At 36.1% G+C, this 288,358-nt stretch overlaps 1 protein-coding gene and 1 pseudogene across 4 annotated transcripts; one reads left to right on the top strand and one right to left on the bottom strand.

The window, feature by feature from the left end:
* Positions 1 to 5,587: 5,587 nt before the first annotated feature.
* Positions 5,588 to 220,985, bottom strand: TMEM135 (transmembrane protein 135; the record flags this gene model as incomplete). Of its 3 annotated transcripts, none has more annotated exons than XM_080714265.1 (15): positions 5,588 to 5,720; positions 8,446 to 8,513; positions 9,253 to 9,351; positions 12,826 to 12,902; positions 13,917 to 13,980; positions 15,795 to 15,962; positions 19,190 to 19,259; positions 22,690 to 22,836; positions 30,732 to 30,773; positions 70,163 to 70,209; positions 136,928 to 136,993; positions 183,731 to 183,764; positions 199,671 to 199,763; positions 202,544 to 202,671; positions 220,845 to 220,985. In XM_080714265.1, the coding sequence occupies 15 exons, from the start codon at positions 220,983 to 220,985 to the stop codon at positions 5,588 to 5,590; spliced, it is 1,377 nt and encodes a 458-aa protein (XP_080570391.1). The 3 variants fall into 3 exon arrangements, with proteins under 3 accessions (XP_080570391.1, XP_080570392.1, XP_080570393.1); XM_080714266.1 differs by having other exon boundaries at positions 199,671 to 199,759; positions 202,540 to 202,671; XM_080714267.1 differs by lacking the exon at positions 136,928 to 136,993.
* On the top strand, positions 143,519 to 144,393 carry LOC308272187 (large ribosomal subunit protein uL23-like; annotated as a pseudogene). The gene is made up of 2 exons: positions 143,519 to 143,528; positions 143,925 to 144,393. The product of its transcript is annotated as a large ribosomal subunit protein uL23-like (transcript).
* Positions 220,986 to 288,358: the final 67,373 nt, after the last annotated feature.

Consider the following 288,358-nt stretch of genomic DNA (forward strand, 5'->3'; position numbering starts at 1 on the left):
TTACAGCAATGCTTGCAGACATGGCCTTCTTTTAATAATTATCAGAAAACTCCCCTTCCTCTCCCATTACTGACTCTGTCCCTTCACTAGTTAAGTGTGTTAGTATATGCCCATGACAGATGCTACTGGGATGTGACTCTGGGCATTTCCAGTCTGTCTGAATCCTGATGAGGGGTGAGGGAAAAATAGCAGGTGCTTCTTTTTCCTTATGAATTCAGCAACACTCTTCCAAGCTTGTATCTACCCAAGAGTGTGATGCTCGTCTCTGCGCTCAACTTCAAATTTCCCTGAAGTAAACAGGAAAGTAAATACCTCTTTTTCCCTCGAGGATGAGTCCTTGCTGGAGGAATAAATAGCAAAGATACAGCAGAAAAGCACAGGGTTGGGGAGATTAAGAAAGCAATAGGAGGAAAGAGGTGAGGCTTGAAGTATGTACTTTCTCTCCCATCATCCCCTTTGGCATTCTCCCATAGTGCGCAAAAGCATTGACACACGTCTGCTTTAAGCCATGTTAGACTCTTGGTACTAAGACCTCTATAGCCCAGGGTCTTCTCGGGTGACCAAAATAATCTCAGAAAAAAATTCACTTGAGTTATTGATTGAAAACTAAGAAAGTTTTAATTAATACTAAGAGAATCAACCTCAGAAATTAACTGGTCTTAGTTACAGAATGAAGAGCTGCTATACTGTAGGGTAACCACAGAAAATATGACCACAATGGCACTTTGTGGAAACCTGTGTATCTCAAGCCACAAAGGGTTGTGGTGTCTGGTGGAGGTATGTAAAGGGAATCCGTATGTCTGTGGCCTCTGTGCCAAGACCAGGGAACAACTGCCCACAGAATGACAAGATGAGAGTGTTAGGCTGTACTGGGAGGGAAGGGTCTGTGGCACAAAACTCAACAAAAACACAACTGCATGGGGCAAGCTACAGTGGTCTGCAGGCTGGAGAAAGAAATGCAAATGGCACTTGGTTCTCATCATCCTGCTGTTGACATGCTTTGTGTGTCTGTGCTTATTACTGGGATTTTTAGGTCTGCAAGGATAAACAATAAAGTCCAACATATTATCTCACTTAAGACAGATTTGGAGGAGGGACAGATGAAAAGGGAAAAAAAATGAAAAAGAAAAAGAAAAACATAAATTAGTTCTTGCCCTAATGTGCAGCTACAGCATATTACAGAGTCAAACAATGTTGTAGGTTTGTTAAGACACTGTTCTGGATTTAGAGGCCTCCTGTACAGAGAAACAACTCTTTCCCCCTTTGTGCAGCTGTCCAAAGAAAGAGAAGCAATCATAATGCATTATGTGACTTGGCTGAGTATAACGTCCTCCCTAATAAATGCAGGACCACATCAAAAATCACTGTGCCCAGAAATGCTCACTCCATCATTATGAGCCTCCTGATCCCCCCACTGGACCCGCTGGCATCAGAGGTTTCACTGGAGCTCTGGAGTCCCAGGAGCAGAAAGTAACTCCAGCAAGAAGGGCAAGGGGCAATGAAAGCTCAGGAATAAAGGCTCCAAGACCTTTAAGGGATGTAGCCAGTGGTAGAGTGCTTGCCTACTATGACCTGGGCCGTGAGAATGAGAGAGAGCTGGATCAGGGAGGAAAAAAAGGAGGGAGAGGAGAAGACTAGATATGAGTTCTTTCCTTTTATTAAAAGTCACTGGCTTTTCTCAGTGTGAAATAGCCCACAGTCTTATTCACCACAGCTGTATGCTGAAGGCTATTCCCTATCCTGCTACAGGCCCAGGACACACACAGCATCCTGGCTGAGCTCCTGTCCCTCCTCTGCTTTCAGAAGCCACATACTAGTGTCAGTGTTGTTCCTTTAAAGTAATCCTTATCATAAGTACAGAGCTGTCACAAAGTCACGCTGAGCCACAACTTGAAATAAATAATATCACACAACCCTCAAATCCCAGTCACTTCAGTTCCTGACCCTCCTGTCCTTGTTAATTTCACAAAATGAAATGACAGAGCGCTGACAGTGGGGAGCTGTCCCCAGCAGGGAACCTGGTGCAGACCTCTGTGAGGATGGCATCCTCTGTCACACAAAGCCAGACCCACCAAAATTGTTCATTTCTTGTTTATCTTACGTTTTTTCCCCTTGGTCACTCATGTTCAGTCACCTAAATTCTCTATGAAGGAAAATGAGTACTGCGAGGTGCTAGAGCAGATAAATTTTATCAGGTACCTCACCAAGGTCACAGTTCAGAAAGGAATATGTTTGCTATTGTGTGGCAAGGAATGATTTCACTGTTATATCAAATTACTTGCTATTTAGACATATAAAAATAAATCAGAGGTGGAATGCAATTAGTCTCTTGGCTCTTGACTTCTTCAGCTTCCAAGCAACAAGAACCGTGGGTCACAGCTCCCAGTAGACCGTTCCCTAGGACCCTACCAAGAGGATACTCAGCCACCAGCCCAGGAGAAACTGTGAGACAGGCAAGTGGACAAAGATCCCTGAGAGTGAGGGCACTGATTTTCACTATCCATGCACTGGCAGAGGATTTAGAAATAAAGATAGGATAAAATACAAGCAGAAACTTTTTCTTAGCATTATCAACTAATCATATGTTAGCCTAGATATTATCTATAAAGAGATATATATTCAAGTGCAACAAGAAAATATTATGTGACAAATACCCAACATGGTTCCATCAAAAATATATGTTCATTGTAGATTAAAATTATAAAATCTGAAAGCAAAAAATAAAATAATAAAGTTATAGATTAAAAAACAACTGACTAAACAACAGCACATGAAGGCAAAAATAATAAGGTATCAAATGAGTGACAACTATGTTTATATATCAAAAAGTTACAGAATCAAAGATAATTTATAAAAAGGGAAAATAGAGCAAATGAAATTATTTCAGAAATAAGTAGTAAAATAAACAATGAAACTGAAAAAGAAGTAAGAATCATGTGAGACAGTTGGTTATCTTGCAACCTCAGTCTTTACTTGGCTAATACTAGACATAAGAGTTTATTAACACAGGTGATAGCAATGAAATGACCATATCATTACTGCTTCAAATGCACTTTTTTTTTCATTCTACATAAAGATGCTAAGCAGACTAAGGGGCCCATAACTGTTTACTACAATTATTTCTGGTAAAACTTACCTTGGACATGATTTCTTCAGAATTTAAATGAACTTAACAGAAAAAAATTTTTTTGAAATGGAGAAATCTGTTACACTTTATTTATCATGCCAAGAAGTTACCCATCAATACCTGATTAGTTAGAGGTAGAAAAATAACTCATTTTGATTGTCTGTAGAAACATGAAGAAACTTCATGTTTGCTCAAATACACTGTGCAGTCTTTCCTAGAAATCAGACTTCTTGATTCCCTACTGTAATTAGTGAACTATTCATTTAAGCTAAACATTCACTACCATATTCTGTTTCATGATAGTTCAGTTAACATTTTATATAAAATAAAAACATGACAATTTGTTTATATATAATATATATGTATCTTATAGAAACTCACCTTTTTGACCAGCAAAACCATTCTAGCAAATTTAAATATAATATGTTTCTCAATGTTATAATATTTGATGTCAATGATAATAATAACAACAACTTGTGAATTAGAATGTATATTACTTGATAGAAAATTACTATAAATTCTGAACAGGGAAAGTTAGGTGCAAGTAGCAGTGCTTTCTCAATGTTTAATACTTCATGTAAATAAGTAAATGTAGTAACAATCATCATTTTGATTCCAGTGAGTAAAAACTTAAAACTACATTTATTAATCAGTTTTGAAATCTGAAACCAAAATGATCCTTTAACAGCATTGCCAAATGGACATGTTTGCTCTAAAAGTTAATCACAATATAAAATTTTGACCAAATTAAAGTGGTTTTCTCTGTCTTTTTGTTGGGTTGCAATTTGTCATAACAACCAAGGATAAGATTACATAGAAACAGACATATACAAGGCTTGATAAAACTGAATATGGGGGATTAAGTATTTGTAACCTCTAAGTTATAATTCCTGTTGCAACATAAATTCTATTATATAATTTACCATGGCCTAAAAACTTTTTAGCAATGAAATTATATTAAAATATCACTCCTACATATTATATTAACTCTAGACATTGCAACCACTTAAGCCTTTTATTAACTTAGAAAAGTATAACTTTTCCCTGAAAAACTAAAGAGTGATCATATTTCAATCAGTGGTACTGAACTACTTTCATTAGCAGCAGTGACTATATTTTATCACTTCTTTACTCCAGAACATAGATTCCCAAACTTACTGGCTTATCACTTTCTTTTCAGAAAAAAAAAAAAAAAAAAAAAAAAACCCAGCATCTCTCTAGGCACTTCTAATGCCCCCTTATTTTTATTCAATGACTCCCCCATTGAACTAGGGGGCTAATATCCCCCTTATCCTTCCAGAATTCCCTATAAGGACAGTATCACTAACTTTGGGAATCTATGTTGCAGAGAAAACAGGATGAAAATGATTTCTGAACAGGAAGCTGGAGAATATAAATCCAATCAGTGATCAAACAGACTTTTCACCAACCACTGGATTTTTATATTGTTTTTAGTTCTAAAACAGCCACAATTTAGGTGACATAGCTGAGAGGGTACAGAATGTCACACTGTCAGAACTTCTTTTGTTCCATAGAATTTTGATCCCTTCTAAAACAACAGTGGTATATAAACTGAGCTGAGAATTCAATCCTTATAAATGAAAACAAACATACCAGCAGAAGATCTAAACAATTTGTTTTTTAAATATTCAAGTGCAATGCTATTATAAAAGATTAACACATATATTTCAATTACGTAGATGTATCCATTTTCACTTGTTTCTAACCTGCCATTACTAGTATGTGGGTTCACTGGGTTCCTCACAGCCCAGTTGTCATGGAGATGTGGTGTTTTGAGCTAACAAAACAAGAATGGACACCGCGACATTCACCTAAATGGTAGGAGACCCATCTTTGCATCCCTGAAGTAAGAATGGCCACTTTCTCCAATGCACTGCTCCATTCTAAAGCAGCAATGTCTGTAGAGAGTTCCTTCAAAATTATAGCCTTCTACTACTACAGATACCAATTCCGAAGTCAAAAGAAAAAAAAAAAAATCCAGACCAAATCCATGTACCCGTGATCCTTTGAAAATACTAAAATGAGAAATAATCTTAGTTTTAACTAAGAATTATATTGGAATGAACTAAAGATATCTTTAAAGTAATTTTAAGTATACTCTTACTTGTTATTACACTTCTACATAGATTATTCAATATTGTTTGTGGACATAATTTAATCAATAATATATCATAAATGTCAACCTCTACAGCAACCCAGAATCAGGTTCTGGCTACAAAGGAAGCTTAATTATTAAGCAACATCTTCCTAAAAAGCTTCTGTATTTCTGATTGGTAAGAAAAACAAAACAAAACAAAACAAAACAAAACAAAACAATAAAAGCATCTCTTATTGAAATAACACTGAAGTTTGAGCTCCGGCCCCCTTCTTTGCGTTCAACATAACTCTTCAAGATATAATGATGAAACATACAGTCACATTAATAAATTACAGTCATCTTCAAGAAAACTCTATGGGCAACTCTGGTGTTACAACTGTATATCTTGGGTCCAATCTGGGGATGAAATCCTGAAAGTGTTTAGATGCACCAGTATCAAAAACATCAAGGGCTTTTCGGTTCATGACAGCAAATCTGTAAAACAGAGGACAATAAAGAAGTATTTCAGAAGGTTATAAGGTAAAATGATTTACTTTGACTTAGTAAAGTCAAATGGAATAGGAACACATGACTAACACAGCAAAAAACCTAAATTCATTGGCAGATTAGAAATCACATAACTAATTTACTAAGATTCACTATCTAACATTTTATTTAAAGAGGTAATCTCCAGGCCTGCAACCATTAATTATAAGCATTATTTAGAGCCCTTCTAAAATTCTTTCCATTAGAATGTGTCAAATAGAAAATTAGGCTAATTATTATTTTCTGGTTAATGAAATCATTGGAAACTAAATTAGAGACGAATGAACTAGCATTTACCAATGAAACAAAGGTATTAAATGTGATTTCTCTCAAAATTGAGATATTAAAACATATCAAAACATATCCAAATATGCACATATTTAATAACTAAAAAGTAAATAGCATACAGGCTCTCAATTTTTTTAATATGCACAACAGGATAAAAATATACCCTCATGTTATCCATCACCTAATCTAAGAGAGAGAAAATTTTAAAGATACATATTAAGGTAGGCACAGTGGCATACACTTGTAATCCCAAGACTTGGGAGGCTGAGAAAGGAAGATCGCAGGTTTGGGGACAGCCTTAGCTACTTAGTGAGTCCCTCTGCAACTTAGTGAGACCCTGTTTCAAAATAAAGAATAAAAAATAGAGCTGGGGGTGTAGCTTATATGTAGACTGCCCCTGAACTTAATCCTCAGTATGGCAAAATAGGAAAGAATTGGATTCAGGTGATGTATAAGATGGACCTTCTGTGTTTCTGTACCTATTCACAAGCATTTCCTTTCGGAAGAAGATGGCAGAATGAGTTAGTTTTGAATCACTGATTCATTAATATTTCAAGAACCAATAAATATCACTTTCAATTCTTTTCCAAAATAAGGTCCCTTCCAAATTAATCAACTGGTAAAACTCATTAACGTGCACAAAACAAAATGACAAAAAAAGAAACAATAATAAGGGTACAGAGTATCATGGCTAAAAGGAAGGATTCTGAAGCCAGACTGCCTGGCTTATATCCCAGCTCTTTCCTTTGCTAGCTGTGAGACTCTGGCACAATTTCTAACTTCTCTGTGATGCTTTTTTTTGGATATAAAACAATGTTGATGATAGTGCCTACCTTATAAAGCTATTTTAAACACTAAGTACATACATATAATATGTGCAAGGTTTTATTATGCTTAAAACCATTGTCTGGGACATGGTAAACATTATGCAAACATTTGTTATTTTATTAATAATGATACTAATATTAATAGCAGTTCTTATTTAATGAGTGCCTACTAAGTGCTAAGCAGTACTAGAAATATCCTAATTTTCCTACAACCATACAACATATGTGCTGTGGTTTGGATGTGGTTTGTCTCCCAAATGTTCATGTACTGGAACCCTAGTTCTAGAGTAACAGTGTTGAGGTCAGTGACAGAACCTTTAAGATGTGGGACTAGTAGAAGATGATTAAGTCATGAGGGCTCCACTTTCATGAATGTCTTACAAAGTAGAGTGGGTCCTGTAGGGGTGGCTTAGTTCCTGCAGAGTAGGCTGGTATGAAGCAAGGCCATATTATGTGACTGTGCTTCTCTCCCATGCTGTGATATGGCCTGAAAGCCCTTACTGGAATGCCAGCACCATACTATAATCACGAACCAAATAAACTTTTCTGTATATATTACCTAGCATCAGGTAATCTGTTATAGCAACACAAAACAGATTAAGACAGTATGTAATACTGTTTCATTACAGAGCGAAAGAAACTTAGGCTCATGAGGGCAAATAAGATTCTCACAGAGAAATCACTGAAAGAATCAAACTTAAATCGATCTTACTTCAAAGCCCATGCTCTTTCCATTATGTCAGGCCGTCTCCCAAAGGAGAAGGAGAAAGAGGAGGAGGAAGAGGAGGAAGAGGAGGAAGGGGAGGAAGAGGAGGGGGAGGAAGAGGAGGGGGAGGAAGAGGAGGAAGAGGAAGAGGAAGAGGAAGAGGAGGAGAAGCAGGAGGAGGAGAAGGAGGAAGAAGAAAAAGAGAGAAAGAAGAGAAGGAGGAAGAGGATGAAAAGATTTTTAATACTAGACAAAGGATGGTTATTTTTCTAAAACTGAAATCAATTAATTATGTAGAAATACACCATTTTAACAAATCTACATAATATTTTCAATCAAAAAGAAGAGAGCAAATATTGAAAAGGGTAGGGTTAAGTATCTTTATGGAGCTATTAATTAATAGTTAGCAAATTAACAAGATTAATCCAGATATTTAAAATATCTAAAACATTATGAGGAAACTGGTAAAAATAATTTTCCTCAGTATTTCTTATTAAGTTGGTTATATTTGATTTACATATAAATGCCTATTTTATCACTGAAAAAATTATTACTTTAAGGTGACAAAAAATTAGAGTATTTTTATGAAATTGCTCTTTTATTTTTCTGTGGTATTGGGGATTAAACCCAGGGGCATTCTATCTCCAAGCTATACCTCCAGCCCTATTTTATTTTTTAATGTGGAAACAAGGTTTTGGTAAGTTGGTGCGAGCCTCACTGAGTTGCTGAGGCTGGCTTTGAACCTGAAATCCTCCTGTCTCAGCTACCCAAGTACTGCATGACAGGCATGAGCCACAAAACCCGGCTAACATTGCTCTTTCTTTATAAGCATGTAGTTATCTTGGTCACTTACCTGCCTTTGGTGAGCCTCAAAAGGAACTTCCAATAAGATGGTCGCAAGTTCTGAACTTCCATGACAGCCTAAAATTATTCAATTTGAGATTTCTTTTAATAAATACACACATTATCTGAAGTTTTAGGAGCAGTTTTTATCTCTCTATTGCTTATTTAATTTTAAAATGATAGTAATGATGATATAATAAAAAGATGTACTTAAGGTTTAAGTCAAGAATCTTTGTAAATGTGCCTTCAAATAAAAGGGTTTTTGAAATAAAAATTGAGTGAATTGAGTACCCCGTAGATTTTAATGCGTTTATCAACCTGGCAGCATTCCTGTGAGAAAGAACAAATAAAAGCTCTCCCAAAAAAACTTTGTAACAGGCCCTAAACCATTAACATCAACAATGATGATTATAGAATTTAAAGAGATTAAGCAATGCTTCTGTTAAACTAGTTCTCCCCTGAGTAATGTCTGGGAAATGCCATCCCTCATATTTATGCCCATGGTATTTTTTCTTGAAGAAAGATAATTAAATTGAGGCATTATATCTGCATGGTCCTGGAGTGAGGATTTATGTATAGATTACACTCTCTTTAAACCTAAAAAGTGGTCTTCTCATAAAACACGGTCTAGTTCATGGAGTTAACATGTTTAATGGTCTGAAACATATATGCTATCTTGCTAAAAATACAAAAAAAGTAAAAAAGTATAAAATGTAACGTTATGTATGCAGGTTTTTACCCCCCTCCCCCCCACACACTGGCTTAATGTAAATTAGAAACAGAAATTTCTATTTCTCATTTTAAAAGTTATACTTACAGCATGGAAACAAATTGCTGTAGAGATGGAATAGATAATAGTATCTGCATGAGGAAAATAGGGAACCTTCCCTGCTTCAATGCCTTTGAAATACATTGTCTGCAAAGCAAGCAAAAGGTAGGAGTTATCAAAACATGAAACAGCATTAACAATATGAAGAGTTCACTCCTAACTTAATACAATGCTCTGCCCTTCTGAGCCCTGACACTCCCTGCAGAGCTCCTACCACACTCATCTTCCATGACAATGGCAAGTGGCAGCCCTTCCCTTTCCTTCACTCCTTCACTCTCAGCCTCAGCTTCAAGCATTAATACTGTTCTGTGAAGTCCAAGCATTTCATTTCTACTGCCTTTATGTAATCTATTCTTTGATACTTTTTTTTTTTAAATGTTCAAGTCCTCCCATCCTTGGTAAACCTGCTCATTCTTTTCCCACTCTATGCCAGGCACAATGTTAGGAGCAAGGACTTTAAAAATTAACAAAACATAAGCATAAAAGATACCACTAATGCACTCAAGTAAGAGTTCTAAGAGAACTAGAATTACATATTTTATATTCTTTGGCTCCTTAAAGGAAGGAGCAGCTACTCATTCTGGGCCAAAAGACCAAGGAGAAATTCAGGAAAAAAAATTTTTTTTGAGTGGTGTTTCTCCAACAATCTACAATGCAGAACCATTTTTCCCCGTTCAACTTAAAATTATCATGGATTAACATACTTATAATACAATGGAATAAAATGATTACTAGAATTATTAGGAAAATAAATTTAAAAATACAGAATTTAATTTAAAAATTTTAAAATACATAATCCTGTATTTTTAATACAGAATTTTCACTATGAGATTCAAAATACAACGTGACTCTGTCAAACTGTTATAAAAGTTCTCTAGTGTTGCCAGGTGTTGTGGCTCATGACTGTAATCTCAGAAACTCAGGAGGCTGAAGCAGGAGGATCACAAGTGTGATGCCAGTCCCAGCAACTCAGCAAGACTCTATTTAAAAAAAAAAAATGGAAAAAGTTGAGGATATAGTTCAGTGTTAAAGCATCCCTGCATTGTATCCTCAGCACAACAAAAGAAAAAAAGAAAAAGTTCTCCAATGCTTACTTGCTTACTCTCAATTACTGTATTGATCTTGCAATGGAATCGTAATAAACAGTTTATAAACCAGCACTAATTTCTGACCACACTTTTGGAGTGCCACCTTATAAAATACAGAGGATCAACAATGATGAAGAAACCAGGGATTAAAAAGCAGGCATGAAAATACAGCTCATCTGTATACAAAGACCCGCCAGAAAATTCATATGGCTAGAACAAGGGAAACTACATGGAAATGGGAAAGCTAATGTAAAACTAGTAATAAAAGTAGAAAGCAGGCCAAGAGAAAGTGGTTTACATAGAATGGAGGAAGGTTCAAGAAGAGTGATCCACAAAATAAAGAACACAAAAAGGATGAGAACTAAAAGTTACCAGTAGGTGCCAAGGACCTCCTCTTTATCTCTGAATAGCCTTCATTTTACCCTATCTGCTAAGTAAAATTTGCCTTTTTCAAGTTACACCCCAAATGCTTTGCCATAAAAACAAAAAGAACAAAAAACCTCCTAGGGTACATAAATACTATCATTATTAAAGACAAAGCAACAATGGAAAGGATGAGGTGAATACATTATGTATGTATACTAAGGAGCAAATACACATAGTGTATATTAGGGATTAGAATATATAGAAACTGTATGATATGCATAAAGTTACAATTGAAGAACCATGACAGTTGTGACTCCATTTTGTTATAAGGCCCCTGGCTACAATAGATAAAATGCTTAAGCTGATGTGGTCATTATGGGCCAATCCCCTTGCATCAAATCACCCTGCTTAAAATCACCCAATCATGTAATTACTAAGTTGGAATTCCCCCACCCCTACCCTAACATAAATAAAAGCTTTGTCTAACTGCTGCTGGGGGCTCTTTGCATAGAGGTCTGAGAGTCTGAGCTTAAGCCGAATAAAGGCTCTTTGCTTTTGCATATAGTGACTGTCTCCCTAGTGGTCTTTGGGGACTTCTTGAACTGGGCGTTATAACAATCTACTTAGAAAGCAAAACAAGATAAACGATCATATACTGGCTTCAGAAAATAATGTAACAAAATATTATAAGATAACAGACATATTGTATTATAATATATTCATGTTGAAGAACATGTAATTCAGAGATGGTAGAAAGTCACCAAAAAATGCTAAGTGGAACAGTTCTAGTATTCAGTGTAATAGTAGAACTGTTACACTGTAGAAAGTTCCATAAAACTAATGCCCTAAACCTTTAACAAATAAATTATAGGGAGTATAAACAAAAAAAAGGAGGAGATAAAAGCAAAAGAAGGACAGAGGATAATTATCATCATAAATTAAAAGATACCTTTTTATCTTGATTCAAATAAAGAGATTGTAGAAAGATATTTATAAAAATCAAGGAAAACGAACTGGTTGTTGTGGTGGTGCATGCCTGTAATCCCAGTACTTGGGAGGCTGAGACAAAAGGGTCACAGGTTTTAGATCAGCCTCAGCAAGTTGGCAAGACCTTGTTCAAAATAAAAAATAAAAAGAGCTGGGGTGTAGCTTGGAGGTAGAATGACTCTTGTCCAATCCCCAGTATCCCCCCAAAAAAAGTCAATGAAGATTAAAAATTCTAATTGGATATGTGATTATATTAAGGACTACTCAGTTATGGAGTTATTTATTTATTTATTTTTGTGGTACTGGGGATTGAACCCAGGGGCATTCTACCTCTGAGGTCCACCTCCAAGATTAATTTTTTATTCTTCATTTTGCAAAAGATCTCACTAAGTTGCAGAGGGCCTCACAAATTGCTGAGGTTGGCCGAAAACTCAAGATCCAATCCTCCTGTCTCAGCCGCCCAAATACTGGGATTACGACCATGAGTCACCATATCCGGCTGTTACTGAGTATTTTTCTCTCTTTTTTTTTGGGGGGGGGGGGTGGTGCTGGGGTTTCTGGAAACCCTTCTACCTCCGGGCTACACTCCCAGACCTACTTTTATGTTTTTATTTGGAAACAGGGTCTCTTAAACCAGCAAGGCTGGCTTCGAACCTGCGTGATCCTCCTGTCTCCATCTCCCAAGCGCAGGGATTACAAGCATGTGCCACCACGCCCGGCTGTTACTGAGTATTTTAAAAATGTACAATTGTGGTATTTTGATTATACTTTGGCGGTAGTGTTTATTTATTTTTTAAGAATCTTTTTTCTTGAATTATTTGTAGATGAAATAATATAATGTTTTGGATTTAAAATAATTCAGATAAAAGAATATTAGCCAAATGCTAATAATTATTACATGATGGATACAGGAGGGTTAATTATGTTATGCTTTCCACATTTGCATATACTTGAAAATAACACACATGTAAAAATATTTTTAAAACCCAGAAATTTTTTTTTGTAAATACTTTTATAAAACTAGAATTTGTTTTTGTAGTGGGGATAAACATTTTCTGCTAAACCGTTAGGCGCTAAAAAAAAGTTTGGGAAATATTTATGCATAAAATATTTTGCTTACCTCTACCAACTTGGAAGCTAAGTACATGGAAATTGTTGTGCTTTTATAAAACATCATTGATATACCTGCCAAAAATCCTAAAACAAAAAAAAAAGAACTGATGAGATTACAAAGTATTTGTTATTAAGTCATCAGAAATACCACTTTACTTGTACAGTGAGGAATCTCCTTACAGCACTGCTTCTTCTTACAACACAATCAAGAACAGTAACACACCTAATGGCATTAAAAGGGAGTGAGTTCTAAATATCACATATTTTTACATTAAAAATTTCTGATTTTAGGTGGGAATATTTATTTATCTACTCTTTCAACAGCTCAAATTATTTTTAGTGCCATGGTCACACTTCTCTATATAGCACTGACTTCAGTCTATAAATAGAAAACTGGGGCAGGGTATGTGTGTGAAATACCAATAGGACTAACTATTACTTATAAATATCTGATAATTAACTTGCTTAACTTAAGATATATATGTATATATACATACACAACTTTAGAAAACAATCTTTAGTTTTTGTTTTTATTAAATGATAAAAGTTATTTTTAAAAGGGCACCAAACACTGTCTGAATGTATGCCATTTTCAATATGACCCACATAAAACTTTTTAAAAATTAAAAAATAAATGTGGGAAAAATTATTAAAATATGTCATTTCCCAATAGTAAAAACAGAACTTTTAAAGAACTCTACCTGAACTTCCATTAGTGATATAAAATATTTTAAATATTTATGTTCTTTTCTGACACATTCTCTAAGATTTCTGGCCTTTAGCAGGGCAAATATCCAAGTCACTACACTGCCAACTCAAAATACCAAATGGTAGCTGGGTGTGGTGGGCACGGTTGTAATCCCCACGCTTGGGAGGTGGAGACAGGAGGATCGCACAGGTTTGAAGCCAGCCTTGCTGGCTTAAGAGACCCTGTTTCTACATAAAAAAGTATAAAATAGGTCTGGGAGTGTAGCCCATGGGAGTGTGGCTGAAGGTAGAAGGGCTTCCAAGAACCCCAGTACCACTAAAAAAACAAACAAACAAAAAAAAAAACAAATGGTAAGATGTTTTTATATATTTTTTTAATTAATGCTTTACCAGCTATAATAGCATGTAGTTCATCATCCAGGTTTCTAATCCAGCGCAAGAAGCAACTAGTACCCTGTATTAGGGAAAAAATATGATTTTAATTATTTTATTTCCATAACAAAATGCATGAAATAACAAAAATACTTGTCAATAAGTGATTCACTAGAGGACCCTAAAGACAAATTGGTGAACTTATATAAGTCAGACTGAATACATGTTTGGGAATATTATGATTAAGAATCTGCTATATAAAGTGATTGCTCTGAATAATCTCTATTAAGAAATTATATTTCAGTTTTTTATTGGACTGGCTTTCCAAAATCTATAAATTTGTCATTTGCTTAAATGTACTATGCTGGGGAAAATGTCATATCTGATCTCATAAGGAAAAAAAATAACTAGATAAGCTAAAAATACGTCAGGTCAGAATTTAGTAATTTTTAATAGAGAAAGTGAAACAGAGACCTTTTCCAAACAGAAAAAAAGCTGAGAAAATTTATCACCAGCAAACCTGAGCTACCAGAAGCAGTAGTTTTTCAGGCAGAAGGACTCATTACTGGATAAAAAATTAGATCCATAAAAATAAGTGAAGAGCTATGAAAATAGGAAAATAAAAATAAACATATATAATAGCCAGGTGTGGTGGCCTACGCTTGTAATCCCAGCATTTTGGGGAGGCTGAGACAGGAGCATCTGGGTTTGCAAACAGCCTCAGCTACTACTTAGTGAGGCCCTTTGCAACTCAGTGAGACCATATTTCAAAATAAAGAATAAAAATAAGGCTGGTGATGTAGCTTGGAGGCAGAATGTCCCTGGGTTCCATCCCCAGTAGCGAAAAAGAAAAAAAAAAAAAAACCTTAAAAGACATGTTTTTCTTAATTGCTCTAAAATTGAATTGTCTAAAAAAAGTTCAGCCAATTATGGCCCACTCGCCAAATCTGGCCTGTAAGATGGGTACGTATGGTTCAGGAGTTAAAGTTCTTTTGTTTGTTTTGGTGTGGTGTAGTATAATTATATACTGCAGTGAGATTCAAAGTGTGATACTCATATATGCACGCGTCACTTGGTTTGCTTCCCTTTTGACCTTGTCCTGTTCCTCTCTCCCTTCTCATGCATGCTAATGAAATCAAGTGATACACTTATATTCAAACTCAATAGTATTTAAACTGTTTCCATCCCCAGCTTCCTTTTTCTCCTCCTATCTTCCCTCACCAATCCTCTTCCCCTCTTCTGATGACCTCTCGCCTCATTTTCCTGGGGTCCCTTTTCTTCCCTATTTCCTCTCTAGCTTTCACATCTAAGTGGACAGACACATCTGACTTTTGACTTTCTGACTGGCTCATCTCAGCATGATATTCTCTAGTCTGTTCATTTTTCCTGCAAACGACATACTTTTGCTCATCTATATGACTGAGCAAAACTCCAAGGTGGATATGTACCATATTTTCTTTATCCATTCATCTGATAACAGACACCTAGGTTGGTTCCATACCTTGCTAATGTGAATAGTGCTACTTGCTATGTTATCCATGCTAGCCTCCAACTCCTGGGTTCAAACAATTCTCCTGCCTCAGCAGAAAAAACAGAGACCAGCCATATTATCATTCTGACACTAGAAATGCCAGAAAATTCATATTTTCTCAGAGTTCTGTATTTTGAAAAAAGATTCTTTAAGAATCTTAACATGTCTACATATATAAGCATATTAAGTAACATTTTAAGAGAAAAATTTCTCCAACCTGAATTCTCAATATATATGTGGTATCAAGATATTTATGAATATGCCAAGGAAGCATTGAATAAAATGATAGTTGAATTAGGCCATATTTCAATGAAACAATGGCCAAGTTATCTCTCATTTTTTATTTCCTCTTCTGAAAACCTTACCTTGTATATACTGACAAAAGAGCCAAGAAACGCCCCAAGCTGAAAGTTTTCTTTATTGTAGAACAGAGAGAGCAGCCGGGATGGTTGTGTAAACAGATGCCTAAATGCAGAGGGAATTCGAAGACAGCACTGGATCAAGTATCCCACACTAAACATTCTGATGAAACCCTAGAAAAATTGGAAGGAAATTCTAATTTATAGCCAATTAAGTTTGATAGAATGTAAATTTCAACCTCTCAGAAGCAAAGCTCCAAAATATTTAATACAAGGTTATATCAAAGCCAAATTAAAATATCTTTCAACTTAAACCCTCAATAATTTTTTAAACATTTACCCTAAAAATAGAAAACACTGGAGTGAATATACTTTAATTTTTAAAGACTAAAAGTCTCATAAGCACTCGCCAAGCTTGCCTACATACCAAAATTCCATTTCCTGACATTTTGTTGATAATAATCAAGATTTTTAGTCTCTAAGATACAAATGAGTTTTTTAAACAAAAGCACTAAAACTCCCAGAAATAGTGAGACTCTCATCAACCCAGTGAGAGCCTATTTCAAAATAAAAAACATAAAATAGGACTGGGTGCATAGCTCAGAGGTTGAATGGTCCCAGGTAAAATCCCCAGTAACTTACACAAACACACACACACACACACACACACAAAGTGAGTTGAGGAGAATGTAATGTATATGAATATTTCCTCAAAGATATGATTTAACAGGTGGTGTAACTACTTCCATAGAGTAATATGATGTACTGCCAAAAATATTTACTAAATTTGTGGCATAAATTCCTCACTCATAAGTCTTCAAATAGTTTTACATTCATGGATATAATATTGTAATTTATATATAAATTACTAAGCTTATAATACGAGACCATATTTAAAAGAACCACTAAGATGGGCATGGTGGTGCATGCTTGTAATCCCCGTGCTTGGGAGGCTGAGACAAGAGGACTGCACAGGTTCGAAGCCAGCGTCAGCTACTTAGTGAGGCTCTCAGTGACTTAGTGAGACCCTGTTTCCAAAAAAAGTATAAAAAATAGGTCTGGGGGTATATCCCGGAAGTAAAAACGCCCCTGGATTCCATCCCCAGTACCGCAAAAAAAAAAAAAAAAAAAAAAGAACTACTAGATTTTTTTTTCATAGCCTGATAATTCTCACTTATTTTCTCAAAAAAGTTTAATATCTTAATATCACTTTTCTCCTGTCCTAAATTTCTCAAATACCTCTGATTTAATCAGGATACTTCTCTTGGTTCTCCTCTTGAATTCTCCCTTTGAACTATGATCATAGTTCATAGTTGGAAGGTATATGCCTTTAGGAGCTAGCAGATTCTGAGATTAATAATAACTCATTCTTCTTCTTCTTCTTCTTCTTCTTCTTCTTCTTCTTCTTCTTCTTCTTCTTCTTCTTCTTCTTCTTCTTCTTCTTTCTCTCTCTCTCTCTCTCTCTCTCTCTCTCTCTCTCTCTCTCTCTCTCTTCTCTCTCTCTCTCTGTCTCTCTCCCTTTTCCTCCCATCCTCTCTTTTTTTATTGCCACTTATAAAGTAAAGCAGGGAATCAAATTTGGAAAGATACAAGAAACCCCAGCAAAACTGAAAATACACTCTCTTGCTTTTATATACATGGTGATGCCTGGGGATTATGAAGGCAAGTATGGGCTGAGCCAACGTCACTGGCAGGACTGGGCAGGCGTTTAAAGTTCATTAGCACTGACACTGGGCAGACAATTCCTCCTTTCTAAAGGGATTGTTTTGGAGGATGTTGTATAACTCAGCTTTTCTCAATCAGCAAATGTGTAGAAATTAGAGTTGGTAAGAAAGAACATTAACTTCTAGAAGCATCAGAGCTATTACAGCACCATTCAGAACTAAGAAACTTGTAGCAGATGGTACCACCTGTGCCAGACTAACTACAGGGAAATTAACTTCCCAGACTTGGAGGTGGCTGGAGAGGGGATAGGGGGAGGGCAGGCTGGGGCAGAGATTCATATCCCACCATTACACAAGCATCTTAGGAACATGAAATTTATGCCAGTGGACACAGCAGCAACCATAGACATGTTCCAGCTAGCTCAATGCCTTAGAAAAAATTTAATAGAGTTTAAGTCCAAAACCAAATACCACCATGCCGGCTAATACTCAGTTTATACACCGTGTCTCATGTATATGCACTGACCTAGCCAGCACATCCTATCCTATTCTAAGATGCACTTAATTTTATTTTTATTATTTTAGGTATTGAGGATGAAACACAGGGGCATTCTACCTCCAAGCTACACCCCCAGTCCTATTTTTTATTTTTTTATTTTTGAAACAAGGTCTCACTGAGTTGCAAAGGGCCTAAGTAGTAACTGAGGCTGCCCAGGAACTGTGATCCTCCTGTCTCAGCCTCCCAATGCTGGGATGAAAAGCCTGCACCACCATGCCCAGCTAGGATGCACTTCTAATGAGGATACATTACAAATTTTAATGACTTTTCCTCTTTTGTTACCTCATTATCTCTTTTACTTAATAGGTTTAAGTTTTATTATATTGTTTAGTGGGAGTACTAGAAATTGAATCCAGGGATATTTTGCCTCTGAGCTATAATTAGAGCTTTTTAAATTAATTTTTATCTATTTAATTATTTATTTATTTTATTTTAAGACAAGGTCTTGCTAAGTTGCTGAGGCTGGTGGCAAACTTGTGATCCTCCTGTCTCAGCCTCTCAAGTACTATGATTAAAGTAGTATTATCACCACACCTAGCTAAAATAATTTAAAATTTTTTTGAATAGAGGTAGTGAATATTAAAAACTAAATTATTATCTATTCTCAGATATTTTGGGGGGATACTGGAGTTGGAACCCAGGGGCACCCAGCCCCATCTTGTTTGTGTGTGTGTGTGTGTGTGTGTGTGTGTGTGTGTGTGTGGTACTGGGGGTGGAACTCTGAGACTTTCTACCTCCAGGCTATACTTCCAGACCTATTTTATATTTTAATTGGAAACAGAGTCTCATTTAGTTGCTTAGAGAGCTTCACTAAGTAGCTGAGGCTGGCTTTGAACCTGTGCGATCCTCCTGTCTCAGCCTTCCAAGTGCTGGGATTACAAGGGTGTGCCACCATGCCTGGCCCAGCCCTATCTTTTATTTTTTATTTTGAAATAGGGTCTCACTAATACCTGAGGCTAGCCATGAATTTACAATCTTCCTGTCTCAGCCTCCCAAGTCCTGAGATTACAAGTATGCAACACCAAACCCAGCTAGTTTCTCAGAGGCTTCTTACTTGTCAATATAAAAAATGATGGCAATTATTGTCAACTTTTCCATTATTTTGAAACGATTTAATAAATGAATTATTTCTACATATATCCCTATTTTTTAAAAAGTAGATACATTCATATACTTACTTTAATGCAATATGAAATGCAATTATCCTCATAGTGTTTACAACATCTATGCCTTGGTCCATGCTTGCATCTGAAATTAGACAACAACAAAACCCACTAATTATAATTAAAATATGTGTATGTGTATGCCTACTTGAAGAAGTATGTGTGTGTGTTTGTGTAGATTTGTTTAATTTTCTAACTGAAAAAGGAGAAAACATTATCATTTAGCCTAAATGTGTGCAATTTTGATTTTTAGTGTATATAGAAGCAAGAATATAAATTTTTGTTTTTCTGTTGTTGCTGCTTACCATTTGACACATTGTATAAAATATGTGACTGTAGTCAAAATTCTTGAATGTGGAACAGAAAAACCACATTTTAAGTATTTCTGACTTAAATATGATAAACATGTATATATTATCTATGTACACTGCCAAATTTTTAAATCACTTATTGCAGAGTATAGCAGTAATAAATCAGCCGTGAAGCCAGCACTTGGGCAAGTCATAATGAGAATGTGCTCAGGTTACAGGAGTTTATACTTAATTATATTTGAGAGAAAACATCTGGAAAAGAAACATGATACAGTAACAGAATTCAAAATTCAGTTTTAAAAAATAAAGAAATAGAAATCATGTGATTATTCAAAAGGAGGTTATCTGATTTAATTGTAAGTCACTAAACCCTCTAGTGTTAAATATTAACATTTCTGTTAAGAGAACTACTGTTCAAGACACACTCATTTTAGTCATTCAGTGTGCTAACTCCAGGGCTGCTTATTTGCTCTTGGCATTAAAAAAAAAAAAAAAAAAAAAGTAGACTATCTAGCATGTGTCTATCTTTCTCCCTTTGTCTCTGAAGGGTTCATGTTCCCAAATAAGCAGTCCATATAATTTCTTTCCTTCCTTCCTTCCTTTCCTTCCTTCCTTCTTTCTTTTTTTCTTTCTTTTTTTTTTTTTTTTGCAGTACCAGGGATTAAACCCAGGGGTATTCTACCTCTATCTACACCCAAGCCCTATTTTTTATTCTTTATTTTGAAACAGGGCTTCACTAGTTGCAGAGGGTCTCACTGGATTGCTGAGACTGACTGCAAAACGATGATCCTCCGTTCCCAGTGTCCCAAATACTAGGATTACAAGCATGCGCCACCACACCTGGCTAGTCCTTAAAATTTCTCTCAGACTGATTATTTTCATGGTTGGAACACATAAACAATTTCCCGTTTATAACAAAAATGTGTAAGCCGGGTGTGGTGGCACACACTTGTAATCCCAACATTCGGGAGGCTGAGACTAGAGGACCACGGTTCGTGGACAGCCTAAGCTACTTAGTGAGGCCCTCTGTAACTCAGTGAGACCCAGTTTCAAAATAAAGAATAAAAAATAGGGCAGGAGGTGTAGCTTGGAGGTCAAATGCCCCTGGGTTCCACCCCCCGACCTTAAAAAAAAAAAAATGTGTAGAGCAAAGTTCTACCCCTGCATTTTTCTAATCTTATTTGTAAACTGATTAGCAAGACCTTTTTAGAAATCCAATCTGCACTGTAGCTGGACTATATGGGAAGCCTTTCCCAGACAAGGCAAATGCAACATATATCATGCAGACTTAAGCCCTTATGTCATTAGAGTGATATGATCTATATGGACATGTGAAACTGTCCAGTGATTAAAGGTAAAGGTGTGAAAAGAGATGAATTGGAGGATTGCCTCATGCAAATCATCACTCATCATAATTTCTAAGTGTCCTCTTAAAAGACATTTCAGTTTTTGCTATCAGAACTATGCAGAAATTGTTAAACTCTCTTTGCTGGTGAAGTTAAATCCCGTTATCAACTGCACTGTCATTTGATCTTACCCTAGCCGCTTATTATTAATAATTAGATATACAATGTCCTCTGCAGAGTTCATATATTAATGTTCATGGCTGACAAAGTTATGAGGTTATAATCTCATCAATGGATAAATGCAATCTGATGGATTTTCTGGGCAGTAACGCAGGCAGGTGGGGTGTGACTAGGAAGGTGGGTCACTGGGGGCATGGCCTGAAGGACTGTGCTTTTGTGTCTGAGTCCTCTTGCCTGCTTGCTCACTCTGGTTTCCAGCCTCCATGATATGAGAACAGAGCCCTTTCTCTCTCCCTCTTGCTGCTTCCTGCTGACACGCCCTCAGGTTCACATGGACTGAAACTCTGAGACCTCAAAAAAATTGTGAGCAAATAAAATTTTCCTTCCTCTAAGTTGTGTGGTCAGTTATCCAGAATCAATGAGAATGTTGACACTTATAAAATGCCTTCCCAAGTCCTGGGCTGTTTATCTCACATATTATTCACATTGCTTCTATATTATTCTGTATCTGCTTTCATCCCAGAGAACAACTGAGGATACTCTTAACAAATTCTGCTATAATTCAATCAGTTCTGATACCCATGGCATCATTCACCCAAGTAATTTATTATCTGCATTCTCTTCTGATTTTTGTTAAAATTATTTCCATTAAAGAGGATCCTCTTTGCATGTCTCCATTAAGATAATTCATATCTTTAAGCTTACTTATTAAAAAGTTCACTATAACAATGTCATTTACTCTTATTTCTTTTTCTTTTTCATCTATTTTCTAGGTAGTATGTATGCTAAAATGAAGACAAAAATCTTAAAATTCAGTAAAAACCTAAGTACTCACTCAGGGCTCACACACTCTATTATATGTGTTATTTCACTTATTCTTCATTAACAATTGTTAAGAGAGACTATTAGCCCAGTTAACAGATAAGGACTTTGAGATGCACAGTAGTTAAATCACTTACCCAAAGTTGCAAAGATGACAGAAGCAAAATGAGAGTGAACAATAAGTTTTCTGATTTCTTTAGGGCTTTATATTTCTGTGATGTATCCCTTCACTTTCAATAGTGCCTACTCCCTCTGCCCTCTCTAAAATATCACTACTATGATGACTTTTAATGGCTGATGTTCCAATTTTAAGCCATTATATTTACTTTATTAAGTGTCTACTTTGGAAATACAAATAATGTATGAAATATAAAGATTTTTTTCTTTGTATAATAACCAAGAAATGATTTCTTATTTCAGTCTAAAAGCCCTGAGAATGCTCACTCTTACAAAATATCCATTACTTAATGGCTGCTTATTATTCCTGTATTTTCTTGAACCACTCTCAGGAACTTGTCTTTCTCTTTTCATAGTTGGCACATTCAATTAGTGCATATTAATCTGTTTCCTGAAGTTCCCCATTATAAACATCTATAACTCTCCCCAGTTAAAGAAAAAAGTATTCCAATTTTGTGCAGATCTATTTTAAAGGCATATTACTGTTCTATGAGAAAAAAATAACTTCACTTGTTATAATGTACCTTTTATAAAACTCTTATGTACAGTTTCTGGTGTGGGTGGGGTGGAGTGGAAGTAACACTGCTATCTGAATAGAAAGCAAAACTACATTGGCATGGTTTAATATCATATAAAACAGTGATAAAGTGTGCCAACAGATCAAGATTAAAGAACTCACATCAAGTCCACAAGTTTTCTAACTAGAGCAATCACGTTCATTCTTCTGGGTTTCCCCTCCTGTTTCTCTTTCTTTTGTTCCACTTTTGCATATGCTGCCTCTGGTGAATAAGAATGTGTGGGGATTTCTTCCTTCCCTACAATGAACCTAAGGGGGAAAAAACCACAGTGTAAGGCAGTTTTCACTATTATAAAAATCTACAAACACATTTTAAAGAGTATCTTATTTTAAATAGTATTTTCATAATTTATATCACAATTTATATAAAATCAAGTTATCCTTTGAAGAAAAAAAGACTTCAAATCTGAATACTCCGAAAATTTTAATAGTCACTTGTTTGAAATGCAGGTATTTTTTTCATTAAATTAAAGTAAAATACAGCACAGCACTTCTATTAAGTAATCTTTAGTCTGGGCTGCCTTTGTGTGTGTGTGTGGTACTGGGGATGAAACTCAGGGGCTTTCTACCTCTGGGCTACACTCCCAAACCAATTTTTAAAATATTTTGTTTAGAAATAGGATTCACTAAGTTGCTGAGAGCCTCATTCAGTAACTGAGGTTGGCTTCGAACCTGTGTGATCCTCCTGCTTCAATCTCCCAAGTACTGGAATTACAAGCATGTGCCACCATGTTCAGCTTCTTTAAAAAAAAAAAAAAGTATTACATGCCCTAAAGATTTTCAAAAGAAGAAGGTAGCCGGGCATGGTGGCACATGCTTGTAATCCCCACGCTTGGGAGGCGGAGACAGGAGGATCATGCAGGTTTGAAGCCTTGCTGGCTTAAGAGACCCTGTTTCCAAATAAAAAAAAAAAAAGAAAAAGAAATAAATATATATATATATATGTCTGGGAGTGTAGCCCAGAGGTAGAAGGGTTTCCAGGAACCCCAGTACCACACACACACACACACACACACACACACACACACACACACACACACGGTAAATTTGGGTCTACTAATCAATCACAAAATTATATTTTTTTTCTAAATTCTGCCAATAGTTACAATTGTAGTGTCTCTTTTACAGTAAAATCAAATTTATAACTAATACCACTTTGAATTTGAGTTATACATAACTACAATGCAAGAGAAAGTCATTTGTATAAAGACACTCAGGAAAAGTAGATGAAACTAAAGAATGAGATTAAGAAACAAAACAAGATTCCATATATTCTCATATTATTCCAATCTACTTATTGTTCTTCAGAAAAAAATCAAATATCTAGTGATTAAAATCATTCCTATTTTATTGACATTGGATAATAGTTTCCTCAAGACAATATAAAAAAATGTTACTACAATTAGATATAATTCAAGAAGCATCCTGGGTCTTCATTACCACTGTTCCTACTTATATTTTAAGTGTCACTGCTCTTATAAAGAACAACTAAGCTTTCCTAAGAAAACTCTACCTTCTGAATTTTCAGAAAAAAATAACAAAAACAATAAAACAGAGAATCAATAATACTATGCTAAAATTCTGGAACTTTGGGCCCATGGCAAACAAGATGTGAAAATTCAAGCATTCAAGGAAGAAGGAGGAGGAGGAGAGTAAGGGAGGGAGGGAGGGAGAGAGGATGGATGGATGGATGGATGGATGCGGGCTATTCCCATTAACAAGTGCAACCCATTCTGTCTGGGCATATCTGGTAAAATGTGTAGCTTAACAAATCATACTCGGTGTATAAAAGTTTTGTATCAGCTCTCAACTGTGAAAACTTGTTTCTTACTGTGGTGGTACTGGGGCATTTAGGATGTATACTACTGTTCTTTGTAAGTAACTGGGATAAAACAATGCAAAACAGGTGCAAGAGTACCTCTCACACTTTTCTTTTGTCCACACTAACTACTTGGATTAAAGGTCTCCTTAGAGAGACTAGACTGTCCTGCTTCAAGGCAGGGTGCACAATGATCCTCTATTCTCTCACAGCACAATGAACCTCCAAGGACTATACACACCATTTTAGAACTTTGTTCTCCCCAACAAACTATGGCAACTGTAAGACTATGTGCATTTACTTTGCTATTATACCACAATGCTTAAAAGAGTACATAGCCTATTGTAAATATTCAATTAATACATTTTCAATGAATTAATATAGAATAGCTAGCATTTTATAAGTGTTTAATACATGACAGGCACAGTTCCAACAGAGCCTTTCACAAATACTGGTTGGTTTTTTTTTGTTTTTTTTTTGTTGTTGTTGTTGTTTACGGTACTGAGGATAGAACCCAGGAGCATTCTACCTCCAAGTGACACTCCCATCCCTATTTTTTATTCTTTATTTTGAAACAGGGTCTCTCTGAGTTGCAAGGGCCTCACTAAGTAGCTGAGGCTGGCCGCGAACCGTGATCCTCCTGTCTCAGTCTCCCAAATGCTGGGATTATAAGCATGCACCGCCATGCCCGGCATACAAATACTAAGTCATTTTAACCCAGGACTACATTAAGTATTATAATTCCCACAAGAATTGGCATGAAACGCGTCTCATCCATTGGTAATAAATTGTCAGTAATTATTTGAACACAGAATTGTCTGATTTAAAGTCATGATCTCTTAATTACTGAGCTATATACACTTCTAATTATGGTTTTGGTTTTTGAGGTTTTTTGTTTGTTGTTGTTAGCTTGTTTGTTTTGCTTTTTGGTGGTGGTACTGAGGATTGAATCCAAGGGCATTCTACACTGAGATACACCCTCAGTCTTGTTTTATTATTTTATTTTGAAACAGGGTCTCATTAAGTTGCCAAGTGCCTAGCTAGATTGTTGAGGTTGGCTGTGAACCTGCGATCTTCCTGTCTCTGCCTCCCACATACTGGAATTACAGGCAGGGACCACCATGCCTCCCTGCACTAGCTCTTCCATGGTTCCACCTTAAACTCTATCTACTATATACCATGACTTCTTATATTATGTCTATACACATAACTTCCAAATCATTCTACACACAATTGTGCAAGAAAATTTCTTAACATTCAGTTCCATACTTGCTATATTCAGCCTCAAAGAACTTCACTGGCTCATGGCCCACTGAAATACCTAGGACAAAATGAGCACTCAGTATATGAAATGTTATTATACACTGTAACTAACTGAACCATTGGCCATTCTCCAGATAAACAAATGCCTTGGTGCCAGTCTTCTTATCCTGATCATTTTTCCTTACATCTTGTTGAAGTGTTATGTGCCTTTTAAAATTCACCTTGAATACTCCTTCCTTCCAACTTCTTCCTATCTTCTCTTAAAGGAAAAATATAATCTGTTTTCTCATTCCATTTGGGCTTTTCTGTTCTATAAGTAATTCTGTGCAATCTTCCTGTTTCCTTCTCTGCCTTTACTCCTTTCCGCAGTGTGGGGACCTAACACTAAGTCAGGTCCAGCTAAAATAAATTTCCTAGAAATCTACACTTCTCTTTTGTAAGTTTTAGAGGTCATTTCCTTGGAGAAATATAAGACTGCAGAATCATAAGCTCTGAGAACAGAGGCTCCATCTGGCTCATTCACCAATGTATTCTCAATGTTTAGTTCAAGACCTGGGACAAAGTAAAAGTAAACTGGACAATCACTGAATGAATGCTATTTATGATTGTGCATATTCAGTCCTTTAAAAAATGAATGCTGAACTGAAGTAAAGTTTAATATTCTCAAGCTTTTCACCCTATGTCTAATTGGTAAACCCTGACCAAGGGTACTTTGTAAATACTTGTACTTTATGCATAAAGGATACTTTTCCTTAACTGAAACAATCAATATTTTCATGATAAAGTGATAATGATCCTTCAAGCCTGATTGTAACTGCATTCATTTGAGAATATTCATTTGAGAAGCCCCAGTATTCTCAAATAAATCAAGCCATGTATCGCTTTTCCTTATCCATGTGTAAGATTGCGAAGAAGGCATAAAAATTTGGCCACAACAAGCATCTTTCTTAAACCCTCTCATTTGTAATTAATATTAAATGTTGTGTTTTTAACATGCTAAAAAATTATAGCATATGTCTGAATAAAAATCAGGACAGCCAAGAGGGCAAGATAAAGTCAAGTCAGATGATACTTTTTGGAAGCCTATGAGAACCACATACGTTGACCAAGTATATGAGATGGGTTATTAGTTTCTAAAATAAAATTTGACAATAGAAACAATATTTGGTTTTTTATATTATTCATCTGAGTATTAACTTTATACCTCTGAGAAAAACCAATTTGTGATGTGGGGAATCAGAATATGTTTAGTGAAAAGAAATACACAATATAAACAATAACCACAATACTTAACAATTTTCTTTAACAAGAGGACTAGCAAAAATAAACATTTTTTCAAAGTAATTTTTATAATACAGAAAAAATTTTAAGTGAAAATGATCCAAGCTACCCTCTTTTTACAAATGGATTTGAATGAAAAAAATATATAAAAATATTTGACCTATTGGAGTTTTTGCAGATTTCAGTAGTTTTAGGAAAACAAGTCAAGGTTCTCTCTTTAGGAAAATCAACTTTTCCTTCTGCCATCAGCTTTTAATATAAGAAAAACACCAGAAGTTATTTTCTAATAAAATTCATATTTAAATAAAAATGTAAGGCAAAGAAGTTACTGTGATATATTCGGAAGCTTTTTGTTACCATACAGTTTCTACAATGAGAAATATCTGTGTGTGTGTGTGTGTGTGTGTGTGTGTGTGTGTGTGTGTGTGTGTAAGCAGGTGTTAAATCCAGGGATTCATGTATGCTAGGCAAGAACCAAATATCCTTAATCATATAGAGGATTCAGTGTTTTCCCCTCAAGACAGTTTCCTTGCATGTAGTCTGATTTTCTGTTAATAGTGCCTTCTTTCAAGAAGTTGAATTTTCAATATTTGGCTGGGTGGAGGAGAAGAGAAACAAAGAAAATAACAGTCCCTAGGTCTTTATTTTCTCTCATTGACTTTGTCTCTTATTATCTAATCTACCCACTATCACCCAAATCCCAGTCCTTATTATTTTGTCTTGCCACCTTCTGGTTCTCTCTTATTCATTGTCCCAACTACTGTGGTTGCGACTAATCTTTCTAAAACACTGCTAACTACCCCACTCAAAACCTCTAGTGGCTGCATACTGCTCATCTTATCCAATCCACGTTTGTTTGCATGTCATCCCCCCAAGTCTTCTGTAATCTGGTCTTACTTTACCACAAAATCTCCTTATATTCCCTAGTATAGACTTTTATTACCAATTTAGCTGATTTTCCCACTCTTGCCTCACATTTCCTGTTTACAATTTTCATCTTGTTGCAAATATTATTCTCTTCCACTCAGATGCTCTTCCTTTTCACTTGTAGTGATCTACCCTTCAAGACAAGTTGAAGGCATACTACAAGATCAAAAGGAACAATGATAGCTGACATTTTTGAGAACTTACTATCTGCCAGGCACTGTTCTAAACACTTTTCTTTTGTGTACTAATTTATTTAATTCTCTATGACACAATCACATAAAAACTTCTAGTACTGCACCTGATCCCAATTTTTGCCTCCATACTTATAGTAAAATACAATATACTAATTTTCACTAAGCATCTAATACATGTACTTTGAAGAATAAAAGAGGAAACATTTATGACATGGGAAGAACACTACACGTGTGTGTATATATATATACATACATACATATGTATATATGGTCTTACTTTACCACAAAATCTCCTTATATTCCCTAGTGTGTGTATCTAAGTGTATATATATATATATATATATACTCACACACGTGTGTATCTAAGTGATATATATATATATATATATATATATATATATAAATTTGTAAGCCGGGCGTGGTGGCGCACGCTTGTAATCCCCGTGCTTGGGAGGCGGAGACATGAGGATCGCGCAGGTTCGAAGCCAGCCGCGCTGGCGTAAGAGACCCTGTTTCAAAAATATAAAATAGGTCTGGGAGTGTAGCCCGGAGGTAGAAGGGCTTCCAGGAACCCCAGTACCACCAAAAAAAATAAATAAATAAATAAAAATAAATTAGTAAAACATCTAAGTCTTGGTTTCTTTATCATATTACATGGGCATAAACCCTTCACAAAATAGCTGCAAATTTTAATTTTATTATCCATATTATGTTCTGATGAACCAAAAAAATGCTAGTGTTAACTGACATTTAACTACTATATATGTGCCAATGATTGTGCTTAGAGATGAATCATGAGGTTAAAAGAAAACAACTCTAGCAATACTTAAGGTCTAATATGTGTTTGAGATTTTTTCCATAATCTGGTAACCATAAAAGTAAGTACTTAATTCCACAGTAATTGTTCATGTATAGGTTTGTTTTTCCAAGCTTCTTGAAGAGAGTTTTTGTTTCTCTTTTTAAATACCCTCCAGTAGGTTAAAAAAAAAAAAAAAAGTAGCAGGTAATATTGACTGAATTTGTTTTAGGGGAAAAAAATCTAAATTACTCTTTCTGTGAATTACCCACAGGGGCATGAAAATATAGTTGTGACTTCTAAGATTGCCACTGGCTTAAAACTTGAGTCAATATTTGATGAATCTAGAATAATTCTTACTGATTTACCTCAGAATATGACTTGGCCGTTTTCTCTTGAGGACTTTAAGATTTTATTCTTGAACTTTATGTTAGTATTTTGATTGTGATGTGGTATAAAGAGGTCCTTTTCTGATCTTGTCTATTTGGGGTTTTGAATGTCTCCTATATGTGAAAGTCTGTCTCTTTTTCCATGTTCGGTCAATTCTCTGACACTATTTCTCTGAAGAAGTTATTTATGCCATTGGTTTGTACCTTCAACCCTGGGTTTGGTCTCTGGATGTTTTCGCAGATTTCATGAATATTCTGAGCATGATCTTTTATTGTCTTTTCTTTACTACTGACTGAGTATTCAATTACATATACTCAGTCTTCTATGCCTGATACTCTGTTTTGCATGCAGTCAAATATCTTGGTAATACTTTCTGTTGAATTTTTAAATTTTCTTTATTGTATCTTTCATTTCATTCAGGATTTTTGGTTCAATTCAAAAGTTTCTTTTTCTTTATTCACACTTTGTATACTCTGACTTCATTCTTTAAATTTTCTTTTAGAATAGAGACTATTCAAAAGAAAAATACAAATGGCCAACAATTATATAAAAATTCAACATCATCAGCGATCAAAGAAATGCAAATCAAAACTCAGATTTCATCCAATTCCAGTCAGAATGGCAGACATCAAGAATACAAGCAATAATAGATGTTGGCAATGATGTAGGAGAATAGGAACTCTTATCCACTGTTAGTGAGACTATAAATTAGTACAACTACCAAGAAAATCAGTACAGAGGTTCTGTAAAAGACAAGGAATGGAACTACTATATGACTCAGCTATACCACTCTTCATTAATTTTCCAAAATAAGTAAAGTTAGAATTCTATAGTGCTATAGTGATACGAGCATAACCATGTTTATAGCAGCACAATTCACAATAGACAAATTATGAAACCAACCTAAGTGCCTGCCAACAAATGAGTCAATAAAGAAAATGGTATATACACACAACCGAATTTTACTTAGCCATAAAGAATAATAAAATTATGTCATTTGCAGGAAAATGGATTGAACTATATAACATAATACTAAGATCAAAGTCCCAATATCTTTCATATGTGAATGTCAGAGAGAAACTAGGAAACGAGACTTCATATAAATGAGGAGACCAGTAAAATATGAAAGAAGACTGGAGGAAGAGAGTGGGTAGAGGAAAATGAGGCCAGAGTAAGGAAAGAGTTCAAATAATGTTATGTCCACATATGAAGGTATCATTACCAATCTCACTAAAATGGGTGGAGAGGAATAAGGAACAAAAATAGTAGGATGAAGAGGGAGATACACCAAGTGATGTAGGTATGTATGACTGTATCACACTGAATTTTACTATAATATATAACTGCAAAAAATGTGCCAATAAAGGTATAAAAATTAAAATTAAAACATTGAGCCAATAAATAATTGTAATTACATTATTTTTAAAAAGTTAACTTGTAAATTATCTCAATAAAAAGAGAAAATGTTACTTACCTAAGGGCAGAAAATGTAAATCCTTTCAAGCCATCTTTGCACCTAAAATAAAATTTATAATCATAAAATAACATGAGATATAAAGTAACATATTAAATAGCTACCAAATTTTTTCTGAAAAATGATGTTTTTAGGGTAATGATTTCAGCATTACCACATGCAGCGAAGCAATTCACCTTCCGCAAAAAGTTAAACATGATTATACTTTCCAATTTCTTATTAATATAATATGGGCTCAATCCTCAGATCTTCTGGTTGAGGAAAGAAAAGTTATTCTCCTGATGGCCTCATATGGACTTAAAACGAGGGTGTGGAGTAGAGCTTTCTTCATTTTACTAAACCCTTGATTGGGCTAACTTGCTGTGAAGAAAAAGTCCACATACACCTGCAGGTTGTTGCATGTAGGTTAATTCAAAGTCCCAATTTCTCTGGTTTTATCAATTCAGTAATCAATTCAGGGCAATATAGAGTTTTTAAGATCAGTTCAATAGTTTTACTTCTTGATTAAGCCCTATCTGAACAGATAAGACCATGGGGAGCAGGGCTGGGTTGCAGAAGGCAGAAAGAAAGAAATTTAAATATTATTGTTGAGTGTTTGCTACTGCTGAGCATTTAACTATATCACAACATAATCAAAGGTTTTGGGGGCACAAAAAATGCAGTAACTTCCCAGAGGTCTCAACATTAATAGAGGTCAAAACTCAAGGTAGAAGAAAAAGTTGGTTTGACTTTCCTAAAATTATTTTATTTTTTAATTTATTATTATTATTATTATTATTATTATTATTATTATTATTTTAGTGATACTGGGGGTGGAATCCAGAGGCTTTCTATCTCTGGGCTATACTCCCAGACCCATTTTATATTTTATTTGGAAACAGGGTCTCACTAGGTTGCTGAGAGCCTCACTAAGTAGCTGAGGCTGGCTTCAAACCTGCGCGATCCTCCAGTCTCAGCCTCCCAAGTGCGGGGATTACAAGCGTGCGCCACCACACCCAGCCTAAAATTATTTTAATTAGGGAAGATGTAAACTACATGGTAACTCAAAAAAGAAGATCCTCTGATTTACAAATATATATATATATATATATATATATATATATGCGCAAAGTCTTAAAATAAAGGCATTACTGAGTACCCAAAGGCCCTTTATCTAAGGTGGTTATACCTGTAAATAGCCCTTAATAGAAACACCTTACACTTACGGGCCTTCGGACATTTATTATTAAAATTCCTTGAAGAAATATATAAATACTGATGAAAAAATAATACTCTAATACAGACTTTAGACAGCCTCCGATAAAACATATAGCCTCTAATACAATTGAGCCATTCACTCTGTATGTCTTTTGAATAAAAATACCAAAGGAAATATACAAAACAGACCAAATCCACAATAATTTAAAATATATATTCATATTGGAGGTGATATAGGAAGAATCTCAAAAAAATTTAATCCATGTGCACAGAAAACACTTAAGGACTCATTTCAATTAATGACATGAGTTATTTTGTGGTCATGTCAACAGTGAGAAATGTAACCACAGAAGTTAGAGAACATGTTACATAATTATCCATTCAACATTGCACTGGAGTAAAGGCAAAAGAATTCATATTGTAAGTAAAATGGGAATGGGGAAATTATAGCATTAAAATTCTTAAACTTATCTTTTTCTATCTTAAGAAAGTGTTTCACAGTAATTTAAAACCCATAATCTAGCTAGGTGGAGTGGTGAGGAAATAGGCTAGGGGCCTATTGAGTAGGGGGGAAAAAAAGAAAGCAGTAGATTGATTAAAAGATTATGTACATCTGGGAACAAATTTTGGCTTTGGTATGTTATTGTTGAAAGATATCCATTTATCTTAGTGCAATGCTGAATAGACAAAAGAGTCTAACAACTTGTTCTAGTCAGCATTGCATATTTGTGACCCTAAACAATAAATTTAATTGCAGACCAAAACATCAAAAAGTAGCTTTCAAGTATAAAAGAAACATATACAAATGAATTTGCAATTTCATTATGATGGAAGCTTAGTTCTTTCAATAGAACCCTGTGGGAAGCACTTCATATTGATAGTCTTTACAAGGACTCAAAAGGGGCTATTCGTCTTTCTATTCATGTGTATAAGGTTTGTTAATGTAATTGAGGGTCAGAAGTCTATGTCAAAAGAATAAGAAAGTAATTACTCTTATAAAAAGAATATTTAAATATGGCCCTACATTTTGACCTGAAGAGTATTGTTTGAGCATTAACTTAAGTATGAAACACCATTTAATCTGTGTTAATATAGAAAGTATGACATAAATATAAAGAGTTAAACAAAGCAGACTCTGTTAAAAGGCTTCTCCCTCTTTTATGAATTTGGTTATTATAATGTAATCAAACCACATTCTTCATTTAAATATTAATCTTCACCCCCTTATTCAACAAATATTAACTAAGTGCCTACTACGCATAAATCCATAAGTACTGGTTCAGGTTTTAAGAATACAACAGTGGACAAGCATCCTGCTTTCAAACAGCTAACATTCTAGTTGAGAGAGACATACAATTAAAAAGTAAGTCATATCATAATAATTGCTATGGAAAAATCCATTACAAGCCGGGCGTGGTGGCGCAGGCTTGTAATCCCCGCACTTGGGAGGCAGAGACAGGAGGATTGCTCTGGTTCAAAGCCAGCCTTGCTGGCTTAAGAGACCCTGTTTCCAAATATATATGTCTGGAAGTGTAACCCGGACGTAGAAGGATTTCCAGGAACCCCAGTACCACCAAAAACAAAAAATAAAAAATAAATCCATTGCAAGATAAAGAGGAAAACAGTGACAGAGTCAGTTCCTATTTTACATAGCATGGTCAAGAAAAGTCTAAGAAGGTAAAATCTGGTAATCTGATCAGAAACTTAAATGGATCAAAAAAAAAAAGCATTTTTGTTTGGAGCAACAGCAAGTACAAAAGCATATAGTGAGATTTTGCTGGCACATAAGGAGGTGGGCAAGGAGACTGCTTAGCTGGAGCAGGGAAGAAGTGAGGTCACAGTAATAGGTGTGGAAGGAGCCTATGATCTATAACACAGAGGCCCCTTTAGGCATGGAAAGCACTTTGGAAGGTTCTCAGCTGAGGAGTGACAAGATCAGTCTTAAATTTTAGGAGAATCATTTTGGTCGCTGGATGGAAAATAGACTATAGGCAGCAAGGTTAGAAGCAGGAATGTTAGTTAGAATAGGAAAGACAACTGTGACTGGAGGTGGAGAGAGAAGTGGCAAGAATCGAAGTGTATCTGAAGAGGAAGAATTTATAAATTATTGGAATTTATTTGGTTTGAACAAATGGGCAGATGAAATGACCACTGACTGGATGAAGTGAGAAATACTAATGGAAGAAGAGATTCAAGGAGAAAATCAAAAGTTAATAATTTGAGATGTGTTAGCTAACTGAATAGAAATGGGAAGGAAGCAAACAGTTAACTGTAAAGGTTGGGGATTGAGGAGGAGGTGTGACTCATTATACGTATTCTTAAATTCAGGAGACTAAATGCAGCCATGTAGAAAATAAATTAGAAATACCTGCTGACTCAAGCTGGGGCCCGGGTCGCGGGACTCTGGGCCCCTGGCCGAACTGCGCTAGCACGCCAGACGCCTGGAGAAACCGGGTCCAGTACCCTGGGTCCCGGGCGGGGGTTGCGCAGGGCACGCCAACCTGGGCCCGGGTCACAGGACTCTGGGCCCTGGGCCAGAATGCACATAGCACCCCAGACCCATGGAGAAGCCGGGCACAGTAAGACTCTGGGGCCCGGGCGGGGGTTGCACGGGGCACGCAAGCCGGGCCGGGTCGCAGGACTCTGGGCCCCGGGCCAGAATGTGCATAGCACCCCAGACCCATGAAGAAGCCGGGCACAGTAAGACGCTGGGGCCCGGGCGGGGGTCACGCGGGGCACGCAAGCCGGGGGCCCGGGTCGCAGGACCCTGGGCCCCAGGCAGAGTGGTGCGGAGCACTCTGGACCCATGGGGAAACCGACCAGGTCACACAGTGCTACTGAGTGCCTGATCCCACTACCTCCTCAAACCACATATACTGTCTTCTCTTATTTAAAAAAAAAAAAAAAAGGAAAAGAAAAAGAAAAAGAAAAAGAAAAATATCGGAGAGGAGTTAAGAAAGCCGTTGCGGATGCCAGGACACTGGAGATGCAGACAAAACTTATCAAAATGCAATGGAACTTATGGAAAAATTCCCCGTGAAGGAACACTGCTGTTTCTCTATATTGTTAAGAATCTTGGACATCACCTGTAAGGAGAGAGTTTAGTGGAAACCAAGGAGAAAGGCGGTGTTGAAAGCGGTCTCCGCGATGGTGGTGGAGACTTGTATTCAGAAGAAGCAGAAACCGGATCCTACCAACCTTACTTTTTTTTTTTTTTTTTGAGAAATTACACCAAATGTCGAATGCTACCGTCACGCATGCTTAGGAACACTGGACAACATTCAGAGTGGAAAAAGAGCCTGGGAAGGATTTGAAATGGTGGAGGCAGTGGTAATGGCAGTGGCCAGTACTCAGGGGAGGCAGAGATCTGATACATTACACCTGGAACCTTTGAAATAATAACCCCAGAGACAGTGATCGGAGCCTGCTGAGGGGTTAGGCTGGTGCTGGGGCCAATGGCCGACATCGGAGCCTGCCTTGAGGCAAGGCCACTACTGAGGCCTCTGAGGCCAGGATTGGAGCCTGCCAAGGGGTTAGGCCGGTGCTGGGGCCAGTAAGGACGGCACCAGAGCCTGCCGTGAGGCAATACTGGTACTGGGACCTCCGAGGCCAGGATAAGAGCCTGCCGAGGGGTTAGGCCGATGCTGGGGCCAACGGCCGGCATCGGAGCCTGACAGGAGGTAAGGCTGCTACTGGGGCCTCCGAGGCTGGGATCGGAGCATGCCGAGGGGTTAGGCCGGTGTTGGGGCCAGAGAGGCCGGGATCGGAGCCTGCCGTGAGGCTAGGCCGGTGCTGGGGCCTCTGAGGCCGGGATCAGATCCTGCCGAGGGATTAGGCCTGTGCCAGGGCCAATGGCTGGCATCGGAGCCTGCTGTGAAGCAAGGCCACTACTGCGGCCTCTGAGACCAGGATCGAAGCCAGCTGAGGGGTTAGGCTGGTGTCAGGGCCAGCGAGACCAGAATTGGGTCCTCCCATGAGGCAATGCTGCTGCTTGAGCCAGAGAGGTCTGGATCAGTCCACCGGGTAGCCAGGCCACTACTGGGGCCGTCAAGAGTGGGATCGGTACTTGCAACGCAGCATGCACAGAGAAATATCGCAGAAAATATAAATCAGATGCTTCCCCTAATCAACAGAAAGAGGTTGAGCTATAGAAAGGGCCCTATAGTGAAGCAACTAATGTGACCAATCAGAGGGTATGGAATAGTGTAGGAAGGAGCCTCTTTAAAACACAGGAGGTATATAAACAAATATATCAAAGTTAATCACCAAACAAGCATGGGATCCAGGGAGGGGGAGGGAATGGGATGGGGGCTGGATGAGGGCTAATTGGATGATGTGTGCTTGTATATCCTCTCAAATCTTGTACTTCAATGTGATTGATATATGACTACATTGCACCAATTAAAAATAATTAAAAAAATAAAAAAATAAAAATAAAAAATAATACCTGCTGAAAATGCACTTCAAGAAATAAAAATAAATAAATAAATTAGATAAATTATGCAAGGACTGGACATATTATATTTCTCCACAATCTATAATGCAGAAAATAAATTCTGCAGGAGAAAAACAAAACATCTATTTCCCTAATAAAATCCTCCCTCACTATAAAGTCTCATTTTAATTTTCAGGCATTCATAAAACTAATGCACTTAGCTCATGTATACAAACTTTCTATGTAGTCTGTACAAATGATATAAATAACTACAATTAAATCCTTACTGAATCTCTCCTTTTGGAAGGTTTTGTGATAAGTTAAAGTATAATATAAAACAGATCCGAGAAGATAAGAAGAAAAAGGAATTTGCACTAATTACTAAAGTTCATGTTGAAATTACCTATTATATATAAGGAAGAATAAAAAAGCTTAATATTATCATTAACAGAATAATACCCTTGGTCAAATGTCAAAATTTTTCATTAAAAGTGTAAATTCTAGTAAAAGAAATAATTCTGCCTGAGATTATTTTTTCCATCTAGGCTTTATATCTATGAAATTTCTTCTATGAGATACTTTTATCTTTATACATTGTTCCAGCAGGTGTCGCTAAGAAACTATTTTTGGAAGAAAGTCAGATATGACGGGTATAGCAAATACTTTTGCAGGTTTTCTGCTAAAAATATATACATCTATATGTACATATATTTGTAAAGATTAAAAAATGTTATTAACATTAATTAAATTAGATTAAGCTTTACCAAGTAAGTATTGTGATATCAGACTTTAATAATGGCTATGTTTCTACTTCCATATCTATTATCCTACATAGTTATCAAATGTGTAAGAATATCCTATTTGGCAGCAACAAAAAAAATGGATGATGCAAATATTCTGCCATATTCTTTATATTTTTTCTAACCATCTCAAAACAATGGGAACAAGCTATTTTGAATCCTATTTTTTGTCTACTCAGTTTTCATTCATTTACAAGATGTAAAAATATACTTTATGAATCGCATTAAAATAATCCTTCAGAAACAATGCATGGCGTAGTGGAGAGAATCCTTTGAGAATCCTCATATTTACAAGGATGCAGACATTAGTCATAATTTCTCTACCATCCTTGGGGAAAAAATCACTTAATATTAGAGCACAACTTCTTTGTCTACAGACTGGAAGTAAATGACCATTGTAATGGACTGATTTAATGACCTTTAGTTCTGAAAATTTATCCTTTTATTTAGTTTTTAAAAATCATAATGAAAAATAGATTTTTTCTAAATCCTTTATGTATAAATTAAAAAAATCTAACACCAAGAATAAAAACAATAAAAATAAACACACAAATAAAACTTTGTTTTGAAATTGCTGGTTGCTACTAATATTGTTACATTTGCCTATCATTTTATAATACTTTGGATGGACCTTGTTCTTGCAAAGGTACAAAGACTGAGATAAATACATTCTATAAAAAGACATGTTAGATTTAAATAGTTGTTCCTACTGATGATTATCAGAATATTCTATTTTATTCTGATTATAACTGTCACCTAAGTCATTCATTATCAAAAAATAAGTAACATTGTTTTATAAACAAAATTATTTAAAGCAAAATGCTCAAAGTTCAAATATTAACGTTTATGCTAGCATTATGAAAAGAATGACATATGAATGGTTGCAGATACTAGGTGGGTCTTTAAAATTTTGATTTACTTAATTACTATATCATTGATACTAAGGACATAAAGATATTTGGACTAAATATAAATAAAAAGTTTAATTTATAAGTAAAAAGGTTGGGAGGCTGATAAAAGAGGATTACGGTTCACAGACAGCCTCAGCTACTTAGTGTAGCCCTTTGCAAATCAGTGAGACCCTTTTTCAAAATGAAGAATAAAAAATAGGACTTGGAGTATAGCTCTGAGGTAGAATGCCCCTGGGTTCCATCTCTAGTTTTGCAAAGAAAAAAAAAGTAAAAACTTAGTGAGACTCTGATTCAAAAATAAAGAAAGGTACGCTGGGCATGGTGGTGCACGCTTCTGATCCGACCATTTGGAAGGCTGAAACTGGAGGATGCCGGTTCTTAGACAGCCTCAGCTACTTACTGAGGCCCTCCACAACTTGGTGAGATCTGTTTCAAAATAAAGGAAAAAAATATAGAACGGGGGTGTAGATCCGAGGTTGAATGCCCCTGGGTTCCATCCTTAGACCCGCAACATAATAATAATAATAATAATAATAATAATAATAATAATAACAACAACAACAACAAATGTTGTAATCATATATGCATAGTCCAATAGGCTAAATCATTTAATTATTACAATTTACTATTTAGAACATTTGATGTGTGATTAAAATACATTACATTACCTATATATACACAACAGGCTTTTTTCTCTTATGTCTACTACTACTTAAATAAAATAGACTGAGAATCCAGTTTCAGTCTGCATATGGCACTTAACATGAGAAAACAGAATAACTAATGTTGTATTCCTGTTTTTACAAAAACTCACAAAAATCTGAACCTTGGAATATCAACAGATTAAATTTGGGTAAGATCCTTTTTTTGCTCTATGAACATTTGTATCTCCAAATATTTCAATAGGACTTCTACAAATACTAAATTTTCCCAATGAATTAAAATGTTACTCTTTGTTTTGATAAATATCTTATAGTATGTTCATTTCATGCAGAATGGAATGCTGGTGACTGGCTTTGTCCTCAAGAGCTGGAAGAAAGTTGCTGAAACGGGCAGCAGTCACAGGTAATCAAGGGTGACTGTAAGTCCCCAGATGATTATTGTGCCCTTTATTTTCTGGTGTGTCCTGAATGTAAATTGGAAACAGTTGGAGTCAAACTTACAGTAACAACTCCAATAGAATCATATTTCTCCTTAAACCTGTAAAAGCTGAACTGTTTTTTCTTTAAAACCCAAACTAGGAAGGTCATGCTCCAAGCTGCCTTCAATTGCTAGGGAACCAAGAATCACCTTCAGACTTTTTCTAAAAGAAATGCTAATTAAGAGGAATTTCCCTCTCAAACTTTAAAACACTTATAAAAGGAGTAGATTGTGGTTTCACTGGACCTAAACTGAAAGGCTCCTCTACAGTTCCCTAGCAAATGGCTTGTGCTCAGATTTGACAAACTACAGGCAACTACCAAGTAAGATCAAAATGATGTTTCATGTAAATCCAAGGAACAACTCAGCGAGTGTTTGAAAATCACTGCATTGCTAGGAATAAAGTCTACTTACATTAAACAAAATTATAGCCATGATACTGAACCAATTTACTTTTTAAAGACCTTAAGGCTGGCAAGTATTTTTCTCCCCTCCATACATAATGGCTGTGAAAAAGATGAAAACAAGTATCTTTAATTAAATGGAATCTTTTTTTCAATGTTAATTTATTTTCAAATGCATACTGGTATCTATGTCATCAAAATAACATGGCAATTTGTTTTCATACTGAACAAAATGAGCAGATATTTGAAACTGTAACATTAGGCTATAATTTTCACAAACTTATGCTTATTTAATACCACAGTTCAAATCTAAAATAAATAATATATGTACTTCTGAGTAAAAACAGTTTGGAAATTTTTGGAAACTACTATTTTCTGATTAACTGAGGACTTATAAAGTATTCTGATCCTAAAAGAAAAGCATTCATTTCAAAATCTGCAGTTTGTATCTTCTCAAGATTATGAGCTTAATTTCTGGTATGTATAATAGAAATTAAGGGAATCATCACATTGGAATTTTGCTGGTCAAGATAATGGTATTAGAAAAATGGAATACTGCCGGGCGTGGTGGTGCATGCTTGTAATCCCCGCGCTTGGGAGGCCGAGACAGGAGGATCGCGCAGGTTCGAAGCCAGCCGCGTGCGTGCTGTCTTAGGAGACCCTGTATCCAAAAAAAAATAAAATAGGTCTGGGAGTGTAGCCTGGAGTTAGAAGGGCTTCCAGGAACCCCAGTACCACCAAAAAAAGAAAGAAAAAGAAAAGTGGAATACTGAAACTATAGTGCCCAGAGAAAATTATATTTTACAGATTAAAAAAAAATCAAGGCCTAGAAAGGTAAGTGATCTGCCCTAAAAGAGCATGATCCCAAAATATCTTCACACATCAGTAAATCCATAGCAATAAGCAATCTGTGCCTGCTCAAGTCTCATCTGAAGAAGGAATACCACAGATAAGTAAAGGGATCTTAGGTTGTATAAAAGAAATCAGAGGTTAAGGGCAGAGAACTATGATCTCTCCAGAGGTATTATGCAGACTTTACAAAGGACTTAAGCATTTTAAAAGAACCAGTGCCAAGTTCCTTACTCTCTTACCTAAACACAATTAGTCTGATAGTGTACTTTGATCAAGACTCCATGCTGTCCTTTTTTTTCACCTCCCCTTCTCAATAGCTACTTTTCATGTCAGAAATACAAACTTGATCAATATCTCAGACCTACTGAATTCAGAAACTCTCAAGAGTGGGGCCCAACAATTTATGCAATCTGTGTTCTAACAAAATCTCCACATTCCATACATGCAAAAGCATGAGATTAGTGGGTTAAGTTGTTTTACAGTAACAAATTCTCAGTGGCTTTTAACAGAAGTTGTTTTATTGCTCATACCAAATGTTAAACAAGGGATGGCTATGACTCAACATGCATGTAATCTTTATTCTTCTATACCTTAGGGCAATGGAGAAATATCTATCTGGAGCAACTGTTAATAGAGCAGAGGGAGAAGGGAGTATAGGAAACTGTGCTCTGACTCAAAGCTTTTGCTCACAAGTATACATATATCATTTCCACTCATATTTTCTTAGCCAAAGCAAGTTCTAACTCCAGGCATGATGTCAAGAAGGATGGAAAGTATAATGCTTCCCCTGGGAGTGGCAGCAAACGCTTTTGAACAATAGCACATAGTCTCCTATATAGGTCAAGCAAATACTTGTTAAAAATCAATTGTATTTGTTTACAATATTTAAGGAAATTCAAAGCCTAACTTTATTTTGCTATCTAAAGTACTATCATTGGTTAGTCTTTTTCACAGTAATTTAATTTCAAGTTTTTAAGTATGATATTAAAGACCTTTCTGGTACTGGCTCCAGGAAAATGGCTTGTCTACAACACATTCATGTTTCTTTCTTTCTTTTTTTTTTTTTTTTTTTTTTTTTTTTTTGGGTGGTACTGGGGTTCCTGGAAGCCCTTCTATCTCCGGGCTACATTCCCAGACCTACTTTTTTTTATAGTTTTTTATTTGGAAACAGGGTGTCTTAAGCCAGTTGAGGCTGGCTCCAAACCAGCACAATCCTCCTGTCTCAGCCTTCCAAGTGCGGGGATTACACGCATGTGCCACCACGCCCGGCATCACATTCATGTTTCATATGCACACACACACACATATTCTGAGCTTAATTCTTTTCTCATTTAGAATTTGTATATTGTTCGATTATATATCTAAAGCATCTAGAACAGTGCATAGCACATAATTCACTCAATAAAATATCTTGCAATTACATGTGTAATTACTATAAAACAAAAGAGAAACATTAGACCCTTGCCAAATTAGAGTAATTATACTTGTAACTGGGTCCTAACTTTCTTGGATCTGTAGATTATAAATGTATATATGTTATGAAACATTATAAAATTCAAAGAGTAAAGAAATTGTTTAAAATTAAAGAATCAAAGACAGTTTTAGAGAAAAGGTAGTATTTGGGTAGACAGCTTTTTGAGTATAAAGAAACAGAAGAACGGTTCTAAAGTTAGTAAAGGCTATTAGGTAAAATTCTGAGCAACAGCATCATGGCTGGGCAGAGACAAACCAAAGTTAAATGACAGAGGGCCCTGGACCAACTTGAGAATTAAGCTGTTCTGAAGACCATGAGAAACTGCAGGTTTCTGATAAGACCACAACCATCCATTCCTAACAGACAGGTGAAATATTTTAAATCTTCTACAGATCTATTACAGAGTGACTAAATCCAGAGTATCATTAAGAAGCAAGCTTAGGTCTCAGTGTAGACAATATGAAGTCTTTCTAATTTATAAACACAAGATTTTATGGTAAGAATTATTGATTTTTGTCCTTAAAAGTACAGCAAAAGTGATCCAACATGGCAGCTTTGCATTTTAAAAAACAACTTCTTTTTACTAAATTTTACTAACATTTCTGGGTGAGAAAGTTTGCTAACAATGTAAATTTAAACTTTAAATATTTGGTTCACACTAAAAATACACAATCTAAATTTTTGCATTATTATTATTATTATTATTATTATTATTAATTATTACTTTGAGGGTCTGGGGATAGAACCCAGGGGCATTTGATCTCTGAGATCACCCCCTGCCCTATTTTTAATTCTTTGTTTTGAAACAGGGTCTCACTAAGTTGCGGAGGACCTCACTATGTAGCTGAGGCTGGCCAAGAACATCAATCCTCCAGTTGCCAAATTCCTGCAACATGCACTTGATTTACCAGCTTCCAAAGGTGAAATATATACATGCACTATTTTCTGGAAAAATATCTTAGACTGTTTAATACATGTGCTACCTAATATTCAATAAAATACCTTAGGACATATAATGAGCCCACATCAAAAAATATTTTGAAACATCTTAAAGCAACTAACAAAGGCTAAGGAGGTAGGTCAGTAGTGCAACACGAGTTTAGCATGGGAAAAGCCCTAGGTTCAATTATTCAATTATCTGCACCAAAAGAAAAAAATAGAAAAAGAAAAACAAATATTTTATATATGTGTGGGTATGTGTATACATATATATGTATGTTTGTATATATATGAACTTATGCACACACCTTTGGAGTTACATATTTTTTAAAGATGGTTAAAGCTGATTCATGAACACATTCTAAGTATTTCTAATTAAAACTTAACTCCCTCCTCAGATACCATCCTCATTAGTGTTCATTTCTTATGATTTTATATTTTCCTTTGCATATGTAAATGTAGAATGCTGGGTCAAAATCAGTACTATTAATTAAAACTACTGAAAACAATTATTTTCAGTGTGACAGATTAGGGATCTCTGAGGTATTTGGCAGTGTGGGAAAGTGGGAGGAAAACTTTAATATCCAGACTTGCTTGGCTGGCTTGTCCTACTCTGAGACTCTTTGTGAAAAATATACATTGTCTTCCAACAAATTTGCATGTATGGGCTATATTTTAGATTTTCAGTATCCTGCCAGACAAAAACCTAATACACAGAGTGATGTTTTTATATTTTTTGGAAACAGTTATCAAAACGCAACATCATTAGTCAAGTGCCCTTGCCTAAAACATATGGCTCACCCAGCAGCCAAGTGATAGGGAGGCTTTGGCCTCAAAAAGCCTATGATGGTTGTTCACCCTTATATATAGGAATCTACTTTTGACTTCACAACAGAACTTGTCCTGCTTCTCAGTTTTGTAGAAAAAAAGGAAGGGATCACAAGCTTCAGAGGCAAGATTCTAAGAGGATAACAAAGGGAATCGAGTGAAAATACAAAAGGCAACCACACAGGGGAAAAAAATGGTTTTTGTATTTAGTTCTTTAAAATAAAAATATTTAAAATAATAGTAACACTTCACTTTTTAATAGAAAAATTGTAGGGGCCTGAACATGGAGACAAGGACTTCTCAAATATTTATTTACTTAAGTAAAACAAAAATAAAGAAGAAAAGCTTAAAGGTTATTTACTCTAGAAATATAACAGATGCCTTGTAGAACTCCTTAGGGAGAAACAAGAGTTCTTCAGAAGCTAGTTCACTCACAAATCATAATGTAAATGTCCTGTCTAGCCATCTGTAATATGAGGACATGGAATTGAAAATATGGTACTTATTTGCCAAGAGTTCATTAACTCCTTATTCTACAATTGAGTCAGCACAGATTTTGCTACAGCTCTTTGAGGCACAAAAAGATAGGCAGTGTGTTTTGGTCTTTCTTAAAAAAAAATAATAATAATGAGAGTGGGGTCCTACAGCAGTGTGAAAAAGAATATCAGATATTGGGAAGGTTTCCATTTTAGTGTTCAGCAGCTTTCAAACCTGAAAGTTCTATTGACATTTCCAGTTTGAAAACTGAAAGCTTCCTAAATTACCCCTAATTCACTTCAAAGTCTGGCCGCCTAAAAACCTACCTTTCAAGATAATTGCAAAATACATTTTATAAGTCTTATATCTGATACTCATGTTTAAAAATGCTTAATTTTCACTAGGCATGGTGGCGCACGGTTGTAATCCCCACACTTGGAAGGCAGAGACAGGAGGATCGGGCAGGTTAAAAGCCAGCCGCGCTGGCTTAAAAGACCCTGTTTCCAAATTAAAAAGTATAAAAATAGGTCTGGGAGTACAGTCCGGAGGCAGAAGGGTCTCCAGGAACCCCAGTACCACCAGAAAAAGTGCTTAATTTTCATTAATTTTACAAAAATGCTTGAGATCAACTCTACCTATATAATTAGCATATGACTCAAATGTCCAGAATGAACAATATTTACCAAATAATGTTGGGAAGGGAGGCAAAAAAGCAATAAGGAAGGACCCAGATAAACTAAGAGCAAATTACTCATATTCTTGTTACTCAATTTCCTTCTCCACAAAATAGAGCGTACGGTCTCCCTTAAAAGATTACAGTGAACATAAACAAGATGAGGTAACATACAAATCATCTATCAAGAGCAAGACATGGAACATGTCAGGTGTCAATATCAGTTAAGTTAATGTGACCACAGCTCTAAAGAGCTGGTTACTGATCAAACTGAACAGATCTAAACCCAATAAGACTACAGATAAGACTACGAAGATGTGTGTGTGTGTGTGTGTGTGTGTGTGTGTGTGTGTATTTTTTTGGTGGTTGTGTATAATTTTTCAATGGGTCTTTTCTTCCAAGGATTATAGTCAAGATGGAAGCAATCACAATGACCTTTCGAAAAGTAAACTGATATGTAACCTGATACAGCAAGTGTCATAAGAAGTATTTTAAAACTAAGAGTTCACATGAGAGAAAAAAAGAAGTGGGATTTTGTAGAGACTTCTTTCAGGTATATATGATTTAAATCTAAAAAACCCTGCAAGTTTCTTTAAAAAAAGAAAAACTTGTAGAGAGTGAATAGAAATCTGTAATCTAAGAATAATGATGTGGACACCTTACTAGAAAAGGTTGTTTAATATTATTTTAAATTAATGCATTATAAAGGTTATAAAATTAATTTTCATAATAAGCAAAAAAGTTTAAGAAGTCATATAAGTCAAAACTATATGTGAAACTGTTTACATCTTGTTAACTGAAATAAAAGTAGTAATTTATGGAAACTAAATGTCGTGATCAATATTCTTGTTTCCTTACAGGACAATGTGCTCTGAAACAAGATAGCTAAGTAAAGACTTACTTTTAGAAGGGAAAGTAAATATGACCAATCATATAGTAGGTATGACTAGGAGTCTGTCTTCATATTAATAATGCCATAATTTCTGAATTAGAAGCACTAGAAGAATATTTTTCCACTAAATATTGTAGAACTTTATTTACAGATAGCTAACTGATTGCTCTCAATTTGACTAACTGAAATTTTAAAAGTACAAGTAAATTTTTTAATACATGCAACACTTCCTTAAAACCAGCCATTTTTAAAAAACAATTTTTGGAACCTATAATCCTACCTGTATAACAAACGTAAGAATCAATTGTGATTTTTAACATTAAAATCTAAATTATTCAAAATTTAGAAAAACAAAGAGCTTAATATGTTTAAGAGAAACTAGGGTGGCATCTTAATCAGAATTGTCTTTTCATTCTAGATGCCATCTGAAATAGACTTCTTAGGGGAAAACTCAAACAGCTGGAATCTGGCTTAAATACACAAAATAAATCACTTCTCACTGAAATCCACTCTCAAAAGCTCTAATCAAGTTTGGACAAGCAACAAAACAAAGAACATTAACACCAGTAAACTAGGCTTACTAAATCTGCAGCAAATGGGAAAAAAAACCCACAATAGTAAGGAGGAGACAGAATAGAATTCTTTGTTAAATCCATGATAAACCATTCAATATCCTTGACCTTTAAGGTCAGAATTCTGAGTTTACTACGCTTTTAAAATAAAGAGTTTTAAAAAGATTTCCTCATTCTGGTTCAAAACCTTAAGTAACTTATTGAAAACTTTAGTCATCTAAATCATGGTACTTTATAGACAAAGCATGTACAGTGAATATGACATAAATATTCATATTTAGAAAAGAGAAGATACTTAATCCCTCAAAGAAACAAGACTTTACTTAGTTATATATTCTGGAACACACATTTTATATGGAAATAAAAATAGTGACCATATTTACCTTTGTGTATTTGTTCCTTTCTCCCCCCCCCACCCCCCAGTACTGGGGGTTGAACCCAGGAGCCTTCTACCTCCGAGTTACACCTACAACCTCATTTTTTTTATTCTTTATTGGGAAACATGATCTCACTAAGTTGTGGAAGGCCTCACTAAGTAGCTGAGGCTAGCTGTGAACCTGTGATCCTCTTGTCTCAGTGTCCCGGGTCCTGTAATTACAAGCCATGTTCTACCACGCTGGCTTTGTGTATTTGTTCCTGAAAGGTATATCATGCATAACATTCCTTACTGAAAAATATTTGTATCTCACCAAAAAATAATCATGAAATTCAGACTACAAATAAAACAATAAATAAGTTAACTTACTGGAAGCTTAATATTACCATGAGAGGACAAAAATACATTTTACTGAACTATTTTTTCTCCAAAAATTTATGTATTTCTTTTTCTATAAAAGAAGACCTCAAAACCACATGAATTCAAACATAGTATGTTTTTCATTCTTTAAAATATGGGCACACTATAATGCTTATCTTCTGTGAGAGAGGAAGAATTACAAAGTAACTCCATCCTTATCATTCACTCAGGAGTTTCCTAATTCAATAATCAATCTTTCTCTATAGATAAAAATTATTTTCCTCTATCCTCTTCATATGCAGTAACTAGAAGTTCAACTAAACAATACTGCTTTTGATTGACATATTAATAATATAACACATTTTGTGTGACTGTATAATTAGACATTACTTTATGGCAGTGTTTTGCTCTAAAACCCTCAAGTAAAGATGGCTATAGCAAATATGGCGTATTCCTTATCTAACTTGGTTTTTGTACTGTCCTTACTAAATGCCATGACTGATAAGAAATACTCTTTACATTTTTCTCAATTCTTGTCTTCACATATTCCAGTTATGTAAATTCTCAGTTCAAAATGGATTGACACCAATCAGTGCTGAAGATCCCTCTGAAAAGATGTACATACCATGGATAATATTTCACAGACAGTTTGATACTTAGACCAATAAACATTCTTCCTTTCTACCTTAGTAAAAGAAACCCAACTTCTGGTTAGACATGCTGTTATCCTGAATAAGAGATACAATTCCCAAATAGTATGCATCTTGTGATATGTATCTAGTATGGCCATGTGACTAAGTTTAAATAATGAGAATTGGGCAGAAGTGTTATATGGGCCTTTGCACAAAGAAAAATTATATAGACAAGAGAAAATACCTTTTCTTTTTTAGCATTCACCTTCATTTTGGCCTATTAGTTATAATGGCTACAGCACAGCTATCTTAGTACATGATGTGACCTTAAGAATGATACCAATTCACAAGAGTGGTAGAGAGTAGGTTAAGACATAATGACTCCGGAGTTACCTGTCCAATACTTTCATCTCTAACCTTTCTCTATATAAGAAATATATATACACATGCATAGCCACTACACTTTATTTTTCTATATTAAGCACTAAACCCAATCCTAAATAAACCATATACAGTGAGAAAACAAAAAATCAAATGAGGAAAATGTTTTGAGGTTTTTGTTTTGTTTTGTTTGTTTTTGATTGTTGGGGCTTTTTTTTTTCTTTTCATTGGTGCATTATAGTCATACTTCTTAATGGAGTACGAATGGTATAGTCATACATATACACATCACTCAATTAGCCTTTACCTAATTCCCACCGCATTCCCTCCCCTTTCCTACTTCTCACGTTTGGCTTAGTGATTGACTTTGATATATTTGTGAATGAACATCATGTACATTAGGGAAGTTCCCTCTTCTCCCTCCTATCCCTCTCAGTTGGATTACCTTATCTGCCATCTATAGTGTCTACTTCTTGCTCTAGAGTTTCTTCTATGATACATTTTCTTCCAGGCTTCCACATATTAGGAAGAGCATCCAATTTCTTACTTTTTGTGACTGACTAATCTCACTTAGCATAATGTTCCCCAGTTCCATCCATTTCCTTGTAAATGATGTCATTTTGTTCTTCTTTATGGCTGAGTAAAATTCCATTGTGTACATATCCCATAGTTTTGTAATCTATTCATCTGTTGATGGACATCCTGGCTGGCTCCATATTTTGGCAATTGTGAATTGTGCTGCTATGAACAGCATTAGTTTGATAGTTTGGTTTACACTCTTTGGGGTAGATACCAAAAAGTAGTATTGCTGAACCATATGGTAGGTTCATTCCCATTCTTCTGAGGATCCTTCATACTGTTTTCCAAAGTGGTTGCACTAAATTGCAATTCCACCAATAATGTATTAATTCCCACTTCTCCACATCCTCACCAGAATTTGTTGTTTGTGTTTTGAATGATTGCCATTCTAGTTAAAATTATGTGAAATCTCAGGATAGTTTTGATTTGCATCTCTCTGATTGCTAATGATGTTGAACATTTTTTCATACAATTATTGGGCATTTGAATTTCTTCTTTTGTGAAGTGATATACAGATTCAATGCAATACCCGTTAAATTATGAAGGTTATTCCTCACAGACATAGAAAAATCAGTCCTTAAGTTCATTTCAAACAACAAAAAAATAGAATAGCGAAAGTAGTTCTCAGCAACAAAAACCATGCAAGAGGAATCACAATATCTGACTTTATACTACAAAGCTATAGTAATAAAAACAGCATGGTACTGACAAAAAAACAGATACACAGACCAATAGAGCAGAATAGACGTTCTCATGAATAAATCCACATACTTACAGACAATTGATATTTTGCAAAGAGGCCAAAAGCATACACTGGAAAGAAGATAGCCTCTTCAACAAATGGTATTGGCAAAACTAGTTAACCATATGGAGAAAAATAGAAATAAAACCCACTTAGACCAGAGGCCTTGAAGCTCCTTGAAGAAGGCATAGGCCCAGCACTGCAACACAATGGCACAGGTAAAAACTTTCTCAACAAGACCCCAAAGGCACAAGAAACTAAAAGGCGTAGGATTTCATTCAACTGAATAGCTTCTATAAAGCAAACTATCAAGAACTTCAACAAAAAGCCAACAGAATGGGAGAGAAATTTTTCCAACTTTTCTTTTGATAGAGGACTAATATCTAGAATATGCAGAAAACTGAAGAAACTCAGCACTAAGAAAACAAGTAACCCAATCAAAAAAATGGGCACATGAACTAAACAGACATTTCAAAAAAGAAGAAATTAAAAACAAAATTGTACTGAGGATTGAACCCACGGCCATTCTACCTCCAAGCTACCCCGAGTACTATTTTATATTTATTTGGAAAAAGGGTCTCACTAGGTTGTTGAAAGTCTCACTACTTGCTGAGGCTGCCCTCAAATTATAATCTTCCTGTCTCAGCCCCAGCCCCTAGCATGGGATTATAAGCACATGTCACCATGCCAAGCATAAAAGTTTTAATTTATTGGTCATATTCTTCTTGGGATCACATGTAGTAGTATAGCATGATGATTAAAACCATGGACTCTGGAGTCACACTGCTAAATCAGGTCCTGGCTCTGCCATTTTCCACCTGTGTGATCTGGACAAGTTTTTAAATCCTAATACCTCAGTTCACCCACCTATAAAAATAGAATGGTGATAGTGGTTCCTACATCACAGGGTTGTTTCAAGGATCAATTAATTCACATAAATATCTCTTTATATTTTTGTGGTATAATAAGTGTAACATGTCCTATCAAGATTACTATTATTATTTTATTATACTATTATAACTTCCAGTAATAACTAATAGCTTTCACTGTATATTTACATTTTAATACTAAATATGTTAAGGAAATTTCTCAAAACAAGGAGAGTCTCTCAAATATATACAAGACCAAACAACAAACTATAATACAGCCAAATACATCTGCTTGGAGTAATTTACTCTACTAGGAGAGTTTAGAAAACATTACCAAGAAATTATCTAATAAAAAATGATGTCTATTTAGTTTTACCACTTAAAGAGAAAGGAATGTTAATATTTTCCTTAATTTAGAAATATAATCATGTGGTCAGTAACTCAAAGAATATAAAAACTTGAAGCAGTTTACGCAGTACCAGCTACTTAGGTAAATTTAATTCGAAGATGTATGTGATCTATCACATTTACAAAGAGAATTATATAGTCCTTGGGTAGCAAATATTTCATTTGAATTTGAAATTTTATACTGATCTCTCTTATAGTTCTGATTGTTTCTTTTATCCACACTAATACTCTTGACCTTGTCCTGTTGATGCTGAGCTTACCCTCTGTAAACACCAAAGCAAAGGAACACCAAAAGGGATTTGGGCACATTATTCTCCTAGTGGAATTTTTCTTATTGCTAAGGAAATAACATTTACTGAGTAGCTATTATCTTTTTTATCTTAATCTATATCCTCACCCACATCTGAGAAAGTTTTCTTTGTCTCTTTACATCCATTTAAAACTTGGTGTTAGTCGGGTGTGGTGGTAGAAGATTGTAATCCCAGCATTTGGGAGGCTGAGACAGGAGGATTGCACTTTGTGGCTACCCTTAGTTATTTGGTGAGGCCCTCTGCAACTCAGGGAGACCCTGTTTCAAAAATAAAGAATAAAAAATAGGGCCTGAAGGTCTAGCTCAGAGGTAGAATGCCCCTGGGTTCCATCCCCCATACTGCAAAAAAAAAAAAGATTCAATAAATAAATAATAAATCTGGCTGTCCTCTAAATCATCTAATATAAAAGCTGTTTATCATATTTTTCTTTGCACCCTAGTTTTAGCATCACAGAGTTATTTCCAATCCTTTTAGTATAGACCCTTTCAGACTCATCCTTTCAGTGATACCACCCTCTGCTTCCTCACTACTGTTGTATCTATTAATCTCTCTCTCATTCCCTCTTAGTCATGAAAGGCTATGGAACTTAACTCAGTCTTTCTCTTAATCCCAAAGACTTCCATTATTCTGACAGCTTCAACATCTACATATGCAGTCCAATCCAGGCAGTCCTCTGGGCTTCTCTTTCCCAGTGGGTGAGTAACCACTTCATTTCAGCCATCTACTTCTATAGTGTCTACAATAACCTTGGCATCTTATTTGCTCTTATTTTTCTTTATTAACCCTGTGGTACAAGGGGTTGAACTCAGGGACACACTACCTATAAGCTATACTGCCAGCCCTTTTTATTTTTGAAACAAAATCTCTATTTTTTTTTCTTTTACCAAAGACCCTGCCTCTTACTTTATTGGGAAGCACAGAAATGAACAGATATGACCTAATGGGAATTTGAGGAGGAGATTCATGTCTATAAGCTTCTACTCTGCACAATTTTCTCTTTCTTCCTTCTTATATATTAGGAAATAAAGCTTTAAACATGAGGTAAATTGTTTGTGATGAGTACATATAGAGAGAATTAGAATTAGAGAGGCTAAAACCAATTCTAAAATTGATATCTAGTAGAGGAGAATGGAGCTTCAGATGAAGCTGTAAGTTTATATTAAAAATAAATCAGATATAGTCTAACATTTATATGTAGGAATATATGTTGGTTTTTAGGAAAAACATAACTGCAGTGTTTTTTAAAATATTAAACATCAGTCTTTTGATAAATGAAATTTTGCAATGTTATTATTACTAAAGTCCAAAGAGAGTCTTTATCCTGTGGAAATAAAATAATCTATTTGACAGACTTATATGGCTAAGGGTGGGGGAAGAAGGGTAAGGAAGGTGAAATTATTACCCTTTGCAGACACAAAACTTTCTAGTTGGAACAATGATAGCTCTGACTCATCAAGAACATATGTAGATTTAAGATCCTTAACTATAAACAGTAGGTTTCAGGCCTGGGTGGTCTGTGTTATGTCCAATAATACATAAATTGGCTTATTCTCAAAATAAATATTTCCTTTTTATTACTCTGAGTCATGAAAAATACTCAATCTCTGTTCAAAAACAGAAAAGTTTTCAATAAAACATTTTAGCTGTAAGTCTCTATTTTCAATAGATAATTCAGGATACTACTACTCATTAAATATATGTAAAGAGTTCTTAAATGACTTTCTCAGTATCTCGAGTAACATTGTGAGTAGACTGGAAAGATGACCAATGAGAAATAAATTTGCATAGGTACATATGATGATTACTAATATTTTCTGAACAGTGTTTAATAATGAGCTATGACTTAAGGGATAAAGTAAAATATAAAATACCCTGAACTCTTTTTTCTCAAACATAATTTGACATCCTTTACAAGCCACCTGAAAACTAGATTTGAGTGTGTCTTTTTAAAATATTTTATCAACGTGGCAGCTTAAAACATGTATATGTTTTAAGAGAATCCTTGAATATTTTATTAAAAAAGCATACCAGTTCTTTTCCAGAAGTCCTCAGATTCTTATTAAAATTTTGGCTAAAGTATTCAAATGAAAAGAAACAGATTTGGGGTGGGGAAGAAAGGAGAAGAAAAGAAGAGAAAACACTAAGGAGTAACACACTCTGCAAAATGGCTCCCTAAAATTCTGCAAGGAATTATTTTCTTTTCCAATGAAACAGTATTCTTTAGGTGATAGGAACTTGGTCTGAACTTAGGATTTCCTTCCATACCTGCTAAATAAGTTAGCCTGAGAATACCATGCTATAACATAGACATATCATCAGAGTTGAAAGATTCCAAACCATCATGACCAGATGTATAGGACTAAAACCTTGGCTTCTGATTAGATTCTCACTATTGGTTTATAAAAATGAGCATTGAATATTATTTGTTCTAGTTCTAAATTTCTTTCTTCCAAAAGAGCTGACCTAAGTGTGAAACACTTTCTCTATGGAAAGTTAGTGGATTATGAGAAAATGTTTTAGCTATACCTGGCTGTTTTCCACATAGCACATATGGACTCACATGCTCACTCATCTCCTACAGTTCTTAGTTGCTGAGGACCAATAATACTTTTTTAATATAAATAACATGATCTATTTATTCTATTATCTAAATAATAAAAAATTTTCAGTTTCTATATTTTTTGTTTTTAGTGTGTGGGGGGGTGTGCTGGGGATTGAACCCAGGAGTACTCTACCACTGAGCTACATACCCAGCCCTATTTTTATTTTTTTATTTTTAAACAGGGTCTCATTAAATTGCTGAGGCTGGCCTTGACTTGCAATCTTCCTATCTCAGCCTCCTAAGTCCTAGGATTATAGGCATTTACCACCATACTGGCTTAACTTAGCAATTATAACAAAGAGTATAGCCACTTTATGATTGTAAAAATTTATATTTTGAATAAAATGTGTGGAGAAAAGCTATTCACTATATTGAGGAAGATAAAATTTAGCTTAAGCTTGAATCTATATATTATGTTGCTATTACTGAACTTTTTAAATTAGTCTAAAAATAAATCTAACATTGAGAGAAAAAAACATTTAAAGAGAAAAGCTACATGAGTTTTTTTAAAAATAAGATAAAAAGAACCTGTGCTATTTTTAAATTATTCTAGATATAGTATAAAATATAGTCTATTTTCTTTTCTTCTCCCACTGAAATTATTTATTACCAGAAGTCAAAAGCAATGCAATACAGGAAACCTTTCATGCACATGTAGCAAACTTTAAAACATTAAAGTTATAATTTAAACAATAGTGATTGCTTTATAAAGCAAATATCTCATCAACCCTTGGATCTGTCCATTTCAAATAAATATTTTTTCTATTATAAATTCTTTAAATATGGCACTTTTGCCAGGCGTGGTGGCGCATGCCTATAATCCCTGCGCTTGGGAGGCAGCAACAGAAGAAACCCTGTTTCCAAATAAATGTATAAAATAGGTCTGGGAGTGTAGCCCGGAAGTAGAAGGGTTTACAGGAACCCCAGTACCACCAAAAAAAAAAATATATATATATATATATAATATATATATAGCACTTTAATACTCATGCCACTTATACTCATCTCTTAATTATAAAAAATCAGGTGTTTAATATGCCATTAAAATAACAGTAATTAGAATTTTATTATAATTTTTCAGGTAAATCAAAATTCTGCTTAGTGTACTATTGTTATATATGCTAATAAAGGGCAGGTTTAATTATTCTAGAGCCCTAAGTTCTGATAAAGACTGTCTTACTTACTGGTAGTATAAAATCCAATTCTCTATGGCCTTAAATTCATGAAAAATATTATAGGGCTATTCCAAAATAAAACAAGATTATTTCTAAAAGTAAAATTCATTTTTAATGTCTTTATATTGACACTTGTCATCACAGAGGTTTCAACTATGTGTTATTGAAACCACAGATCTTCCAGGGCATGGTGGCACATGCTTGTAATCCCAGCCCTTGGGAGGCTGAGACAGGAGGATCGCACAGGTTCCAAGCAAGCCTCAGCTACTTAGTGAGGCTCCCAGCCATTCAGTGAGACCCTGTTTCCAAAAAATTATAAAATAGGCCTGGGAGTATAGCCCGGGGGTAGAAAAACCCCTGGGTTCCACTCCCAGTACCATAAAAAAAAAAAAAGAAACTACAGATCTTGTCATTACTACAGAAAGGAGAACAAATACAAATTCTTTTTACATAGAATTAGTTGCAATTATGGGATTTTTAAGCTCTGCTGAAATTTCTGCTAGATATGAGTTTCTAATCTCTGGTGGCAGCAATATTCAGAGAACCATAAAAAAGGAAGCAAGGCTTTTTTTGTCAAGTATAAGACAGCAGAAAAAAATAGCATTTGATATAAGGAATATGTTTCATCAACTTTGAATTATCGGTTGACCATGAGGTAAAGAGGATGTTAACTAATTGATCAAAGGCTTTCTAACCTAATATACATTTATGTAGCTAAATGAGTACATGTAAAAAATAGTATTTCTATAATATTAAATGTGTAGAGTTGATATGTATAAATATGAACATTATAACTATACTGCTGGCTAAAGAAGAAATTCAATCTAATCTCCTATTTATTGAAAGCCTGTATTATGGAAGTTGTAAATGAAGACCTATTTTGACGATTAGCCTTAGCAGGCCTTTGGAGCCAAAAAAAATTTGTATCCTTCAGTAAACACGTAATCTAGTGAGTTTAATGCAATGTTTAGGGGCAAAATGAAATTTTATAATGAATGTTATTCATTAATAAGGTAACAGTATTATTTAACTCTAAAATCAGGTAGAAAAGGGATGTCTTGAGAATATATTAGCACTTCCTTTTCTCAAAAGATGCTACTAACAAAGGAGACAGGAATGCCTGTACTCTAGCATATTTAATTTGTAGTCACTTAACTAAGCACACAGCATCTACATTATCTCACAGCTTTATTATCAAATACACATTACCATGCCCATTTCATTGTTAAGAAAACAGAACCAAAAGGATTAAAGAATTTGCTCAAGATTAAACAGCTAGCTAGCCAGTGGCACATTTTTCACACTGTATGCAAACTCTCCAATCAACTGAACTGCTTTCTTGCCCAATTTCTAAAACATAAAAAGCAGATTCCCAGAGAGGCAATCATTTTAACAACACAAGTGGCAACAACTAACCACTTAAGAAATGTCATATTATAGAACTACAGTTACTAATTCTCTTTCTCCTTCTCTCAGAACTTGTGGTATGCAGTGGTAATAAAAGCAATTCCTCCTATTATCAGACCCAAATTACCCTATACCACATGAAACTTAAAAGATTTACATCCAAATAATGGTCTTTCTCACCACTGTTAGTCCATTAAGCATAATCATAACGAATTTCAGATTCCCAACATGCCTCTTGACCATCACAGTCTCATAAAATATATTCTGCGTTTTATGGCCAGGATGTTCACTATGAATTTGGAGTATAAAAATGTCATCATCACCGCCGGGCGTGGTGGCACACGCTTGTAATCCCCGCGCTTGGGAGGCGGAGACAGAAGGATCGCGCTGGTTCAGAGCCAGCCGTGCTGGCTTAAGAGACTCAGTTTCCAAAAATAAAAAAGTATAAAATAGGTCTGGGAGTGTAGCCCAGAGGTAGAAGGGCTTCCAGGAACCCCAGTACCACCAAAAAAATAAATAAATAAAAAAAATTTAAAAAAATAAAATCATCGAGAGAAAAAGAGGGAGAAAGGGAGCGAGAGCGAGAGCGAGAGCGAAAGCGGGGGGGGGGGGGGGGGGGGGAGCGCGAGCGCGAGCGAGATTATTTTTCCTTAATCAGCTAAATAATAATGAGAAAGATGTCATTTGAAGCACAAGTTTTTAAAGCTTCTGCCAGGAAGCGACATACATCATATCTACTCAAATTCCTTCTGCCAAAGATAGTCAAAAAGTTATACTTACTTTCAAAGATCAGAAAGTCAAATCAGTCCATGATTGAAATAAAATTTAAACAACTTCCTTAAAATAAGAGGCACAATCATACCACTTACTAAATATTTACTATGCATAAAGCACTTCAAGGGGCCTTACATGAATACTAATCCACAACACAATCAGCAAAAAATAAATTATTAGCATTTTATGAATGAAGACATGAATAAATATTTCAAAGGTATTGAAATATATAAATATTTGTTAAATAATTCAAGGATGCACTAATAAGTGGTGAAAATGAAATATGAATCCAAATTAGTCTGGTTCTAAGCCTGGAGTCACCTCACTATAAAACTGCTGACTATGCTCAATTTGCAGTAAAAAAGGAGTTTATTGTTTCATATGTCCCCAATTCTTTCAAAATAAAATGCCAGGATCCTGATACAGATATAATAGTAAAAAAGAGCTAAGCTATCACTTCCTAACACTTCAATTCAAAGAAGTTATTATTAAAGAGGAGAAACTGGAAGCCACCTGGAATACAAATGAACTAATTAACACAAACTAATATAGCCATAAGAAAAATATCAATGAAAAATCATTTTTATATAGTATTAGTGAGGAGTAAGTCATAATCTTTTTTTTTTTTTTTTTTTTTTTGGTGGTACTGGGGTTCCTGGAAGCCCTTCTACCTCTGACTACACTCCCATGGACTACACTCCCAGACCTATTTTATACTTTTTTATGTGAAAACAGGGTCTCTTAAGCCAGCGCGGCTGGCTTCAAACCTGTGTGATCCTCCTGTCTCCGCCTCCCAAGCGCGGGGATTACAAGTGTGTGCCACCACATTCGGTAAGTCATAATCTTTTTATAGGAGTTCAATTAGCTTGTGAGTTGTGTGGTCTGCTTCATTATTAAGAAATAGTTTATATTCTCCATCAAAGATAAAAAATAAAAGACTACATTCTTCAAGTTGCAAAAGAGTTCATAGCTATGATATAAGCATCAAGATTGCTTTTTTAAAAGAAAGAACAAAATCTGTTCAAAAGGTATGCATGGTGTCAAAGAAAAATTGAAATGACAACTGTTAAACAATCTTTTCCAGTGATGGGAAGAAAAAAGTGGTAATACCCACAGAGATGGTAACAAAAGCCAGTCTATCTTCACAGAACAATCTAGGCTATTTGGTGTTGAAATCTGTGGTACTTAATGCAACACCATTTAAAATTTGTCTCAAGTAAAACAAAAGTCCAATACAAACATACTAAATATATTCAAATAAAAATTCTCTTTCAAATACTCTACTTTCAATGAAATGTATAAAGTATTTGTTCAGATTAAATCAAACTCAAATGGAACTTCTTTTTCTACATTTGTCAAATTATGAAAGGTCACCAGAATCAGAGATAAATTTAATATAAGTTCTTCTAATCATAAGTCTGAATATTTCACTTTAAAAGCGTGAAATAATACAACCCATAAAATATTCACTTTTATCTGCATTTGGCTATCATATATTCTTCCAAGAAATTTCATTTTACAAAACTGCTGTTTGATATTTTTAATTCACTAAGACTAAAAGTTACTTGCAAAATGCACTATATGCATGAAATTTTAGGAAAAAAATACCATATTATGTACTCTTTTAAAATAACTCTTAGCTGGGCGTGGTAGCACATGCTTGTAATCCCAGTATTCAAGAGGCTGAGACAGGAAGATCACGGTTCATGGACAGCCTCAGCTACTTAGTGAGGTCTTCTGCAACTTAGTGAGACCCTATTTCAAATTAAAAAGAATAAATAATAGGGCAGGGGGTGTAGCTTGGAGGTTGAATGCCCCTGAGTTCCATCCCCAGACCCGCGGAAGGAAGGAGGAAGGAAGGAGGAAGGGAGGAAGGAAGGAAAGAAGGAAGGAAACTCAGGCACATGCCTGTAATTCCAGCACTTGGAGGCTGAGATGGGAGAATCACAGGTTTTAGATCAACCTCAGCAACTTAGTGAGATCTTCAACAACTTTGTGAGACCCTCTTTGAAAATTAAAAATATAAATAGAAGCCGGGCGTGGTGGCGCACACTTGTAATCCCCGCGCTTGGGAGGCGGAGACAGGAGGATCCCGCAGGTTCGAAGCCAGCCTCACTGGCTTAGGAGACCCTATTTCCAAAATGAAAATGTAAAAATAGGTCTGGAAGTGTAGCCCAGAGGTAGAAGGGCTTCCAGGAACCCCAGTACCACCAAATATATATATATATAGATATATATATATATATAGATAGATAGATAGATAGATAGATATTATATATACATACATACACATATACATATACATACACACACACACACACACACATATATATATATATATATATATGCACACACACACATATATATATATATGGCTGAGCATGTGGCTCAAAGATAGAATGTCCCTGGGTTCAAACCCCAGGAACAAAAATAAACAAATAAGTAAATAGTAAAAATAAAATGACGGGGGGGATCACAATATCTCAAATGACTTGTGACCTAAAAGAAAAAACATGTAAAGCATAAATTACTACAGGACTTCTTTGTCATCTATTTGACTTGAACTCTAGCTCGTAGTTCACAGAACAGTCTAATCTTTTAAGCCTCGGTTTCCTTATTTGTTAAACAAAGCTACAAATGATATTTCCCAAAGGTCTTTTGAGGACGTAAAGGAAGAAATGCACACAAAGTGTTTTACAGTTGTCTGGCAGACAGTGCTGCCTCAATGAGTATTAATCTGCTGCTATAACTCCCACTGCTTTCCTTTCAAAGGCCACATCAAATCTTCATAGAATACCCTTTTCTTCCTTTGAACTTCCATGGTGTTCCTTTGTCTATTTTCTCATTCAATTCCCAACATACACAGTATTCATATTTTGCTAGTGTGTCTCTCCAAGAACTCTGATTACTACGTGTTGCCATGCGTGTTGAAGTTACAGAAATTCTTATTTTCTTGCCAGCAAATAACCACCTTATATGATATCAAAGATGATATATTTTAAATAATCATTTGGGTATGGCAACAAGCACAATAATAATAAGTAACATTTATTGACTATTGTGTATCAGGCAACGTTCTAACCACTTTATTCAATCCTAGCTAGGATCTAATATTACTCTCCAGAACATGCAGCAAAAATCTGAGGAAAGGGAAGTAGGTAACTTGCCCAAGCTCATACATCTAGTAAATGGTATTCAAATCCAGGCAATAAATTCAAATTCCAGTATAACTCATCCCACAGATGAGACCAGATCTTTATAAAAAGCCTTGTGAACTATCTAAAAAAAATTGAGACTTTACTCTGAGGACAAGAAATCCACAGAATGGTTGTAAACTGAGAGCATAATTGCTTTGGTAATTGTTCCCTCCTTACAGTTGAGAAATAAACTGGATAGGAGAGACAGTAGATGCTTGGAGACTATAGGAAGGCAAGTCTACCCTAGAGATGGGAAGTACTTGATTCTGAAATAGCATACAGGAGGTGGGAGTGGAGTCTTGTGAATTTAAGATATATCAAGGAGCTAAAACAGTTCTTGGTGACTGAATACTAGAGTAATTGAAAAGGAGAAATTTTAGGAATCAGAGTACAGTAGCTTACAAAAAGGTCAGACAGCAAATGTGGACAACTAATTTGAGAAATCTGCCTGTTAAGAGGAAGAAGAGAAAAAAAGAAGGTAGTGACTAAAAGGAATAATTGCATCAGAAAGAGTTCTCCTCTCTCCTTGCCCCCTTTTTCCCTTTTTTAAAATATGTAAATCCCTAAGTCCTTCCTCTGATGCTACTGACTCTTCTGCATTGCCATCTTCATCACCAACCTCCTCACTTCTGTGTTTAAATCTAATTGATCTTTCAGGGTTGGTACATGACATGTGTCCCACTCTCTGGTTAAAACTAATCACAGCATCCTGTTGTACACTGTACTTTGTTCATAGCTTGTTTTATAATATGTCACATCACCTGCCACAAAAAATAACGTAAGTACATAAAAATATTATCTTCTATAGCAGACTATTTATCTGCTTCCAAAACACGTAGCTCAATAAATATTTCCTGAATGAACAAAATTTAACCACCAGTTATGTGTTACTATTATAGAAGAAAGGACAAAGGAAAAAAAAAGACAGCAGAACTGAGAACATATTGTCACCATCCAAACTCCTACTACCTGGTATTGCTACATTGAAAAGGGCATTTATCTCTCACCTGCCCCTTCACAAGGAGATACTGTAGTATTTCCAAAAGGTGTTTATGCTACAGCTTGTTGAGTGCCCACATCTTGAGCTCCTCCTTACTTAACTGATTGGTGGAGGGGAGAAGTTTCTGGTATGCTTGAATTTCCAGAGTGACTGCCTCCAACTCTGAGCTGAATCAGCCATTTCCCCACCATGCTATATGAACACACCAGGTGACATGATAAAGAAAGAGAATGTCAAGTACTGGTTTATCAGGTAGATTGAGTAAAGAGAACCACCTCTGAGGTTAAACAGAGCCAAACTCAAATCCAAGTTCTGTTTCTCTCTAGGTATGTAATCCTCAACAAGTTACTTACAACCTCTTGAAGCCCAGTTTTCTTATCTGTAAAATGGAAAAAATATTCAGTGCCTACCCTTTTCAGGTAGTGGTAAGGATTAACCCAGTATCATATATAAAACACCCAGTACAGAGCCTTGTACACGATATGCGCTCAATGAATACCAGGTGGCTATTTTCTTCACTTGTCATAAAAACCCTACCATTTGAAAAAGGGACTGACCCTGAAGCTCTGGGAGACATGACTAGCACTGTGAAATATTCTTATACATAATGTACTTGCTACTTATATGAAAAGTACCTATTAATACACAATTCCTTCAAAGACAATAAACCTTAGATAAATATCAGAAGTCTGACCTTCTATACTATTTTCTTCAGGAAAGCATTATAAGTGCATAAAGAATATAGACAGGTACTAGTCAAAGTATGTTAGCATTTTTAATTACTATACATTCCAAATAATATTAGGCTGGAAAAGTATACTGTGTCAAAAATGTGGCCTATATAATAATTAGTCCCACCATGTAGATGAAGGGGTATGTCTGACAACTCACAGAGAAGACATAACAAATGAAGAAAAAAGTAAAAAAAAGGGTGCTGAAGAGACATGCTAAATTTAAACAGAATATTCAACAGCCACGATAAGAGAACAGAGTTAGATTTTTAAGATTAGACAAAAGGCAAGAGGTGCAGATCAGAACAGTGTATTTGGATGTTATTTGCTAGAAAACAGTAAACCAGGAAGTTTACAGGGAATCTGGTTTGGAAAAAAATACTTTTAGATGGAATAGAACCTTATATAAGGTATAGGTAATCAGACTAATAATGGTTATTTAATCTATGTTCTGAATAAGAAACTGAAGTGGGATTAAACTGAACAGAAATAGAATTCAAATTTGGCAAAGTAAGAAAAGTGACTCATAGGAAGATAATGTTTAAAGATGATAAATCTGTAGTCAAACTCTTTTGTACCAACAGCTGTTAGTAAACTCCAATTTGTTCTTTATATTAAAAGTTCCTATTTCAGCTGGGCATGGTGGTGCACACTTGTAATCCCATTACTTGAAAGGCTGAGACAGGAAGATTGCAGGTTCGAGACCAGCCTCAGCTACTTAGTGAGGCCCTCTGCAATTTAGTAATACCCTGTTTCAAAGTAAAGGATAAAAAATAGGGCTGGGGGTGCAGCTAGGAGACAGAATGCCCCTGGGTTCCATCCCCAGTACTGCAAAAAAAAAGTTACTCTTCCGGCTGTAGCTTATTATTACTACTACCAATTTCACCTAGACAGTAAGAATGTAATATGTACATTCAGCAATATATTTTTCAACAGAATAAACTTTAATATAGGAACAAGACAAGGAATTCAAAACTATTCAACACAAAAAAGTTTTAAGATATTTCTAGTTTCCCAAATAAAATTAACTTAATGTAAGATTTGGAAGACTGAGTAAAACTAAGACTACACTGTAGAGATTAAACAGCTAAAAACCTGGAAAATTAGAGATGGCTATTCAAATAAATCCTCAATACATATCTGCATGTATTTTATTTTAAATTGGTAATTCATAATAATCAGAAATAACTATAATACATGCTAGTATAAGATAAAACTTTCACTAAGAATGTATTATGAATCATGCATAGAAAAACAGTAACAAATTTAATTCAATTTTAAAATGCTAATCCTAAACATATTTTTCACACAAAAAATGATATAATGGATAGATAGTTAAGTGTTAGGTGCCATAACGAATTACTAGTTTTTTCTTTGAAGCAGAATGACATGACAATGGAGGGAAGAAAGGAAATGTTAAAACACGAAGACAGAAACCATGGCCACAAGGATATATGAATGTGAAAGAAAGTTCATAGCTACATGGTATTTAAAAGTAAAAAACTGAAAGAGAACAAATTTCTCCTGAAAAGGTTTGAAGAAGTAGTTTTAGATTTTTGTTGTTCCCCAAAAAACAATGAGGTACCTCTACATGCATTGCTATATGAAGAGAATATATTATTAAATAAAATTCTACAGAGAAATACGTAATATATGATTCCATTTAAAAACATACAAACATAGGTACTTAAGATACATATACAAAGAATTCTGAAAACACAGATATATACAAACTGTTAAGAGGTTTCAACTGAAAAAAGGTAGAAAAAATAAAGGGTCAAGAACTATTAATTTGTACTTTGCAACTTTTAAATTATGTGATTTTTCAAAAGAGAGCTTAGTAATGTATTATTCACAATTAATTTTCTTAAAAAAGAGAAAGGGAACTTGCTTCTATTATTCTTAGTTTCACAGACTGATTAATGATGTTTTAGATAAGAAAAGTCTGAATTTAATCAGTTCATCTACTAAATAACTCAATTCACAATTTCTTATCCTTCATAAAAATCTCTGGAATATCTTAATGTGACACCCTACAAGGAAGTTCATCTATAATTTATAATGTAAAATTATCCAATTCAAAAACAATTTTTAACATTGAAGGATGAAACAGAAGTTATGAAAGCAATTTTGCTTCCAATATTAGAGTTTGAGTATTTTATGAAAAATGAAAAAGAATCAATTCTGATTAGTTCAATTGTTTCCCATCATTTGGCATTTATATCATTCATGTTCTAACATGCCTAAGGAGCTCAGAACAACGAAGGATATTCCACTTCAGTGACCAAATCACTTCCAAAAACACTGCAGAGCAGCAGAGACTCACAAGGTCCTGTGGCTGCCACAGGATGGGAGAATTTCAAGCTGTATTTATTCTCCTCTTCCTTTCATTTCACATTTTAGAATGACAAGAACATGATAAATACCATAAGATAAGTACTGATATTATCCTTAGTTAAGATGGGAACCATCAGGCACAGGCAGACCAAGTACTTTGCTTAAGTCACGAAACAAGACAGAGTGAGGAGTTGAACCAATAAATCAAACTCAAGTTCATGCTCTTAACCAATTCTGCTAGAGGACAGTGCCCCTTAGTAGCCTCTGAGAAAACTCAAGCAGTAGAAAATGATAGAAATAAAAAAGTTAAGCTTAAAAAAGACTTAGTGGATTAGAGCATTCCTCACTAATGGTAAAGCAAACAGTTTTAACTACTTCAAAATTGATTTTCTGTAGCAGCAAAACCCACTCAAGAACTTCTGGTGACTAGTAGTCCTTTTCCTTAAATAAGATAGAGACATCTTAACATAGAGGAGTCTATGATGCTTGGAGTCATCGGATTCATTGTATTCACATTATCTTATCAATAGTTTCATAGTGAAAATATGAAGATTGTATCAGAATCCACTTTTATATGTTATGTGAAAATACAACAGAATATCACCATATAGTCTACATGATAAAATCTTACCTAAGAAACTGGGGATATAACATACAAATGTTTATGCTAAAGAACAGACAAAAGAAGTGAAAGAAGAAGGAAGAAGCAAGGAAGAGGAAACAAGGCTAAAGGTAGGAGCAGAGAAAGATACAGAGGCCACTTGCCTTCCACAGTGCTTTATAAAACCCTAGTTATCCACTTCTTTAATTCACACTGTATCTGTGAATATGTGTATGTGTGCCTGCTTATCAAGTAAGTTTTGTAATTCTCAATGAATCTTTTTAAATTCATCATAAATACTCATACATTTTCTTTTCTAGTTTATTCCTATTCCAGCACGTTTCCTTTTTTTTTTTTTTTGGCGGGGGGGTGCTGAAGACTGAATCCTGGGGCTTTCTACTTCTGAGCTACAACCCCATCTCTTTTTATATTACAACTGAAACAGGGTTTGACTAGACAGCTCAAAGTCTCACTAAGTTGCTAAGGCTGGTCTTGAACCTACAATTCCCCTATCTCAGTCTCCCAAGATTTTTCCTCTTCTTAATCCATGCACAAAACTTCAAATCTTAGACACATGTCTTACTCACAATATCATCACTGTAACCTTCAGTCTGGCTGCTATAGTTTACATGTGATTTCTCCCTAAGGGTTCAGGTGTTGGAAGTCTGGTCTCCACAGTGGCAATGTGAGAGCGAATGGAACCTTTTAAAAGTGAAGTCTAATGGGAGGTCACTGGAGCACAGTCCTCCAAAGGGATAAAAATAATTCCCATTGGACCTTCATCAATTTTCATGAGACGGTTCTTACAAAATAGCAAGACCAGCCCCTTCCTGCTCTCTGGCTTCCTGTCTCACCATGTGACGTCTCCCTCTTGCTTGTGGCTCTGCCATGACAGCATCTGTCATGTGGTGGTTCAGCCGAAGGGGCCCTCACCAGTCAAACTGTGAGGCTGCCCAAGCATAGACTTTTATCCTGAAAAATTGGGAACTAAATAACCCCCCTTTTTATATACAGTGCTCAGCCTCAGATATGTTGTCATAGCAACTAGAAATTAACAAATACAGAGGACCTCATTATTAGCTATCATAAGCCCCTTTCCAAACCCCTATTTCACAGCAAATAATCTCTTCAAATAAAATCTAATTAGCCGGGCGTGGTGGCGCACACTTGTAATCTCCACCCCTGGGAGGCTGAGACAGGAGGATCATACAGGTTCGAAGCCAGCCTCAGCTACTTAGTGAGGCTCTCAGCAACTTAGTGAGACCCTGTTTCCAAATAAAATATAAAATAGGTCTGGGAGTATAGCCTGGAGGTAGAAAGCCGCTGGGTTCTACCCCTAGTACCACAAAAAAATTAATAATAATTAATTAATTAATTAATTAAAATCTAATTATTTAGAGAAATTCTTCTAGCCCAGAGGTAAAACTTTTCACTTTTAAATGCCATAATTAATTATTTATGCCTTCACAATAAAAACTTTATTATAATTCACTAAATAGCAGAAAAATACTATTTCTAATTCTATTTTATTGTGTTTAAAACACAATAAAACATCACTTGCACTGGTTTTTTACTAAAAATGAAGTGCTTTTCCACAATGACATCATATTATTTAAGAAACATCCATTGTGAATTAATACTATATAGTCTATAGAGTAACAGCTATAAGAAGTCCGGGCCTTTTAATCTACATGTTTAATGTTTAAACACACTATTGGATTTGTCTTTTTTTTTTTTTTTTTTTTTTTTTTTTTGGTGGTACTGGGGTTCCTGAAAGCCCTTCTACCTCCGGGCTACACTCCCAGACCTATTTTTACATTTTTATTTGGAAACAGGGTCTCATAAGCCAGCGCGCACGGCTGGCTTTGAACCTGCGCGATCCTCCTGTCTCTGCCTCCCAAGCGCGGGGATTACAAGCGTGCGCCCCCACGCCCGGCTTGGATTTGTCATTTTTGAAAATTTCTTGCTAGTAGGCACTAGGATAGTATCAAAGTTGCTATTACATGTTCCATGATAGTTTTCATTTAAAATTAATTTAATAAAACTATGGTGAATTATTGTCTTTCTCTTAAAAGTAATATTCTTCACACCTAATGTTAAAACCAAACAAATCATGCCTAAAATTAGCGAATATTTTTCTTTCTCTTTTCCTTCTGTGAGCAGGATTAAGTGCAATATTTTTGTGTTTGTTATTGATTCTTTTCTTTGCTTCTCCATTAAAACCAAAAAAAAAGAAATAGTGGTAAAAAAAAATTCATCTTTCTCTTCACAAGACTGGGTTGAAGAGTCTAATCAAGCCAGAATTAAGACATACGATGAATCCTTTGACCTGAAAAATACTCAAGCTACTTTACCCATAAGTATAGTTTAAAGTAAAGAAATGCTTTAAAAAGTGGTACCTGAGACAAGCTTTTCTACAAAATGCTTGCATTAATAGTGACAGATAATGCCCTGCAGCACAGCCATGAGGAAAGAATGCACACTGATCAAGTGCATGAACAAAGGCAAACCATCAAAATGAATGCACTCTGAGACTGGACAGTAAGCCTTCTTTCAAAAGGTCATCACAATATGTTCCATCCAAGCAGAATTGATAGCAAATACCGGTATCAAAGGATACTTTGATGAATGTGACTGGTAGGTCAGCTAGCTAAAATGCAGAAGAGATCTACTACCCTCTTTCTACATATTACCTTTCCCCAACACTAGCCTAGGAGATGTCCCCAGGATTTCACTGGAACATAAACTTTTGTTCAGGTGTGTGGCTTGAGATAATGTATGTGAAAGAACTATTAAAAAAGAACTAGTAAGCTACTCAAGAGTAAAATGTTTCATCACACAGTTTGTTAATCATACTTTTCAATGTCAAAATTACTGTGTGGCTTTTTAATTAAAATCACACTCTCACCATCACAATCCGTGAGTCCTTTAAAAATACTATCAAACTACTCAATTTCTTTCTTAAACACATACACATATATTTTTCTCTACTGAAAGGGGTCTCAGTTTCCCTTTTTCCCCATTTAAAAGATAAGAATACAAACACAAGTTGACTCATTCAAACAAAAATTTTCCTTTATCCTCTTTTCAAAAAGATGTTTCCATAAAAGGAGTCCTAAGGACAAACATCATTTGATATTTACTCATTTTATGCAATTAGATTTACAATAAATATTAATTGGATGAATGTGCCTGCCCACAAATATCACTTTATTAATAAAATTTAATTTCAAGAATAAATTATTCTAATACGATTGGACTTGCCAAATGTTATGTATGTATTTTTTTCATTCTAAGAACAAGCTACAAGTTCAGAAAATACATATAACATTGTTTTGTTTGGTTGTAATGCTTTATAAATGGTTTTACTTTGCCATTTACCAAACCTCTTTTGTTGAGCTATTCAAACTAACTTCTGTCAACAACACTAAGAATTTGGTGATAAAGCTTCTTCTGGGAGAAAAACAACTCCTTTCCTCAGAAAATCGAAAGTGTTTATCTTGGCACTTAAACCTTGTATTGAGACTTCTGGAAAGTATTTTAAACGGTTGTTTTTAAACCAGACTTTATGACTGAAACAGGAAAAAGTTCCCTAGCTTTGCACCAATACACATATTTATAGGATTGATTTTCTTTCTACACCAAAAATACTAGGTTGATGGCAGCAATTTTCAAACTATAATTTCCAAGAACCATGCTACAAATTGGGCATTTATCAGTATAGTCAACACACAATTTGTTTTTAGACCTCAAAAACTTATGACAAAGAAATGCTAAACATGAAGCACATATGCTCTCTTTAAGTGCCAAATTGGGAAGAATTGTTTCATTCTATTACCTGTATTTTCTAAAAAGAGAATATATTTGATATTTTTCATTCCTCTTCTGCATGTCAACACAGCTTGTTTCTAACTTTGTAACCTTTGGTGAATTTATTTTGGCTGTGAGTATGCTACATCTCTAGACCAGACAGAACAAAAACATAGAAACCAGAGAACTTTTTGCAATATTGTCCTAATAATATTAATACAATTATGAAGTATTTGAAAATTATTTAAAATAAGTCTTTATTCTCAACCCTCCCAACCTACTCCTAAATTATTACAATATAGGAAAGAGATCATAGTCTAGTCTAATGTATAGTGTACTAATCAGTACAATATATACATATATGTACATTTTTTACTTATAAATATAATAGATCAGAAGTTTTCAGGTTAATGGTATGAATCATGGCAAAGCATGTGCCTAGCATCCACAATGTCCTGAATTCTATCCACAGTACCATTAAAAAAAAAAAAAAAGAAAAAAAATGTAGGGAGACCACCAGACAGTTCCAGTAATTTTTCAGTCACTAATGACTAGAAAGTTCTAAGTAGGCCAATACCAATCTTTTGCAGTTCAAATCCACCTTACTTTAAATTTTTATACATTTTTTTTCTATCTAAAACTACCTCATTACTAGAATTAAATACCTTCACTTTGTATTTAAATTTTAAAATGATAATTTAGATTATATCATTGTGCTTTATTGAATATTTATTAGAATGTTCTGGCAAGAAATCAGGGGCTTAAAATAATGAAGTGGTTGAATTATCTTATTCTTTAAAAAAAAGGTTAATATACCTTATTAAAATTCCATAATTTCCCTTGTCAATTAAGAAAAAATTTTAAATTTAAAAGCCTAATCATTCTTGTTGTGATTGAATTCTGCCTGGATCTAGAAAAATCAAGAACTATTTATTTAAATTGGTATAATAGAGGAGTGATATAAATGGAAAGATTATAATGAAGAGAAATTTTTCTAACCAAAAATCATATTACTGTGGTTATATGAAGATGTCAAACATCCTTCTCATTTGCATTCCTATCTTGAGCCACAGTCATTCCTCCACATTCCTCAGAGTTCCACTGTCAATAAAATGTACAACTGTGACATTAAAGGCAAACTTAATATGTACAGAGTATGATTAGTATACTTGGATACCTTCATAGAAGGCTTAAAAAGAACACTATTGTGTCACTTTTTTCTTGTTTAAATAAAAATATTCTATGTTTTATGAGAAAAAATCAGGCCCACAAAACACAAATACTCATTTATCAGAATTTGAGCACTATTGAGATACTCAATGTTCCAAGATTAGCCTATAAAGAGAGTATGAGCAGGGAAGCATATCCTGCTTCCTTCTCTTTACTCATCAAGGAGTAGGTTGTTATCTCCAACCATTACAGGAAAAAAATGCCACTTTGGGGATATAATTATTTGGGAACTAATCATTTAGTTTCATGGTTGAAAAAAGATTACAAAAATCACATTATTTTTGTGTTAAAATAAATAGGTATAATACAACATACCTGAAAAAGAACATGTACATAGCCGCTGTGATGCAGAACAAAAGGACCTATAACAAGGAAAAAAATACATTACTTACTCATTAATAACATCATTATTTGTGTGACTTATAAAACTAAAATATCCATTTAAAATTTTGTGCTTGCTGGGCGTGGTGGAGCACGCTTATAATCCCCACGCTTGGGAGGCAGAGACAGAAGGATCGCGCAGGTTCGAAGTCAGGCTTGCTAGCTTAAGAGACCCTGTTTCCAAATAAAAATATAAAAAATAGGTCTGGGAGTGTAGCCCAGAGGTAGAAGGGCTTCCAGGAACCGCAGTACCACACACACACTAAAATAAAATAAAAATAAAAATAAATAAATAAAAATTTGTGCTTAAAAATAATAAAAATATACATAAAATTGGTCATGCATATTATATTCTCTATCTTTCAAGTAAACTATATTAAGGTAATAATAAACTATAAGTTTGTGTAAATATAGTACATACATATATGCACAATCATCCTTCAATATTCTTGAAATAATGGTTCCAAGAACAACCTGCAAATCCCAGATGCCAAAATCCATGGATGCTCAAATGTTTATATAAAATGGTGTAGTACTGACATATAACTTATATATGGTCTCATGTATATTTTAAATCATCTTTAATTGATACAATATAAATGATATGTAAACAGTTGCTATGCATATTGTTTAAAAAATCTATCACAAGAAAAATCAATACATGTTCAGTACGAATAATATTTTTCTGAATATTTTCAATCAGTGATTAGTAGAATCAATGGATACAGAATCCAATTATATAGAAGGCTAACTATATATGTGTATGTATGATACACAAATATAAAAACACATATACATACACATATGTTATATAGATTAGATAGAAGGGTAACAGGGTTCAAAAAAGAAATGAGCAATTTTTAAACTTCTCTTAGAACATTTGAAAGACCAAGTAACTTGAAAGCTATAATAGTTTTTTATATATTCAAGTCAATGACTAAGCCAAAAGGTCTATTAATTGTTAATAGATAATCAGATTATTTTAAATATAATATAGTATAATTGGCAGCCAATTCTTTAAAGTTCATAAAAATATAATCATTCTTTAATATAGACTAGCTATATAAAAATTCCTCTAAAAGCAGGCATAAGAGCAAAGAGTCAATCTGGATTGAAGAAGATGTCCTCAAAATTATCACACTAAAACATACTGAGATGATATATAGAAGAAATCCAGAACATCAGTCCTTATTAAAGGCTTAGTTGTGCCAACAAAGTGGATTTCTATAAAGTTCTTTTAAATCACAGAAAGAAAAGCTATACAATTAAGTGTAAGGATGGTCGTGCCTTCACATGACAAAAAGAAATAAACAATCTTTCAATTGTAAAGTGATAACCATAAGAACAGCAAGAATGAAAATTATGTAAAACAGTGTTTTGCTATTTTCAGCACTAATAATCTCTATAGACAACTTGAAGAAACTATAATAGTTCAGCTACTACAAATCAAGTGTGATAAGTCTGCCATCTTACCCTAAGATATTCATTATAAATATAGCCTAAATGACTTAGAAATAAGCAAACATACCAACCAAAAGAATACTGATGTCAATTACTACTAAATAAACATATCCATACAAATAAACAAAATACAAAGTTACTAGTTCTAATTTGCAAGCCCAAATCCAGATCATTAAACTCAATTTTATATTTCCTTATCATTCTCTCTCTTTGGGTAAATGTCAGCCATCCCAAGCATTTCATGCTTTCCCTGCATTAGTCAATATCTTCCTAGCAGTGCCCATTCAAAAACCTCTCTAGACATGCCCCGTAAGTTTTCTACACATTCTGCACCTACTCTAAAAAAATATATATTCAAAGGCCAGACGTGGTGGCTCACACCTGTAATCCCCGCGCTTGGGAGGCGGAGACAGGAGGATCGCGCAGGTTTGAAGCCAGCCACGCTGGCTTAAGAGACCCTGTTTCCAAATAAAAATATAAAAATAGGTCTGGGAGTGTAGCCCGGAGGTAGAAGGGCTTCCAGGAACCCCAGTACCACCAAAAAATGTGTGTGTGTGTGTGTGTGTGTGTGTGTGTGTGTATTCAAACTCTTTTCTTCAAATTGTCACTATACTTTATCATACCAAAATAAACACATCTGTGCCTATATTAAGCTAATAATTACTTTTATAAATAATACATCTGAAACTTGGAAAAATACTGTGTACAAACTAAAATTTTGGAGTAAGAGATCTTGGTTTGAATCCGTTTTTTCTGTGTGACTTTGGATACTTTCTATAATTTCACAAATTCTTAGATCCTTTATCTAAAAATGAAAATATCTCACTTTGAATTAATGGAAATAACCAATGAAATGATGCTTATAAAAGTGCTAGGAATTCAGCAAACTGTTTTTTGTTTTGTTACTGAAGTGGTCTAGGTATAAAAACCTAATCCAGAGGCATATGTTTGAAAATAAATTATTATAAAACATGCAGTCCTTTTGAAATCTGTCAAATCTCCAACAGTTGGAACACTCTTTTATATAGAGCAAAAAACCAAGACATAAAAATACGCACAAGCAAGAGAATGAATTTATGGGATATTCAAGTATAATTGATCAATTTGTTCCACAAATATTTACTGAACATCTACTATGTGCCAGGCAATTAACTAAAAGTTATGACAGAGCATAATATGAATGAAGTCCCTGCCCTCATGAAACTTTCCTACTAGTCAGGTAAAATAGGGTACTAAAAAAATACTTCAGCCAGCATTATGAGTTTTAGAGAAGAACAAAGAAATAGAACAAGAAAACAGAAAAGCAGAATATTTAAATATAATTCTGGCCATCAAGAAACTTGCAGGCTACTACTACACCACCTAATGCACTAGCAATGTAACATTTGTGGCTATTAACAGTTTAATAGCCTTACTGAAGCATAACAGCATAAATTGCACATAATTAAAATGTACAGTTTGAAGGTTTTGACATTATATATATATATATATATATATATATATATATATATATATATATATATATCAGCAACATTATCATGGTAAAGATAATTATTATTTTTTCTTTTGGTGGTACTGGGGTTCCTGGCTTCTACCTCCGGGCTATACACCCAGACCTATTTTTACATTTTTATTTGGAAACAGGGTCTCCTAAGCCAGCACGCGCGGCTGGCTTCAAACCTGCGCAATCCTCCTGTCTCTGCCTCCCAAGCGCAGGGATTACAAGCGTGCGTCACCATGCCCGGCAAGATAATTTTTTATCACAGCAAAAGGAAAAAGATGTTCATAACATTTTTCATTATTTGTCTGATAGTATTTTTTTTTTACTTACTGTTTTCTTTTATCTTTAACTGATTTGGGTCGTTATATTTAAAGTTTATTTGGGGAAAAACACACAATATTATGTTTATATATGAAAATCTCACTAGAAAAAAACAGTAGTATGTACAATTATAATGCACCAATAATTTTATTATTTTTTTTGGTGGGTCTGGGGATGGAACTCAAGGGCATTCGGTCTCTGAGCTACAGCCCCTGCCCTATTTTTATTCTTGAAACAGGGCCTCACTAAGTAGATGAGGCTGTCTGCTAACAGCGATCCTGAGGTCTTAGCCTCCCAAATGCTGGGTTACAAGTGTGTGCCACCACGCCCAGCACCAATAAATTTTTTAGAAAGAGGATATCAAATAATTGGGCTAGCTATGTATAAAAAGAAGTTCATTGCTTTTAGGCAGCATATAGTTGTTTCCTTTTTTTTCTTTAATCCTGAAATGTGGTGAGCCGCCATTGAAAGATGGCGCCGGCTTCCTGCCTCTGAGCTTGATTAGGCACATGGCTGTGCAGGAAGCAACTCCATATTTGGAGGCTAGGGTTGCGTAACACATGACGTGGTGGTGACCTGACGAGCGTGAGCCAGTGAGTGAGTGAGATGTGGCAAGAAGTGATTGGGGGAGTTAATGTTTATAATGCCCTGCGCGAGGCAGATCTTCGCCATTCCGCCATTACGAGTATCCTGAATAAACGGCTTGCAAGAAGAGCTTCGTGTCGTGTCTTAATCGCTGGTCGAGGGACGCGACAACTGGTGGCCCGTACGGGGAAAAAATCAGCTCCCGTGCGTGAAGCTCAGAACTTGCTGTCGTCAGGGAAGGTGCACCGGTAAGTCCCCTGGTAAGTAGGGGGGTCCGCGAAAAATGCGGGTAACCGCTCTCACCTGTGGATAAGGGGAGAGCAAATCCAGTAGAGCTGCGATCAAAGCAGACGGGAAAGTGACAGTAGAGCTGCGATCAAAGCAGACGCGGGAAAGTGACAGTAGAGCTGCGATCAAAGCAGACGCGGGAAAGTGGAAGTAGAGCCGCGGTCAAGCAGACGCGGGAAAGTGAAAAGTGGAGTTGCGGTTAAAGCAGACGCGGGAAAGTGAAAGTGGAGTTGCGGTTAAAGCAGACGCGGGAAAGTGAAAAGTGGAGTTGCGGTCAAGCAGACGCGGGAAAGTGTAAAGTAGAGCCGCGGTCAAGCAGACGCGGGAAAGTGAAAAGTGAAATTGCGGTTAAAGCAGACGCGGGAAAGTGAAAGTGGAGTTGCGGTCAAGCAGACGCGAAAAAGTGAAAGTGGAATTGCGGTTAAAGCAGACGCGGGAACGCAAAGGTAAAGCCGCGATTAAGGCGGACCATTTGTTGCGGTCAAGCAGACGCGAAAAAGTGAAAGTGGAATTGCGGTTAAAGCAGACGCGGGAACGCGAAGGTAGAGCCGCGATTAAGGCGGACCATTTTTGAATTTCATTTTGAGCTTAGTTTTGGGATGGGGGCTTCGCAGTCTCATCCAATTTTTTTGGCTCTCCAGGAGCTACTTTATTCTAGAAGTTTAGAATTTAGAGAGTCTACTTTAGAGAAATTTTTAAATGATTGTGACAGAGCTGCTCCATGGTTTGCTGTCTCAGGTAACCTGACAGTTCCTAGTTGGGAAAAGCTTGGTCGAGATCTTGAATATGCCAAGCAACAGGGAAGCCTTAATCCCTGTGTTCTACCTATTTGGAAATTGATCAAAGGTTGTTTAGAAGATCAAAAATATGATGATGCTATTAAGGAAGGGCAAACCGCCCTCGAGTTACTCAAAGAACAGAAATCTGAAAAGCATAAGTCAGAACGGGCAGTTAGTGAAGCAAAGGAACCTGTCTGTTCCTCACTCTATCCGAATTTGTCTGAATTTAAAGGGCCAGACTCCTCTTCTGATTCTTCTGATGAAGAAAAGGGTGTCAATTCATTCAGCCTCGAAAAAATCTCGTTTGCCTAAATTAGATCCGGACTTTCCTATGCCCTCAGGTTTACAAGATCCTCCTCCTGGGCCACCGCCATCCTTACCATCCTCCACTCAGGGATCTCATAATTCCTTTTGCCCTCAAGTTTGGTCACGTGTTAGAACTGAGCTCCCGTTGGCCTTTCCTATTTTTCAAGATACACAGGGTGCTTGTTTTTATGAACCCCTTGATTTTAAGGTCATTAAGGCATTAGCAGAATCAGTTCGCATGTATGGGGTCACAGCTTCCTTTACATTAGCCCAAGTGGAAGCTCTGGCTAGAAACTGCATGACGCCAGGGGACTGGAATGGATTAACACGAGCGTGCCTCACCCCTGGACAATTTTTGGAATGGAAGGCCTTTAACATAGAATATGCCTCTGATCAGGCTGCTGCTAATGCTCTTGCTGGAAATCCTCAATGGGATCGAGATATGATTTTAGGACAAGGGCTACATGCCCAAAACCAAACCCGACTTCCTTTGGAAGTTTATAATCAAATAAATTTTTGTGCTATTAGAGCATGGAAATCCCTTAGGAGCTCAGGGGAATCTGCTGATAATCTAACCAAAATTAAGAACAAGTTGAGGTATTATGGCAGCTTGCACAGCTTGGATGTGAATGGAGATATCCTGGTCTCTGTGTTACCAGCGTTCAATACAAAAACTTTACAAAAGCCGCTAACCTGTCTCGGGAGTTGTCAATTTATCTTTTAGGCAACTGGACGGGAGAATTTGAAACCCAACTAGAGAGATTACGCACTGCCGTGGTCACCGTCAACTCGACTCATGTGGACATCAGTTTGGCTGAAGGACTGTCATCTTGGATAACTCGTGCCATAAATCATCTAAAGGAATGGGCTAAATTGGGGGCCTTGATGGGATTATTGGTTGTGGCTGTGTTGTTTTGTGTCTGGTGCATTGCTCGTCTTCGCCAAAGTTTTAATCATAATACAGCCATGTTTATACAGGCCTGTGTGGCTATCGAGGCAGGACAATCACCCCAAGCCTGGCTCGCGGCAGCTAAGGCATAGTGGCTCAGGTTGCAAGGCAAAGCACTGCAGCTGAGGGCACAAGTTTGGTCCTCAGGAAGAGTACGCTTGACTGCACACGGGTTAGGCACCCAAGTACCCGTCCCTAGAAAAAGGTGCCAGTGATTAATAGGGGTCAAACCTCTGCTCTTACCTGTTGCCTATAAAAACAAAAAGGGGGAATTGTGGTGAGCCGCCATTGAAAGATGGCGCCGGCTTCCTGCCTCTGAGCTTGATTAGGCACATGGCTGTGCAGGAAGCAACTCCATATTTGGAGGCTAGGGTTGCGTAACACATGACGTGGTGGTGACCTGACGAGCGTGAGCCAGTGAGTGAGTGAGATGTGGCAAGAAGTGATTGGGGGAGTTAATGTTTATAATGCCCTGCGCGAGGCAGATCTTCGCCATTCCGCCATTACGAGTATCCTGAATAAACGGCTTGCAAGAAGAGCTTCGTGTCGTGTCTTAATCGCTGGTCGAGGGACGCGACACTGAAAATCTCTGCCTTCTAATGGGAGTATTTAGAATATTTAACTTAATTTTGATTATTGGTGTACTTAGGTTAAATAAGGCTATCATCTATTAATTTTTCTATTTCCTTAATTTTTACCTTTTTCTTGCTTTCTGCTTTTTGGATTAAATAAATATTTTTGTGATTTTATTTCCTTTGCTGGCATATTTTACTATTTGTTTTAGGGTTTATAGTATACATCATTTGTTATAGTCTACACTTACATGATATTATACCACTTAACATATATATAAAAATCTTCTAAGTTTTTTTTTATTGCTCCTTTCTTGATCTTCGTGCTACTATTGCTATCCAATGTGTCTGTGTATGAGAAGGGAAAATTTCAATCCTTTCCATTGAAAACATATGCATAAATTTTTCACTATGTTTTTAAAGATACTTTGACTAGGTATGAACATCAGTCCTCCTGAAATCTCTCAAATTTCCCATAAGTAGTTGCAGAAGAATAAAATTATAACCTTGTCTCATACCATGTATAACAATCACCTCGAAATGGTTTAAAGATTCAAACATAAAATACATAAATGCAAAACAATTAGAACAAATCAGAAGGAAAAGGCTCCTTGAAATTGATCTGGAGCCGGGCGTGGTGGCGCACGCTTGTAATCCCCGCGCTTGGGAGGCAGACAGGAGGATCGCGCAGGTTCGAAGCCAGCCGCGCGCGCTGGCTTATGAGACCCTGTTTCTAAATAAAAATATAAAAATAGGTCTGGGAGTGTAGCCCAGAGGTAGAAGGGCTTCCAGGAACCCCAGTACCACCAAAAAAAAAAAAAAAAAAGAAAAAGAAATTGATCTGGGAAACAATTTTTTTAATCTGACCCCAAAAGTGTGGCAACAAAAGCAAAAATAGACATATGGGACTGTATCAAGATGAAATGCTTCTACACAACAAAGGCACAATGAAAAAATGAAAAGGAAAATAAAGACTCAGGCTTCAAAATCAGAATGGAAGAAAATATTTGCAAACCATACATCTACTAGGAGTTAATACCCAAATATATAAAGAACACAAATAACTAAATAGGAAGAAAATAATCCAACTTAAAAATGGGCCAAAAGATATTCCCTAAAAGAGACATACAAATGTCCAACAGGTATATATAAAAAATGGTCAGTGTTACTATTCATCAGAGAAATGTAAATTCAAACCACGATGAGGCGTGATCACCCCTGTCTATTAGACTGGCTATTCTGCACATCAGAATGGCTATTAAGGTAGCTTAAGTGTTGGAGAAAATACGGAGAAAAGAGAAACCATGTACATGTTGGTGGAAATGTAAATTAGTACAGCCATATCAAAATGGTATAGAGTTTTCTCAAAACACTAAAAATAGAACTACTATATGATACATCAACCCCACTACCAAAGATAAATCCAAAAGATAGGAAAACAGTATCTCAATGAGGTCCCTGCACTCCCATGTTTGTTACATCATTATTCACAGAAGCTAAGCTATGCAATCAACATAAGTGTCTAATCAACAGATGAATGAATAAAGATAATCTGGTACATACACAGTCCAATACTATTTGGTCTTTTTTTAACACTCTATGTCATTTGCAACAATATAGATGAACCTAAAAAATTATGTTAACTGAAATAAGCCAGGCACAGAAGGGCCAATAATACACATGATCTCACTTATATGTAGGCTGAATTCATGGAAGCAGATAGTCACATGGTTTACCAGAGGTTGGGGAGTAGGGATTGGAGGTTTATTAATCAAAGGATACAGAAGTAATTAGATGGAAGAAATAAGTTCAAGAGATTTATTGTCCAATATAGTGATTAAATAGGATGTGTTGTATTCTTGAGAACTACTAAAAGAGAAGATAGAAAATTTCTAAACTATTAGTTCATCATATATTTTTCTTATCTCATATTTCCTTCAGAAACTCCAATTACACAGTAAGCAGTAACCCATCTGAAACCGTTAAACAACTCACAGATAGTACTCTTTTCTTCAACTTCAACTTGTATTGTTTCTGTTATATCTTTGAATTCACTAGCTTTCTACAAGTGTGTATCTGCCATTCAGTAACATTCAGTAAACTTTGCATTTCGTACATTATAATTCTCATCTCCAAAAATCTAGTTTGGGTTTTGGGGGTTTTTTGCTTGTTTGTCTTTGGTGTTTTGAGTGTGTGTGTATGTGTATGTGTGTGTTGAAGTACTGGGGATGGAACCCAGAGGCATTCTATCTCCAAACTACACCCCAGTTTTTTATTTTGAAATAGGGTCTCACTAAGTTCCAGAGGGCCTCACTAAGTTGTCAAGGCTGATCTCGAACCTGAGATCTTCCTGTCTCAGCCTCCCAAGTACTGGGATTACAAACTTGCACCACCACAACTGGCTACTTCAAGTTTTTATCCTATCTTTCATCTATTTTTTGGAAGCTATAGGACTTAGTTATAATATCTCTTTCTAATGTCCTCTCCTACTAATTTTAAAATCTTTGTCAGTTCTAACTTGGTTTTAATTGAATAATTTATCTCCTCATTAATTGTCAAATGTTACTGTTTCTTATTACACAATGGAAATCTTTTTACTTGATGTTAGGTACTCTAAATTTTACCTTGATGAGAATTGAATACTTTTTATATTCCCATAAATCTTCCTAAGCTTTGTTCTGGAACAAATTACTTGGAAAAAGTTTAATTCTATTAAGGATTTGTTTTTAATATATCTTAGGAGGGACTGAAGTAGTGCACATCCCAGGACTAATTATTTCATATTACTGAGATAAAACATTAAATGGACTTTATTCAATGTCATATGAGTCTCTGTGATATTCCAATATGTCTGGCTAGGAGAAACCATCAGTATTCCTATTCCTATTTGAGTGCCAAACAACCCATTAAGGACCTCTAATCTTTTAGGCTGTTCCTTCCTTGGTCTGGGGTAGTTTCCTCCAATATATGCCAAAATCTGTAATGGGCTGAGAACTTTCTCTCTAGTCTTCTATTCTATGATCTCTTTCCAATGTAGTCTGTACACACTTTCAATTTTATTTCCTCAGCTCAGAAGTCCTCTGAGCTTTGTCTGAGTTAACTACTCTTTGACTCATGCCTAGAAATTCTTTCAAGGCAGTGAACTAGGGCTCATTTCATTCTCAAGGCAGTGAAAAGGGCTCATTTCATTTGTTTTTTCTACTCAGGGATCCCTATTCTTCAGTGCCTAATACCCAGACTTTTGATCAATTTTTCCAACTGTTACATTGTTTCAATTGTGAGAATAAATCTAATCAGTTAATACATCTTGGCAAGAGGAAGAATGTGGCTATTAGATTAAATACCATTAAAATTCAGTTCCTTATTTATACTAGCTAGGTATCAAGTAACCAATAACCATATGTAGCAGTGGTTACCATCATGGATAGAACAGGTACAGATTATTCTCATTGCTGAAAAAAGTTCTACTGGACATCTCTGGCTAGTGAATGAGTTTTAGATTGTGTATAGTAGAAATGTTATGGCACTTTACAAATGTTAATTTTGGTTGTAAAATATGTGCCTGTGCACATATATTTTATACTTTATACCATCATATACTTTGCATAAATCAACATCAATTTGATTATGCAAATAAGTAATTTGCATAATCGGCTTAGTCAAAAACTAATGACATAATTTACTTTGTTCATGTGCAAAAAACAATATACTACCTAATACATATCCCATAGGGATTAAATGCTACAATATTACAGAAAACCTAACAGAGTACTACACCACAGATACTCAATGTATCTTTTAACAAGAAATAATTTTTCCGTAGTTACCGGCCATTTCACATCCATAGTGGAATATACTGTAATAGAATAAGTAATTTTGAAATTATTATTTATATTTTGATTTTTTTAATATTTTTAAATTTAAAAATATTTGTCATACTACAAACATGGATGAGCCTCAAAAATATTTTGCTATGTAAAAGAAGCCAGTCCCAAAAGGTATGTTGTATCATATTATTTATATGAAATTCCAAAATAGAGCCAGGAAGGGTGGCAGATGTCTGTAATCCCAGTACTTTGGAGGCTAAAATAATTGAATCACAAGCTCAAGGCTAGCATCAGAAACTGAGACCCTCAGCAACTTAACAAAACCCTATTTCAAAATAAAAAATAAAATGTACTGGGAGTATAGCTCAGAGGTGTCCCTGGGTTCAATCTCCAGTACCAGAAAAGAAAAAAATTTAAAAATAAGCAATTTTATTTACAGAAAAAATATTAATTTTTACAGAAAGTTAAATAGTGGTTACCTGGTACTGGGAAATGACAGGTGATACTTTCTTTTGGGGCCAGTGAAATGTTCTAAAATTAGACTGTAGGGATGGATATATATACACATACCTCTGTAAGTATATGACAAATTCTTGAAAACAAAACTGGTAAATTTTGTAGCAAATAAACTACATCTAAAAAAGCTGTAAAAATATATATAAAAAATAATGCATGCACTTAATGAAAACAAAAATTCAAACAGTATAACAATACAATGAAAAGACAATGTGCTATACACTCATATGGAAATGCTGAAATATTATGTAAAATCTTCTGCGAATAGATATTTGTAATTGATTCAATAAAAATATTTGAATATAAAAATATGCTTTGTGGACCTGGCCCTGGTAATTCCACTATTTGAGAGACTGAGAAATGAAGTTACCAGGTTTCAGGACAGTCTCAGCAACTTAGACCCTATTTCAAAATAAAAAGTGGGGGAGTGGGAGTACAGATTGAAGGTAGAATGCCCCAGAGTTCAATTTCTAGTGTATACATATTTACATATGTACATACATCTTTTTACTATATGTATATATCCTTTTTATTATATGTATGCTTATTACAAAAATATATATTTGTCCTTCATTCAATGTACATTCAATACATTTATATATATATGTGTGTGTGTGTGTGTGTGTGTGTGTGTGTGTGTGTGTATATATTCTTTCTAGATTCCACATATAAGTGAGATTGCACAATCACATAGTACTTGTCTTTCTGTATCTGGCTTATTTCATTTAATCTAATAATCTCCAATTTCTTCAATACTGTCTCAAATAGCAAGATTTCATTCTCATTTATGGTTGAATAGTATTCTACAGTACTCATGTGCCCTAATGCCTAGGTTCTTCCCATTTCTTAGCTATGATGATAGCTCTGCAATGAAGATAAGAATGCAGATGTTTCTTCAAAACACTGATATGATTTCCTTTGAAAGCCTATCCAGTATTCCTAGATGATATGGCAGTTCTATTTTTAATTCTTTTGATAAAATCCATACTTTATTTCATAATGGCTATACTAATTTACATATCCAGAAATAGTATGCAAGGGTTCTTTTTTCCCGACATCCATACCATTCTTGCTGGAGGGAAGTCGAGGGTAGATATATTTTTAAGTTTGAGAAATATTGCCGAAATGCCCCCAAAGAAGACTACATCAATATATATGCTCACAAACATTTTATGAAAGTAGCTATTTCATTACACTAGTTATGTACCATGAAAACAGTGTTTTACAAACCTTTATCAAGATGATAAGTAAAAGAAATCCAATTATATTTTTCAATTATCTAAATACTATGCCTCTCAAGGTAGTAACAAAGAAAAAAATCAAAATACATGAATACTTTTAAATACTTTAAAAGAATATAAGAAATGTAATGGCCTGATAAAATTGTTTAAATCACTGAAGCCTCAAAATGGTAAAAACATATATATTGAAGTCATTTTATTTTACTTATTTATTTATTTATTTTTATTTATTTATTTTTGCAGGTCTGGGGATGGAACCCAGGGTCATTTGACCTCTGAGCTCCAACCCCTGCCCTACTTTTTATTCTTTATTTTGAAACCGGGTCTCACTGAGTTGCAGAGGGCCTCACTAAGTAGCTGAGGCTTTCCGCAAACCACGATCCTCCAGTTCTCAGCCTCCCGAATGCTGGGATTACAAGAGTGCGCCACCACGCCCGGCTTTATTGAAGTCATTTTAAAGTCTACTAGGGATTTGAGCATATGGTCATAACTTCTTCCTACCACAGAGCTCTGCTGCCGCCGCCACTGCTGCTGCTGCTTCTGTTGTTCCTAGTCCTCCTCTTCCTCTTTATTTTTTTCAGGTGTGTACTTGTGTGTGCACACGTGCATGCGTGTGTGCATGCATGTGTTAGTTACAGGGTATAAAACCCAGTGGTGCTCTATTCCTGAGCTATATAACCAGCCACTTTTTCAAGTTACTTTTGCCTTTGAGACAGGGTCTAAGTTGCCCAAGCTAGCCAAGAATTTACAAATTTTCCTGCTTAATCCTCCCAAGTAACTGGTATTACAGGTGTGCATTATGCCCCAGCTCTACTTTTCTTTAATGTACTCAATTAATTGTGTGTATGAACACGCTCACATGTGTGTGTGTTGTGTCCCTAACTCCCAAAACCTTTGATCGCTTCTTTTTGAATGTGTTCAAAGACAATGATGTCCTTAGCTACCTAGCTTTCACTGCTCATCAAACCCATATCACACTCATATTCAATGAGATCTTCTTCCTTCTGTTATTTAAGTAAATAATGAAACTCACCTCTCTTTTATGGAAAAGAAGTAATAAATTTCCTCTTGCCACTTCTATATTACATTTGTATTTTTGTCATACACTCACCCATTTATTCAACAAAGATTGATTTGGTACCACATGTTTCTAATGTTTTACAACTCAACAACTCAAAAGAAGAGAGATTCAGAGATAAACTCCAGACTATCAGAAGCTACCCTGATCTTAAAGAGAATATACAAGGATCCACAACTGTTTGTCTACCTTTACTTATTTATTCAATGCCTGCTATATTCCCACCAAATTCAGGAAAACAAAATTACCTGATATTTGAATCATGTTTCATTAGAAATTCAGTCTAGTAGAAGTACTGGCATATGAACACATCATCCCAAAACAATATTCTAGGACAAAAGAATTTATATTTCATCCAATAAGCAGTATTCATCTGATCATCTGCTTATACAGCAACTGTAAATAATTAATGCATGTAAGCCTTGGTTTTAATATTGCCTGTATACTTTATTTCTCTACCAAAACTTGCTTAGAATACAAAATCCTAGAGAGCAGAATTTTTTAGCTGCATACAGAAATAAATTCTTGATATGTCATATGAAATTTTTGTGGGGGGTTCTAGGGATGGAACCCAGAGGCATTTGACCTCCGAGCTATACCACCTGCCCTATTTTTTATTCTTTATTTTAAAACAGGATCTCACTAATTGTGAAGTGCCTCACTAAGTAGCTGAGGCTGTATGCGAACTGTGATCCTCTGGTCTCACCCTCCCAAATGCTGGAATTACAAGCGTGCGCCACCACGCCCGGCTTAAAGTTTTTGATAATGTTCATTTCTTTCTACAGGAGCCATCTTTCAAAAAACTAAAAAGTACTGTCATTCATATACTATTTTAAAGGGTGAACTTATTTTTACTTTGAAATTTTACTGGTGCATAATTATGCATATTAGTAGAATTTATGTAACCTATTTGTACATGCACATAACCTAATTTAAGCGATTTCATCCCCCACTATCTCCCCTTTTTCTCTCCTCCTTCCTTCCCCGGATCCTTTCCTCTGTTCTTCTGGTTTCCCTTCTATTTTTATGAGATCTCTTTTCTCCTTTTCTCTATAGCACCCACAACAAGGTCTCACAAAGTTGCATAGGGCCTCAATAAGTAGCTGATGCTGGCCAAGAACCTATTATCCTCCTGTCTCAGCCTCTCAAGTACTGGGTTTACAAGCTTGTACCACCATGCTCAGCTGACATTTTATTTTTTAAAGAAAGTCTAAAGGATTGTAGACAAAGATTTACATTTGGAAAAATCCAACCTTTGTTAAAAATTTTAAGAGAAAAATTGAAAAGCAAAAAATCAAGATTAATTTCTTCATTAAAGAAAATATTTGTTCAAATAATACAATATGAAGGCATTACCGCCAATTTCACTAACTTGTGTTGGGAAGGAGGAAGGAGGAGTGATATGTGGGAAGGAAATACACAAAGAGCTTTGTGCTAGTATATTCTTATTATATTGAACCTCACTATGTAGTATAATTTCAGTGCACTAATAGTCTTAAAACTATTCATTCAAACTATACTCTTAGAGCTGAGGCTATAAAAACCAACTATACATTATCATCAAGTACACAGCACATTGTTTGATCACAACTTCATTATGTAGAGGAATTATGGTTTACTGAACATAAAGTTTGGGAAATTACTTATATTTTTAAATTACTAAGATATTCAGCTGCTTCTCTTTATTATCATACTAATTCCTCTATTTTATGTTAAATTAATTTGTCATTATTAACCATTAAAATTTGTCATTATAAACCATTAAATTTGTCATTATAAACCATTAACATGCAATTCCAATCAAACAATAAATGAAGGAAGAGTGAGGAGCCAAAAGGAATCATGGGAGAGTTAAGAAGGATGAAGGTAAATACAAATAAATAAATGGAGGGGAACTAGAGAATTTGGAAGAAAAGAGAGAGGAAGAGAATAATAATGAACTACTATGTATTAACAGTGCGAGGCAATGGATATTGGGGGGGGGGGGGTACTGGGGATGGAACCCAGGGGCCTTATACCTCTGGGCTACACTCTCAGACCGGAAACAGGATCTCACTAAGTAGCTGAGGCTGGCTTCAAAACTGTGTGATCCTGTCTCAGCCTCCCAAGTACTGGGATTAAAAGTGTGCACCACCATACCTGGCTCACTGGATGTTTTTAAAGTATTACCTCTAATCCTCAAAGCAGCTCTTTTAGGCTGGCTTTTATCACTCCATTCTAAAGATGTGGTAATTGGATATAGAAAAGAAATTAACCATCTAAAAATCACAGACTATTTACATGGCTGGACTAAAACCCAAATTTAGGATGACCAGACTTCAAATATGAGGCTTTCAATTATACCACTATGCCTCTAGAAAATATTTACTTAGTAGCTACTGTGATTCCAAAGTAGAAATGATACCTACAATTCTTCTAACATTGGGAGGGGTACTGAGACAAGCTTTTTTTTCCCCAACATTTTTATAAGTAGAGTAATATGAGAGAATCTTTCAGAATTCGATACAATAATTAAAATAATAGTATAACATTAATAATGCCCAATGGTACTAAATGGTCATTATACATCACATATTGTACTAAGTGCTTGACATACACAGATTTATGTAATACTAAAAACAATACTATGCAGGGATTATTACATCTCAAAGATAAGTTTTTGTTGTTGTTATTGTTTGTTTGTTTGGTGGTACTAGGGTTCCTGGAAGCCCTTCTACCTCCGGGCTACACTCCCAGACCTATTTTATACTTTTTTATTTTTGGAAACTGTGTCTCTTAAGCCAGCGTGGCTGGCTTCAAACCTGTGCGATCCTGGATCCTCCTGTCTCCGTCTCCCAAGCACTGGGATTACAAGCGTGCACCACCACACCCGGCTTCAGAGATAAGTTTTAGACAAACATAGACAGCTGAGTGAATGAACCATATTTTGAAAACAGGCAAGATTCTAAGGCTTCTGAGTTGTCATGAATTTCTCTCAAAGATGGTTCAAAATCTCTTTAAAATTTACAATTGTTACAAATTTCATTCAGCTTAATTATAAACACCTACTATTTTCATGACAGCAAATAAAAAAAGTAAGTTAATATACAATCTGCATCAAAAAGCTCTTATTTCCATAATGAATCATATTTAAGAAAAGTGAAAGTGACAAGAAAATCCCACAACCCTCAAAACTTTTATTACATTTTATTCTGTTGAAGAAAAGTAGATCTAAGAAATATACCTTTTAAAATGTCATAATAATTCAAATGTTACAAACATAAGCGAAAAGCATCACTTATATATGGAGTGAGATAAGAGAATAAATTGCATACAACAATTTTCCAATGTGCTAATATATCTACCTTAAGGGACCATTTCTTTTTTTAATTTTTTAGTACTGGAATGGGACACTCACCAGCATTCTACATCCAAGCTACACACCATCACCACCTCTTTTTAAATATGTTACTCTTTGAAACGAGGTTTTATTAGGTGCTACTGCTACCCTTGAACCTACAATTATCTGTCTAGCCTCACAACTGCTAGGATTATAAGTGTGTGCCAATATCCCTTACCATCCTTTGTTCCAATGTTGTCAAACTGGCTACCTTTTCAATTCAGAAAAAGAAAAAAAAACCGTAATATTCAGCATAAGGAAGAGATGAAAAATAAATTGCTATATGAACTCAGGGCAAAGTTACGGCTGAAAAAATATTGTGTTTTCAGCAGGGCAAAGTAGACAGCAAGGGTAAAACAGATAAGTCATTCAAGTGAAGCCTTCTTATAAATAGACAATCTATAGTAATTTCATTATTTTCATCCAAAGGATGGTATTCCCATTAATACTCAAATAAGGTTAAGAAACATGCTTGGGGTGATATATTTTCCTTTCAGAGATATTATAAAACTAAATAAGTAAGAGCACCCAGATTACTTTAAAAAGGTAAGGACAGGGCCATATACAAGTAAAATACCATTATGGCAATTTTGATTTTTACCAGTTAATAATGTAAGAATGATCAGTAAAGATTACTGTTCAACAAGGGAGCCAGTAAGAGAACTTATTTATTATTTGACAAACCATATGTTCTGAGGACAAAAGATCAAAATCTGCCCTAATGGCTTGAATTCCACATTTTCTAGGTATCTGCTGAGGATCAATTCAATCTCAACACACAAGCCAAGAAACATCAACAACTAACAGTAAGTAGAAAGATATATAATTTCTTTAATGTTTTAGGCACAGCATATGAGTATATTACTCATGTATTAGTAAAACAAAATGTCATTTAGTTCTCCCAAATGATGTGTCCTATGCCTACACCCAAACCATCTGCCAGTTCCTTGGGCATATGCTCATTCCAGAATTCTTTTAAGGAAACCCTCAATTGATTAGACATAGCATTTCTCATATCTGGTTTGGTTCTCACCAGTTGCAGACCCAGCTGCAGATTCTTCTCTACATACTCAGTTCCCACTGATTACCATTTCTTCAGGCCTGAAAGGTCATGAACTAATGTTTTTCTTAATGAACATTAAAAGAAATCTTAAAGCACAAATGAGTGCATGTGTTTTAATTCTGAATTAGATGAACCATAAAAGTGCTTCTCAGCTCAATTTACTGAGGAGCCTAAATGTTTCAGTGATTTCCCTCAAAATTAATTTACACACAAAAAATTTTCCTTCAAGTTTTTCATGCTTATCACAGCAAGAAAACAATAGATCAAGGCTCTGAGCTGTGCTGGGTAACCTTGAGAAAATTTTCTTTGCCCCCTTTCTTCCCCTCTCAAATCAGCAAGACAGACACAGCATCTAGTTTATCGATGAAAAACATAATGATATTGAGTAAAGTTATTAAAAATCCTATAAAAGTATATTAACAGTTTATAGATAAAAGAACAATAAACTTTCACTGATACTTTTAAAATTCATAGTCAACTTTGTTTGATTTCTAATGGGTTTAGGGCAATGAGAAGAAACTTACATGCTTACCAAGTCTTGTTTCAACAATAAAAATTAATTAAGAAACAAAGAAATTAAAAATATGTGTGCATATTAAGCAGAGGCATAAAATGATAGTACAACTATGAAATCAATTTTATCTAACAGCAGCTCTTAATTCTGGATTCCAAAATAATTAAAGAAAAGAAAGGTAGGTACAGGCCAGATAGTACATCTATCATAGAAATCTTTCTTTAACTTTATATTCTACATTCATGTAATTAATTTTTTTTTTTTTTTTTTTTTGGTGGTACTGGGGTTCCTGGAAGCCCGTCTATCTCCGGACTATACTCCCAGACCTATTTTATTTTTGGAAACAAGGTCTCCTAAGCCAGCACGGCTGGCTTCGAACCTGCGCGATCCTCCTGTCTCTGCCTCCCAAGCGCGGGGATTACAAGCGTGCGCCACCACGCCCGGCCCTACATTCATGTAATTAAAACTTGCAAAGTTTTGTATACTGCCAGTTTCAAGGACAAATCTGTTCTATATAAATGAAAATTAGTTTTGTTTTTAGGCAATCTGTCTGCCAAAAACCAGAAACATAACTTGAAACACTAATATGAGTAATATCAGGAAATATTTGAACAAACTTATCACCTCTAAATGCACATTAATTTAATAATGTGAATATGAATATTCAATGTGTATATATAAATAAACAAGGATACATTCAAAACTCTATTCTGGAATCCTCTTACTAAAGGTATTCCTTGAACATTCTAAATAAACTCAAAAAATGTACCATCAAATCTGACTATAGGATCTACTTTACTTGTTCTTTTCATAATGCCCACATATAAGAGGACTAGAAAGTTTAAGAATGAAGAATGTGATCCTCATATGGTATTTTAGTCCCTCAATTATGGTCACAGTCCAGAAATCATCAATTACAATAAAAATTATCCTGAAATTAGTTTTGTTTTTCCTTTTAATTGTTTTTTCTCTAGAAGGTATCCTTAAAAGACATGGAAAGAATTGGGCATAGGTTTTCTTAACCTTTCTTTTAAGAGCATTTTTAATTTTTCTATAATCTTTTTGGTAGCAACTGCACAGCTGAAGAGTTTTCATTTACTTCTCCTAAATTCTTATATAAATATATCTGCATTAATTTTAATATTAAAACAACAATAACATAAAAGTATAGCTCCTCTAGGTTAGATATTAAAAGAGTAACTTATGACTGCAAGTTATTGGACACATAGATATGCTGGGCATAAATATGGTTAACATCAAACATACTCATTTTTTTATTCAAATAAACTATAGACTTGGTTATTTCATCTATCTATATATCTATATCTATCTCTATCTATATATATATATATATTTTTTTTTTTTTTTTTTTGGTGGTACTGGGGTTCCTGGAAGCCCTTCTACCTCCGGGCTACACTCCCAGACCTATTTTTACATTTTTATTTGGAAACAGGGTCTCCTAAGCCAGCGCGTGTGGCTGGCTTCGAACTTGCACGATCCTCCTGTCTCTGCCTCCCAAGCGCGGGGATTACAAGCGTGCACCACCACGCCCGGCCTTTCATCTATATTTTTTAAATTTATTTTTAAAGGTATCTTATGGTTTAGTAAACTAATCCCAAAGAATTCTATAAGTCATAGCATATAATTGAATGATCTGTGCATGTATGTCTCCACAAGTAATCTTTTATCCCATTAAGATGTATGACTACAATGCACCAATAAAAAATTTAAAAATAAATAAATAAAGCTTCCATAAAATATGAAAATTTTTCTTAAAAAAGAGAAAATTCTCCGTGGGATATTTCTGAAACACTAAATCTAAATGGCATTGTTCAGTCTCTATACACTGAGAGAATGAGGTAGCTAAGCACTATTCTAGCAGAGCAAAACAACTTTACACCATCATGCTGGAAAGAAGGTTAGATGTGAAAAAGAGTAATATCCTCTGAAATAAATCCTCATAACATCCAAAGCATTTTGATACTGATACAACTTGGCTTCTCAGTCTTCAAAATTTAATGAGTTACAATAAACTGGACTAATTGGGAATGGAAAATGCAAAGGTCTGAAGAACATTTCTAAATGTACTCTTTTTAGTGTATTAAATATAGAGTATGGCAAAAATGAGGTACGGGTATATGTTAGCCAAAACTTTCACATGGAAATTTGTCTTTAACAACATATCGTCTGATTAATATTTTAACAGAAAATGCCCTTAAGGAAAGCAGGTGGTTCCTGGTATACACTGTCTCAGTGTCTGAACTATCCTACATATATTTCCTTCATTATTAATCAAGTTAAAAGGGAAAGTATAAATAGACACTTATGGAAGCATGATTTCATTTTTATAAAAAAGTATAAAATAACTAGATTTTAATGAAAACTAAACATAAAATATTGCTAATTACTCCACATCAAGAATTTCACTAAAACATAGACCTTTATATGCTCTGATATCCAAATGAGCAAAAGTAAATTCTCCAAAAAGATATGCTCAATATTTAATAAAGAACAGCATGAATAACCAAAAGAGATGCTTATTATTATCTGTAACAATAGAGTAACACTGGAGTTTCATTTTGAATTGTTATGCCACTAAAATACAAAGCACAAAATCTGAGCAACTTATTAATGCCAACTAAATTTCAACACAAAACTAGTGCCTGATTATTTAACCTCAGCAGACATATATAAAATTGATGATCAGTTAACTCCTTATTGGACTAATTTTGTCCTCTCTAAAACTTCACTCCTACAAATCAGACCCCTCAATGTGACTATATTTGGAGACAGTGCCATTAGGGAAATTGTCAGGTTAAATGAGGTCTTAAGGGTTGGACCCTAATCCAACAAGATTGATGTCTTCATAAAAGTTAGAGACACCAAAGAACTCTTTCATTCTCTCTGGCTCTCTCTTTACATGCACAGAGGACAAATCAGGTGAGGAAAAAATTAAACTGCTTTTCAAACCATCTAGTTTACAGTATTTTGTTATGGCAGCCCTAGTAAACTAATCCAACCCAAACAGTACATGATCTTTACCCAAGTGATTGCATTAATCACTTCCTAGTATTAATAATTTTTACTATTCAAATTGCTCCTATGAATATTTTAATCTAACTCTATTGTTGCTATCTCTGATTAGCCACATATAAAGGCATGCACATGACTCTAATGCCTTGTCTGAATTTTCATTAAAATAATTTTGAACAAATATTATATAGGAATTATTTTCTTTAATAAAGCATGCATACATATTTTATATGAATGACAACTTGCAATTTTTACAGTATGATTTATAGGCCTCTGAGTAGATAACCAGCAATCTTAGAAGGCAAGATCATAATAAAACACTGGGAGAAAAATTGAGAGACAGACATTATCATTTTAAGAAAAAAGTACTGAAGCAATATTTGTTTGTATGTTCATTTTTCATATTATCTAGGTAACAGAGGGCAGATATTGCAGAAATAGGGCCCAAGGAAGCTAAGCCTGACAAAATAAAAGAGTAACTAAAAACGATAATAACTAATAATCTAATAACTTCAGACCCAAACTAGTTTTTTTAATTGTTTATTAGTGCATTGTAGTCATATACCTTAATGGAGTACAAAATAGTAGAGGCATACATGTAAACTTCACTCAGTTAGCCCTTACCCAATTCTCCCCATTCTATCCCCCTCCCCTCCTTCTCATAATTGACTAAGTGATTGACTTTGATATGTTGTGAATGTACATCATGTACATTAGGGAATTTCCCTCTTCCACCTCCTATCCCCCCTTATTTGCTAATCTATGGTTTCACTTTCTTATTCTAGAGTTCCTCTTATGAACCATCTTCTCCCTAGCTTCTACATATTAGAGAGAGCGTATGATTTCTTACTTTTTGTGACTGACTAATCTCATTTAGCATAATGTTCTCCAGTTCCATCCATTTCTCTGCAAATGACAATTTTGTTTTTCTTGATGGCTAAGTAAAATTCTATTGTGCACATATCTCATAGTTTTGTAATCATTCATCTGTTGACAGACATCTTGGCTGGTTCCATAGTTTGGCAATCGTGAATTGTTCAGCTATGAACATAGATACACATGCATTAGTTTTAAAGTTTGGTTTTAAAGATTAAATGGACCACCATCTAAGTCACTCACTCAGCCAAATCCCTAAAGCAGAGTTTCTCAATATTATCACTAGTGACTTTGGGGGTAAGTAATTTTGTTTCTTGGGAAGGTTGCTGTCCTGTACTATATAAGTTTAGCAATACTCCCAGCCTCTATCTACTACATAGCACCCCCTCATCACCCCTTCTACAATGATGACAACCAGAATGTCTCCAAACATTATCGTATATCACTTGGAATGCGAGCAAAATTTCCCCCAGTTGGCAACGCTGATCTAGAAGAAACCTAGAAACTCACAACATGAATACAATCTTAAGCACTGAAAAGGTCCTGATTAAATGGATCTAATGCTTTCTCTGCTACATAAATCCCTTTTGCAATGACCACAGATAAATCACTATTTAGCTTCTGCTTAAACATCTCCTAGAAAATTCTTGACTTTGTGAAGCAACTGAATCGATTTTTAAAGTTATCGTTGAAATTCATTTTAGGTAGTTTTCATTATTACACTGAAATTTATCATTCTCAAAATTATATTTATAATTCCTAGTTTTATAGAAAACGAATTATTCTTCCATATAAACCCATTTTTCAAATATAATAGCCTCTATCTCTTAATCTTTCATAGGTCAGAAATACGAGAGACAAATAAACAACCTCAAGTAACATCCTATATAACCAAAGTGTCAAGCAGTCACCCAAACCATCCATGGAGATATAAAGAAATTGAACTATCTCCCAGCTCCAGACAATTTCAATCCTGGAATATATATATAATAGTAATACTTAAAACACCTTTTAAATTTTAAACTTTTATAATTCTCAGAAATATTTCTTACAGTTCTTTTTCTTTTCAAATTACTTCCTTTTTATTTAAATAGCCAATTTTGATAAAAATAATTTGCTAATTTTTAAGGATCTACTCACTCATTAGTAAACTATATACCTCACTCAGTATTCTAAAAGCCTTTATATTTCATTTATTACACTAACTGCTTACTTAGATTAAGTAAGCCCTTCATTTTATATAATGTTATTCTTTGCATAATTGACGCTCTAAAACTTGGGAATGTTATTTTCTAGAATGTGTTTTTAAATATCTGATAAAACTGAAGAATTTAAACTTCCCATTTGGAAAATATATTTTAAAATGTCTTAAGGCAACAAATATTTTTATAAAACCATAAATCATTGTGTTTTAACTGTATAATTAACCTTACATATCCAAAACTCAGCTAGCCAATAAATCCAATTACCTAAAATGCTTATTTTAAAGTTTTTCTTTTTGAAGCAAAGAAACTCTTTGTTCAAACAAAATCAGACCTGCAAAACTCTAACACAAATGCAGAAAATGTTCGACCTGAGGTAAGGCATACCATGCTAGTTCCTGGTGAGCTCTGCAAAACTCACAGAACATGCTAAGAATATCTTGAAAAACACTATACTGGCACATAGTGTAAAAAACAACAATAACAAAAACAAGCAGAGTAAACTCTTATGCCCCCATACTCCCTTCTCAAAATAATAATAGTAATTCACAAAGAAGGAAGAAATTCTATGATCACCATGTACTTAATTTGTAATAGAATATCTCAGTTCCCACCATGTACTATAATTTGTAATAGAATATCTCAGTTTCTATCTTAGGGTAAGTCTTTTTAAGGTCACATATCAATTTGGCAATGTGTGTTAAATGGTCTTTAAAAATATAATTGAAAATTCAACATCAAAGGGGAAAATATAGAAATGCTAGAGAGAGGCATAAAATAATGAAGTCATAGTTTAGATTAAAAGGCTAAAATGATAAAATACTTGCAAAATTGGACAGAACAATTTCTCCCATCCCTGTACGCATACTCCATTGGCATTTGGCATTGCTGCTTTGCACAAAGAAATGGAGATGAAGATTAGTTCTTTTCCATTCCTGAGTGAGCCCTAATGATTTCTATGGACCAAGAGAATAGGACAAAAGTGATAAGGTGTATAACTTACAAATCTAGGACTCCTACTTATCTCTTGGAACCTTGAGACTATTATGTCAAGAAATGGAACCCTAACTACTTTAGGATGAGAGGCAACACAAAAACTAACAACCAGTCCCAAGCAAAGTCCGACACTCTTATGGCTATAGCTACGAGTGATTCCAAGAGAATCTAGAAGAAAAATTCAGCTAAGCCCTGCCCAAAAGGCAAATCTATAGAATGTAAGCAAATAAAATTTTTGTTGTTTTAAAGCTACTAAATTTGGTGATGTTTTATTGCACAGCAATAGATAATAATAAGAGGTAACTAAAACTAAAAATAGTCATCTGGAGATCATTTAAAATAGAACAGAGAGTCCTAGCCAGCTTGGTATTTCTTAAGTGTATAAATATTATAAAATACTTCACACTAATCGCTAATACTAAAAAATTCATGCTGTTTAATATGTTCTAAGAATAATGTGATACCTTTTTGAAATAATCTAATACAAAGGGATTGAAAATACTTTAATAAATCCAAAACTTATAGCAAACTTGGACATTTGCATTACTGAAGATTGATGAATTGGTCTTAACTATACAATAGAAATTATAATAACTAATAAAAAATCCCTAGTACCTGTACTTCATTATACATTCCCTCATTGTTCAACAGAAGGTCAACTATGGATATATAAAACACAGGACACAATTTTAATGATCTAATAAAGACATATATTTTAGCTAACATACCTTTACTCTTTAAAATATATATATATTTCTAACTTATATATATGGTAAAAATACCTTATAACTAGTCAGTTGTTATAATAACAGAAACTTGGCATAAATCAACCATAGTCTCAGTCTTCCATTCCTCTAACATTCCACACAGAGAAAAGTTTTAAATATAATTCAATTATGCAAACACTGTAACTACTAGCCTATATATGTGTATATATACATGTATGTATAGCTAGCATTACATATATAGATATATATATATGTGTACACACACACACACACACACACACACACACACACACACACACACACACCTACTTCACCTGATGCTGTAGAAAAAAAAGAAAAGAAATGGTATGACAGAATCTGATCTATATAGATGAGGTATTTTTCTTAAAGAAACCTCATTCACTTCATGTTCTACACAGAATAGCACACAAAGATGTAACTCCAAACCAGATCTCCTATCATAATAATCTAACATGCCTACCAGCAATTTTACCACTCATTTTTCCTATTTTCTAGGAAAACCATACTGCAGTGCTATAATGCTGAAAGACTGAGTACAGGGAGTGTGAGAACGACCGCTTTTTACTGCCAGGTAACTTAGAGAAATCTCCTGGTGGCAACATAGGTCCCTAGTACCACATGACTTGAAGATTTATCACAGTCCAACATAGGGATTTCATTACCTTTGTGTTTTCAGAGCATTCTGGAATTAAGAAATTAAGACTCAAAACAGTATTAGTCAGCTGTTATGGTTTGGATTTTACATTTTCCCAAAATTTAAATTTCCCAAAAGACTACGTGTCGAAGGCTTAGTCTACAGTTTATGGTGCTACTGGGAGGAGGTGGAACTTATAGGAGCCAGAAAATGAATGAAAGAAGGCTAGGTCACTGAGGGAAAGCCCTTGACCTGGATCCTGAGAATCTGGTGTGTGTGTGCGTGTGTGTGTGTCCTTCTCTCTGTGAGCTATAGTACCACATGCTTCCATCATGCTGTACAATCTTGCATATGCCTAAAAGCATGCCAAGCATGGCCAAGTGACCATGGACCTAAGCCTCTGCAACTATAAGCCAAAATAAAATTTTCCTCTTTTTAGGTTGTTTATCTCAGGTATTTTGTCACAGCAAGGGAAAGCTGAATATCGCATCACAATGACCACAACAAGTACTACAATAGAGCAAAGTCCTGCAGTACCCATAAAAGGATTCATTCTTAACCAAATAATTTCATTTAAAATACTTAAAGCTTCCCTTTTTCCCCTATATCACATCATTATAGAATATTAAGGGAAAAAAAGATTGAAGTTCTGGTTTTACTTAAATAGATTTTCTACTAATGAATTGAACAGTTACATGAGCATTTTCAGTCAATGTTTGGTACAGAATAATAGATGTTATCAACCAAACTATGCATCTCTACTAGGTCATTTAAAAGTCTATACTGGGGTTTATATATACACAATTGACCTCCAACTTAACACTAGTTAAATATTCATTCTATTCACTCATTTGTTCTATAAAAATTAACTAAACACCTGTTAGCTGGTGGTGATGCAGTAGAGAACAAACCAAATATAATATCTACTGTTTGGACATTGGAATGCTGCTCTTCTGGAGAAACTCTCTGAGTATAAGTAAATACTGTTCACACTGTATTCCATCATTTACTCCAGAGACAAAGTTCTTAAAATGTACAAAAATCTTTCTTTCATATTATCTTCTCATAACACTCTAGGTACCCCAGGTTATTAACCTTTTCATGACTCATTCAATTTAATGTTCTGCTATATGTTGCCACAGAGAATTATAAAGCTGCAATAATAAAAGTTACATTTACTAAAATTTGATGGCATACTTTATAAAGGACAGTGGTAACAAAGAAAGCACCAGTTTGGCCCATTGCAGGCAGAGATGGCTGATTTCTTAGCATGTAAATAGACCATGTATAAATGCTTACTGACATTAAGCCATTAGAGATAGCTCTAACCAAAATATAGTTTTTAAAGTTAAACTATAAAATTATACTGCCAAAATGGTAATAAATCCTCAAGCTCTTGTCAATAAATATTCCCCATAGAGTGCAAGATCCCTGAGAAGCCAGATTATAATCAGAATTTTTTTATATGAGAAAAGAGGAGGATGAGTTAAAAAATTGAGTATTATAGAGAAGTGACTCATTAGAAAAAGCTACCATTTCTAGTAAAGTGTGTGTGTGTGTGTGTGTGTGTGTGTGTGTGTGTGTGTGTGTGTTGTGTGTGTGTGTGTCTGGAATCAGACCAGGGCTTCATGCATGCTAGGCAAGTGCTTTACAAGTGAGCAACATGCAGAGCCCTCAGACATTTATATTCTTGAATCATGGTTACCTCTGTTCTGCACTGGCACTGCTAACCTTTTGATCTGCAGCTTCTTTTTCTCCCCTTTCTTGAATGACCCAATTGTTTCTGTAACAAACAGAGTTCTCCTTTAGAATTGTTTATATAGTCAACTGTTTTTCAAGCTTTTTTTTCACCTGAGAACAATGCTGATCCTTTAGATTAACTACATATCTCTGCTTTAATTTATTTTGTGACTTTCACTAAGAGTGCATGAAATGTCCAATTATTGCCATATACCTGTGAGAAAAAATGCAGAACAATTATTTAGGTGAAAACTGAAAGAGCAATGCAAATTTTATTTAAAAACCGAAGGCTTTTTGCAAATCAATTGTGTTATCTGGTATTATCTACCAGCCATTGAAAGTTTATATATATCAAGTCTTATCTCTTACAAATGGCTAGATGTATGATACCTTTTTTAAATTACTGTGTGAGTAGTTATTGATATACTTGTTTTACATATAAGAAACATACTCAGAAAATTTAATAAACATGCTCAAGATCTTGTAGATATGAAGTCAATGAGCATTTTCTTAAAAAATGGACTACCCTGCTATACTGTCTCAAGAAAATTTTGATGACATTGTATACCTGGCAATCTTTACAAACAAGGGCTCAATATGAAGAAGCAGTTTAAAAACAGATGGTTAGCTATCCCCTCTCTTTTGGTCTTCCTTCTACCAATCAATTAAATAATCTCTAAAAGAAATAGACACAGAACAATATGCACACCAACTTAAGAGTGAATGAATCACAGTGGCCAAGTTTTACAGTGGCCTTGTGGCCTCCTCACTTCAATAGCACTCTCTTTCCCTTTGAAGAGATTCAGTATACTTTTCACCCTATAGTTCACACTACACCCACAAGATTAGATACCTAGAAACAAAGCCAAGAATATAGCACTTTGCTCTGCTTTTACTATGTTCTGTCAACTAAGAAGGTATGATGGTAATAAAAAAGTATATCTAAATTAAGTAACAAAATCCAACTTCCTTAGAAATTTCATATTATAAGAGGTAGTGTATTATTCAAGTCATTACTGTGTATGGCCCTGAGTAAACTAAACCTCAGTTTTATATTTGCAAAATGGGACTAAAAGTGCATTCTTATAGAACCATTTTGAGGACTTAACAAAGCAGTAAATTTATGTAAAGCATTTAGCACAGTAATTCCCACAATGAGGTTCAATAAATGGTGGTGATTATTACTGTCACTTGGAAAATTTATGCTTTCAATTAAGTAAATAACATTACATGGTGACAAATTATTGAACTGAAAACAGGTATACTTGAATCCCAAAAAGATTCCAAGAAACACCTGGAAAGCCTCCTAAGTCTATTTCAGGCACAGCAAGGATCACAAGTAATAAGAAATAAGAGCTATGAGGTAAGAGCAGAATGTCCAAAGGCAATATAAAAACAAAATATTAATTTTACCAAATCGAGGTAAAACTTTGTAAGTAAGGTTTATCCTTGTGATGCTTTCAGAATCTTCCCCAAGAACCCAAAAATATATAGCAAATAGCCCAATGCTTCAAACTGAAACCTCTCTGAGCTACATGTTCCAAAAATTTTTCTACCTCCCTTCGTTCATCCTTTGTCCCATTCCCCTAGCATGCTGTTCTCTAGCAATAATCAGAGAAAGCCCTATAACTGGTGGCAGCTAGGCACTGCGTTAGTGGCTTAGCTATTGATACTGACTTTTCATTCCTTGAGCAGAAAAAAAATGCATGCCTTTGTCATTTTAGGTATTAGAGAAGTCTGAGAAGAGAGAATTATTAACCTTACTTTTTTTTTTTTGGTGGTAGTGGAGAATGAACTCAGAGGCATTCTACCTTCAAGTTATATCACCAGCCCAATTTTTCTTTCTTATTTGAAAACAGGGTCTCACTAAATTCTTGAAGCTGGCTTTGTTCAAACCTGCGCTCCTCCTGTCTCAGCCTCCCAAGTAATGGGATTACAAGCGTGCACCACCACACCTGGCTATTAATCTTAGCTTTAATGTGGGATATTATGACCAAAACTCATTCTACCATACATATTAAAATAAAAATAAATATTAAAATAAAGAATCCAAACATAATGATAATTTCAAGTTTAAATAACCATTGAATACAATTACCAGTATCTATACAAGCTTGGCAAAATTGAAAATAAAATGCTTACAATAACCACACCTTTTATAAAAGTTTGAAACCTATTAGTATCCTATCAAAATATCTTTAATATTAAACTTACATAGACTTATTTATTTATTTATTTATTTATTTATTTATTTATTTATTGGTGGTACTGGGGTTCCTGGAAGCCCTTCTACCTCCGGGCTACACTCCCAGACCTATTTTATATTTTTTAAACAGGGTCTCTTACGCCAGCGCGGCTGGCTTCAAACCTGCACAATCCTCCTGTCTCCGCCTCCCAAGCGTGGGGATTATAAGCATGCGCCACCACGCCCGGCTAATTTTTTTTATTTTTAACTGCACTATGTGTACGTAATAAATATTCTTAAACTAACATTAAATGCTAATATTCTGAACAGATGTTTTTGATCAGCTTCTTAGCAACACTGTCATAGATTATGAAAATTTTACAGATATTTGTCTTCACTGTGAGAATCATATATAAATGGTTTCGCTAATAAATCTTCATCACTGAACAATTATGAAAGTAATTTGTTCTGTGTGTTAGAAGGAAATGAAACACAACATGTAGACATTTCTAAATGACCTACATTTACCACTGTTTGCCTTTTATACTCCTGGAGTCATTCAAGATTAACATTTTTGTAATACTCAAATTCCATCAACTACATAGGACCTGTTTCACTAGCATTATTAAACAATAAGTAGCATTATTTTACAATTACATATTATGCTTTGATGCAGTTTCTGAAGTCTTGCAAATAATCTGGAACAGAGTACATTCCTTTCAAAGCAGATGCACATCACTTCCTCCCTATACAAAATGTTAATAAAGTTTTATTGCAATAAAAATATTAGAAAACTAGAATAGTAGGTCACAACTACTTATAGAGACCAGATAAACCTAGTAATGTAGAGAAAATAAGGATTTGCCATAAGAAACTGAATCCCCACGTTCACCCTATCTGCTAAAGAGGTGATCTGTGACCATGAAGAGGACTATAAGACACCAATGCCCTTTCTATTACTCCCAATCCCTACCCTTCAACCAGCAGCATATTGAAAACCAGAGAAAAACAAAAGATGTAATATAGACTCATTCTATGAGAGCACATAGGACTACATTCCGCCAATCTTTATTCTCAGTTATAAAAACATTAGGAGATAATGTCATTCACCTGTGTAATTCCAAGACCTACAAAACTAATATCATGCATGTTAGGGAAGAAAAATATTATTTTTAAAAATCTGGCTACAACATAGCTTGCTGTATCAAATTCTCAAAGAATATAAAAGTTTCACATAAAATATGATTGTTTAACTATTCTGTCTACAGAAGTAGCATTGCTTCCAACTCTGTTTTCTGATTCCCTCACATATTAGTTTTGACACTAGAATATCTATATTATCAATCAATATCTAGATTATTATAAGCATTTTATAGCAGAATTCTTAGTTTTCACTCCTTCTAATCCATGATAAATTAATGCTAGACATGTCTAGAATGTACTGTTTTCATCACACCATTCTTACTCAAATATTTACAGTACCTCCTTATGGCCTACTGATAATCTGCAGCTATCACTCCATCAATCTTATACCTATCCACTGTCATCTCAAATTACTTCATAAAACAACCCCATGCTTCCACTATGCTCCTACAGCTTATTTACAACTAGATTTAAACTTCTATTACTTTCTATCTATATAACTTCTACTAAAGTTCAAAGCTACCAATGCTTTCAGCAGCAGACATACAGTAAAAATAGATGACTTATTCTCTTTGGCCAAAGGCAAAAACTAAGCAAAAATGACTTTAAATACATAACAATTCATATTAAACAATAATGCTGCTTTGTATAATTTAGTAAAATTCACAGAATGAATATTCAGAGTTGTCTGTTTCATGGAGAGGTAGAGCAGAATACAGAATTTAAAAAGGTCTACAAAGATAACTTCTGATAGAAGAAACAATAAAGGATAGCCATAACAAGCATTATAGTGTGTAACTGTTTGAATAGGACAAAAGGTAATCTGTAGGAAAGTAGTAAGAAGAAAAGCTAAATAGATGAGAAGGGATAAAAATACAAATGGTCTTAAATACCAAGGAAAAGGGCCTGGAGTTAGTGGATCATTTGTACAAATATTCAATTTTCCCACTCACTGAACAAAGGCTAAACCCATTATAATTTCATAAAGGGCTTTCAGTAAGATGAATTTTAGACCAGAAAAATAAAGAAGGAAAGAAGAAGGAGGTGAATAAATGTAATGCAATAGAATTCATAGTGATCCAAAAGAGGATAAGGGTCCAGAATTGGGTAATGGCAGGGAAGCTGGAAAGAAAAGTACAATTCTAAAAATTATTTTATTTATTTATTTATTTTTATTTATTTGTGTGTGTGTTGTACTGGGGTTCCTGTAAACCCTTCTACCTCTGAGCTACACTCCCAGACCTATTTTATATTTTTATCTCTAAACAGGGTCTCTTAAGCCAGTGAGGCTGGCTTCGAACCAGCACGATCCTCCTGTCTCTGCCTCCCAAGCGCAGGTATTACAAGCATGCACCACCACACCCGGCTAAAAATTATTTTGAATGATTGAAAAGAGTCAAGAAAAGACTAGATAGAGGAGAAAAGGAATAAAAAATGAATAAAAACAAAAATATTTTACTTCGGAAAATGAGACACCACAACACACCTGTGACAAAGACTCAAATTCAGAACCCTGACAACATCAAATGTCAGCAAGAGTGTGGAGAAACAGGAATTCTCACTCCTTACCAGTAGAAATGCAAAATAAGATAGCCACCTTAGAAAAGAGTTTGGTGGTTGCTTACAAAGTTAAGTATACTCTTTCCATATCATCCCAAAATTGTGTTCCTTGGTAATTGACTAAGGGAATCAAAAACTTTTGTATACAGAAAAGCCTATACACAAATATTTATAGCAGCTCTATTCATAAATTCCAGAACTTGGAATCAAGTAAAATCTTCTTAGCAGATGGATGAATAAATATATTCAGACAACAAAATATTATTTGGATCTAATAGGAAATGAGCCATAAAAAGAAAAGAGCTATGAAAAGACAAAGAGAAAATGAAAATACTCATTATTAAGTGACAGGCCAATCTGAAAAGGTTACATACTAAATGAGTCGAACCATATAACATTCTAGAAAAGGTAAAACTCTGGTGAGAGTCAAAAAAGTCAGTGATTATCTGGACATATGGGGAAAAAAAGAGGGATGATAGGCCAGGCGTGGTGGCACACACTTGTAATCCCAGCATTTGAGAGGCTGAGACTGGAGGATCCCGGTTTGCAGACAGTCTCAGGTTCTTAGTGAGGCCCTCAACAACTTAGTGAGACCCTGTTTCAAAATAAAGAATAAGGCAGGGGGTGTAGCTCGCAGGTTGAATGCCCCCAGGGTTCCATCCCCAGACCCACAAAAAACAAACAAAAGGGATAAATAAATGAGCCACATAGGATGTTAAGGGCAGAAAAAATTCTCTGTATGGTACTATAATGATAGATATGGTCTTATGTATTTGTTGGAACCCATTGAATATACAACATAAGAGAGAACCCTAATATAAATTACAGACTTTGATAATAAATGTTAATAAAAGTTCATCAATATTAATAAATATACTACTTTAGATGAAGATATTGATAATTGGAAAGGCTATGCATGTGTGGGCAAAGTGTATATGAGAAATCTTTGTACCTTCTAATCTATTTTGCTACTGACCTAAAACTGCTCAAAATAAATAAATACTTTCAAAAATTTCTATTTTAAATGTTTTTATTGGTGCATTATAGTTTCACATCGACAATGGCATATATACACAGCACCCTGCTCCCCATTTCCCTCCTTCCCAATACAGAATACTAAGATTGATGTTGGTATATTAACATTTATATTCATAGTCAATGGTAGTATTTCTACTAATGTACTTCCATCTTCCTCCTCCCCTTCTCTTAGACCACCTCACTAGCTCCTCCAGTGAGGTTTCTCCATTATCTGGAGTCCCTCTTATGTCCCAATTACTCCCTAGCTTGTGCATATTAGATAAAACATAGCTCTTTTCACTTTCTGTGACTGGCTATTCTGACTTAACATAATGTTCATAATTAACAAATGACATAATTTTGTTGTTCTTTATTGCTGAGTAGGATTCCACTGTGTATAATTCTCATAGTTTTATATTCAAGAATTAATAACTGGGATGGTATTAAACTAAAAAGTTTCTGAATATCAAAGAGAACCAGCAAGAGTCTAAAAAGAAAGCCTAGAGAATGGGAAAAGATCTTTGCCAACGAACCCTCTGAAAGAAGACTAATATCTAGAATATACAAAGAACGTAAAGGATTTTACACTTAAAAAAAAAAAAACACAATCAAGAAATGGGCACGTGAATTGAATAAACACTTCACAAAAAACTTTCATTTGGGATTATAAAGAAGTTGCTCGGAGGACTTCCGGGAAGATGGCGACGGAGCAAAACGGAGCTTACGAGCCCCGCTAACAACCAATCTCTACTACCACGAAATCAACGCCTTTCATAGCCAGAAAACACCATCAGCAGAGAAACAAAAAATGTAATTTTAAGGGACAGAGAAAAAGAGGGCTGGAAAAACGAGACACCAGAAATCAGACCGCAGTGCTGCAGCCGGAGCCACGGCGTGAAGATGCGAGCGCCATTTTGCCTTGCAGCACCAGGCTCCAGAGAGGGAGGGAACTCATAACAGAGCTCAGAAACCAGAGAGGAGATACACCGGCCTCACGCCCAAGAACGCGGCAGCAGTGCCTTACAGCTGGCGGCAGCGGCAGATTCACCGGACGGCACCAGACCAACACACTCAACAGCCTACCAAGCTCCAGAGAGAAGTGGCGGACAGCGAGCCGAGGTGAGCCGCTGCAGAACAGCCGGGCAGGATTCACCAGATTTCTCGACGCAGAGAGCACCTAAAGCTCCCAGGGGCTGGGCTCAGCGCACCCTGCAGGGACCCAGAGTGGAGTTCAAAAACAGAAAAGAAATACGCCAGCCTCACGGCCGAGGGCACAACAGCAGCACCATATTGCTACCGGCGGCAGCAGCAGCGAATTCACCGAGTCCAGTACAGCTACATGTGCGTACTCAAGAACAGTGAGTCAAATTGGGGCCCCTAAAGGAGAAATCCCAGTACTGTACTCCCAGGGACTTGACTCAGTGGGGGAGTGGTGGTGGCAGAGATATTACACCATAGGAGAACGCCCAACCTGGCACCCCCCATAGTCTAAAGCAGCCTCGATTGACTCCCTGGGTCTGAGTCTCTGCGATACAACCCAGTAGAGGAGTAGTGGGAACTGAGATACCATAGTCTCGAGATCCACAGCACCTTAAGTGAAATTGTAGTGACCCAGGGAAGAACCCAGAGAAGGCACAAACTTCCGAAATCATGGGAAAGAGGAATAACAATGGAGCAATGAATGCCCACAACCCCACAACATCAGAACCCGATAAAACAGAAATGCAGAGATTTATAGAAGATCAAATCAGGAAAATAACTGTAGAAATAATAGAGGTGTTTCGAAAAGAATTCAGAGAGAGCCAAAGAGAGATAAAGGATACAATTAATGAAGTAAAGGCCTCAATTCAAAGTACAAACAACCGATTAGACCACATGGAGAATAGAATCTCACTCCTAGAAGATGATTATTCAAAAAATGAATGCATAGTTTCTAATTTAGAAAAAAAAATCTGACAGCAGGAATCTGACATTGAAGAAATATGGGCCTATTTTAAGAGAGCTAACCTAAGAATAATTGGAATAGAGGAGAGAACAGAAGGTGAAACCAAAGGGATCAACAATCTTTTCAAGGAAATAATAGCAGAAAATTTTCCAAACATAGAGCAAGAGGTCGATACACAGGCCCAGGAAACTTATAGAACTCCCGTTAGAGAGGATCAGAGAAGAGGATCCCCACGCCACATAATTGTCAAAATGACCAATGTGGAAGCCAAGCAGAGAATCTTAAAGGCAACAAAAGCAAAGGGCCAAGTGACATTCAGAGGCAAACCAATTAGAATCACTCCAGACTTCCCAAACCAAGTCATGAGAGCCAGAAGGGCTTGGAGTAACATATTCCAAACTCTGAAAGAAAACAACTTCCAGCCAAAAATTTCCTACCCAGCAAAACTATCTATCAAATTAGATGCGGAAATAAGAAGCTTCCACGAAAAACAGAAACTGAAGGAATTTATGTCTTCAAAACCAGCACTAGAGAAAATACTCTAAGAGATTAACTACAAAGAAGAAATAGGTAACACACACCAGAACCAGAGAAACAAAATTTTCCATCCAACAGACAACTAAGATTGGTTATCTGTGGAGATTCATTATTTATGTTAGTCTTTTACCTATCTCTAAATTGTATTGTTTGCTTTTATTGTTGCTAATTTTTAGGATTTCTAGTTGGAATATTAATATACCTTCAGATATAGCATTTGGAAATATTTTATCCCATTCTATCAGTAACTTTTAACTCTGTTTACATTGTCTTTGGATATACAATATGTTTTTTATTTTTTAGGGAGTTTATTTACCCTTTTGTTGCCTGCGCCATTGAAATCATATCCAAGAAATCACTGCCAATTTTAATGTTGTGAGGTTTTATGACCCCGATTTTCTTCTAAAAGTTTATAGTATTAAGATTTATACTTAGGTCTTTTATCTATTTTGAGTTAATATTTGTAAATATGTTAGGTAAGGGTCCAATTTTATTATTTTTCATGTAACTATTATTTTTCAACAATTTTTAGTTAAAAGATTATTATTTCCTCCACCAAATGTTCATGGAAACCTTGACAAAAATAACTTGACAATATATGGAAGAATTTATCTCTAGGCTTTTATTTAACTCCAATGGTTTATATATCTGCCTTTATAACATTACTACACTGTTTCAATTATTGTAGCTTGATATGGTTTGAAATCAGAAAATATACATCTTCTAGCTTTGTTCTTCTTTGAGATTGTTTTGGGTATCTAGAGTCCATATTCCATATCAGGATAGACTTTTTCTGAAAAATAAATAAATAAATGTATGATAGCTTAACCTAAAAAAAAAAAGAACAGAAAAAAAAATATTCTCTGGTAAAAAAGAAAGCAAAAAGAAATATTGAACTGTTATCTTTTAGTCATCAAAAGCTTGGTATCAGACAAATGAAACTGTTTTGTGAGATTATCATCATTAATATTGGATAAACTGCTATAAAACTAGATGTCAACCACTAAGCCAAGCATGGGAAGGAGGGATGGGGAGGGAACGGGGGGCGGGGGGAGGGGAATCGGGTAGGGGCTAACTGGGCAATGTGTGCATGTATGTCTACAAAAGTATTTTCTTTATACCATTATGATGTATGAATACATTGCACCAATTTAAAAAAATTAAAAAATAAAAAATAAAAAATAAAAAAAAGAAGTTGCTCTAGAGTCTTTTGGCAACATATGACTGTGGGCAGAAAACTCTACATAGGTCTTTTATGTTTATGCATATTTTACAAGTAAAGCACTCTCATTTTATTCCACAGTACCTGCCCAAGATGTTTGTGTATAGTGAACACCTCAGATGATAAAAATATTTTAATGCTCTAGGGCCAAAGGGCAGGCATACTTAATGCCCATTATAAAAAGTTTGAGTTCCCCAGCCTCAGAGCTCATCTACTATAATGTAGATCAATATGTTTGCATGTGTCACCTGGCCTTCACTTTGCTTTATGAAACCATAAATAGGGTTCAGGAAACCATCACAATATATTCTGTCCATTAAGTCTTTTGTCTTTGACAAGAAATCTCATGTTTTCTTTCAGGCTCATTTGTTAACCTAGAAATAGGATAAAATCTCATACTTTTTACATTTCTTATCAATAATTTAATTTACCAAGTGTGTGATCATCTGACATTTAACCAGTTTCAAGCCACAGTGTCCTATAAAATAACAAAAGAATTTACTTGATATATATAAGCTAGATGCAGATGTCAATATAATTTAGTAAAATGCTTGAAAACAAATATCAATCATTATTATTTATATGAAACTTTATAGATACATATAATATAAAAGTATATTTTATACACATATACTTTACCACTTATCTCTCAACAATTTTTGAAATTAAAAAATGCAAAATGCTGAAGTTGTAATGATAGAAATATTTGAGGGGGGCAGTACTAGGGATTGAACCCAGGGGCATTTTACCTCCAAGCTATACCCCCAGTTCTATTTTTTTACTCTTTATTTTGAAACAAGGTCTCACTAAGGTACAGAGGGCCACATTAAGTAGCTGAAGCTGGCTCCGAACCTGCAATCCTCTTATTTCAGTTTCCCAATTACTGAGATTACAAGTATGAACCACAAAGCCAGGCTGGATAAAAACACTTTTGAAATTATTTTCTTAAATATAAAACCCTAATATGTGAAAGATAAGGAGAAATGGGTAACAGGAGGAACTCTAGATGAAGGAGATTCTATAGATGAGCAAATAAAGCAACCAAACTGAGGCGAAGGGGGAGGAGAAGAGGGAAATTCTCTAAAGCACATGATGTACATTAACAAACATATCAAAGCCAATTACTAAGCCAAACAGGAGAAGGAGGGAAGGGAAGGCAAGAGGATGGGAGATGGGTAAGGGCTAATTGAGTGATGTATACATGTGTGTCTCCACCATCTTTTCTCCCATTAAGATGAATAACTACAATGCACCAATATAAATAAATAAATAAATAACCCAAAAGTGTGTACACATAGATATATTTATGCATGTGCTTTTAAATCTTCTTCAATGTCTAATGTAACAAAATCATAAAAATTGAATTATACATATGAAATGCTTCCTTAAATTATCATTAATAAATCAAAGTCAGCTGGGCATGGTGGCACATGCTTATAATCCCAGCATTTGAGAGGCTGAGGCAGGAAGATTATGATTTTTGTACAGCCTCAGCTACTTAGAGAAGCCCTTTACAACTCAGTGAGACCCTGTTTCAAAATAAAAAATATAAAAAGAAATCAAAGTCAATCACTAATCCAAACATGAGAAGGAGGGAGGGGGAGAAAATGGGGTGGGAATTAAGTAAAGGCTAAATAAGTGATATGTGCATGTAGGCCTCTACCAGCTTGTATTCCATTAAGATGTATAACTTCAATGAACCAATACAAATTTTTTTAAAAGATAGGGTCTAAGCCGGGCGTGGTGGCACACACTTGTAATCCCCGTGCCTGGGACGTAGAGACAGGAGGATCGCACAGGTTAGAAGCCAGCCGCGCTGGCTTAAGAGACCCTGTTTCCAAATAAAAATATATTTTAAAAAAAGGTGTCTGGGAGTGTAGGCGGAGGTAGAAGGGCTTCCAGGAACCCCAGTACCACCAAAAAAAAAAAAGATAGGGTCTAGCTAAGTCACCCGCCCCACACACCAAAAAAAAAAAAAAAAAAAGAAAAGAAAAGAAAAGAAAAGAAAGTGCCTGGACAGCTTAGTATAGAATCAATATTAATACACTGTAGCAAGCCAAGAGATATTTTTCAACCTACTTATCATACAGGTAAAATTTTTCATATATATGAAACAAATATTTTTAGAAAGAGGAGGTAAAAAAATACACATGAATGAAATTTTCTTCTCACATTTCCAAAGCAGAAGTTTTCAAAATGTACAGCTGACATTAGCTGTCATCATATGATAAGATTAACTCTACCAACTCAAGGGACATCTCTGCAATGCCCTTAACAATTACCATGTTATAATTATTGACTACATCAGGAAAGATACACAATCACAAGATTACAGAAGGATGGAAGTCAAGGATCACTTTTTATTGAATAGAAACTTAAAAGTTGGGTAAACTGAAACTGCATCTACTGGGACTGTAATTTTAAAACCTCAGTAAAATGGCAATATATACTTTATAAATGCTATATTTTCTTTTCCAAAGATAATATATTTATTTTCCATATAAAATTAATGAAACATATAGGATATAAAGTCATTTTAATGGAAATTAAATTTCACTCAATATACAAGATATAAGGTCTTATATATGTCACATATTCCTTCTTTAAGACAGGCTGGTGTACCAGAAACATCACCTTCCAAAATCCAAATCCTGAATTCCTAACTCCTAGTAAGTTATTAAATTTATATAATTTCTCTGTACCAAGGATAGTTCGTGAGCAAACAAGTGTAACTGTATTTGGCTTAGCAGAAAACCTAACTTAAAATATTTTTTAAAAAATAACTGTTCTATAATATAAACTTTCTTCCTTTGTAGAAACTAAAAATATTCAGCACTTAAAAGAAATGAGCTGTCAAGCAAGGAGACAGCATGTAAGAGAGCATATTATAAGTTACAAATGTCATTTAAATATCTTAAATGCATATTACTATGTCAAAGAGCCAATATGAAAAAGATACATGACATGTGACTCTATATTATACTCTAAAAAATGACAAACAAATTATGAACATAGTAAAACAGTCAACAATTTCCCGGGGTTTGAAGTGCAAGGGATGGATAGGTGAAGCCCAGGAGATTTGGGGGACTGTTAAAGCTATTCTGCATGATAGTATAAAGTTGATACATATCCTTATACATTTGTCAAAACCCTTAAAAGACAACAACAAGATTGGACCACAATGTAAACTATGGACTTTATTGCTCCTGATGCGTCAAATGTAGGTCCCTTGATTCTAACATTCTAGTGTGGGATGTTGATCATAGAGGACACTGTGCATCTAAAGGAATACAGTATAATGGGAGCTTTACTTTTCCATTCAATCTTGCTGTGATTATAAAACTGCTCTGAAAATAAGGTATGCTAACTTAAAAAAATATAGGCAGCATAAAATCATCTAAATACTACTCAGAAAATCATTTTACAACTTTGACCACCTTGATTCTAAGATTACCCAAAACTTAATTAACAAGATAATTTAAAAATCCTGTTAGGTACTTGGGCCGGGCATGGTGGCGCACTCTTGTAATCCCTGCGCTTGGGAGGCGGAGACAGGAGGATTGCGCAGGTTCGAAGCCAGCCGCGCTGGCTTAAGAGACTCTGTTTCCAAATAAAAAAGAAGTATAAAATAGGTCTGGGAGTGTAGCCCAGAGGTAGAAGGGCTTCCAAGAACCCTAGTACCACCAAAAAAAAAAAAAAAAAAATCCTGTTAGGTACTTTCCCATGAGATTTGTTAATATATTTAGACAAAGTTTAAGGCATTTTAAATTACATACATGTACGTATGTAATTATATAATTAAGTATTATAATTAGCCCATGTTAACTACAATACTTTGGTGAATAAGCTATTTTCTACTAAAATAAAAATTAAATATTATCCCATAATTTTAAAACATTATTACTTCAAGATAATAACTGAGTCAAAATTATTAATAATTACAAATTTTAATGAGTGCCTTTTAACAATTATTATAGAGACTTAGAGAAGGAAGCAAATTACACTGAGGATTAAAGTAAAATTTCATTATCAGTAAAAGGATCAAATAAGAGATCCAAAGGTTAATAATGGCAAATTTCTCATAGCTTTATAAACCCAGGTTCTTTTATTCTCTCTTCTCGTTTACTCAGACCTAATCAAATTTCCTCAAATGCTTCAACTAGAAATCTCCAAGTATTCACCTCATGCCCTATGAGCTCAGTAATTTTTAAATACTACTACTGTATGCTCAATTGAGTAAATTATTGTTCATTCCAGTTCATAGTCAGTAGTTCCAAAGTGAATGCTTGTACATGAAACAGAGCTCTGAGTAGAGGTCACAGCTTTTTATGTTTATAGCTTCCCCACACAATTAATCTTGCAGCTGCACTTGATTAGTTTTTGACATGAATTCACTGTCTCAAAGAGGTCAATGTAAGGAGGTTTCCATCCTTTTAACACTCCCTCTAACCTACCCCATTCAGAAACATTAAACCACTTGTAATAGCACTGCACAATGACTTCCCAGTGTCTAGACTAAGAAATTTCTGTCTTCATTATTGCATTATTTAGACTGCAAAAGGTAGTCTGAATTTATTTTTATAAGTACCTCTTTGAAAAAATAATTTAAAGTTCATTATCAAGTAATAGCCCAAATATCCAATGATGACATTATGTTATTTTAGAAAAACCAGAGCTAAAAGAATAAGGATAATGACTGCAAATCAAGAATATGAGGTTAAATACTTCTCCCTTAAAATACAAATTAATAATGCCTTCAATAAAGTAGTTGCTATGATAAACAGTCATTTTTACCAATGATTCTATTATACTACCACAACAAATATACTGATAAAAATATGAAAAGTGATATATAAATTTGAACTCATTTAAGCACTGAATTATGAATTAAATTTCCCAAAAGGTTATTCTCATGGTATTTCACAATTTTTCCCAATATAAAAAAAACACTTCAGTCTAACCAAGTATTTTTTTGCACCATGACTTGTGTAAACTGATGTTCTTACCCAAATAATTATTTGATGGTAAGATTTGATGGCTGAGAAAAAATTTGTAGATGTCTTAAATATCTCACGATAAAATCTAGTTGAGTTTTTATTCATAAGGAATGATACTAGTTATTTATCAAACATTAATACATTATAATGAATTGCTCTAGGATATACAAGTTTGAATCTTTACTAATAATTGTGCTGTTGTTTGATGCTTGAGATTGAACCTTGGGCTGTTCTACCTCTGAGCTATATCCCCAGCCCTTTTTTATATTTTAAATATAAAGCATTTAAATATAAAATATTTAAAATATAGAAAAGTATTGCATTAAATAGTAATACCTAAAATGAAAAAGCAAATATATTTACATAAAGGCAACAACAGAGAGAAAACATATAATGTGTAAGCTGTACTCCCCTCTTAAATTAGCCAGGTTGTAAAGTGGCCTAAGAGTACACTGATAGGTAAGACTTGCCTAACTGCAGAGGAAAGCTTGTTTCTATGATTAAAATAATAGCCTCAAGATAACTCTAGAGGTAAAAGTAAACTGTTGATAAAGTAAATAATGACATTTTTATGCCTGAGCCCCACTTTTATTTTCAAATATTGCCTAAATTTGAGTGATCCTAATTAACGGACATTATAGCTGTCAAGTATTCTTAGCTCAGTATCTGTAAAAATTGTCATATATCTTACATGCAATCAGTGTAGACTTTTAGCAGAAACTTAATCTGCTAGGAGAGGCAACACTACGTAGACCTGACAGATTTTAACAATTGTAAACTAACATTCTTAGATTTGATATGATGATGTAGTTATGTGATTTCTAATACTATTATTAACTTTAAAATTTACTGTTGGGACATTAGGTTAGTGTAAAAATGATTTAAAAACAGCCTAGCACTTGTAATCCCCGTGCATGGAAGGAGGAGACAGGAAGATTCTGCAGGTTCGAAGCCAGCCTTGCTGGCTTAAGAGACCTTGTTTCCAAATAAAATATAAAATAGGTCTGGGAGTATAGCCCAGAGGTAGAAGGGTTCTAACCTAAGTACCACCAAAAAAAAAAAAAGATTTACAACCATAAAATATTTTTAGAAAGCATATGTTATCACTATTCAAAGTTTTAATTCACAAGACCATCCTCTGACTTCTTTTTTATACTGAATATTAAGTCACCCATTCTTAATTTATTGCAAAGTAACCAGATTTTGATAAGATTAGCTTATCAAAATCTTTCTCTTAATATATCATTAATGTCATCAATTAAATCTTATATACTTCCTATATTCAAGTATTATGTAAGTTCCACTTATAAAGATAACTGATGATACAAACTTTTAATAGAAAGCAGAATATATAGTAGTCAAATGTTACAGATATATTCACAAACAGAAAGGTGAATTTCTTTTTTAAAAAAAGGAGGAATGTAACTTTATTATCTCTCTGAAGAGGAAGTTAAAGTGTTCATGTGAATTTTCTTTAGTGAATCTTTAATCAAGGAAATAGGACACCAGCTTAAAAAAAAAAGACAAAAGCTAAGGAAGTAAAAAGAACTCAAAGGTGTGCTTTTGTTGTAAAATAATCAGCATCATTTAAAATGAATGCTCAGTGCTTGGCTAGGGCTTACTTCTGCTTCCTTTCCAATTATTTATCTTTAATTAAAGAGCTTTCCTGTTTTCTCAGTGTTTCCCACTCATGTTATGTTTTTAAATACATTGTGACTGATCTTACAGGGAATTATGTTTAGAAATTATTTTATTACCAATGTTAATTTCCTTTATTTTGAACACTTGTATTTACTTGTCCAACATCTTTAGAGTAAAGAAGCTTATGTACTTGCTCTGACATGGAAACAAAAGTAGACTATCCAGAAGTAATTTTATCAATCTATATGAAATTATTAGTAAAAGCCCGGCATGGTGGCACACACCTGTAACCCCAGTTTATGGGAAATTGAGAAAGATCATAGATTTGAGGCCTGCCTCAAACTTAGTGAAATCCTCAGCAACTTAGTGGACCATATTTCAAAATAAAATTTAAAAAAGGACTGAAGTATATAGCTCAGAGGTAGAACAGCCCAAGGCTCAATCGTAAGTATCAAACAACAGCAATAAAATTATTAGTAAAAATTCAAACTTGTATGTCCTAGAGCAATTCAGTATAATGTATGTTTGATAAATGATTAGTATCATTCCTTATGAATGACATCAACTGAATTTTTGTAAGATATTTAAGACATTTAAAAATTTTGATCTCAACCATCAAACCTTAACATCTAATATATCTCTACAAAACTTCTGATGAAACAATTTATTCAAGTTCCCAAACTTCCTTTGTTCCTCTTCTACTTTAACTTCTCTAGAAAACTAGAAAAAGCATGAAATTTGAAATTTTTAAAAGAACTAAATCTATATCACTCTGTCCCCCACAAAAGAAACTAGTCTATTACTAAATGAATTAAGATCTAAATTGTATTAGAATTTCTTAAATACTCTTTGGTCCTTAAACTAGAACTCAGATTCTAATAGAATAGGAATGATGACTTACTTATCTTTGTATGAATTAACTTTTATCTTTATTTTCTGAATTGATCTATAGGAAAGTAATTTAATGTTTTATTTATATAACCACATTACACACTGTTTTTAAAAATAATTTTCCTATTACAGGAACATTTGTAAGAAAATATGTTATATCAACAGTTAAAATTATCTGCCAACTGAAACATGCTATTTGCAAACCCATTATTCATACCCAAAAAAGAGAGAAGGAGGATGGAAAGGAGGAGTGCTTATTTCTGAAACAGAGAAGGCTACACAAAATAGAGTAATGTAAGTTATTTGATAATATCTATACTGATTCTAGACATTCCAGAAGACAATGCAATAATTATATTGAAGGAATAAACTGTATCTTTTAATTTAGTTCTTTACAGAATTTAGTACAAAATAATATATAGTTTTATACACTACCAAAATGAAAGAACTAGAAGGACCAAATAGAAGTTGAAATGCTTTAGCTTCTAAATAGTTAAAAAAAAATTCTACTTCTACCTCCATCCTTGAAACACTGCCTTTGGTTTTGCCTTGACAAATAGTGCAGCTTTAAAGCTGGATGTCCCAAAATAGGGGCTCAGAATTTGTCATTTCTTGTATAAGCCAGATAAATGCTCATGACACAAGAGCTGCCTGCCCTACACTTTGAAATCAGAGCACATAAACATTGTCTCTAAGATGCTCCTTTATCTATATTCCCACTGCATTCTGTACATACTTCATTAAAGCACCAAAAAGATTTAAATTATAAGCGTCTTGAGAACAAAACAATCTAATGCCTAGCAAAATAGAGAAACATCATTCACAAATTAATAAAATTAGGAACTCAGTGAACTATTTCTCATTTCCAAACATATTTTTAAACTGTTGTTTCTATTTAACCTTTTTCCTACCACCTGCATAGTGCCTTCACAGGTGGATGCATAATCACCGTTTGTTATACTGAGAAAAAAGGAAGGAAGGAAGGGAGAGAGGGAGAGAGGGGGGTGGGGAGATGAAGGAAGGGAAGGTACAGGGGACAGTAGAAGAACTGAATGGAGAGAAAGAATGAAAGAAAGGAAACACCAACTAACCAAACAAATATTAAATGCTTTCAGTTCAGAAAGTATCCACATTAGCTTAGTTCTCTGTTGTTATTTTGGTACTGGCTTGTTTTGTTTTTTCCTAGAATATTCTAGTGGTTTTCAAATAATCCAATATTTCTGCTCTAGTGCACCACTTTGCCCCCCAAAATTATATAAAATATATAAAATATAAAAAGTATCCTAATAGAAATTTAAAAATGACTTTAGTTGGAATTAGCTTATGATAAACTGTTTTCCCAATAAACACAATGTATATTTTTTCTCTGATAAATCTTTTTAAATTTTATAACTCATTCATTCTAATTAGCACTGTATTTACAAGAACTGCTGATAAATGGATTTACAAAAAAATCCTTCCAATAATTAAATCAGATCCATACCAATCCTACAGCCCAAATGACACTTTTGTTAAGCCACACATAAAAACACACTAGCCACATATAAACTACAAAAAACCATCAATGTTAACAGAACTGGCAAGTACAATAATAAGGAAATCTGTATCTAATCAATAGTAAAATTGAGCAAATTGTACTGAGTAAATAAGAGAGTCTATGCTATAAAGTCAAATTACAGGTTACCATTTCCTTTCTTGACTTAACACAACAATATTTAGGTATCCTACAGCTTAAGAAAAAAACTGTTTTCAATTTTATGGGATAATACAAAGGATTTACTGTACTGTTCCTGTTATACTACATTAATAAGAGTTTATATAAAAACCTGGTAATGTTTTTCCATTTATGCTAAATTCAAGTTGAATGTATTAAAAAATAGAGACTCGTGAAGCTATTACACATTCTGTTTATATCAAGAAACTTCTATAAACAGTAAAACTTTTGTTTGAAGATAAAAAAATAACCTAAACCTGAACAATACATTACTTCTTTTCTTTTGGTACTACAAAAAAAGTTTTGTTAATTTGTTTTTAAATTTGGAAATTTGTTAAATATGCTTCACCAATATCCCTTTAATGCTTCATTTCTAATGTACTAAAAAAGGAATATTTAAGCTTAGCTAGTATGTATTCTAAAATTTTTATGCATTCATAAAGTGCTTTAAATTCCTTCTTAAATGGGACTTTTAAGAAAAAAATAACATCCTAAAACTCCACTGATATAGATATTATACTATATCACTTGGAGAATTATGCATTCAAGTCTGAAAGTCTAGGTTTCATTGAAAATTTCACTCAATCTGGCTTTGTCTTATCAGAAAGTCAGGAAATACTGAGTAAATGGCTAGCTGTGCACAATTATATTTGTAGTCTACTTCCTAACAATTCTGAAAAGATCTTCCTGTAAAACTAAGCCTCAATTTCAGGTCCCACCCCCATCAAATTCCTTAAAAATAATGGTCCTAATTATACACAAAAGAAAAGAAAAACATACCAGTCAGACATCTAAACCTAATATAGATTACAAAATTTAGGTTAGAGAGACTGGCATATGATAAAACAATCAAACTTATAAAATTTTATACACTCTTTAATGTTATTTCCTCAGATTTTGTGCAAAACTAAGTGAACCTACTTAGTAAAAAAATTGCAAAGTGACAGTTAATAAAATGATTTTTATTTTGCAATTAAAATTACAAATAAATTTTTAAAGTTGATGTGAAACTATAATGTACCAATAAAAGTATTAAAAATAAATATAGCCAGAAAAAAAGAATTTGGTTTACTGTTTCTCTTTCATTATAACCAAAAGAATGTTATCATTCCATATAAGTTAATAACTGCTATAAGCTAGTTTAGCCAATACTTGGAAGGCTGTGACTGGAGGAGTGCTGGTTTGAGGTCAGCCTCAGCAATTTGGTGAGAACCTCAGCAATTGGGCCAGGCCCTGTATCAAAATTAATAATAATAATAATAATAACAACAATAACAATAATAAGCTGGGATACAGCTAAGAGGTAGAATGCCCCTGACTCCAATGCCTAGTACCACAAAAAAGCACTGCCATAACATAGTCTTGCCCATTTACCAAAAAGTTTTAAAAATCACTGCAATAATATAAACCAAATAGTATATTTTAAATGTCTTCAAATTTTACTCATTAACACTAAGAAACACCAACTTTATTTTTATGAATTTATTTATTTTGTGGTACTTGGCATTGAACCCACTGGCGCCCTACCACTGAGCTATCCATACCCTAGTCATTTATTATTTATTTTGAAACAAGGTCTTGCTAAGTTGATGAGGGCCTCACTAAATTGCTGAGGCTGGCTTTGAATTTGTAATCCTTCCAAGTACTGGTATTACAGATGTATTACAGATGTATGCAATCATGCTTGGCTAAAATTCAGATTTTAATAAACTTCTTAAACTTCTTAAAATAACACAATAATATGACAATTTTAATATGTGTCCCTCACTCTCTTACAAAGACATACTTTGTTTTTAAAAACTAAAATGTATAAAATTACACAGGTCTTAACTTTAAAAATAGAATACATCACTCATGTATCAACTTAAGAAGGTATAATTCATCTATTTTACTCAGAAGCTAAACTTAGGATACAGTGTCAGGGAATTAGCAATACACACACACACACACACACACACACACAGACATATATACAGACAGACAGACATATATACAGACAGACAGACAGACATACACATATATATATATAATGACTTTCTTAAAAAACAATGCCACATCACATATGACCTGTCATATATTGTAGATTCTTCAGCGATTGAAAGAGCAACACGTTTATTCACATCTAACTACTTCAAATAGAGCTTAAAGTACAGAGTTCGGTTTTCCCTTCTTTCTTTATTTCCATACCTGTAACAACCACTAGTTTCAAAGAGAATTCTGCAGGGCAAACAGAGAATATGAAGGACAAAAGGAATACTGCCCAATATCAGAGTATAAGAGTCACAAGGTAACCAGTTTAACCAGAGCTTTAAGTGTGCTTTAATTTGTGTATTTTATCCATGTTTATAGCAGCACAATTCATAACAGCCAGATTATGGAACCAACCCAGGTGTCTATCAACAGATGAATTACAAAATTATGCGATATACACACAATGGAATTCTACTCAACAATCAAGAACAAAATTACGCCATTTGCAGGAAAATAGATGGACTGGAGCACATTATATGAAGTGGGATCAGCCAGTCGCATAAAGTGAAGGGTCATATGTTTTCTCTCATATGCAGAAGCTATGGAAGTAATTGGGATATAATTGGAATATAAGTGGGACTTTAGATAATGGAGGAGAAACTACCATGGAGCCAGGGAGGCAGTCTTGGGAAGGATGGGGGGAGGAGAGAGATAATTAATGAAGGGAACACTTCCACTGAGATCATGTGCATATGTGAGAATACCAATGTCAATCTCAACATAATATAAGGGAAGTGGGGATGGGGCAGACCCAGGGGAAGGCCCACCAAGTGCTCTGTGTATGCATGAATGTCACCATTACTGTGAAATGAGTCATGATGTGAGACTATAGTGTACCAGCAAACATACAAAAAAGTTAAAAGAGAAAATAAGAAATTATAATTAAGAATAAAAAATTATTACATGTGTATACATGTATTTATGTATTTTTTTTAAGAAAATAGACTATCAGAAGGCTTAGGCAGGCAGACTGCTCTAGCCAAGGAGTTCAACACCAGCCTGGGCAATATGCCAAGACCCTATCTCAAAAATATCTTTTTTTTTTAAGAGTCCTGGGAATTGAACCCAAAGGCATATCTACCTCTGAGCTACACCCCCAGCCCTTTTGATTTTTTGTTTTTAAACACAATCTTGCTGGTTGCTGAGAGTTTCGCTATGTTGCTGAGACTGGCCTCGAACCTGCCATTCTCATGTCTCAGCCTCCCAAATACTAGGATTATAGGCATGTTCCACCATGCCCAGACCCCAAAAAAAAAAAAAGTTTTCTTAATTAAGAAAGCAGAACTATAAAATATAGAAAAAAAAACTAAGCTATAAAAATGAATAGACCTGACATATTATAATAGGAAAGAATTTCAAAGTCTTTACCTAGTAAACAACTTGAGAGATTAATTTTTTTAATTTACAGAACAGTGCACAGTAAACTAGGCTTAAATTATGCAGGCTTGAGCACCAGAGATGGTACTTCACATGTTCAACCAGAGCTGTCAGCTTTCTTGTGGCAAAACTATATTCATAAGAATGGGTACTAGAAATAACTTTCCCTGCACTTCACTCAACAAAGATCTACATTTACCTTTTGTTTCACTTAAGCACTAAAAATGCTTCCTTTGTGTGAAGCCACACTCTTTTTACATTAAGTAAAATGTAATTAAAACAATTAAAAAACTTAAAATTCTACACCGAAGCAAATTCTTTTAGATGCATTTAGCTGAATCAAAGATTTTATGGGGATTTTAAAGAAAAAGATGAGTATCATATTTATATTATTACATTAATCTTCCCCGCCAGTAAGTGAGAAAAACAAAATAACAAATTATGTCTTCCCATAAAAATGCTTTGTGATGTTTCATAGTATGCTTCAATGCAGACAAATTAAATAGAAATTGACTGGCTATCCACTGGGCCCTGCTATGATCCCTGACATATTAAAAATTCAAAACAAGTAGCATACGCAATGCTTCTTCACACTACTGAGGGCTTAATATTTACATTTGAAGTGACTGAATAAAATTAAAAGAAAACTAATTCAGTTTATAATTCCTTTTCTGATTAAAAAGTGCATACTGATTTGTGTGTATGTGTGTGAGGGGCAGGTCTGGGGATGGAACCCAGAGGCATTTGTTCTCCGGGCCACACCCCCCACCCTATTTTTATTCTTTTTTATTTTGAAACAGGGTGTCACTAAGTTGCAGAGGGCCTAAGTAGCTGAGGCTGGCTGCAAACCGTGATCCTCCACTCTCAGCCTCCCAAATGCTGGGATTACAAACATGCGCCACCACACCCGGCTCTGATTTTCTTAATGACATAACTACAAAACTAATAGTCTAACAATTATTACTTGGGTACTTAGGAGCCATTAATTAATAGTTATTTCTTTCCCAAAAATATTCATTTTTAATTCTTACTACCCAACTAGAATAATTTGATATCAGAAATCTTATTAACATTTAGCTCTATAGAAAAATAAATGGAAAAATAAAACGGAAGGTCCTGAAAATTTTGTATAGATTAAAAAAGATAAAAATAGCAGCTGAACTAAAATTAATTAGGCCACAAAAAAGTAAAATTGCTTTTAAAAAAAAGTGCTGAAAACTGTTGAGTTTTAAGACTTTAATCCAATTGTGTTTGAATAAATAAAGTACCTCAGTTTTTAAATCAAGAAAATATTTAACTAAATACACAACACTGAAGGAATTTCATCACTAACAACATTTAATTTTTCAGATAATAGTATGATAATTGATCTATACACATATTCATTGGACAAACTAGCATTTCTTTAAAAGGCAAAGGTAAGTACAACTTAGAAGTAAGGAAAATATTTAGTGATACAATAGATCCTATTTTGATAGCAAATACACTGCAAACTAAGCAAGAGCCTGATCTCAAATGAAATGATAATAGTATCTATTTATATAAAACCAAATAAAACAAAATTATTGGAGACTAGTAAACTTTTAAAGAACAAAATATCAATTTCATTTTTGCAATACTTATTACTGAAAAAGTTAAAAAGTCTTAATAGATCATGCTGTGATTTTGGTGGGAAATTTTTAATATCTTATAAATCAGTTTAGTATAGATTAATAAAGAATTTAATACTTGCCATTTAATTAAATCAAAAAAGTACTTAGATTGACAGGCAAATATATATAATGAGCAAACTGGTAATATACAAAATAAAAAATTAGCTTATTGCCTGTGAATAGATCTTTCAATTTAAGTATTTATGAATCAGAAAAGAGCAAGAAATGCCTACCACAAAAATAATAAATTATTTGGTTTTGTATCCTAAACTTAGGGGAAATTCTGTCTACTGCTATCTTTCTTTTTCAGATCACTCTGTAATGATTTTCAGTTCCAATTCTGTCCCACTGGTTACCTTCTAGAAGTTCCTAAATATGTTATCCACCTTGCCGGTGGCGCACACTTGTAATCCCTGCACTTGGGAGGCGGAGACAAGAGGATTGTGCAGGTTCAAAGCCAGCTGTGCTGGCTTAAGAGACCCTGTTTCCAAATAAAAATATTTTTTAAAAATAGGTCTGGGAGTATAGCCTGGAGGTAGAAGGGTTTCCAGGAACCCCAGTACCACCAAAATATATATAATGTTATCCACCTTAATTTTAATTCCAAATTGTTTACTTAGCTTTTCAACGTTGATGTTGCTATTGTAGTTTTACAGTAATCTTATCTTATAGCAATTACAACAAAATGCTGACAGCTGCCTTTAAAAAAATAAAAAAGAAAAAAAAAACCTTGGAAATTCCAAAATACTCGAAAATTCCAAATATTTTATAAGCTTCAAATTTTTTAGCTGCTAAAACATTATCAGAAAAGAAAAAGTTTATTTCTTATTAAAAATTGTCTACCCCTATTTCTCTCTCCCATCACCACTAATACTACTACTTCTCTTTTGCCCAAATGGTTTTCTATTTTCCATGTCATTATCTATAATAATCCCCCAGTCAGCAACCAAAGATAAACTGGAATTAGGTAGTGACAATTCTTTATAGAAATGGTGATTATGTTTTCAGGAGAGCAATAAATAGCTCTGAAGTCTGGAGAATATCTATAAATAAGCAAACAAGAACTAAAGAATAAAATAAATTTTGGTCCTATTTGGTATGGTTATAAAATAAAATATGTGATATTTTTGTAAAGCAGTTTTCTTAAAAATCAGCAGATTCGAGTCAGTAGCAGTACTTTGTTCTGCATGATTTAAAAAGAAAATGTTGATTTTATATCTGCTGCTCTATCTTTATAATCTTTCCAAGTGCTTTTTTAAAATCTATTTTATATGTGACCAATGCAGGATATTTAAGTCTGAGACCCAAAATGCTCTCTTCCATCCCACATCTAAACTATTTTACTTTAGTCATTATATTTCATATAAATAACATAACAGGTACTGTAGTTTTGTGTGCCTTGATCTATATATTCGTCATGAAGTTAAGTGAAAGATTAAAAAAAAATGGTGAAACTAGAGATTGAACCCAGGGGCATTCTAACACCAAGAAACACCCCCGGCCTTTTTTCCCCCCCCTCAATTCTGATAATTGAACCCAGGGATATTCTACCTGCAAGCTACACCCTCAGCCCTATTTTACTCTTTATTTTGAAACATGGACTCACTAAGCTGCTTGGGGCCTCACTAAATAGCTGAGGCTGGCTGCTAACCTGTAATCCTTCAGTCTTAGCCTCTCAAAGTACTGGGATTACAAGCATTTACTTTTGTTTTGAAAGAGTCTTGCTAGTTTACTGAGAGTCTTGCTTAGTTGGTGAGTCTGGTCTTGAACCCGTAAACCTCCTGTCTCAGACTCCCAAGTACTGGGATTACAGGCATGTGACATCATACACATTTTTTAAATCTATTTTAATAGCAATTTTAGAATAAGTACTTCTGAGATCTAAAAATATTTTGTCAAATAAATATTACCAGAGGAATGCATCCCATGTCAAGATGCTCTTTCTGCTATCCTCATCCCTAAACAATCCCTTAACATGTTTCTAATGATTACAAAATGTCTTAGACTGTCTGGGGTTCCTATAAGGGAACTGCGAGGAAGGTCAAGAACACAGGCTGGTATGTTAAAGGAAATAGTCAACACATATGATTGACTGGTTATGCCTATAAAAAGTATGATATTAGCCATAATAAGAATTTCATTTTAATTTTTAAAACATTTTTCTACTTATGCAACTATGGAAAGAATATACTGCATTGGAAAATGTGAATTTCTACATAGGTCAAAAGAATGACAAAGTTAGTCCCTCCCCTCTGGGAATTTATGATATAAAGAAAATGAATGTATAGAAAACACAAAACAGTATGAGATAGAATGCTTATAGAGAAATATATATATATGTTAAAATTCTATAACTTAAACTAAAAAGCATATAAAATGAATGTAGATAGGTTTAATTTCATGTGTGAGTAAGTATGTGTATGTATTGTTTTAACTGTTGAGGATTGGACCCAGAACACCTCAAACATGCTAAGCTAGCCCTTCACCACTAAGTTACATCCCCCAACTGAGGGGAATAGTTTGTTCCCAAAAGAACTAATACTTCATAATGAACACATTTTCATTTTTCAGGAAGGGAGGGGGGAGGGAGGAAAAGAGGGAAAAAAGAAAATGATTTTTAGTACTGGGGGTAGAACCCAGGACATAACATATCCTAGGCAAGTGCTCTACCACTAAGAGACTTATTAGCCCTATGGCTTTAAATGTAATATAAAATCTGTATTTAAATTTGTTGTGGTGGTTTCTGTACCTGATTAATATTCTTAATATAATTTATAGGGTCTTCATAAGATGAATTTGAATTCCTTGAGGAATACTACAAGAGGCATCAGGAAATCATATCAGAGACAAATATTTCAGAAATGGAAACAGAAAAGGGCTGTAGCTGACCAAGTCTCAAAGCAACTAAAACAGTATTTCACAAATTAATAATTTATCTTCGCAGAAAGAAAATTGACCATGCTTGGAGAAAAAAATACCATTAGTTAAGATACAATTTCTTTGAATTTGAAATTTCAAAAATATTAAAATATATTCCCTTCAAAAATTTATCAAAAATATATTCAATATCTAATACTTGACAACAAGTCAACTCACACCGAACCTTTATTAGTACCACTTAAGATTCTGTAGAGTCAAAAACAGAAGTATAGGATACAAATTCTACCCTGGAGAGTTATAACAAAGAGCTTAAAACAAATTTAAAAATTCTCAAATAAGACTAGAAATGTTTTTAAAAGAAAGAAAAATTAATTATTTAGGTCTTATCAATTTATGAGTTTTGAAAATATGCTAGATATACTATTTTTCATCATTAAATCATTAATCTTCTAAAAACTAAAACTCAATATAAACTATAAAATCAAAGTATTAGCAAGTGATATATTTTGGGTGCTTAAACCTGAAGTAATAAGCTTAACGAATATTTGAACCAAAAAAGTAAATACTGAAATTACAAAATTTTCTAAAACACCAAAAACTTTACTATTGTTATCTTTTTTCATTTTTTCAGCAGAATCTGTGACTATAACCTATACTGTCTACAAATTGTCAAAGTTACAAATCAGAGGAATCATTCAGGAAATCTAAAAAGCAGCTTGAAATGAAAACAAGAAGAAAATAGTACCACTTTCCAACATATTAAAATACTAAAAGTTAAGAGTATCCATGCTAATAAAGGAATAAGGAAAAGAATATTGTTAATAGGAGATAAATTTCAGTCAACATTCTCGCTGGTATATTATAAATGACTGACCACACAACTTAGAGGAATAAAGACTTATTTGCTCAGTTTTTTTGAAATTCCAGATTTGGTCCATGTGTGGCCAAGATTTTCAAATCTTAAGGCATGGCATCAGGAAACAGAGAAAGGAAAAGAGCAAGACTCTGCTCTCACATCAGGAAGGCTAGAAGCAAGAAAGAGCCAGCAAGCAAGGGGATTCAAAGACACAAGCACAATCCCTAAGGCCACACCCCCAGGAACCCACCTTCTCCATCCATACCCACCAGCCTAGACTACGATTACAATTGATTTATCTACTGATGAGATTAAAACTCTTCAAGATACACTTATATCAGCTCAGAACACCAATTTATGAGCTCTGCAGAGGACATTCTAAATTTAACTAATACAAACTCATTCTTACTCTTAAGAAGGCAATTTGACTATATCAGTTGATTATTTAAGAGTATACACCATTTGATTACCAAGTTCTCTTCCACAAATCTATTCCACTTAAAAAATACATAAAAGTTCCTAAAAGTATATGTTCATGGATGTTCACTTCAACAGTAATAGGAAAATAAAATATTAAAAACAACCCAAATGTTCAACAATAGGCAGATGAGTAAATAAATCACAGTTATCTGTATTACAGAATACAATAGCCGCAAATACAACAATGATAGAGTGAGTTCGACTGGCATATGTACTAATTAGGATGATTCTAATCCATTTTATGTAAAAAAAAAAAGTAAGCCTGCATGATCTAGTTATTATTAAATTAGTGTTATGGTTTGGATCTTGAATGTCCCCCAAAGCTTGTGTGTTGAAAGCATGGTCCTCAAAGCAGCAAGGTTCAGAAATGGGGCTTTTAGTAAAAGATTGTATTATAAAAGCTCTGTCTTCATAATTAATGAATCAATCCATTTGAGGATATTAATTTGAATGGACTACTGAGAAAAACTAGGCAAGTGTGGTGTGGCTAGCGGAAATAAATCACTGGGAAAGTAGACTTTGGAACTACATTAGTTCTTGGTCCTTCCAATATCAGGGTCTGCTTCCTGGCTGCCATCAACTAAGCAGCATTCCTTTGCAACATCCTTCTACAGTGAAGGTTCTGCCTAGGAGCCAGGTGACTACAAACTGAAACCTCTGAAACCATGAGCCAAAATAAGTCTTTCCTCCTCTAAGTTGCTCATGTGTCAAATATTTTGGTCATAACAACAAAAGCTGAAGAGCATATTTAAACATACAATATATGTTGTTTTCTGTGATCATGTAGATGTGTATGTACTTATGAAGATAAATACATTAACAATAAAGGAAAAAATCAAACTTTTAACAATGTTTAATGCAGAAGGTGAGAATGAGAGAAAAAGGGGCTTTTTTTCCCTTATATGTTTCTATATATTTTAAAACTTTGTCAGGTAACATATGTTATTTTATAATTTTAATACCCAATGGAAACATTAAGAGAAAAGAATAAGAAAAGGGTGGTTAAAACACAGAATGCTCAGCTCTATTTTTTTTTCAAGGTTGAATTCAAATCAGCTTATTTCAATTAACATAAAAAACTTCATGACTTAATATTTTTTCATAAAGCCCTCTGTATGAGATTTATAGGGCAGGGTATGAACAAAATGATAACAACTACATTGGTTCCCCTTCTACAATACTTAAAAAAAAAATGCACTGATCCACTGAATTTCACTACCACAAGAAAGAAGAGGGATGTTCTCTCTTATTGTTCAACTCTGAACTTGCAACTGGGAATTCTGAATGAAAAACCTTATTTGGCAAAATATTTTGTGCCATAAACACAAAGTAATCTTTTTTAAACAGAGACAGACAATGACATTAAATGAATTTCAAGGTATATCTAGTCTAAGAAGGTTTAACTTTGAGAGACTGGCAAATAATAAGCCCTTCGCCAGGCATAAGTAATACTTTGTGATAGATAAACAAAAGGTAGATGAATCTGATTTTATTTTACAACAAATAAATTAGTTGAAACAACTAATTTTTTTGTGTGTGGTACTGGAGATGGAACCCAGGGGCATTCTACCTCTGAGCTACACCCCCAGCCCTATTTTTTACTCTTTATTTTTAAATGGAGTCTCACTAAGTTGTAGAGGACCTTACTAAGTAACTGAGGCTGTCCTCGAACCAGGATCCTCCTGTCTCAGCCTCCCAAATGTTGGGATTATACACATGGGCCACCACACCCAGCTCCAAAACACCTAGATTTTTTGATGACCAGAAATTTTATTTACAATTTTAGTTTGGTTGAAAATCTCTTCGGTCTTCAAAATCTGAAGTCATAAGATGTTGAGAATCAAAAGACTACCAAAAGTCTGAATATTTTCAACACAAAGCAAATCAAATATAAGCTACATACACAGATACACACAGATATATATGTAGCATGTTTCAGGTCATCTTATTATAATCATTAAAACAAGCCACATTCCAATAGGGCTGGAGAAAAATATGGTGGTTAAGGTCAAGATCATCTAGATCTCCAAAGCCCAGAAAAGTGTTACACTGAGTTGAAGAGAATCTATTAAAATGGGCAGTTAGTGTTCTAACCCAGTCACAATACTTATGACAGTAATTATTTCTCCATTCCCTATTTTCATCTCATGTGAACACATCAATCAGAATCTGGCCTCATGTATTCCACATACATGTACTTTCAATCCTAACCGCTCTAACCTGTTGCTTTTTACCTCAGTGTCATGTTATGAAGTACTACCACATAACCTCTGGCAGTTCAAGCTTACACTCTGTAGTAAATAAGAACTAATAGTTTAATTAATAAATTCTTAATTGGTTTGATATTGTTTCTTGAATATGAAACATAATCATGGACAGATATTTTTATGCATTTAAAGTCTAAAAGTCTAAAAATGTTTGAGGACCCAATAGGATAAAATATTAACTATTTATATAAGAATATGGTCAAACTATTACTTCAGCTAAGATCTACTTAATTACAAACCAGAAATCAAGAATCCGTAACACTAATAATGTGGTAATAGCTACAATTTCTAATATATCATCCATAAACGTTATTTTTATCCTTAACTGCCCCCGTCTTATTTTATAAAACAATCCTCTGTTCCTACTATACTAATTTTATCAGTGAGTGAGAAATATTGGGCCATAAGTGAAATAACTCAAATTATTATCTTTTACAATGAGCCACAAACAAAACTATAATTTTATAAATGTTTATTTTTCTAGTTATAAAATACAGATAATTTTATAAGTACATATATGTAGCTAATATGAGCTAATAGTCTTTCAAATCTTTCATAAGAAAAAATAATCATCTGTAAAGATAAACATTAAAGAAAAAATTGAAGATAAAAGAGATTCCTGAATAAAAAAAAAAAAACAAATCTCAGACTGCTAATTTCATTAGTAGATAAATCTTTTTTAAAAATCCACTCATTCTAATGCCGGGCGTGTGGCGCACGCTTGTAATCCCTGCACTTGGGAGGCTGAGACAGGAGGATCACACAGGTTCGAAGCTAGCCTCAGCTACTGAGTGAGGCTCTCAGCAACTTAGTTTAGACCCTGTTTCCAAATAAAATATAGAAAAGGTCTGGGAGTATAGCCCAGAGGTAGAAAGCCTCAGGGTTCCACCCCCAGTAACACCAAAAAACAAACAAATGAACAAAAATCCACTCATTCTACACAAAGTTACGTCAAATAAAAATTCTAATGCATGTGGAAGGGACTACTTTTAAAAAATAAAACACTTCATAAGTTAAAAATCCATTTGCAAATTAATCACAGCTTCTTAAAGAAAGAACTGATTCTACCTGAGGCCAGTAAGTATAAAAGATGAAGTTAGAACATCCCATCTTATGGGAACTTTACTAGGTTTATATCAAAAAGAAATCAAAAGTCAACTTATATAAGTGCCTACCAGCTAAAGAAAGGACAATTTGACCAATAAGAAGAATAACAAAACTGAATTAAAATATATATGCATCAATCTATAGCTCTGGTTATAATAATGTTAAAACCTACCAACAACAACTGATATAATTCTTGATGGAAGTGAAGAAAAAGCCCAACAAGAAAGCATTTCTGGGAAGAAAGCAAACCACACCTGAATCTAATCAAACCCCAGGCACTACTATGGATTTGTAGGAAATACAGAGAATAGAGAAGAAAGATCATGAGAATCAGCATATGCTAAACTATGGAAAACCCTGTAGTCCACTTTCTTCAATAAATTAATCTGAAGGACACAAAAGAGAGATGAAGAGAGGGATAATCAACCAACTAAAATAAATTTAGTATGTATTAACAACTGGAATTCATGGACCTTATTTGCATTATGATTTTTAACAAATTATAAAAACAAGAAGAAAGATGACTAAGGAAGTGAAAACACTGATTAAATTATGGTGGTGATATTGAGGAAGAGACCCAACATCACAAAAAACAATAGTTCTATACATAAGAGAGCACTTCAGTTTCTTTTTTCTCATAATTTATATAGTTTTAAAATCATGTAGAAAAATACAATGTACAATGTTTACATCTACCATTATTCAGGAATATATTTAAAATTTCAGTTAAGCATGTAAACTTAAGAGCTTTCATGGAAAAACAATAAACAAAGACTGCATTTTATATAATTCTAAGTATTAATTATATATGAAAAATACTGTTCTGAACTTTTACTTTTGGTAAATGCTTTCCAAGTTCTTTCTTAAAATTTACTAAGAATAATAAGATAATCATCAATAATACAAATAATAATAATAAATCCTGCAAGTATATGGAGAAATAGGAACCCTTATATACTGCTGGTAGGATTGCAAATTACTACAGCCACTATGGAAATCAGTACAAAGGTTCCTCAAAAGACTGGGAATGGAACTACGATATGACCCAGGTATACCAGTCTTAGTGATCTTTCCAAAGGAATTAATATCAGAATATTATAAGGATCCATGTATATCCATGTTTACACCATCATAATTCACAATGGCTAAACTATAGAACCAGCCTAGGTATCTATCAACAGATAAACTGATAATGAAACTATAGTATATACGCACAATAAAATTTTACTCAGCCATCAAGAACAAAATTATGTCATTTGTAGAAAAACAGATGGAACTAGAGAATATTTTGCTAAGTGAAAATACCAGTTCTAGAAAGTGAAAGGCTATATATATATATATATATATATATATATATATATATATTTACCCATATGTGGAAGCTGGAAAGGAACTGGCAAACTAAAAGAACTTCAGATAATAAGGTAGGTACTAAAAAAAATAGTGGAAGGGGATTTACACAAACACAGGGAGATAAAAGAAAATATAATAAAAGAAACAATTCTAATAATCCTGTGTTTATATATGAAGTTATCTGTACTGATAATTTAATTTCACACATAATGTATTATGTTCACATTTATAATTTTATAAAATTAAAAAGCAAAGGGAAGGCAATGACAAAGCAGTTTAGCTTGAATCAATCAGCAGTGAGACAGTGTCCCACAGACCCTGATTAGACCAAAGTAAGGCAGGACAAAATGCTTGGAAACAGAAAAGGTTAAAAAGGGCCATCTGTATCACCTTCTGTAGGCTATATTCTGGGAACAATCTGTGTAAATACGTATAGGTTAGGGGAAAGATGACTGACCAGGGGGCACTAGGGGATTAGAGTCCACAAGCCCACATGATAATAATTCAAGTTAAAAATTAATTTGAATTAATATTGGGAAATTTTAGTATTGGGCAAAACACATTGGTCTCTCAAAACCCAATTCTGACCAATCATAAAAGAGCAGATGAAAAATCTCATTAAGGTTTAAAAACTCATCTCCTAATACTTTGGTGTTTACCCTCAACCCAATTCTGACCAATCATAAAAGAGCAGATGAAAAATCTCAGTAAGGTTTAAAAACTCATCTCCTAATACTTTGGTGTTTACCCTCTTTAAGGGACTCCACCCCATCCTATGTTGGGGGATCTTCCTTCTTTATTTGACTTAAACTTTCGTATTTCTATACCCTTCACTAGTACTTGGAATTCTTTCATTGAAATCTACTGGACAAGATTGTGATTCTTCTTTTAAATGTTCTTCTAATTGATGATCATACAATTTATTATTGTAAATAATACCAAACAGACTGTTATGTGTATTACAATAATGCCAATTTTGTATTCAGTAATGGCTGATGGAACATTTCAGACAATAAGAAAGAAAAGAAAGAGAAGAAGTTATTGTTTGTATAGGGTTCCCCGCCCCAACCTCTTACTTTTCCCTCGTTATTGTCCTTTACATTTCCTCTTGAAGTTATCCCTCTGAAAAAAGAGTGCAATTCATTCGTATGAGCCACTCATTAACTCCCAGCTCCACGATAATCTGACTTCAGTTCCAAATCTGACTTCTCTTCCAATCACTGGGCTAAAACTGTAGCAATAGTTACTAAACTAGGTTGTTTTCAAATTGAAATACTGTTCAAGCTCCCTAAACAATAATTTGCTCAGACTTTAATCCTTTCCAGTTCTAGAGTATGGGTAAACTTTATAAACTATTCTGTTTGAAATTAATGGCATCTTTTTATAATCTTTTCTGATCTACCACATCCTTAGTAAAGCACCTCACACAATACTTGCTACTATACAGCAAACTCAGCTCTTGAACACAGCCAAGAATCAAAAATTTAAAAAAAGACTGAGGTACAAAACATAGTAGGAAAAATATATATATATATACATATATATGTATATAATTTATCAAAAAATTTTTTCAAAAAATTTAAATCACTTGCTGTTGAACTCATCTTAATATTATTGACAAAATTCCTTTATGTTTTGTACAAAGAAACATTTTCTGTATATCTAAAGGCTCAAATTTAAAATACAGCCTGTACTTTCTAATGCATACAGCAAACCACATTTAGCTATATGACAAATGCACTCAAGTTTAAGTTTAGGGGAGGTAGTTGGAACTGGACTTTCCCATGTGGAAATAATTATGTCCCTGGCCTAAAGCTCTTTTTATTAGATCAAAATAAACTGATATTATCTTAAAAAGCCAATTTTTGAAAATTAAAACCTAAGTGTTCCACAGTTGGGAAGATACTGTCCAGATATTGTTTTACTTAAAGAGAGACTTATATGATGCTTATTTGAATTATGGTATGTTTATTTTTATATTTAAATCAAAAGCAGAGTTACTATTATGAAGCACTAAGAGTATTTCAAAGGTAAAGTCCAACATGGTGGCTAGAGCACTTGTACTTCCAACTACTTGGGAGGCTGAGGCAGGAGGACCATTTGAGCCACGGGTACCAATATAGTAAGACCACACCACAAAATCCTCATCTTCATCATCTAAATATAAAAAGCCACATTAAGAGTTGGTACAATCAAGGCCACCAACCTTAAATAAGTGAAAAAATATTCTTTTAAATTTCAGTTTGGCCCTTAGGCTTCTTTGTCTGAACAAAATTTTCAAAATAAACTCTGTTCAATAAAATGTTTCAACACGAATAAAATACAAGTTCTGAAGTTCAACATTTTATAAAGATACTCTGCCATCGACCAAACATAAATAAAATTTTTTTGCATGGGCTATAAAAATTATGAAATTTGTAAGTACCTGCCCAAATATAATGTTGTTTTAATTCATAAAATTGGGGAAATCATAAAAAATATCAACATATTACTTGGACCAGTATCCTGACCCTGGAAGTTTATTGCTAGATAAATCAATCTAGATTGACAGCTAAAGGAATTTTTTTTCTCATGAGCATCATAGCAATTTCACAACCTCCTTTGAAGCCTTTTTTAATGTTTCATCATCCAGAAATGATTACCACCAGCTTCAGTTACCTCAAACACTCTGTTTTATGATCACAACTCATTTTTTCCCTACTACATTATAGAGATAGTTTTTGGACATTTTTACATGTATCTTGCTTTTTTTTTTTTTTTTTTGGTGATGGTACTGGGGTTCCTGGAAACCCTTCTACCTCCAGGCTACACTCAGGCTACACTCTCAGACCTATTTTTATATTTTTATTTGGAAACAGGGTCTCTTAAGCCAGAGAGGCTGGCTTAGAACCTGCGCTATCCTCCTGCCTCTGCCTCCCAAGTGCGGGAATTACAAGTGTGGGCCACCACGCCCGGCCACATGTATCTTGCTTTTTATAAATATACCCTAGGCCTTAAAATTTCTCCTCCATTTTTGTCAAAATTCTTTTTCATATATAGTTTGTTCTTGCCTTCTTTGGATGTTATTCATTTTCTCCATGTTTTGGTTTGAAAGCTTCATTTCAGCCACTGCTTAAGAAAAATATTATATCTTGTATAGTATAAATTCTATAGACAATTATATAGTTTATCAAAAAATACCTAATTGGGGTGGCATCTGAAAGGAAACAAACCAGGGGCTATGTGCATGTATGGTTGCACTCTATACGTTATATATTGGATCAATATAATCAATCAACCTATTAATACAATCTATCACACTAAACCTCAATATGATATATGGTTATATGGCATCAGTAAAAAATGCATATATATGCCAGGCGTGGTGGCGCACACTTGTAATCCCTGCGCTTGGGAAGCAGGGACAGGAGGATCGCGCAGGTTCGAAGTCAGCCTCGCTGGCTTAAGAGACCCTGTTTCCAAACTTTAAAAAAAATATAAAAAATAGGTATGGGAGTGTAGCCCGGAGGTAGAAGGGTTTTCAGGAACCCCAATACCATCAAAAAAATGCATGTGTGTGTACACGCACACACACACACACACATATATATATACATAAATATATAAAGTACCTAATTTCTTATTCTTTATTTTGAAACAGGGTCTCACTAAATTGCAACTGGCCCCACTAAGTAGCTGAGGCTATCTGCAAACTGTTATCATCCTGTTTTAGCCTTGCAAATGCTGAGATTACAAATGTGCACCACCATGCTTGGCTGGTTTTTGTTTTGTTTTGTTTTGTTTGTTTGTTTTGGTGGTACTGGGGTTCCTGGAAGCCCTTCTACCTCCAGGCTACACTCCCAGACTTATTTTATATTTTTTTATTTGGAAACAGGGTCTTTTAAGCCAGTGAGGCTGGCTCTGAACCAGCACGATCCTCCTGTCTCCTCCTCCCAAGCTCGAGGATTACAAGCGTGCACCACCACGCCCGGCCACGGTGTTTTAATTTTTAAATAGGGTCTCACTAAGTTCTTGATGGCCTCACTAAGTTGTTGAGATTGGCATCACACCTGCCATCTTCCTTTCTCAGCCTCCCAAATACTGAGATTACAGGCAATGCACCATTGTGCACAGGCCAATAAAAGTATATTAAAAAGCACCCAATTGAGAAATCACTCCCAGAAGAAAAAATTTTTTTAAAAAAAAGAATGGACTTGAAAAATTTATCAGGAAAAATTTCAAATAATCACAAATTTTTTTTTATCTTTCTTTAAATGATATAGGCATTATCAAGTTACCAGTGTATACTTCCATGACAATGAACACGTGTAAAATATCTTAATATTTTCTTCCTGCTAAAATGTAATAAATAAATCAAAGGTCTTATTAGAGAAGTAATAATCCAACCTTTTGATGGAATCAATTGATAACATATATTTCTGAGAGTTCATTGTCTCACCAATCTCCATGAAAGTTTTGCCCAAGAAAGACCTAAAATTATAATAATTAAGTTTTTGCCATGCAGTAACTTTACCCTGTTTTGCTAATAGAATTCTTATGTTTGTTCGTACATGTCAGTTTTTTCAATTATTGTACTTCTCCTGTGATATTTATTGTACATAGAGAATAAAAAACATGATCAGGAAAATTTGGTTGAGTAGTACACAGCAAGTTTGTAACTACACATATAATCCATGTACTGTATTATTAAAATATTGGCACTATACAGCAGAGTACATCGGTGATACATGCCAATCAAAATATAATGACTCTCAGGGGAAGGAAGAGAACATTAAAAACTACCAAGAATACTATTATTAATATAATCATGAATGAAATTAAAACTATAACTTTTGTTATCAAATTTCAACTTTTATATATATACATATATATATCTCAAATATCAATTTAATCTCAACTTATATATAAACTTATATCAAATCTCAATTTATATCTTTAAAAATAAACACAAGACCTTCATATGCTCACCCAAACACAGAAAATATTCTAACATATTTAATTAAATAGAAAATAATCAAGAATTTAGGACAGGCTAAAATCTCATAGATTTAGCTTATCTCCAACACTGTGCTTGCTTGTCTCATATATTTCTTGTGAATTTTTCATAATGCAATGTGTAAGGTAGATGATTTTTATCTCTACTTAAGAGAAGAAAACACTAAGTAGCAGGGTCCTAAGTGGCAAGGCATGAACTCACTACATAAATTCTCCTGAAAGCAGAAATTACTGTTCCCAAAAACCAGTACATGGTTGCATCTCTAACAGTCAATAATCACTCAGAGGAAATAAAAAAAAGGGAAAGGACACTAGATCTGATTCTTTTAACTACGTACCACACTGGCCTTAAGAAATTCTCTGTAAATATTGGCTTACTTGATTACATATTCAAATCACCAGCTTATTGTTATTCTAGTATGCCACAGGGACTTCACCATTTGAAATAGTAATACTTAACTTATTAAAGACATATTTTTACTGGGGTAAAGTTAGAAAAAAACAATTAAAAGATGCAATCTAAAAACTACAAATATATGAATGTTCACTTCTAAGCTTCCTTAAAAAACTAGCACTCAACAACAAAGAAAATATGCAGTTTAAGTATAATATTAAAATTAAATATAATAACTTTAACATCATTTCAGTAATTCTAAAACTTGTTGAAAATATTTCTTAATTCATGAATTACCAAGTAACATTTTGAATAAAAAAATATCAGACACCTGAAATTTATTTCAAGTGATAAAATGTTTTCTTAAAGAATTGACAGTGGCATTTAGAAAAGTTGAACATTAGACTCTACATCTTAACTGAGCCTTAAGAAGAAGCAGACAAAATTCTCTCTCTCCCTCCTGCCTGTGATATAACACATTTCAAATTATTCTATCCTGAGAAATAAGTATCAGATCTGTATAATATAAAATGGAAAAAATAAAAGGCAGGGGATTCTTTTCATTAAAAATAAATATCGGTAGGAGTTACTAATGTCATTTTAAGTATAAAAACAATTGGTAATCAAAGATTAAAAATTTCAATTCAGAGATTTATGTTCAACCCAAAATCTGGTTCTAATAAATTATTGAACTAATAGATTTGTCCATCAGGTATATTCTGTATTAGCCACATCAAGTATTTCTGTTTGTTACACAAAGCATAATAGAATTCACCACATTTTATATTTTGAATATTGAAACTATAAATTAATAACTAATAATTATATCAAAATTCACATCTTACTTCTCCATTTCTTAATGTTGTGATGGTTCCTCTTGCCACTCCCATTCTAAATAGTGTTTCAGTGGCCTGTGAATATAAAAAAAAAAAGCTAAAGCATATAATCTGTACACACTGTATATCCTATGCCAAAAAAGGGAAAAAATACCAATACATTTATACATCCAATAACTTTTAGAGAAGCATAAATAAAGCAAAATAAGAGCTGGAAGCTTTAAATTATACCCCAGAAATATCATTCTCTTAGTCTTTTAATGTTATCAAGAGCTAGAACTGAACTGATTTAAAAGTTATTTTGATATGCTGGTATTTTTCCAGATCTGTAGTTTCAAATTAGTTCAATTACATAAGATGAACCTTAGTTTGATGAGCAAAACTAAATTAAAATTTAGTAATCTGGATGCAATTAAAAATAATCATTTGTTTTGAATTTTAGTTTCTATTTGACAACAAATCACTTGTCTGCTACTAACATAAAAAGATAAAGTAATATGGTAATGTCATATATTAAATAACATCATCAGTTATTGTCTTCTGTAAACTAACAATGAACAATCAGAAAAAGAAGTTATTTAATTTACAATAGCATCAGAAAGAATTTTTAACACTTGGGTTTAAATTGGAGGCAAAAGCTGAGTATGGTGGTGCACACTTGAAATCCCAGCATTTGGGAGGCTGAGACATACTCCCAAGCAGTTGGGAAGTTGAGACAGGAGGATCTTGGCTCTGGGACAGCCTCAGCTACTCTTAGTGAAGCCATTTGCAACTCAGTGAGACCCTGTTTCACAATAAAGAATAAAACGTAGGGGTGAGGGTGTAGCTCAGAGGTAAATGTCCCTGGGTTCTATTCCCAGTATGGCAAAAAATAAAAAATAAAAATAAAAATAAATTGGAGGGAAAAAAAAAGTTGTCCACTGAGAACAATATAACACTGCTTAGAGAAATTAGTGAAGACACAAAAAAAATAAATAACATTTTTCTGTAAAAAAAAAAAAAAACATTTTGTGCTCTTGGTTTGGAAGACTTATTATTATAATGTCAATACTACCCAAATGATCAAAAGATTCAATGTAATCTCTATGATGTTTTTTTCTTTGCAGAAATAGCAAAGCCTATTTTAAAATTCATATAAAGTCTTAAAACTAATGGGAAAGCATAAAGTATCAAAAAGCTATACAATGCCTCAGCTCTGAACAATGCTCATACAGCCTGAATAAAGTGTAAAGGGCATGGTGGGGTACACCTATAGGAGGCTGAAACAGGAGGATCACACTTCAAGGACAGCCTCAGCAACATAGCTAGACTTTGTTTCAAAACAAGAAATAAAAGAGCTGAGGGTATAGCTCAGAGGTACAATGTCCCCGGGTTCAATCACCAGTAACACATACATATTAGGAGAAAAAAAAAAGTGGTGACCATAATATACTATTTTTACCAAAATTTATATACTACCATATTGTGAATATACAATATGGTAATATAGTATGGTAGTAACATAATATTGTAATACATAAAGTCAAATGTTAAAAGAAAACTCCCTTAAAAGGTTTGACAAAAATAAGATAAGGAATGACACGCAGTTTTAGGTAGAAAGAGAATTAATGTTAAGAGAAAATTGATTACAGAATTTTTCAGAAGCAATTGAAATGAGTTTTGAATGTCCAAGTAGAAGTTAGTGGTCAGTAAGATTGAAAAAGTTATTAGATACATGAAAGAACATGGATACTGAGTGGTAAAGATTCCCACAGACAATAGGCTTAAGAGCATACATAGCAACCTGTAAGTCATGTTAAAACAGACAAAGAGATTGGGCATCGTGGTACATGCCCGTAATCCTAGTAATTGGGACGCTGAGCGAGGATTGTAGGTTCAAAGCCAGCCTCAAATTTAGTAAGGCTCTCAACAAGGTGGTGAGACCCTGTTTCAAAATATAAAATAAAATAGGCTGGGAGGTGTGGCTCAGAGGTAGAATGGCTCTGGGTTCAATCCCCAATACAAAAACAAACAAACAAAAACAGATAAGGTATATAACTAAACTCTCTCCTTCCTCCTTTCCCAGTCCCTCTCCCTCTTTTTATCCTTTCTCCCTTCTTCCTCCCCTTCCTCCTATTTATTCTCCTCTTCCCTTCTTCCTCTCTGAACTAGAGGACAGGAAAATCTTCTAAGAATGACAGAAATACTGACATAAGGACAAATGGAACATGAAACTATCTATCAAGCAATACTTAAAGTCTAATTAAGGTGGAAAAAACATAAATTTTTGTTAGTGCAAATCCATATAGCCATGTCATTAGACAGCAGTAGAGATACCCAATTTCAGAACTGTCTAGGCATAAGCAAAAATGTACTTCTACATAATTCAAAATCCATAGTAAAATACAAGAAGCAGTTTATAAATCAGAGCAAGTATCTTTCTAACATTTTTTTAAATGAGAGATCGCAAACTTTAGAATATTCCTAAACACATAAAGTTGGAAGTGAGAATAGGGAAGTCTAAGTGCTATGTTAGAAAAGCTTGAAAAAGCTTTTAAGACAAACTGCTAAATGTTGTGGCTATCACACAATATGAATACAACTCCGATCCATAACTTACTGAGAAATTCAAAATAGGCCATTAATGGGGAAATACAGGGGTTATTGACATACCAAACAAAAAACAAACATAAATGAATGGATTTACTGTGACAGATTTTTACTAAAGCATGTAAAACTAGATGCTGAAAGAACTATTTATTTCCAGAAAATTTTATTAAGTGGGGAAAAAACCCTCACCAATGATGTACTTCTTAATAATATGTATATTAAATTACATTTACATCTTCCTGTTTCTTTTTAAACCTTACTTAATTTAGTAATGTGATTTTAACAGTACTCTTCTACATCAAGCCAGTTGCTCTGTATACTTGAAGAGGAAAAGGAAAAAGGCAGAGATAGAGAGCACTTTTAAAATATGGAACATTTTCTCAAAACAATATCAAATTACTTTCCTTTTTATGTCTCAAAAACCATGGGCAATTTGCAGATCAAATTCTTTTTCCATACCTCCTCCAACAGAAGCCTACCAAATAAAACCTTTTGTTTCTAACTATATTGACTGACTTCATCTACTCTTCCACCAGTATTTTGAAGGATGTCTCAGTCTAACAGCACTCTGTGAATTCAGCTAAGCTCCCTGTTTCTATAGAGAAGCATTCGTGTGTGCAACTTTGTTTTGATCTCTCTAAAGAGAATGCTTTTAACATCTTTATTCCCAAACAACTACTAACAAGGGTCAAAAACAATGAGATACAGGATTAATTCTCAGCCCTTGTAAATTTATCAACAACAAATTCTTGATTGAAATTTCCCTGTCCTTTAGATTTTATTCCATCTGTGGTGATTAATACTAAAAATATTTACTCAACATTTTCTATATTAGCGGCAAGGGGTCGAGAAGACTGTTCCTAGGTTCTTATTTAAAGAAAGGTTATCAGGTTGGAGTAAAAATCAGTGGTAGAGAACTTGGCCTAGCATGTGCAAAGTTTGGGTTGGAAAAGGGAAAAAAAGTTATCAAGAGCACTTACACTGTTTTTAAGAACAGTGTTAAGCCAGGCGTGGTGGTACATGCTTGTAATCCCAGCATTCGGGAGGGTGAGACCAGAGGATCACGGTTGGTGGCCAGCCTCAGCTACTTAGAGAAGCCCTACGCAACTCAGTGAGACCTGTTTCAAAAACTAAAAGCAAGACTAAAAAATGGGGCTGGGTGTGTAGCTTGGAGGTACAATGCCCCTGGGTTCCATCCTCAGTACAGGGGGAAAAAAATAGATAAAAAAAAGTCTAAGAAGCATAAAACTTATATGAAATAAAGTTCTAAATTGGATCCTTGTATATATGTAAAAATAAGTGATTTAGAAAGACATATAGCAAGGTGGCTACACTAGTGCTCTCTGGATGACTTTTCTTTCTTTTATGTTTTTATAAATTGTTTCACTATGCACATTCAGTAGTCTCCTTTTTTCCAGAGGGATATATTACAAAACCCCCCAGTGGATGCTCAAAACTGTGGACAGTACCAAACTCTATACATACATGTTTTTATCCAATACATCTGTGTTTTATACTTAGATTCAAATTTTTATTCAATATATAAATATGATACATATTTATAAGGTTTAATTTATAAATTAGGCACAGTAAGAGATTAATAATAATAAAATACAATAATTATAACAAAGAACTGCAGAAAACATACTTAAAATTTATGAAATGCTTAATTTTGGAATTTTCCATTTAGTTTTTACTTGCCTTTTACTGTCAGTGTTTCATTTGTGATGAGAAAAGTATTGCCTTTAATCTTCTATTTTGAAATAAGTATTGAAATTCAATCAGTCTAATCATAGGGTTGTACAATATTTAGTGTGCAATATAATTTACTTTTAATATTAATTTAATTATCTGGCTGCTTTCAGATATTTTGTTTTATACTTAGATTCAAATATTTATTATAATAGGCTGGATTTTTTTATTTTTTAGCATATCTAACTTGAGATTCACAAAATGGCTTGAACATGGAAAACGTATTCTTTCACCAAATCTGGAGAGTTTTCAGTTATTATTTCTTCAAATATTTTCTCTATAATAACCTGGTTTTCTTCTAATATTTGTATTGTCTGAGATACAAAAACAGAGGAAAACCAGGTTGTTATAGAGACAATATTTGAAGAAATAATAACTGAAAACTCTCCATCAGATAATACAAATATTAGATATTTTATTATTTTTCCACAAGTCTCTGGACCTTAGCTCATCATTTTTTCAATAAGTTTTTCTCAGCTAGAACAAATAAATTTCTATGTGTTTATCTTAAAGTTCACTGCTTCTTTTTTCTTTCATTTCCATCCTGTATTGAGCCTATCCATTAAAATTTTTAATTTTAGGTATTATAATTTTCAGTTCTAAAGCCTTCATTTTTTAAAAAAAATAGTCTCTACTCTTTCCATGAATGTGTAAATATGCTTATTTAATCTCAAAAGCACAATTATAATAGCTGCTTTTGGCTTTTTCTAACAATCATACATCTCATTGTCTCTCTGGAGAAACAGTTACTTTTTTCTTTTTCTCTTTTTCATTTTGATCTTTGCAGATCAAGCGAGGTTAGAGTAATCCTGGATATTTTGAGTAACATATCATAAAATACTGGTAAAATTCATTACAGAATGTTGACACCTCCTCCCATAGTAAGCAATCACCTGGTCAGGTTCAAACTGCAAGTTCTCTCTACCCTTGGATGAACAGTAGTTCCAAGGGTCAGTTCTGTCAGTTCTGTTTCTTACGCTCTTTTGGTTCTATTTCATGTAATTGTGGCTCATATTCAGAATGACTCGTGGGTCATTTTGGGATGTGTGGGGTGGTTTTAATTGTAGTTTTTCTCTCATTGTTGTTGCCTTGCTGCTTGAACCCTTGCAAGTGTCAATTAGAGGTGAACCCTGTACTTTTACCAATTCAAACACAGATTTAGTGAATTCTCTTTTTCAGCTTCTTCCTTTCTGGGATTATCCCCACATTTTCTAGCTCCTTCATTCTCTTTTTCCTAGTCCTCTGGCCTGAAAGATAGGGCTTCTCTTTGTAGTAAGTGCTTTTGTTTTTCCTATTCGCAGTTCTGAGTAAGGTTCTTTTGGTTTTAATCAATCATTCATTCATTCCATAGTTTTATACTAAAAAAGTCAAAATTAGTACTTTTCAAACATGTATTTATCTCAAGAAGTGCTATCCTAAACTAAACCTTGGTTATAATATTTTATATTCATCTGACTCTTTACAAAGAATTTTTACATATATATGTTAACATCAGCATTCAGGTCAGGATTATTTACTACCTTTACACAAAGTAGGTCAGCACTCAGAGAACTTAAATGGTCTAAGGTTGCTCACACAGTAAATAATGTAAATAAGATCATTCGAATTCTAGTTATTGACAAATAGAAAATAAACATACTAAGTATAACCACTGTGATTTACATTTATAAACTGCATGTTAAATGCAGGGATCTTTCTATAATATGATGCTTAAATGCATAAATATATTGTAAGATGATGCTTTAGAGTTATTATAATGACACTACTTTAAAATTAAGTGAGGCTCTAAGCAACTTAGCAAGACCCTGTTCCCAAATAAAATAGGTCTAGGGGTGTAGCCAAGAGGTAGAAGGCCCATGAGTTCCATCCCCAGTACTACAAAAAAAAAAAAGTAATAGTATAATTAAATATTTCTTCTTGTTAGTTTTACTGAGCATTCTTTAATGGATTAGAAGTATTGACTATAAAAAATTCAAGATATAATGTCCAGTTCCTAACCAAAAATAATTAGACACAAAAAAAAGAAAAGTATGATCCATACATAATTACTTTATTTGTTTGGGTTTCTTTTTGTTTTGTTTTTGTTTTGTTTTGTTTGTCCTGGGGAATGAACCCAGTGGCATTCTACCTCCAAGCTACCCCTAGCCCTTTTGACTTTCATTTTGAAACAGGAGAGTCTCACTAAATTACTGAGGCTAGTTTTAAAACTGCAATCCTGTCTCAGTCTCCCAGATACTAGGATTATAGGCATGTGCTACCATGTCCAACTGTTGGATTTTAACAAATCAACAAAAACTGACTCTAAGTGGAACTAAATTTTGCATGTTACAAAACAAAGGCTTCAAAATAGCTGTTATCCATTATGTTAAGTGAGATTTGGCCAGTCACAGAAAGTGAAGGGTCATGTGTTTTCTATCATATGCAGAAGCTAGGGAGCAACTGGGATATAAGAGAAACTCCAATGGAGTGAGGGAGGCAGATTGAGGGGGATTAATAAAAGAAACACTTCCACTGGCATTACGTACATATGTGAGAATACCAATGCCAATCTCAATGTTTTGCACAGTGAAAGGTGTCGGGGAGAAACTCACCAAGTGCTGTGTGTATGTATGTCACTGTCACTGTGAAGTACTTTATGATGTGAGACTATAATGCAACAATAAAGCACTGAAAACAAAGAAGGAAGCTCCTGCCCTTTCCAAAGACGAAGCCAAGGCAAAGGCTTTGAAGGCTAAGAAGGCAATGTTGAAAGGTGTCCACGGCCACAAAAAGAAGATCCATTTGTCACCAAGCTTCCAGTGGCCTAAGACACTGTGAGTCCAAAAGCAGCCCAAATACCCCAGGAAGAGCACCCCCAGGAGAAACAAGCTTGACCACTATGCCATCATCAAGTTCCCCCTGACCACCGAGTCAGCCATGAAGAAGATAGACATAGACGATAACAACACACTGTGCTTCCTGTGGATGTCAAGGCCAACAAGCACCAGATCAGACAGGCTGTGAAGAAACTCTATGACACTGATGTCACCAAGGTCAATACCCTGATCAGGCATGATGGACAGAAGAAGGCATATGTTCAACTGGCTCCTGATTATGATGCTTTGGATGTTGCCAACAAAATTGGGATCATCTAAACAAAGTCCAGCCAGCTAATTCTAAATACATGTTTTCTTAACTATGTTAAAAAAAAAAAAATCTAAACTGTTTTCTCCTGGAAAAAAAAATAAAATATTTATTTTCCTCTGAAAGAGCTAAAAAGCTGTTATAAATATGTTTAAATAAAGTAAGAAAACATTTTCAAATATTACAAAAATATACTATTTTTGTTTTTGTTTTCTGTTTTGTTTTTTTGTTATTGTTTTGGGGTTTGGGGGTTGTTTTTTTTTTTTTTTTGGTGGTACTGGGGTTCCTGGAAGCCCTTCTACCTGCGGGTTACACTCCCAGACCTACTTTTACTTTTTGGAAACAGGGTCTCCTTAAGCCAGCGCGGCAGCTGGCTTTGAACCTGCACGATTCTCCTGTCTCCACCTCCCAAGCACGGGGATTACAAGCATGTGCCACTACACCTGACCAAAAAATATACTGTTTAATGAATGAATTAACTAGGAATCTTAATAGGAAAAAGAGAGACTATCAAAGACAGCCAAATAGAAATACTTGAGATGAAAAGGAATTACTGAAATAAAACTTAGATGAGTCAATAGAATACTTGAGATAGCAAAACAAAATAATCAGTGAGTTTGAAGATAGATCAATGTTATTTCCCATTTGTATGAAGATAAAAGAAAAAGACTAAATAAAAATGAAAGAAATCTGGCTGAGCATGTTGGCACACGCTTGTAATCCCCGCGCTTGGGAGGCAGAGACAGGAGGATCGCACAGGTTCGAAGCCAGCCGCATGCACTGGCTTAGGAGACCCTTTTTCCAAATAAAAATGTAAAAATAGATCTGGGAGTGTAGCCCGGAGGTAGAAGGGCTTCCAGGAACCCCAGTACCACCAAAAAAAAAAAAAAAAAAAAAAGGAAGAAATCTGTTAAAACTGTAAAAAAAGGAGGACTTCCGGGAAGATGGAGACCGAGAAAAGCGGGTCTTAAGAGCCCCGCTAACAACTAATCTCCATTACCACAAAATCAGCGCCTTTCATAGCCAGAAAACACCATCACCAGAGAAACAAAAAAATCACCAGGCTCCAGAGAGAAAGCGGACTGAGAACAGAGCTCAGAGCCACAGAGGAGATACACCAGCCTCACGCCCGAGGACGCGGCAGCGGTGACTTCACCGGACGGCTACAGCAAGCCGAGGTGAGCCGCTGCGGAATAGCCAGGCGGGATTTCTCGCCGCAGGTAAAATCTAAAGCTCCCAGTGGCTGAGCTCAGCACACGCTGCAGGGATTCAGAGTGGAAATCAAAACCAAGAAGAAATACGCCAGCCTCACGGCCGAGGGCGTAGCAGCGGCGCCATATTGCCACCGGCGGCAGCAGCAGAGAATTCACCGAATCCAGTACAGCTACATCTGCATACTCAAGAACAGTGAGTCAAATTGCGGGCCACAGAGGAGAAATCCCAGTACTGTACTCCCTGGGACTTGACCCAGTGGGGGAGGGGCGGTGGCAGAGATATCACACCATAGGAGAACGTGCAACCTGGCACCCGCCACAGTCTAAAGCAGCCTCTATCGAATCTCTGGGTCAGAGACTCTGTGATACAACCCAGTAAAGGAGTAGTGGCGTCTGAGATACTACAGACTTGAGATCCAGAACACCTTAAGTGAAGTCATAGTGACCCAAGGGAAGAACCCAGAGAAGGCACAAACTTCCTAAATCATGGGAAAGAGGAATAATACTGGAGCAATGAATGCCCACAATCCCACAACATCAGAACCCGATAAAACAGAAAATCAGAGATTTCTAGAAGATCAAATCAGGAAAATAACTGTAGAAATAATAGAGGTGCTTCAAAAAGAACTCAGAGAGAGCCAAAAAGAGATAAAGGATGCAATTAATGAAGTAAAGGCCTCAATTCAAAGCATGAACAACCGATTAGACCACATGGAGAAGAGAATCTCACTCTTAGAAGATGGTAATTCCAAAAATGAATGCATAGTTTCTAATCTAGGAAAAAATATCCGACAGCAGGAATCTGACATTGAAGAAATATGGGCCCATTTTAAGAGAGTTAACCTAAGAATAATTGGAATAGAGGAGGGAAAAGAAAGTGAAACCAAAGGGATCAACAATCTCTTCAAGTAAGTAATAGCAGAAAATTTTCCAAACATAGAGCAAGAGGTTGATACACAGGTCCAGGAAACTTATAGAACTCCCTTTAGACAGGATCGGAGAAGAGGATCCCCACGCCACATAATTGTCAAAATGACCAATGTGGAAGCCAAGCAGAGAATCTTAAAGGCAACAAAAGCAAAGGGCCAAGTGACATTCAGAGGCAAACCAATTAGAATCACTCCAGACTTCCCAAACCAAGTCATGAGAGCCAGAAGGGCTTGGAGTAACATATTCCAAACTCTGAAAGAAAACAACTTCCAGCCAAAAATTTCCTACCCAGCAAAACTTTCTATCAAATTAGATGGAGAAATAAGAAGCTTCCACGAAAAACAGAAACTGAAGGAATTTATGTCTTCAAAACCAGCACTAGAGAAAATACTCAAAGAGATTAACTACAAAGAAGAAATAGGTAACACACACCAGAACCAGAGAAACAAGAGTTTCCATCCAACAGACAACTAAGATTGGTTATCTGTGGAGATTCATTATTTATGTTAGTCTTTTACCTATCTCTAAATGGTATTGTTTGCCTTTATTGTTGTTAATTTTTAGGATTTCTAGTTGGAATATTAATATACCTTCAGATATAGCATTTGGAAATATTTTATCCCATTCTATTAGTAACTTTTAACTCTGTTTACATTGTCTTTGGATATACAAATATTTTTTTTATTTTTTAGGGAGTTTGTATACTCTTCTGTTGCCTGTGCCATTGAAATCATATCCAAGAAATCACTGCCAATTTCAATGTTGTGAGGTTTTATGACCCAGATTTTCTCCTAAAAGTTTATAGTCTTAAGATTTATATTTAGGTCTTTTATCTATTTTGAGTTAATATTTGTATATGGGACTAGGTAAGGGTCCAACTTTATTCTTTTCCATGTAATTATTATGTTTCAACAATATTTAGTTAAAAGATTATTATTTCCACCACCAAATGTTCGTGGAAACCTTGTCAAAAATAACTTGACAATATAGGGAAGAATTTAGCTCTAGGCTTTTATTTAACTCCAATGGTTTATATATCTGCCTTTAGAATAGTACTACACTGTTTCAATTATTGTAGCTTTATATGGTTTGAAATCAGAAAATATATATCTTCTAGCTTTGTTCTTTTTCAAGATCGTTTTGGGTATCTAGAGTCCATTTTCCATATTAGGATAGATTTTTTTCTGAAAAATAAATATATAAATATATTATAGTTTCACCTAAAAAAATAGAAAAAAAATATTCTCTGGTAAGAAAGAAAGTAAAAAGAAATATTGAAATGTTATCTTTGTCATCAAAAGCTTGGTATCAGACAAATGAAACTGTTATGTGAGATTATCATTTTTAATTTTGGATAAATTGCTATAATACTAGATGTCAACCACTAAGCTAAGCATGGGAGGGAGGGATGGGGAGAGAATGGGGTGGGGATCGGGTGGGGGCTGACTGGGCGATGTGTGCATGTATGTCTACAAAAGTTTGTATCCCACTATGATGTATGAATACAGTGCACCAATAAAAAAAGGGCAAAAAATAAATAAATAAAAATTTAAAAATAAATATATAAAAGGCCTTAAAAATAAATAAATAAATAAATAAATAAATAAACCCACCCAAGTGGGGCAAAAAAAAAAAAAACTGTAAAAAAAGGTTCAAAATAGTTCAACAGAATGTAATTGAGACCTCACTAGAAAAGGAGAGATTTTTTTCACTAAATCTGAAGAAATAATGATCAAAAACTTCCCAAATATAAAAAGGTGAAGAGAAATAAAAAAGGAAGAAAGAGCAGAGACAAGCAGAAAACCAAAAAGAAGGAGGAAAAGTATTATAAAGTAGAAGAACAGAAAACCAAAAAGGAGGAAAAGTATTATAAAGTAGAAGAACAGAAGCAAGAAGCTCTAAGAACCTCAAGAGGGAAAAATACAAATAAATTCACACATCAAGTTGAAATTTCTGAAAAATGAAGTTAAGAAAAAAATTCTTTAAAACAGGAAGAGAAAACTAATACATTATACTCAAGAAGGAATATAAGCATGCAATTAATAGCAGACTTCTCAACAAATATAATAGATGTTGCGTTTGTACACCAAGAATTCTGCACCAAGCACGGCTATCTTTCAAAACCAAAAATGAAACTATGATGATTATGCCAAGAAAAATCAAAAGAATCCCTTCAAAGCAGATCACCCTTCCCCAGGAGCTACTTTCCTGTACAACTATATCACATCTATACATGTCTTGAAGCCAGGCTTTCCTAAACTACTAGCTGCTTTTGCTTCTGTGTTTGTGTAGAAGCAGGTACCTTCCACACAAACTCTCTTGCACTCACTATAAAAGGAGAAAAGGGACTTCTTTAAGAAGAGAAAATTTTCTTGTTATTATAGTCACATGCCCCAAATAATCAAACTGTAATCTAGAAATAGGTGATGTTCATTCAATGAAAATAGGGCTATTTTTTAAGAGTTCACAAATATCTCCCCTGCCTCATCCCACCCCAAAGTAAAACTCAACTAATTAACAACTTAAATCCTAGTAAGAATTAGAATAATACTGGGTAGTACTCTACCACTTTTTTTTTTTTTTTTGGCAGTACTGTGAATGGAACCCAGAGGCATTCTACCTCTGGGCTACACCCCCAGCCCTATTTTTTCTAATTTATTTGGAAACAGGGTCTCATTAAGTTGCCGAGAGTCTCATTAAGTAGCTGAGGCTGGCTTCAAACCTGTGCAATCCTCCTGTCTCAGCCTCCCTAGTGCTGGGATTACAAGCGTGTGCCACCACCCCTGGCTCTATCACAATTTTCTAGAAAGAATATTTATAAGCTTTAAAGCTTTAAAGCTTTATATTTATAAGCTTTAAACATAAGTTCATTTAAACTGGGAGCAAATATGGAGGATGACCAAAGCAGCACAAAATTAGCAGAGATGGATAATCCAAGACAGACATGAAAGAGTCTGCATGTCACACTCATAGTGAGACTAGGGACCTAAGAAAAATAAATTACTAAGAAACTGTGGACTCGATGCAAAATTCTATATGTATCACCAATTAAGAACCACCACTCTAGCATATAATTACCTTGATCACTAAGAAAATTAAGTACTACACATAAAAATTGCTACATTGAAAGCACGCAAGACCACTCTTACCTTCACTTGAATATGAATGCTTAGACCCATGTTTCCACCCACCATTTGTTTAATCAGAAACTTAAAAGTCATACCAAAATCCTTTTCCTTCAATAATATATCATATTGTATAGTAATTACTTATTCATTTAAAATTCTCACTATGTTATAGGTCATATTTTATTCATAATTATATCTCTAGTATCTATAGCTGAGAAATAATAAATGTAAATAAATGCAGATATAAGGGCTAATGAATACATAGTTATTTGGACTATGTCAAATAAGTGCTAATATACTGATTGTTTTGGGATATGTGGTTAACCAAAGTGTGAATAAATATGTCCCAATTGTATTATGGCAATTTCAAATACTGAAAGCATAATCCATTAGCCTTTCATGTTAATGAAATCAACATGGTATTTTTAGACATCATAAATGTCATAATCTGTTTTCATTCAGTACATAGGAAATATGCATTACATATGGAGACAGTGGACCTTAACAGTGGTTTAAGGTTATAAAGAATGCTACTTCTGTTTAGAGATGTGGGCTGGTAAGTTATCCAGGAATTTAAATGATAAGCAGATGGTTCATTTTCAAATTGAGAGCAGTCATCTGGTGCTAAAGAAGAATATACTTTTGTAAATATATGTTCTGTCATGTTCTATTCAATGTGACATGATGTAACCATGTACTATGTTGTGTTCTGCTTTTCTTCTTTAAACATAATAAAACTTAACAGCAGCAACAACAAAGCATTTTCCCACAATGCTATCTTCTTACATTTAGAGTTAAAACAAATAAACAAAAGGTACCAACAAACAAGCTCACAAATGCTGAGGTTCAGATTTGCCCTTCAATTCTGTCTCAAAACAAAATAGTTGAATCATTCTCCACCAAAGTGAGTTTTCTTAACTCAAACATTATAATTGAGAGTCTAATTTCCAGTGTGTGTGTGTGTGTGTGTGTGTGTGTGTGTGTGTGTGTGTGTGCGCGCGTGCGCGCGTTACTGAGGATGGAAGCCAGGGGCATTCTATCTCCAAACTATACTCCCACCCCTATTTTTGAAACAAGGTTTCAATAAGTTGCAGAGGACCTCATTAAGTAACAATCCTCCTGTCTCAGCCTCCCAAGTATTAAAAGAGCAGAATAGCCTGTCGTGGTTGCTCATGCTTGTAGTCCCAATACTTCGAAGGCTAAGACGGGATTGAAGGTTTGGGGCCAGCCTCAGCAATTTAGTGAGGCCCTCCACAATGTAGTGAGTCTCTGTTTCAAATTAAGGAATAAAAGAGGGCTGGGGGCTGTAACTCAGAGGTAGAATGCCCTGAGTTCCATCCACAGTACCAAAAAAATTTCTTTATTTAAATTTTATATAAAATATGTTTCAAGTGCTCAGTTTAGCCTCGTGATAAATAATGGTTGGCTAAGAATGCAACTCTCTTCCTCCTCTTCATCTATCAGTCTCTGTCTTTATGTTAACAAAAGGTTGATTTTATTTAAATAATTCACTTTTTTCATAAGGATGATGAAATAGCTAAGTCAGTAATAGTAACTCTATTCCTCTTGCTTGTAATTTTTTAGATATATGCATAGAATAGTGGGAATATAGCTCATTTTATAATAACAAAGGAGTCAAAATATCATGATAAAGATATGATGTTTATACATCTAATAACAGGATTCAAAATAAGTGATTCAAAATTTGATGTAACTGCATAGACAAATATGATAAATCCAAAGCTATAGTCTATATCCTTTTTACAATAATTGATAGATATTATAAAGAGAAAATTGAGGAAAACATTGAATCTGAGCTGATTTTGCATGCTTATGAAGCAAAGGAACATTAAACAAAAGCAGAATAAGTCTTTCTTCAACGTATTTCCTAAAAACATTATAATTTGTGGGTGAAGACAGCACAAATTATCATCATCATAAGTAAGGTGATATCACTTTGAATTCTTAAGAAATTAAAAGGCCGGATGTGGTGGCGCACGCTTGTAATCCCCGCACTTGGGAGGCAGAGACAGGAGGATAGCGCAGGTTCGAAGCCAGCCGCGCTGGCGTAAGAGACCCTGTTTCAAAAATATAAAATAGGTCTGGGAGTGTAGCCCAGAGGTAGAAGGGCTTCCAGGAACCCCAGTACCACCAAAAAGAAGAAAAAAAAAAAGAAAGAAAAGAAAAGAAATTAAAAGGACAACAAAATACTGTGAAAATCTAATGCTAATTATTTTTGACAGCTTAAATGAAATGAACAAGTTGTTAGAAAAAAATCAAACTACCAAAGTTCTCATAAGAAGACATGCATAGCCAAATAGTCCTATGTTTATTATATTTTGGAAGAATAGTTAAACATTATACCACAAAAAAACCTCTTGTCCAAATAGATTCTCTCATAAATTCTACCAAGAATTTAAGAACTAGATAAGTAATTCCAATTCTATAAAAATCTTCTGGAAATTTATAAAGAAAAGAATGCTATTAAATTTATTCTTGGAGGACAATGCTGCTCTGACACAAAACCAGAAATTACAAGAAAACTATAGACCAATATACCCCATAATTTTGTTCTTAACAAAATGTGAGCAGATTAAAAATTGTGGAGTTTATTCTAGAATGTAAGGCCAAACATCAATGTAAAAATTCAAATGGCCAATAAATGTATGAAAAAATGTTCAACATCATTAGCAGAGAGATGCAAATCAAAACTACCCTGAGATTTCACCTAACTACAACTAGAATGTCAATCATTCAAAACACAACAAATGCTCGCAAGGATATGGAAAAGCAGGAACTCTAATACACTGTTGGTTGGATTGCAAATTAGTGCAAATACTTTAAAAACAAGTATGGAGGATCCTCAGAAGAATGGGAACAGACCTACCATATGATCTAGCAATACTACTTCTAGGTATCTACCCAAAAGAATGAAAACCAAATTACCAAACTAATGCATGCATATCTATGTTCTTAGCTGCACAATTCACCATTATCAAATTATGGAACCAGCCAAGATGTCTATCAACAGATGAATGGGTTACAAAACTATGGGATATGTACACAATGGAATTTTACTCAGCCATAAAGAACAAAATTATGTCATTTACAGAAAAATGGATGGAACTGGAGAACATTATGATAAGTGAGATAAGTCAGTCCCAAAATGTAAAAAATTGAATGCTCTTCCTAATAAGTGGAAGCTAAAAAAAAAAAGTCATAGGAAGAACAAGAACTCTAGATGAAAAAGGAGAAAACACAGATGAGCAAATAAGGAAGCCTAATTGAGGGTAATGGACAGGGGAAAGAGGGAAATTCCTTAACATACATGATGTACATTCACAAACATATCAAAGTCAATCATTAAGACAAACATGAGAAGGGAGGGGGAAATGAGGGGAAATTGGAAAAGGGCTAAATAAGTGATGTGTGTATGTATACCTTACCATCTTGTACTGCTACAACTTGTACCAATAAAAAAATAAAAATAAATATATAACTCAATCTGTAAAGGTAAATATATAAAGACAAAAAATAAAAGAAGTTGCAAAGGATTGGAAGTGGGAAGGAACAGGTGAAGCACAGGGAATTTATAAGGCAGTGAAACTATTCTTTATAATACTGTTATGATGAACAGATGACATTATCAACTTGTCAAAACTCATATAACTGCAACAAGAATAATATACCCCAATGTAAGCTATAGTTAATCATGTATCAATATTGGTTCTTCACTTAACTTAGTGTGGTAACAGTTATACTACACTATTGCAAGATACTAATTATAGGGGCAGGGAGTTAATATGAGAACAGTATACTTTCTGCTTAAAGTATCTATAAACTTATACTGCTCTAAAAAATAAAGCATATATATATATATATATATATATATATATATATATATATATATATACAGAAAGAAAGAAAATGCAAGGTCATATAACAAGGCTTTAAAAAGAAAAAACACAAAATGTTAACACATAAAGTATAATTAGCAACTTTTATGTAACCAAATTAATATAATACATAAAGCAAAATTAGTACAATTAGAACACTCCATCAACTTGAATTTAAATCATTTTAGTAACAAGCCAGTCTTGTTGGTATATGCCTATAATCTCATTACTTGGGAGACCAAGATACGATGATCACAGGTCCAAGGCCAGTCTCAGCAACTTACTCTTCCATCTATGTTTTATTGTTGTTTAACAGGAAATTTTTAAAAGTTGGAAATGTTAAAAGAGGCTCAACAACTTAGGAAGACTCTGTTTCAAAATAATTTTTTTTTAAAAAAAGGCTGGGAGTGGAGCTTTGAGGTAGAATGCCCCTGGATTCAATCTCCAGTAACCAACCTCCCCAAATAAAAATAAAACAGCTAACAGCTACTCATTATGTACTATAATATTGATCAATAATAAAGATAATGACACCTAGATACAAGTCCAGATTTTATTAACCATTGACAGAATAATAAAAAAAAAGTGTGGGGGAGAACATTTTCATAATGTCATGATTTCAGTCGTATGACTTCTAAATAGAGTATTACTTTAAAAAAAATAGTTCTATAAAATGTTGCCTAACTCATTTCATCTCCATGTCCTGTTGATTTTAATATTACTCCAGATAACTGGAAGAAAATATAACAGGTAGCCACCATTAAAACCAGCTCAGAAATATATTATTGGTAAAGATTTCTTGCCAGAATGTCTTGGATTGTATTTTTTGTTGAGAGAATATAGTGCAAATAGCAGAAAAATGTTGATAAAAATAAAATATTTGGTGATGGAATTGTGTATGGTATTAGAGGGTTTCTATTTGAAATATATATTAAAAATAATAATAAGCCGGGCGTGGTGGCGCACGCTTGTAATCCCTGCGCTTGGGAGGCAGAGACAGGAGGATCGCGCAGGTTCGAAGCCAGCCGCGCTGGCGTAAGAGACCCTGTTTCAAAAATATAAAATAGGTCTGGGAGTGTAGCCCAGAGGTAGAAGGGCTTCCAGGAACCCCAGTATCATAAATAAACAAATAAATAAATAAATAAACAAATAAATAAATATAATAAAACTTCAGAAACTTAAAGAAAAAAATTAGTTCTAACTTGCAGTCCTTTTCATATAAGTACATCAAGAAAAACAGAAAAAGAAATAGTATACCCAGTCACTACCATTATTATCATTATCATGGAATTTATTGGCAAGTACAAAAATAAAAAGCCAATACACCAAGATTTATTGAAAGAGACAAGAAAGTAGAAAGATGAAAACTGCCTATGTTCCTTGATGGCATCACTGAATGCTGCAACTGTACCTGCAAGATTCCTTCTAAGTTGCTTTTTTTGTATAGAAATGGGACTGGAGATTGAAGCCACAGAGGGTTCTACCTCTGAACTATACCCCCAACCCTTTTTATTAGTTATTTTGAAATAGGGTCTCATTAAGTTACCACATGCTGGTCTTGAATCTGTAATCCTCCTGTCTCAGCCTCCCAAATACTGGGATTACAGACATGTACCACCAGACCCAGCCCTTCTAACTTAGTCTTTAAAAAAAAAAAAAGTATTTAAACTTTAAACCATTTGTCCACTATCATGCTATTTACATCCAAACAAACTGATAAAACAAAATCTTAAGAGTATTGTGACGTAGAACTCTAAATTTAATTATCATTCCTTAAATATTCTGCATTCTAAGTATCTAAAGAATTAGGAAAGTTTTCTTAATATGTTTATTTAAATAATATATGGCTCATTTTTTCCAAGGATAGAATAAACAAAATTTTGCTGTTTCTTCCAACTACCAACCCATACTACTAACAATTGTATTTACAGAACAAGTAGAGGCTTTAAATTTAAAATTCAAAAAGTAAGAAGATGTAAAAACACAGATGTTCAAAGTGAAGCTGGGACTCTAATTAAACTTAAAGTTGCTTCACTTTTGAATAGGTAATCCCACAAGCATTTAAAATAAATCTTTGGAATTTATTAGAGACAACTGAACTATCTATATTAGATAGAGAGCATTCCAAAGAATAGGCATACAATTTACTTATTCATCAAATTCCTGATGTATCCTTGAGTTGAACTTAGTTTTCATCAGCATAAGACCTCTGCTCTGAATGTTCCTTTTGATTTCTCCTGACTTCTATTCCTGGGTAAAAGTGTAGTATATACTTAAGAAAAAGTACTGATGAGTTGCAAGAATGTGTACATATTCAATTTTATTAAAAAGTACTAAAGTGTTTCCCAACATGGTTGTAGCAATAGTATTCCTACTATCAATGATAAAAAAAATTCATTTTCTGGTCATTTTCTTTGGAGATAGGAAAACAAAAGTTCAGCAAGTGTCCTGAAAGTATCTAAAGATACTTTAAAATGCAATTATTAACAGTTCAACAAGTATTTATTGACTACCTAGTTAATGGTACCTCACATGTGGTAGTAACTCAGTAATCAAAAGCATTTCCTTAACCTTCTCTTAGTAGCAAGAAAATCACAGACACTTCCTCTGGTGAAGATTCTCTTATTACAAGCAATGGAAACCTATAAGGAAAAAAGAGCATTCAGAGAGTTGGAACAGCTGGAGCAAAGTTCTATTGTCAGAGAAGTGCAAACCAATAGGAGATTTGAAACAAGTAGGTCCACATGCATATGCACATGCGTGAAAGCATATATAGTAACATACATACACACACAGCACAATTAAGACTAGGAAGAAAGGTGTAATAAGGTATAATCAAAGTATAAAGGGGCTATATTTTTAGGCTCAAATATGAGGGGTTGTTTGTATGTTTGTTTGTTTGTGGGTTTCAGAGTCTGGGTTTTAGTTTTTACCTCCAATATTTTTAACAGGAAATGAAAGTTAGAAATGTGAGAAACTGAGTTTTACTAGCCTATATAACTGTATCTATAGCAATTTCTCTGCTGTTTGTGTAATAAACTGAGAGTAAATGGAACCAAATACAATAATGCCAAAGTGAGATTCTAGACCCAAAATGATCAAACAGACCTCTTATATGCCTGTTTGAATTTAAGAAAAGTTTCAAGTTCGTCCCAACTCCAAAATAGATCTTCATTTCTTCCAATACTGCCTATATTTTCTGTTGAATAGTTGGGATTTTTTTCATTTATTAAGGAATATTTGCATTAAGCTGCAAATATCTGTGAACACTGGAAATTTACAAAAATAATCAAAGAATGGCATAACTAAAAAAAAGAGCTATTAGAAAAGGTGCAAAAATACCAAGCAAAAATTTGCCTATTTTACCATTATACCAACACCTAGCCCTAACACAGGTAAAAAGAAACAAAGCTGCTGGTGTGTTTAGCTGAATTCATGAAAATTTAGTCTGTTCAAGGCCTATTTCCTAAAATGGCATAAAGTTTTGTTTGGAATTATTACTAAATATCTTTCCAGTATATGCTATTAAATTACACTAATTTCTAATTATATTAGGGAATCACACAAGTTCACTCCATATAGAAAAATGGGAGAAAGAACTAAGGCTAAAGACGGAGAAGCTCATGAAAAAGTAAAAGTAAAGTTCCAGGTACTAAAATGCCAATGCCACAAAACCTGGAGGCCATGAATCTTGATTAGTCCACAAAAGGCTGGCTTATGGAGACTGTGTGGCTGGCACCCACAGAGCACGTAACTTGGAATGAATGGAGTCCTTAGTAGTTTGTATTAATTGAAGTACATTTACGAATCTGGCACTCTAACTGGTTATTTCACACTAATTGAACACAATGCTAAATATTATCCTCAGACACCAAACTAAAATGTTTAACAACCTATAAACAGTTACTCAATATTGAATTCTTTGTCTAAGTCAAAAAGAAACACATTACCTTGTTACGGTTTTAACAAAGTAAAAGGAGTTGGAAAATATCCAAAATAGTTCAAGCAATACTGCTTTCTACCAGGCTGGGATTGTTAATAAAGATATCATAAAAGAGCTCAGCCATTTTAATCTACACTTCTACGTGCATTCTTGAAAAGGATATAATAGATTGCAATTCTTATTCATTCCTAATTCTACAATTTCTCAACATTTCCTATACTAGTTTGCCTCTGGATTTAACTTTATTTCCATCATAAATTATTCTAACAAGAATTCAAAACCCAAACGTAAATTTTATAAACACATACAGTACATATGCCTGCTTAGTAATTAAAACCAGCCTTCTTTAAAATGTAATTCTTCCTTCTAGCACTGCTATATATGCACAGCCTATGCTTCATGACGGCTTTATTTCTTTGTAAGTTTTAACACCAAAAATCAAAAATATATTTTTAAAACATTACATTCTAAGAATACAATCAATGAATCCCTTCCTCCTAGAGTTATGTGTATGTGTGTGCATGCACACAAACTACACTATATGACAAAAGCAAAACAAAGTCCTTTTAGCAAAGATTGTATTTTAAGGTGAAATGATGAATAATATTAACAACAAAGATTACAAATCATTTGCAAAGGAAAAAAGCAGAGGCAAATATTTTATTTTATTTTGGCTGAAAATTGAACCTAGGGACATTTTGTTTTATCTCTGAACTACACCACCAGCCCTCTTTTATTTTTTATTTTGAAGTATGGTTTCACTAAGTTGCTAAGGGACTTACTACTTTGCTAAGTTTGGCCCTAAGCTTGTGATCCTCCTGTCTCAGCCTCCCAAATACTGGGATTACAGGCATGAGCGATCACAGCTAAGAGGCAAATATTTTAAATAGTATGTATATAAAAATAGATATATTCATAAGCATAATTCAGACTTCTAAAGAGACAACTATAAAAAATTAAGGCTTAAAAGACTACTGATAAAGATATAAACTATAATTATTTTCAAAATGACAAATAAAGATATGTACTGACCAATAATTGGAAGGCTGAGACAGGAGGATCACAGGTTCACGACCAGGCTCAGCAACATAGCAAGACTTTGAGTAACCTAGAGAGACCAGTTTCAAATAAAAATAAATAATTGCAAGAAAGAAAAAAAAAAAAGGGCAGGGCGTAGGGCTGTAGCTTGGAGGTAGAATGTCCCTGGATTCAATCCCCAGTACCACCCAAAAAAAAAAAAAAAAAAATTGTATTAGTCCTGTGAATTAAAATTTAAAAAAAAAAATTATGTATTTGCACTTTAAAAATAACAAGTCTTGTTAGGCATAGTGGTGCACGTTTGTAATCCCAGCATTTGGGAGGCTGAGACAGGAGGATTGCAGTTCCAGGACAGCCTCAGCTACTACTTAGGCATTTTGCAACTCAGAGACTCTTTCAAAAAATAGGTTTAGGGGTGTAGCTCAGAGGTCGGATGCACCCAGGTTCCATCCCCAGTACTGGGTGGGGGGTGGGGGGGAGAAGCCTTAACAAATGGTGCTGAAAAATCTTGCTGTCCATATGCAAAAAAAAAAAAAAATTTTGAAGTAAATGCCTCCATTTTCGCAACCTGCACAAGAGTCAACTCAGAATGGACTAAAGACCCAGACCCAGAACTTAAACCAGAGCCCTTGCAGTTACTTGAAGAGGGCACAGAACAAACACTCCAATATTTAAGCAAGGGTAAAAAAAATTCCTCAACAAGACCCCAAAGGTACAATAAATTAAAATGCAGATTAACACCTGGGATTGCATTAAACTGAAAAACTCTGTGCAGCAAGGGAAACTACCAAGAACTTCAACAGACTGCCAACAGAATGGGAGAATATTTTGCCAACTACTTCTTTGATAAAGGACTAATATCTAGAATACACAGAGAACTGAAGAAACTCACCACCAAAAAAAAAGAGAAAAAACAAATAACCCAATTAAGAACTGGGTAAGTGAACTAAATAGACACTTCACAAAAAAACAAATAGAAATGGTCAATAAATGTATGAAAAAAATGTTCACCATCATTAGCAATCAGAGAGATACAAATCAAAATTACCCTAAGATTTCACCTAACCCCAGTTAGAATGGCAAACATTAAAAACACAAACAACGACAAATGTTGGTGAGGATGTGGAGAAGCAGGAATTCTAATACATTGTTGGTGGGACTGAGAATTAGTTCAACCACTTTGGAAAACAGTATGGAGGATCCTCAGAAGAATAAGAATGAGCTTACCATATGATCCAGCTATACCACTCCTGGATATCAACTCAGAAGAATAGAAACCAAACTACCAGAGTAATGCAGGCGTATCTATGTTTACAGATGCACAATTTACAATTGCCAAACTATGGAGCCAGCATAGATATCCATCGACAAATGAATAGATTAGAAAACTATGGGGTACATACACAACGCTATTCTACTCAGCCATAAAGAACAGAATTATGTAATTTGCAGGGAAATGGATGGAACTAGAAAACATTATGCTAGGTGAAATTAGTCAGTCAGAAAAAGTGAAAGGTCAGATGTTCTCCCTCATAAGTGGAAGCTAGGGAGAAATAGGGACATAGCAGGGAGTCCAGACAAAGAAGGAGACAACCTTAGTTGAATGAAGCAGATCAATAAGTGAGATGGGAGGGTAAAGAGGGAAACACCTCAATTGTCATGATGTACATATATAAACGTATCAAAACTATCACTGTACTAAGCATGGGAAGAAGGAAGTGAGGGAGGGAACAGGGCAGGAAATGAGGAAGGGCTCCATTAGTACTAGGAGTACCTCTATCACCCTGAACTTCAACAAGATGTATGATTACAATGCACCAATAAAAATGAAAAACCATAATAATAAAAAGTAAAAAGCCATGTTCATATAAATGTTCCAATTTAAAAGATAGTTTCTTACTCTATTAATAGTAAAAAGGGTAGAGAAAACAAAATTGTTACTCTTTGTCTGAAACAAAGGTTGTAAACCTTTTCTACTTCATGACCAATAAGACAACTGACCTAACCTTCCCATGGCTATTCCCAAAATCATGGATATTTGATTTTATGCTTGCTGCAACTCACCCCTTTGTTTCCCAATCAGTAAAGTACATTAGAATGCAATTCAGAATAAATTATATTAGCAAAGGGATAATCCTAATATTTTCAATACAACAAGTATAACATCCTGGAACATGCTATACTGCAGATATCAATATAATACTGTCTCCTGATAACATTGTTGAAAATAACTGGAAAAGGGCAGATAGAAACAGCAGGGAGAAAAAGATATATATTACAAGCACTGATTACAAAATTTGCTTTGTTAAAAAAGCAAAACAAATAAGTATACATATTTAGAGCCAACCAAAATTTATCTTCACTTAAACTATAGAAAAATACATTTTGTAAGGCATTTATTTGTATATAAATCTTCTGGAGCTCTTATAATTTGCTACAATAGCCTGAGAATAGCTAGATAGTGCTCCACCCCACCCCAGCTTTCACACTGCTGCTCATCTTCCTTACAATTACTCCTTCCCGAATTAGCTAGAGTAACTTTTTAAATGTAAATCGTATTGTATCAGCCTGGCATGGTGGGGCACGCTTGTAATCCCTGCACTCAGCAGGCTGAGACAGGAGGACCATACAGGTTCGAAACCAGCTTCAGTTACTTAGTGAGGCTCTCAGCAACTTAGTGAAACCCTGTTTCCAAATAAAATATAAAATAGGTCTGGAAGTATAGCCTGGAGGTAGAAAGCCCCTGGGTCCCACCTTCAGTACCACCAAAAAGAAAAAAGAAATCATATCGCTTTTCTGAAAAAGTTATGGAACCATCATGTAATACATCTATGTCATGGGGATCTTTCCAAAAAATTGAAGTTAGAACACTATAGTAATACATGCATATCCATGTTTATAGCACATAATTCACAATAACCAAATTATGGAGCAAACCCAGCCATCTATTAACAGATGAATGAATAATGAACCTATAGAACATGCACACAATGTGCCGGGCGTCCTGGAACACGCTTGTAATCCCCGCTTGGGAGGCGGAGACAGGAGGATCGCGCAGGTTCAAAGCCAGCCACGCTGGATTAAGAGACCCTGTTTCCAAATAAAAAAGTATAAAAATAGGTCTGGGAGTGTAGCCCAGATGTAGTAGGGTTTCCAGGAACCCCAGTACCACCAAAAAACAAAACAAAAAAAGAACATACACACAATGGAATTTTACTAACCATAAAAAACAAAATTATGCCATTTGCAGGAAAATGGGTAAAAGTAGAGAATACTATGCTAGATCAGCCAGTCTCAGAAACTCAAGGGTCATATGTGTTCTCACATATGTTGAAGCTGGAAAAAAATTGGAAACAAAAGGGACTTCAGGTAAATGAGAAATACTAGTACAATAGTGGAAGGAGTTAGGGGAGGGAGTTACAAAGGGGAAAAAGAAGGCTGGATGAAAAAGCAGTTAGAATAAGCTATGTGCATTTATGACAATCTCAATACCAATCCCAGTAACATGTTCAAGGAAGGGGTTTGTGAGGGAGAAGATAGAAAGGGAAGCACACCAAGTTATCTGTGCATGTATGTTTGTATCACATTGAACTTCACTATGATGTATAATTACAATGCACCAATAAAAGTGTATTTTAGAAACTTAAATGTAGATTGACACACTCCAGTATCTTTCCTGCCTACATGCCAACTCTAAGCAATTAAAACTCTTTGTTGCCTAACCACTATAAAAATCTAATTAACCATGTTATCAACTATCCTTACTATAATCCACCCTTAAGAGTACTTTAAGAATGATTGTCTCAAAGGGTATTGTTGTAATGTGGAACTTCTGTACCTAACTTTTTAACACAGTATTATTTAAATTGCTGTTCTCAGTATACAACGCCTTTCACAAATGGACCAAATCTTTCCCCCTTCAATCTCATATCAAACCAATCTTCAATATTCCTGAAGCTCCTCCTATATTTAACATTGTATTGGGTAGATACCCAGGAGTGATATTGCTGGATCATATGGTAAGTTCGATCCCATTCTTCTGAGGATCCTCCATACTGTTTTCCAAAGTGGTTGAACTAATTTGCAATTCCACCAACAATGTAGAAGAGTTACCACTTCTCCACATCCTCACTTGCATTTATTGTTGTGTTTTGAATGATTGCCATTCTAGTTGGAATTAGGTGGAATCTCAGAGTAGTTTTGATTTGCATCTCTGATTGCCAATTATGTTGAACATTTTTTCATGCATTTATTGGCCATTTGAATTTCTTCCTTCATGAAGTGAAGTGTCTATTTAGTTCACTTGCCCATTTTTGGGTTGGGTTGGGTTTTTTGTTTTGTTTTGGTGGTACTGGGGATGGAACCCAGAGGCTTTCTACCTCCTGTCTCAGCCTCCCAAGCAGGGGGATTACAAGTGTGTGCCACCACGCCCAGCTGTTATTTGTTTTCTTAGTGCTGAGTTTCTTGAGTTCACTTTATGTTCTAGATATTAGTCCTCTATTGGAGGAGTAGTAGGCAAAATCTTATGTTGGTTCTTGGTTGAGGTTCTTGATAGTTTCCTTTACTATACAGAAGCTCTTCAGTTTAATGCAATCCCATGTATTGATTCGCTTTTAGTTTCTTGTGCCTTTGGGGTCTTGTTGAGGAAGTTTTTAACTGTACCTATGTGTTGCAGTGTTCGACCTATGTCCTCTTTAAGGAGCTTCAAGGTCTCTACTCTAATTTTTAAGTCTTTGATCCATCTTGAATTAACATTGTTATATATACCTATAATACCTTAGGGTTCCCCTCTTATAATATCCACTATAATTATAGTTAGTCTTCCGTACTAGAATAAATTTCATGACAACAACAGGTCGGTCAGGTTTGCTATGATATCCACAGCCCCCTGTTGATGGTACACAGGCACAAAATACATGTTAGTTGAAAGAAAATGAATAAGTCATCAAAAAAGGATAAAAGTATTCAAGGCCAACTTAGAACTTCCTTTTGTGCACAAAATCCTTCCTCTGCTGAGAATTACTTCTGCCCTGCTTACCTACCTAGAAAATTCTTACTCATGCTTAAAATGCAACCTTCTTAGAAAACATCTCCCCATATATTTGGTAGTTGTTCTGTCTCTTCTCCACATAGCTAAAATAAAATTTACCTTATTGTGTTGAATGTATGTATTTACTGGTCCTCTACTTCATTAAACTCTGAGTTTCTCATTTTCAGTTGGTTTCTACAACACTTAACATGTAAAGAGTAAAAATTTGTCAAGCAAATGAATTAAGATTGCCTTGGAAATTTAATGCAAGGCAACAAAGTTCTTCATCATAGAACATTATACACCTAAGTATTTTTTCATTCTTGAAAGTAAATTTGCCTTAACAATTTAGATATATTTTAAAATACTGTTAATACCTATCTTAGTTCAAATAAAGTTTGAAAATTAATGAAATTTCATATCATATTACAAATTATTTTATTATACAAAAATTATATCCCCACTCTATAAAAGTATATTTAGACTAAAATATAAAGTTTTTTCCATCATCTTTCCTCATTTCAGAGATATTCACTATACATAATAAGCTACTTAGTGCTTTCAAATGAATCATTTCAATTGATACTATATACATGTATATATATAAGATTACTTTATATACATATATGATTTGTACATAAATGACATAAATTTTAATATTAACCACTAATTTATAACAATCCTAATAAGACTGTTCAACTTAAATGCATCCAAAATAAATCTAGTAATTTAATTGCAATTTTCTAATATCTGGAATCAATTAAGTTCAGGAAAGTTTCAAGAGGGCCACCCAGTAATAAACACAAAATAAATTGTGTCTGCTGTCCTGTTAGTGATAATTTTTTATTGCTACCTCAGGTTCAGATGTCAGAGTAATGACTTCCATATTCTGATTAAAATGGAAATTGAAGCCATATGTTAGAAAAGTACAGGCTTTCAATATCACTGTTTTCTTATTTTCAGCACAATAAAAATGTTTATAAAGGCCAAGAATTATCCAAGTAAATTTGATCAGTTTCAGGTCTAGAAAATGTGGAATTTTACATGTCATACTATGACAATAGATGTACTTATGCCACATCAATAAAGAGCTATTTTTTTATAAATACATTACCATTAGTCAAAGAGGAATAGAAACTATAAAACATTAACAAAATGTATCTTAATTGATTTTCTATAAGAGTAATGACTGAAAACTAACTTTCTAAGTCAATTTGCTAATCCTTTGATTTACTAAAGCAACTAAAATTAACTCTAATCTACATTCTTAAGTAGACTGACATTTTATTTCTTTACTAAAATGTAAATTAACCAAACTCTACATTAAACATTAAATCAGTTTAATGTTTAATAAGTTTCTAAGGCTATGCTATAAATTTGCCTGGGATCTTCTTGGATTGAAATTGAAGAATTATCAGCCCAATAATAAATTTAAATATAACAGGCTCTATTGTTTTTTATTTGTGATAAACTCAAACTGCTATGTGCATAATATTTGTTCTTCATTACAAAAGAAAACTGTAATAAATAGAGTAGTTCTCTCATAAAGATATATTTCAAAAAAGTTAATTCGTTAAGAGTATTTCTAAATTTACTTAAGTAATAACACCATATGCAAAAATTAATAAAAAATCAATGCCAATTAAATCATTACATTGCACAGTTTGTAGACCTCAATGTCAATAAATTCAACATAAATATAGTTTAGTTATAGAAGTATAAAAGTGAAAGTAATGATAAATATATTTACTTAATATATAAGAGACTGTTATAAAGTAGGAAAGAAATAAACTATAGCTCTCAAACCAAATAAAATAATTGTATTTAACTTTTTTTTTTTTTTTTTTACAGTACTGAGGATGGAATCCAGGGGCATTTTACCTCCAAGCTACACCTCCAGTCCTATTTTTTATTTTTTTTATTTTGAAACAGGCTCTCACGGAGTTGCAAAGGGCCTCACTAAGCTGAGGCTATTCTTGAACTGAGATCCTCCTGAATCAACCTCCCAAATGCTGGGATTACAAGTGTGTGCCCAGCTTTGTATTTTAATTTTTTTTAAAGTTCTACTTAAAATATTGAAATAGAGATCTTTAATAAATAAAGCCATTAAATTTATTTCTAGTCTAGAGATAAAACATTTATAAAGTAAAATCATTTAGACATTAGGTTTAAACAATTAAAATGATATTAACAATATTTTATAGGCCTTGAACATCATGACAGTTTTTTTTACAAAATAATGGACAATATAGAGATTTTTTTTATGATCTGCCTATACATAAACATTATTCAATATGTTTTTAGCCTACACTATAAAATTATATCATTGAATGCTTAATCACTCCTAGTCTTAAACTAATTACAAGGTTTCCTCTTTCACAGCTCAACATTCAGCATTTCTTTAAATTCTTCTTTCATTTGGGTTCAGTGACAAATAATGATAACTATGCATGGAAATACTGGAATGTGTTCGACACTCTGTTCTAGACTTCTTTTCCTTTAGCTATGTGTAGTAATAGTTTGTTTGCCAAAGCCTTTCTTTTAAAAGTAGCTTCCTACTACAAGTATTGCATACATGGCTGAATATGTGCAATTATTTCCAAAGCCCCTGTACAGTCATGTCCCTCAGTTCTCATGTCAGTTACAATATTTGTTCTTTTGACCATCTTGTTTACAATGGGTTTATAACACTCACAAAATCACCTTAATGTGATATTGTAGTCCATTTTTCCAATATAAACAAACTCACTGAGTTAAGGACACTCTGAATTATCATAAAAATAGACTTTATTTTATTAAATTAAGTCAACTCAGTATAAAGTATAACTCATTGATACTTGGAAGAAACTACTTAAAAAGCAATCACAGAAGTGTGGACTAAGTCTAATATACTGACTGACAAAATGGTGACTTTTACTTGGTCTCATTAGGCTCCTGAGCCATATTCTAAGTATACTTTTTCTTAACTTAATCAAAACTATAAAACAGAATAAAAGGTTCACATTATCTAAAAATAAGTAAACTGCCGGGTGTGGTGGTACATGCTTGTAATCCCCGCACTTGGGAAGCGGAGACAGGAGGATTGCGCAGGTTCGAAGCCAGCCTCACTGGCTTAAAAGACCCTGTTTCCAAATGAAAAGTATAAAATAGGTGTGGGAGTGTAACCCAGAGGTAGAAAAGTTTCCAGGAACCCCAGAACCACCAAAAATAAAAATAAAAATAAGTAAACTAAACAAAGTCAACAATGTGAATTTCTGTCAACAAGGCCTAACATTTCATAGTAAATGGTGAGTAAAGGGTTTAACTGGTATCTTAACTTGGGGGTGGGGTTTAAATAGTTTATTTAAGCTGTTAACTACCAATTCCACATTTGTTGGTGATTTCATTTAACCATAAATATTAGCTTTTAGGGAATCTGTGAAATGTTACATCTTTTAGAAGATATAACATTACATAGTAATTTACAATGACTATAATGAATCTGCATTGAACTGTCTATAGTCTACAACATGGGCCATCATCTAAAGACAAAAACACTGATATGACAGTATTAAGTTGTGAAAGATGTTTGAGTAAAAATTGGTAAATATTGGGAGCCAGGAGTGGTAGCACATGCTTATAATCCCAGCACTTGGGAGGCAGAGACAGGAGGATCACATAGGTTCAAAGCCAGCTCGGCTACTTAGTGAGGCTCTCCGCAACTTAGTGAGACCCTGTTTTCAAGTAAAGTATAAAATAGGTCTGGACATATAACCCGGAAGTAGAAAAGCCCCTGGGTTTTACCTCTCATATTACAAATAAAAACTGGTGAATACTTGTGGTAGAATAATTTTGCTATCTATACACACACTACAATCTACATGATGAGAACTCCCACACCATAACCACCCTGCTTTAAAAATTATAATATAGGGAAGGATTCAAGATGACTGAAAACAACATGCATTTCTCCGAGAAGCCCTGGACACCAGTTTTTGGTTTAATATCTGCTTGGGACAACTCAGGGAGACATTTCCAGCTGTAACTTCCTATCTAGAAATCAGGAGAGAGAGTGGATAATGGCAGAATTAGAAGCAGGATGAAAAGGAAGAAGGAAGCAGGATGACTTGTACGCCATGCAAGAAAAGTGATTTTTTGGAAGAGCACCCCAGAAGAGTTTAGAGAGAAGACCACTTCGGCCACACATGCTGGGGACTCTTAACAACAGACCTTGTAAGAAAAACGACCCAAGCATGGTGGAGGGAGCTGAATAGCGCCTGGCAGGAAGCCAAGCCGCGTGTACCGGGCAGCTCAGCGCACAGGTCCCCAGCAGCCCAGCACCCAGCGGGAAGCCGAGCCGCACATACCTGGCAGCTCAGCACACGGTGCCCCAGGCAGCCCAGCACCGGTGGGAAGCCGAGCCCAGTGTCCAGAGCAGCCCAGCGCCCAGTGGGAAGCTGAGTCGCTCCTCTTGGGCAGCCCAGTGCCAGACGGGAAGCCAAGCAACCCCCCACCCCGTGTCGTGGGAAGCCCAGCGCCTCTGTGCTGTGCTGGGGCCCTAACATCAGTTCCTGCTCGGCATGGTGAGGCTGTGGGCCTCTGCTCTTGGAAGAGAGATAAAATTCATTGCTACTAAGTGCTTGATCCCACAACGACTTCAAAACACACACATACTGTTTTCTCATATTAAAATATATATATATATATTATATATATATATATATTGGAGAGGAGTCAACATGGCAGGCGGCAGCCAGGATTCAGGAGATGCAGACAAATCCTATCCAATTCACTTGAAACTTTTGGGAAAAAAATCCCAGAGAAGGGAGACCACTCCCTTCTCACATCCTTAAGAATTCTGAACATTATCTGTAAGGAAGGAGTCCAGTGGAGAACTAGGAGGAAGGCGGTGGCAGCAGTGACAGCGGCGGCGGTGGAGGCTAGCATTTGGAGAAGCAGGGATATGATCCAACCCACCCTGATCTTCTGAAAAAATTGCCCCAAAGGTGGAATGCTGCCGCCGTGCATGCTCAAAAATTCTGAACAACATGCAGTGTGGGAAAAGTGTTTGGGAGAGAATTGAGATGGGGGAGGCAGCGGCAATGGCAGCGGCCAGTATCCAGAACAGGCAGAGAGCTGATTCTACCCACCTTGATCTTTTGAAGAAATTGCCCCAGAGGTAGAACCCTACTATTGCGCACACTCGGGAATTTGGGACAACATGCTGAGTGAATAGGGTGCTTGGAGGAGAACCGAGATGGCAGGGGCAGCAGCAGCAGTGGTCAGTATTTGATAGAGGCAGAGATGCAATCAAATCTACCCCATAATTTTAAAGAAATATCCTCAAAGGTATACTGCTACTGGCACACATGCTCAGGAACTATGGAAAACAAATCGTGTGGGAAAGGTGGTCAGGAGAGAACCAAGATGGCAGTGGCAGCAGCAGTGGTGGTGGTAACCAGAGTTTGGAGGGGCAGACAGATCAAGTCCAGTCCACCTTGAACTTTTGAAGAAATCTCTCCAAAAGTAGACTGCTCCTGCCACACATGTTCAGGAATTCTGGCCAACATGCTAAGTGGTAAAAGGATTTGAGGGGTTTCAGAGGGAGCCTAGCATGGCTGGGATGGGCCGCCACGCTGTGTGTTCTGGGTGTCATCAGCCCTCATGGCCACCGCACTCCTCTGCAAAGAGCAGGAGGCCAGGGTGTATGCGGAGCAGCAGAGCCTGCTCTCCGGAGTGAAGCTGTGGACCTCTGCCTTTGAAGGCAGGACAAAATTCATTGCCACTAGGAATTTAGGGTCCCAGCTTTCACAAAACACATGTACTGCTCTCTCATATTAAAAAAAAAAAAAAAATACTGAAGAACGCTGGGCGTAGGAGACATGCTTGTGGTCCCTGTGCTTGGGAGGCGAGGACAGAAGGATTGCACAGGTTCATGGCCAGCCTTGATGGCCTGAGAGACCCTGTTTCAAAATTTTTTTAAAAAAAGTGGGTCCCCAGGGTAGAGCCCAGATGTGGAAGGAAGGGTTTCCAGGAACCCCAGTACCACCAAAAAAAAAAAAAAAAAAGCATAGAGAACATCTGTAGACCACCTGATCATAGTGGCAGAGAACAGAGCCCAATGCACAGCAAGATAACAAGGCCAGTGCCAGGGCTTCTGAGGGCAGGATGGGAGCCTAACCGGGCAGTTAGGCTGGTGCTGGGGCCAGTAAGGCCAGGATCTGAGCCTACTGTGAGGCAAGGCTGGTACATGGGCCTCTGAGGCCGGGGTTGGAGCCTGCAGAGGGGTGAGGCCAGTGCCAGGGCCAGCAAGGCCAGGATCGGACCCTGCCGTGAGGCAAGACTGGTGCTGTTGCCTCCGAGGCCAGGATCGGAGCCTGCCGAGGGCTGAGGCCAGTGCCAGGGCAGCGAGGCTATGATCGGAACCTGCCGTGGGGCAGGACCGGTGCTGGGGCCTCCAAGGCCAGGACTGGAGCCTGCCCAGGAGTGAGGCTGGGGTTGGGGCCAGTGAGGCTGGGATCAGGGCCTGCCATGAGGCAAGGCCGGTGCTGGGGCCTCCGAGGCCAAGATTGGAGACTGCTGAGGGGTGAGGCCGGTGCTGGGGTCAGCAAGGCCAGGATTGGGGCCTGCCATGAAGCAAGGCTGGTGCTGGGGCCTCCGAGGCAGGGATTGGAGCCTGCCAAGGGATGAGGCCGGTGCCGGGGCCAGCAAGGCCATTATCAGGGCCTGCCGTGAGGCATGGCCAGTGCTGAGGCCTCTCAGGCCGGGATCAGAGCCTGCCGTGAGGCAAGGCCAGTGCCGGGGCCAGCGAGGCCAGGATCAGACCCTGCGGTGAGGCAAGGCTGGTGCTGGGGCCTTGGAGGCTGAGTTCAGAGCCTGCTGAGAGGGAAGGCTGGTGCCGGGGCCAAGGAGGCTAGAATCGGAGCCTGTCATGCAGCAAGGTCAGTGCTGGGGTCACCAAGACTGGGATCGGCGCCTGCCATTTGGTGAGGCTATAGATGGAGCCAGCGAGGCCTGGATAGGAACCTACCTAAAGGCAAGGCTGGTGTTCGCAGCTTGCCATGTGGTGCTGGAGCCAGCGAGGCCGTGAACAGAGTCTGCCAGGTGACCAGGCCAGTGCCAGGGCCTTTGTGAGTGGGATCAGAACTTGCAATGTGGCATACACAGAGAAATATCAAAGAAAAATAAAAAATCAGATGCTCTCCCCAATATGCAAAAACTAGGAAGAAATGGGTAATAGTAGGGAATCTAGTGGAAGAAAGGGCCCTATGGAGGAGCAATTAAGGTGACCAATCAAAGGTGATGGGAAGGAGGAAGATGTACATAAACCAATATATCAATGTTTAACACTAAATCAAGCATGGGACTGAGGGAGGGGGAAGGTATGGCATGGAGATTGGATAAAGGCTAATTGGATGATGTGTACTTGGACATCCACACAAGTTTTGTATTCCATTCTGATGTTTGATTACAGTGCACTAATAAAAATTTATTTAAAAACAATTATAGCCGGGCGTGGTGGTGCACGCTTGTAATCCCCGCGCATGGGAGGCAGAGACAGGAGGATCGCGCAGGTTCGAAGCCAGCCGCGCTCTGGCTTAGGAGACCCTGTTTCCAAATAAAAATGTAAAAATAGGTCTGGGAGTGTAGCCCAGAGGTAGAAGGGCTTCCAGGAACCCCAATACCACCAAAAAAAATAAAAAAGAATTATAGCCGGGCGTGGTGGTGCACACTTGTAATCCCTGCGCTTGGGAGGCAGAGACGGAAGGATCGCACAAGTTCGAAGCCAGCTGTACTGGCTTAAGAAACCCTGTTTCCAAATAAAAAGTATAAAAATAGGTCTGGGGGTGTAGCCCGGAGGTAGAAGGGTTTCCAGGCACCCCAGTACCACCACCAAAAAAAAAAAATTATAATATAGGGAAATATATTATGTATAACTCATTGATGAACTAACAGAATATTTTTAGTAGTGATTTTAGTTATTCAGCTGGGGCTATTACCATAAATCAGCTTAAAATGCTTATCCATTTATTTCTTTACTTATCAACTTAAAGGAATTTATTGCCCTCATACTAACTCCAAACTAGCCTGGTCCCCAACCTCTATAATTCTTGTTATTTATATAACTTTTAATTCTTTTTGAGTTATTTTATAACTTTAACATATTTCATTTCCTATTTCTTTATCTATCAACTTTTATGTAAATGAACTGATTATGTCTAAACTTTTGTCTCTCCTTTCTTCTACATCTCAGCTTTTATCAGATACAGTTATTTTTATTGTCATAATTTGTACTAACAGGCTGTTCTCAATTACAATTATCCTAAACTTCATTGATTGATGCAAAAATTAAAACTAACAGATATTTTAAGTACTAAATATATAAAGTTCAAAACCACTAACTGTAACAGAATCCATAACTATACATCAAATATAACAACAGAATCTTAAAATAGTAGTGCTTTAAAGACTACATTCCAAATCAATTTCATCTTTCATCAATTGTTCAAAACCAGGCCACTGGTTCATATTTGGACTATCACTTTCCTGTGTACCTTTTGTTTTTCATGGAGATTCTAATTGCTTTTCTCTTTTCTTATTGTTGAAAAAAACATACTTTTATTGCATCATTGGGTTTTTCCATTTTTTTAATCACATATTTTCAAATAAAATGGGCATTTTTCTTGAAGCCTCTCAATTCCTTTCAAACTTGGACCAACTCCTTTCATGAGTTGCTGAACAGCTGTTATTCTAAAATGTCTTTTCATTGCATTCTTGGGTTAGTTCCACTGTTTCTAAGATCCATTATTTTTCTGTTTCTTTTTTGTTGTTATTGTTCCTTTTCCCTTTACTGGAGTGAATTCTTACACACACACACACACACACACACACACACACACACACATATATTTTTTTTAAATGAGATTAGATGAAGGACAAACTGTGAGTCATCAAATGTCTGAAAATGTCAAGTTCTTTTGTCCTTTTAATTCAGATTCACATTTGGTTGGATAAACAATTCTGGGTTTAAAATCATTTTCCTTCAGAATTGTAGACATTTCACCATAGGATTCTGGATTCCACAAATGCCTTTGCAAATTTGATTGCCTCCATTATGGGTTACTTCAATTTTTCCCCTAGAAGCTTCTAGAAACTTTTCTGTACCCTTGCAGTTCTAAAACTCCACACAGATGGACTTCACCACAGATTAGTCTTTTGTCATTCACCTTGTTTGACACTCAGTGGGTTCTTTCAATATGAAAATTAATGGCTGTCTTCAGCTCATGAAAATTATATCCTATTATCTATTTTAAATTCCCCAACCCTCTTATTTTCACTTTTGAAAATTCCTGTTAGGCACAGTCTACTATATTTGTTAATTTATCTTTCAGTGTTTTGTATGTTTAGCTTTTGTTACACTTTTCTGGGCAATAACATCTACTGCTGTTTTTATAAATTGCTGCTTTTGTTCTTATGGTGTTTTTTAAATAATCATACTTTATTTCTAAGAACACCTTTCATTTCAGTAACTGCTTTTATTTCAAAGCATTGATTCTCATTCTGTAATCTACTCAAATTATCTGAAGACATTGGATTTTAGGTGTGTTCCTATTCCTGAAATACCTGTTTTCTCCAAAGATAAATGTTTATTCATCATGAGCCTTTTACTTTGTGCTATTTATTTTTTCAAATGCTTCACTGTCTATTAATATTTATGAATAAAAACTAGCAATATACACATGCATGGGTGCAAACATGCGAGATTGAAAAGAATGCTGTAGTTGTGGTTTCATTTACTTTCTTTAGGAATAGAGGATAAACTGCGTGCTATAAACATGAACAAGAAATACTAACTGGCAGGCTTCACTTTAATGGAATAAGCAGAAAAAAGATAAGCAAGCCAGAGATGACAAAATGCTTAAAATTCAATACATGTTCGTACTCTGACCACCCAATTCTTCCCTTTCCATTCCTAGGGGGAATGGCTCCACCCTTCCAGCTAAATCCCAATTATTAATGACTCCTGCTGGTTCTTGCTATTTATTGAGTTGCTAGATTTAGGTTTCTCCACAGTTCTAATGAGAATAATGGTTCTAAATTCTCCTGGAGCATTTACTTGGGACTGGAGCATTTACTTGGGACTGCTAAACTGTGCCTTAGATTTATATTCATCAGGATTTTAATTTTTTGTTTTTGTTTTTGTTTTTGGTGGTACTGGGGTTCCTGGAAACCCTCCTACCTCCAGGCTACACTCCCAGACCTATTTTTATATTTTTTTATTTGGAAACAGGGTCTCTTTTTTTTTTTTTTTTTTTCTTTTTTGGTGGTAGTACTGGGGTTCCTGGAAACCCTTCTACTTCCGGGCTACACTCCCAGACCTATTTTTTATACTTTTTTAATTTGGAAACAGGGTCTTACGCCAGCTCGGCTGGAACCTGCGTGAACCTCCTGTCTCCACCTCCCAAGCAGAGGGATTACAAGCCTGCGCCACCACTCCACGCCGAAACAGGGTCTCTTAAACCAGCAAGGCTGGCTCCGAACCAGCGCGATTCTCCTGTCTCTGCCTCCCAAGTGTGGGGATTACAAGCGTGTGCCACCATGCCCGGCTTGTTTTTATTTTAAAAAGGAAAAAATATGTATTGATTTGCTAGCAAACCAGAGAAGCTTGTTATCGTAAAATGCTATATGTTCAAGTGTTTAGTTACATCTACAAATGGTTTGTTTTGTTTTGATATAAAAAAAATTTATTGATTTGCTAGCAAACCTAAGAAGCCAGTGAACTTAAGAGTTCAATATCAAACCCTGGATTCTCCTGAAACAAAGAAATCAAGTCCTTTTTAAGAGTTAGCTCTTGAGGGTCACATGGGCTTGTCTGTGTGTGTGTGTGTGTGTGTGTGTGTGTGTGTGTGTGTGTGTGTGGTACTGGGGTTCCTGGAAGCCCTTCTACCTCCGGGATATACTCACAGACCTATTTTATATTTTTATTTGAAAACAGGGTCTCTTAAGCCAGTGCAGCTGGCTTCGAACCTGCGCGATCCTCCTGTCTCTGCCTCCCAAGCGCTGAGATTACAAGCGTGCGCCACCACACCCAGCAACATAATTCATATTTAATTCATCCTTGAGTTGGTTCTCTCTCAAACTGGGAAAGAAATACTGCTCAGTGGAAAAGTACTTGCCTTGCAAGAATAGTACCATGGGATCAATCCCTAGTTCCAGAAAAAGAAAAAAAACATGTTTTGAACTCCCAAATAATAGGCAAACCAATTAGAATCACCTCTAGACTTCCCAAACCAAGTCAGGAAAACAAGAGGGCCTGGAGCAACATATTCCAAACTCTGAAAGAAAACAATGTGCAGCCAAGAATTTTTTACCCAAAAAACTATCACTCAATTCCACAGGGAAATAATATCTTCCATGACAAATAGAGGCTGAAAAAATTTATGTCTTCCTAACAAGCACTAGAGTGATTAATTACAAAGAAGAATTAGTTCATAAACTCCAGAAACAGAAAAACAGTTATTTCCATAAAACATACAACTAAGCAAAGAAAAATAAATACTTTTTAATGTTAGGCATTAAAAATTATTTTTCAGTAATGATGCTGAATACAAATGGCCTCAACTCCCTAATAAAAAGACATAAGGTAGAAAAGTGAATTAAAAACAAGAATCTATCTATATGCTGCCTATAAGAAACACACCTTACAAGTAAATATAATCACAAAGTAAAGGTGAAGGGCTGGAGCAAGGTTATCCATGTCAAAGGAACTTGAAGACAAGCAAGAGTAGAACCATGATACCAGAAAAATTAAACTTGAAACCCAAGCTAATTAGAAGAGATAAAGCCGGTCATTTTTTACTGGAAAAAGGAACAACACAAGAAGAAGAAATAAAAATAGTCAACATTTATCCACCAAACATAGATCTGCCCACTTTCATAAAACAAAATATTCATGACATTAGGTCACACATCCCAATACAATAGTACTGGAAGATCTCACAATTCCTCACACCACTAGACTGATCTTTTAGACAAAAGGTCAGTAAAAATGCCTCAGACCTAAAGAATACCATAAACCAAATGGATTAGACACATACAAAATATTCTGCCCAACTACAGCAGAGTTCACATTTTTCTCAGCTGCTCACAGGATATTCTCCAAAATAGACCGCATACTGGGCCACAAAGTGAGCACTAGGAAATTAAAAAAAAAAAAAATGTGTCATAATCTCCTGTGTCTTTTCTGACCACAATGGAAAGAAACAAGATATAAACTATAAGAAGATCCAGAATAACCACATAAACACATGGAGACTGAACACCACACTGGTGAATGAGGAATGGGTCACTGAAAAAGTAAGGAGTGAATTTAAGAAATTCCTAAACAAATGAAAATAGAGACATATCAAAACCTCTAGAATATCCTGAAGGCAGTATTAAGAGGAACATTCATAGTACTAGATACCCACATGAGAATGGAAAATCACAAAATAACCTACCAACATACCTGAAAGCCTTGAAAAACAGCAACAGTCTAACCCCAAAGCCCAAAGAAGACAGGAAATTATTAATTTCAGAGCAGAAATTAATAGAGTAGAATATTTTTTAAAATATAGAAAATCAACAAAAGCAAAAGCTGGTTTCTCAAAAAAATAATAAACAAGACAAGTAAACTACTCTAACCAAAAAGAGGAGAATCAATTCAAATTACTAAAATAAAAAATGAAAAAGGAGATATCACCAACAGCATGGAAATCCAAAGAATTATCAAAAACTAATTTGAAAAAAATTATACTCAAAAAAAAAATGGGAAATCTAGGAGAAATTGACAAATTTCTAGACACATACAATATTCCTAAATTAAGTCATGAAGATACAGAAAAGTTAAACCCACTAATAACAAAGAGACTGAAGCATCAATAAAGAGCCTACCACAAAACAAAAGCCCAGGACCATATGGTAACCCAAGTGAATTTTAGAATTAGAAGAGCTAATCCCAATATTTCTCAATCTATCCCATGAAACAGAAAGAAAAGCAACTCTCCCAAATACATTCTATAATCCCAACATCACATTAGTATCAAATTATAAAGACAGCTCAGGAAAAGAAAACCATAGGCCTATATCATTCATGAACTTAGATGACTTTGTGGTCCAGGATCAAAGTTCTCCAATTTATATTTCTAATGATTCTAACTGCTAAGTGGAAGACAGAGTACAGGAAGACTAGAGTGGCAAGTTGTGGAACAGTCAGGCTATTAAGATAGTTTAGGCAAGCCGGGCGTGGTGGCGCACGCTTGTAATCCCCGCGCTTGGGAGGCAGAGACAGGAGGATCGCACAGGTTCGAAGCCAGCCGCGTGCGCTGGTTTAGGAGACCCTGTTTCCAAATATAAAATGTAAAAATAGGTCTGGGCGTGTAGCCCGGAGGTAGAAGGGCTTCCAGGAACCCCAGTACCACCAAAAAAAAAAAAAAAAAAAAAAAGATAGTTTAGGCAAGAGATGTTAAGACTTAAACTATGGTTATGACTATGGAAATAGTAAGAAATTATAAAATCCAAAATATATTTTATAAAATGTCCTGATAAATTTGACTAAGAATACAAAGAGAAGAATGAAAATTCTTAAGTTTGTAGACTAAGCAAGTGGATGAATGATTGCTTCCATTTGCTACATAGGAAAGGCTTAGAGGAGTAATTTGAGATAGTGTTTAAAATTATTTTTGAATTTAATAATCTTATTTTCTTTCTTTTGGGTTCATCTGTCAAATTTTTCCAACTAGTTTACAATCTGTCTTGTATTTATTTTCTATTTGCCCAGCACAGCACTGATATACATAATAAATACCTGTTAAATATAATTAAATTGAAGTGGCCTTACAAGAAAACATATGAATCAACATTTTCAAACCTTGTATGAAAAATTGAATACAGATGTTTTAATCAAAGACATTTTATGTTTAACATTAAAGAATACATGCCATAGAGAAGCCTACTAGATATATGCTTACGATTTTTAAATGCATATGCTCTTAGATATTTGGTCACATTAAATGAAATTATAGAGAGAATTTTCAAAATGACTTATACAGAAAGATTTTTAGATGGCTTAAATTCTTATAATTATACTAAATATAAAAGAATTATATTTGGCATCCTGTTTTAAATAACTGTTAGCAGCATATGATAAATTTTGAAAGACCAGAAACCTTATTCATTGTCACAATCAACATAATGGTACATGAAACCAACAAATCACATACAGGAAAATTTAGCTTCTGTGTTCTCTTTTAAATTATACTGGTGCAAAGTTGAATCCTAGCAACTATTGTACATGTGGGTAATTGGTTTTGGCATATTAGCCTCAGGCAAACTTTTCTATCATTTTATTGCTATTATCTTGGGCAGAAACCAGAAAAAAAATATTTCTTTACTTTATAACATTTATATATACCTTTTTTTCATTTTGACCTTTAACAAATAATTCATTACCAATTTTTAAAATCTAGAAAACTGTGCTACTTTAAAATTTATATACTTTCCCCTTTAAATATTAAATAGCGTAACAAAAAAGCAATATTTTCAGTTAACTATTTTTATAATTTTTATTGTTAAAAATGCTTGTTTATCATTAAAGCAATGTAAACTAATAGTCTGTAACTGTAGCTTTGCTAGGCTTCCTGGCAGATATCATGAGTAATATTAAGTATCTATAAAGGAGCCCATGGAAAGACCTTTCTATAATGAAAGCATTAACAGAGATGCCCCCCTGTTTAGAGTATGCAGTTGTTTAGCTGCTCCCTATAATATCCAACTCAAATATAACTAGCAATTTTTAGATTCACAATTACATAATACAAGCATTTTCACAATGTGCACATGTATCAAAACATAACCTTATCTCATTAGTGTGTATAATTTTTGTTTTTATGTACCAGTTAAAATGCTTTTTTTTTATAAAGGGATAAGCTTTACTTTATCTGGTTTACATATTTTTATCCCCCATAAAGTATGAGGTCCTCAGAAGAAGGAACTACCTTCCATATTTGCGTAATCCTAATTTCACTTACAGTGCTTAGTATAAAATAGATGGCTCAATAAATTCTTATTATCTTCCTCCCACCCCTAAAGCTGGCCTACAACTTAGAAATCTTTAAAAAGGCAAGAATTTTGTTCGGAAGTCATCAATGGTAAATCTCTATGATGCAGAGGCCTCAAAATCCTCATATAACTCCCAATACCTTCCATAATTGGTCCAGCTCAAAGCTGACTCCCTGCCAGGCGTGGTGGTGCATGCTTGTAATCCCAGCATTTGGGAGGCTGAGGCAGGAGGATCACGATTTGCAGATGGCCTCAGCTACTCAGTGAGACTCTTTGCAACTCAGTGAGACCCTGTCTCAAACTAAAGAATAAAAAATAGGCTGGGGGTGTAGCTCGGAGATAGAATGCCCCTGGGTTCCATCCTCAGTACCACACACACACACACACACACACACACACACACACACACACACACACAAAATAAAAATAAAAAATAAAAAATAACTGACTCCCTTTCTTACATGTTCTAATCATAGTAATGTCTGAATACACTATTTTGGACTATGAATTATCTATTCATTTATAATCCAAATCTAGATATATACTGTCCCCTCAACTAAATTAAATACAAATCAGAATACTTGGCTTCTGTTATGTTTTTCATTCAATAAATGTTCACTGATGAAAATAAGAACAAAGATGTTGAAGATAATAGAAATAGAACTAGTTCTATAAGTTTTTCTATTATATACTAATTTAAAGGCATGGCAATGTCTTTAAAACTTTCAATTGAAAATAATGAGGGACTAGGTAAACACCACAGCCAAAACTAACAAAATTACATTATAGTTCACCAAGCAATTATTATTTTATTCTCTCTCAACAACTTGAGTGAAATCATATATTTGTGTCTAGGGATAAAACCAACCCAGTGCTATGAAGATAAAACCAAAATAACTAAAAAATAGGAGTAAATTACCCAAAACAGTGTTTTCTCATTACCTATTACCTATAAAGTCTATATACATATAGTCTTTATACGCATATACATATATATCACTATAACAAAAAAAGTATATCACAAAATGACACATTCCCAACTTTAAAATATATAGACACTAGCCGGGCGTGGTGGCGCACGCTTGTAATCCCCGCGCTTGGGAGGCGGAGACAGGAGGATCGCGCAAGTTCGAAGCCAGCCGTGCTGGCATAAGAGACCCTGTTTCAAAAATATAAAATAGGTCTGGGAGTGTAGCCCGGAGGAAGAAGGGCTTCCAGGAACCCCAGTACCACCAAAAAAAAAAAAAAAAAAAATATATAGACACTAACTTGTACTATATGAGATGCCATCTTTCCTATAAATCCTTTCTTTTAATAAGCACATGCATCTATGATTCATTTAATAAGTTATTACACGCCGGGCGTGGTGACACACGCTTGTAATCCCCGCGCTTGGGAGGTAGAGACAGGAGGATCGCGTAGGTTCAAAGCCAGCTGTGCTGGCTTAAGAGACCCTGTTTCCAAATAAAAGGTATAAATTAGGTCTGGGCTTCCAGGAACCCCAGTACCACCCCAAAAAAAAAAGAAAAGAAGTTATTATGCACAATATATTTCAGACACAGGTACAGGCATGATACTATTATATAATACAAACATGAACCCTATGTAGAGTATAAATTCCAGAGGCCAGACAAGGTGGCACATACCTATAGTCCCAACTATTCAGGAGGCTGAGGCTAGAGAATTTCAAGTTTGAGGTCAGCCTAGGCAACTAAGCAAGACCCTGTCTCAAAATTTTAAAAAACAGAAATGGCTAAGGACATAGCTCAGTGATAGAACACCCTTGGATTCAATCTCTTAAAAAAAAATCCAAGGTGGGAAGTCAGACAGTAAAATAATAAGCAAATCAGATGTTAAATTCCATGGGGAAAAAATACATGGGTTAGAGTATGTAGCATTGTGGGTGACATGGAGGGTGACTGTTCTTTTATGTGGAATAGATAGAGAAGGCCTCAAAACAGTGACATTTCAACAGTATTTTTTAAAAATGAAATATGCAGATATCTGAGGTTAAGAGCTCAAAATATAGAGAATAGCAAACACCAAGTTTCCTAAAGAGGAAGAATGCTTATTGTGCTCAATGAACACCAGAGAAGCAGTAAGGGGTAAAGAAAAGGGAAAGAGAATAGGTAAGAAGGAGACTAGGGAAGCTTCAGGACTGACTCATTTTCACAGGTTCCTTCTAAGTCTTGAAAAGAGTCCTACAAGAATCTGTTCAAATAATCACATTTTGATAAAACTTATAAACTACCATTTTACATTCTGATTTCTCTATCATAGTTCACTTTTCAGTGGATAGCCACAGGCATTTTGGGACACAGCTTACTAGTAGTTGAGGTAGGATACATTTAGTTTCAATTTAGCATTCATTAATTTTCTTTCTTTGTTTCTAGATATAAATCATTGATTATTACTGGCTCATTAAGTTTGGTTTTTAGAAATATTCTATCATTCACTGTACCAAACTAACATAAGGAAATTCTCCAGGCATGCTGAACTCTGAAACGTGCAGGTAATGAAAATGAAATGTGATTTAAATGCTCAGAGCCAGAAGATAAATGGCCAAAAGCTCTTCTAAATCACCAGACATGCAAAGTAGTAAGGAGAGGAATTGATTCTTACCAAGTCTTAGTCAAAAAGGAGTGAGCTATAATTATTATTACTATTATTAATGTACCAAAATTTTCTGGTTTTTTTGTGTGTGGTACTGGGGTTCCTGGAAACCCCTCTACCTCTGGGCTATACTCCCAGACACCTATTTTTCATATTTTTATTTGGAAACAGCATCTCTTAAGCCAGCGCGGCTGGCTTTGAACCTACGTGATCCTCCTGTCTCCACATCCCAAGTGCGGGGATTACAAGTGTGCGCCACCACACCGGGTGTAAGTTTTTTTTTAACTAATGGAAACTGTCTTACACTTTTTTTAGAACTAATATTTAAAGTAAAATTCAAAAGTAAGTAAATCTACATATTAAGTTGTATGGTTTAACTATTTCAAATACCAATAATTTTAAAAATATTTGATCAATAAAGCAAAAGGAAAACTGAATTATCTTTTTATTTTCTCTGTAAAAAATTATATTATAAAACCATCACCTGAAGAAATGAACAGTTTATATTAAATAAATAATGGGAAAGAGTATTAGAGAGGTATTATAAAAACAGTATGCAATTTTCTGGATTTTGTTATGTCTGGTATTTATCACCTTTGTAAAATTAAACACCATACTTCATATTGAATATTTAAGAGATAGATTAGGCAGCATATTAAAAATAGGACTCTAAGTTATATATATATATATATATATATATATATATATATATATATATATATATTGTCAGTTAACTTTAAGACAAAACCTGAAGAAATAACCAGAATTAAGCAAAGACCAAAGGGGGGGGGGGAGAAAACTTGATTGTCTAAAGTAATTAAAGAAAACATGGAAAGGAAAATATGGCATGACATTTTAAAGAAATTCCATAATAATTAAATATAAAGAGCACAAAGAAAGAGGATTCAAAGAGAGAATAGGCAAGAATTTCATTCAAGATCTATTAACCCTCATACTGAAGAAGCAAACTAAGTCCTGATCAAACTACATAAAAGTAAAAATAAGTCTATAGCTTAATGGACCCACCTTGCCAAGATAAATTCTTTGAAAAAAAAATCTTAAAAACAATTGAAGCAAATGAGAGATTACCTACAAAATAAAACCAGACTGATAATGTACTATACATACAATAAAACTAAAGGATGATTATCTTGAGATCACTGTCAACAGAGTTCTATAACCAGTAAGATTATTATGAATTCAACAATATTTATCAAATCTCTCCAACATATTAGACTCTACTTAGGGGCTTATAGTACAGTAGGAGATAAAACAGAAAACATCTCTGACTTCATACAGCTTACATTCTAGGAAGAATTCTTTGAAGAAGAATAAAAGCCAAAAAAAAAATCTTTTAACAAGTTTCTGCTCTCCTGCTGTCCTGAAATTTCCATTTCACATTGCAATTCAAAAGCTTAAAACACTTTTTCAGTACATATTTTAAAATAACTTACCTTATAGTGTATCCTAAGCTTTCTTAATCACTGGTACATAAAAATCTCTAAAAATTTTATGGAAATTGAATTCATCTTTCAGTCCTTTCACTCATCATTTCTACTGTGACTTCTCCACGAAAGAGTAAATTCTACCAATACAAGGGCTATCAAGACTAGCCTCTTAGTTGAATTTTTAATGTTGCCTATCAGTTCTACTAAACCACTTTAAAAGATTTTAATGTAAAGCCAGGCGTGGTGGTGGACGCTTGTAATCCCAGCGCTTGGGAGGCTGAGACAAGAGGATCGCACAGCCTTGGCTGCTTAGTGAGGCTCTCAGCAATTTAGTGAGACTGTTTCCAAATAAAGTATAAAATAGGTCTGAGAGTATGGCCTGGAGGTAGAAAAGCCCCTAGGTTCCACCCCCAGTACCACACACACACACAAAAAAAGATTTTAATATAAGTACATTTTTATAATATGAACTTGGTGATAAAGTTTAGAAAACCTTGATTACATTACTATAAAAATATCAAGCTATATAACATTAACTTCATTTTTGTAAATTCAGAAATTTAGAAACATCGCTAATTATATTATTAAATATATGCAGTCTTTGGAAATAGTACCACTGTCATTTTAATGTTTGAGAAAGTATATCATAAAAACTCAAATCACTTCTCCCATAAGAAATAGCAGTAAAGGCAGAGTATTAAAAGTAATATATAGAGAAAGAGCTTGATATCTATATATAGGCATATAACCTATCAAAGATGAAGATGTAAGCTTAAAGAAATCCATGAAGGACAAGGGAGAGTGAATCACTTTCTTATTAAGTAAAGGTCAGTACTGTATGGCAGAAACAAACCAGATGGTACCAAGATTCTTTTAAAAATTTAAATTTATCCTGCATAAAAGAGAAAGAAACATTCTCAAATTTGAGCAGTTTTTCTTTTTTGTTGTTGTTTGTTTAAAAAATGTAATTTTTTAAAAAGAAAAAAGCATGTGGTAAAATATAAAAGTTAAAAAAAAAGAGCACTACTTACCAAGTTGGCCATATAAATTGTGAGGAGCCCTCTCCTGTAAATTAATTTTAAAAAGAAATAAAGTAAGATTAAGCTTCAATTTTACTTATTATCACTTTGTCATATTTAGAAATAAATAAAAAATATCAGTGGTTGAGAAACATTCTTAGAGAAATGGGTAAAATTTTGCAAAACTAAATTTTTATTTTCTGTTTTGTTTTTTAGATAGGATCTCTTTGTATTACCTAAGCTGATCTCAAATTCCTAGATTCAGCAAGTCGGCTTCCATGTAGCTGGGACTAAAGAGTACATCCAGCTTATGCTAGAGAATTGTAAATGTAGTAATACAGAATCTTATCAGTTTGTCCTTCCAAAAAGTCAAATCCAGAATAATTCCGATTAAATGCAAATTTACACCCCCCAAAATCAATTTTTTTATTTATTTCATATACAATCATCATTTATTTCATTAAATGTCATTACAAATTATACTAAATCATTTTGGGTTTTAATTGCATTGCTAAGAGAAGTAAGGAACTAATAAAACTTTGTAATGACAAAGGACAAATAAAAGTTCTCATAAGCCTCATTTTACAGAAAAATACATATTTATCAAATATATTTAATGAGAATTCAGGTAAAAATGCAAGAACTATTTTCTACTCAATCATATTTAACCTTTTCTACAAATGAGAAATGAATGAAGCACACCCTATTCTCTAAAAGAAAAGTCTTTAATATATTTTAACAGCTTTAAGGTCAGAGTTAAAAAAATAAACTGAAAATTACAAAACCTTATTTGGGTTTAAATGTTGAATACTTTCAGAACTTAAAGTAAAAAATACCTTATACATAAAACAAGTGCCTATATTAAATTACATTCATGTAAATATCATGCAAGGTCTGCATATTGCCAATGAAATCTTCTTGATGTAAGATGCATTTACGGTCTTGATTGTTCATTATTTAAAACAGTTTGCTATCCGCAAAGCCACATGGAGGCAGCGTGAATTAACTGAACAGTGCTGAAGTGAGATTAGGAAATCAGGGTTCTAGTTCATTTTCATTCTCTGATACTCTATCATTTTATAATAAAATGAAAAACAATAAGAAAATAATTTACGCTGGGCGTGGTGGCACATGCTTGTAATCCCCACGCTTGGGAGGTGGAGACAGGAGGATCACGCAGGTTCGAAGCCATAAGAGACCCTGTTTCCAAATAAAAATAAAAATAAAAAATAGGTCTGGGAGTGTAGCCCAGAGGTAGAAGGGCTTCCAGGAACCCCAGTACCACCAAAACAAAAACAAAAACAAAAAAGAAAATAATTTAGATTAATCACCAATATGTAAAATATAATACTGAATCTACTTTCAGTGAAAGGATAAATGGATAAAAGACCCACTATGTCATACTCTACAAGGAGTCTCCCTCCTCAACAGGTCCAGATATACCCCAACAATAACAACAAAACCAGAATTTCACTGCTTCTCCCAAAAAAGAATTTAAAAATCAGTGGTGAGATGATCTGTAAGGTCTCTTTTATGTCTTTTTTTCTATGATTTCTACATATGGATTTAAATTCTTACTAATCCTGACCAATTTTTCCAGTTCCTACCAAATTCTAATTTAAAGATTTCCTATATTATTTACTGCAAATAAATATAAAGAAAAAAATGAAAAAGTTAATATCTAAGAGATACACACATAAAAGTTAAATTCCTCTCAAGTAATATCTATTTTGTAAGAAAAGTGGTTACAAAGCAAGAAAAAATTATATTCTTTAATTATAAACTCCAAAATAAAAGTATTTCTGTACTTTCCATGGTATTGCCTGCTAATACATTTCATTATAAACTAAAATATGATACTATTCATAAAAACGTTTGTTCTACTAACCTTATTCTATAATATTAAGCATAATGTAGCTACAGTTTCATCACTATCTTTCATCTATCTGACAGTAAAATTTTAACTATAAGGCAAAGATTATCTTCTCTTCCTGTATGTTTCCACAAGGCTACAATAGTGCTTGGCATCTAAGAAGCACTAAACGAATGACTATGGAATTACTAAACACATACCCATCAAAGTATTTCTAAGAATCTAGCCTTACAAAAAAAGAGTACAGATATGTATTTTAGACCTATAACCCCAAAAACAGCCACAATAAGGAGGAAGAACCAATTAATGATACTAACTTACTAACATGCAGTGATCAGATTACCTTATACTTGCATGGAAGGTATAAGTATTATGAAATCAGGTTTCATCCTCTTAATAGTTTTATGAAATGTAAAACTATTCTATTGTAGTCTAAGAAGTTACACTATTAAAGAAGTTAAGTGAATTCCTTAAAAATGTAAAAGTAACAAAGACAAAATGGAATCAGTAATCAGTTTTAGAGTCTATGCAAGACCTGTTTCTCTAGCAGAAAATCTTTATACTACCAAGTTACTTTAAAGTCTACAATTCATTGACTTTTGTTTTGCTCTAGATGGATTTTTAATTATTTTTATTTGATGTATCATATTACAGTATAAAATGATAGAAACACACATACACAAAACTCTTGGAACACTTCCCTCCAAATCCTGCACTTCCAAGCTTCCCCCCTTCCCCTGTACATGTCTTTGAGATTGAGAGTGGTAGTTTTGTGTACATAAGTAGCATTATTTCAAATACTATACTCTTAAGACTTCATCCCCCACTTCTTCCCTCAATCACTATGTTGGGTGTGATTCTAACAGGCTTCTGTGCTTTGAGGATGAATAAAGCCTTGTCATATTCTTACCAACTATAAAAAAGCAAACAATGCATTTTCATAACTTATGTCCTATGCTGGTCTCAAATTTCCTTCCTTAAATCACTTCTTTTATCCTTCCTTAAATCACTTCTTTCCCAGCCTTTTCCCACCTAACAGCTAATATCCTCAAGAATTAGGACAATATCTATGAAGAGCAAGATAGGTTGAACTATAGAGCTATACACCTTTTGGTAGGTTTTCCTTGGTGCAGTGTGTTCCTTCCAGTATCAATGTTAACTTTGTAGATGTGTAATACAAGAAGAGGGATTTATTTTTATTATTTCTACAATTATGTAAGAATCACAAGAATCTGAGAACTTAATTAAATGCCACTGTATCATTTAACACTTAACTATATCTGGCCTAAATCTGAAGACAACAGAGATAAAGAGGAACCACTTAGAACAGAGGATATCATAACATGGAAGAAGGGAGGGCTGGAGCCAAGGACAGTAATAGCTTTCAAAACTTCAAGGCTATTCTGATACACATACATTCCCATTCTAGTAAGACTCTCTAGATCAGAGGGTGAGTATAGCTCGACAAATAAACTGCCTCATATTTCTTTAAGTTCATATTTTTTCTCTAACACTCTCTCCCTCCCCCCCACGAATCTCTTAAACTTGCATATAAAAACTGAGTATTCATATCCAGAGGTGTTATCTTAAAAAAGATTAAGAATCATTACTGGAGTCATACATCAGCATTCCTATAGAGAAACATTTAAATAATTAAATTTTGTATAATAGTAGCTTAACATGCCCTATATAATGCTCAAATTCTAAGCATTATTATCTTCTAATATCATTTTCACTTTGAAATCAATAAACATTAATGCTTTTATTGAAACTTTGGTCTTATATATTGTTTAGCTAACCTTCTCAAAGTTTTAATAACACTATATAGTCTATTTCATAACTGAGATCACTGGGAAATATAATAGGAACATGTAACTTATAGATTCTAAATATCTATGTCATATATATATATATATATATATATATATATATATATGAACACAATGTTCTCCAAATTAGGAGAAATTAGAGATAAAACAAAAACAAGGTAAAAGTTCCTAAAAGCTATAATTGTAGTAAGAAATGCATTTTATTCATCTCAGGAAATCATTTAAGATATAACAGATTTTCACCTGTCCGTATGTCTTAGATGAATATAAAATAATTCCTTAAGGTATAGAAATAAACAAGATAAATTTCCATTCAAAAGCAAGAATCTATGATCATATTCTATTACATGTAGTACATAATGCAGTAAACTTTACAAAAGATTACAAATTTTTGCAACTGAAAATTGAAGATGTCAAGGATATATAAACCAAATTCATATATCCTTTTATTCACACATTATATACTTTATTTTGGTCTTATCTACTTAGGCATTTCATACCTACTATAATAAAATTAAATAACTCAACCCACAAGTGTGCTTGAAATAAAAATGCAATTTTTTATATTTTAGTCCATGTTCATGTTTGAGCATACTACAGTTTTTAATTTATTTAAACTAATACTAAATATCAAAGCAAATTCCATAGCAATTCTACAAAACAAAATCCATCAGAACAACTTCTTTCTAAACCAGAAACAAAGCACTTCCCAGAAAAAGAAAAAGAAAACTAGTTCTTAACAGCCCTCCTAGGGATAAACTCCATGTTACCAATGCTTCCTGCTGAGTTACTATGATCACAGTTCTTTGTGGCACAAATTTTTAAAGCAACCCTGGAAACAACTTCAAAGGTTTCTAAGAACCCCACAATGATGCGATTAAGATTTAAGTAAGCCTCCCTCTTACTAGGTATCAGGAACTAGCTAACAAAGCACACTTAACTCAGGAAAACAAGGGAGGGAAGTGGTGTAGAAGGAGGGAGGAACAGATGAGTGAATGCGATGAAGTCATATTTACAAATCAAGACAGATTTACATCAGAGTATCGATATGTAAATCCAAATAGGTAGGTAGGTAGATATCTAGATTTATGCTCTCACCTCATTAAACAGTTCTTGAAAAGTGATTATACAATTGAATATTTGTATATTTGAATAATGTTACTCTAAATATTATCAAGGTAAAATTTTACTAATTAAATAAAGCCTTAAAGGTTTAAAAATAAGGACTACCAATATTTACTATTTTGGGGGAAAATAAACTATTAGTCCTCCACAAGGTTTCTTTCATTCTTTCATTACTGATATTTATAGAAAGAAAAATAACTGTACTGAAAAGAGTTCAGTAAGCGCCTTAAATAACTGTTTTCCATCCACAGGTCTCCTCTTACTCTGGGCTTTCTTAGTCCAGTATCCCATAGCTACAATGCCCATCTTCCAATTTTACTTAATTATATCTTTTCTCTGAATCTACACTCACATTTCCAGCTACATATTGGCTACCTCCACCAGCATATCATTGATTTTTTTCTATGAGTTAAAGGCATAATTATACATTCTTTTTTATAACAAAAACTATAAAACTACTATGCTTCACTTTTGGCACTAGATGTAATAATTTTAAAATATACATGACTTCAACTTTTGTAAAGTACCTAAATTCAATTAGGCAATCTTGACATTTAATAAAATCTTAATATAAATTGTGGTTAGGTAAAGTCTACTTTTTAGAGCAAATTAGCCCATTATATTACTCTTACAAAATTCCAAATAAGCACAAAAAAGATTTGTTTAAAACAAAATAAACTATAAAGCAACTCATAAAGAGATAAAGCAGATTTTTTCACTGTGCTAAAGTTTAACTCCAAAAAATATATAAAACCTTACAAATTTCACTAACATTGAACACTAAAAACTAAAACAGTTTTTTACCAGAACTAAGCAGTTGTAGATGATATACATAGGCATATACAACTCTAAAAAAAAAAGAACTACAGCACTATTTCCAAACATCATTAACTACAGCACCTAACTAGCAACAAAGAATGAAATTATATAATAAGCAAATCAAGGGAAAGATCAACTTTTCTTCAGTAAATATTATAACAGTTATAAAGATAAAATTAGACAATATTTGTTGGGGGGGGTGGTACTGGGGGATCCTGGAAGCCCTTCTACCTCCAGGCTACACTCCCAAACCTATTTTTATATTTCTTTTTAATTTGGAAACAGGGTCTCTTAAGCCATCAAGGCTGGCTTCAAACCTGCACAATCCTCCTGTCTCTGTCTACCAAGCGTGGGGATTACAAGTGTGCACCACCACACGCCTGGCAAAATTAGACAAATTTTTATTGTCTTCAAAACAATAAAAACACTTCAACTTAGCTAACTAAAGCTAATTAATATTCAAATTAGCTCATAATCTATAACACTAGAAATTCTCTGTTAACAACCAGTGTCTAAAAATCAAATACTAATGCAGAAGACCACTAACAGAAAAATAAAATCAGAATACTTTCTAAAAAATCAGTTATCAAAAGTGAATATAAGGCCAGGCTTGTTGGCACAGGTCTATAATCCTAGGACGTGGGAGGCAAAGACATGAAGATTGCAGGTTCAAGGCCAGCCTCAACAACTCAGCAAGGAGCTTAGCAACTTACTGAGACTTTGTTTCAAAAAAATAAAATAGGGCTGGGTGTATAGCTCAGAGATAAAAATGGCCCTGGGTTCAAGCCCTATTACTTTTTGTAATAAAAAAAAAAAAAACAGGAAATAAACTAGCAACCCAAATCCATATTATCATCACCCTTCAAGGAAACCTTTCCTTATACCCTAAGAAGTTACTGCTTTAAATATCAGTTATATACTTTTATCTTGGAGTTACTGTATTTATACTAATAAAATTAATTCAGTGAAAACAGAAAAGCAACATTATTCATTGTATGATGAAAGAAAAAAAGCAACTATTTTTTAAAATTCTGGGGTAAATAGCCTCTAAGATGGACCCAGACATATTTCTACATTTTGTGTTTGATATAATAATAACATTAAGAAGATGCAAAGTTAAAGTTATATGTTGTAATCCATATGGCAAGCAATAAAAAAAGAAAATATAAAGAATATGAAGTAAAATGTTTTTAAAATTTCAAACAGTACAAAGGCAAGAAGGAAAAACAGAAAACAAATAATGCCAGATATAACTTAGTCCTATCAAATATTAATAGACTAAATAATCTAATTAAAAGGCAAAAAGTAGGGATATTCAAAATGGTAACTACAGGACACAGCACATCTCAGTAGCTAAAACGAAGTTCAACTACTGAGAAGGCAGCATCTTGAAAAACAAAATAAATAAAGCTCACAAACCAAAACAGAAACAAGAACCACAGCAAAAGAAATCTAGTACTCTGAACTGTGAGATCCACTGCAAAAAGCCTGAGCGAGTGACTGACTAATGTGGACACTGCCCTGGCTGCCAGAGCTATCACAGGCTGCCATTCCAAACACAAGTCCCGGCTCTGGCTGACACTGGAGTGGCAGCCCCAGGAATCCAGAAAAATAATCCAAGAACTTGAAAGTGGCCACAGAGCTCCAACATTTTAAGCAACTGGCACTATGCTTCAAGGACACAGAAAAAGATCCAAAGCCCATATGCTCACAAGAGGAGGCACCCACAGGGGCACAGCGAGCCTTCCAGAGACCCCACAGCAGGACCATGTAACCACTTGCATTACTTGTTACTCAGTACTTGGCAGAAGACCGCCCAGAGTAGCCACAGGACCTGGTGGGCTAGTCCAGTTAGAACCTCCAGAAACACAGGAAAGATGCTCAAGGTACAGTACCTGCATAAAGTCACAGGGAATTGCTCCAAGACTATACTGGACACCCACTGGACGCCCCGCCCATGTGAGTAGGAAAGCACAGGTGCAGAGCAGAAGGCCTGAGCCTATAGCAAAGAGCACAGAGGCCTGAAGGCACACGGAGCACAGGGTGGAAAAACACAGAACCCAGGACTTACACGGAACTCATTAACAATGACACCCAACACCCCGACACCTAAACACAAAGCTATCAGGCGAGATAGGAGCACAAACACTCAGAGAATGGGTTCAAAAGCTGAGAACAGGTTATGGAGCAAATAAGAGACATTGGAATATACTCCAGAATCTACCACAGTGAACAGACATACAAATATTATACAGGCCCGGCCCTATATACATAAATTAGTAGGGCTCTTGTTGGGTTTTTTTTCCTTTATTTGGTTTTTGTTTGTTTGTTTTGCTTTGTTTTTCTCTCACACTGTCCCTAGCAAAACAAATAACCCAATCAAGAAATGAGCAAATGAACTGAATAGACACTTCACAAAAGAAGAAATACAAATGGCCAATAGATATATGAAAAGATGTTCAACATCATTAGTCATCAGGGAGATGCAAATCAAAGCTACATTGAGATTCCATCTAATCCCAATCAGAGTGTCAAGCATTAAGAAATCAAATAACAACAAATGTTGACAATAATGTTGGGAAAGAGGAACTCTTTTACAGTGTAGGTGGGAGTGCAAACTAGTTCAGCCTCTATGGAAATCAGTGTGGAGATTCCTTAGAAAACTGGGAACGGATCCACCATATGATCTGGCTATACAACTCCTGGATATCTTTCCAAAGGGGATGAAATCAGAGAACTACAGTAACATATGCATACCCATGTTCATAGCCACACAACTCGTAATAGCCAAAATATGGAACCAACCTAGGTCTCCATCAACAGATGAATAGATTGAAAAATTATGGGAAATACACACAATGAAATTCTACTCAGCTATGAAGAAGAACAAAATCACGTCATTCACAAGAAGATGGAAAGACCTGGAGAACATTATGTTAAGTGAGATCAGTAGAGCAAAGAAAGAGAAGGGACATATGTTTTCTCTAATATGCCCAAACTAGGGACTATTAGGAATACCAGATGGACTCCAGGTAATGGAGGGAAAAACTCAGCAAAGCTAGAATGGAACGGTAGGAGAGGAAGAAGGCTGAGGTTGATTAATGGAGGAGCTACATCTGAATATTTGCAAAAGTGTGAATGTAGAATGGTTAACCTAGACACTCATTGTTGGGAGGGGGAAAAGGAGAGAAGGGAGAAGGAAGAGAGTACCAAACACAGTCTAAATATGCCATTTTCAATATGATCCACATAAAAATAAAAATAAAGTAAAAATAAAAGGCAAAAACTAGTAGAATGTAAAAAACAAGACTCAATTATATGCTATTTTCAAAAATAGATACATTAAAGACATATATGCTTGAAATTAATCAGAAATTAAAATATAGATTATAAAAAAGTAAACACAAGAAGGTTGGAGTAGCTATATTAATATCAAAATAAAATTCAAAACAAAGAGTACTAAGTAGAGAGACATTTTCTATTGATAAAAGGTTCAATTCATCATGAAGAAATGACAATCATAAATATGAATTTACAAATAAAAGCATCACAGAAATTTTAAAGAGATGAAAATAATTCCAGAATGATAACTGGAGATCTTATGCAAAACTCTTAGCAAATGAAAAATCTGGATAAAAAACTAGTAAAGTTACATACTAGTAGTTCTCAACAAAAAATGATTTTGTCCCATAGGGCCATTTGGCAATGACTAGAGATATTTTCAGTTGTCTCAACTTGCTGTAACTGTCAGTGGCATACATGATAAATACACAAGATAACCTCCCCAATAAAGAACTATCTGTACTAAAAAGTATCAAGAGTGCAAAGGTTCAGAAACCCAGCTGTTGATAACATTACCAACAAACTTGACCTCACAGATATTACTAAAGTACTACAAAAAAGCAAAAGAAAGAAAATTATAAGACCATATCAATTGATGCAGAAAAGACATTTATCAAAATGATATACCTATTCAAGATAAAGATTCTCAGCAAATTAAGAATAAATACAAGCTGGGCATGGTGGTGCATGCTTGTAATCCCAGCATGTGGCTGAGACAGGAGGATCACGGTTTACATCCAGCCTCAGCTACTTAGTGAGGCCCTTTGCAACTCAGTGAGACCCTGTTTCAAAATAAATAATAAAAAAAAATATGGCTGGAGGTATTCCTTGGAGGTAGAATGCCCCTGGGTTTCATCCCCAACACCAAACAAAAGGAATAAATACAAAATTTCTGAACCTGATGAAGAACACCTATAAAAGCAACCTCAGGCTAACATCATAAATAATGGTGAAAGACCTATCTTCCCCTGAGACCAAGAACAAGGCAAGGATGTACCCACAGCAAGGCAACAAAAAGAAATAAAGGCATACAGACTACAGAAGAAGAAATAATACTTTCCCGTGTATAGTTAGCATAACTGTCTATGTAGGGGATCTCAAGGAATGTACCCAAAACTTCTACTAACAATAAGTGTGTTTAGGGCTTGGGATATAGCCCAGTAGTGAAGAAAATCTAGCCTGTACAAGGCCCTGATGGGCGTGGGGAGAATATATTAAAAAAAAAAAAGAACAATGAATTGTATATTTTTAAAAAGGGTGAATTATGAGCTGAGGTTTTGGTTCAGTAACAGAATGCTTGCTTAGCATGTGTGGGACCCAGCGTTCAATCCCCAGTGCTGCAAAAGAAAAAAAAAACAAAAAAAACAGTGAGTTGCACAAAATATGAATATATGACTCAATGAAGTTATAAAAAATACCATTTGTAAATCTTCCTTCAAAAGAAAAATAAGTATAAATATAACAAAACATAAATAAAATGTATTCTGCAAATTAATTAGAAATTAAAAATTAAAGATTTTAAAAATCTAAAAATTAGAAAACCTAAAAAAATAGACATACAATGTTCATGTATACAATGTAAAAAATGGAATCAAGAAACATTTCCTTAGAAGGGTAACTGTTTAAACAAACATTGGTATATTCATATAATGGAATACTATTCAGCAAAAAAAAAGGCAGCCACTTGGACAGATATCTAAGGCATGATGTTTAGTTTTGTTTTGAGGGCTCTTTTGTTTATTTTGGGGGGGTATGTGTATGGTGCTGAGGATTCAACCCTGGGAAATTCTACCTGAGCTACATCCCAGCCCTATTCCTTTTTTTTTTTTGAAACAGGGTCTCACTAAGTTGCTATGAAGTAGCTGAAGCTGGCTTCAAATCTGGAATTTTCCTGTGTCACCTTCCCAAGTAATAGGATTACAGGCTTGCACCCTTAGGCCTGGCTTTACTTAGTTTTGCTGGGTTTTTTTGTTTGTTTGTTTTTTAAGAGAAAATGAAAATGTGTTTATAAAAGGTTGTACATTCCATGATTCCACTTATATAACTTTCTAAACCACCCCCCTCAATATTACATAAAACAGAAAGAGGAAACCCATTAGCACTGAAAGACCCGAAGGGGTGCAACTATAAAGAAATAGAACAAGGGAGATTCTTTGCTGTGATGAAACAATTTTATATATAAACAGTGGTGGTAGTTCAATCTACATGAGGACAACTGCACAAAACTATATATATATGTAAATTATAAGACTGCATGTAAAAATTTGGGGAAACTTAGTAAAGTCTCTAGGATAGGTGACATTAACATCAACCTCCTTGTTTCATATTATACTACAGTTATGTAAGACATCATCATCAAGAAGAAGCTGAGTAAAGAGTTCAAGTACTATTATATTACTTTTGCAATTTGTGCATTTATAAGTATATAATCATTTCAAGATCAAAAAGAGATCATATAGTGTCACAGTAAAGATGGCATTAGAAATGTAGCAGAACTAAACCAAAACATATTAGTGATATCAGTGAATGATATTAATTGTATCAATAAATGTACAAGGACTTAACTAACACATTTAAATAAAAATTCTTTCAGATTGGTTCCCAAATAAAACATAAGATTATGACATATATAAGAAAGACACATGAAATATATGGTTTCAGAAAGGAAAAAGATATACTAAATAAATGCAAGCAAAAGGAAAGAGTGGTAATCCTTGTATCTAAAAAAATAAGGAAGTTATGCTAAAAGGCATTATGTGAAAAACACTTTTAATGTTAAGATTGTATTTCAAAATCAAGACACAACCCAAAAAACATAATAGCATAGATCTTATGGCTATTAGCCTTTGAACCCCCAAAAAAGAGAATGAACTTTTTTTAAGCAGTCATAAAATTCACAAAAACTGAGCATAAATTAAACTGCAAATAAGTATTATTAAGTTCCATACAGAGAAAATACTACAAACAACATTCTCAGGTAAGTATGCATTAAAATTAAAAATTATATCAGAGATGCCCTTTCATCTTTTACACTTAATACAAAATAATTCTTGTATCAAAACAGAAATACAAAGTAAAACTGCATAATTTTTAGAAAATGATAATGAACATAATACATGTCAGAATCTATGGGATCAATTAAAGCAATTATCAGAAGATAATTAGTAGCTTTAAATATTAATAACAATAGAACCTAAATATAAAGAATTAAATCTCAAACTAAAGTTATAAAAAAGAAAGTAAACCAGCCAAAAGAAAGTAAAAAGAAGAAAAAAAATAATTAAATCAGAATACATATGCATGCGCGCACACACACACACACACACACACACACACACGGTCAGGGACCTAGCTCAGCAGTAGGTATTTGCCTGCATGCAAAAAGACATAGGTGTAATCCCTAGATGGTGGGGTAGGGATTAGAATCAGTGAATATGATAAATAGTTGGAAAATGAATATCAACAAAATTGCTAACTTAATAAAAAAACAGGAAAAGCACACGCAATTATACAAAATGACAAGGTAAGAAATAACCATAGAAAATAGATAATTATATCAAGTCATTTGACTCCCAAGAAAAATATAAAAACCTTTTTTTTTCAGTACTGGGGATTGAACCCAGGGACATTCTACCTCTGAGCTAAAACCTCAGCCCTATTTTCCATTCTTTATTTTGAAACAGGTGTCACTAAGTTGTGAAGAGCCTGAGTAGCTGAGGCTGGCCACCAATCTGTGATCCTCCTGTCTCAGCCTCCAAGGTAGTGGGATTACAAGTGTGTGCCACCACACCCAGCTTAAAAACCTTTTAAACTGGTTAATTTCTGGAAAATGGATACTTTTTAAAAGCTAACTTTCTGGTTTTAAAAAAAAGTTACTAGTGTGTGTGTGTGTGTGTGTGAGAGATTGAAAGCTTAAACAGTACAATTTCCACAGGGGAAACTAACTAAAATTGGCTTTTTCTAAGAACAACCACCCAAAGAAGCATCATGCTAGATTTCACAGATAAAAAAAAAAATTCAAAGGCCAGGAAATTCACTGCTACTTAAACTATTTCACAAGGGAAAAGGAAGAAAAGGACATATTTTTTACATGAAGATGACACTGATAGCCAAACATGATAAATAACACACACACAAAGTAGCTAATATCACAAATATTGATGTTGTAATCAAATGAAGTAGATTCCAGAAAATCCACTAATCTAATTCATACTAAATAATCAATTTATTGGAAAGATCTGATGATCACAACTTTCATCACATATTCAAACTCAGAATCATCAAGGACTGGATCTCTTGATGACCTCAGCATCATCTACAAAGTTTATTCTTACCAAGAATGTTTAGAATCTAACTGAACCTTTAGACCAAGCTTCACATTTATAGAAATAAACTACATAAATTAATTATCATGGTTAGATATAGTGACATGTCATGATTTGTCAACAAGCTCCCAGTTGACATGTAATGATTTATCTGAGTGGTGGCCCAGCTGGGAGGGTGTGGCTGGAGAGGTAGGTTCCAGGGGTGTGGCTCTGGGGATTTTACATGATTCCTCCTCCCTTTGCTGGAGCTGCTCTCTTGCTCTGGCCTCCATGATGAGAGGAACAGAACCCCATGTGCTCTCCCTCTGTCTCCTTCCAGTCGCCATGCCGAAATCCATAGACCCCCAACCTCATATGGACTCAACCCAGAATTTCCAAGGAAACCATGAGCAAATAAATCTTCCTTCCTCTAAACTATGTGGCCAGGTTTGGGATTATAGCAGTGAGAAAGCTAAGACATGAACCAATCAAACATGAGAAAATAATTCAGATGAAACCACAAACATGTTCCATATAAGACAACTGATGTAGTCATTCCACTAAGTCAGTGCTGTGGGGAAAAAGGTAGAGTCTATCCTAAACAGAAAGAAAATAAAAAACATATACATAAACTTTAACTACATTCTGGTTCTGCCAACTTTCTTTTGTATAATAAGTGTTGTAATTACGTAGGAGACTATCCTTACTTTAGAAAGTACATGCCTAAGGATTTAGGAATAAATTGTCATGGTATCTACATGGTTACCCATGGTATACACATTAAACCATACATACATCCCATACTCACACACACATGAATAAAATAAAAATTGCAAAATGTTGACAACTGTTGGTTAGTTAGGTACAAAGTGTTCATTTCAACACTTTCTGGGGAAAGTAAGCATATAACAAAAAAAATTTACTTAAGTGCTTAAAAATATATATACTTGGTTTAAAGAATCTTTGAAGTTCTCTATATAAGTAATGTATACTTTGAACATATATTTTCCAAACCAATATTCACATTTTAAAATTAATCAAAAAGTTACAGTCATCTTTCACTATTTATGAGCAAGAAAAATAGTAATACTCAGCATGCATATAACATGTACCATGTACCAGGCACTGCTCTAAGGATTTTTATATGTATTGACTCAATTATTTGAAAAACCTAACCAATGGATTATCACTGTTTTCATTTTTAATGTAAGGAATAAGCCACAGAGGTGATTCAGTAAGTGACAAAACTAGGCTCCTAAGTCATATAGTGCAGTTCCAGAATCCACACCTTAGCTGCGACACTGGACTATCCTCTCAGGTGCAATAAACTACATTCCTGACATTACTGACTTGATTTTGCAGAGGCTATAACATCTACAAGTTTTGTGAGTTAAGTAATCCTAATAATCCAAATGTGTCATGGAGTCAAACAAAGAACCACAAAAATTTACATAATATTACATTTACAAAATGCATAAAGAATGGCTTCAGAAGCCGAGTGTGGTGGAACACGCTTGTAATCCCAGCATTAGGGGGCGGAGACCTGAGGATCCGGGTTTGCGGACAGCCTCAGCTACTTAGCGAGGCCCTTCGCAACTCAGTGAGATCCTGTTTCAAAAATAAAAAGACTAAAAAAATAAGGCTTGGGGTGTAGTTCAGAGGTACAATTCCCCTATGTTCCATCCCCAATACAGAAAAAAAAAAAAGAATGGCTTAAGGTGGTTTAGGTAAATATTAGTTAACCAAGAAGATCTATTCATACTCTTAAGAGGGAGTCAACAACTACAATAAGCATCCTTATAAACTGTAAAGTTTTAATACATGACCTTGATTTCATTCTCTAAAAAAAAGTGAATACATTTCTCACCAATAGAAATATTCATGGGATGACAAATCTTTTATATAACAGGCTTAGTTTCAATTGCTTGATTTACATAGGTTTGTAGCATTCTGTAGAAGCCATTAATTCACATAAAAATTTCAAATTAGCCAGGCATGGTGGCGCACACTTGTAATCCCCGCGCTTGGGAGATGGAGGCAGGAGGATCACGCAGGTTCGAAGTCAGCCTTGCTGGCTCAAGAGACCCTGTTTCCAAAAACAAAGTATAAAAATAGGTCTGGGAGTGTAGCCCAGAAGTAGAAGGGTTTCCAGGAACCCCAGTATCACCAAAAAAAAAAAAAAAAAAAATTCAAATTGATAACAATCAAAATAAGGACAACATGCCTTAAATAATAATTGATATAACAGGTCATTCAATGAGCCTGAAGCAAAGTATAGATCTAAATGATAATAGATAACTATTATTAATTATCTTAGGTGTGATAGTGGCATTGTGGCTATAGAAAGATCCTCAATTAGAATCTGAATAAGCCATATTTTAGGCCATAATAAAGAACATTCTAACTTTTTAGTAAACAGAAGCTAATAAGTATTATTGCTCTAAAAGTTAATCCTTATATTGTAAAGACTTAATAACTAGAAATTATGCTACTATGTATAAAATTAATTTTATTTAAATATTTGCAGAACTAAAAATATATGTCTAGAAATGTTACTCATCCCTGGATTACAATAACTGAGAAGCAAAAAATAAAAACTCTAATTGGAGTCAGGGACAGGTAATCAGTTACATCAAATATGTAGATATGTAGAAATTTACCTGCTTTTTCTTTCAATTAGAATGGCCACATAAGATGCTGGTAAGGCGGCACCAAAGCCAGGAGACCATGAGTAGAATTTTCCAAGTATCTTCCTGAAATTAAAATTTAGAATTTTTGTATGAAATTCCTACTTGGTCATTTCAATTAGCACAAACAGAAGTTTTCCTTCTATTTCCACCCTCTTTCTAAATGTCCCACAGTCTTCAAATTCAATAGATTCCAAACCAAACTTGTCATTTTCCCCCATCCCCAAAAACTTGTTCTCCCTTCTTTACTTTCCTAATGGCATCAACAACTATCTATGTGCTATGTTTAATACTTAGTCATTCTCAAATTCCTGTTTCTTTCCCCATACATTAAATCATTCCTTTAAGTTATTCCATATAGAACTTATCTTTCAAATTCCTCTCCAACCTATATCCCTGCCTTAAATAAGTCCCTACCCATCTTTCATCAAGGCTGTATCAATAATAAATTAATGGGCTTGCTGGTCTGGTAAGCTAATTTCATCCAATTATTTTGTTGATCATATTCATCCAAGCATTTCCTATATTCAAAATTAATGGCTAGGCAAACCTTCTGGGTTTCCAGTTTCCTTATTTACCATGTAGGGGTAATATTACTACATTTCTCATAAGCTATAATGAGGACTACATGAGATATTTTGCAGCACCATGCAGGGCACATAGAAGGAATTCGTTGTTGTTATCACAATGACAACTTTTATTGTTACTACAAGTTTTAACACATGATAGATATTTAATAAATGCTTTTCCTTTTTTGTTTCTACAATTCTTGGTACTTACTTAAAGCATTTTATATTTTTAGTTTTATGTATATACTATTTTTCATTTACCAAAATGTTACTTGAAAATAAGAATCTGCATAGTACCTCGCATACTACAAATAACCATTACCTGCTTGAATTTTTTTTTTTTTTTTTTTTTTTTTTTTTTGTGTGTGTGTGTGTGGTACTGAGGGTGGAACCCAGGAGCTTTTCTACCTCTGGGCTACACTCCAAGACCTATTTTATACTTTATTTGGAAATAGGGTCTCACTAAGTTGCTGAGAGCCTCATTAAGTAGCTGAGGCTGGCTTCGAACCTGTGCCATCCTCCTGTCTCAGCCTCCCAAGCGCTGGAATTACAAGCATGCGCCACCACGCCCAGCTAGCTGTTTGAATTTTTAAAGTGAAAAATGAAAGAAATTAGAAGATGTTAGAAGGATTTCTTCCTCAAAAGAGAAACAGCATACAAAAATTTTAAACCAGGCATGGTAGCACATGCATGTACTTGGGAGGCTGAGACAGGAGGACCACAGGTTTGTAGCTAGTTTCATAACTTAGCAATGGCCTGCACAAGTTGGTGAGACCTTGTTTCAAAATAAACAACAGAAAAGAGCTGGGAGTGTAGCTCAGAAGTAGAATACCCCTGGGTTCAACCTCCAGTACCACAAAAAAAAATTATCTGAACAAAGTTGATCAACTGCTAAATGATGCATGATAAAAACAAATGAGTGTGTGTGTGTGTGTGTGTGTGTGTGTGCGCGTGTGTGTGCGCGCGCACGTGCGCATGCAAGTGCACACGTGCTTGCACACATTACACAGGCAGGTAAAAATCAAGAATCACAGATGAATGGTCTTTTTAGTTGAAGCTCAGATCTAAAAGGATTAGAAAAACTATTGTGGACACTTCTGCCTGAGAAAATTGACGGTACTTTTCCCTCTAGTATAAAATCCACAAAGAACAAGTTATTGCATGTAAAATCTAAAAGAAATTTAAAATGGACTCACTGAATCAGTTATAGAAAATTATAGTTTAATAAGATAATATGATGTTATATAATTATTTTGCGCTTCCATAACTTAATCAAACAGGTTCATAGAACATAAGGAAATATGCTGCAATAGTAAATTACATTTTTTAAAAATCTTAGTCTTATTTTTAGTTTTAACAAGTCTTTGAAATTTTCCAGATACTTCATATGAAAAAAGTTACTCAGAGATTTTTAAGTCAGTTTAAAGATAAATTTGCTCAACACTATAAAAGATTTACCAGTTATTTTCTATATTATCTACAAGTTTATAAATATTAAGTCTGAAAAAAGATGTCTATAAGAGACATTTGGAAATTAAATATTTAATTACAGTTAAAATGTACCAAATTTAAAATATTAAATTAAACACTTAATTGTAGTAAAATATACACAAACATATTTGTGTTGAGCAACACAAATATGAGAATAATGTGAAGTAAAATAGTTTAACTTGACCAATATTAAAAAAATTAGTTTATTTTCAATAATCAGTGGCAAAAAACCCACAAAAAGTTCCTAGTAAATAGGTTTGTCACAGCACTCAAAAGATTGGATTTTTCTGCATCTATAACATGTAAAGTAAGCAGCACAGGTAATGTTACAAGACTGAATCAGGACCAAATGTTCAAACAGTAGGATATAACAAGAGCTAATTGTTTTATATATAAAATGTACATTTTACATTCCTTTAGAAGTTTGTTCACTGTATACAGCCCTAACCTGTGCCATAGACAGTTACTTTGAATTCCTGATGTATGCAATTGAGACACTAAAAAATCTTGCTCAAAAACTTTGGAACTATCACCAGCCTCAGAAAATGTAAGCTATATGAAAATATTTTGCTATATAATCATACCAATAATTTGACACTTACATAAAATTTTGAGGCCAAAAACCTCACAGGTCCCGGTTTAATAAACTTTGTGATAAATCCCACTTCACAGACTTTAAAAAAAAATAGAAGCAGTGACCTGAACAACAGTCATGTAAACATCTGTTTGTTTCCATTTCAACAAAGAAATTTGCATTAATGTCTATTTGTGATTATGAGTACCAACCTTAAAATGCAAAAGAAAGTAATATACAAGGCCCCGTTAGCAGTCAGAAATGAAGCAGATTGTAGGATCTCAGGGAGGAGTTTGTATAAATAATAATCTAATTTTCGTTTCCGGAGAATTGCTGCAATCTGGAAAGAGAAAGGCTTTCATGTTTAATCCAACCAACTGTTCCCACTTAAAATAGCTCCTATGTGGAAACTACAAATAAAAGTACACATTTAAAAATAAAAATAAAACCATGGCATTTTACCTGCTCCTCTTTAAGTTATAATTTTCAAAAAAAAAGACACTTGAGTTTACTAAGGGTAAAAAAAACAAGAAATTACAATATGAGGCGTATGATGAGTATGTTCTATACACTGATATAAATATTTGAAATCCCTTAAAAACAGTTTTAAACTAAAACATAAAATTGCTTTTAAATGAAAAACTAAATTGTAATTCAAATAAAAGTTGGTTGTTATAACAAACTACGTTACAGATTTTATCAGCCTACCACTAAAATGTCATTCAGTTATCAAATATGACTTCTGTGAGGCAAAAAAAAAAAAAATGCTACAAATACAAAAGGCCACAAAGTTATTTAGATTGGAAGCCTTTTTCAATGAGCTTTGAATTTAAAAGGAAGATTTCTGAATTAAAACCAAAATTTAAAAAGCACTGACATACTTTAGCTAACAATATATAAATCTCAAGACATGATATTAAATTATTGATCCCATTATTAACACTATAGGAAAAGAATATAAAATAAATCATAGCATACTTAAAATATGGATATAAATAACACCCGGGTGTCATGGAAGTTTAGCAAAGTAATTTAATGCAGGGGTAGGCAGAAAGGTTATGGAAAAAGGGACCTGAGCTGGATTTGGAAAACTTGTAGAATCCTCACAGGTCATGGGAAAGAACTTTTCCATCATGATGAAAACAGACTTTCAAAGAAACAATCACAATTAGGGAATGAAGAAGAGGCAGGAAGACTATAAAAGTCTTCATTCCCATTCCCTGTCTTCCCAGAGATAACACTACCCCTAAGGTCAGTGATCAGCAAAACTAATGGCTTCTTTTAAATTCTTACTCCACCCCCTAAATCCCTTGAAACTGTTCATCTCTGATTTCAATCTAACTGCCATACACAGGAAAAACAATAATGAATAAAAACTACCCCTTGGCCAGGCATGGTGTCCCACACCTCTAATCCCAGTATTTGAGAGTCTAATCTGACAGTTTCATATTCAAATAGTTAACAGGGAAAAAAAAATATCTTCCATTCTTATAAAAGAAGAAATGAAAGTATTTCCATTTTCAGATAACCTGATTATCCACATGAAAATATAAAGAAGTTCAGCAAGATCAGGATACGAGATAAAGAGATAACGATCAACTATATTTGTATGTGAGAAAAATGAACACATGGACATAAAAATTACAATGAATACTTGGGAACAAATCTATAACACGTTTACAGGATCTATAAACTGAAAACTACGCAATGCTGATAAAAAGAAACCAAAGATGTGAACAAATGGAGAGCCATATTGTTAGTCAGCTTTTTGTTACTGTGACAAAATACCTGAAATAAACAACATATATGGAAGAAAAGTGTATTTTGGGTCACAGTTTCAGAGGTTTCAGTCCATGGTCAGTTGGCTTTGTTGCATTTGAGCCTGTGACAAGACAGTACATCAGAGTGGGAGCATGTGGCAGATGAAACTGTTCACCTCACAACAGCCATGAACTAAATGGCAGTGATAGGAAGGAGCTAGGGTCCCAATGGTTCCTTTAAAGGAACACCCTCAAAGCCTAACCTCCTTCCACTACGCCCCATCTACTACAGATGCTTCAACTCTCAAAAGTGCCGTGGACTGTGGACCAAGTCTGCAACCACAGGCCTTTAGAGGACATTCAAAATGTTAACAGTAGTACATGCCATGTTCACAGAAGACTCAACATGGTAAAAATGTCAATACTCCCACCCAAAGTGATAAGCAGATCCAACACAATTCCTATCAGCATCCCAGAAACATTTGTATAGATATAGGCAAGAGTATTTTAAAATTTATATAGAAAAGCAAAGGAATTGAAATAGCTTTTAAAAATATTTTTAAAAAGAATACAGCTAAAGGAATCAGCCTATTTGTGTACCAGTATTGGAAAAGGGCTTAAAAATTTATTACTGTACCAGTAATGGAAAAGAGCTTCAAAATGTATTAATGTGCTAGTATTGGAAAAGGGCTTCAAAATGTATTAATGTGCCAGTATTAGAAAGAGGTTTTAAAATGTATTAATGTATACCAGTAAAGGGCTTCAAAATGTATTAATGTGCCAGTATTGAAAAAGGGCTTCAAAATGTATTAATATGCTGGTATTGGGAAAGGGCTGCAGAGTTCTAGGCACCAAGGGTGATTTGCAAGAAAATAAAGGAAGCCCGGGGTCTTTTACATTTCTAAGAGAAGAAAACTTCCCCAAGGATGTGGGGAGTGGGGGTGCCACAAGCCTTCAAAATATCCCAAACATTGATAATCAATTCACACATTTTGTGGTGTAAAAAAAGGCTTGGGGTCTGTGCCAGAGACAGGGCAGGTCTACAGGAAGGAATCCCCACATCAAAAGACCTGCACTGGAGAAAGAGTGGATCTAGTCTGGTCAGAAGACTAGATATAAAGCTATTCTGGGTCCGAAAATCCTCCAGTGACTTCTTTTCAAGTCACCCCGCTATACTACCTCTGGTATAGGGCTTTATTAACTCTATTGTATCTTTCCGTCTTTGTAATAATAAAATCATTTAAGCTTAAGCAAGAGTTTGGGCTCAGAACAAGAATCCATGGCTATATCTCACTGTAAAAGTTTCAGGAGCCCAACAGGGTCCCTGTAACAGTTCTAGCACCATTACAATTTGATTTCATGATATTATTATATAGCTATAGTATCTGACTGTATCATATTTGCAGAGAGACAAACAGATGAATAGAACAGCATAGAGAACCCAATTTATCCAAATATATATAACTCATTTTTTACAAAAGTACAAAGGCAGTTCCAAAGAGGAACATAGCCTTTCAGCATAGTGCTGGCACAAATAGACATCTATTTAAAAAAAAAAAAGAAAAGAAAAGAAAACCAGAACCTAAACCTGAATCTCACACTTTATACAAAAATTAAGTCAAAATGGATCATAGACAAAAGCATGTAAAAGATAAAAACTACAAAACTTAGGAAAAGCAACTGGAGAAAATCTTAGAGCTATAAGGCTAGGCAAAGAGTTTTCAGACTTGATACTAAAAGCACAATTCATAAAAGGAAAACTTAATAAATTGGATTTCACCAAAATTAAAACTTTTTCTTTGTGAAAGATGTTTGAAGGATAAAAAAGACAAATTACAAACAGGAGAAAATACAAATCACATAGCTAATAAAAGACTAGTATCTAATATAAAGAAATCTTAAAACTCAACAATGAAAAACACTATCTAATTAGAAAATAGGAAATAGATAATGAAAAGACATTTTACAGAAGAGGAAATACAGATATCAAATAAGCAATTAGCCTTTAGTGAAATGTCCACTGAACTTATAATGAGATATCACTATAAAACTATCAGAAAATAAATAGTGACAACAACAAATGCTGGCAGAAATTCAAAGAAACTGATCGCTCATTCACTGCTGGTAGAGATGTGAAATAGAAATAATAAAACCACTATGAAAGCAGTTTGGCATTTTCTTGAAAAGCTAAACAAGCAACTACCATATATATAATCAGTAATAGCGGTCCTAAGTATTTATCTCTGAGAAATGAAATTTTCCATCTACAGATAGATGTTTATTGTTATCTTTGTTCCTGATAGTCAAAAACTTAAAATTTCAGCCAGGCGTGGTGGTGCATGCCTGTAATCCCTGCGCTGGGAGGCGAAGACAGGAGGATCACGCAGTTTCGAAGCCAGTCTTGCTGGCTTAAGAGACCCTGTGTCCAAATAAAAGTATAAAAAATAGGTCTGGGAGTATAGCCCGAGGTAGAAGGGTTTCCAGGAACCCCAGTACCACAAAAAAAAAAAAAAAAAAAAAAACCTGTAAAATTTCAAATGTTCTTCAGCAGGTAAAAGTTTAACACAGAGATGTATTCATGCAATGGAATAAATACTACCCATAATAAAAAGGTACAAACTAAGGATCCATTAAACGACCATGATGAATTTCCAGAGAATTATACTGAGTGAAAAGAAGCTAATCACAAAGGACTTCATACTATATGATTCTACTTAGTTTGCTTATTTGGCTAGTTTGGTGGTTTTCTTGTTTTTTTGGCCTCTTTTCTTTCTTTCCTTTTTTCTTTTTGGTATTGGGGATTGAATCCAGAACCTTATGCATGCTTGTTACTGATCTACACCTCCAGCCCTTTATATTATTTCAGATAGGGTCTCACTAAATTGCCCAGGATGGGCTCTAATTTGCCATCTTCTTGCCTCATTCTCACAAGCCTCTGGGATTACAGGCATGCAGCACTGTGCCAGGCTCCACTTCTATAATATTCCTGAAATAACAAAGTTATAGAAATGAAGAACAACTTAGTGGCTACCAGAGATTAAGGGGAGATGAGTAAATAGAAAGAAAATGAGTATGGCTACATAAAAGGGCAAAATTAAGGATTCTTGCAGTGATAGAAATGTTCTTGTGCTTAACTGTATAATAGAAATATTTTTTGCAATATCATACTATCATTTTGCAAGATGATACCACTGGATGAAACTGGGTAAAAGGTACATGGGAGTCTCTATTATTTCTTTTAACTGCATGTGAATCTATAATTATCTCAAAATAAAAAGTTTAATGTTGTTTTAAAATGCAGTTTATTCACAAAGCCAATACATGTATAAAATATCACCATCATTAGTCATCACAGAATTGCATAATGAAATACCACTACACACCACTAAAATGGCTAAAATTAAAAAGAATAATAAACAGTTGGGCTTGGTGGCGTATGCTTATAATCCCCATGCTTGGGAGGCTAAGACAGGAGGATTACAGAGGTTCGAAGCCAGCCTCAGCTGGCTTAAGAGGCCCTGTTTCCAAATAAAATATAAAATAGGTCTGGGAGTATAGCCCGGAAGTAGAAGGCCTCTGGATTCTATCCCCAGTACCATCAAAAAAAAAAAAAAAGAATAACAGTATATAATTTTTTAAATAAATGACACTGAAGAATTACGACATCTATGTCATAAAAAATTAACTCTGTCCCCTACCTCACACTATATACAAAACCTATTCTTAGATGATTCATACACCTAAATTTCAAACATTATAAAACCTCAAAAGTATCTAGAAGAAAACACAAATGTTTTCATCAATGTTCTAAGCATAAGTGGAAACACAGAGGCAGCATTCAGTTCATGGCTGGCAAGTGTGGAGACAAATCTGACTAATACAAAGGATACAGACTGAAAACGACGTCATAAGCACAGACAGACCCCCAGTGTAAAAGTCTCCTCCCCACCATCACCCCCTCTTTTGGGAGGAAGACTGGAGATTGAACCCAGAGGAATTCTGCCTCCCTTTGAGCTGCAGTCCCAGCTTTTTTTATTTTTAATTTTGAGACAGGGTCTCATTAAATTGCTAAAGGACCTCACTAAGTTGCTGAGGCTGGCCTTGAATCTGTGATCCTCCTGCCTCAGCCTACCAGGTACTAGGATTACAGGCATGCACCACCATGCCAGGTATAGGGTCTTTCTATGTTGCCCAGGCTGGCTCTAACTCCTAGCCACAATTGACCCTTCTACCTCTGTCTCTAAAATAGTTGGGACTACAGACATGTGCCACCACACCTGGCTAAATTTCTCTTTTTAAGAAGACCACTATGAGCCAGGCGTGGTGGCCCACACTTATAATCCCAGCATTTGGGAGGCTGAAACAGGAGGATTGTGATTCTCGGACAGCCTCAGCTACTACTGAGCAAGGCCCTTTGCAACTCAGAGAGACCCAGTTACAAAATAAAGAATAAAAAATAGGCCTTGGGGGTATAACTTGGAGGTAGAATGCCCCTGGGTTCCATCCCCAGTACCACAAAAATAAATTAATTGATTAATTAATTAAAATAAAATACCACTATGAAGCTGGGTTTGGTGGCACAGATTTATAATCCCAGTACTTGGGAGGCTGAGACAAGAGAATCACAGGTTTGCAGCCAGCCTCAGCTACTTAGTGAAGCTCTCCGCAATTTAGTGAGACTCTGGTTCAAAACAAAGAACAAAAAGTAGGGCTGGGGGTGTATCTCAGATGTAGAATGTCCCTGGGTTCAATTCCCAATTCCACAAAAAAAAAAAAAAAAAAAAAATAGAATACCACTATGAAACATACATCAAGACCATATGCATTTCATCTTTTTCATTTATACTACCTTGTTATTTGCTTATCTGCTTCCCCATGTGGTTAATGCCACATATTTCCCATAGACATAGTGTTCTACTATCCAAATTATAATCTTTGGCTAGGGGCTAGAACAAAGCTAATAGCCTTATTAGTATCAAACTGTAAATTGAAAGGTTCTAGCTGCTGCCCCGCAGGGGGCGGGGCTGGAAGCTAGGAGGCGGGGCTGGAAGCTAGGAGGCGGAGCCCTGTGATTCCCAGAGGAGACCACGCCTCTCGATCTGAGAGAAGCCCGATAGAGACAGAGAGACGCACTCTCCCCCACTAGACCCCGCGGGCCGTGGGGGCTGGCGGCCGACTCTCCACGAATAAAGGCATGCATATCACCTATAATGGATTTCCGCGGGCGCCAATGGGACCCGCCGCATCTTTAATTATTAATCATAAATGACATGAGACCAAATGTCACAGACCAAGATTTATATATCTTTAATTGTTTTCAAAGCTTTTCCACAGCTCTATTTCATATGATTCCCACAGCAAGCCATGAAATACTTAAGGCACAATTATCACCTATATATAGGAGAAAATCCCACTTCATATCACGGAGCAAATTAAAAACTTAGATCTTGTAACTTATACTCAATGAACAACACCATGAAGCTGCAATAAATACAGGCAACAAGGTTACTTAAGAGAAACCAAAATCAAAACAAAAACCCAGGGCAACTTGTTAATAATATATATGAAAGGATATAAGCTAATCTTCAAACTTTTTTTATTTACTCTAAAGCCTCCCAATAATAAAAATCATACCATCAAGCTTTAATGATGATAATTAGGCCTCACATTCCTACCTATGATAATTCTCCTATAGCTTCAAATTAACATGGAAGTTAAACTTTAAAGATAAACCTGAAAACATTTAAGATATAATATTAAGACAAAGATCAAAAATAAAATTCATATTAAGTACTACACACATTATATTCCAAACTGAATAATATTACTATTCTTGGTCATGTAAAAACAGTCTTGAAACCAGGCATGGTGGCATATGCCTCCTGTTCCAGGGAGGCTGAGACAGGAGGATCACAGGTTGGAGGATAGTCTCAGCAAGTAGTAGCAAACTAGTGAGAAAAAAATAATAAAATAAAAATGAAAAAATAAAATAGGGCTGGGGGCATAGCTCAGAGGTAGAATGCCCTTGGGTTCAATCCCTCATAACACACACACACACACACACACACACACACACACACACACACACACAGAAAATATTGAAAATATATACTTCAACTTTTATTAATGTAATTCACTATACAGCACTACAAATCTAACCAAAACACTCTTTTGTACCCAACAATTTAGTTGGAATTAAAAAAAACCTAAGCCACCTGACAAATGAATAAAGATTTAATGGCAAAAAATTAAAAACACTAAATTTGGCATTCTTATAAAAGGACTATACTCATATCTGATGACACTGGATCTAACACTTTTCTCTAATACTTTTTTCCATTACATATAAATTATTTAAGATCCATTTTTCTGAATTTGCTGAATATTTTTCAGGGGTGCTACAAGTAAAATTATTTAAAATCTGTATTCCTTCAATTCAGTTATTGAGGCAAGTATGGGAAAAGAGAGAGCTCCATATAAAACTAAATTGATTCACTAATTAATAATTAAGAAATATTTATTAACTATATTCTTAATATACCAAGATGAAAGACTCATCTCACATGAAAAAAACCACAAATCTTAATCTCATCACTCTTTTATAGTATATCAATTAATTAAAAGCAAGCTAAGATTGGTGATTGAACAAAAGGCAATTTAAAAGTTTTACCTAGGTTGAACAAGGATTCAAACAAATCTTTAATATAGTATTACATTATGTTAATTGGAAAATAATAAACCTTATACAGAATACCCTTAATCACTGATGCATCAACTACTCTTATGAATTACTTTGTACCCAACATAATCCTGGGATATAAACATATTTTCCATTCACTGCACTATTACAAGTAATATTACAAGTAATGCAGCAATTATAATAAAGAAATTGTACCAACACATTCTTAAACACTTACTTTAAAAAAAAAAAAGTGTGTTTAGTTCTTGGTAAAGCAGTCACTTCAATTACCTCTGCTTCCCTATCTATCACCTAGCTCAGTACCTAGTAACTACTCAATAAATATGTGAAGAATAAATAATCATTCTATCATACAGAAAGATTATAAAATATTAGTTTGTGTTCCTGTCTTAATCAATTAAAGTAACTACATATACATATTTCTTTTGCAAAAACTGAGGCTATCAATTTTTTCTCAAAGTTGTAACTCATAAAAAGGGAAAGTTATATGTATTCCTTAGAAATGCTCATTTTGGCAATCTGCCTATTGTCCGATTTAAAATATTCCCCAGAAATTTGTTAAATTAGAATTACATATTCTTAATATAAATCATGGATTCAAAAATATAAAATAAACTCTGTAATTAAATCTGGATCTAGATGAATAAGCACAGGGGAAAAATGGTATAAAATGCAATCAAATAAGCAACAGTTAAATCACAAAAGGCTCTATAGGCCAAACTTTCACATTTCATTGCAATGAAAAGCTACTAGGTAATTATGAGCAGAGGAATAACAGGAGATGACTTGCATTTTTAAAAATATTAAATAAGTGCTTCACCCCATTTTCTAGATGAGAACACTGAGGTTCATAAAATTTTAAGATTAAGAACCTAAATCAAAATCGCCAAGCTGGCAGGATTGAGATTCATGCCCATGCTCTTCCCATCTCTTAACAATAACTCCCAAAATTTCCCGCTCATGACTTTTCTGCAACACTGTCCCTTCAATCCAATGCTATCATCTCAATTTCTCCACACCTCTTTGTCTGCTGCCTTTTCTTTTCCCCTCTATTCCAAATATAAGCATCCCCAAGTATTCTTCTTTCTAATCTCTCTCCATGCCAACCTAGTCCACTATCATAGATACAATTTTATCCCTAAGGTTATGATACCCAAATCTCACTAGCCCCAGCTTCTCTCTATGCCTTCTGGTCACTTTCTGCTTATACACTGCACTGGTAGACAAAATTCAATGTGCCCAAAAACAATTCAGTATCTGAAAAGATTTTTACCAAGCCAGGCGTGGTGGCACACTTGTAATCCCAGCATTCGGAAAGCTAAAACAGAAGGATCACAGTTCGCAGACAGGCTCAGCTACTTAGTGAGGCCCTTTGCAACTCAGTGAGACCCTGTTTCAAAAGAAAGAATTAAAAAATAGGGCTGGGGGTGCAGCTTGGAGATAGAATGCCCCTGGGTTCCATCCCCAGTACCACAAAAAAAAGAAAGAAAATATTTTTTACCAAAGCACTACCTTCCATATATCCCAATCAACAAGGCTTAATATTTTATCTGATTCTTACTACCACTTTATATTTTAGTCACTAAATCTAGTAGTTGTATATACCACTACCAGATGAAGCTTTACAAAACTACTCTGAGAATATCACTCCCTACTGTCAGCCTCTGCCATAACCTACCAAATAAAGTGCAAGTTCTACCTGCCACTCCACAGGGCATACTGTATCAATCTACCTGAATGTCTCTGTTCACATCATTCCTCTCCCGTATCGAACCACCTATTTCTACTTTTCCAAATTCTACTCTTCCTTCAGAGCAACTAAAATGCCGCTTCTTCCATCCAGTTTCCTTTTACCTCTCAATTAAATATTACTAAATCTAATCATTGAATTTCAGCTTTCCCTCCATTAATTTATATACTTCATCAATACCAGCAAATAATCTGCCAGAAAACATTTCTAAGAGTCAAAGTTCAAGACAAATATAAGTAAATAAAAGGCCTAGTTATTCAAAATAATCTGTATCATAATGAAAACAACTAGAGAGTTGGATATGAAAACAATCTGGTAGAAAAATGTCACCATGAAGATTCTTAACAGTGTGGATTTGGTTTTCATTCTTCCAAGTGGGTCTCTCACTATCAAAATGTACTAATTTTTTTAAAAATATATAGATTTGAAGAAGATAAACTTTGTAGATAGAGGAAAGTTCTTTTCTTAATTAAAGAGAAGTTTCTAGTGACCATACAAAAAGAAATAATGATGGTACTGAAAAATACTACAAATTTGAAGGCCTTTAAAACTTCAATGAGACTCTGTTGGCTCAGAAACATGAAGAGTATTGGTGCATAGTCATTTAGAATGTATGTTCTGATATTTATTAACTTTATTCCAGACTTATGATAATAAAGAGGCAAATAATGGCAAACCAGATTTGGCCAGTTACATTCAGAGATAATACTGCAAAGAGTGACTTAAAAAGTGTTTACTGCAATAGGAAACCCTCAGCTCTCAAACAGAAGTGATGTGCTGGAAGTTGTACTTTGTACTCAACAGAGAACGACCAAAGAATAACAAGAAGTTACACATAAAAACAAGTGCAACACAACCAAAATGGCACATTAATGAATAAAAGCCCATCATTTAATTTCTCATATAAAAGAAAAAGACCAAATGGCTGTCCTATCTACAAAGTAAAAACAAATCATGTAAAAATTTACTTTTTGAATAGAGGAACAGAGGGAGCCTCTCATATGTTGGAAACTAGAGTTCAAGCAAAATCAAAGGGAGTTTAGGCACAAATTTACAATCTCATGATCCTCAAAGATTTGATAATAGACTTGTTTTTAGCAGTTTACATTATCTAATAATTCAGTGTTTCTTGGTTGTTTTTAAAACAAAAAACAAATATTTGCTATCAAAGAATTTAAGGTCTCCTTGTTCACTTTGTGTCACTTTGACAAAATACCTGAAAAACAACTTAGAAGAGGAAAGACTTATTTTGGCCCTCAGTGTCATGATAGCTTTCAGGGCAAGGTCATGCAAGGTCAGCTGCCTCCTTGGCTCTGGGCCTGAGGTGAGGCCCAGCATGGACAGGAAGATGTGGTGGTTCAATGAGGCTCACCTCAGGGCAGCAGCAAAGGAGGGGAGGGGAGGGGACAGAAGAGGGGAGGGGAAGGAAGGGAAGAGGGGAGAGAAAAAGAAAGGGGAGGGGAGGGAAGAAGATGGGGAGAGGAAGAGTGGAGGGAGAGGGTGAGGGGAGGAGAGGAGAGGGGAAAGGGAGAGGGGAGGGGAGAGGAGAGGGGAGGGGAGAAGAAAAAAGGGAAAGGAGGGAGGGGAGAGGAGAGCAGAGGAGAAGAGAGGGGAGGGGAGAAGAAAAAAGGGAAAGGAGGGAGGGGAGAGGAGAGCAGAGGAGAGGAGAGGGGAGGGGAGAAGAAAAAAGGGAAAGGGGGGAGGGGAGGGGAGAGGAGAGAAGAGGAGAGGGGAGGGGAAGAAAGGGGAGGGGAGAGGGGAGGGGAGGGGAGAAAAAAAAGGGAAAAGGGGGGAGGGGAGGGGAGAGGAGAGAAGAGGAGAGGAGAGGGGAAGAAAGGGGAGGGGAGGAGAGAAGGGAAGGGAAGGGAGAGGGGAAGGGAAGGGAGAGGGGAAGGGAGGGGAGGGGAGGGGGAGGGGAGAGGGGAGGTGAAGGAAGGGGAGAGGAGAGGGTAGGGGAGGGGAGGGGAGAGGGGAGGGGAGGTAAAGAAAGGGGAGGAGAGAGGAAAGGAGTCAAGAACAGGATAAGACAGAGTCCCTAAGGGGATACTTCCAAGAACTGACACCCTTCAACTATGTCCTACCTACTATACTTCTACCACTTTCCAAGACTCCACTCAAATTATGAATCCATCAATGAATTAACCCACAGATGAGGTTAAAGTACTCATGATCCAGTCATTTCCTAAAAGCCGCACCTCTGGCCACTAGGTATATGGGGAGCAAGCCTTCAGCACCGAAGACTTTGAGTGACATTCCAGATCCAAACATCCAAACCAATGTCAAGCCAAACCAAAGCAATCCAATCCAAACCAGGGTCATTGCTGGTCTTGTTTATCACTAGAAAACTTGCTAAACTACTGCTTTATAAAACTATCCTAGCTGGCCGTGGTGGCACACGCTTGTAATCCCCACACTTGGAAGGCTGAGACAGGAGGACCGCACAGGTTCGAAGCCAGCCTCAGCTACTGAGTGAGGCTCTCAGCAACTTAGTGAGACCCTGTTTCCAAATAAAATATAAAAATAGGTCTGGGAGTATAGCCCGAGGTAGAAAGCTACCACCCTGGTACCACAAAAAAAAAAAATAAAAATAAAAAATCCATAGCATATGTGATTTCTTCACAATTACTGGTTTTCAAGCCTTTCACAAATAACTAGAGTCTGTCCATAAATTGCTTTTAGTCCTAGGAATTCTGACTCTTGCTTAACTGTATATTCAAAGGCTAGAGGTGACAAACTGATCTTCATAATCTAAGAAGTTTGTTAGATAACAACAGATTTGTTTGGTTCAAAGGGAGTAAATATTGAGTGATTATTTTCATAAGCTAGAGAAAGATTGACACATTCAAAAGTAAATGAAAACACAAATATCTAAATCATCCCTTCCCAAATGTGCAAAAGGTTCTATGTACTTTAGACTTGGCTAGGGTAAAAGTCCTGAAGGAAAGCCACTTAGGAAAAAGAAAATTAAGAAAGGTCCTAAGCAGGCCTGTAGTTCTAGTACTTGAGAGGCTGAGGCAAGAGGACTGCAGGCACTGAGAGGAATACACCAAGTGATGTGTGCATGTATAAACATATCACTTTGAATCTCACTATGATGTATATAATTACAATGCACCAAGAGAAAAATAAAAAGAAAATGAAAAGACTCAGGCATGGTGGCACATGCTTATAATCCCAGTATTTGGGAGGCTGAGACAGGAGAATCAGTTTTGAGGCCAGCCTCAGCAACTTACTGAGACCTTGTTCAAAATAAAAAGGACTAGGTGTGTAGCTCAGTGGCAGAACCACCCCTGGTTCAATCTCTAATACCACACACACAGTAAAAAAAAAAAAAAAAAAAAAAAAAAAAAAAAAAAAAAAAAGTCTTAAACCATTTCAGTTTAAAGAACAAGTTTTCTTTTTTTTTTTTTTTCTATTTTTTCTATTTTTTTTTTTTTTTTTTTTTTTTTTTTTTTTTTTTTTGGTGGTACTGGGGTTCCTGGAAGCCCTTCTACCTCCGGGCTACGCTCCCAGACCTATTTTATATTTTTGAAACAGGGTCTCTTACGCCAGCGCGGCTGGCTTCGAACCTGCGCGATCCTCCTGTCTCCGCCTCCCAAGCGCGGGGATTACAAGCGTGCGCCACCACGCCCGGCAAGAACAAGTTTTCTGAACACACAGAATTTATATCCCCAAACAGACAACTGTGTATACTAAATTTGCCACAAAATCTTCCCTTAATTTAAGTGGTACTGGAGGGTTTAAACATTGTAACAAAGCTTCCCTTAATCTAAGCTTCCCTTAGTTTAAGTGGTAGCACAGGATTTAAACATTGTGAAAATTGTTTCAAGCACATGTGTAGTGAGAGATACCAATTACTTTAAATATGTAGCAATAACTAACATCCAAGAAATAAAATATAACTTCCTAAAATGTTTTTGGCAAAGGCATAAATTGTTAGCATATACTACAAAATACATAGAAATCATTTTTTAAGTCACTATACAAAGCGAATTGATGAGTGGGGATTTTTTTTTTTTTACAAATTGTAGAAATACTAAGAATCACTATTTAAATGAATACCATATCTACATTTTGAAATATTTTAAGCAGAGGGTAAATATTAAGGACAGTTGCAGGTACCAAGATGAAAAGAAGCACAGAAGCAGATGTATACAAGACAAGACAATGTGATAGGAATGAAAAGAATCCATTTAGTACAACACATGACAATATTTCAAATGAAAAGCTGATATGTAAGACCCATCTTATAGGCTCCAGAAAACACTGATTAAGATCTTTCCCAAAACCAACTTCCCTTCAGAATGCCTCCATTTTCATCAATGATAGTTAGATAAATCACACTAAAAATCCAAGAAATTTGAACAAGTCCTCGTGCTGCACCAATAGTCTCAGTCTATAAATCCTGTTCATTCTTTTTGTGGAATGCCTCTAGAACTACCCTTTCATTTTCTCAGGCAGATCTGCCCAAATACCTTCTCATTCCTGCAGTATTTATGAGTTCCTTATCTAGATACTTGTTGGGCAATTACTGAAGTACTTGTGGTGATTCTGAATACCAACTATCAGTTTTAACAGGAGATGAAGACATAGGTCACAACTAACACAACATTTCATTAACAACACCACTTTGTTTGGGTTCTACTGTGTGTCAACTATTCCTGCACACTATTATCCCATTTAAGTACCCTAAATATAATCCCCTATAAATCTAAAAAATCACTTAATTTCTCTCATTTGTTTTCTTACCTATGAAATGGGGAAAATATGATAGAATGATATGAGAATTAAATAAAATATGTAAAGGACAAAAGACATAAATGCCCTATAAGTACAAGATATTATTCATAACTTCTAAATACAAATTTTCTGTTTTAGACAATGCACATATTGCTTACTTTACAGAGAATATATAGATTTCTACCTTGGTTCATACTTAATTCCTCTCCATTAAGAGTAGATGCTCTAAGCTGGGCATGGTGGTACATGCCTGTAATCCTAGTACTTTGGAGGGCCAAAAAGGAGGATTTCTGGTTCAAGGCCTGCCTCAACAATTTAGCAAGACCCTGTTTCAAAATATAAAATAAGAGAGAGAGAGAGAGAGAGAGAGAGAGAGAGAGAGAATTCTACAAATAATGTGACATGAATCAATATCTATTCATTCTTATCTTCAAGGTCCAAGTCAAATTCTACTTACTCCAAGAAGCCAACTCTAGCCACCCCCAATGAACTTCACTACTAAGTGTCACTGAGAAAGTGGGAAGAGGAAATGCATAATTATTCAAGATCTACTATGAACTAGAAACTATACAGTATATCACCAGTGCATTATTTCATTATTAGAGAGAGGATATAACATGTACAAAGACAAACAGCTAGTTAACTGACAAAGCTGAGATTCAAATTCAGATATCCATGGTTCCTTTTAAAATCCCAACTTCTTAAACTACAGCACCTTGCATCTTGGCACATAAGGCCAAACATTTAAACAATTATTTAACACTTACAAAGGATGTCCTGTTGTTACATGGTCTAACAAGTCCTATCCCCTACACATATAAAATTGAAACAAAATTGTCATGAAATGATACATATCCTTAGTACCTGCAATGTGTTCTAAATTTTTCTAACCTTTTCTCTTTCATCTAAAATAAAATAAAGCTGGGCATGGTGGCGCACGCTTGTAATCCCAGCATTTGGGAGGCTAAAACAGGAGGATCACGGTTTGCTGCCAGCTTCAGCCAGCTATTTAGTGAGGCCCTATGCAACTCAGTGAGACCGTGTTTCAAAATAAAGGATAAAAAATAGGGTTGGGGGTATAGCTCGGAGGTAGAATGCCCCTGGGTTCCATCCCTCATACCACAAAAAAATAATAAATTAATTAATTTAATTAAATTAAATTCTAGTAAGTACCCATTAAGTTTATTTCACAACCACTGATCATGTAACAACCCCAACTTTAAAACACACTGAAATAAAGCTGTAAAGGATACAAGGCCACATGACATGAAAAATGTATCCTCAAGAAGTATTTAATCTAGTTGGAGATAATAGTAAAACACACTCTTTTCCCAACCCCCCGCCCACCTGACCTTGCTAGAGCAGGAGACTCTATGTTCCTATTGCTCCACTGAACTTCCCCTATCACAGAATATAATCAATAAATCGTCTAGACTGTAGATACAACAAATATCAGGCAGTCATTGAATGAACAAAACTACTGGATTTTCAGAGGGAGAAATTACATAGCATCAACTGTCTTCCCACCTAGTTCATAAACCTTTGGGGTCAGGAACAATCTTTTCATTTGTGTATGTGGTGCTGGGAATGGCACCCAAGGCCTTGCACACACTAGGCAAGTGCTCTCCCACTGGGCTATATATATACCCAGCCCAAGAACAATCTGTTTGTCTAGTTGAACATATCAAGAGCTCAATGTTTATAGACATTCTATGCTGAGAGCATAGCTCTATAGTAGAGCATGTGTCTATGGTGAGAAAGACTTGAGGTTCAATCCCCAGCACCAAAAAATAAAAATAAAAAATAAATAAATCTGAAACAAACTGTCCACAATTCATGTGAAAAAACACATAGCATGAATCTTTGCCAAAGAAAATCTAGAAAGAAAATTCCAACTCCAGTAGTAAGTTTATGATTGACCTCTATTCTAGATCCTTGTATTCAAACGATAAGCCCCAGTACTAGCATTACCCAGGAGTTTGCTAGAAATACAGATTCTCTAGCCCTACCCAGACCTACTAAATCAGAACCCCATTTTAATATGATCCCTAGAGGATTCCTAACATATATTAAAATTTGAGAAGCATTAAAATATGGTTAATCTATACCATTAAAAAAAAAAATGGTTCCTGGGCCAGGCGTGGTGGTGCAGGCTTGTAATCCCAGCGCTTGGGAGGCTGAGACAGGAGGATCACACAAGTTCAAAGCCAGCCTCAGCTACTTAGTGAGGCTCTCAACAACTTAGTGAGACCCTGTTTCCAAATAAAGTATAAAATAGGTCTGGAGTACAGCCCGGAGGTAGAAAAGCCCTGGGTTCCACCCCCAGTACCACCAAAAAAAAAATCAAAAGATTCCTGCAACCTCAGAGAAAAATCACCATCTTCCCGGAGTCATCTCTGTTATTACAATCAGACCCTTCAAGTAGTACTACAAGTATAGCTATGACACACTTTCAGGCATATTTGGGTATAAGTCTGGATTTTCACTTCTGTGAGAAATAAGAATTGATCGTGTATTAAATAATGAATGAAATTTTTAGGAAACAAAAAATATAATCTGAAGGCTGGGCGTTTTGGTACACACTTGTCAGGAGGACAGTGGTTTGGGGACTGCCTCAACTACTTAGTGAGGCCCTTTGTAACTCGCGAGACCCTGTTTCAAAATAAAGAATAAAATTAGAGCTGGGGGTGTAGCTCGGAGGTAGAATGCCCCTGGGTTCCATTCCCAGTACCGAAAAAAAAAAAAATATATATATATATATATATATATATATATATATATATATATATATATGGACTGTCTTCCTAACACACAGCAAATGAGACAATGAACTTCAGTGGCCACAGTATTTATTAAAGATTTATTCTTTAATATCAAAGATGACGTTATTGAAGATGTTGGTAAGAATATTTAATAACAAACATCTTTTAACAACTCTGTGTTACACGTATTTCCAAATATTCCGTATTAATTGCCCTACATGTAACGCTGTATTTATTTTTAAAAAATGACCCAGGTGACATAAATCGGATTTCCTAAATACCTTCAACGCCTCAAAGACTAGAACTACTCTTAAATCAAGCAAAATCTCAAATCGGGAAGTCTTTTTTTGTGAACTTGCAAAACCACTTTCAAAACCCTCAAAGTCACAATCCTGTCATGTCAAACTGAGACAGGATCTGTGGCCACCAAGACTACGGGTAAAAGAAGCCGTTTTTTCACTTAAAAAGAAAAAGGAAGGGCAAAATAAACGGGACGACTCGATGGGGAAAGCCGGCGGGCACGCTCGCGGCCTCCCTGACCCACCAACACCTCCCCATCACCAGGCAGGAGAGGGAGCCACGCAGGTCCCCGACTTCAGATCGCCCTCAAGTTGGGAGCCCATCCTCTTCCCAGCAACAGGCACCGCGGTGACAGCTGCGCCGCGGGCTCCCTCCCCGCCGCCCGGGCGGAGGGGCCGGGGCGCCGACGACCCTGGCCCGCGCCCCCGAAGGCGAGCCGCCCGGCCGGTCCCGGCCCGCTCGGGGCCCCCGGCCCGGCCCGCGGGAGCTGGCGGGTCTCACCAAGTACAGGGGGGCATAGATCTTCAGGGACTCCTCCAGGGCGCCCCAAGTGATCTGCAGGAAGGAGACCCGGCAGGAAGGGTGCCAAGTGTGGCCGATCTCGTAGCAGTTGTGAGGGATGGACTTGCTGAAGGCCGCCATGACGACGAGCAGCGCCGCGCGCCCGGCAGGGGGACGCAGGCCCGGGACCGGCGCGGCCCCAGACGCCGCCCTCGCGCGGGGCGGGCGGGGCGCCGGGCGCGGGGCGGAGGGGAAAGGTCACCGAGCCGGGTTACTCGGGGCCGAAGTCCTCGGATGTTGAGGCTCGGCGTATCGCAGCTCGAGGGGGCGGGGCGCGCACGGGAGGCGGGGAGAGGCGGGGCGTGCGCGCTCCCTCCGCGGGCCTCCGCCGGGGCGCGCGCTCGCGGCCCGGGAGCGCGCAGCCCGCAGAAGCCTGAGCGCTGAGCTGGGACCTTCGCCCGGATCGCGCGCTTAGGGTGCGGGGAGCCAGGCTCCCAGACGCGCTCCGCGCAAACCCCCAGCGCTGAAGCGCTGGCTCTGACTTGACTCCCTTAAATCCGGCCAAGTAGGGCTGAGGGTAGTGGAACAAAGGGATTAAATGTCTTTGTTAGGAGCTGGGAGAAGAAAGGGTTTTGCCAGAGCAGCGCCTGAGATAAACATCCTCCGCAGAACTGTCAGTTCCCCTCTCCGAGAATGCCAGGTAGTGAACTGCTAAGGCTAAGGCTGCCTCAGGTTCCACCTGAACTGCACCCAGTTCCTAGGCCTTCTCAGCCCCAGATGACTGGGAAGGCTTGAAAAATCTATCATCTATGTTCACACACCTCGCTGGGCCGGGAAAGAACAGCAGCAGGCCAACCTGTCCGAGCCACTGTGCCATCCTATCTACAGCATCTTTGATATATGTAAATAATAGAGGCAGCAATTAGAACTTACCTGGCCAGAAAGCTTGGCTAACAAGTCATTGGCATGACAAGGGTCCTATGGGACTTAAGAGTCAAATAACACCCTAAACGTCAGTTTCTTCCTGCATAATAACCTCCCAGTTCCTTTAGAATTCTAAATTCTACAGTTTCTTAAAGAAGGAAGGAGTTTATTACCTCTAAGAGTCCCTTTTTTTTTTTTTTTTTTTTTTTTGACCTGGGGATTTAACCCAGGAGGATTTTTACCTCCAAGCTACACCCCCAGCCCGACTTTTTATTCTTTATTTTGAAACAGGGTCTGACTAATTGCGATGGGCCTCACTAAGTAGATGAGGCTGGCTGCAATCCCGTATCCTCCTATCTCATCCTCCCAAGGCCTGGGATTACAAGCGTGCCCCGCCATGCCCAACTAAGAGTTCCTCCTAATGTAGGCTTCATTCTTCCTACAAATGTTTCCTAAGCTTACTATTTTCTCAACACTATTCTAAACTCTGGAGAAACAGATATGAACAAGAGGCCTTTCTGTTTACATTGAAACTAGTATGCTAGAGGAAGAAGTCATAAACAAGAAAACTAAAGCATATAAGGCAGATGTAAGTTGTTTAATGGAAATAAAAGGAACACTCAGATGAGGCTCCCCAAATACGTTAAATAATAATAATAATAATAATAATAATAATAATAATAATAATAATAGTGCATCTTTCTCAGGCAAACAAAAGTGGTCCTGGGCTATGCTAGTGGCTCCACAACCATGAAGAGTCCCAGAATCTGTGACAGGTTCCTATGCAAACTGTCACCTGTGATTTCTACCCTGACTTATAAAATGATCACATGACCTAACATGACAGCCACGTGTGAATTAGGAATGCCAGAAAACCAGAAAGAAAAAGACAAACTTTCTATAAGTAAGGAAACTTATCAGAAGGATTCATACAAATTACTTCGCCTTATATCCCTTGGTCAAAGCTTAGTAACATAGACACAGTTGCAGGGAACCTGGGGAATTCAGTTATTTTTTTTTTATTGGTTGGACAAATGCACAACTAACATTTGAAGTACTATTGCTAACAAAAATGGAAAGAACAGATGAAAGCAACTCGCAATGACTGTCTCTGGTACCCACGTACCTGGATGTGGCCTTCTTCTCACACATAAGCATGTGTTCCCTTCTTAAGGCCCCATTCAGTTACCACATCCTGCTCAAAATCCAGGATCTTCTAGGACCAAATGCATCAACGCACCCAATATACAATGATGGAATATCAACCAGATAACCACAATTTATTTTAAAGGTCTCCATTTCAGAAAATAGGAGAATCAGAAAAACAAAGGAATGACAATAAAATTATACTTTACCTACCTTTTATTTTGTGTATGTGTGAGTCTGAGGATGGAACCCAGGGGCTTTTGACCTCTGAGCTACACCCTCTGCTCTATTTTATATTCTTTATTTTGAAACAGGGTCTCACTAAGTTTCAGAGGGTCTCACTAAGTAGCTGAGGCTGTCCATGAACAATAATCCTCCTGTCTCAGCCTCCTGAATGCTGGGATTACAAGGGTGCACCACCACACCCAGCTTTTACCTACCTTTAATAATTCATTCATGAAAAACTTGATGGTCTGCAAGAAAACACTAAATGGAAGCCTACTTTTAAATGGGGGGAAATGAAATACATCACACATTGGCCCCAAAATTCTTAACAGCTATGTAAAATAAAATGTCAAATACATATGTAAAAGACTATCATGTTGAGGCACACACAATGCTTAATTAAGAGCATTGACACCGGGAGTGGTGGCGCATGGTTGTAATCCCCACTGGCTTGGTTCAAAGCCAGCTGTGCTGGCTTAAGAGACCCTGTTTCCAAAAATAAAAAGAAAATAGGTCTGGGAGTGTAGCCCGGAGAAAGGCTTCCAGGAACCCCAGTACCACCAAAAAAAAAAAAAAAAAAAAAGAGCATTGAGAGGTGTTTGCTGGGGCTTGACCCCTGAGGCACTCTACCTCCAGCTCGTTTTATTTTTTATTTGGAAATAGGGTCTAAGTTACTAAAGCTGGCCTCCAACCTACAATCCTCCTTTCTCAGCCTCCCAAATACAGGGATTACAGGTATGAAGAGCATTTTAGGTCTAGGGGTATAGCTCAGTGGTAGACAGCTTGCCTAGCATGCCCAAGGCCCTGGGTTCAATCCCCAGCACCACAAGAAAAGGCATTTTAATTGCCAAACGATATGATCGCTATCAGTTGTTTCTAAATATAACAGCACACGCACTTTGTGTACCTTGTGATAAATAATATTTACCATGTAGTACGGCAAATGCACATCAATAACTGAGATTTTAAAATTACAATTAAAACTAGACAGTTTATTTGAATTAATGGCTAAATAAATACTTGAAATTTAAAGAAATTTGAGGACACAATTATTGTCACTGGAGCACTGGTGACAGTGCTAATAAGTTGAGTATTAAGGGGGCAATTTCAGACAAAATCCTAGAATCGAAAGGAAGGGTACCGTTTTTAGCACTGCTATAGTGACTAATAGGAGGAGGAAAAAAACGTTTTGCAAAATGGAGCGATTTGTAGGAAACTAGTAGTTTGCATGAGTAAATGTAGTCGTATGGTTTATAAGACATATAAATACCAGGCTGTTTTTCAAAAGAAAGACTCCTCATCATGCTACTGTTAAGTTTAAGGGGAATGTCAAACATTGCATCTTTTAAGCTGGCTATGGCATTGGCTTCAGTGGATACCCTTTTGGATCTTCTTTTTTTTTTTTTAACTTAAAGAAATGAAAAGCCTTAGAGTTTATCAACAAGATTAAACAAAGGTTTTCTCCAAAGAACTTGCACAGTGAATAAAAATTAAAAAAAAAAAACCTGATCCGGCAATTTGTGGTGGATTCCAAAGGCTTTGAAGAGATGCCAAGCTGAAAATTGTTGCTCTTACACTATTCTGATTTTGAAGATATAATGAAAAAAGAATGGAAGAGCTCTTATAACCCTAAGCAGAGAATTTAATAACAGTGAAATCGTTCAGATATACTTGCAGCCTAAATGTAGATCGGGCACAAGCCCAATGATAAAAGCACAGTTCACACTAAGTATGACACTGTGGTACCACTTAATTCCAGCAGCATTCAAAACACATATTATATTTGCTGATAATAGGTAAACATTTCAAAATAACATAAGATACATTTTCTTTTTTTTGGTACTAAGGGTGGAACCCAGGGGCTTTTCTACCTCCGAGCTATACTCTCAGACCTATTTTATACTTTATTTGGAAACAGGGTCTCACTAAGTTGCTGAGAGCCTCACTAAGTAGCTGAGGCTGGCTTCGAACCCGTGCAATCCTCCTGTCTCAGCCTTCTGAGCGCTGTGGTTACAAGCGTGCGCCACCACTCTCTTTTTATGATACAATTTTTATTGCAATATAACTTCAGATTTTTTCTCACATCATCATATTTAAGTGGTTATATTCAGTTTTTAAGGTGTAAAATATACATTTTTGTTGCAAAAACATTGAAAACTGGTATATTTTGAGAGACCTATGCGCTTCAGTCCAAGTAAGCAATGCTTCTGCAAATTGAATTCTTTTTAAAATTAGGGGGACTTCTTAGGTAACAGGGGCCTCAGATATTCTAGACTTGCTAATAAAATTATATCTACTATGAAATGGACCCACAGAGTTTCTTGGAAAGATGTCATTAAGTATCAAATTACAACTCATACTATTAGAGGAAAAAAGTCACACCCATAAATCTCTGAAACAAACACTTTCTATCTTGGACTGATAGTCAGAAATCTAATGGAAAATGCCTTTAATATACTTAGAAGCTTTCTTGTGTAGCTGAAAGGAATCTAGGGAGAACAGCTTTAAATTTTTCAAGTCTTTCTTAACAAATAGTCTTATAGCTCCACCCTGGATTTAAAATTTCCCTTAGAGCAATGCCTTGATTTCAGAACCTTTTATCTGCTGGAGAGGCTGGGATAAAAGTCAATTATTTTTTAACCAAAAGGTCCTAGATATTTGATATTTTTTATGTTCTGTTTTTAAGAAAATAATAGTTTCCTTTATATCTCATCTCTCCATACCTAACTGCATATATATATATTTTTTTTTGCAGGTCTGGGGATGGAACCCAGAGACATTTGACCTCTGAGCTACACCCCCTGCCCCTGTTTTTTATTCTTTATTTTGAAACAGGATCTCACTGAGTTGCGGAGGGCCTCACTAAGTAGCTGAGGCTGTCCAAGAACCACAATCCTCAGGTCTCCGCCTCCCAAATGCTGGGATTACAAGCGTGCGCCACCATGCCCAGCTTTGTTTTGTTTTTATTTTGCATGTATGCACAGTGTTATATGTAGTGGAATACGCAAAATTTATTTTTTTCTCACATCATCCTATTTAAATGGGTATATTCAGTTTTTAAGGTGTAAAATATACATTTTGTCACAAAAACATTGCAAACTGGTATATTGAGATGTACAGCTTGATAAATTTTTAAATTTGCCTTGACTCCTGAGACTACTATCCGAATTTAGGAAAAGAGCGTCTCCATCAGCCCAGAAGTTTCTCTTGTGCCTCTTCCCTATTCACAGAGATAACCACTGTTCTGCTTCTTGTACCAGAGCATCATTTTACCTGTTCCTGAAATTTACATTAACAAAAGTAAAAATTAAATATATTTTTGTGTCTGGTTTCCTTCACTCAAAATTTTGTATACATTGTTGTGTGTTGCTATAGCTTATTTGTTTTTATTGTTGTATAAAATTCTATTTTATGAATATGTCACAATTTTTACACCTTAGGACATTTGAGTTGTTGCAGCAATGAAGCTTCTTATACTCCTCTTTTTGTGGGCATATATGCTTTTATGTCCCTTGGATAGATATCTAGGAGTGAACTTAGCAGTTCATGTCACAGCTCTATGTTTAATTTTGATAAAAACTGATAATTGTTTACTTTTAAGGGCCAGGTTTTAAAGTGGCTTTACATTACTTCTGCTTACATGCAATTTCTAGAACCTACTTAACTGTCTCTAACCTAATTTCATAGAAGAAATGGAAATGTAGTATTCCAGTGTGCCCAGGAAAGGAAGATGAAACGAGATGGATTAAGTATTTTAAGCAGTCTCTACCACAAACATCAACCCCCAGAAGCATGCTAGTGTAAAATGACAATATTTTCAGGGAACAAATAACTGCCTGCAGCCAGGCATGATGGTAAATGCCTATAATCCTAGTACTTGGGAGGCTCAGACAGGAGAATCAAAGTTCATCACCAGCCTCAGCAACTTTGTGAGACCCTCCGCAACTTAGTAAGATCCTGTTTCAACATTTAAAAAAATAATAATAAAATAGGGCTGGTGCGTAGCTCAGAGGCAGAAGGTCCCTGGTTCAGTCCCCAGTATTATACACACACACACACACACACACACACACACACACACACACACACACACGATTGCCTCCAGTACAGACCTTCTGATTTTTTTTTTATAAAATCAGACCACATAGTCTGTAGTCTCTAGAAAAGACTGTTCATTTCTTTATTTCATATTATGGCAATATTATTCTGACCTCCAGTTTCTGGTCCCATCAAACTGCCCCTGAGCACAAAATTATCTATAAACTCTAGAATTGCCTAATATCTGCAAGTTATATTTCCAAGGCATGTAACAGATGTGATTTATTTGGGCCTGGACCCTTGGATTCATGGAAAATAGATAAATTCTTATTGTCTTCTCACCCACTTTGGGTTTCAAGACTTCTTTAATTTTGTTATAGCTAATAAATGATATTTTATTTTTTGTAGATAATACAAAAGTAAAAGAGGAATTAAACATCTCGTGTTCTGCCTGCTGCCCATTTAAGCTGCATCATTTGCTCTCAGGCACAAGGCCTGCAATATAGCACAACATAGCTACAATAGGCGATTGTAGCTCTCAAGCAGTTGTATGTTCTGAGATTTAGCTGTATCCTCTAAATGCTTTTTCCCTACTCTTCATGTTCTTTCTTGATGAACTGCCTCTTTTCTAACTTTTCACAATCACTTAATCTACGCATGACAGGTAGTGCTAGCATTTCATTTTCTTTGTGAGGGTTCTACTGCATTTATCAAAATATTTTTCGAAACTAGGTACTTAAAGCAAACTCAGGTGTTTTGAAGATGGAGATCATCTGTTGTATTTCTTTGTATGGCCGATGGTTCTCATAGTAGGTTGTCCATATAACATTTTATTTATGTGTGTGTGTGTGTGTGTGTGTGTGTGTGTATGGTACTGGGGTTCCTGGAAACCCTCTACCTCTGGGTTACACTCCCAGACCTATTTTATATTTTTATTGGGAAACAGGGTCTCTTAAACCAGCATGGCTTGCTTCAAACTTGCGTGATCCTCCTGTCTCCGCCTCCCAAACGTGGGGATTACAACCATGCGCCACCACTCCCGGCTGTCCATATAGCATTTTAGAACAAATGCTATTGTGTGCCTCTCTGCAACTTATATATCTTGCTTACAAAATGGAGATATGTTTTTGCTTAAAGTAACTTAGAGAATTGATGCACAAAAAATTCATTAAGTTCTTCAAAACTATACAGTTTCTTCCAAAATCAATGCACTGTCTTTAAAGCATATCCCGATAGCTACTATATTGTCACTCACACACAAACACGTTGCTGAGTTAGTAAAACATAATTTAAAAATATATTTTTATTAACTTTGTATAGTTAGTACTCATTTTTATTTGGATATTCAAATAATGAGCCATTTATATATTTTTAAACTTTTCAATATCTATTGCCTCCAAATCTTAAGCATATGTCTAAACATGCTCATAAGTCATATTCCTGCATATTGCAAATATTGCAAATTCCAAGATGATTCAGTAGTTTTTTTTATCAAGGATCTTTTCACTTTCATGGCACAAATCAACTTGTAAAAGACAAAATTATATACAAGAATTTGAGTATTGCTTTTAACAAAAATAAGACTTAACTGAATAGTTGAAGTCTTTTATGCCTATTAAATCTCTTTGGATCAATTTGTAATCTCTTTTGGAAAATTATCTTCCTCATGGCTTTGAGAACAAGGCCATCTGTCATATGTACTTGAAATAATGCATATTTTCTGTCTCTTAAAAAAAAAGAGCTCTCAACCAATTTCTGCATGCATCTATTCTCATGTTTGGTGATATTCTCCTTGAAACACTGCATCTCAGCTGGGCATGGTAGCACATGCCTAAAATCCCAGTACTTGGGAGGATTGCAGGTTCAGACCAGCCTCAGCAACTTAGTAAGTCTCTCAGCAACCTAGCCAGACTCTGTTCTAAAACAAAAAATAAAAAGGGCTGGGAGTATATCTTAGAAGTAGAATATCCCTGTTTTCAATCCCCAGTACCAAAAAATAATAAAATAAAATAAAATACTGCATCTCACATATTCTTAGTCTTACTATAAATTAGCAATATTTTTAGAAGTTATATACTATGAATGCCAGGCATGGTGGTGCACACTTGTAATCCTAGCTCTTGGGAAACTGAGACAGGAGGATCAAAGGTTCAAAGCCAACCACAGCCACTTAGTGAGGCTCTCAGGAGTTTGGTGAGACTCTGTTTCCAAATAAAAGATAAAATAGGTCTAGGGGTGTAGCTCAGAGGTAGAAGGCCTCTCATACCTCAAAAAATAAATAAGAAGATATACATTATAATATAAATATAATAGATAATATAAATGTGTAAATATTTAGTAAATAAAGAGTAAATAGGTACTTAGAAGGTATCTATCGACATTTTAATGCACATATCCAGTGACCCAATAATCCTAATTGTAGGTCATTATTCTATAGAAATATTGATAAGAAAATTTCCCAGCCATTCTCTTTATAACAACAAAAATAGTAAAAATCTAAATGTTCATACGAAATGAACATGTAAAAATTATGATTAATCTATATTATAGAATGTAGATAGTAAAAATAATAAGGTAGATCTACATGTGCCAGTGCTAAAGGATACTTATCTTATGATAAAAGAAAAATGTACAAACCATTGTATATAGAGAGAATTCATTGCTTAAAGAATAAAAGGTATTATGTGTGTGCATGTATACATGCTTACATGGTCATTGGAAAAGGTTAGGAGAATATATACTAAAAAGATGAGGCAGAGCTTTCACCCTGCACTTTATATTCTTTAGTATATAAATATACTATATATTATACTAAATATATACTATATTATTTAGTTTCTTCTAACAAGTAGACATTATACTTGCATTCCAATACTTCCTTATATATTAACTTTTCTTTCTAGAATTTCTTAGGTCATAAATGCTAATTTTTTAAATCTTTAAATGTTCAAAATGTCGTCATTTGCCGGGTGTGGTGGCAAACGCTTGTAATCCCAGCATTTGGGAGGCCAAGACAGGAGGAGCGCGGTTCTTGGATAGCTTCAGATACTTACTGAGGCCTTTAGCAACTCAGTGAGACCTTGTTTTAAAATAAAGAATAAAAAATAGGGCTGGGGATGCAACTCAGAGGTAGAATACTCCTGGGTTCCATCACCAGTACCAAAAAAAAGTCATTATTTTACCATCACTCTACTTCAGACTAATATTAATTTATGTATAGAATTATAGATTCAGCCAGGCGTGGTGGAGCACACTTGTAATTCCAGAATTTGGGAGGCTGAGACCAGAGGATCGCGGTTCTCAGAGAGCCTCAGCTACTTAGTGAGGCACTCAGCAACTCAGTGAGACCCTGTTTCAAAATAAAGAATAAAAAATTGGGCAGGGGGTGTACCTCAGAGGCCAAATGCCCCTGGATTCCATTCCCAGACCCGCAAAAAAAAAAAAAAAAAGAATTATAGATTCAAAACAAAATTTTCCTTAGCATTTAAAAAGTATTTATTGATTTCTTGCATAGAATTTTACTAATTAGATATCCCATGTTAATAATTTTTCTTCTTTTGTAGATTATCTGTCTTTCTATTCTGTTGGTTTTTAGGATTTTCTCCTTATCTCTAATGTTCTTATGTATTATTCTATGTTTTCTAGTCATTTTCTTTTCTTTTTTATTATTTTGCTAGTAGTTGGAGCACTCTTTTATCTGAAGTACCATATCTTATTTCAATTTTAAAAAAGCATCACATCCCATATGTCCTTGGAAAATCTCCTGGAAATTCCACTAGACTGTTTTTTTTTTTAACCTATATAGCTAAATTGTAAATAGAATTCAGGGTAGTCTCTACACTTTAGCAATCATAATTTTGTTTTCACTAACATAACTGTTAACATTTTTATTTTCACTAACCCCTAACATATATTTTCTACAATTTGACTATAAGCAACAAGCTACAGTGTATTAGCTGGCTTTGGGAATAGACTGTTGCAGACTTTCTAGGTCCTTGAGTTGTGTCATTAGGTTCTTTACTTGGTGGTTCTCTGTCCTTCTTATGTGGGCACTCAATGCAATAAACTTTCCTCTTAGTACTGCCTTCATAGTGTCCCATAGATTTTGGTAGGTTGTGTCTCTGTTTTCATTTGTTTCCATAAATTTCTTTATTTCTTCCCTAATTCCTGCTCTTACCCATTCATCATTCAATAGTGTATCATTCAATCTCCATGTATTTAAATAATTTCTTTTGAGTTTCCTGTTATTGATTTCTACTTTTATTCCATTATGGTCTGAAAAGATGCAAGGAATTATATTACATCTTTTGAATTTGCTGGCACTTTCTTTGTGTCCCAGGATGTGGTCTATTTTGGAGAAGGTTCCATGAGCTGCTGAGAAGAATGTGTATTCTGTAGTTCCTGGCTGAAATATTCTGTAAATGTCTATTAGGTCCATTTGGTTTATGGTTTTCCTTAGTTCTAAAGAGTCTTTACTCATCTTTTGCCTTGAAGATCAATCCAGTGGTGTGAGAGGCATATTAAAGTCTCACAGAATTATTGTGTTTGGGTCTATTTGGGATCTGATGTCCAGAAGGGTTTGTTTTACAAATGTGGTTGCACCCGCGTTGGGGCATAAATATTTACTATCATTATATCTTCTTGGTGTATTGTTCCTTTTAATAAAAGAAGATGCCCTGACTTGTCTCTTCTGATGTGTTTTAGTTTAAAGTCTGTTTTGTTGGATATCAGGGTTGCTACCCCTGCTTTTTTTTGGTCTCCAATAGCATGGTATATCTTTTTCCATCCTTTCACTCTCAGTCTGTGAATGTCTTTGGCTGTAAGGTGAGTTTCTTGCAGACAGCATATATTTGGATTATGTTTCTTAATCCACATTGCCAATCTATGTCTTTTTATTGGTGAGTTAAGTCCTTTGACATTAAGAGATATTATTGAAATATGATTTTTGTTTTCTGCCTTTTTGTGTTCTGTCTACTATTGGGTGGTTTGGTCTTTCTTCTTTATTTAAATGGCCCACTTATTAACTTCCTCTCTTCTATGGTTCTGAAGTCTGCTTCTTTTTTCTTCTTTATGGTTTATTTCTTTAAGAATTTTCTCTAATGTTGGCTTTGAATTCATGAATTTTTTAAGATTCTGTTTATCCTGAAACACTTTTGTTTCCCCGTTGATTTTGAATAGCAGTTTTGCTGGATAAAATAGTTTGGTTGGAAGTTATTTTCTTCCAGGGTCTGAATCACGTCGTACCAGTCTCTCCTAGCATTCCTGACCTGGGTTGTATAGTCTGGGGTGATTCTTATTGTTTTGCCTCTGTATGTCACCCTTCCTTTTGTTCTCACTGCTTTTAAGATTCCTTCCTTGGCCTCTATGTTGGTCATTTTGGTTATTATGTGGCGTGGGGAGGTCCTTCTTTGGTCCTGTCTCAATGGAGTTCTGTATGCCTCCTGGACAGGAAGATCCAAGTCTCTTTCCATGTTTGGAAAATTCTCTGAGATTATTTCCTTGAAGACATTACAGATGCCCTTGGTCTGTACCTCTATCCCTTCTTCAATGCCTATTATCCATAAGTTAGGACACTTCATATTATTCCATATTTGCTGGATGTTTAGGTTTTGTTGCTGTAAAGATTTCTGTATATCGCTGACCGTGTTTTCAGTTTTGCATGTACTGTCTTCTAACAGTGATATTTTGTTTTCCATTTCATCTAATCTTCCAGAATTTCTTTCTATTGCTGTCTTCATTTCACTTATTGACTCTTTCATTTCATTCCAGACCTCTTTCTGATTCTTTCTTAGTGTTTCTAACTCATCTTTCATCTCCTCTAGACTTGTTCTAAATCCTTTCATCATATTGTAAATCAAGATTCGGAACTCCCCTTCTTGCATTTCTTGTAGGTCAGTATTCGTGACTTTTGTCATTTCTCCACTATTCCTTGTTCTCATATTTTCAATGTTCTCAGGCCTGTTCTTCTGTTGTCTTCCCATTGATTGTGGGTATTTTGTATAGACCAGTCTTAGTAGTAGGGATTTAGAAGAGTCAACAGGTAAGAGTACTTTTTTGAGTGGTGATGATTGGGTGATGGTGGAGTAGCTAGGGTGATGGGTGCAGGAGTCAGGTAAGGTAGAGAATATAATTAGGTTGTGGCGGAATTTAAGTATAATGGGGTTGAATCAGGTTAAGAATGGGAGAAGGTTAGATAGTAGGACTCTTGTATTTATCAGAATATTTAAGTATGGAGATGTGAGAAACTTTGTGTGTTAAAGAGCTACAGTTAGGGGACAAGGGGAAAGATTTAAATGAAGCTAGTTGATAGTCTGAATTGTAGTCTTTTGTAGAGGGAGTGGGGGCGGAGGCTCACATACAGATGGATAAAGTAACAAAATAAGGTAGAAAGACTATTAAACATCAAATATAAACAGCAGCATCAACACCACAATAATGGAATACCAGAAGAGAACAAGAAGGGTTAAGAGAGTAAACAGGATAAACATAAGGCAAAATAAAACAACCTAACAACCATGTGATATGCAGTGAAAGATCCAAACAAACAAGAAACCCAAATAAAAGTAAAAAAAGAAGAAAGGAAAAAGTAAAAAAAAGGAATAACCCCCCCAAAAAACCTGAAAAAACAAAAAAAACCCAGAAACCAAAAAAAGAGAAAAAAAAGAAAACAGAAAACAAAAATTGGCAACAAAAAAAGATAAAAATAAAAATAAATTTAAAAAAGAGAAGGAAACAGTCCTACTATTTTACTAACATATGGTGTGGCTCTGTACAAGTGTCATGCCTTAAGTGCCCTTGCTGTGTCAGTGGGGTTGAAGGTATTCCCCTGTGCAGACTCTGGCACTCTCAGTTGCTGCAGTGTCTAATGACACTCACTGCATGCCCACTGGCTCCCGAGCTGTTACCTGGCAGCCCAATCAGAAGCTCTGACGGGCTGGCAGTTCTTCCATATCTGGTTCTCCAGGGGAATGACAGGTCTGTGTCGGGGACCCTGCAGGTTTCCCAGTGTCTCTGTGGGTGCCTCTTCTGTTGCGCCAACAGTGCCACTCAGGGGTTCAGCTAATCTCAAAGTTTGGCATGTCAAAGCTCTATGATCACTTTCAGACTCTTAGACAGTTCACAGGGCTGGCAGTGTTGCTGTTCCCCAAAATCCTTTTTGGGTCTGCAGCTCAATATGGCACCTTTTGTGGGTGTTGCAGAGACTCTTGCAGGTCAAAATTACTGGATATTTTTCTGCAGTAGTCCCAGAGTCTGTTTTGCGAGGTAAGTTGGGTTGGGCCGCGCCTTCTTATGGCTGTTCCTCAGATCATCTGGATGGGACTGTGCAGGTTTGGGCTTGGGCCGGGTCTGTGCTGGGGCTTGAGGCTGTAGCCTCTGAGATGGTGTTCGGCTGGTCCAGTTCAAATACAACTTCTCTATGACATCTTCACTGTGGAGTTAGTCTCTCCTACTTCCACCACAAATGGTCCACACCTCTGCTATCCACAAAGAGTCTTTTATCTTTTAATATTTTTAATATATTTTTATTGGTGCATTATAGTCAAACATCACAATGGAATATACGACTTGTGAGGATATCCAAGCACACATCATCCAATTGGCCTTTACCCAATCCCCATCCTACTCCCTCCCCCTCCCTCCATCCCATGCTTGATTTAGTGATTAACTTTGATATATTTATTTATGTACATCATGAGTTTTAAAGAAATTCCATCTTCCCCCATCCTATCCTCTCTGATTGGTCACCTTAATTGCTCCTCCATAGGGCCCTTTCTTCAATCAAATTTCCTCCTATTACCCATTTCTTCCTAGTTTTTGCATATTAGGGAAATCTGATTTTTAAATTTTCTGTGATATTTCTCTGTGTATGCCGCATTGCAAGTTCCGATCCCACTCTTGAAGGCCCCAGCACCGGCTTGGCCACTCGGCAGACTCTGATCCCGGCCTCGCTGGCTCCAGCACCGGCTTTGCCTCATAGCAGGCTCCGATCCTGGCCTCGGAGGCCCCAGCTCTGGCCTTGCCTTAAGGCAAGCTCCTATCCCAGCTTCACTGGCTCCAGCTATGGCCTCACACATGGCAGCTTTGATCCCGGCCTTGGAGGCCCCAGAACCAGCCTTGCCTCATGGCAGGCTCCAATCCCAGCCTCGCTGGCCCCAGCACCAGCCTCATCCCTCCTTAGGTTCTGATCTAAGCCTCGGAGGCCCCAGCATCGGCCTTGCCTCATGGCAGGCTCTGATCCCAGCCTTGCTGGCCCTAGCACCAGCCTCAACCCTCAGCAGGATCCAATCCCAGTTTTGGAGGCCCCAGCATCGGCCTTGCCTCATGGCAGGCTCTGATCCCAGCCTTGCTGGCCCCGTCACTGGCCTCACCCTTTGGCAGGCTCTGATCCCTGCCTCGGAGGCCCCAGTACTGGCCTTGCCTCATGCTGGCTCCAATCCTGGCCTCACTGGTCCCAGCACTGGCCTAGCCACTTGGCAGGCTCTTATCCTGGCCTCAGAGGCCCTGGCACCGGCTTTGCTATGCATCGGGCTCTGGTCTCTGTCACTATGAGCAGGTCGTTTACAGATGTTCCCCTTTTTCTTCTTTCTTTTTTTTTTTTTTTGGTGGTACTGGGGTTCCTGGATACCCTTCTACCTCTGGGATACACTCCTGGAGACCAATTTTTTATATATTTTTGTTTGGAAACAGGGTCTCTTAAGCCAGCAAGGCTGGCCTCGAACCTGCACAATCCTTGCATCTTCGTCTCCCAAACACGGGGATTACAAGCGTGCACCACCACATCTGGCGTTCTTTGATTTTTTTTTTTTAATAGGAGAGAGCAGTACCTGTCTTTTGCAAAAGCTGTAACCCCAAATACCTAGTAGCAATGAATTTTGTCTTCCCTCTAAAGGCAAAAGTCCACAGCTTCACTTCAGAGAGCAGGCTCTGCTGCTCCATGTGCACCCTGGCCTCCCGCTCTGTGTAGAGGAGCGAGGTGGCCATGAGGGCTGATGAATCCCAGAACACGCAGCATGGCAGCCCATACTGCCTATGTGGGGTACCCTTTGAAACCTCCCAAACCCTTTTACCACTTAGCATGTTGTCCAGAATTCCCGAGCATGTGTGGCAGGAGCAGTCTACATTTGAGAAGACTTCCTCAAAAGTTCAAGGTGGACTGGACTGGATCTGTATGCCCCTCCAAATTCTGGTCACCACCACCACCACTGCCACCACTGCCATCTTGGTTCTCTCCTGAACACCTTTCCCACAGTTTGTTTTCCAGAATTCCCGAGCATGTGTGATAGTAGCAGTATACCTTTGAGGATATGTCTTTAAAATTATGAGGTGGATTGGATTGAATCTCTACCTCTACCAAATACTGACCACCACTGCCGCTGCCACAGCCATCTCAGTTCTCTTCCGAGCACCTTATTCACACAGCATTTTGTCTCACCTTCCTGAATGAGTGCAGTGGTAGCATTCTACCTTTGGGGCAATTTCTTCAAAAGATCAAGGTGGATTGAATCAGATCTTTGCCTCTCCTGAATACTGGCCACTGCCATTGCCGCTGCCTCCGCAATCTCAATTCTATCCCAAACACTTTTCCCACACTGCATGTTGTCCAGAATTCCTGAGCATGCACAGTGGTAGCATTCTACCTTTGGGGCAATTTCTTCAGAAGATCAGGGTGGGTTGGATCATATCTCTGCCTCTCCCAAATACCACCACTGCTGCTGCTCAACTGCCTTCCTCCTGGTTCTCCACTGAGCTCATTCCTTACATGATATGATGTCCAGAATTATTAAGAATGTGCAGCAGGAGCAATCCCCTTTGCGGGATGTTTTTCCAAAAGTTCCAGGTGAATTGGATAGGATTTGTCTGCATCTCCTGAATCCTGGCTGCTGCTGCCACCATTTTGGCTATATATATATTTTTTAATAAAATATATATTTTTAATAAAAAATATATATATATATTTTAATAAGAGAAGACAGTATGTGTGTTTTGAAGAAATTGTGGGATTGAGCACTCAGCAGCAATGAATTTTATCTCCCCTCCAAGAGCAGAGGCCCACAGCCTCACTGCGTAGAGCAGGATCTGCTGTTCCAAGCCCAACACGAACCCCAACACAGCATAGAGGAGCGTGGCGGCTAGTCGCGCTGAGCTCCCCAAGACATATGTCTGGGCTTCCTGCCTGGCGCTGCCTAGCTCCCTCCACCACGTCCGGATCATTTTTCTTACAAGGTATGTTGTTAAGAGTCCCCAGCATGCATGACTGAAGTGGTCTATAATCCCTTCTGGGATGTTCTTCCAAAAATCACTTTTCTTGAGTGGCATGTGCCTCCTTATCATCTTGCTTCTAATTCCACCATTATACACTCTCTCGCCTGTATTCTAGATAGGAAGTCACGGATGGAAATATCTCCTTAAGTTGTCCCAATCAGATATTAAACCAAAATCTGGTGTCCAGGGCTTCTCTAGGGAATGCATGTCCTTTTCAGCTATCTTGCATAAATCCTCTGAGTTACACTTTAAAAAAAGGTGGAGGACATGGAGGAGCCGGACAGGCTGGAGTTGCTGGACACGGTCATCCCGGCACTCACGCGTCACTATCTTTTAATATTTTATTGAACAGTTTCTGACACTTCTCTCACCTCTGTCCTCTGACCAAGTGGGTTGGACACAGAAGATTTGCTTCTCCATCTTGCCATCAACTGCAGGATCTAACACAGTGCTGCACAGAGTTGACAATAAAAAATTAAATGACTAGAACTGAAAGCAAGAAAATGAAAACTTCCCTAGCCTCTTTTCTCTATGCACTTGTGTTCTAAAATTAAACATGGCACTCTCCATTGGTAATTTTTACATTTGTCATTGATAAAAATTTATTTTTATTGTTTGGGCTAGTGGCCAGTATAAATGGAAATAAATGTTTGAGCACTTGCCAGCTGTAGTTAATTATAAAATCCTAAAGTCTTTTCAGGAGTGCATTGAAAAAATCCACCTTTTGTTTTAATTTATCTGAGTTGACAGTCTCCACAACCTAAACCAACTAAAATCTACACCTTCAAATTCATTTAATTCCTCATGACCTATGGCTACAGAAACTGAACCCCTAAAGAATCTCAACTTTGCCATTTGGCCAACTCTACTTCTTCAACCTTCATAAAATTATTTTTGAATTACATTTAATAAGCCAGGTATCTAGGGTTCAAGAAAAAAAAGCTAAATGAATTCCATATTTGTTTTGCAAGGAAAAGGTTATGTCCGCTGGAAGGAGGCAGTAGTTTCCCTTCTGTCTTCATCTTGGGGTGAGACTCCCCTTCCTGAGTGATACATTAGGAAATAAGAAGCTTAGGAAATCAGGGTAGACAGTCATACAGGGCTTATAACGAGAGCCCTGGCTAAAAATGGGCCTGGTAATTTTGAAGTTTGCAGTGTGTGTGTGTGTGTGTGTGTGTGTGTGTGTGTGTGTGTTTGAACTGTACCTTAAAGCTATAATTTCATATCATCAAGTAGTTTTTACACTTTCATTCATACTGAAGCAGATTCAGCATTGGTTTGTGAAAAATGATCTAGAGAGACCCAGTTAGATACGCTTGTTTGACAGTTGCTTCTCCAGAGAGCTAAATTTTTTCCTGCATATTATCTTTAAAAACTATATTCATTATAAGCCATTTGTGATAGCGCATGCTTGTAATCCCTGCACTTGGGAGGCTGAGACAGGAGGATCCCACAGGCTCGAAGCCAGCCTCAGCTACTTAGTGAGGCTCTCAGCAACTTAGTGAGACCCTATTTCCAAATAAAATATGAAATAGGTCTGGGAGTATAGCTTGGAGGTAGAAAGCCTCTGGGTTCCATCCCCAGTACCACCTCCCCTCCAAAAAAAAATTATATTCATTAATATTCATTATAGGCGGGGGATGGTGGCACACACTTGTAATCTCAGCATTTGGGAAGCAGAGAACGAGGATCACGGTTTGAGGACAGACTCAACTACTTAGCAAGGTCCTTCGCAACTCAGTGAGACCCTGTTTCAAAAATAAAAGGACTAGCCGGGCATGGTGATGAACCCTTGTAATCCCTGGGATTGGGAGGCAGAGACAGGAGGATCACGCAGGTTTGAAGCCAGGTTTAAGACACCCTGTTTCCAAATAAAAACATAAAATAAGTCTGGGAGTGTAGCCCAGAGAAGGGTTCTATCTCCAGTACCACAAAAAAGTAATAATAATAATAATAATAATAATAATAATAATAATAATAATAATATGAAAGGATTAAAAAATAGGGTTGGAGGTGTAGCTTGGAGGTACAATGGCCCTGGGTTCTATTCCCAGTATGGCAAAAAAAAAAAAAGCTATATTCATTATAGTCAGAACTACATTTGTACAACTTACTGTGCCTTTGAAGAAATGTTTCAAATGTGGGTATAGGCTATTCAAGCCTATATGGCATTGTTTATTTTAGTAGAAATACTTGTGCTTCCTGTTTAAACAGCCTCTCACAGGAGATTTAAGACTATTAGAGAAACTATGGCTATGATTTTGAGTTCATGTTGGATAAAATGCCATAAAAATAAATGGAACTGGACTGGCCTAGTATAAAAAAACAAGCCTGCTATTATCTCACATGCAATGATACTCAAACACAGACTTTGGAGAATATGCTCCACTGGGTGTGTGTGTGTGTGTGTGTGTGTGTGTGTGTGTGTGTGTGTGTGTGGTACTGGGGATGGAACCCAGGGGCATTCTACCTCCGAGCTATACCCCAGCCCTATTTTTTATTTTTTATTTTGAGACAGGGTCTCAGGGTCTCACTGAGTTGCAGAGGGTCCTACTAAGTAGCTGAGGCTGGCAGCGAATCCAGATCCTCCTGTCTCAGCCTCCCAAATCTTAGAATTACAAGCTTGAACCATCACCCCCAGATGGATATTTTGCTTTAATGTGAGGTGATCTCACAGAAGGTACAGAGACATGTGTGATCTCATGATTGTATGAGATATGAACTTTCCCAGAGGGAGTCGACTGGCTTGAGACTAGAGAAACTAGAGGGAGCATTGTTGTCTTCTTCTGGAGCTATTGGAGTTTGGGGCTTTTTAGTAGAGTGAGCTAACTAGCTGGAGATCACCTCTAAAGGGAGAAAATAAGCAGAACCTGCCAGATATCCCAGTCTTGGGAGCTATGCAGACAGGCATACCACCACCCACCCCCAAGGCTTCACCCAAGATAACCTGTGGCTTGGCTTGGGGACTTTAAGAGCATTCCGAATTAGGAGTCACTTTAAAATATATCAGTTTTAGAATTCCCTTTCTTGTATATTTAAGTAGTATATACAGTTTTGTTAGATCTTATAACCTGGTCCTCATCATACTGTGGGAATTGAAAGAAAGGGTCTATGTTTAGATTTAGGGACATCTAGTAAATGGGAGTAAAACCTTTGCTCTCTCCCTGAGGCCAGGGTAGCTGATGGCATTCACCCTGGGGTTGCAGAAGGCGAGGGGGACAGTGGTGAGCTCTGAAGAAGACTCTGGAACCACGAGGCTGGCTAGGGCAGTATGAACTTGTGGAACATGGGCGTGACTGAAAGGTGTAAAGACCTGCTTGTGGAAAGCAGCCTCATAAAAAATAGGACTTCCTATCATCAGACAAGATGAAAGTTTACACCACAGTAATTTGGACATTACAAGGTAAACCTTACCTCATCTTTAATCACAGTCTAGTGGGGTCTAGGTAGACAGGTTCTGTGTATCTGGAATACACTATAAAATAGAGTCTTTGTACCTTAGTAACCTGTCTAATATAAAGCTTGAAGAATACAAAAGAAGACATAAGTGGGTTCACAACTGAATTGGTGGAAATCATGTTGATCACCATATAATCACATTCTGTTTGCCAGAATTTTAGTAATAAGGTACTTATACCCATCATGTACCAAGCAATGCAAGTCCATTCAAGGGTAGCTGGTGTAAGCTTCTTAACATTCAATGTCAGATTATGATGACATATTCAATTATTCTCATTCTCTCTCTCTCTCTTTCTCTCTCTCTCTCTCTCTCTCTCTCTCTCTCTCTCTCTCATCTCTTTGGCGGTATTGGGGATGGAACTGGAGGCATTCTACTTCCGAGCTACATCCCTAGCCCTATTTTTATTCTTTATTTTGAAACAGGGTCTCACTGAGTTGCAAAGGGCCTCACTAAGTAGCTGAGGCTATCCGCGAACCGCTATCCTCCTGTCTCAGCCTCCCAAACACTGTGATTACAAGTGTGCGCCAACATACTGGGCTCTCATTAAATGAAAAAATGACTTGAGTTTTCTAGTATCAAGTTAGTAGGAAATCTTAGGGCATTTTCCTGGGGACTTTTTCTATTCTAGGTTTTCTGAGGACCCTGGAAGAGGTACACCATGCAACTGGGAAGTCCATTTGGCTTTCACTTCAAGCTCAGTCCTGGTATCTAAACATTCACTGCTGTTCCTTGATGCCCTGTGGCATTGCTGTTGAAATTGGCCTTTCACTGCCAGCTTGGCCCTGAAGCTACTGCTGTTGGTACATCCACTGCATTGGCTGGCATGTTACTCTGATTAAGAATAACTTCATGAGAGACCATTCTCTAGATGTCATGGTCAGCAGAGAATTCCCTTACTGGATCTCCTAGTATGAAACAGTTAGTGTTCAGTCTTTTGTTTGACATCAGGCATTCTCCATCCAACCCCGCCATCAATTCTATGACACCACTCTCAGACTGGATCAGGTATTGGCTCCTCACAGACTGCAAAACTTTCCATTTCAAATACCAAGTGCTCTTTTTACTGCTCTTCCATAAACCTCGCCATTTCATGCACTGAGCTAGAGTGACTATTTAGGTGCTCTCTAGGGTCACCAATCTCCTGGCCGCACTTCTCTGTTGATCCTTAGACACCAAAGGTCCTTGCTTGGCAACAGGATTTAGAAAGCTGCCATGGCTCCAATTCCCAGGATTCCTGTCTGTCATCTCCTATGAAGCTGTAAGTTTTATGCCTCAGTGACACATCCCCCAAGACATCCCCAAACATACATATAATCCCTTCTACAGCATTCTTTTATGGAAGATTAAAACACAGTCAACCCATGTCTTTGCAATTTTTCCTTTGTAATTGGGAACACAAATAAGTAAATTAAAATATTAAAGAAGAGCTGGGCATGGTGGTGCAAGCTTGTAATCCCCGCGCTTGGGAGGCTGAGACAGGAGGATCACACATGTTTGAAGCCAGCCTCAGCTACTTAGTGAGGCTCTCAGCAACTTAGTGAGACCCTGTTTCCAAATAAAGTATAAAACAGGTCTAGGAGTATAGCCCAGAGGTAGAAAGCCTCTGGGTTCCACCCCCAGTACTATATATATATATATATATATATATATATATATATATATATTAAGATAATGTGGATACATAAAGGCAGAGGCAGAAGTGGCTAAGTTTTCTTTAGATTCCAGAGGAATGGAGGAGAGTCAAAGAACTTGAAATAAGTCTTGAACAAATAGTAGGAGTTTACTTGATGAATACCTTTAAGACACATTCCAGGTGGGTATAAGTAGCACATGCCTGTAATCCCAGTACTTGGGAGACTGAGACAGGAGGATTGCAGGTTTGCAGCTAGCCTCAGCAACTTAGGGAGACCCTGTTTCAAAAAATGCAATTAAATAAAATAATAAAATAAAATAGGGCTGTGGGTGTAGCTCAGAGGTAGAAAGCCCTGGGTTCAATACTCAGTATCAGAAAAAAAAAAAAAAAACGACACATTCCAGGTGTTCATTCATTCCTTATTAATTTGACAAACATCTGCTGAGCATTTGTAATGTGAGCCACATTATTGTAGCTGTTGTGGGTTAGGGCAAGTAGCAAGACAAATGACTCTCCCGCTGTCTCGGAGGCAGAGAGAAGGAAAAGAGCTTTGAAAGAGCAGCGTGCAGTCTGTGTCCCTCGTGTCACATCAGCCCTCCCAGTGGGCTGTCTTTCATGGCTAACTATGTCCACAGCAACAATCATCATCCCAGACATCTTCTACCAAAGGAAAGTGAGTCAGTATTTATTGAGCGTTTAATTCTCACAAGTACCCTATGAAGATGGTATATTAACTATCCCCATTCCAAAATGAGGGAAACGGGAGTACTAATAAAGAGGCTTGCCAAGTGTCAAAGTCCTAATAGATGGGATGGGGGGAGCAGGATGTTAATCTAAGCATTTTGATTCCCAAGCCTGAGCCCTCAACCACTTTGCATAGTCCTACCAACAAACATCCCCCTACTGCCTCTTTTTATTATGCCCGTTTCCTTTCTCAACACCACAGCATCCTCTGTCTCCAGTGACTCATCTCCATCTTTATTTACATGTCTCCTTCCTTGTCTTAGACTCATACATCTTCTTACCCACATGGTGATACAAGCCTGTAATTCCAGTTTCTGGGAGGCTGAAACTGGAGGATTGCAGGTTCACAGCCAGCCTCAGCAACTTAGTTGCTAATTAGAGGGCAATCTTCCAGACAGGCAGGCAGAAGCTCCTCTCAGAAATGAGGAAAACAGCCTGGCATGGTGGCGCGTGCTTGTAATCCCAGCACTCAGGAGGCTGAGACCAGAGGATTGCGGTTTGTGAACAGTCCCAACTACTTAGTGAGGCCCTTTGCAACTCAGTGAGACCTGGTTTCAAAATAAAGAATAAAAAATAAATAGGGCTGAAGGTGCAGCTCGGAGGTAGAATGCCTCTGGGTTCCATCTCTAGTACTGCAAAAGAAAAAGAAGAAAAAAAAATGAGGAAAGCTTCCTGCCAAAATACCATACTAGTAAAGAAAATGACAGCAAAATCTCTGAGCACATACTTAATACCTACCATCTATCATTTCCACCAGACTCTGAGTTCCTTGGAATCTGCATTTCAATAGTCATCTTTGCATCCCAGGGAAAAACAAAACCCAGGTCCTGTCACAGTGCCAATAACAGAAGGCACCATGAAGTAGTGCTTTTTCTGTAAAATACAAAAGTACTGAGTGTGTGTGTGTGTGTGTGTGTGTGTGTGTGTGTGTGTATGTATGTGTGTGTGTGTATGTGTGTTGCTGCGGATTGCACCTAGGGGCATTCTGCCTCTGAGATACATCTTCAGCCCTATCTTATATATTTATTTTTTGGAAACAGGGTCTAAGTTGCTGACATCCTATCTAAGTTGTTGAGGCTGGCTTTGAACCTGCAATCCTACTGTCTCAGCCTCCCAAGGACTGGGATTCCAGACTTAGAAACAAACCCACACACTTAACAGCCAATTAAATTTTGATAAAGGGGACTCTTCAACAAATGGTGTTGGCAAAACTGGTTAGCCATATGCCGTAAAACGGAAATAAATCCCACTTTCTCACTCTGCACAAGGGTCAATTCAAGATGGATCAAGGACTTGAAAATTAGACCAGAGACCTTGAGCCTCCTTGAAGAGGGCATAGGTTCAACACTGCAACACATAGGCACAGATAAACACTTTCTCAACTAGACCCCAAAGGCACAAGAAACTAAAAGGTGAATCAATATTTGGGATTGCATTAAACTGAAGAGCTTCTGTACAACAAAGGAAACTATCAAGAACCTCAACCGAGAGCCAACAGAATGGGAGAAGATTTTTGCCAACTACTCCTCCAGTAGAGGATAATATCTAGAATATACAGAGAACTCAAGAAACTCTGCACTAAGAAAAAAAACCAATCAAAAAATGGGCAAATGGAATGGAACTGAAGGACATGCTAAGTGAGATTAGTCAGTCACAAAACATAAGAAATTGTATGTTCTCCCTAGTATGTGAAAGCTAAGGAGTAAATGGGTCATAGGAGGAATTCTAGATGAAGAAGGAGATTCTATAAGATGAACAAATAAGGTGACCTAACTGAGGGGATGGGAGGGGGGAAGAGGGAAATTCTCTAATACACATGATGTACTTTAACAAATATATCAATGTCAATCAGTAAGCCAAACATGAGAAGGAGGGAGGGGGAAAGAATGGGTAAGGGCTAATTGGGTGATGTGTGCATGTATGTCTCCACCATATTGCATCCCATTAAGATGTATAAATACAATGCACCAATAAAAATTTTTAAAAATATGTAGAAGAGTGAAATTGTTCCCTTATCCCCACACAAAAGTCAACTCAGGTTGTATCAAAGACTGAGAAATTGGACCAGAAACCGTGTAATTACTAGAAGAAAACAGAGGACCAACTCTCCAACATATATAGGCACCGGTAGAGACTTCCTCAATAAGATACACAAAGCTCAGGAAATAAAATAGAGAATCAATAAATGGAATGACTTGAAATTGAAAAATGTCAGTACAGTAAAGGAAGCAATTAAAAGAAATGAAAAGAGAGCCTAAAATTTTTTTTCAGCTACTCCTTCAAGAGAGGACTGTAACTAGAATACATTAATAATTAAAAACAAAAAAATTAAAATTAGCAATTAAACTGAATAGACACTTTTAAAAGAAGAAATGAAAATGAGCAACAAATATACAAAAAAGTCCAACATTATTAGCAATCAGGGAAATGCAAATCAAACTCACACTCAAATTCCATCTAACTACAGTTAAAAGGCAGTCATTAAGAATACAAACAAGGAGCCAGGTATGGTGGTGCACACCTGTAATCCCAGTATTTGGGGGCTGAGACAGGAGGATTTTGGTTTACGGACAGCCTCATCTACTTAGTAAGGCCCTTTGCAATTCAGTGAAACCCTGTTTCAAAATAAAGAATAAAAAATAGGGCTGAGGGTGTAGCTTGGAAATAGAATGCCCTGGGTTTCATCCCCAGTAAAACACACACACACGCACAAACACACACACACACACACACACACACACACACACACACGAAAACAAACAATAATAACTTCTGGTAAGGGTGTAAGGATGTATGTAGGGAAATAAGAACTCTTATACACTCTTATACAATCACTGTGGAAATCAATATGTGATTTTTTAAATATTAGGAATAGAACCATCATATGACTCAGCTGTATCACTTTTTGGTATCTTTCTGAAAGAAAATTAAAATACTTTAGTGATACATGCATACTTATGTTTATGGCAGCATAATTCACAATAGCCAAATTATGGAACCAAACTAGGTGTCCATTGACAGGTAAATGGATAAAGAAAATGTGGTGTATACATACAATGCACTTTTACTTAGCTATACAGAACAAAATTATGTCATTTTCAGTAGAATGGATCGAATTAGAGCATAGAATACTGAGTGAGATCAGCCAGTGTTAGGAAGTCAAGGGTTGTATGATTTCTCTCATATGTGGATGACACATATGAGACAGAAACTAGGAAATAAAAAAGACTTACGATAAATGAGGGGAGAAACCAGTAGAACAGAAGAAGGGGTTGGGGGAGGTAGGTGGAGAGGGGAAAAGGGAGGCTTGAGGAAGGGAACAGTTCAAATAACGCTATGACCATGATGGTCTAATTACCAATCTCACTAATATGTACAGAAAAGGAGTGGGGAAGAGTTGGGTGGGATACTGAGGGTAATACACCAGATGCTGTGTGAGTGTGAGAATTTGTCACTTTGACTCTCATTAGGATGTATAATTATAGTGCACCAATAAAAGTATATAAAAAGAAAGTATTTGGAAGGGGGTTAAGAAACAAACAGCAACAGAAAAAGCTAAGAATCATCAATTGCAGTAAGATTGATATTAGAATAACAAAAGTACCAATCATAATTACTATTTCATTGAATTTTATGCTATTTTAAGGGTTTATATGTGTTATTAACATATCCCTCCCAATTCTCACAGCAGACCATTTTATGGATTAAAAAACAATATGAGACTTAGAAGGCTAAGAATCTTTGTATGGAGATGGTGATGGGGTTGGAGGGGGTACTGGGGATTGAACCAAGAGCAGTTTACCTCTGAGTTACACCCCACTCCTGTTTATTTTATTATTTTGAAACAGAGTCTCACTAGTTTGCTAAGAGTCTCACTAAGTTTCTGAGACTGGCTTCAAACCTGCAATTTTCCTGTCTCAGTGAGTACTAGGATAGTAGGCACGTGCTACATGCCCAGCTGACTTAAGAATCTTTTTTTTTTTTTTAGTAGTACTGAGGAATGAGCCAACAGGCATTCTATCTGTGAGCTATACCCTCTACCCTTTTTTATTTTTGTTTTGAAATAGGGTCTTGCTAGGTTGCTGAGAGTTTCGCTATGTTGCTGAGGCTGTTGTTGAACCTGCAATCCTCCTGTCTCTGCCTCCCAATGGTTTAAAAATCTTAACAACAACAACAAAATAGCAGTTATTTCTGGATCAATAGTAACAATTAAAATTTTGCTCATCATACCTTTAAATGGTCAGTTGAAAACTTTGGTTTATGTTCCATACAGCTGCCAAGTACATGACATGATTGAAAATTCAACCTTAGGACCTAGAGTTATTTGGGCCTTTGAAGCCATGCCAGGAATACAGGCTCAGGCCTGTGCTGACCAAGAGGGCTGAGCTGTCACATTCTGCAGCACACACAAACCTCACTGCAGGCTGAGATGGTGTCCCAGATGTAACTAGCCTCACCAAGACTCCTTTGTTGAAGTCTGCTGGCCTGGGATAAAGAGCTTCTTAGGGTTCCATCAGGAACTGGGAAACTGCAGACCACCTACAGAAGACCTCATCACAAGGGACTGCCATACCCCTCTCCAGCTCTGCTATATCACCTAAACTTCCTCAGGGCATAAATTCCTTACCTGACCCCTCACCCATTGCTCACCTGCCTTGGACAAAAGGTATAGTGGCCTCCATGATGAATTGTAGTGTTTCCCAAACTTCTCCAATCCCAAGAGCTATTTATTTATGAATTTTGTGGTACTGAGGGATGGAACCCAGGGACATTCTACCTTTGAGCTACACCCCCACCCTTTTTACTTTTTTTTCCTTTGAAATGGGATCTCACTACGTTGCTGTGGCAGCAATGATCTCCTTGAACCTGCGGTCCCAGCCTCCCAAGTATTGAGATTACAGGGGTACACTGCCCTACCAAGATATTTATTATAAATAAAGAGCTATTTATATAATAATAGCTCTTATCCATAATTAAATAAATAATACATATTATTAAATTCATAATATTCATTAAGTATATTAATAATAAACATACCCATGCTTTATCTCTGGAGATTCTGATTCAGTGATTGTAGGTTGTACCTAGAAATAAATTTATTTATTTATTTATTTATTTATTTATTTATTTATTTATTTTGCCGTACCACGGATGGAACCCAGGGGCATTCTACCTCCGAGCTACACCCCCAGTCCTATTATTTTACCCTTTTTATTTTTTGAAACAGGGTTTTACTGAATTGCGAAAAGTCTTCCTAACTAGCTGAGGCTGTCCGCAAACCGCGATCCTACAGACTCCGCCTCCCGAGTGCTGGGATTACAAGCGTAAGCCACTACGCCCAGCCTAGAAATTTATAATTTTCTAAATACTCTCATATTTATATATATATAATCATATGATGAAGAATTCATATGAGGAAGGGAAACCCAAGCAAATTAATAAGGGTGTACTCATATCATGTAAAACCCAGTAGCTGCCAAACCTGAGTATTTGAAAATCACCTGCGAAACTTTTTAGTCTCACAGAGGCCCTGAAATTTTATTAATTTTTTCCTTTTTCTCCCTTTTACTTTGAAATAATCTTAAAGTTACAGAGAAGCTGCAAGAAGAAGCTACGGAACATTTTTTCTGAACATTTAAGTATTAGTTGTTGGCATGATGCCCTAGTACTCTCAAACAGTTTAACATCTCCTATAAACAAAACATTCCCTTATGTAACAATAAACCATCTAACTCAGGAAAATTAACATCAGCACTTTCCTACTCTCTGTTCCTCAGATTCCATTAGAGTTTTCTAATTTATTCCTTTAGTGTCCTTTAGAGTAAAAGCAGAGTAGAGAATTGTGTGTCGTCTTTATTTTGTGTCTCTTTAATCTCCTTCACTCTGAAAACAGTTCCTCATTTGTTCCTTGATTTTTATGACCTTGATATTTTAAAATTATAGGTCTTCAATTTAGTTGTCCCAAATTTCCTCACCCTAAGATTCTGGCTATGCATCTCTGGAAGGAATACCATACAAGTGATGCCATTTTCTTACAGCACTTTCTCAGACGGCGCCGAATTTTGATTTGTCCTAAGACTTGTTATGGGTACTTTGGCATCTTGACTAAAATGGTGTCTGCCAGACCTCTACACTAAAAAGTCACTCCTCTCTCTGTAATTAATAAGTTTTTAATGGGGAATAGCCTTATGACTATGTAAATAACCTCATCAAACTTTCAGCTTATTTATTTATTTATTTATTTCAACTTATGTACACTTTTTATTCTTATTTTACTCATAGGTTATAGTCCATTAATGTTATTACTCCTTTGCCCCCTTTGGTGGTACTGGGAATTGAATTCAGGGGCCTTCTGCTTCTGAATTACAATCCTCGGCCCTTTTTTATTTTGAAACAGGGTCCTGTTAAGTTACTGTCCACTAACCTTAAACCTGCTATCCTCCTGTCACAGCCTCCCAAGTACTGGGATTATAGACATGTGCCACCAGGACCAGCTTATTATTCATTTTGATGAACAATTATCCCAACTATGACGAGTTGGGATATCAACTATCCCAACTATGGAAGCTCCTTCAAGGTATTTTTTGCACTCTTCCTTCTTTGAACATTCTGTTTTTGAGCTCAAGATGTCCAAGTTCATTTCCTTTACTTTCACTGCCCAGCACTAGAAACAGCTAATTCTTTAATGAACAAAAGAAGCAAGCAGTAGCTTCCTTTTATTGAAGTATATAGGCATTATATAGGAAGTAATACAGTAGATGATAGGTATGCCCCTGTGCTATTGGGATGTTGCTGTTTCTGACCCTGCAAGTGGACAGAGCTAAGAAAAAAATGTATACACACATATTTTTTCTATATGTAGTTCTGTATAGAAAACCCTGCAAGCTTTCCATTCCAGTTCAACATTAGAAGATTCATTCTAGTTTTCTTCTATCCGATATTTGCAACTCTCTTATAATAAGAGATGTCTCATCAACAAACTTACTTATTTACTAGTCTTCTCTCACTTGTTCCCCAGCACCCATGAAGGTAACCTCCGTATCCCTCTGGGAATCTAACTTCCCATCCAAACAGAAAGTTGCTGCACAGGACTACCCCTCATCTTGCTTGGACTCACCTTATCTCATAGGTGATCCTTCTGACGGCATTATGCTCTGACACCAATGTGACACTAACATGATGCAGGCCACCACTGCGTCATGTCGTGTGTGGATGCTTTGCTCACTCTGCTTAAGCTCTGACACCCATGCAACATCTTCTTCCCACCCAGATGCCTGCTCACCCAGATAAGGCTTTGTCACCCTGTGCTGAGTTTCCTATCCAACCACCACCGTGTAGATGCCTACCTTGCTCAGACCTGGTTAATGCCTTTGGACTGAGTTGTGCAGAATGAAAAATAAAGGAAAGGGAAGGGAAGAGATGAAATATTTGGATTTGGGAATAACTAGAGTGGATTATCAGCCTCTAGTTCTTTATGTACTCCCCATGTTTGGGGTTTGTTAAATTTAAAACTTGTATATGAGGAAAGGCTGGAGAAGCAAACTATTTATTTATTTATTTATTTATTTATTTATTTATTTATTGTGTGGTACTGGGGGTGGAACCTAGAAGCTTTCTACCTCCAGGCTATCCTCCCAGACCTATTTTATACTTTATTTGGAAACAGGGTCTCACTAAATTGCTGAGAGTCTCACTAAGTAGCTGAGGCTGGCTTTGAACCTGTGTGATCCTCCTGTCTCAGCCTCCCAAGCACGGGGATTACAAGCGTGCGCCATCATGCCTGGCAAAAGCAAATATTTTAAATGAACACCCTCCCCCCTCTCCATTGCTAGGGATCAAACCCAGGGCCCTATGCATTCTAAGCAAAATTATACCCTCAGCTCACAAATTAAATACCTAAATTCTGTTCATTATATTAGGTTCTGAGCAGATATGAAGAAAAATAAGATTACCTACCCTAAGTAGTTGCAAATTCAAAAGAGGAAAGAGGTAGAAAAATGAACTAAAATACTAGCAGTAATTTATAGAAATAAAGTATGTTGAAAATGCTATAGAAACAAAGTGGACATTACTAATTCTACATAAGGAATGGAGAAAGCTAATGAGTGAACTAGGTCTCAAGGGATGAATAGAAGTTTTATCAAGAAAGAAGAGGAAAAAAGGAATTTGTAGCAGAACTTCTTGCTCAAGGTAGACAAAAGTGTGAAATCTGGTATCCTTAGTAAATATTAGGCCCTCTCAAGGACATTACCATTTGGGTTGAGGTATGATTCTGATGGACCAGTATGGTGTTAAATATTGGTCCATTAACACTATTCATTCAGCCAGGCATGGTGGTGCACGCTTGTAATCCCCACGCTTGGGAGGCAAAGAGAGACAGGAGGATCACGCAGGTTCAAAGCCAGCCTTGCTGGCTTAAGAGACCCTGTTTCCAAATAAAAATATAAAAATGGGTCTGGGAGTGTAGCCCAGAGGTAGAAGAGTTTCCAGGAACCCCAGTACCACCAAAACAACAACAACAAAACAACAACAAAAAACAACAAAACAAAACAAAACAAAAAAACTATTCATTTAAAGCCGGGCATGGTGGCCCATGCTTGTATTCCAGCATTTGGGAGGCTGAGACAGGAGGATAGCAGTTCACGGAGAGCCTCAGCTACTTAGTGAGGCCCTTTGCAACTCAGTGACACCCTGTTTCAAAATAAAGAATAAAAAAATAGGGCTGGGTGTAGCTTGAAGGTAGAATGCCCCTGGGTTTCATTCCCAATACCTCAAAAAAAAAAAAACCAAACAAACAAAAACTATTCATTCAGTCTTGTGAGGGTAATACCAAGTAAACAAGAACATCATACTAAGTCAGCCAATTAGTGTGTTAGAAAAATCAATACATACTAATACTGAATGTTCAAATATTCTATTATCCAAAGTAGAAAGTTAAAATCCCTTTTCAGCCATGCGTGGTTGCACACGCTTGTAATTCCCGTGCTTGGGAGGCTGAGACAGGAGGATTGCACAGGTTCAAAGCCAGCCTCAGCTACTTAGTGAGGCTCTCAGCAACTTAGTGAGACCCTGTTTCCAAATAAAATACAAAATAGGTCTGCAAGTATAGCTTGGAAGTAGAAAACCTCTGGGGTTCCACCCCCAGTACCACAAAAAAAAAAAAATCCCTTTTCATTCCATCACTCAGAACTAGCCAGTTATAATTTCTTGTATAATTCTTATGATTTTTCTATGCATATACTATCAGTTGTGTGTGGGTGTATTTACATTTTCCCCCAAAATGGAACTTATGATGCCACTTTATTTATTTATTTATTTATTGCGGGTCTGGGGATGGAACCCAGGGGCATTCGACCTTCAAGCTACAGCCCCTGCCCTATTTTTGATTCTTTATTTTGAAACCGGGTCTCACTGAGTTGCAGAGGGCCTCACTAAGTAGCTGAGGCTGTCCGCGAACCGTGATCCTCCGGCCTCAGCCTCCCAAATGCTGGGATTACAAGCGTGCGCCACCACGTCCGGCTTATGATGCCACTTTAAACTTGAGATTTTTAACTTGACATTTCCTGACTAGCTTTTTGTATTAGTACATAGAATTCTTTTTTAAAATATATATATTTTTAATTTTGCATAATTATACACCACACAAATTCTTAATGTAAGTAAAAATTAAAAAGATGGAGGCCTATATATAATTCAAGACTCTGCCTTTATTCCCATCTATTTATATTTCCTTTTGCAGAGGTAACCATTGTTGTCTGTTGATAGATACCCTCCTCATTTTTCTACACACACACACACACACAGACAGACAGACAGACAGACAGACAGAGATAGAGTTTTCTTTTTCATAAATTAGATAATGAACAACAATGGATTTCAGGCCTTATCAGTTTTAAAGCCTCAAAGAACACAAGAGGGTCTGCATCTCATCCATTGTTTCCAGCCTTTTTTTGTGTGTGTGTGTGTGTGTATGGGTCTGGAGATAGAACCCAGGGGCATTCAGCCTCCAAGCTACAACCCTGCCCTATTTTATATTCTTTATTTTGAAACAGGGTATCACTACGTTGCAGAGGGCCTCACTAAGTAGCTGAGGCTGTTCGCGAACCGCGATCCTCCTGAATACTGAAATTACAAATGTGCGCCACCACATCTGGCTGCCTTTTTTCTCAAGTCCCTCAAATCTCACGAGTATTGCAGGTACTGCAAACATGTAGTCATTGGAAATTGAACCACCTTTAAAAAAGAGGTTCATTCATAAGATCCCTTTAAGGCATCCACCTCTCTCCTCTTGTGGCTTAAGCATTGCAAAACTAAGCTTAGGAGAAAGGATAGAGGAAGAGAGTAAGGGAAGAATATATGGGCCTTGGGGTCCTCCGGATGCCTGAACCTTTAGAATTTAGATATCTATCCTTCTCTCCAGGGCTCTAGACTGGTCTGCTTCTTGTAGCCAGAGGGAGAGTGTCTGAAGCATGTAAGATCTTGGAAAAAGTGCGACTGAGCAAGGTCTAATCATCAGTGATTGAAAGAGAAATGTACAATAAGAGCCAAGTGGGAGTTAACTCAAAGGCGTTTTGAAAGTTGGCCTCAGTGAGTTAAAATTGCAGGCTTTTGTCCCAAATTTCCCAACAAATACTCTATAGGATTTTTTTTAAACCCCAGGGTCCTTAACTAATGTTATTTAAGGCAATTTTATGTGTCTATTTGCACAGATTATTTGCTAACTTTTGAGCAAGAAATGATCTCAAAATACCCTTGTGTCTACTGATATTTCAAGGTAAGGGAATGCTCTGGAATGCTTCCCATTTTCCAAATGTAATATTTTCCAAAATAAATGTTGGAATAACTACATGGTTGATAGCATGTGAACTTTTTAATTTACACAATAATATTCTCGAGCTTATGGAAGATTGGCCTTTTTCCAAAAGCTTTGGAAATCCAAAAGCTGGCTGTTTCTTCTCTGTGGGAGAAAGAGCATGTGAATCAGAATTGGTAAATTGGAGAGGAGGTCACAAACTGCATGGAGTTAAGCAAGAAAAGTAAGTGCAATCTGCAGTGGGAAAAAAGCCAGTTGTATGGAAGAGAAGGACTGGTTACCATTAAAGGCTTCAAAATTAGGGCCTCGAAGGAGAAATGAATAGAGAAGTTAACCACCCCTTGTTTCTCTCTTCCAGAGGATGTGGCTGGTGTAATGAGACCCAGGTGCAACCCTGGGATATCAGGGATCCCCACCCTAGTCTGTTCAGAAGCACTTCCTGCCTCCAGTGCTTGTAGCTCACATGTCACCCCTTCCAAGGAGCCTGCCCTGATGGTCCAATTGAAGTCATCAAATGACATCACACTGTGGTGAAGGTCATCTGTTTCCTTGTCCTTTCCTCTATGACCTGAGAGATTCCTGAGACCAGGATGTAACAGGTACAAAATTATTATGTGTTGAATGTTGAGTGAATGAGTCCCTCTGGTTCAAAATAATCCTTCTTTCCACTGAGCCCCCTTCACATATTGTGCTTACCTCATTTAGGTAATCTTTTTCACATTTTACCTTGGACTATAATTTCTGTACATTTTAGCTCCACTATTAGTCTCACAATTCTTCTGCAAGACAGATGAGATAACACATGTAAAGTATTAGTACCGTGTCTGCTGAATAAATGAATAAATTATTATTTGTATAATGGAGTGCCTAGAGCACCAGAAAATATATTTTATTAAAAATCTGAAAAAACAAACTTCAAGAAATTGCACTGGAGCAGATCTTTATTTTGCAAGAGTCATGAGTGAATTATGCAACTACAAGAGACCTCCTGCTTTGGAATTAGGAAATAATGGGATGGTGTAGTCTTGGAATATCTGTTCTTTTCCAGTCCCCTGGGTTAGAAAGCTAAGACTGGGGTTTGGTAGGCGAATCAGTGCTGAGTTGCCGGACTCCAGGGGGAGCCATTCATATTGTAATCTTTTGTGTTGGACAGAACCTGAGGAGCCCATTGTAGATGAAGTTCCTGGAGCAGTGCAAGAAGGAAGCCCTGGAAAGATGAGCCCTTTCTCCTCGAGGTTCTAGGTTGCTGGACTTCAAGTGGATAAGCATGGTGTTCAATGAGATCTGTTAGCAGGAAATAGGAAAAAGTATTCCAGGGAGAGCACTAGCCATAGGAAAGGGCTGTTTCTGGGTGACCAAAACTTTCTGAGTGAGGCTGGATGCCACCGGGAAACAACAGTGTAACACACTGTGTGTGTACTAAGCCATTGGTGGAGCTGGGCTCTGGTGATCCCTGTAGCCAGAATAGGATCTGGAACAGCAATAGTTAATGCCTCAGCAGAAGACAATCCCAGCAAATTGTGAAGGTACAAATGGACCCTGTATGACAGGAATAGAGCAAAGAAACCTTTGGATTGGTCAACTCTCTGGTCTCTGAACCTGGCTTTTGGAAGTGGGTCATAACGCTTTGGAGTAAGGAAATGTTTTGATTTCTTAAATAATTCAGGGAAGAGAGAAATACTGGAATTTATGCTCATGACAGGGTATGAGGCAGTGCAATTAACTGTAGAAATTAAAGAGAGATCATTATATTTGGATTCCAGGTAGCAAATGAGATCATAATGGTTTAATCTTTATTGTCGTTGTCAGCCAACTTCATACCCTTATAGAACTGGCACACAGCTGGCACGTGGGTGCGATCATAGGAAGTCCATGTTTGTAATAACACTGAGAATTCAGATCCTTCCATCCAGAGAGGGTCTGGAGAAAACCTTGAGTCCCAATGTAAAATAGACTCTCAGGCCCACTCAGGAATGGAGCTGAATCATCACAGGGCACCGTAACCCAAACTCCTTTTTCGGCTCCCTCCAGCACAGGTCAGAACACCAAGGTAAGTCTGGAACTCTCCCTTCTATATTACCTGCTGCTTTTGCTGGAGGGCTCTGGAAGTTGACAGTGTTGTTTTACTTCTACTTCAAGTTCACCTCCTGTACGATGTGTGCTCAGCACCTGTTAATGACTGACCAGCTAGCTAGCTAAGGGCAAAGTTTTAATACTGAAAGAACTGGAGTCCTTCATTATCAGTTGATTCCAGATATGAGATCAAAATGCCAATACAAGGAAAATTGTTTCTGGTAATTTTTTCCCCTGTGCATGTGATTTTCATTATTAAAAAACTAAATATATCCTGTCATAAGACAGGATATATTTAAGACATTCCTCTTAATAAGACATTCCTCTTACAGCAGTATAGTCATATAAACCAGAGTGCTGCCTGGCCCCATCTTTTTCTCTGTTTCAGATAGTCAAGATCTTGGGTTTGGGTCAGTCAGCACTAGGTGCAATCATGTTTGGCAGAGTACTAATTGTGTGAGTTCAGTACCTCTCTTAACTTTCAAAGTGTGTCTCTGGGGGGCTGAGGAGACAGCTTAGTGGTAGAGTAGGTGCTTTGCATGAGCAAGAACCAGGGTTCAATCCCCAACACCGAAACGAAAGCAAATATCACAAAGCATATTTCTGTTATACAAAAAGGAATAATAATCACACACAGTTTATAAAATTAAATGGCATGTTACATGTCAGGCACTTTGCCTGACACTAAAGAAGGACTCAACAAATACTGTTATTTCCTTCATCAATTCTGTCTGCGTATTTTTACTCTTGGCCTTATGTTGACAGATGAACCCACTGTAATTAGTGTCCAAGTTCCATTCACTTTGATGATCTTTTTTCATTCTCAATAGTTGTTTTTATTTAGCACATATTTAATTTTTTTATTTTAATTTTTATGTGGATCATATTGAAAATGGCATACATTCAGACCATATTTAGCACATATTTAATATATACAGAAGGACATTTTGCCATACACATAGATACATGGGGAAATGATTACTACAGTCAGCTAAATTCACATAACAGTTTCCTCACATAGTTTTCTTATTTCCCAAAAAGTTTTCCAGTTTTGTTGAGGTATAACTAGCAAAAATTTTATAAATATAAGGTATGCAATGTGATAATTTGATATATATTATGAAATGGTTACTATAATCAAGTTAGTTAATATACTGATCCCTTCAACTAGTGATCTTTTGTATGTAATAGGAACATTTCAGTTTTTTTTTTAACAAATTGCAATTATACAATACAGTGTTGTTATAGTCACTCTACTATATGTTAGATCCCAAATCTTATTAATCTTACAATTGAAAGTTTGTACTCTTTGACAAATATCTCCCCATTTCCCTCGTCCCCAGGTTCTGGCATCCACCATTTATACTCTTTGTTTTTATACGTTCAACATTTTTACATTCTACAGACTCTAGTGGAATTTTTAGATTTCTAGTGAAATCATATATATTTATCTTTCTCTAACTTATTTCACTTAGCATAATGCCCACATGATTCATCTATATTGTGACAACAGAATTTCTTTTTTGTGGCTAAATAATATTCCATATGTTTATGTGTATAAAATCACATAATGTTTTATCTATATATATTTACCTATTTACCTATCAATGAACACTTAAAGTTGTTTCTATTGTCTTGGCTGATATAAACAATGACTATGGAAATGCAGATGTCTCTTTGAGAAATGGCCTTATTTCCTGTGGATAAATACCCTGAAGCAGGATTATTGGGTCATATGGTAGTCCTTTTAAAATTTTTCTTGAGGAACTTCCTCCATGCTGTTTTCCATAACAGCTGTACCAATTTACATTCCCACCAAGAGTGTACAAGGGTTTTCTTTTCTCCACATTCTTGCCAACATTTATCTCTGGTCTTTTTTTTTTTTTTTTTTTATAATAGCCATTCAAGCAGGTATGAGGTAATGTCTCATTGTGGTTTTGATTTAATTCTCTGATGATTAGTGATGTTGAACACCTTTTCATGTATGCCATTTGTATGTTTTCTTGGGAAAATTCAAGTCCTTATTCAAGTTCTTTGTCCATTTCTAAGTTAGGTGGTTTTTTTTTTCTGCTATCAAGTTGTATGCGTTCCTTACATTAATTTTATATATTAACTCCTTACCCAATATATTATTTACAAATATTTTACCCAATTTCAAGAACTGCCTTTTTCATTTTGTTGTTTGTTCCCTTTATGTAGAAGCTCTTCCATTTGATATAGTCCCACTGACTTATTTTTGGTTTTGTTGCTTGTGCACTTTCATATTCTTTTAAAGGTCTTCAATGACCTTCTGTGGCCAAGGCCAATGAAATATTTTCCATTGTTTCTCTTGCTTTCTTTGGAATATTTTATATCACCAAATGATCTTGTTTTGAAAGCCCCTGCTCTTTGTTTCCATGACAACCCATTCTCCTGATTCCCCTGGTGAATCTCAGTGCCACTCCTCTCAGTTTTCTTACTTAGCTTCTTTCTCCTTTGGTTAGCTGTTGTATTCTACCACTACCGGATTCAATCCTTCCCCTGCTTTTCCGTTTTACATTGCACTCTACTACCATGACTTCAATTATTGCTCAGAATCCAACTACTCTTACAGGTATATTCATCCTTCTGTCTTACTCTCAAAACCTGTATTGTTGGCATTGTACTTGACATCTCCACCTGGATTTCTTTTGTGAATCTCAAGCTTAGGATATATAATGTAAAATGTGTCCTCTCCTACCCCAAACCAGATGTTCATCTTGTAGTACTTTTTCTATTAAATGATTTTGCTATTCCCCCATCCATTCAAGCAAGCATATGTCATCTATAACTTTCTCTCTTCCTTACCACCCTCTCCCTCCACCCATCAGTGTCCATTCATTTATTAACTCTACTGCTACAGTGCTCTCAAATCTATCCTTTCTCATCCATCTTCACCGTCACAACATCAACTTAGGCTCTCACTATCTCTTGACCAAAAATTGTACTAGCAGTCTACATACCTGTCATTTTTTTCTTGTATGTGTGTGGTATTAGGGATTGGATCCAAGGGCATTCTACCCATAAGTTACACCCCCAGGCTAATTTTATTTTTTATTTTGAAATAGGGTCTCGCTTGGTTAGAGAGGCTATTCAGCAAACCTGCAATCCTTCTGTCTTTGTCATTTTGTATTTTTAAAATATAAATCTAGTCATATCACTCACCTGATAAAGTCTTTATAGCTTGTACCCTCTGAACAGGCACAGAACCAGAGTGAGGATGCTACAGAATAACAAGAATAATTTACTTTTTAAAAAAAAATCAGAACAGAATCCGGGAGTGATGGCACACACTTGTAGTTATAGTACTTGAGAGGCTGAAACAGGAGGATCACAGGTTTGTGGACAGCCTCAGCTACTTAGTGAGGCCCTCCACAACTTGGTGAAACCCAGCTTCAAAATGAAGGATAACAAAATAGGGCTGCGAATGTAGCTCGGAGGTTATATGCCCCTGGGTTCCATCCCCAGTACCACACAAACACACACACACACACACACAAAAAAAAAAGAAATCAGAACAAGCCAGGTATGGTGACACAAGTCTGTAATACCAGTACTTAGGAGGCTGAGATAGGAGGAGCACGGGTTCAAGGACAGCCTCAGCAAGTAGGGAGACTCTCAAAAACCTAGTGAGATCCTGTTTCAAAATAAAATTTAAAAATATAGGGCTGAGGGTGTAGCTTGGAGGTAGAATGCTCCTGGGTTCAATCCCCAGTAATATAACAACACACACACACACACACACACACACACACACACACACACACACCAGAAGAGATTCAAAGATATCTCTACAGCAATCTATATTCACTTATATTCTGATATTGTTTCTTAAGTGGAAAAGAAAGAAATGGAGCTAGAGCTATCACAGTGGGAATTTATATTAGTCTGGAACTCTTCATGGTAACTATACACATGTACACACCATTCACTCTGTATACTGTGGGCAAAAGGCTGAGAATTACTGGCCTCTGTTTGGAAACTTGCAGAAGCTCTCCCTCTGCTTTGCTAGTTCATATTCTTTTCTTTTCTTTCCTTTTTTTTTTTTTTTTTTTGGTACTGGGGATTGAACCCAGGGGCATTCTACCTCCAAGCTAAACCCCCAAACCTATTTTTTATTCTTTATTTCAAAACAGGAACTTACAAAGTTGCAGAGGGCCTCACTAAGTAGCTGAGGCTGACTGCAAACCCGAATCCTCTGGTCTCAGCCTCCCAAATAATGGGATTACAAGTGTGCACTGCCATGCCTGGCTTGGTAGTCCATATTCTATTATTATTATTATTATTATTATTGCTATTATTATTATTATGCAGCACTGGAGATGGAATTTAGGGCATTATGCATCTGAGCTACACCCCTAGACCTATTTTTTAGTCTTTTTATGTTTGAAAAAGGGTCTCACTAAATTGCAAAGGGCCTTGCCAAGTACATGAGGCTGTCTGTGAACTGTGATCCTCCGGTCTCAGCCTCCTGAATGCTGGGATTACAAGCGTGCGCCACCATGCCAGGCTGGTGGTTGATAATTCTTTTGGTAATAATATGCCTAGTGATCATAGAGGGCTTCTAGCCTGCCTCATGATAAATAAAATGCATATGACATTAAAAATAGATATCACAATGTTTATTTAATAATTGTCAAGAAAAATAAACTGTCAAATACATTGGAATATTAACATTACTATGTACTGAAGGATTTTTTTTCCTTGTTACTAAGATACATAGGAAGCTTAACTATAATCTAAAGTTGCTTTGTAGACCTAGCTAAGATACTCTGTTATAATACTGTCACAATAAGGATGGTTTTATTAAAAGGACTGAGGTTGATAATCCTCTTTTTATAAGGAAAGTTTTGTCATTAGACCTGGAAATACTTCAAATCTCACTTCCAACAAGGAAAATTACCCCTTGAGCAGTGTTATGATGGAAATTGCTCACATTTGCTTCCCAGACTCTTTTCCTGCTTTGGAACTGAGCACTTTCTCTTAGAATTATAATTTTTTTCAATCAAATTACAGCTTGGGAACTTTATCCTTTTCTGGGTGATTTTCCTACCTGCTGCACACCATTATTCATTATCATCAGACTTTCTTTCCCTATTGCATAGGTGGCTTATTTCACAGGTGTACAAAGTCTAAAATTACCATAGGCTTCAAGTAACAACAACAACTAATAAATATACCAAAAAAAATGGAGACTTTTTTTCATTTTTTTGCTGTACTGGGGATGGAACTCTGGGGCATTCTACCTCTGAGCTATACCCCCAGACCTATTTTTTTATTCTTTATTTTGAAACAGAGTTTCACTAAGCTGCAGAGGGCTCCACTAAATAGCTGAGGCTGGCGGCAAACCTGTGATCCTCCTGTCTCAGCTTTCTAAGTATTGGGATTATAAGCATGAGCCACCGTGCCAGGCTCAGAATGGAGGAATTTTTTGAGTAATTCAGATTTCTCTGAGAAAGTAACTGAGGACTTCACACAGGTGACATTTGAGTTGATTCTTCTTCTATTATTATTATTATTATTGTTATTATTATTATTGTTATTATTATTTTAGGGCTTGGGATAGAACCCAGGTGTAGTTTACCTCTGAGCTACACCCAACCCATATCTTTAATTTTGGAACAGGATTAAGTTGCTGAGGCTGGCCTCCAACCTGAGACTCTCTTATCTCATCCTCCCAAGTACTGGAATTACAGGTATGTGCCACCACACCCAGCTTAAAGTTGATTTGCAAAGGATAAATAGGGTTTTCCACGCAAAGTGACTGATACGTTCAAAGGCAAATAGGCTTACAAAGTGAAACAATAAGAAATGTAGTGTGGTTATGTTGATAGAGGGTTGGAAGTAGTAAAAGATCCTAAGCAAATGTGTCAGAGTCAGGTCATGGGGTGCCTCCTGTGCCATGGTAGGTAATAGGTATTTAACAGAGCTAATGCTAGCAAAAGGTGGCCCTCTAATGTCCACCCCAACTTCAGTAAAAGAAAAAGCATTCTCTTAATTTTTCTGTATAGCCAGCAGGGTAAGTGAACATACCTATGCACAGATAAGGTTTCTGAGAGGAAAAAGAGAACATATTTATCTCACATGGTAGAAGCAAACTTACCTCAAAGTGGGTACCTGCCATATGGTAAACAGGCAGCCTTAACTGCATTAAATAGCTAGGTGAATGGGTAAATAGATGGATGGTTAGATGGATGGATGGATGGATGGATGGATGGGAAATGTCTTTGAAGGGAGGTAAGTAATTTCCAGTGCTCTAAATTGGTAGTGAGAACTTTAATAAATACATATGCCTAAGGCAGCAAATGCCCAAACCACACATCCGAAATGCAGGAGTCTGTCTCGTGCCAGCGCAGTGCTGCCTTGCCTTCTTCCTCTTGGGCTCCCAGCCAGGAGACCTGGCAGTGTTACTTCCACCACGCTTCACAGAGCCTGTGCTTTCACTGCAGTAAATTGGCCACACTACTTAATTTCATCTTAATTTTATCGCTGAGTTTGAGAATTGCTTCTCTTCTAGAAAGGTTATAATTCTTTTACCCCATTAATGATCCCTTATTACAAAAATCTATATTAAACAACAACCAAAGTCCAAGAAAACATTTTTCACACAATTATCATTTAATTGAATTAATAGCATTTGTCCTTGCTGCCATCTAGCTTTCCCTAACTGCAAAGCCAGCTATTATGTATTTGCAGTAATGCTATGGAATTTTATGTTTCACGGGTTCATTTGGCATTATGCCACGACTGTTGTTTCATGTTGCTTTAGTCATTTTTTTTCTTATTTTTTTGTGCTTATTCTCTCTCCACCACCTCTAAATACTAACACCCTGATAAACGATGATTCCATTCAATTCTCATAAAATATAGATAAATAGTTGCTTATAGTTTGATAAAAATGGGTCACACTCCATATAATTCTCTGCTATTTGCATTCCTTTTTTAATGATAAGCCATAGATAAGCCTCCAGGTTAATAGATCTAGATCTAATTTATTCAAGATATACTTGTCAAATATAATCATTACACTGTTTATGCTTTATTTTATTTTTATTTTTGTGGCACTAGGGACCGAACCCTGGGGTGCTTTACCACTGAACAACATTATCAGCCACCCTGCCCCCCCTTCTTTTATCTTGAGACAGCGTCTTCCTAAATTGCCCAGGCTGGTTTTAAACTCGTGATCTTCTCACCTCAGCCTCCCAAGTAGCTGCTATTGCAGGAATGAGCTACCTCACCTGGCTTAAGCTTTAATTACTGATGAACATTCAGCATTTTCCATTTCCTAGTAATAATGTTGCAATGAACATTCTCCTCTATAAATCCCTCAATGCATTCTATCACTCCTATAGATGTTCTTTGATCAAGTTAAAGGTAAGGGTAATTTGAATCATAATAGATGTCTCAAGATGTCTTTCCCAAAAGGTCACATTCCCACATCCCCATAAGCTTAGCAACTCATCTATGCAAATATTCTGAGAATTAGTGACGCATAATCATTAAGAATAGAAGCTCTGAAGCAAGACTACCTGGTCTGAATCCAAACTCTCCCTTTACAACCTGTACGACCTTGAACAAGAACGGTCACTGTGCTGTATCTCAGTTCTATATCTATAAAAGGATGGGTATAATAATATGATTTATATGTGTTAAGTGTTTGAAACAGTGCCTGGCATGCGATAGTACTTAGTAAGAGTCAGCCACAATTATAGTTATGAAGAATAGGATTTAATATGATCAGTTTGTTATCTCAAGATAGGTAGAAGATTCTCTTTCTCCTTATCTCTTTGTTTATTTCTTTTTTCCTTTCTTTTTTGGTGGTACTGGAGATGGAAGCCATATAGTATTCTACCGCTGAGCTATACCCTCAGCCCTATTTCATTTTTTATTTTGAAATAGAGTCTCACTAAGTTGCAGAGGGACTTACTAAGTTACTAAGCCTGGGCTCAAACCTGCACCTCAAACCTGAAACCGTTTCAACCTCCTAAGTACTGGTATTACAGGCCTGAGCCATCATGCCCAGTTCTCTCTACCTATTGTTTGTTTGTTTGTTTATTTATTTATTTATTTTGCAGTACTGGGGATGGAACCCAACTCAACAGTGATGAATACAACAAAATCAAGATCTCCCCAACGTCCATAACTATGATGTATCATTTAACATGATTACTCTGTGTCTTCTGAAAGTCTTTCTTTCTATCTATGTCTTTCTGGTTTACTGAGTCCATCTCAAAAGAGCAATGTTCCTAGATGATACACAATAGCAATAGCTCATGGCCATTTTTCTAGAGAATTGCTACCAAATTTTCACCCTTATAAACAGAAAAATATCCTATTTCTCTATTCCTTTTTTTATTTGAGAAGGTTTGTATGAGAGGAATCATGCTCCAAAGAAAAACCGGTTTCTTGCAAACAAAGGATGGAGAATAAACATTTTGTTTTACTGAGCTACTGATTCAAGAGGAGTCCACTCTTCATCTTCCAACCTGTTTTGTTGGAGCACACAGTAGACATTCCAAGCACATATTTACACTGAGTTCCAGTTTAATGTGGATTCAAACAAACAGAAAGATCAAATATTTGGAACTCCTTCTGTGGATTACCTTTGTGATTAAGAGACAAAAGTAGCAGTCAGCAAGCTTACAGACAGGAAGCTTTTCTAAAGCAATGTTTAGGGAATGTTGTGGAATCAGCTCACATTCAATTCTATATAATCTATCAGGCATTGCTGAGCTCTTGCTTTATAAATGACACTGTGCTAGGCTTGGTGGGGATGGAGCATGAAGAGAAATCTGGTAGGATCAGGGCACTCTATGGATAATATTCTACTGAGGAATAAAATACCATGCAGGCAGCGATAAGCTGTGCAGTGAGAGGAAAACCCCACTCAAACTGACTAAAACTAATAAACAAAGAATATTAGGTAGCTGGGCGTGGTGGTGCACACTTGTAATCCAAGTACTTGGGAGGCTGAGACAGGAGGATCTCAGGTTTGTGGCCAGCCTCAGCTACTTAGTGAGGCCCTCCACAACTTAGTGAGACCCTGTTTCAAAATAAAAAATAAAATAGGGCAGGGGGTATAGCTCAGAGATAGAATGCCCCTGGGTACAATCTTCAGTACCAAAAGAAGAAGAAGAAGAAGAAGAAGAAGAAGAAAAAGAAGAAGAAGAAGAAGAAGAAGGAGGAGGAGGAGGAGGAGGAGGAGGAGGAGGAGGAAGAAGAGGAGGAGGGGGAGGAGGAAGAAGAGGAGGAGGAGGGCGAGGAGGAGGAGGAGGAGAAGGAGGAGGAGGAGGAAGAGGAGGAGGAGGGGGAGGAGGAGGAGGAGGAGAAAAGGAAGGAAGAAAGAAAGAAAGAAAGAAAGAAAGAAAGAAAGAAAGAAAAGAAAGAAAGATTATTAGCTCATGTAATGAAAAATACCGAGGCTCTAGGACCAAATGGGGATTCATCCAAGTGCTCAAATGATATCACTGGGACCCCAAACCTCTCCATCTTTTGGCTCTGCTTCATTCTTGGATCCTATATTATGGGAAGATGGCTTTCTATGGCTCCAGTCTAAATCCCCCCGGATTAGAGTCTAATAGAAACAGGACTTCTCTTCCACAACGATATGATGTAAGTCTTGCAGTAACTCACAGTAGCCTGAATATGGTTGCAAACTTATACCTAAACTTAGCGTGGTGACCAGAAAGATATCGTGTTCTAACTGGGCAAGAATGAATGATAGAGGTGAGGTCAGCACTTGTTAGAGCAAATAGGGTACTTTCCTTAGTGGAAAGCAAACCATACAGGGAAGAAATAGATTCAAAACCAAAGTAAAGGCCCAGGCATCACAATGGGAGAAGATGGGCAGAGACATGTTCTGGTTTTAGAGATCCAGGGAGGAGTCACTGAAGTAGAACTAAGAGAAAGAGTTCAAATTCCTTCCCATTCTGAAAATCTCAGATTCCGAACATTTCCCTAAGTGACACAACCATAATAAATATTAGCAGTGTAATCTAGTGCTTAAGACTCCTCTCCGACCCTGGCAACTCTGCCTGTAGGACCTAGATCTGCCCCTTCTTACATGACCTTGAGTCTCAAAGCCTGTTTGCTCATCTGTAAAGTGGGGGTAATAATCCTTACCTCATATGGCTTTACAAGGATTAAGTATGAGTTTATTATAGCACTTGCCTGTTGGAACTAGTTTCCTATGTCTTGAGATAGTTTTGAAAAATAGGAAAATAGAGATATAACAATATAATCTATAGATATTAATATTAATAAACAATACTGACATAGCACTTATTATAAGCCTCTCACTGTGTGCATGTGTGCACACATGTAGTACTGAGGATTGAACTCAGGAGCATTTTACCTTCAAACTACACCCCCTTCTTTTTTTGTTTGGTTTTTGAAACAGGGTCTCTGCTAGGTTGTTGAGAGTCTCACTGTGTTGCCAAGGTTAATAATCCTAAACACTGGAATTACAGGCATGCACCAGCTAGCCTCTCACTTCTGAGATGGGACAATCATGGTGATGCACACTGCAATTCCAGTACTTGGAAGCTAAGTCAGGAGGATCACAAGTTCAAGGTCAGCCTCAGTAATGTAATGAGACCCTGTTTAAAAAAAAAAAATGGGGGGGGGGCTGGTGATTTATCTTGGAGGTAGAATGCCCTTGGGTTGAATGGAAAAAAGGAAAAAAAAAATCAAGGCATTGGAAGATTCAGTAATCAGCATTGTGGAGCTGGTGGTAAAGTGGAATTGGAATTCAGGCAGTCTCTGACTCCAGAGTTTCGGTTCTTTATCTCTACAGGCATTAACCAAACAAATATAATCAATGCAAACAAACAGGCAAAAAGAATGATTAGCAAATCTCTAGGAGGGAGATCATTTAAGTTTAAAAATAACAGAAGATAACACAGTTACAAAACCATACTCTGAAATACAAAAAAAAAAAAAGTTTTGTGCCCCAAACAAACTAAAATCAAAATCAAATGGAAAGCTTTAAGTTGAAAAAAGTATTTGTGACAAATATAGCAGACAAGAATTAGTTCACCTGAAAATTAACAAAACGATATTAAAGTATTATTCTGTATATAAACAATCATGAAGCCATTAAAATGACATTTAATTTATCCAATAATATAAAGTTTAGGAAATTAGTCACATTATATTTTTAATTTATTTTTTTTAGTACTGGAAATTGAACCCAAGGGCATTCTTCTTCTGAGCTATACCCCTATCCCTTTTTATTTTGTATTTTGAAATAGAGTTTCAAAGTTGCCGAGGCAGGCCTCCAACTTGTGATCCTTCTATCTCAGCCTCCTGAGTATGGGGACTACAGGCATTCCACCACACCCAGCTCCAACTTACATTTTTAATTTAAAAAGCTAGTACACAGTTTATCTTTATTATAAAATCTATATGATCACAACCATTAAAAGAAATAACAGAAAAAAAGACTAAAGAGAAACCTATCAAATATACTAAACTGTTAAAAACAGTCTTTTCTTTCCTTTTTTGGGGTCATTTGCCAAATTTTCTATTATAAGCACCAATTACTTTTACAGTGGAGAAAAATAAAATAAACTTTGCTAAAAAAAATTAATGGGCTGTGTTATGTGCTAAGTTGTTGGATACCCAATTACTCCTGCCTCTCACTGACCCAGCTCTCTGACCCAGGGGAGTGGTGTGCATATATCTCTTTGAAGCGCCAGCTCTGGAGATAAGGCCCTGGTGGAACTGTGGGCCTGCTGATTTGCTAGCACTGCCAGATAAGGAATTTTTAACACAGAAGGAAACTACAGAGCCACTGGCTGGTTCCCATCAGAGGGCCCAATCAGTCCAGTTTTTGTTTCCTCTAGTCAGGGGCTATGAAAGAAGGCGAGATTACACTGTGGCTTTTGCACTCTGTCCAGGATGACAGGCTCCACCACTTAAAGAGTGAGGTGGCCCAGGAATGCCTGGCTGGGCAGATAGAGGAAAATGACACCCGGTGGTGGTGAAGAAAGCAGATAAGATCTTCCAAACAGAGACGTTTGCTCTGGTCAACAGTTTCCAAGGTCTGAAGAGCAAACAAAACCCTTTAGGGAGTACTGAGGGATCAAATGTGAGTAGGAGATCCCTGGCTGACCCCCTGGAAGGGTTAGGAGCTCTCTGGATTTTTACACCTCTGATGTATTCTTTATTCCCCAGTTATTCACTGAGTAGATATAATAAGCTGGATGCGGCTCCTCACCAGTTTAGCTCACAGACTCAAACAAGGGATAAACAGGCAGGCAGAGAACAGAAAATTAGGTCCAGTGTACAGGATGGTATGGCTGTAATATCAGGGTCACTTTCAACTTCTGAGGAAGACTTTTGGAGAAAGTTGATTGTAAAGTAAAACCTAGCCAGGTGTGGTGTAATCCTAGTACTTGGGAAGCTGGGACAGGTGAATTGCAGGCTCACAATCAGCCAACCTCAGCAACTTATCGAGGCACTCCGCAACTCAGCAAGATTCTATTTCAAAATAAAAACAATAAAATAAAAGCCAGGCGTGGTGGCGCACGCTTGTAATCGCAGCATTTGGGAGGCTGAGACTGGAGGATCGCAGTTCGCGGACAGCCTCAGCTACTTAGTGAGGCCCTCCGCAACTTAGTGAGACCCGGTTTCAAAATAAAAAGAATAAAAATAGGGCAGGGGGTGTGGCCTGGAGGTCGAATGCCCCTGGGTTCCATCCCCATACTCACAAAATAAATAAATAAATAAATAAATAAATAAATAAATAAATAAATAAAATGGAGCTGGGGTATAGCTCAGAGGTAGAATGTCCTTGGGTTGATTCCCAGTATTACAAAACAAACAAACAGTAAATGAAGTAAAATTGTAGAAAAAGAGGAAGATGATTGGTGAAGATGGGAAAGACGAATCTTCCAGGCTGAGGCAAAGGCTAAGACATTCAAGAGAGAGAGGTGGAAAGCGATTGAGAAAGCTTCCACATCTGGAGTGGAAAACAAGAACAGGAAGATGATTTCCCCCCAGTTTCTTTTAGACAGAGATATGGAGAAACTTGGGGGGGGGAATAGATTTTTGGAAATCTTCCTTGTCATCCCAAAATGTAGCCTTTTTCCCGCATCTCAGAGTATGTACCTCTTGGCTTCCTGTGCCTCTTGGCTCTCTGACCTCTGGTGCTGCTGTTTCAAGGTTACAGAGGAAATGCAGGGTCAGAGATGGTCTGAGGTTGAGGCCTGTGATCCATGTGGATGCTGCTGCCATCACAGATGATGAGGCTGACCAGCCAGGCCAGAGATGCCCCAGCAATCCTGTTGCCCTTAAACACAGCTACTGCAATTGTTTTCAGTTTCAAGGGGTCCGTGGTGGGCGTTGGGGAGGTCGCTCAGTCTTTATGCATATGTTGAGCGAGAGTGGGTAACCACAGCTTCACTAGTAAGATAATACAGGCAAACATGGAACACCTATTTTTTAGATATGAGACGATACAGGGATGGGAGTGCAGTAACTTCTATTGAGTCTTTCTTTCATGTCCTAAGTATATGCAAAATGCTGGAGAAGAAAAAATATAGGTGGGAACCTATCCTGAAATAGCTCAGGGTCAATAACTGGTGTACCTACATAAGGGAAAGAAAACAAGATGGGAAAAGAACATTGACATCAATTTAGAAATAAATTTTAATTTTCTTGTGAACCTATAGAGATTCACTTTCTAGCTCTCTGTCCTACACAACTCATTTAAAGGCTGAGTTGAATCTCACAGCTCTTTTGCAGACGAGAAAGCTCCCCAAGTATGATATGGTCAAAAGGACATCAATGTTAGAGAGCCCCGAATCTGAATGTAGGACTGTGTGCATTCAACTTTTGTCCCTGGGTGGGCTAATTTCTGAGCCTGTTTCTCATCTGACACAAAGGTAACAGCTGTGACAGATAATGTTTATGGCCTACAGGGACAGTAGAAACTCTCCCAGTTTTGTTTGAGGGAGGAAAATGTCTAGACTAGGTGATGTTTAGCGTAGGTGATGGCTTCTAAGTGAAATAAAGCAGGGGCTGGCAAACTTTTCTGTAAAGGGCCCTGTCACAACTTTACCACCGTGGTGTGAAATCACTGGTAGATGTTATGCAAATGATGGGCACGGATGTGTTGCCACAAAACTTTTTTCCAAAAGCAGGCAGCCATCCAGACTTTGTTGTTTTTTGCACTTACGTAGCCTAAGGTAATCTTGACAATTCTGCTCCTTATTTTCTCTTCTTTTCAGTTAAGGGTATCCGCATGATCCATTTGAAGCAGATGATTCTTAAATAGAAATCTGATGGGGGAGGGGCATTAGGGAAAAGATTTTACTTTCCTAAAAAAAATGAAAAGTACTATGCTGGCCCTATCCTTATCCTGCAGTTGAGGATTGTCCAGGTACTATCTGGAGCTCTTGTGGCAATCTTACAATAAGCATAAGACTAATGCTAACTTGATAAAGATAGCAATGCAGACAGAGACTGCTTCCTTGATGATATCACTGAGAAGCTGAGTCAATGTCAGCATCACCAACTGGACTAAACCAGAATTTTTAATCAGATCGTCTGCACTTTTCAGTCGGATTTATCTCTAAGTAATTTCAATATACACAGGCTTATTGTGGAGAGTAGATGAGATTAGTGCGCCAGTCACAGGGCATATAACAGATGCTCAGTAAATGATGGCTTGCTTCACATTTCATTTCACAGAAAATTGATAGCATTCTCTTTGTGATCGGTATGAACATTTTGCACATGCTCCTTTGAAAAAGAAATCTCCTGGTATGGAATAATTTTCAGCATCATCTCTGGTTTCATTCTAGGTTTAAGTTTCCAAGGTCTCAGAAAGACAAGGAAAGAGAAAAAATACCTAGCTTAGCAGGAGCCTGATTAGGAACCGCTCTCAGGTGATGGTCAAACAAATCGGAGGTACTCTCTCCCTAGTAGCTATTAACGGAAGTCTTCTGCATCTCCTTCCAGGCTATTTGCCAAGTGGTCTAACGCCGACTTCAGTTAGGAGGCGTGAAAGGTGCCTAGTACAGTAGATACTATTCTATTTCCCTGTTTCCCCTTCTCCCTCTGTGTACTCTCACAATCTCAGATGGTTAAAGCATCAGACCTACAGGGGAAAGGAAGCCCCATGAAGAAGACACTTTTAGCCTGAAGAAGGAGGAGAGATCAAAGGTTGGGAGCAAAAAAAGAACAAAAGTTTATAAATAACCTGAGCCAAACAATTCAACCGGTTTCTGAGAGGAAGTGTCTGTGATTTCTCCCACTCTCTCTTTTAATAGGGGTGTGTGTGTGTGTGTGTGTGTGTGTTTCACATGCACAAGTGCACACTCAGGAAGTTCAGCTTACAGGACCCAGGTAGAGATGCCCAGTATCCAATCAATGCTTGTCCAAACGTGGGCCAATGAATGGATGGATAGAAGGCGGGTCATTAGAAATAGGAATGGATTATATGAGCATGGAGCGGCAGTGATGTGGCAGTCTCTTGCTTTGGCCTTACTATGTGGGAATTTTTCAAATTCTCTATTGCAATGACTCAGATCTGTTAGAATGTGAAAATAGTCACAGATGATCTGTAAGGAAATGCACATGGATGTGTTCACAGAAAGCCTAGTTATAAAATTCAGGTCATGGTCCAGATTTAGCCCATGGGTCACAGTTTGCTCATTCCTTGCCCAGGACTAGGTCCACATCTGAGAGAGCCTCTTGGAACTGCAGCAGTATCATTTTGCTACCACCCTGAAGATGGACAGAAACAGGTACAGATCAGAAAAAAAAAAAAATCTGGTTTCTTGAGAGGAGCAGCTAATCCAGATAAGGCTGGAGGAGCCCATCCTTACTCTTCACTGTTTACCTTGTGGGACATGATATATATATATATATATATATATATATATATATATATATATATATATATATTTTTTTTTTTTTTTTGCATATATCTGAGTGGCTTTTCTCTTAGTTGTAGTCAAAAGCATTCTACCTGCCATACTTCTCTAAGAGAAAATACTCCATCACATCTGTCCCTGGGACAGTAAATGTATTAAATGTATTAAAGGCTGGTAACAACCGGGCATGTTGGAGCACACTTGTAATCCCAGCATTCGAGAGGCGGAGACCAGAGGATCATGGTTTGTGGACAGCCTCAGCTACTTAGTGAGGTCCTCCACAACTTAGTGAGACCCTGTTTCAAAATAAAGAAGAAAAAATAGGGCAGGAGATGTAGCTCAGAGGTCGATGCCCCTGGGTTCCATCCCAAGACCCGAGAAAGAAAGCAAGAAAGAGAGAAAGAAAGGAAGAAAGAAAGAAAAAGAGAGAGGAAGGAAGAAAGAAAGGCTGGTAGCAAACTGGGCGTGGTGGCGCACGCTTGTAATCCTAGCATTTATGAGGCTGAGACAGGAGGATCTCAGTTCTCAGACAGTCTCATCTACTTAGTGAGACCCTTTGCAACTCAGTGAGACCCTGTTTCAAAATAAAGAATAAAAAATAGGGCTGGAGGTGTAGCTCGGAGGTAGAATGCCCCTGAGTTCAATCCCCAGTACTGCAAAAACAAAAACAAAAAAACCAACCAAAGAAACAAAAAAGACTGGTAGCCGAAAGATAAAGGGGGAGAGCAAGGAATACCTCCTTACTCCAGACTTCCAGGGTAAGGATTCATTTTAATTTAGTAAACTTTAAAATGCTTTGTCAGTATTGCTACTGTTAAACACTTGGAACTATCAGTGATAGCTATGTTAGTGTTTCAAGAGGTTTGAGAGTGATTGGGTTGAAGCTTGTTCCTTGTTCAGGGGCTAACTCCACGGAGTCACTCAGCTGAAAGAGACAGTCTTTTGTCTCTTATTATTTCACGTGTGCAAATTTTCTCTCTAAAGATTAAGATATAACCTCTTTTATGGTAGAGAACATTTTGTAGATTGCACAGAACTTAGACTGTACAACATATACATTATTAACTGAATTTTCAAGGGGCTATTTTGATGAGTATATTATAAAAATAACCACTTAGTTTTAATATTTATTCCCCCCACAGTCTAAAGCAGCCTCTATCGACTCTCTGGGTCGGAGACTCTGTGATACAACCCAGTAAAGGAGTAGTGGGGTCTGAGATACTACTGACTCGAGATCCAGAGCACCTTAAGTGAAGTCATAGTGACCCAAGGGAAGAACCCAGAGAAGGCAATGTTTGTGGTACTGGGGATTGATCTTAGGAGAATTCAACCTCTGAGTTATACCCCCAGCCCAACTTGGTTTTTTTTTTTTTTTTTTTTTTTGGTGGTCCTGAGGATTGATTTCCAGGGTATTCTACCTCTGAGCTACACACTGTACCCCGCCCTTTTAAAAGTAAGATGCCACTAAGTAACCAAGACCCTCACTAAGTTGCTGAGGCTGATCTTGAACCTTTGGTGCTTCTGTCTCAGTTTCCCAAGTATTGGTATTGCAGGCATGTACCACCACACCCAGCTCCTATTTTATTTTTGTTTTGAAATGAGTCTCTTGCTAAGTTCCTGTGCTCTACTGGTCTCAAACCTGAGGTCCTCCTGTCTCAGCTCCCCTTCCCAGCTCCCAAGTACTGGGACAACAGCTGTGCACTACCATACCTGGCTAGACAGGGACCATTTAGGGTGGTTCTTGCCAGGCACAGTAACACACACCTGTAATTCCAGTATTTGGGAGGCTGAGACTAGAAGATAGCAGGTTCGAGGCCATCCTCAGCAACTTTGTAGACCCTCAGCAGCATAGTAAGAACAAATTTTGGAACAAAACATAGAAAAGGCTAGGGTATAGCTAAAAGGTAGAATGCCCATGGGCTTAATTCCTAATAACAACAGAAAGAAAGAAAGAAAGAAAGAAAGAAAGAAAGAAAGAAAGAAAGAAAGAAAGAAAGAAGAGAGAAGAAAGAAAGAAAGAAAGAGAAAGAAAGAAAAGTCCTCTGTCTGATTTAAGCTACCTATTGTATTGCTTAAAAAAAAAAAAACAACCTTGAGTCTGTCTGGAAAATGTTTTTTAAATTCAGACAATGTTTGAACCATTGATTCATTCTTTCTGTAAGGGGAATCTTTTTCCTATATAGAAACCTGTATAGTATGAACTTGTGCCAAGGGCATAAGCAACACGCAACATCGCACAACATGTACAAGTTTCTTATGCTTTTCTAAATTAAATAATTTTTATGTGTGAATATCAGAGACTGTCCTCTTTCTTTAGGAAGTTTTCAAGCACAGTTGGGCAAAATACATATGAGCAGTAGAGAAGTGGATGAAACTAGATTACTATAGGGAACAGGAAAGGAGAGAGGGAGAAGGAGAGGGATGCAGGAGGGAGAAAGACTCGTCTAGTTTAGACTTGCCTTAATTACAGCCTACCTGCAATGAGACGTAGTAATTTGATACTAGTTGATTTAGTGGTATAATCCCTCTTTTGCACTAGTAAATAACCCCAAATTGCCTTTTATATGAATTATGTTACAAGAAATGTGTAATTCTACCAGAGAGATTGCTTAAACAAAGGGATTAGAATTTAAAGGTGGGCTTAAAAATGGGGATATTTTTTTCTTTTGTTAAAATGGAGATTCATACAGACTCTGCCTTATTGCAAATTTCTTTTCCTGAGTATACTTTCCATAGTATGTACTTACTATGAGAAGTACAGAGAAGAAACTAAAAATGATATACAACCTTAAAATCCAAAGATAGTCACTGCAAAAATTCTGGGGCAGTTCTTTCTAGTTTTTCTCTTACCCCCATCAAGAAAAAAATTGAGACCTATTTTAAGATTTGTGACTAAGTTCATATTACACGTCATAAACGTTTCCCCAGACCATTAAGAATGCTTCATTAAGTCTTGTATATTACCTTTCATCATAGTTACTATTGTAGTATGCTATATTCTCCCCTAATTTGGTTTGAAAGATAAACTCATAGGATTTTAAAAGGTGAATCAAGTATAAGTTATTAATAAAGGGTGAGGAGGAAAGAAGGGAGAGTGAAGAAGATGGCTCTTGGCAGAACAGGTTTTATTAAGATAAATCCTGCAAGTTTTTTGTTTTTTGTTTCAGGAAAAGGTGGAGCACTTGTCTGCTTACAGGCTGAGGGGTCACATAGCTTAATCAGGGGAGAATTCAAATTCTGGTGGGTCACTTATAAGGAGGGAAAGCATGGGTCCTTGAGTCAGGAAAGGAATTCTCTAAAGGTCCCTTGCAGTCTGTGCCAAGCAAGATAATGGGGGAGTTCCAGTCAGTGGGATGGGGGACTTTTCTAGTAAGTGAAAAACCTTAACAAAATGGAGTTGCTTTTGCTCTGGCCAGACATCTAACAATTAACAATCACATTATTTTAGCATAATTATTTTTTATAACACTTTCCTTTACAGAGATAATCCCATTTGTATCCCATTACACAGTAAATGTATCTATACTTGAGCATGGAAACTCTTTTACAGAGATAATGCCATTTGTATTCCATTACAGAGTAAATGTGTCTAAATTTGAGCACGAAGCTCTTTCTTCAGAGAGCATCTTATGGTAGTGGTTCTTAAATGTGGATCTTAAATCAGCAGCAACAGCAGCAGCAGCAAGAAAATCTCCTGTTAGAAATTGGGTGGAGCCGGGTGTGGTGGCGCACACTTGTAATCCCCGCGCTTGGGAGGCGGAGACAGGAGGATTTCGCAGGTTCGAAGCCAGCTGCGCTGGCGTAAGAGACCCTGTTTCAAAAATATAAAATAGGTCTGGGAGTGTAGCCCAGAGGTAGAAGGGCTTCCAGGAACCCCAGTACCACACAAAGGTAGAAGGGCTTCCAGGAACCCCAGTACCACAAAAAAAAAAAAAAAAAAAAAGAAAAGAAAAGAAAAGAAAAAAAGAAAAGAAATTGGGTGGAAATGCAAATTCTCAGGCTTCCAGTGAATCAGAAAACAGAGAGGGAGCTGGGTAGCTGTGTGTGTGTGTGTGTGTGTGTGTGTGTGTGTGTGTGTGTGTTCCCAAGCTCTCCAAGAGATTCTTATGCACACGACACTCAAGTTTGAGAATCCCTGTGTAAGGGGATCAACAATCTCCAGACCATCCTTTGGGAAATAGTTGGCAAAATTGCCTTTCTGCGCCCTTTATGTTTTCTGAAAGGTTATAGACACAAACTGCTGTTCCTCTATTTGTGCCAGGGTCAAACAGGGATATTAGCTACTTTCTAAGATAAGGATTAGATATAAGAATTAGTAAAAGTGTTTTGTAAACTATTAGGTAGTGTATAGACATTAATTATTGTTATGGTGACCCCGAGTTTAAGCTGAAAGATTTATGTTACTAAGCTCTGGGGAAAGCCAAGTGGAATGTGGACACAGATGGTTCTTAACTTTCACATACTCAACTTTTATGCAACCCAATTTTCACACATTACACATGCCACCCCTAAAATGCCTTTCCCACACCAAATCTGGAATTTCATACACTTGCAATTTAATGAGCAATTTGAGGTATCCCGTGGCTGCACCACCTGCCAGCCTGTAGCTCCACTTTGGCAGGGCCACATCTTTTCCTGTCCTGCATTTCTTGTGTGTGCTCTGTTGCAGCTCACCACTATTGTTTACAAAGAAAACAAGAGAGAAACTGTCCTAGGCCGCGTTCGATTTTGATTCCATTTCTTGGCAGGCAGGCTGCCATTGTGCCTATTTTTGTTTTATGAATATGATGGCCTCTCAAATACCTCCTAGCTCACAGAGTATTATTTCTTTCGAGCTCTTCTGCCTCCTGAGTTACTTCTGTGTCCTCTGGCCACTTTGTTCATTTTGCTCCTTCTCAGTTTTGATGAAGGGTGATGTGATCCCTCCTTGTCTGTTCCTATTTTTATGATTTTAGGTATCTGGCACAGGATCCCTCTGCAGCTGTACAGGCTTTCTTCTCCCAACAGGTCTCACCCTTAAAAGAAAGAGGGGCTGTGGTCTGCTTTTATTTATTTATTTATTTATTTATTTATTTATTTATTTATTTTTTTGGTAGTACTGGGAATGGAAGCCAGGGGCTTCTCTACCCCTGGGCTACACTTCCAGACCTATTTTATATTTTATTTGGAAACAGGGTCTCACTAAGTTGCTGAGAGCCCACTAAGTAGCTGAGGCTGGCTTTGAAGCTGCGCAATTCTCCTGTCTCAACCTCCCAAGTGCTGGGATTACATGCGTGCGCCACCACGCCTGGCTGTGGTCTGCATTTGAGTGAGTAGAGACTTGACCAAGAACCGTTGCTTTACAGAGCACAGGCACTTTGGAGAGCATGCACAGCCAGGCAGATTGAAGATCCCCGCTTGTCCTTCCTACCTTCTACTCCTTCCCTCTTTGTCAGAACAAAGAGGGCTTTACATCAGCATGGGATGACTTTGAGGAATTATCTTAAGCAAAGATGCCATAATTTAGCTGGGTGTGGTGGCACACACCTGTAATTCTGGTCCTTGGGAGGTTGAGATAGGACGATTGCAGTTTGCAGCCAGCCTCAGCAATTTAGTGAGGCCCTCTGAAGCTTAGTGAGACCCTGTTTCAAAATTTAAAAAATAAATAAAATAGGGCTGGAGGTGTAACTCAGAGCTAGACCAAGTATCTATCTATCTATCTGAATGACATAACTTATATATATGACATAATTTTTACTTCTTCTGAGATTATTTTGGAAGTTTTTATTTATTTCTCAAACTTCCACCCCCATACATCACTATCCCTCTCAAACAGGAGTTTCACATTAGGTGAAGGAGTATTTTCTCGCGGTTTTAAGACTGCTGTTAGTTGCTGTTTATTCCGTGGTTGTGACGATGAGGTCAAAGACGTATCTGGCTTTTCTGTTCTTGATGCAGGTCTGTAAATAATGACTCCAGTGCATGTCTCAGGGTTCCCGTCTGCTCTGGACTTACACTTGCCCTGACTCTGAGTTAGCAGCTTCTTTGAATCTTCATTATCTTTGCTTCTGATCCAATCTCTTCTCCACTTATTTTCCTCAAACAGTAGATATTCAAGTATAGTGTCTGATTTTGCAAGAACAGTAGCATTGTAGATCTTATTAGAAATGCAAATTGTTCATCCAGAATATTTCCGATTGACATTTTCTTGTTTCTAGATTGCTGACTATCATAAGCAAAGCTGATGTGAACATTCTTACGGGGTATTTTTATGCATAGTTTCTTCATTTCTATAGGTAAATGCCTATTAGAATTGTAGGACAAATTCAATCTGGTTCAATTCAAAAATTCCTCACAGTTATGATCTACTAATAGAATGCTATGGATCTCTTTCTCTCTCTCTCTCTCTCTCTCTCTCTCTCTCTCTCTCTCTCTCTCTCTCTCTGTGTGTGTGTGTGTGTGTACTGAGAATGGAATCCTCTTAGCATTAGAAGTTGCTGTGGCCTGCAATCCTCCAATCTCAGCCTTAAAGGCGTGTTCCACCCTGCCCAGTTTTAAATTTCCTTCCTTCCTTCCTTCCTTCCTTCCTTCCTTCCTTCCTTCCTTCCTTCCTTCCTTTTATTTTTTGCAGTACTGGGGATGGAACCCAGAGGCATTCTACCTCCAAGCTACACCCTCAGTCTTGTTTTTCATTCTTTATTTTGAAACAGGGTCTCATTGAGTTGCAAAGGGCCTCACTAAATAGCTGAGGCTGTTCATGAACTGCGATCCTCCTGTCTCAGCCTTCTAAATGCTGGGATTACAAATGTGCACCACCACACCCAACTCAGTTTGAAATTTAACTGAGTGTCGTCTGTAGTGTGTGTGTCTGTGTGTGTGTGTGTGTGTGTGTGTGTGTGTGTGAGTCTGTGTGTGTGTGTGTATGTGTTTGATCTGCTGGTCTTACTTCCCTTCTAGTTTTACATATGTTAATTTGAGAACTTTGGAGGGCAGGAGAAGCAAAATTGACTTATATAACAACCACTTCACCATCTTGATATAAAAAATAATTGGTGAAAGCTGGATAAACCTCCTTAGTATCAAAGTCTACTGATCCGTTTGCTCATTCCCCTGCAAAATACTCTGTCCATGTCAGCGAAAAATCACCACCTGAAAGTCCTTCTTCTGATAAGATACTACATCCTACATCATATCTTAAATCTACAAAATGTCATTTCAAGTTGGCTAAGAGCAAAATTTGAGTAGTGTTTTAAGTAACCACATATATATATGGTACAACATTCAGGTTTCTATTTTTAAACTAAGATTTATATATTGGGTTTATAATCCAATTGAATTTATAGGAGATTTATAATTTTTTAGTTCTTAAGGATAAATTCCTCACATAACAGGTAAGGCTATTGCTTAGCTTTTATATATTATACTTTTCATATAAATTTTCAGGAACTCATTAAACACAAAAATAGAACTGCCTCCAAAAAGATGTAATGAGCAGAAAAAAATATTTAGAAGTAGCTATTAGACCCTCAGGCTGGAAAAACAAATATCTAGGTACTTTATTAGCATTCTAACAAGCCTATACCAATCTTGTTACCTTAAGATAGTGTTTACTGGGTAAATCGTGCCAATATAGTCCGTTTTCTCTTAGCAGTGATAAATGTGATAAGATTACTGTACATTCTGCCTGTGAGTGTTTTAAAGTTCTATTTCTTTATCCTGTCATTTTAAAAATATGGGTTCAGGCTCCACAGTTTTGGTACAATCTCTTGTGGTGAGCCGGTGGCAGAACACCACCCTGGCTTGGAGGCTTCTGGCAGAACATTATTCTGGTGGGGCTGTGGTTACTACTGAGTTATTGCTGAGGAATTGCGTCCAGGGCTTCGCCCCAGATTGGGGTTTGCCTGCACTAAGCACTGTCAGTGGTTTTATTCCCTTTACTGTTCCCATTGGAATAAGACAAAGACTGTTGTGAAACAGGATTTCCGGAGCTGTTGGGGAAAGAGCTAGGTCCCATAAAGTTCAGGTTACTCTGCAAAGGCTGCCCTTGCTTCTGTTCTATTCAGCCATTCCAGAGAGGCCCAAGGAATTCTGCCTTTAGATGGTCTTTCATATCTGGTAGTCATTAATTCTAATAATAATCATCAGCATTTACCATGAGCTGGGTTAAATAGTAGTCTAACCATTTAGCTTGTATGTCTTGCATGGTCAGAGTCATAACCATAACTAGTGTAACTTGTCAAGTCCTATCTATCAGCAGTGCTCTACACACATGATTCAGTCTTCACTTCTTTCTGGGAAAGGTATTTACAGCCCAGAAAATTGAGGCACTGGAAAGTAAGAAACATGTCGAAGAATATACAGATGGTAAATCACATTTTGGAGATTTAAACCCAGATTCCCAAGTTTTTTCCTTGTACCACGGCTGAATCAATTTTTATATTTAAAAAGCACTTGGTCATATTATTTTATTTCACTTTGATAAGAACTTTGTGAGAAGTAAAGAGGATAATATTACCTTTGTTTTAAAACCAGGAAAATGAGACAGACACAAAGAAGTGAAATGGGTTGCCCAGGCTCACACATGACTGGTGGTTTGGGCCTGGAGTCCCTACTGTCTAGCTATCAGTGAAATGCCTTTCTGATGTTCATGTGCCCTATGACTAGGTAAAGTCATCTTAAGAGAACATAGACTTAAATCCTTCCACTCAAAGCAAACCTTAAGAGGGTCATCATCCTTGAATTCTAAGCTCTCATATAAGTCATGCTTTATTCCTAGTCTAATCATGGCCAGGAAAGAGGCAGATGTTAAATTTCCAAGAACTCAGAGATCCTAAGCGAGTGCCAGTGAACATTCAGCCAGCAGACATCTTCAAAGATAGACAGTCCTCAACAATTTGATTTTCCAAACCACATTTCCTCCAATAAAAATGCTCCTCCGGAGCAAGTTTCAAAGTAAGCTACAAGCCTGGATCTCAGGCCACCAGTTCTAAGGGAGGACATCACCCACAATACATGGGAAATTTGGCCAGTTGTGGACTGTCTGTCTCTTCCACGGCAAAGCCAGATAGGCGTCTCTGGTACCACAGGACCTTCTCCTGCTCACTGCTTTCACAGGGTTCTCTCTTCTTTTGCCCCTCTTTCCAGGTCACTAGTTCCCTGCGCAGATGCTTCTCCTTGCTGAGAAGATACATTGACTCAAACGATCAGATGAATATTAGGCTAGCAATTTTTCTAGATAAATCAACTCTGTGTCACTTCAAGTTACTTACAGACTTTTTTTTTTTTTTTTTTTTTTTTTTTTACAGTTGCTTGACAGTCCTATCCACTTAAAATCAGAGTTCTTAGAACCCAGATGCAGGTTGAACCCAGATTCTCTCTTCCATCTCTGTTGGCCTGCACTTGGAGTGGCTCCGTCTTCCACCCCCAGCTGGCCCACTAGTGTGCCCTTTCCTCAGGAATGGAGGCTTCCTCAGATTTGTCTCCACATCCCTCACATTCAGGTGAGTGGGCTGTATAGCTTGCTAACTCAGCCGTGCCCCCAAAGAATAAGCAAAGGGGGAGCTGGGCTCAGGGCCTGGCTGCAGGGTGAGCCCAGCGTTTGACTTTTCCCTGAATTTTTCCTTGTTGCCCTCTATACTCATTTTAAAGACTTGCCTTCTAGAGGTCTCTGTTTAATGTCTTCATCATCCAGAACTTGATCATTGCCTGGGTAACGATGAGCAAAAAAGGCCTAAAGAAAGTTTGTGGAATTATATTCTTTCCCTGCTTCAAGCTGCTCTCCAAAGTCCAGTTGTTTTGAACGCCATAACAATTCTATCAGATTACTAGGGCGACATGAAGTAAATCAATGCCAACCTGTGAAGCTGGGCAAACCTTCCTACCCCTCCGCACCAAAAAGCAGTGGGCGTTTATGTGACTCCTACTTGAGTACTTGAGGACCTCCTCCAGTCAGTGTCCCCATTTTACTGAAAACAGACACCTGTACTCATTCATTCATTCATTCATTCAGCACAAATTCTTTGAGTCCTTGCTGCAGGCCAAGTATGAGATAGGTGCTGATGATACACCAGGTAAACACAAAATAACAAAAGTCCTGCCTTCAAGAGTCCCAGAGCATCAGGAGGGATTCAAGCCTCAACTTCCATTTCTGTGTCTATTCTGTGGTTTAGTCTGTCTGACCCAACTACTGAAGGTTAGAAAAATGTTGGTCCTCTTTTCTCACTTACCCACACCCTGCCACTGAAGTGTGGCAGAAATAGAAATGACAGACTAGATGCAAATTCCCCTTCCCTCCTAGCACCTACTGTTTCTTCTCCTCTAGTGAGGCAGAAATCTCAGCTTCCTCATCCATAAACTAATAGGTGATATTCAAAATCTACTTTGCAGAATTGCTGAGATGATTAAAAATAATGAAGGAAAAGTGACTTCTACACTGTGATTGATAAACAATGTTAATTATTTTTTAAAAAATGGAATAAGATACAATAGTTGCCAGTAAGTAGTTTTTATGTTTTGTTTTGTTTTACTTTTTTTTTTTTTTGTGCTGGAGGTTGAACCCAGGGGCATTCTACCTCTAAGCTATATGCTATATCCCTGGTCCTTTTTATTCTGAAACATGGTCTTGCTAAAGTTGTTGAGGGTCTTTCTGTCTTGCTGAGGCTGGCCTTGAACCTGTGATCCTCCTGTCTCAGCCTCCCAAGTACTGGGATTACAGGTGTGTGCCATCATGTCGGGCAAGTACTAAGCATTAATATGGCAGCTCTTTGTCTTCAATGCAAGGCTCACCAGGCTGATGGATCAGATGAGGAGTGCTAATGGATTGTGGGGGGATTATTTTCCCTGGCTTCTTTCTCATCCTCTATTGTGCAGGCCCTGTTTGTGCAAGCCTTTCTGACCTGTCCTAAGGAGCTCAGGGTGTATCTGCTCCTCTGGCTGGCCAAGTTTTACCTGCTGAAGTTTCCTGTGGAGCCAAGGGTCAAGCAGTTGGCAGAGTGGAGACAGCCAGCTGCTGTGAAGTGATACTTCTGAAGGAAATCCTGGATGGGTCCTGCAAGGGAGTTGCAAGCTGCAGCCTGGATTAACCCAGCCTGTTTATCTGTGGCCTCAGCTGCTCGTCCACTCTCTTCTGGGCAGCTGGGCAAGAACTCCAGGATTGCCACTCCCCACTGCCCAGAGCAGCCAGAGGGAGCGGTGAGGATTCCTGATCAGCGCATGTCCTCTTTCCCAGAAAAGGGATTAAGTGTGCTGACAAAGTGACTCTTCCATCCATTCTTTCTTGGGGACTGAGGCAGATGAGAAGTGGGATCCATTCCTTGGCCCCTTAAACATCTCTTTCAACTTAATTCTACCATCAAACATAGTATCTGGGCAAGCAATCTGTGAGCATCAAACGTGTCTGTGTTCTTGGTAAAATTAGGATAACAAAGCCAGCCTCAGGGTTGTCCTGAGAAGTAAATGAGAGGTCGCATGTGAAAGCACTTACTAAGTTGCCTGGCATATGGCAAGTATACAACACACCCTGGCTTTCCCTTCTTAATCATTCTGTGCAGTGGTATTATACCACGTGAGGAAAGTAAACCCCTATGTCTCTATCAGAACTCGATTACAGGTAGAAGCCTAACTTGGACTAGATTATGGAGAAAAAAAGATGCATTGGTCCATGGAACTAATAAGCAAGGCTAGATCTAGACGCTAACGAGAAGTTTTCAGGACTTAGTTTTGCTATCTCTTAGCTGGCTCTGCTTGGCTCTGATTCTTTTTGTCACAAAGAGGATGCCTCCATTTGGGAAAGAAGATGGCCATAGGAATCATAACCCAAAAGAAGGAGGCACACGCTTTCTTTCACTGCCCGTAAACCTCATGGCAGGACTTTGTCCCTATGCAGGTCATATGCCCATTCCTTGGACCCAGAATCCATACCCCATCACCCACAAAGGCCATCCAACTTACCTCATGTTTTTGGATAGCACGTAAGCTAAACATGGTTTTGTCATTATTTATTTATTTATTTATTTATTTATTTATTTATTTATTTGGGGGTCTGAGGACGAAACTCAGGTGAATTTGACCTCCAAACTACACCCCCTTCCCTACTTTTTATTCTTTATTTTGAAACAGGGTCTCACTAAGTTGCAGAAGGTCTCATTAAGTAGATGAGGCTGTCTGTGAATCAAGATTCTCCAGTCTCAGCCTCCCGAATGCTGGGATTACAAGCGTGCACCACCACGCCTGACTGGTTTTGTCATTTTAAGTGATGGGAAAAAAATTAAAAATTAAAAAAAGATGGATGATATTTTGTAATACCTGAAGATTACATAAAATTCAGTTTTTAGTTTCTATACATCTACATTTTTTGAAACACAATACATCCATTTGGTTTTTTTTGTCTATGACTGTTTTTCCACTAAAACAACAGAGTCCAGTATCAGTGACAGAGACCATGTAGCCCACAAAGCCTAAAATATTTGCTACCTGCTCTTTATAGAAAAAATTTTGCTGACCTTGCCCTAGATCAACCATGGTAAACAAGAAGATAAGGGATTCCATCTGGCCAGATCTGAGTTATGCAACAATCCCTGTAGCTGGGAGAGACATAGAGCAAGAAGGAAAGATATTATACTTGCTGGACAATTACTGTGTTTCAGACACTATTGTAAGCACTTCATTTACATTAATTTATTTAATCTTTGCAAAAATCTACGGGGCAGGGACTTTTTAAGTCATTGCCATTTAATGAAGAAATTAAAGCACAGAAAGTTTAAGGGATCTGTCAAAAGTTCTACAACTAATAAATAGTGCAGCTGAGATTTGAACCAGATCATCTTGTCCCAGAGTTTACTTTTAACCCTCTAGGGTCTGTTAGAGCAAAAGAAAATGGGATAGATAGGAAGAGGGAGGATGCTTTCCCTGGGTAAATGGGGGTACTGGGGGAAAACAATAACAACAACGAATATCTTTAATAGTGTCTGATCAATATGAGATTGAAATCTTTTACTTAACTTCTTAGAACCTTAGATTTTTTTTTCATCTAGTGTTAAGTAGGTAAGACTTGCTCGTTGGTTATGATGACATTGGTTGCCATTTATTGAGCACTTAATTTTGTTGGGGGGGGTGGTACTGAGGATGGAATCCTTCTACCTCCTGGCTACACTCCCAGGCCTAATTTTATACTTTTTTTATTTGGAAACAGGGTCTCTTAAGCCAGCACGGCTGGAACCTGAGCAAACCTCCTGTCTCCACCTCCCAAGCGTGGGGATTACAAGCGTGCACCACCACGCCGGGCTTCATTGAGCACTTAATTTAACTAAGCGCTTTATGTATGTTGTCTCACAGAAGCAACAAAGCTTAGAAAGGTCATATAGGTCTTCCAGAGTCACACGGTGAGGCAGAATCAAGGCTTGGATGAAAAGCTAATTGAGTCTGTCCTGAGTGCCTGGGCATGTAACCATGGTGCAGCCCTGCCTCCTGTCCCAGGGGATGAAGGGAGACAAGACACCAAGGGGACCTAGCAGAGGGCCTTTCACAAGCTAGACACTGAACTAAGTTTGTTTCCTTTCTTCTCTCTTGACTTTTCTCATTTACATTATGAAGGTATAGATGAGTATTTTGAAATACCTTTGAGTATTATGTATTTTGAAAGAGTCCTACTGCCTGTATATTTTAAATAAAAGTTAAAACAAATTTCCTTTACTCAGTCCTGCTATTAAAACAGCAGAGCAAAGTAGCAAAGGCTCAGAGAAGGGTGGTGCAAATAATTTGCAGCATGGCAGAAGAGCATGCCATGTAAAGAGAAATTCCAAAGCTTGAATCATTTCATCTGGAAAGGAAAGCTCCCAGAGGCACAATGTTTACAGTATAATAAGCTGGTGACAGGTATAGGAAAGACTAATCAGGACCTGGTATTTACTCCCCCCCCCCCAAATACAAGAACCAGACTGTTGAACATTGTATAATAGCCGTGTCACCTTCCACTTTGGAACACTATCAAAGTGAGCTTTCTCCTCCCTTCCTACTGACGGTGGTGCCAAGTCACGCCTCCCGTCCAACCAGTACACAAGACACTGCACTCTACACGTACTATTCACAATCTGGAGATTTCCAGCTAGAAATGCACGTTGGGGCCACACAGTCTAGTCCCTTATGTTGCAGATGAAACTGAAGCTTAGTAAGATGAAATGATTTGTCCAAATTTACCTGACAAACTCACAGGACAAAGGATTTAGCCTTAGCCTCAGAGTCAGCGAAACTAGATTTTGGTCCTGGCTGACTTAATGACCTTTCAGAAACTCAGTATCCCCATTTTAAACATGATTAGAGAGTCAAATAGTGGTCACAGAAAATATTTAGCCAATCTGGGCATGGTGGCACACACCTGTAATCTCAGTTCTTTGGAGTCTGAGAAAGGAAGATTGCAGGTTTGAAAACAACCTTAGCAACTTAGCAAGGCCTTATTTCAAAATAAGAAAATAAATTAGTCCTGGGATGTGGCTCGGAGGTAGAATACCTTTGGGTTCAATCCCCAGCATCACAAAAACATAAACAAACAAACAAAACTTATCCAATAGTAAATGTACTGTACCCCGATCTCCAGTTTAGTGCAGTGCTTTTTCCTGTTCCTTAGAATAGTCTGTTGCAATGCTGGATTGTTGGAGGGAAAAAAAATTGGAAGATGTGGCACCCCTCCTCCTTCACTTCCCTTCATCAACAATAAAGTACAGACTTCAAAAGAAACAGATTTGAAAATGGTGAACGCTGGACCCAAAGACCTTTCCCGGGGTGGAACGCTGTGGTCAGATTTGGCGAGGGCAATCCTTGAACCATTTGGTTGCCATCCAAGTCTGTTTTCAGTGGGGAATAAAGTTCATGTTTTGGAGACAGTATCCTTGACTTTTTTATCCTGTTATTCAAATATTTCCTAATAATCTTCAGCATTTATATACTCAAGAGACCTTGAAGGAAAAGGATGCAGGGCTCCAGTCTTTTTTCCTTCCTTTTGCTAATGAATAGATGTTTTCTTTCTGAATTCACTGGCCCTATCACCCTATATATTTTTTCACACTCAAAAATTCTATGAAAAAGAAGGCAAAAAGCAAATAGAATACTGTAAGTTACCAAGCTTTTGGCTGGACTTTCAATATAAAAAGCCAAAGTAGAGAGAGGTTGAAATTTTTGTACATATGTATGCATTGCATAAATTGGAATACGTATGGGTGTTTCTGGTGCCACCTATTGGTCATACTGAACTATATGCAGTACTATTCATCATGAAAATGAATATAAAATGGAATTTAGGCTGAAATGTTTAGAGTTATGTACTTAGTAGGTTGGCTTGCCTGAACAATATCTTTAGCCATAGCTCTTTGGAATTCTAAGACTATTTTGCCACGTGATTTTTGCTTTAGTTTACTCGCTAGTAAACTGTAGAGAAAGGCATATATAATGAGGCATAATCTCTGGGAACGCTGAAATTAATGAGCCCATAATCAGATTAAAATAACTCTAATGTCTTGTGATTCAGAACTGCTGTTGATGTCCTAAAGATCCCCTTACCAGCCAGTGCTTCCAAGCAATTACTCCCAACTGCTCGGAGAATTGGCTAATCCAATTCACAGCTATTTCCTTCTTTGGAGAAATTGCCCTTGGCCAAGAGAAAGATACTCAGAAAATGGAAGCCACTCCGACCAGGAGGCTACATGCATATGTGAGCATGTGTGTGCACATGGGCATGTGCGCGTGCGTGCGCGCACACACACACACACACACACACACACACACACACATACTTGACCTCTGCAGTCAGTGGCTAATCATTGTCTAGTGGTCAGGGGGGCACCAAAGGCCATTCCTCTTTACCTTAAAGTAGGACTGACTCTATGGTGCTATTTGCACTTCACAGCTCCTCATGGGACCAGGCTGAAGCTAAACATCAGTGGAAACCAAATTCTTATGTGGACTCTTTCCTTATCCTATCCTGTTTCTCTCACTTCCCTTCTCCCTGTAAACCATCTAATAAATCACTTGCATACAAATCCCCATTTCAGTTTCTGCTTCTAAGGAATCTGACCTAAGATAAGAACTATCCCATGGAAAAATATCTCTGCAATTATCCCATAGTAAAAAATGTCTCTCACAAGAGCAACATATCTCTTTGGATTTTGTGAATGTGGTTTGCCCAACATGCTTGGGAGGTAGACACTGGATAGGGCCACTCTCTTCCACCCGCAGCAAAGCCAAGACTGAAGGGCAGCAGAGCTGATACTGCCCGGTGGAACAATGATATAAAATAGGTCCTTGAAATGGCACTCTGCCTGAGTT

The sequence above is a fragment of the Muscardinus avellanarius genome (genome assembly GCF_963383645.1).
Source record: "Muscardinus avellanarius genome assembly, chromosome: 1".
Classification (NCBI taxonomy): Eukaryota; Metazoa; Chordata; class Mammalia; order Rodentia; family Gliridae; genus Muscardinus; species Muscardinus avellanarius.